Below are 288358 nucleotides of genomic sequence, written 5' to 3'. Positions count from 1 at the left end.
ATTTCTGTGTCAATAGGGTCAAAGCTTCCTGACTTCTGTCCATTTAGATTTGAAAAAAGCGATAATACAGGCTTGAGGCCTACAAAATCGCTGTAGTTTTCCAGCCGTTGTAGAGGCAAAACATGTCCGATTTGGCTGAAAATTTGCAATCAAGATCAGATTATCAGTCTATATATGTGTATAAATTTGTGTGTTGATAGGGTGAAAGGTTCCTGTCTTCTGTCCATTTAGGTTGGAAAATAGCGGTAAATAAAATAAATTGAAAATAGTTATTTTTTCACTGTAGAGCCTACTGAAGACTTATTTGGCTCATACTTGGCACATGTACTTCAAATGTCATTGTTAATTAGTAGCTTCAACAGTTTTGGCATGTTTTAAACTTTGACAGAGTTTTGGCCAAATAACTCTGAAAAGGCTTTCACGTACATGTTTGATCAAGGTTTATGGGCCTCAAATAGTTAAAATATCAAGATTTTTTTGATAATTATTTACCTACAGGGTCTCAAGATTGCATCAAGACCAAATTTGTTTTGATTGATTAAGGACTTAAAGACAAGTTCGAAAAGAGCATTTTTTACTCTTTTGGCCACTGATGAAAATCTTTGCATTTTTGGTAAACATATGTAATTACAAAGTTATAAAGGCTACAGCAAAGTATACAAATAAAAAAGAATAACAAGCCTATGCCACTTGTACCTTTAGATATAACTGATTTTCTGCTATAGCGCCCCCTTGAGGCCAATCAACGTCATATTTTAATGGATGATAGAAGGCCCTGAGATACATGTAGGGTATAAGTATCGTCCTGATTGGTCATTGTTTAGCCTGTCAAAAGCTTGCTGGAATCTGATTGGCTAATAACGATTGCAAAAATTTGCATATCAAATTTTCCTTCTGTAAAACATTAGGACATAGGCCATAGATGATACATGCCTAAGGAGAGCTTCATAGCTTGTACGGTTCCTGAGAAACAGATTTTTAGCTTTGGCCCCGCCCCCTGGGGGCGTATGTCTACACAGATTGACGGGCTACCTCAGAATCATGTTCCCATCAAAGTTGTAAAGTGGCATTAGTGTAGGTTTAAGCATTCAAAAGTTACAGCTGTTAGAGTAAATTTGGGTGTGCCACGGTAAGATTAATTTGCATATGGCGGCCATATTGTTTAAAAATTTCTCAATTTTTTTGATAATTATTGAGGTTGGGACTCTGCTGAGTTGTTTGACACCAAATATGACAGGATTGGTCAATGACCCTAGGACAAGTTCTCAAAAGTAGGTTTTGCATATTATGCTAAATAGCAAAAAATCTAAGTGGGCGGAGCTTAGTGGTTCTATTGACCTTTTTGATTTGCCATTAACCAAGGAATCATATAATGCAAGAATTTTAGCTCTAGCTATCAGGGCGTAGGAGTTACGAGGCCAAACGCGTTGACCTTCGCCATAGCGCCCCCTTGAGGCCGATCGGGCTCATCTTTTGAATCTGAGTAGCGGTGAGAAGTACTACCATATGACCAAGTCTCAGCCCTGTAGGCCTTACGGTTTCTTCTGCCCAATCACTTCTATGGCAGAAAAAGAATAAGAACTATAATAATAATAATAAATATAGCCGCAAGCGGCGATTTACGGGGTTCGAGCGTCACAGGCAAAGAGGCCCCTGGAGGCCAGTTAGGCTTAAAACCTGTTGCTGGTTGACCGTCATCACCAAACTGGATAACCAAGCTGGGTAACCAGCGTGACCATAAAGACCAAAATGACAATGCTAGATGAGTGGTGTGAGTAAACTAGTTGAAAAGCATTGATAAATTGAGCTGTAGTGTTCATCAGGTTTTATGTGGTGTCTTGCTGCACTCTAGTGGGCATTTGGTGAAACAACTTCAGTTCTTAAATTCAAAAAACACAAGGCATAAAAAGGGCATATAAATAACCCATATATAGTGTATAAGTTTTGACCTGATAAACATTCTGCCTGTCAAAAGCTTGCTGGAATGTGATTGGCTAATAGTGACCACAAAAGTGTCCATATCAAATTTTCATTTGGTGTACCATTAGTGCATGGGCCATAGATGATAATTGGCAAGGATGACCTTGATAGCTTGTATGGTTGTAGAGAAACAGCTATCGAGCATTGGCCCCGCCCCCTGGGGGGGTGTATGTCTACTTAAACTCACAGGGTATCTGAGAATCATGTAATGATCAAAGGACTGAAGTGGTATTAGTGTCAGGTTAAGCATTCAAAAGTTATAAGTGTTAAAGACATTTTACTGCACCATGGTAAAATTAATTTGCATATGGCGGCCATATTGTTTATAAATGTAAAGATTTTTTTTTATAATTATTGAGGAGTAAGCTCTGCTGAACTGTTTGACACCAAACATGTCATGATTGGTCAAGGAGGCAAAGACAAGATCTCAAAAGTAGGTTTTGCATATTATGCAAATTAAAAAAAAATTAAGTGGGTGGAGCATAAATAAGAATGACCCAGGTGGCTGACTAGCATGACCAAGAAGGATAAATATGTTCAATTAAGCAAGACAAAAATGATTAAATAAGTTCAGCAGAGCTTTAATTTAGAATAATTCAAATGTAGCTGTTTCACCAAATGACCACCAGAGCGCAGCAAGAGACCACATATAACCTGCTGGAAATCTATCACTCTATAAGTAAGACAGAACATTCCCTATCAGTGTGTTTCTATTTATTAAAAAGAGAAGAAAAGTCCGATTGGGCTCCAAATTGGTACTCATGATTAAGTGGTCTGCATATATATGTGTGTAAATTTGTGTGTTGATAGGGTCAAAGGTTCCTGACTTCTGTCCATTTAGGTTTGAAAAAAGCGATAATACAGGCTTATGGCCTACAAAATGGCTGTTGCTCTTTGGCCATATTAGAGGCAAAAAATATCTGTTTTGGCTCAAAATTTGCAATCAAGATCACAATATCAGTCTATATATGTATGTCAATTTCTGTGTCGATAGGGTCAAAGGTTCCTGACTTATGTCCATTTAGGTTTGAAAAAAGCGATAATACAGGCTTGAGGCCTACAAAATCGCTGTAGTTTTCCAGCCGTTGTAGAGGGAAAACATGTCCGATTTGGCTGAAAATTTGCAATCAAGATCAGATTATCAGTCTATATATGTGTATAAATTTGTGTGTTGATAGGGTGAAAGGTTCCTGTCTTCTGTCCATTTAGGTTGGAATATAGCGATAAATAGAATAAATTGAAAATAGTTATTTTTTCACTGTAGAGCCTACTGAAGACTTATTTGGCTCATACTTGGCAAATGTGCTTCAAATGTCATTGTTAATTAGTAGCTTCAACAGTTTTGGCATGTTTTAAACTTTGACAGAGTTTTGGCCAAATAACTCTGAAAAGGCTTTCACGTACATGTTTGATCAAGGTTTATGGGCCTCAAATAGTTAAAATGTCAAGATTTTTTTGATAATTATTTACCTACAGGGTCTCAAGATTGCATCAAGACCAAAGTTATTTTGATTGATTAAGGACTTAAAGACAAGTTCGAAAAGAGCAATTTTTACTCTTTTGGCCACTGATGAAAATCTTTCCATTTTTGGTAAATACATGTAATTAGAAAGTTGTAAAGGCTACAGCAAAGTATACAACTAAAAAAGAATAACAAGGCTAGGCCACTTGTACCTTTAGATATAACTGATTTTCTGCTATAGCGCCCCCTTGAGGCCAATCAACGCCATATTTTAATGGATGATAGAAGGCCCTGAGATACATGTAGGGTATAAGTATCGTCCTGATTGGTCATTGTTTAGCATGTCAAAAGCTTGCTGGAAACTGATTGGCTAATAACGATCGCAAAAATTTGCATATCAAATTTTCCTTCTGTAAAACATTAGGACATAGGCCATAGATGATACATGCCAAAGGAGAGCTTCATAGCTTGTACGGTTCCTGAGAAACAGATTTTTAGCTTTGGCTCCGCCCCCTGGGGGCGTATGTCTACACAGATTGACGGGCTACCTCAGAATCATGTTGGCATCAACGGTCTAAAGTGGCATTAGTGTAGGTTTAAGCATTCAAAAGTTACAGCTGTTAGAGTAAATTTGGGTGTGCCACGGTAAGATTAATTTGCATATGGCGGCCATATTGTTTACAAATTTCACAATTTTTTTGATAATTATTGAGGTTGGGACTCTGCTGAGTTGTTTGACACCAAATATGACAGGATTGGTCAATGACCCTAGGACAAGTTCTCAAAAGTAGGTTTTGCATATTATGCTAAATAGCAAAAAATCTAAGTGGGCGGAGCTTAGTGGTTCTATTGACCTTTTTGATTTGCCATTAACCAAGGAATCATATAATGCAAGAATTTTTGCTCTAGCTATCAGGGCGTGGCAGTTACGAGGCCTAACGCGTTGACCTTCGCCATAGCGCCCCCTTGAGGCCGATCGGGCTCATCTTTTGAATCTGAGTAGCGGTGAGAAGTACTACCATATGACCAAGTCTCAGCCCTGTAGGCCTTACGGTTTCTTCTGCCCGATCACTTCTATGGCAGAAAAAGAATAAGAATAATAATAATAATAATAATAAATATAGCCGCAAGCGGCGATTTACGGGGTTCGAGCGTTACAGACAAAGAGGCCCCTGGAGGCCAGTTAGGCTTAAAACATGTTGCTGGTTGACTGGCATCACCAAACTGGATGACCAGCATGGCAAAGGTGTTTGGCAAGTATAGCCAAGCTGGATGACCAGCATTGCTATGATGACAAAGCTGAATGACCAGCAGGACCATCATGACCAATGTGAATGACCAGAATGACTTAGCTGGATGGGCAGCATAACCAAGCTAGGTGACCAGCGTGACCATAAAGACCATAATGACAATGCTAGATGAGTGGTGTGAGTAAACTAGTTGAAATGCATTGATAAATTGAGCTGTAGTGTTCAGCAGGTTTTATGTGGTCTCTTGCTGCACTCTAGTGGGCATTCGGAGAGCCTAGCAGTGAGGCATGACAAGGGCACATATTAATAACCAATAATATCAATAATAGTACATAAGTTTTGACCTGATTGACATTCAGCCTGTCAAAAGCTTGCTGGAATGTGATTGGCTAATAGTGACCACAAAAGTGTCTATATCAAATTTTCATTTGGTGTACCATTAGTGCATGGGCCATAGATGATAATTGGCAAGGACGACCTTGATAGCTTGTATGGTTCTAGAGAAACAGCTATCGAGCATTGGCCCCGCCCCCTGGGGGCGTATGTCTACTTAAACTGACAGGGTATCTGAGAATCATGTAATGATCAAAGGACTGAAGTGGTATTAGTGTCAGGTTAAGCATTCAAAAGTTATAAGTGTTAAAGACATTTTACTGCACCATGGTAGATCTCATTTGCATATGGCGGCCATATTGTTTATAAATGTAAAGATTTTTTTTAATAATTATTGAGGAGTAAGCTCTGCTGAACTGTTTGACACCAAACATGTCATGATTGGTCAAGGATCGAAGGACAAGATCTCAAAAGTAGGTTTTGCATATTATGCAAATTTAAAAAAAAATTAAGTGTGTGGAGCATAAACAAGAATGACCCAGGCGGCTGAGCAGCATGACCAAGAAGGATAAAGATGTTCAATTAAGCAAGACAAGCAAGATTGAATAAGTTCAGCCAGAGCTTTAATTTAGAATAATTCACCTGTAGCTGTTTCACCAAATGACCACCAGAGCGCAGCAAGAGACCACATATAACCTGCTGGAAATCTATCACTCTATCAGAAAGACAGAACATTCCCTATCAGTGTGTTTCTATTTATTAAAAAGAGAAGAAAAGTCCGATTGGGCTCCAAATTGGTACTCATGATCAAGTGGTCTGTATATACATGTATGTAAATTTGTGTGTTGATAGGGTCAAAGGTTCCTGACTTCTGACCATTTAGGTTTGAAAAAAGTGATAATACAGGCTTATGGCCTACAAAATGGCTGTTGCTCTTTGGCCATATTAGAGGCAAAAAATATCTGATTTGGCTCAAAATTTGCAATCAAGATCACAATATCAGTCTATATATGTATATCAATTTCTGTGTCAATAGGGTCAAAGGTTCCTGACTTCTGTCCATTTAGATTTGAAAAAAGCGATAATACAGGCTTGAGGCCTACAAAATCGCTGTAGTTTTCCAGCCGTTGTAGAGGCAAAACATGTCCGATTTGGCTGAAAATTTGCAATCAAGATCAGATTATCAGTCTATATATGTGTATAAATTTGTGTGTTGATAGGGTGAAAGGTTCCTGTCGTCTGTCCATTTAGGTTGGAAAATAGCGATAAATAGAATAAATTGAAAATAGTTTTTTTTTCACTGTAGAGCCTACTGAAGACGTATTTGGCTCATACTTGGCAAATGTGCTTCAAATGTCATTATTAATGAGTGTCTGTAATATTTTTGACATACCGCAAACATTTACAGAGTTTTGGCCAAATAACTCTGAAAAGGCTTTCACATACATGTTTGATCAAGGTGTTGGGGCCATAAAAAGTTAAAATTCCAACATTTTTTTGATAATTATTTACCTACACGGTCTCAAGATTGTGAAAAGACCAAAGTTGATTTAATTGGTTGAATATCCAAGGACTAGTTCGAAAAGTGCAATTTTTACTCTACTGGCCACTGATGCAAAACAATACATTTTTGGTAAAGACATGTAATTACAAAGTTGTAAAGGTTACAGCAAAGCATAAAACTCAAAAAGAATAACAAGCCTAGGCCACTTGTACCTTTAGATATAACTGATTTTCTGCTATAGCGCCCCCTAGAGGCCAATCAACGCCATATTTTAATGGATGATAGAAGGCCCTCATATACATGTACAGTATAAGTATCGTCCTGATTGGTGATTGTTTAGTCTGTCAAAAGCTTGCTGTAATCTGATTGGCTAATAGCGACCACAAAAATTGACACATCAAAATATCCTTCAGTAGACCATTAGGACATAGGCCACAGAGGATACATGCCAAACGAGAGCTTGATAGCTTGTACGGTTCCTGAGAAACAGATTTTTAGCTTTGGCTCCGCCCCCTGGGGGCGTACGTCTACACAGATTGACAGGCTACCTCAGAATCATGTTAGTACCAAAGTTCTAAAGCGGCATTAGTGTCAGTTTAAGCATTCAAAAGTTACAGCTGTTAGAGTGAATTTTGGTGTGCCACGGTAAGATTAATTTGCATATGGCGGCCATATTGTTTACAAATTTCAAGATTTTTTCGATAATTATTGAGGGTGGGACTCTGCTGAGTTGTTTGACACCAAACTTGTCAGGATTGGTCAAAAATCCACAGACTAGTTCGCAAAAGTAGGTTTTGCATTTTATGCTAAATAGCAAAAAATCTAAGTGGGCGGAGCTTAGTGGTTCTATTGACCTTTTTGATTTGCCATTAACCAAGGAATCATATAATGCAAGAATTTTTGCTCTAGCTATCAGGGCGTAGGAGTTACGAGGCCAAACGCGTTGACCTTCGCCATAGCGCCCCCTTGAGGCCGATCGGGCTCATCTTTTGAATCTGAGTAGCGGTGAGAAGTACTACCATATGACCAAGTCTCAGCCCTGTAGGCCTTACGGTTTCTTCTGCCCAATCACTTCTATGGCAGAAAAAGAATAAGAACTATAATAATAATAATAATAATAATAATAATAATCAGAACAATTACAATAGGGTTTCTAGCACTACGTGCTCGAACCCCTAATAATAATAATAATCAGAACAATTACAATAGGGTTTCTAGCACTACGTGCTCGAACCCCTAATAAATATAGCCGCAAGCGGCGATTTACAGGGTTCGAGCGTTACAGGCAAAGAGACCCCCGGAGGCCAGTTAGGCTTAAAACATGTTGCCGGTTGACCGGCATCGCCAAACTGGATGAGGATGACCAGCATGACCGTGAAGACCAAGCTAGATTACCAGCATGACTAATCTGGATCACAAACTTGTTGACCATATTGACCAAGCTGGAAGACCATAATGGCCAAACTGGATGACCACCATTACTTTGAGGACAAAGCTGAATGACCAGCAGGACCATAATGACCAATGTGAATGGCCAGCATGACCAAGCTGGATGGCCAGCATAACCAAGCTGGGTGACCAGCGTGACCATAAAGACCATAATGGCAATGCTAGATGAGTGGTGTGAGTAAACTAGTTGAAAAGCATTGATAAATTGAGCTGTAGTGTTCATCAGGTTTTATGTGGTGTCTTACTGCACTCTAGTGGGCATTTGGTGAAACAAATTCAGTTCTTAAATTGAAAAAACACAAGGCATAAAAAGGGCATATAAATAACCCGTATATAGTATATAAGTTTTGACCTGATTAACATTCCGCCTGTTAAAAGCTTGCTGGAATGTGATTGGCTAATAGTGACCACAAAAGTGTCCATATCAAATTTTCATTTGGTGTACCATTAGTGCATGGGCCATAGATGATAATTGGCTAGGATGACCTTGATAGCTTGTATGGTTCTAGAGAAATAGCTATCGAGCATTGGCCCCGCCCCCTGGGGGTGTATGTCTACTTAAACTGACAGGGTATCTGAGAATCATGTAATGATCAAAGGACTGAAGTGGTATTAGTGTCAGGTTAAGCATTTAAAAGTTATAAGTGTTAAAGACATTTTACTGCACCATGGTAGAACTCATTTGCATATGGCGGCCATATTGTTTATAAATGTAAAGATTTTTTAAATAATTATTGAGGAGTAAGCTCTGCTGAACCGTTTGACACCAAACATGTCATGATTGGTCAAGGATCCAAGGGCAAGATCTCAAAAGTAGGTTTTGCATATTATGCAAATTTAAAAAAAAATTAAGTGGGTGGAGCATAAACAAGAATGACCCAGGTGGCTGACCATCATGAACAAGAAGGATAAATATGTTCAATTAAGCAAGACAAGCAAGATTGAATAAGTTCAGCAGAGCTTTAATTTAGAATAATTCACCTGTAGCTGTTTCACCAAATGACCACCAGAGCGCAGCAAGAGACCACATATAACCTGCTGGAAATCTATCACTCTATCAGAAAGACAGAACATTCCCTATCAGTGTGTTTCTATTTATTAAAAAGAGAAGAAAAGTCCGATTGGGCTCCAAATTGGTACTCATGATCAAGTGGTCTGTATATACATGTATGTAAATTTGTGTGTTGATAGGGTCAAAGGTTCCTGACTTCTGACCATTTAGGTTTGAAAAAAGTGATAATACAGGCTTATGGCCTACAAAATGGCTGTTGCTCTTTGGCCATATTAGAGGCAAAAAATATCTGATTTGGCTCAAAATTCGCAATCAAGATCACAATATCAGTCTATATATGTATGTCAATTTCTGTGTCAATAGGGTCAAAGGTTCCTGACTTCTGTCAATTTAGATTTGAAAAAAGCGATAATACAGGCTTGAGGCCTACAAAATCGCTGTAGTTTTCCAGCCGTTGTAGAGGCAAAACATGTCCGATTTGGCTGAAAATTTGCAATCAAGATCAGATTATCAGTCTATATATGTGTATAAATTTGTGTGTTGATAGGGTGAAAGGTTCCTGTCTTCTGTCCATTTAGGTTGGAAAATAGCGATAAATAGAATAAATTGAAAATAGTTATTTTTTCACTGCAGAGCCTACTGAAGACTTATTTGGCTCATACTTGGCACATGTACTTCAAATGTCATTGTTAATTAGTAGCTTCAACAGTTTTGGCATGTTTTAAACTTTGACAGAGTTTTGGCAAAATAACTCTGAAAAGGCTTTCACGTACATGTTTGATCAAGGTTTATGGGCCTCAAATAGTTAAAATGTCAAGATTTTTTTGATAATTATTTACCTACAGGGTCTCAAGATTGCATCAAGACCAAATTTGTTTTGATTGATTAAGGACTTAAAGACAAGTTCGAAAAGAGCAATTTTTACTCTTTTGGCCACTGATGAAAATCTTTGCATTTTTGGTAAACATATGTAATTACAAAGTTGTAAAGGCTACAGCAAAGTATACAACTAAAGAAGAATAACAAGACTAGGCCACTTGTACCTTTAGATATAACTGATTTTCTGCTATAGCGCCCCCTTGAGGCCAATCAACGCCATATTTTAATGGATGATAGAAGGCCCTGAGATACATGTAGGGTATAAGTATCGTCCTGATTGGTCATTGATTAGCCTGTCAAAAGCTTGCTGGAAACTGATTGGCTAATAACGATCGCAAAAATTTGCATATCAAATTTTCCTTCTGTAAAACATTAGGACATAGGCCATAGATGATACATGCCAAAGGAGAGCTTCATAGCTTGTACGGTTCCTGAGAAACAGATTTTTAGCTTTGGCTCCGCCCCCTGGGGGCGTATGTCTACACAGATTGAGGTGGTACCTCAGAATCATGTTGGCATCAAAGTTGTAAAGTGGCATTAGTGTAGGTTTAAGCATTCAAAAGTTACAGCTGTTAGAGTAAATTTGGGTGTGCCACGGTAAGATTAATTTGCATATGGTGGCCATATTGTTTACAAATTTCACAATTTTTTCGATAATTATTGAGGTTGGGACTCTGCTGAGTTGTTTGACACCAAATATGACAGGATTGGTCAATGATCCTAGGACAAGTTCTCAAAAGTAGGTTTTGCATATTATGCTAAATAGCAAAAAATCTAAGTGGGCGGAGCTTAGTGGTTCTATTGACCTTTTTGATTTGCCATTAACCAAGGAATCATATAATGCAAGAATTTTTGCTTTAGCTATCAGGGCGTGGGAGTTACGAGGCCAAACGCGTTGACCTTCGCCATAGCGCCCCCTTGAGGCCGATTGGGCTCATCTTGTGAATCTGAGTAGCGGTGAGAAGTACTACCATATGACCAAGTCTCAGCCCTGTAGGCCTTACGGTTTCTTCTGCCCGATCACTTCTATGGCAGAAAAAGAATAAGAATAATAATAATAATAATAATAATAATAATAATAATAATAATCAGAACAATTACAATAGGGTTTCTAGCACTACGTGCTCGAACCCCTAATAATAATAATAATAATAATAATAATAATAATAATAATCAGAACAATTACAATAGGGTTTCTAGCACTACGTGCTCGAACCCCTAATAAATATAGCCGCAAGCGGCGATTTACGGGGTTCGAGCGTCACAGGCAAAGAGGCCCCTGGAGGCCAGTTAGGCTTAAAACCTGTTGCTGGTTGACCGGCATCACCAAACTGGATAACCAAGCTGGGTAACCAGCGTGACCATAAAGACCAAAATGACAATGCTAGATGAGTGGTGTGAGTAAACTAGTTGAAAAGCATTGATAAATTGAGCTGTAGTGTTCATCAGGTTTTATGTGGTGTCTTGCTGCACTCTAGTGGGCATTTGGTGAAACAACTTCAGTTCTTAAATTCAAAAAACACAAGGCATAAAAAGGGCATATAAATAACCCATATATAGTGTATAAGTTTTGACCTGATAAACATTCTGCCTGTCAAAAGCTTGCTGGAATGTGATTGGCTAATAGTGACCACAAAAGTGTCCATATCAAATTTTCATTTGGTGTACCATTAGTGCATGGGCCATAGATGATAATTGGCAAGGATGACCTTGATAGCTTGTATGGTTGTAGAGAAACAGCTATCGAGCATTGGCCCCGCCCCCTGGGGGGGTGTATGTCTACTTAAACTCACAGGGTATCTGAGAATCATGGTCTGAGATCAAAGGACTGAAGTGGTATTAGTGTCAGGTTAAGCATTCAAAAGTTATAAGTGTTAAAGACATTTTACTGCACCATGGTAAAACTAATTTGCATATGGCGGCCATATTGTTTATAAATGTAAAGATTTTTTTTTATAATTATTGAGGAGTAAGCTCTGCTGAACTGTTTGACACCAAACATGTCATGATTGGTCAAGGAGGCAAAGACAAGATCTCAAAAGTAGGTTTTGCATATTATGCAAATTAAAAAAAAATTAAGTGGGTGGAGCATAAATAAGAATGACCCAGGTGGCTGACTAGCATGACCAAGAAGGATAAATATGTTCAATTAAGCAAGACAAAAATGATTAAATAAGTTCAGCAGAGCTTTAATTTAGAATAATTCAAATGTAGTTGTTTCACCAAATGACCACCAGAGCGCAGCAAGAGACCACATATAACCTGCTGGAAATCTATCACTCTATAAGTAAGACAGGACATTCCCTATCAGTGTGTTTCTATTTATTAAAAAGAGAAGAAAAGTCCGATTGGGCTCCAAATTGGTACTCATGATCAAGTGGTCTGCATATATATGTGTGTAAATTTGTGTGTTGATAGGGTCAAAGGTTCCTGACTTCTGTCCATTTAGGTTTGAAAAAAGCGATAATACAGGCTTATGGCCTACAAAATGGCTGTTGCTCTTTGGCCATATTAGAGGCAAAAAATATCTGATTTGGCTCAAAATTTGCAATCAAGATCACAATATCAGTCTATATATGTATGTCAATTTCTGTGTCGATAGGTTCAAAGGTTCCTGACTTCTGTCCATTTAGATTTGAAAAAAGCGATAATACAGGCTTGAGGCCTACAAAATCGCTGTAGTTTTCCAGCCGTTGTAGAGGGAAAACATGTCCGATTTGGCTGAAAATTTGCAATCAAGATCAGATTATCAGTCTATATATGTGTATAAATTTGTGTGTTGATAGGGTGAAAGGTTCCTGTCTTCTGTCCATTTAGGTTGGAAAATAGCGATAAATAGAATAAATTGAAAATAGTTATTTTTTCACTGTAGAGCCTACTGAAGACTTATTTGGCTCATACTTGGCAAATGTGCTTCAAATGTCATTGTTAATTAGTAGCTTCAACAGTTTTAGCATGTTTTAAACTTTGACAGAGTTTTGGCCAAATAACTCTGAAAAGGCTTTCACGTACATGTTTGATCAAGGTTTATGGGCCTCAAATAGTTAAAATGTCAAGATTTTTTTGATAATTATTTACCTACAGGGTCTCAAGATTGCATCAAGACCAAAGTTATTTTGATTGATTAAGGACTTAAAGACAAGTTCGAAAAGAGCAATTTTTACTCTTTTGGCCACTGATGAAAATCTTTCCATTTTTGGTAAATACATGTAATTACAAAGTTGTAAAGGCTACAGCAAAGTATACAACTAAAAAAGAATAACAAGCCTAGGCCACTTGTACCTTTAGATATAACTGATTTTCTGCTATAGCGCCCCCTTGAGGCCAATCAACGCCATATTTTAATGGATGATAGAAGGCCCTGAGATACATGTAGGGTATAAGTATCGTCCTGATTGGTCATTGTTTAGCATGTCAAAAGCTTGCTGGAAACTGATTGGCTAATAACGATCGCAAAAATTTGCATATCAAATTTTCCTTCTGTAAAACATTAGGACATAGGCCATAGATGATACATGCCAAAGGAGAGCTTCATAGCTTGTACGGTTCCTGAGAAACAGATTTTTAGCTTTGGCTCCGCCCCCTGGGGGCGTATGTCTACACAGATTGACGGGCTACCTCAGAATCATGTTGGCATCAACGGTCTAAAGTGGCATTAGTGTAGGTTTAAGCATTCAAAAGTTACAGCTGTTAGAGTAAATTTGGGTGTGCCACGGTAAGATTAATTTGCATATGGCGGCCATATTGTTTACAAATTTCACAATTTTTTTGATAATTATTGAGGTTGGGACTCTGCTGAGTTGTTTGACACCAAATATGACAGGATTGGTCAATGACCCTAGGACAAGTTCTCAAAAGTAGGTTTTGCATATTATGCTAAATAGCAAAAAATCTAAGTGGGCGGAGCTTAAAGGTTCTATTGACCTTTTTGATTTGCCATTAACCAAGGAATCATATAATGCAAGAATTTTTGCTCTAGCTATCAGGGCGTGGCAGTTACGAGGCCTAACGCGTTGACCTTCGCCATAGCGCCCCCTTGAGGCCGATCGGGCTCATCTTTTGAATCTGAGTAGCGGTGAGAAGTACTACCATATGACCAAGTCTCAGCCCTGTAGGCCTTACGGTTTCTTCTGCCTGATCACTTCTATGGCAGAAAAAGAATAAGAATAATAATAAATATAGCCGCAAGCGGCGATTTACGGGGTTCGAGCGTTACAGGCAAAGAGACCCCTGGAGGCCAGTTAGGCTTAAAACATGTTGCCGGTTGACTGGCATCGTCAAACTGGATGAGGATGACCAGCATGACCGTGAAGACCAAGCTAGATTACCAGCATGACTAATCTGGATGACAAACTTGTTGACCATATTGACCAAGCTGGAAGACCATAATGACCAAACTGGATGACCAGCATGGCAAAGGTGGTTGGCCAGTATGACCAAGCTGGAAGACCACCATTACTATGAGGACAAAGCTGAATGACCAGCAGGACCATAATGACCAATGTGAATGGCCAGCATGACCAAGTTGGATGGCCAGCATAACCAAGCTGGGTGACCAGCGTGACCATAAAGACCATAATGGCAATGCTAGATGAGTGGTGTGAGTAAACTAGTTGAAAAGCATTGATAAATTGAGCTGTAGTGTTCATCAGGTTTTATGTGGTGTCTTACTGCACTCTAGTGGGCATTTGGTGAAACAAATTCAGTTCTTAAATTGAAAAAACACAAGGCATAAAAAGGGCATATAAATAACCCGTATATAGTATATAAGTTTTGACCTGATTAACATTCCGCCTGTTAAAATCTTGCTGGAATGTGATTGGCTAATGGTGACCACAAAAGTGTCCATATCAAATTTTCATTTGGTGTACCATTAGTGCATGGGCCATAGATGATCATTGGCTAGGATGACCTTGATAGCTTGTATGGTTCTAGAGAAACAGCTATCGAGCATTGGCCCCGCCCCCTGGGGGGGTGTATGTCTACTTAAACTGACAGGGTATCTGAGAATCATGTAATGATCAAAGGACTGAAGTGGTATTAGTGTCAGGTTAAGCATTCCAAAGTTATAAGTGTTAAAGACATTTTACTGCACCATGGTAGAACTCATTTGCATATGGCGGCCATATTGTTTATAAATGTAAAGATTTTTTTAATAATTATTGAGGAGTAAGCTCTGCTGAACTGTTTGACAGCAAACATGTCATGATTGGTCAAGGATCCAAGGACAAGATCTCAAAAGTAGGTTTTGCATATTATGCAAATTTAAAAAAAAATTAAGTGGGTGGAGCATAAACAAGAATGACCCAGGTGGCTGACCATCATGAACAAGAAGGATAAATATGTTCAATTAAGCAAGACAAGCAAGATTGAATAAGTTCAGCAGAGCTTTAATTTAGAATAATTCACCTGTAGCTGTTTCACCAAATGACCACCAGAGCGCAGCAAGAGACCACATATAACCTGCTGGAAATCTATCACTCTTTCAGAAAGACAGAACATTCCCTATCAGTGTGTTTCTATTTATTAAAAAGAGAAGAAAAGTCCGATTGGGCTCCAAATTGGTACTCATGATCAAGTGGTCTGTATATACATGTATGTAAATTTGTGTGTTGATAGGGTCAAAGGTTCCTGACTTCTGACCATTTAGGTTTGAAAAAAGTGATAATACAGGCTTATGGCCTACAAAATGGCTGTTGCTCTTTGGCCATATTAGAGGCAGAAAATATCTGATTTGACTCAAAATTTGCAATCATGATCAAGTGGTCTGTATATACATGTATGTAAATTTGTGTGTTGATAGGGTCAAAGGTTCCTGACTTCTGACCATTTAGGTTTGAAAAAAGCGATAATACAGGCTTATGGCCTACAAAATGGCTGTTGCTCTTTGGCCATATTAGAGGCAAAAAATATCTGATTTGGCTCAAAATTTGCAATCAAGATCACAATATCAGTCTATATATGTATGTCAATTTCTGTGTCGATAGGATCAAAGGTTCCTGACTTCTGTCCATTTAGATTTGAAAAAAGCGATAATACAGGCTTGAGGCCTACAAAATCGCCGTAGTTTTCCAGCCGTTGTAGAGGCAAAACATGTCCGATTTGGCTGAAAATTTGCCATCAAGATCAGATTATCAGTCTATATATGTGTATAAATTTGTGTGTTGATACGGTGAAAGGTTCCTGTCTTCTGTCCATTTAGGTTAGAAAATAGCGATAAATAGAATAAATTGAAAATATTTATTTTTTCACTGTAGAGCCTACTGAAGACTTATTTGGCTCATACTTGGCACATGTACTTCAAATGTCATTGTTAATTAGTAGCTTCAACAGTTTTGGCATGTTTTAAACTTTGACAGAGTTTTGGCCAAATAACTCTGAAAAGGCTTTCACGTACATGTTTGATCAAGGTTTATGGGCCTCAAATAGTTAAAATGTCAAGATTTTTTTGATAATTATTTACCTACAGGGTCTCAAGATTGCATCAAGATCAAATTTGTTTTGATTGATTAAGGACTTAAAGACAAGTTCGAAAAGAGCAATTTTTACTCTTTTGCCAACTGATGAAAATCTTTGCATTTTTGGTAAACACATGTAATTACAAAGTTGTAAAGGCTACAGCAAAGTATACAACTAAAAAAGAATAACAAGCCTAGGCCACTTGTACCTTTAGATATAACTGATTTTCTGCTATAGCGCCCCCTTGAGGCCAATCAACGCCATATTTTAATGGATGATAGAAGGCCCTGAGATACATGTAGGGTATAAGTATCGTCCTGATTGGTCATTGTTTAGCATGTCAAAAGCTTGCTGGAAACTGATTGGCTAATAACGATCGCAAAAATTTGCATATCAAATTTTCCTTCTGTAAAACATTAGGACATAGGCCATAGATGATACTTGCCAAAGGAGAGCTTCATAGCTTGTACGGTTCCTGAGAAACAGATTTTTAGCTTTGGCTCCGCCCCCTGGGGGCGTATGTCTACACAGATTGACGGGCTACCTCAGAATCATGTTGGCATCAAAGTTGTAAAGTGGCATTAGTGTCGGTTTAAGCATTCAAAAGTTACAGCTGTTAGAGTAAATTTGGGTGTGCCACGGTAAGATTAATTTGCATATGGCGGCCATATTGTTTACAAATTTCACAATTTTTTTGATAATTATTGAGGTTGGGACTCTGCTGAGTTGTTTGACACCAAATATGACAGGATTGGTCAATGACCCTAGGACAAGTTCTCAAAAGTAGGTTTTGCATATTATGCTAAATAGCAAAAAATCTAAGTGGGCGGAGCTTAGTAATTCTATTGACCTTTTTGATTTGCCATTAACCAAGGAATCATATAATGCAAGAATTTTTGCTCTAGCTATCAGGGCGTAGGAGTTACGAGGCCAAACGCGTTGACCTTTGCCATAGCGCCCCCTTGAGGCCGATCGGGCTCATCTTTTGAATCTGAGTAGCGGTGAGAAGTACTACCATATGACCAAGTCTCAGCCCTGTAGGCCTTACGGTTTCTTCTGCCCAATCACTTCTATGGCAGAAAAAGAATAAGAACTATAATAAATATAGCCGCAAGCGGCGATTTACGGGGTTCGAGCGTTACAGGCAAAGAGACCCCTGGAGGCCAGTTAGGCTTAAAACATGTTGCCGGTTGACCGGCATCGCCAAACTGGATGAGGATGACCAGCATGACCGTGAAGACCAAGCTAGATTACCAGCATGACTAATCTGGATGACAAACTTGTTGACCATATTGACCAAGCTGGAAGACCATAATGACCAAACTGGATGACCAGCATGGAAAAGGTGGTTGGCCAGTATGACCAAGCTGGAAGACCACCATTACTATGAGGACAAAGCTGAATGACCAGCAGGACCATAATGACCAATGTGAATGGCCAGCATGACCAAGCTGGATGGCCAGCATAACCAAGCTGGGTGACCAGCGTGACCATAAAGACCATAATGGCAATGCTAGATGAGTGGTGTGAGTAAACTAGTTGAAAAGCATTGATAAATTGAGCTGTAGTGTTCATCAGGTTTTATGTGGTGTCTTACTGCACTCTAGTGCGCATTTGGTGAAACAAATTCAGTTCTTAAATTGAAAAAACACAAGGCATAAAAAGGGCATATAAATAACCCGTATATAGTATATACGTTTTGACCTGATTAACATTCCGCCTGTTAAAAGCTTGCTGGAATGTGATTGGCTAATAGTGACCACAAAAGTGTCCATATCAAATTTTCATTTGGTGTACCATTAGTGCATGGGCCATAGATGATAATTGGCTAGGATGACCTTGATAGCTTGTATGGTTCTAGAGAAACAGCTATCGAGCATTGGCCCCGCCCCCTGGGGGGGTATGTCTACTTAAACTGACAGGGTATCTGAGAATCATGTAATGATCAAAGGACTGAAGTGGTATTAGTGTCAGGTTAAGCATTCAAAAGTTATAAGTGTTAAAGACATTTTACTGCACCATGGTAGAACTCATTTGCATATGGCGGCCATATTGTTTAAAAAATGTAAAGATTTTTAAAATAATTATTGAGGAGTAAGCTCTGCTGAACTGTTTGACACCAAACATGTCATGATTGGTCAAGGATCCAAGGACAAGATCTCAAAAGTAGGTTTTGCATATTATGCAAATAAAAAAAAAATTAAGTGGGTGGAGCATAAACAAGAATGACCCAGGCGGCTGAACATCATGAACAAGAAGGATAAATATGTTCAATTAAGCAAGACAAGCAAGATTGAATAAGTTCAGCAGAGCTTTAATTTAGAATAATTCACCTGTAGCTGTTTCACCAAATGACCACCAGAGCGCAGCAAGAGACCACATATAACCTGCTGGAAATCTATCACTCTATCAGAAAGACAGAACATTCCCTATCAGTGTGTTTCTATTTATTAAAAAGAGAAGAAAAGTCCGATTGGGCTCCGAATTGGTACTCATGATCAAGTGGTCTGTATATACATGTATGTAAATTTGTGTGTTGATAGGGTCAAAGGTTCCTGACTTCTGACCATTTAGGTTTGAAAAAAGTGATAATACAGGCTTATGGCCTACAAAATGGCTGTTGCTCTTTGGCCATATTAGAGGCAAAAAATATCTGATTTGGCTCAAAATTTGCAATCAAGATCACAATATCAGTCTATATATGTATGTCAATTTCTGTGTCAATAGGTTCAAAGGTTCCTGACTTCTGTCAATTTAGATTTGAAAAAAGCGATAATACAGGCTTGAGGCCTACAAAATCGCTGTAGTTTTCCAGCCGTTGTAGAGGCAAAACATGTCCGATTTGGCTGAAAATTTGCAATCAAGATCACAATATCAGTCTATATATAAATGTCAATTTCTGTGTCAATAGGGTCAAAGGTTCCTGACTTCTGTCCATTTAGATTTGATAATACAGGCTTGAGGCCTACAAAATCGCTGTAGTTTTCCAGCCGTTGTAGAGGCAAAACATGTTCGATTTGGCTGAAAATTTGCAATCAAGATCAGATTATCAGTCTATATATGTGTATAAATTTGTGTGTTGATAGGGTGAAAGTTTCCTGTCTTCTGTCCATTTAGTTTGGAAAATAGCGATAAATAGAATAAATTGAAAATAGTTATTTTTTCACTGTAGAGCCTACTGAAGACTTATTTGGCTCATACTTGGCACATGTACTTCAAATGTCATTGTTAATTAGTAGCTTCAACAGTTTTGGCATGTTTTAAACTTTGACAGAGTTTTGGCCAAATAACTCTGAAAAGGCTTTCACGTACATGTTTGATCAAGGTTTATGGGCCTCAAATAGTTAAAATGTCAAGATTTTTTTGATAATTATTTACCTACAGGGTCTCAAGATTGCATAAAGACCAAATTTGTTTTGATTGATTAAGGACTTAAAGACAAGTTCGAAAAGAGCAATTTTTACTCTTTTGGCCACTGATGAAAATCTTTGCATTTTTGGTAAACATATGTAATTACAAAGTTGTAAAGGCTACAGCAAAGTATACAACTAAAAAAGAATAACAAGCCTAGGCCACTTGTACCTTTAGATATAACTTATTTTCTGCTATAGCGCCCCCTTGAGGCCAATCAACGCCATATTTTAATGGATGATAGAAGGCCCTGAGATACATGTAGGGTATAAGTATCGTCCTGATTGGTCATTGTTTAGCCTGTCAAAAGCTTGCTGGAATCTGATTGGCTAATAACGATTGCAAAAATTTGCATATCAAATTTTCCTTCTTTAAAACATTAGGACATAGGCCATAGATGATACATGCCAAAGGAGAGCTTCATAGCTTGTACGGTTCCTGAGAAACAGATTTTTAGCTTTGGCTCCGCCCCCTGGGGGCGTATGTCTACACAGATTGACGGGCTACCTCAGAATCATGTTGGCATCAAAGTTGTAAAGTGGCATTAGTGTAGGTTTAAGCATTCAAAAGTTACAGCTGTTAGAGTAAATTTGGGTGTGCCACGGTAAGATTAATTTGCATATGGTGGCCATATTGTTTAAAAATTTCTCAATTTTTTCGATAATTATTGAGGTTGGGACTCTGCTGAGTTGTTTGACACCAAATATGACAGGATTGGTCAATGACCCTAGGACAAGTTCTCAAAAGTAGGTTTTGCATATTATGCTAAATAGCAAAAAATCTAAGTGGGCGGAGCTTAGTGGTTCTATTGACCTTTTTGATTTGCCATTAACCAAGGAATCATATAATGCAAGAATTTTTGCTCTAGCTATCAGGGCGTAGGAGTTACGGGGCCAAACGCGTTGACCTTCGCCATAGCGCCCCCTTGAGGCCGATCGGGCTCATCTTTTGAATCTGAGTAGCGGTGAGAAGTACTACCATATGACCAAGTCTCAGCCCTGTAGGCCTTACGGTGTCTTCTGCCCAATCACTTCTATGGCAGAAAAAGAATAAGAACTATAATAAATATAGCCGCAAGCGGCGATTCACGGGGTTCGAGCGTTACAGGCAAAGAGGCCCCTGGAGGCCAGTTAGGCTTAAAACCTGTTGCTGGTTGACCGTCATCACCAAACTGGATAACCAAGGTGGGTGACTATTATGACCATAAAGACCCAGGTGTTAGACCAGCATGACCATAAAGACCCAGCTGGTTGACCAGCATGACCAAAATACCCAGCTAGTTGACCAGAATGAAAATAAGGACCAAGCTGGTTGACTAGCATGACCATAATAACCATGCTAGATGAGTGATGTGAGTAAACTAGTTGTAAAAAGCATTGATAAATTGAGCTGTAGTGTTCAGCAGGTTTTATGTGGTGTCTTTCTGCACTCTAAGTGGCATTTGGTGAAACAACATCAGTTCTTAAATTGAAAAATACAAACCACATTAATCCTGATGGGAGCCTAGTGGTGAGGCATAAAAAGGCCACATATAAATAACTCACATATGGTGTATACGTTTTTACCTGATTAACATTCAGCCTGTCAAAAGCTTGCTGGAAAGTGATTGGCTAATAGTGACCACAAAAATGTATCAACATTTACTTTGGTGTACCATTAGTGCATGGGCCATAGATGATAATTGGCAAGGATGACCTTGATAGCTTGTATGGTTCTAGAGAAACAGCTATCGAGCATTGGCTCCGCCCCCTGGGGGTGTATGTCTACTTACACTGACAGGGTATCTGAGAGTCATGTAATGATCAAAGGACTGAAGTGGTATTAGTGTCAGGTTAAGCATTCAAAAGTTATAAGTGTTAAAGACATTTTACTGCACCATGGAAAAACTAATTTGCATATGGCGGCCATATTGTTTATAAATGTAAAGATTTTGTTTAATAATTATTGAGGAGTAAGCTCTGCTGAACTGTTTGACACCAAACATGTCATGATTGGACAAGGAGGCAAAGACAAGTTCTCAAAAGTAGGTTTTGCATATTATGCAAATAAAAAATAAAAAATTGGGTGGAGCATAAACAAGAATGACCCAGGTGGCTGACCAGCATGACCAAGAAGGATACAGATGTTCAATTAAGCAAGACAAGCAAGATTAAATAAGTTCAGCAGAGCTTTTATTTAGAATAAATCAACTGTAACTGTTTCACCAAATGACCACCAGAGCGCAGCAAGAGACCACATATAACCTGCTGGAAATCTATCACTCTATAAGTAAGACAGAACATTCCCTATCAGTGTGTTTCTATTTATTAAAAAGAGAAGAAAAGTCCGATTGGGCTCCAAATTGGTACTCATGATCAAGTGGTCTGTATATATATGTTTGTAAATTTGTGTGTTGATAGGGTCAAAGGTTCCTGACTTCTGTCCATTTAGGCTTGAAAAAAGCGATAATACAGGCTTATGGCCTACAAAATGGCTGTTGCTCTTTGGCCATATTAGAGGCAAAAAATATCTGATTTGGCTCAAAATTTGCAATCAGGATCACAATATCAGTCTATATATGTATGTCAATTTCTGTGTCAATAGGGTCAAAGGTTCCTGACTTCTGTCCATTTAGATTTGAAAAAAGCGATAATACAGGCTTGAGGCCTACAAAATCGCTGTAGTTTTCCAGCCGTTGTAGAGGCAAAACATGTCCGATTTGGCTGAAAATTTGCAATCAAGATCAGATTATCAGTCTATATATGTGTATCAATTTGTGTGTTGATAGGGTGAAAGGTTCCTGTCTTCTGTCCATTTAGGTTGGAAAATAGCGATAAATAGAATAAATTGAAAATAGTTATTTTTTCACTGTAGAGCCTACTGAAGACTTATTTGGCTCATACTTGGCACATGTACTTCAAATGTCATTGTTAATTAGTAGCTTCAACAGTTTTGGAATGTTTTAAACTTTGACAGAGTTTTGGCCAAATAACTCTGAAAAGGCTTTCACGTACATGTTTGATCAAGGTTTATGGGCCTCAAATAGTTAAAATGTCAAGATTTTTTTGATAATTATTTACCTACAGGGTCTCAAGATTGCATCAAGATCAAATTTGTTTTGATTGATTAAGGACTTAAAGACAAGTTTGAAAAGAGCCATTTTTACTCTTTTGGCCACTGATGAAAATCTTTGCATTTTTGGTAAATACATGTAATTACAAAGTTGTAAAGGCTACAGCAAAGTATACAACTAAAAAAGAATAACAAGCCTAGGCCACTTGTACCTTTAGATATAACTGATTTTCTGCTATAGCGCCCCCTTGAGGCCAATCAACGCCATATTTTAATGGATGATAGAAGGCCCTGAGATACATGTAGGGTATAAGTATCGTCCTGATTGGTCATTGTTTAGCATGTCAAAAGCTTGCTGGAAACTGATTGGCTAATAACGATCGCAAAAATTTGCATATCAAATTTTCCTTCTGTAAAACATTAGGACATAGGCCATAGATGATACATGCCAAAGGAGAGCTTCATAGCTTGTACGGTTCCTGAGAAACAGATTTTTAGCTTTGGCTCCGCCCCCTGGAGGCGTATGTCTACACAGATTGACCGGCTACCTCAGAATCATGTTGGCATCAAAGGTCTAAAGTGGCATTAGTGTAGGTTTAAGCATTCAAAAGTTACAGCTGTTAGAGTAAATTTGGGTGTGCCACGGTAAGATTAATTTGCATATGGCGGCCATATTGTTTACAAATTTCACAATTTTTTTGATAATTATTGAGGTTGGGACTCTGCTGAGTTGTTTGACACCAAATATGACAGGATTGGTCAATGACCCTAGGACAAGTTCTCAAAAGTAGGTTTTGCATATTATGCTAAATAGCAAAAAATCTAAGTGGGCGGAGCTTAGTGGTTCTATTGACCTTTTTGATTTGCCATTAACCAAGGAATCATATAATGCAAGAATTTTTGATCTAGCTATCAGGGCGTAGGAGTTACGAGGCCAAACGCGTTGACCTTCGCCATAGCGCCCCCTTGAGGCCGATCGGGCTCATCTTTTGAATCTGAGTAGCGGTGAGAAGTACTACCATATGACCAAGTCTCAGCCCTGTAGGCCTTACGGTTTCTTCTGCCCAATCACTTCTATGGCAGAAAAAGAATAAGAATAATAATAATAAATATAGCCGCAAGCGGCGATTTACGGGGTTCGAGCGTTACAGGCAAAGAGGCCCCTGGAGGCCAGTTAGGCTTAAAACCTGTTGCTAGTTGACCGTCATCACCAAACTGGATAACCAAGGTGGGTGACCAGTATGACCATAAAGACCCAGGTGTTAGACCAGCATGACCATAAAGACCCAGCTGGTAGACCAGCATGACCATAAAGACCCAGCTGATTGACCAGCATGAACATAAAGACCCAGCTGGTTGACTAGCATGAACATAAAGACCCAGCTGGTTGACCAGCATGACCAAAATACCCAGCTGGTTGACCAGCATGACCAAAATACCCAGCTAGTTGACCAGAATGAAAATAAGGACCAAGCTGGTTGACTAGCATGACCATAATAACCATGCTAGATGAGTGATGTGAGTAAACTAGTTGTAAAAAGCATTGATAAATTGAGCTGTAGTGTTCAGCAGGTTTTATGTGGTGTCTTTCTGCACTCTAGTGGGCATTTGGTGAAACAACATCAGTTCTTAAATTGAAAAATACAAACCACATTAATCCTGATGGGAGCCTAGTGGTGAGGCATAAAAAGGCCACATATAAATAACTCACATATGGTGTATAAGTTTTGACCTTATTAACATTCCGCCTGTTAAAAGCTTGCTGGAATGTGATTGGCTAATAGTGACCACAAAAGTGTCCATATCAAATTTTCATTTGGTGTACCATTAGTGCATGGGCCATAGATGATAATTGGCTAGGATGACCTTGATAGCTTGTATGGTTCTAGAGAAACAGCTATCGAGCATTGGCCCCGCCCCCTGGGGGGGTGTATGTCTACTTAAACTGACAGGGTATCTGAGAATCATGTAATGATCAAAGGACTGAAGTGGTATTAGTGTCAGGTTAAGCATTCAAAAGTTATAAGTGTTAAAGACATTTTACTGCACCATGGTAGAACTCATTTGCATATGGCGGCCATATTGTTTATAAATGTAAAGATTTTTTAAATAATTATTGAGGAGTAAGCTCGGCTGAACTGTTTGACACCAAACATGTCATGATTGGTCAAGGATCCAAGGACAAGATCTCAAAAGTAGGTTTTGCATATTATGCAAATTAAAAAAAAAATTAAGTGGGTGGAGCATAAACAAGAATGACCCAGGCGGCTGACCAGCATGAACAAGAAGGATAAATATGTTCAATTAAGCAAGACAAGCAAGATTGAATAAGTTCAGCAGAGCTTTAATTTAGAATAATTCAAATGTAGCTGTTTCACCAAATGACCACCAGAGCGCAGCAAGAGACCACATATAACCTGCTGGAAATCTATCACTCTATCAAAAAGACAGAACATTCCCTATCAGTGTGTTTCTATTTATTAAAAAGAGAAGAAAAGTCCGATTGGGCTCCAAATTGGTACTCATGATTAAGTGGTCTGCATATATATGTGTGTAAATTTGTGTGTTGATAGGGTCAAAGGTTCCTGACTTCTGTCCATTTAGGTTTGAAAAAAGCGATAATACAGGCTTATGGCCTACAAAATGGCTGTTGCTCTTTGGCCATATTAGAGGCAAAAAATATCTGTTTTGGCTCAAAATTTGCAATCAAGATCACAATATCAGTCTATATATGTATGTCAATTTCTGTGTCGATAGGGTCAAAGGTTCCTGACTTATGTCCATTTAGGTTTGAAAAAAGCGATAATAAAGGCTTGAGGCCTACAAAATCGCTGTAGTTTTCCAGCCGTTGTAGAGGCAAAACATGTCCGATTTGGCTGAAAATTTGCAATCAAGATCAGATTATCAGTCTATATATGTGTATAAATTTGTGTGTTGATAGGGTGAAAGGTTCCTGTCTTCTGTCCATTTAGGTTGGAAAATAGCGATAAATAGAATAAATTGAAAATAGTTATTTTTTCACTGTAGAGCCTACTGAAGACTTATTTGGCTCATACTTGGCAAATGTGCTTCAAATGTCATTGTTAATTAGTAGCTTCAACAGTTTTGGCATGTTTTAAACTTTGACAGAGTTTTGGCCAAATAACTCTGAAAAGGCTTTCACGTACATGTTTGATCAAGGTTTATGGGCCTCAAATAGTTAAAATGTCAAGATTTTTTTGATAATTATTTACCTACAGGGTCTCAAGATTGCATCAAGACCAAATTTGTTTTGATTGATTAAGGACTTAAAGACAAGTTCGAAAAGAGCAATTTTTACTCTTTTGGCCACTGATGAAAATCTTTCCATTTTTGGTAAATATATGTAATTACAAAGTTGTAAAGGCTACAGCACAGTATACAACTAAAAAAGAATAAGAAGCCTAGGCCACTTGTACCTTTAGATATAACTGATTTTCTGCTATAGCGCCCCCTTGAGGCCAATCAACGCCATATTTTAATGGATGATAGAAGGCCCTGAGATACATGTAGGGTATAAGTATCGTCCTGATTGGTCATAGTTTAGCATGTCAAAAGCTTGCTGGAAACTGATTGGCTAATAACGATCGCAAAAATTTGCATATCAAATTTTCCTTCTGTAAAACATTAGGACATAGGCCATAGATGATACATGCCAAAGGAGAGCTTCATAGCTTGTACGGTTCCTGAGAAACAGATTTTTAGCTTTGGCTCCGCCCCCTGGGGGCGTATGTCTACACAGATTGACAGGCTACCTCAGAATCATGTTGGCATCAAAGTTGTAAAGTGGCATTAGTGTAGGTTTAAGCATTCAAAAGTTACAGCTGTTAGAGTAAATTTGGGTGTGCCACGGTAAGATTAATTTGCATATGGCGGCCATATTGTTTACAAATTTCACAATTTTTTTGATAATTATTGAGGTTGGGACTCTGCTGAGTTGTTTGACACCAAATATGACAGGATTGGTCAATGACCCTAGGACAAGTTCTCAAAAGTAGGTTTTGCATATTATGCTAAATAGCAAAAAATCTAAGTGGGCGGAGCTTAGTGGTTCTATTGACCTTTTTGATTTGCCATTAACCAAGGAATCATATAATGCAAGAATTTTTGCTCTAGCTATCAGGGCGTGGCAGTTACGAGGCCTAACGCGTTGACCTTCGCCATAGCGCCCCCTTGAGGCCGATCGGGCTCATCTTTTGAATCTGAGTAGCGGTGAGAAGTACTACCATATGACCAAGTCTCAGCCCTGTAGGCCTTACGGTTTCTTCTGCCCGATCACTTCTATGGCAGAAAAAGAATAAGAACTATAATAATAATAATAATAATAATAATAATAATAATAATAATAATAATAATAATAATAATCAGAACAATTACAATAGGGTTTCTAGCACTACGTGCTCGAACCCCTAATAATAATCAGAACAATTACAATAGGGTTTCTAGCACTACGTGCTCGAACCCCTAATAATAATAATAATAATAATAATAATAATAATAATAATAATAATAATAATAATCAGAACAATTACAATAGGGTTTCTAGCACTACGTGCTCGAACCCCTAATAATAATAATAATAATAATAATAATAATAATAATAATCAGAACAATTACAATAGGGTTTCTAGCACTACGTGCTCGAACCCCTAATAATAATAATCAGAACAATTACAATAGGGTTTCTAGCACTACGTGCTCGAACCCCTAATAATAATCAGAACAATTACAATAGGGTTTCTAGCACTATGTGCTCGAACCCCTAATAATAATCAGAACAATTACAATAGGGTTTCTAGCACTACGTGCTCGAACCCCTAATAATAATAATAATCAGAACAATTACAATAGGGTTTCTAGCACTACGTGCTCGAACCCCTAATAAATATAGCCGCAAGCGGCGATTTACGGGGTTCGAGCGTTACAGGCAAAGTGACCCCTGGAGGCCAGTTAGGCTTAAAACATGTTGCCGGTTGACTGGCATCGCCAAACTGGATGAGGATGACCAGCATGACCGTGAAGACCAAGCTAGATTACCAGCATGACTAATCTGGATGACAAACTTGTTGACCATATTGACCAAGCTGGAAGACCATAATGACCAAACTGGATGACCAGCATGGCAAAGGTGGTTGGCCAGTATGAACAAGCTGGAAGACCACCATTACTATGAGGACAAAGCTGAATGACCAGCAGGACCATAATGACCAATGTGAATGGCCAGCATGACCAAGCTGGATGGCCAGCATAACCAAGCTGGGTGACCAGCGTGACCATAAAGACCATAATGGCAATGCTAGATGAGTGGTGTGAGTAAACTAGTTGAAAAGCATTGATAAATTGAGCTGTAGTGTTCATCAGGTTTTATGTGGTGTCTTACTGCACTCTAGTGGGCATTTGGTGAAACAAATTCAGTTCTTAAATTGAAAAAACACAAGGCATAAAAAGGGAATATAAATAACCCGTATATAGTATATAAGTTTTGACCTGATTAACATTCCGCCTGTTAAAAGCTTGCTGGAATGTGATTGGCTAATAGTGACCACAAAAGTGTCCATATCAAATTTTCATTTGGTGTACCATTAGTGCATGGGCCATAGATGATAATTGGCTAGGATGACCTTGATAGCTTGTATGGTTCTAGAGAATTAGCTATCGAGCATTGGCCCCGCCCCGTAGGGGTGTATGTCTACTTAAACTGACAGGGTATCTGAGAATCATGTAATGATCAAAGGACTGAAGTGGTATTAGTGTCAGGTTAAGCATTCAAAAGTTATGTGTTAAAGACATTTTACTGCACCATGGTAGAACTCATTTGCATATGGCGGCCATATTGTTTATAAATGTAAAGATTTTTTTAATAATTATTGAGGAGTAAGCTCTGCTGAACTGTTTGACACCAAACATGTCATGATTGGTCAAGGATCCAAGGACAAGATCTCAAAAGTAGGTTTTGCATATTATGCAAATTTAAAAAAAAATTAAGTGGGTGGAGCATAAACAAGAATGACCCAGGCGGCTGACCAGCATGAACAAGAAGGATAAATATGTTCAATTAAGCAAGACAAGCAAGATTGAATAAGTTCAGCAGAGCTTTAATTTAGAATAATTCAACTCTAACTGTTTCACCAAATGACCACCAGAGCGCAGCAAGAGACCACATATAACCTGCTGGAAATCTATCACTCTATCAGAAAGACAGAACATTCCCTATCAGTGTGTTTCTATTTATTAAAAAGAGAAGAAAAGTCCGATTGGGCTCCAAATTGGTACTCATGATCAAGTGGTCTGTATATACATGAATGTAAATTTGTGTGTTGATAGGGTCAAAGGTTCCTGACTTCTGACCATTTAGGTTTGAAAAAAGTGATAATACAGGCTTATGGCCTACAAAATGGCTGTTGCTCTTTGGCCATATTAGAGGCAAAAAATATCTGATTTGGCTCAAAATTTGCAATCAGGATCACAATATCAGTCTATATATGTATGTCAATTTCTGTGTCAATAGGGTCAAAGGTTCCTGACTTCTGTCCATTTAGATTTGAAAAAAGCGATAATACAGGCTTGAGGCTTACAAAATCGCTGTAGTTTTCCAGCCGTTGTAGAGGCAAAACATGTCCGATTTGGATGAAAATTTGCAATCAAGATCAGATTATCAGTCTATATATGTGTATAATTTTGTGTGTTGATAGGGTGAAAGGTTCCTGTCTTCTGTCCATTTAGGTTGGAAAATAGCGATAAATAGAATAAATTGAAAATAGTTATTTTTTCACTGTAGAGCCTACTGAAGACTTATTTGGCTCATACTTGGCACATGTACTTCAAATGTCATTCTTAATTAGTAGCTTCAACAGTTTTGGCATGTTTTAAACTTTGACAGAGTTTTGGCCAAATAACTCTGAAAAGGCTTTCACGTACATGTTTGATCAAGGTTTATGGGCCTCAAATAGTTAAAATGTCAAGATTTTTTTGATAATTATTTACCTACAGGCTCTCAAGATTGCATCAAGACCAAATTTGTTTTGATTGATTAAGGACTTAAAGACAAGTTCGAAAAGAGCAATTTTTACTCTTTTGGCCATTGATTAAAATCTTTGCATTTTTGGTAAACATATGTAATTAAAAAGTTGTAAAGGCTACAGCAAAGTATACAAATCAACAAGAATAACAAGCCTAGGCCACTTGTACCTTTAGATATAACTGATTTTCTGCTATAGCGCCCCCTTGAGGCCAATCAACGCCATATTTTAATGGATGATAGAAGGCCCTGAGATACATGTAGGGTATAAGTATCGTCCTGATTGGTCATTGTTTAGCATGTCAAAAGCTTGCTGGAATCTGATTGGCTAATAACGATCGCAAAAATTTGCATATCAAATTTTCCTTCTGTAAAACATTAGGACATAGGCCATAGATGATACATGTCAAAGGAGAGCTTCATAGCTTGTACGGTTCCTGAGAAACAGATTTTTAGCTTTGGCTCCGCCCCCTGGGGGCGTATGTCTACACAGATTGACGGGCTACCTCAGAATCATGTTGGCATCAAAGTTGTAAATTGGCATTAGTGTAGGTTTAAGCATTCAAAAGTTACAGCTGTTAGAGTAAATTTGGGTGTGCCACGGTAAGATTAATTTGCATATGGCGGCCATATTGTTTACAAATTTCACAATTTTTTCGATAATTATTGAGGTTGGGACTCTGCTGAGTTGTTTGACACCAAATATGACAGGATTGGTCAATGACCCTAGGACAAGTTCTCAAAAGTAGGTTTTGCATATTATGCTAAATAGCAAAAAATCTAAGTGGGCGGAGCTTAGTGGTTCTATTGACCTTTTTGATTTGCCATTAACGAAGGAATCATATAATGCAAGAATTTTTGCTCTAGCTATCAGGGCCTAGGAGTTACGAGGCCAAACGTGTTGACCTTCGCCATAGCGCCCCCTTGAGGCCGATCGGGCTCATCTTTTGAATCTGAGTAGCGGTGAGAAGTACTACCATATGACCAAGTCTCAGCCCTGTAGGCCTTACGGTTTCTTCTGCCCAATCACTTCTATGGCAGAAAAAGAATAAGAACTATAATAATAATAATAATAATAATCAGAACAATTACAATAGGGTTTCTAGCACTACGTGCTCGAACCCCTAAATATAGCCGCAAGCGGCGATTTACGGGGTTCGAGCGTTACAGGCAAAGAGACCCCTGGAGGCCAGTTAGGCTTAAAACATGTTGCTGGTTGACTGGCATCACCAAACTGGATGACCAGCATGGCAAAGGTGTTTGGCCAGTATGACCAAGCTGGATGACCAGCATTGCTATGATGACAAAGCTGAATGACCAGCAGGACCATAATGACCAATGTGAATGGCCAGCATGACCAAGCTGGATGGCCAGCATAACCAAGCTAGGTGACCAGCGTGACCATAAAGACCATAATGACAATGCTAGATGAGTGGTGTGAGTAAACTAGTTGAAATGCATTGATAAATTGAGCTGTAGTGTTCAGCAGGTTTTATGTGGTCTCTTGCTGCACTCTAGTGGGCATTCGGAGAGCCTAGCAGTGAGGCATGACAAGGGCACATATTAATAACCAATAATATCAATAATAGTACATAAGTTTTGACCTGATTGACATTCAGCCTGTCAAAAGCTTGCTGGAATGTGATTGGCTAATAGTGACCACAAAAGTGTCCATATCAAATTTTCATTTGGTGTACCATTAGTGCATGGGCCATAGATGATAATTGGCTAGGATGACCTTGATAGCTTGTATGGTTCTAGAGAAACAGCTATAGAGCATTGGCCCCTTCCCCCTGGGGGGGTGTATGTCTACTTAAACTGACAGGGTATCTGAGAATCATGTAATGATCAAAGGACTGAAGTGGTATTAGTGTCAGGTTAAGCATTCAAAAGTTATAAGTGTTAAAGACATTTTACTGCACCATGGTAGAACTCATTTGCATATGGCGGCCATATTGTTTATAAATGTAAAGATTTTTTAAATAATTATTGAGGAGTAAGCTCTGCTGAACTGTTTGACACCAAACATGTCATGATTGGTCAAGGATCCAAGGACAAGATCTCAAAAGTAGGTTTTGCATATTATGCAAATTTAAAAAAAATTAAGTGGGTGGAGCATAAACAAGAATGACCCAGGCGGCTGACCAGCATGAACAAGAAGGATAAATATGTTCAATTAAGCAAGACAAGCAAGATTGAATAAGTTCAGCAGAGCTTTAATTTAGAATAATTCACCTGTAGCTGTTTCACCAAATGACCACCAGAGCGCAGCAAGAGACCACATATAACCTGCTGGAAATCTATCACTCTATCAGAAAGACAGAGCATTCCCTATCAGTGTGTTTCTATTTATTAAAAAGAGAAGAAAAGTCCGATTGGGCTCCAAATTGGTACTCATGATCAAGTGGTCTGTATATACATGTAAGTAAATTTGTGTGTTGATAGGGTCAAAGGTTCATGACTTCTGACCATTTAGGTTTGAAAAAAGTGATAATACAGGCTTATGGCCTACAAAATGGCTGTTGCTCTTTGGCCATATTAGAGGCAAAAAATATCTGATTTGGCTCAAAATTTGCAATCAGGATCACAATATCAGTCTATATATGTATGTCAATTTCTGTGTCAATAGGGTCAAAGGTTCCTGACTTCTGTCCATTTAGATTTGAAAAAAGCGATAATACAGGCTTGAGGCCTACAAAATCGCTGTAGTTTTCCAGCCGTTGTAGAGGCAAAACATGTCCGATTTGGCTGAAAATTTGCAATCAAGATCAGATTATCAGTCTATATATGTGTATAAATTTGTGTGTTGATAGGGTGAAAGGTTCCTGCCTTCTGTCCATTTAGGTTGGAAAATAGCGATAAATAGAATAAATTGAAAATAGTTATTTTTTCACTGTAGAGCCTACTGAAGACTTATTTGGCTCATACTTGGCACATGTGCTTCAAATGTCATTGTTAATTAGTAGCTTCAACAGTTTTGGCATGTTTTAAACTTTGACAGAGTTTTGGCCAAATAACTCTGAAAAGGCTTTCACGTACATGTTTGATCAAGGTTTATAGGCCTCAAATAGTTAAAATGTCAAGATTTTTTTGATAATTATTTACCTACAGGGTCTCAAGATTGCATCAAGACCAAATTTGTTTTGATTGATTGAGGACTTAAAGACAAGTTCGAAAAGAGCAATTTTTACTCTTTTGGCCACTGATGAAAATCTTTGCATTTTTGGTAAACATATGTAATTACAAAGTTGTAAAGGCTACAGCAAAGTATACAACTAAAAAAGAATAACAAGCCAAGGCCACTTGTACCTTTAGATATAACTGATTTTCTGCTATAGCGCCCCCTTGAGGCCAATCAACGCCATATTTTAATGGATGATAGAAGGCCCTGAGATACATGTAGGGTATAAGTATCGTCCTGATTGGTCATTGTTTAGCCTGTCAAAAGCTTGCTGGAATCTGATTGGCTAATAACGATCGCAAAAATTTGCATATCAAATTTTCCTTCTGTAAAACATTAGGACATAGGCCATAGATGACACATGCCAAAGGAGAGCTTCATAGCTTGTACGCTTCCTGAGAAACAGATTTTTAGCTTTGGCTCCGCCCCCTGGGGGCGTATGTCTACACAGATTGACATGCTACCTCAGAATCATGTTGGCATCAAAGTTGTAAAGTGGCATTAGTGTAGGTTTAAGCATTCAAAAGTTACAGCTGTTAAAGTAAATTTGGGTGTGCCACGGTAAGATTAATTTGCATATGGCGGCCATATTGTTTAAAAATTTCTCAATTTTTTCGATAATTATTGAGGATGGGACTCTGCTGAGTTGTTTGACTCCAAATATGACAGGATTGGTCAATGACCCTAGGACAAGTTCTCAAAAGTAGGTTTTGCATATTATGCTAAATAGCAAAAAATCTAAGTGGGCGGAGCTTAGTGGTTCTATTGACCTTTTTGATTTGCCATTAACCAAGGAATCATATAATTCAAGAATTTTTGCTTTAGCTATCAGGGCGTGGGAGTTACGAGGCCAAACGCGTTGACCTTCGCCATAGCGCCCCCTTGAGGCCGATCGGGCTCATGTTTTGAATCTGAGTAGCGGTGAGAAGTACTACCATATGACCAAGTCTCAGCCCTGTAGGCCTTACGGTTTCTTCTGCCCAATCACTTCTATGGCAGAAAAAGAATAAGAACTATAATAAATATAGCCGCAAGCGGCGATTTACGGGGTTCGAGCGTCACAGGCAAAGAGGCCCCTGGAGGCCAGTTAGGCTTAAAACCTGTTGCTGGTTGACCGTCATCACCAAACTGGATAACCAAGCTGGGTAACCAGCGTGACCATAAAGACCATAATGGCAATGCTAGATGAGTGGTGTGAGTAAACTAGTTGAAAAGCATTGATAAATTGAGCTGTAGTGTTCATCAGGTTTTATGTGGTGTCTTACTGCACTCTAGTGCGCATTTGTTGAAACAAATTCAGTTCTTAAATTGAAAAAACACAAGGCATAAAAAGGGCAAATAAATAACCCGTATATAGTATATAAGTTTTGACCTGATTAACATTCCGCCTGTTAAAAGCTTGCTGGAATGTGATTGGCTAATAGTGACCACAAAAGTGTCCATATCAAATTTTCATTTTGTGTACCATTAGTGCATTAGTGCCATAGATGATTTTTGGCTAGGATGACCTTGATAGCTTGTATGGTTCTAGAGAAACAGCTATCGAGCATTGGCCTCGCCCCCTGGGGGTGTATGTCTACTTAAACTGACAGGGTATCTGAGAATCATGTAATGATCAAAGGACTGAAGTGGTATTAGTGTCAGGTTAAGCATTCAAAAGTTATAAGTGTTAAAGACATTTCACTGCACCATGGTAGAACTCATTTGCATATGGCGGCCATATTGTTTATAAATGTAAAGATTTTTTTAATAATCATTGAGGAGTAAGCTCTGCTGAGCTGTTTGATACCAAACATGTCATGATTGGTCAAGGATCCAAGGACAAGATCTCAAAAGTAGGTTTTGCATATTATGCAAATTAAAAAAAAAAAATAAGGGGGTGGAGCATAAACAAGAATGACCCAGGCGGCTGACCAGCATGAACAAGAAGGATAAATATGTTCAATTAAGCAAGACAAGCAAGATTGAATAAGTTCAGCAGAGCTTTAATTTAGAATAATTCACCTGTAGCTGTTTCACCAAATGACCACCAGAGCGCAGCAAGAGACCACATATAACCTGCTGGAAATCTATCACTCTATCAGAAAGACAAAACATTCCCTATCAGTGTGTTTCTATTTATTAAAAAGAGAAGAAAAGTCCGATTGGGCTCCAAATTGGTATTCATGATCAAGTGGTCTGTATATACATGTATGTAAATTTGTGTGTTGATAGGGTCAAAGGTTCCTGACTTCTGACCATTTAGGTTTGAAAAAAGTGATAATACAGGCTTATGGCCTACAAAATGGCTGTTGCTCTTTGGCCATATTAGAGGCAAAAAATATCTGATTTGGCTCAAAATTTGCAATCAAGATCACAATATCAGTCTATATATGTATGTCAATTTCTGTGTCAATAGGGTCAAAGGTTCCTGACTTCTGTCCATTTAGATTTGAAAAAAGCGATAATACAGGCTTGAGGCCTACAAAATCGCTGTAGTTTTCCAGCCGTTGTAGAGGCAAAACATGTCCGATTTGGCTGAAAATTTGCAATCAAGATCAGATTATCAGTCTATATATGTGTATAAATTTGTGTGTTGATAGGGTGAAAGTTTCCTGTCTTCTGTCCATTTAGGTTGGAAAATAGCGATAAATAGAATAAATTGAAAATATTTATTTTTTCACTGTAGAGCCTACTGAAGACTTATTTGGCTCATACTTGGCACATGTACTTCAAATGTCATTGTTAATTAGTAGCTTCAACAGTTTTGGCATGTTTTAAACTTTGACAGAGTTTTGGCCAAATAACTCTGAAAAGGCTTTCACGTACATGTTTGATCAAGGTTTATGGGCCTCAAATAGTTAAAATGTCAAGATTTTTTTGATAATTATTTACCTACAGGGTCTCAAGATTGCATCAAGATCAAATTTGTTTTGATTGATTAAGGACTTAAAGACAAGTTCGAAAAGAGCAATTTTTACTCTTTTGCCAACTGATGAAAATCTTTGCATTTTTGGTAAACACATGTAATTACAAAGTTGTAAAGGCTACAGCAAAGTATACAAATAAAAAAGAATAACAAGCCTAGGCCACTTGTACCTTTAGATATAACTGATTTTCTGCTATAGCGCCCCCTTGAGGCCAATCAACGCCATATTTTAATGGATGATAGAAGGCCCTGAGATACATGTAGGGTATAAGTATCGTCCTGATTGGTCATTGTTTAGCCTGTCAAAAGCTTGCTGGAATCTGATTGGCTAATAACGATCGCAAAAATTTGCATATCAAATTTTCCTTCTGTAAAACATTAGGACATAGGCCATAGATGATACTTGCCAAAGGAGAGCTTCATAGCTTGTACGGTTCCTGAGAAACAGATTTTTAGCTTTGGCTCCGCCCCCTGGGGGCGTATGTCTACACAGATTGACGGGCTACCTCAGAATCATGTTGGCATCGTAGGTCTAAAGTGGCATTAGTGTCGGTTTAAGCATTCAAAAGTTACAGCTGTTAAAGTAAATTTGGGTGTGCCACGGTAAGATTAATTTGCATATGGCGGCCATATTTTTTGCAAATTTCAAGATTTTTTTAATAATTATTGAGGTTGGGACTCTGCTGAGTTGTTTGACACCAAACATGTCAGGATTGGTCAATGAGTTTAGGACAAGTTCTCAAAAGTAGGTTTTGCATATTATGCTAAATAGCAAAAAATCTAAGTGGGCGGAGCTTAGTGGTTCTATTGACCTTTTTGATTTGCCATTAAGCAAGGAATCATATAATGCAAGAATTTTTGCTCTAGCTATCAGGGCGTAGGAGTTACGAGGCCAAACGCGTTGACCTTCGTCATAGCGCCCCCTTGAGGCCGATCGGGCTCATCTTTTGAATCTGAGTAGCGGTGAGAAGTACTACCATATGACCAAGTCTCAGCCCTGTAGGCCTTACGGTTTCTTCTGCCCAATCACTTCTATGGCAGAAAAAGAATAAGAACTATAATAATAATAATAATAATAATAATAATAATAATAATAATAATAATAATAATAATAATAATAATCAGAACAATTACAATAGGGTTTCTAGCACTACGTGCTCGAACCCCTAATAATAACGAGTTGTCCCCCTGTCACAGGGGGACGTAGGGCCCTCGCACAACAGCGCAAATCGTACCGGGCCAAACCGAGAAACCGGTAAAAGTAATTTTGAGGTCTTATTGAGTGTGCCAGTTTTCAAGAGTTTTCTATCCTGTTAAACATGTGAAATATCCATTTAAAATACAGGTGGCGCTATGGCGCTGTTAAAATACATGTATTTGAAATTCTAATTCTACATCAAACAACAGCCTTAGATAAGCAGGCTGGTCAAATTTTGTGAGTTTTTCTCCATTATAACCTCCTCAAAACACCTGGCATTTCCTAGGTTTTCACCTCCTGTTTTGATGTGGGATCTCAAAAATTCAACCATCTGCCATTTCGTCCTCGTTTGAGATATCGACTATTCCTTCACAATTTATCATCAGATATGTTCAATGTTTATTTTTACCAAATACCAAGAGAATTCATCAAATTTGCTAGGAGTAGTTTGACAATGTACACAAAAAATGTGTGTAAAATGCAGATATTTCAAAATGGCCGACTTCCTGTTGGGCGGAGTCAGTCCTACCAATGCTGAAAATGTGTGTAATGATGTCTTTTGTGTTTTTGCCAAGTTTCATGAATTTTCAATAATCTGTTTTCTGACCATGTCATGGTTTCACTTTGGTTTAGTGTTGCGTCTCTAGTGACTCAATTGCTCGCCATTGGGTCACCGTTTTACCGATCAACTAATCCTTTGGCAATTATCATCAAATATGTCTGTTGTTCATTTACAGCGAAATAAGAGGTAATCTGACAAAGACTTTAGGAGCAGTTTAAATTAGTTTGTGAAAAATTTGTAAAAATATTACAAATTCCAATATGGCCGACTTCCTGTTGGGCGGAGCTAATACAAGCCAATGGCAAATATGTGCAGGGTCATACTATCTACGATCCTACCAAAATTTGAGAAGATTAGACAAATTTTGACACATCCACAGCTAATTTATTAAACAAACGAATTAGGGGGCGCTGTAGAGTCTGCTAGCTATACATGAAAAAATTGTCAAAATATTTGTAAAGTGTTTTTAGGTCTTATGCAATCTGTCAATTTTCAAGAGGTTTTGAGCATTCCCATAATGTCAAATATGCATTGAAACCTAGGTGGCGCTATAGAGCCAATGAAATACGTATACAAGAAATTTTAATTTCAGATGACAGTACTGCTTAATTCAAGCAGGCCTGTAAATTTTCGAGAGTTTTCAACCTTTTTAACCTCCTCAAACACCTACTAACACCAGAATGTATTCACTTCCTGTTTTAACGGGGCATCTCAAGCAATTCAACTGTCCGCCATTTCGTCCTCGTTTAAGATATCGACTATTCCTTCGCAATTTACAATCAAGTATGTTAGCAGTTTATTACAGACAAATATCAAGAATATTCAACAAATTCCCTAGGAGGAGTTCGACAAAGTATTCAAAAAATGTGTGTAAAACACACTTTTTTCAAAATGGCCGACTTCCTGTTGGGCGGAGTCAGTCTTACCAATACTAAAAACGTGTCTTATGATGTCTCTTGTGTTTTTGCCAAGTTTCATGAATTTTCAATCATCTGTGTTATGACCGTGTCATGGTTTCACTTTTGTTTAGTGTTGCTTCTCCATTAAATTAATTGCCTGCCATTACGTCATCGTTTCAGCTATCGACTATTCCTTCGCAATTTATCACCACGTATGTCTGGAGCCTACCCACGCCCAATTTAGAGATAATCTGACAAAGACTCTAGGAGGAGTTTGAATGAGTTCGTGAAAAATGTGTAAAAATTCCACAAATTTCAAAATGGCCGACTTCCTGTTGGGCGGAGCTAATACCAGCCAATGGGTAATATGTGCGGGATGATACTCTCTATGTTGTTGCCAAAAATCGAGAATATTGGAGAAATTTTGAGACAGCTACAGCTAATTTAATGGCCTAAATAAAATAGGGGGCACTGTAGAGTCATCTAGCTACACATGAGAAAAACGACAAAATATTTCTAAATCATTTCAAAGACTTATTGAATCTGCCAATTATCAAGAGGCTTAGAGCTTTTTATAAATGTGATATAAAATAGGTGGCGCTAGAGAGCTGATGAAACACGAATTTACGAAATTCCAAATGAAGGTCAAAGTTTGGCCTAAGCTAAATAGCTCTGTAAAATTTTAGGAGTTTTCAAACATCTTAACCCCTCCGAAACCCAGCGGGAAACTTTTTATTTTGCAACTTCCTGTCAAAATGGCCGACTTCCTGTTGGGCGGAGTCAAATAAAACCTAGTGATTCTTGTTGTTTATGAGGAGTTCAATGAGCGTACCAAAGTTGGTGTACATTGGACAAACTTCATCCCAGCCACTGCCTACGTTTGGGGGCGCTATAGAGCTCCTGAACCACGCCTTAGTCCAGCCTCTATGGAACTTTAAAATTTTCGCCGAGCTTGAGGCCTGTGCCAAAATGCGTGAGTTTTCGAGTATCGTAAATGCCTCAAAAATGGACGCAAAGAGGCAGAATAATAATAATAATAATAATAATAATAATAATAATAATAATAATAATAATAATAATAATAATAATAATAAACGGACCAAAAACAATAGGGCTTTGCACCTCCGGTGCAGGCTTCGCCTGCGCCTTCGGTGCTCGGGCCCTAATAATCAGAACAATTACAATAGGGTTTCTAGCACTACGTGCTCGAACCCCTAATAATAATAATATAGCCGCAAGCGGCGATTTACGGGGTTCGAGCGTCACAGGCAAAGAGGCCCCTGGAGGCCAGTTAGGCTTAAAACCTGTTGCTGGTTGACCGTCATCACCAAACTGGATAACCAAGCTGGGTAACCAGCGTGACCATAAAGACCATAATAACAATGCTAGATGAGTGGTGTGAGTAAACTAGTTGAAAAGCATTGATAAATTGAGCAGTAGTGTTCATCAGGTTTTATGTGGTGTCTTGCTGCACTCTAGTGGGCATTTGGTGAAACAACTTCAGTTCTTAAATTCAAAAAACACAAGGCATAAAAAGGGCATATAAATAACCCATATATAGTGTATAAGTTTTGACCTGATAAACATTCTGCCTGTCAACAGCTTGCTGGAATGTGATTGGCTAATAGTGACCACAAAAGTGTCCATATAAAATTTTAATTTGGTGTACCATTAGTGCATGGGCCATAGATGATAATTGGCAAGGATGACCTTGATAGCTTGTATGGTTGTAGAGAAACAGCTATCGAGCATTGGCTCTGCCCCCTGGGGGTGTATGTCTACTTAAACTCACAGGGTATCTGAGAATCATGTAATGATCAAAGGACTGAAGTGGTATTAGTGTCAGGTTAAGCATTCAAAAGTTATAAGTGTTAAAGACATTTTACTGCACCATGGTAAAACTAATTTGCATATGGCGGCCATATTGTTTATAAATGTAAAGATTTTTTTTAATAATTATTGAGGAGTAAGCTCTGCTGAACTGTTTGACACCAAACATGTCATGATTGGTCAAGGAGGCAAAGACAAGATCTCAAAAGTAGGTTTTGCATATTATGCAAATAAAATTAAAAAAAAAGTGGGTGAAGCATAAATAAGAATGACCCAGGTGGCTGAGCAGCATGACCAAGAAGGATAAATATGTTCAATTAAGCAAGACAAAAAAGATTAAATAAGTTCAGCAGAGCTTTAATTTAGAATAATTCACCTGTAGCTGTTTCACCAAATGACCACCAGAGCGCAGCAAGAGACCACATATAACCTGCTGGAAATCTATCACTCTATAAGTAAGAAAGAACATTCCCTATCAGTGTGTTTCTATTTATTATAAAGAGAAGAAAAGTCTGATTGGGCTCCAAATTGGTAGACATGATCAAGTGGTCTGCATATATATGTGTGTAAATTTGTGTGTTGATAGGGTCAAAGGTTCCTGACTTCTGACCATTTAGGTTTGAATAAAGTGATAATACAGGCTTATGGCCTACAAAATGGCTGTTGCTCTTTGGCCATATTAGAGGCAAAAAATATCTGCAATCAGGATCACAATATCAGTCTATATATGTATGTCAATTTCTGTGTCAATAGGGTCAAAGGTTCCTGACTTCTGTCCATTTAGATTTGAAAAAAGCGATAATACAGGCTTGAGGCCTACAAAATCGCTGTAGTTTTCCAGCCGTTGTAGAGGGAAAACATGTCCGATTTGGCTGAAAATTTGCAATCAAGATTAGATTATCAGTCTATATATGTGTCTAAATTTGTGTGTTGATAGGGTGAAAGGTTCCTGTCTTCTGTCCATTTAGGTTGGAAAATAGTGATAAATAGAATAAATTGAAAATAGTTATTTTTTCACTGTAGAGCCTACTGAAGACTTATTTGGCTCATACTTGGCACATGTGCTTCAAATGTCATTGTTAATTAGTAGCTTCAACAGTTTTGGCATGTTTTAAACTTTGACAGAGTTTTGGCCAAATAACTCTGAAAAGGCTTTCACGTACATGTTTGATCAAGGTTTATGGGCCTCAAATAGTTAAAATGTCAAGATTTGTTTGATAATTATTTAACTACAGGGTCTCAAGATTGCATCAAGACCAAATTTGTTTTGATTGATTAAGGACTTAAAGACAAGTTCGAAAAGAGCAATTTTTACTCTTTTGGCCACTGATGAAAATCTTTGCATTTTTGGTAAACACATGTAATTACAAAGTTGTAAAGGCTACAGCAATGTATACAAATAAAAAAGAATAACAAGCTTAGGCCACTTGTACCTTTAGATATAACTGATTTTCTGCTATAGCGCCCCCTTGAGGCCAATCAACTCCATATTTTAATGGATGATAGAAGGCCCTGAGATACATGTAGGGTATAAGTATCGTCCTGATTGGTCATTGTTTAGCCTGTCAAAAGCTTGCTGGAAACTGATTGGCTAATAACGATTGCAAAAATTTGCATATCAAATTTTCCTTCTGTAAAACATTAGGACATAGGACATAGATGATACATGCCAAAGGAGAGCTTCATAGCTTGTACGCTTCCTGAGAAACAGATTTTTAGCTTTGGCTCCGCCCCCTGGGGGCGTATGTCTACACAGATTGACATTCTACCTCAGAATCATGTTGGCATCAACGGTCTAAAGTGGCATTAGTGTCGGTTTAAGCATTCAAAAGTTACAGCTGTTAAAGTAAATTTGGGTGTGCCACGGTAAGATTAATTTGCATATGGCGGCCATACTTTTTGCAAATTTCAAGATTTTTTTAATAATTATTGAGGATGGGACTCTGCTGAGTTGTTTGACACCAAACATGTCAGGATTGGTCAATGAGTTTAGGACAAGTTCTCAAAAGTAGGTTTTGCATATTATGCTAAATAGCAAAAAATCTAAGTGGGCGGAGCTTAGTGGTTCTATTGACCTTTTTGATTTGACATTAACCAAGGAATCATATAATGCAAGAATTTTTGCTCTAGCTATCAGGGCGTAGGAGTTACGGGGCCAAACGCGTTGACCTTCGCCATAGCGCCCCCTTGAGGCCGATCGGGCTCATCTTTTGAATCTGAGTAGCGGTGAGAAGTACTACCATATGACCAAGTCTCAGCCCTGTAGGCCTTACGGTTTCTTCTGCCCAATCACTTCTATGGCAGAAAAAGAATAAGAATAATAATCAGAACAATTACAATAGGGTTTCTAGCACTACGTGCTCGAACCCCTAATAATTCACCTGTAGCTGTTTCACCAAATGACCACCAGAGCGCAGCAAGAGACCACATATAACCTGCTGGAAATCTATCACTATCAGAAAGACAGAACATTCCCTATCAGTGTGTTTCTATTTATTAAAAAGAGAAGAAAAGTCCGATTGGGCTCCAAATTGGTACTCATGATCAAGTGGTCTGTATATACATGTATGTAAATTTGTGTGTTGATAGGGTCAAAGGCTCCTGACTTCTGACCATTTAGGTTTGAAAAAAGCGATAATACAGGCTTATGGCCTACAAAATGGCTGTTGCTCTTTGGCCATATTAGAGGCAAAAAATATCTGATTTGGCTCAAAATTTGCAATCAGGATCACAATATCAGTCTATATATGTATGTCAATTTCTGTGTCAATAGAGTAAAAGGTTCCTGACTTCTGTCCATTTAGATTTGAAAAAAGCGATAATACAGGCTTGAGGCCTACAAAATCGCTGTAGTTTCCCAGCCGTTGTAGAGGCAAAACATGTCCGATTTGGCTGAAAATTTGCAATCAAGATCAGATTATCAGTCTATATATGTGTATAAATTTGTGTGTTGATAGGGTGAAAGGTTCCTGTCTTCTGTCCATTTAGGTTGGAAAATAGCGATAAATAGAATAAATTGAAAATAGTTATTTTTTCACTGTAGAGCCTACTGAAGACTTATTTGGCTCATACTTGGCACATGTACTTCAAATGTCATTGTTAATTAGTAGCTTCAACAGTTTTGGCATGTTTTAAACTTTGACAGAGTTTTGGCCAAATAACTCTGAAAAGGCTTTCACGTACATGTTTGATCAAGGTTTATGGGCCTCAAATAGTTAAAATGTCAAGATTTTTTTGATAATTATTTACCTACAGGCTCTCAAGATTGCATCAAGACCAAATTTGTTTTGATTGATTAAGGACTTAAAGACAAGTTCGAAAAGAGCGATTTCTACTCTTTTGGCCACTGATGAAAATCTTTGCATTTTTGGTAAACACATGTAATTACAAAGTTGTAAATGCTACAGCAAAGTATACAACTAAAAAAGAATAACAAGCCTAGGCCACTTGTACCTTTAGATATAACTGATTTTCTGCTATAGCGCCCCCTTGAGGCCAATCAACGCCATATTTTAATGGATGATAGAAGGCCCTGAGATACATGTAGGGTATAAGTATCGTCCTGATTGGTCATTGTTTAGCCTGTCAAAAGCTTGCTGGAAACTGATTGGCTAATAACGATTGCAAAAATTTGCATATCAAATTTTCCTTCGGTAAAACATTAGGACATAGGCCATAGATGATACATGCCAAAGGAGAGCTTCATAGCTTGTAGGGTTCCTGAGAAACAGATTTTTAGCTTTGGCTCCGCCCCCTGGGGGCGTATGTCTAAACAGATTGACGGGCTACCTCAGAATCATGTTGGCATCAAAGTTGTAAAGTGGCATTAGTGTAGGTTTAAGCATTCAAAAGTTACAGCTGTTAGAGTAAATTTGGGTGTGCCACGGTAAGGTTAATTTGCATATGGCGGCCATATTGTTTAAAAATTTCAAAATTTTTTTGATAATTATTGAGGTTGGGACTCTGCTGAGTTGTTTGACACCAAATATGACAGGATTGGTCAATGACCCTAGGACAAGTTCTCAAAAGTAGGTTTTGCATATTATGCTAAATAGCAAAAAATCTAAGTGGGCGGAGCTTAGTGGTTCTATTGACCTTTTTGATTTGCCATTAACCAAGGAATCATATAATGCAAGAGTTTTTGATCTAGCTATCAGGGCGTGGGAGTTACGAGGCCAAACGCGTTGACCTTCGCCATAGCGCCCCCTTGAGGCCGATCGGGCTCATTTTTTGAATCTGAGTAGCGGTGAGAAGTACTACCATATGACCAAGTCTCAGCCCTGTAGGCCTTACGGTTTCTTCTGCCCGATCATTTCTATGGCAGAAAAAGAATAAGAAATATAGCCGCAAGCGGCGATTTACGGGGTTCGAGCGTTACAGGCAAAGAGACCCCTGGAGGCCAGTTAGGCTTAAAACATGTTGCCGGTTGACCGGCATCGCCAAACTGGATGAGGATGACCAGCATGACCGTGAAGACCAAGCTAGATTACCAGCATGACTAATCTGGATGACAAACTTGTTGACCATATTGACCAAGCTGGAAGACCATAATGACCAAACTGGATGACCAGCATGGCAAAGGTGGTTGGCCAGTATGACCAAGCTGGAAGACCACCATTACTATGAGGACAAAGCTGAATGACCAGCAGGACCATAATGACCAATGTGAATGGCCAGCATGACCAAGCTGGATGGCCAGCATAACCAAGCTGGGTGACCAGCGTGACCATAAAGACCATAATGGCAATGCTAGATGAGTGGTGTGAGTAAACTAGTTGAAAAGCATTGATAAATTGAGCTGTAGTGTTCATCAGGTTTTATGTGGTGTCTTACTGCACTCTAGTGCGCATTTGGTGAAACAAATTCAGTTCTTAAATTGAAAAAACACAAGGCATAAAAAGGGCATATAAATAACCCGTATATAGTATATAAGTTTTGACCTGATTAACATTCCGCCTGTTAAAAGCTTGCTGGAATGTGATTGGCTAATAGTGACCACAAAAGTGTCCATATCAAATTTTCATTTGGTGTACCATTAGTGCATGGGCCATAGATGATAATTGGCAGGGATGACCTTGATAGCTTGTATGGTTCTAGAGAAACAGCTATCGAGCATTGGCCCCGCCCCCTGGGGGGGTGTATGTCTACTTAAACTGACAGGGTATCTGAGAATCATGTAATGATCAAAGGACTGAAGTGGTATTAGTGTCAGGTTAAGCATTCAAAAGTTATAAGTGTTAAAGACATTTTACTGCACCATGGTAGAACTCATTTGCATATGGCGGCCATATTGTTTATAAATGTAAAGATTTTTTTAATAATTATTGAGGAGTAAGCTCTGCTGAACTGTTTGACACCAAACATGTCATGATTGGTCAAGGATCCAAGGACAAGATCTCAAAAGTATTTTTTGCATATTATGCAAATTTATATAAAAAAAATAAGTGGGTGGAGCATAAACAAGAATGACCCAGGCGGCTGACCAGCATGAACAAGAAGGATAAATATGTTCAATTAAGCAAGACAAGCAAGATTAAATAAGTTCAGCAGAGCTTTAATTTAGAATAATTCACCTGTAGCTGTTTCACCAAATGACCACCAGAGCGCAGCAAGAGACCACATATAACCTGCTGGAAATCTATCACTCTATCAGAAAGACAGAACATTCCCTATCAGTGTGTTTCTATTTATTAAAAAGAGAAGAAAAGTCCGATTGGGCTCCAAATTGGTACTCATGATCAAGTGGTCTGTATATACATGTATGTAAATTTGTGTGTTGATAGGTTCAAAGGTTCCTGACTTCTGACCATTTAGGTTTGAAAAAAGTGATAATACAGGCTTATGGCCTACAAAATGGCTGTTGCTCTTTGGCCATATTAGAGGCAAAAAATATCTGATTTGGCTCAAAATTTGCAATCAGGATCACAATATCAGTCTATATATGTATGTCAATTTCTGTGTCAATAGGGTCAAAGGTTCCTGACTTCTGTCCATTTAGATTTGAAAAAAGCGATAATACAGGCTTGAGGCCTACAAAATCGCTGTAGTTTTCCAGCCGTTGTAGAGGCAAAACATGTCCGATTTGGCTGAAAATTTGCAATAAAGATCAGATTATCAGTCTATATATGTGTATAAATTTGTGTGTTGATAGGGTGAAAGGTTCCAGTCTTCTGTCCATTTAGGTTGGAAAATAGCGATAAATAGAATAAATTGAAAATAGTTATTTTTTCACTGTAGAGCCTACTGAAGACTTATTTGGCTCATACTTGGCACATGTACTTCAAATGTCATTGTTAATTAGTAGCTTCAACAGTTTTGGCATGTTTTAAACTTTGACAGAGTTTTGGCCAAATAACTCTGAAAAGGCTTTCACGTACATGTTTGATCAAGGTTTATGGGCCTCAAATAGTTAAAATGTCAAGATTTTTTTGATAATTATTTACCTACAGGGTCTCAAGATTGCATCAAGACCAAATTTGTTTTGATTGATTAAGGACTTAAAGACAAGTTCGAAAAGAGCAATTTTTACTCTTTTGGCCACTGATGAAAATCTTTGCATTTTTGGTAAACATATGTAATTACAAAGTTGTAAAAGCTACAGCAAAGTATACAACTAAAAAAGAATAACAAGCCTAGGCCACTTGTACCTTTAGATATAACTGATTTTCTGCTATAGCGCCCCCTTGAGGCCAATGAACGCCATATTTTAATGGATGATAGAAGGCCCTGAGATACATGTAGGGTATAAGTATCGTCCTGATTGGTCATTGTTTAGCATGTCAAAAGCTTGCTGGAAACTGATTGGCTAATAACGATCGCAAAAATTTGCATATCAAATTTTCCTTCTGTAAAACATTAGGACATAGGCCATAGATGATACATGCCAAAGGAGAGCTTCATAGCTTGTACGCTTCCTGAGAAACAGATTTTTAGCTTTGGCTCCGCCCCCTGGAGGCGTATGTCTACACAGATTGACTGGCTACCTCAGAATCATGTTGGCATCAAGGGTCTAAAGTGGCATTAGTGTAGGTTTAAGCATTCAAAAGTTACAGCTGTTAGAGTAAATTTGGGTGTGCCACGGTAAGATTAATTTGCATATGGCGGCCATATTGTTTACAAATTTCACAATTTTTTTGATAATTATTGAGGTTGGGACTCTGCTGAGTTGTTTGACACCAAATATGACAGGATTGGTCAATGACCCTAGGACAAGTTCTCAAAAGTAGGTTTTGCATATTATGCTAAATAGCAAAAAATCTAAGTGGGCGGAGCTTAGTGGTTCTATTGACCTTTTTGATTTGCCATTAACCAAGGAATCATATAATGCAAGAATTTTTGCTCTAGCTATCAGGGCGTGGCAGTTACGAGGCCTAACGCGTTGACCTTCGCCATAGCGCCCCCTTCAGGCCGATTTGGCTCATCTTTTGAATCTGAGTAGCGGTGAGAAGTACTACCATATGACCAAGTCTCAGCCCTGTAGGCCTTACGGTTTCTTCTGCCCGATCACTTCTATGGCAGAAAAAGAATAAGAATAATAAATATAGCCGCAAGCGGCGATTTACGGGGTTCGAGCGTTACAGGCAAAGAGACCCCTGGAGGCCAGTTAGGCTTAAAACATGTTGCCGGTTTGACCGGCATCGCCAAACTGGATGAGGATGACCAGCATGACCGTGAAGACCAAGCTAGATTACCAGCATGACTAATCTGGATGACAAACTTGTTGACCATATTGACCAAGCTGGAAGACCATAATGACCAAACTGGATGACCAGCATGGCAAAGGTGGTTGGCCAGTATGACCAAGCTGGAAGACCACCATTACTATGAGGACAAAGCTGAATGACCAGCAGGACCATAATGACCAATGTGAATGGCCAGCATGACCAAGCTGGATGGCCAGCATAACCAAGCTGGGTGACCAGCGTGACCATAAAGACCATAATGGCAATGCTAGATGAGTGGTGTGAGTAAACTAGTTGAAAAGCATTGATAAATTGAGCTGTAGTGTTCATCAGGTTTTATGTGGTGTCTTACTGCACTCTAGTGCGCATTTGGTGAAACAAATTCAGTTCTTAAATTGAAAAAACACAAGGCATAAAAAGGGCATATAAATAACCCGTATATAGTATATAAGTTTTGACCTGATTAACATTCCGCCTGTTAAAAGCTTGCTGGAATGTGATTGGCTAATAGTGACCACAAAAGTGTCCATATCAAATTTTCATTTGGTGTACCATTAGTGCATGGGCCATAGATGATAATTGGCTAGGATGACCTTGATAGCTTGTATGGTTCTAGAGAAACAGCTATCGAGCATTGGCTGCGCCCCCTGGGGGGTTGTATGTCTACTTAAACTGACAGGGTATCTGAGAATCATGTAATGATCAAAGGACTGAAGTGGTTTTAGTGTCAGGTTAAGCATTCAAAAGTTATAAGTGTTAAAGAGATTTTACTGCACCATGGTAGAACTCATTTGCATATGGCGGCCATATTGTTTATAAATGTAAAGATTTTTTTTAATAATTATTGAGGAGTAAGCTCTGCTGAACTGTTTGACACCAAACATGTCATGATTGGTCAAGGATCCAAGGAAAAGATCTCAAAAGTATTTTTTGCATATTATGCAAATTTATAAAAAAAAAAATAAGTGGGTGGAGCATAAACAAGAATGACCCAGGTGGCTGACCAGCATGAACAAGAAGGATAAATATGTTCAATTAAGCAAGACAAGCAAGATTAAATAAGTTCAGCAGAGCTTTAATTTAGAATAATTCACCTGTAGCTGTTTCACCAAATGACCACCAGAGTGCAGCAAGAGACCACATATAACCTGCTGGAAATCTATCACTCTATCAGAAAGACAGAACATTCCCTATCAGTGTGTTTCTATTTATTAAAAAGAGAAGAAAAGTCCGATTGGGCTCCAAATTGGTACTCATGATCAAGTGGTCTGTATATACATGTATGTAAATTTGTGTGTTGATAGGGTCAAAGGTTCCTGACTTCTGACCATTTAGGTTTGAAAAAAGTGATAATACAGGCTTATGGCCTACAAAATGGCTGTTGCTCTTTGGCCATATTAGAGGCAAAAAATATCTGATTTGGCTCAAAATTTGCAATCAGGATCACAATATCAGTCTATATATGTATGTCAATTTCTGTGTCAATAGGGTCAAAGGTTCCTGACTTCTGTCCATTTAGATTTGAAAAAAGCGATAATACAGGCTTGAGGCCTACAAAATCGCTGTAGTTTTCCAGCCGTTGTAGAGGCAAAACATGTCCGATTTGGCTGAAAATTTGCAATAAAGATCAGATTATCAGTCTATATATGTGTATAAATTTGTGTGTTGATAGGGTGAAAGATTCCAGTCTTCTGTCCATTTAGGTTGGAAAATAGCGATAAATAGAATAAATTGAAAATAGTTATTTTTTCACTGTAGAGCCTACTGAAGACTTATTTGGCTCATACTTGGCACATGTACTTCAAATGTCATTGTTAATTAGTAGCTTCAACAGTTTTGGCATGTTTTAAACTTTGACAGAGTTTTGGCCAAATAACTCTGAAAAGGCTTTCACGTACATGTTTGATCAAGGTTTATGGGCCTCAAATAGTTAAAATGTCAAGATTTTTTTGATAATTATTTATCTACAGGGTCTCAAGATTGCATCAAGACCAAATTTGTTTTGATTGATTAAGGACTTAAAGACAAGTTCGAAAAGAGCAATTTTTACTCTTTTGGCCACTGATGAAAATCTTTGCATTTTTGGTAAACACATGTAATTACAAAGTTGTAAAGGCTACAGCAAAGTATACAACTAAAAAAGAATAACAAGCCTAGGCCACTTGTACCTTTAGATATAACAGATTTTCTGCTATAGCGCCCCCTTGAGGCCAATCAACGCCATATTTTAATGGATGATAGAAGGCCCTGAGATACATGTAGGGTATAAGTATCGTCCTGATTGGTCATTGTTTAGCATGTCAAAAGCTTGCTGGAAACTGATTGGCTAATAACGATCACAAAAATTTGCATATCAAATTTTCCTTCTGTAAAACATTAGGACATAGGCCATAGATGATACATGTCAAAGGAGAGCTTCATAGCTTGTACGGTTCCTGAGAAACAGATTTTTAGCTTTGGCTCCGCCCCCTGGGGGCGTATGTCTACACAGATTGACGTGCTACCTCAGAATCATGTTGGCATCAAAGTTGTAAAGTGGCATTAGTGTAGGTTTAAGCATTCAAAAGTTACAGCTGTTAGAGTAAATTTGGGTGCGCCACGGTAAGATTAATGTGCATATGGCGGCCATATTGTTTACAAATTTCACAATTTTTTCGATAATTATTGAGGGGGGGACTCTGCTGAGTTGTTTGACACCAAATATGACAGGATTGGTCAATGACCCTAGGACAAGTTCTCAAAAGTAGGTTTTGCATATTATGCTAAATAGCAAAAAATCTAAGTGGGCGGAGCTTAGTGGTTCTATTGACCTTTTTGATTTGCCATTAACCAAGGAATCATACAATGCAAGAATTTTTGCTCTAGCTATCAGGGTGTAGGAGTTACGAGGCCAAACGCATTGACCTTCGCCATAGCGCCCCCTTGAGGCCGATCGGGCTCATGTTTTGAATCTGAGTAGCGGTGAGAAGTACTACCATATGACCAAGTCTCAGCCCTGTAGGCCTTACGGTTTCTTCTGCCCAATCACTTCTATGGCAGAAAAAGAATAAGAACTATAATAATAATAATAATAATAATAATAATAATAATAATAATCAGAACAATTACAATAGGGTTTCTAGCACTACGTGCTCGAACCCCTAATAATAATAATAATAATCAGAACAATTACAATAGGGTTTCTAGCACTACGTGCTCGAACCCCTAAATATAGCCGCAAGCGGCGATTTACGGGGTTCGAGCGTTACAGACAAAGAGGCCCCTGGAGGCCAGTTAGGCTTAAAACATGTTGCTGGTTGACTGGCATCACCAAACTGGATGACCAGCATGGCAAAGGTGTTTGGCCAGTATGACCAAGCTGGATGACCAGCATTGCTATGATGACAAAGCTGAATGACCAGCAGGACCATAATGACCAATGTGAATGACCAGAATGACCTAGCTGGATGGGCAGCATAACCAAGCTAGGTGACCAGCGTGACCATAAAGACCATAATGACAATGCTAGATGAGTGGTGTGAGTAAACTAGTTGAAATGCATTGATAAATTGAGCTGTAGTGTTCAGCAGGTTTTATGTGGTCTCTTGCTGCACTCTAGTGGGCATTCGGAGAGCCTAGCAGTGAGGCATGACAAGGGCACATATTAATAACCAATAATATCAATAATAGTACATAAGTTTTGACCTGATTGACATTCAGCCTGTCAAAAGCTTGCTGGAATGTGATTGGCTAATAGTGACCACAAAAGTGTCCATATCAAATTTTCATTTGGTGTACCATTAGTGCATGGGCCATAGATGATAATTGGCTAGGATGACCTTGATAGCTTGTATGGTTCTAGAGAAACAGCTATCGAGCATTGGCTCCGCCCCCTGGGGGGGTGTATGTCTACTTAAACTGACAGGGTATCTGAGAGTCATGTAATGATCAAAGGACTGAAGTGGTATTAGTGTCAGGTTAAGCATTCAAAAGTTATAAGTGTTAAAGACATTTTACTGCACCATGGAAAAACTAATTTGCATATGGCGGCCATATTGTTTATAAATGTAAAGATTTTTTTAATAATTATTGAGGAGTAAGCTCTGCTGAACTGTTTGACACCAAACATGTCATAATTGGTCAAGGAGCCAAGGACAAGATCTCAAAAGTAAGTTTTGCATATTATGCAAATAAAAAAAAAATTAAGTGGGTGGAACATAAACAAGAATGACCCAGGTGGCTGACCAGCATGACCAAGAAGGATAAAGATCTTCAATTAAGCAAGACAAGCAAGATTAAATAAGTTCAGCAGAGCTTTAATTTAGAATAATTCACCTGTAGCTGTTTCACCAAATGACCACCAGAGCGCAGCAAGAGACCACATATAACCTGCTGGAAATCTATCACTCTATAAGTAAGACAGAACATTCCCTATCAGTGTGTTTCTATTTATTAAAAAGAGAGGAAAAGTCCGATTGGGCTCCAAATTGGTACTCATGATCAAGTGGTCTGTATATACATGTATGTAAATTTGTGTGTTGATAGGGTCAAATGTTCCTGACTTCTGACCATTTAGGCTTGAAAAAAGCGATAATACAGGCTTATGGCCTACAAAATGGCTGTTGCTCTTTGGCCATATTAGAGGCAAAAAATATCTGATTTGGCTCAAAATTTGTAATCAGGATCACAATATCAGTCTATATATGTATGTCAATTTCTGTGTCAATAGGGTCAAAGGTTCCTGACTTCTGTCAATTTAGATTTGAAAAAAGCGATAATACAGGCTTGAGGCCTACAAAATCGCTGTAGTTTTCCAGCCGTTGTAGAGGCAAAACATGTCCGATTTGGCTGAAAATTTGCAATCAAGATCAGATTATCAGTCTATATATGTGTATGAATTTGTGTGTTGATAGGGTGAAAGGTTCCTGTCTTCTGTCCATTTAGGTTGGAAAATAGCGATAAATAGAATAAATTGAAAATAGTTATTTTTTCACTGTAGAGCCTACTGAAGACTTATTTGGCTCATACTTGGCACATGTACTTCAAATGTCATTGTTAATTAGTAGCTTCAACAGTTTTGGCATGTTTTAAACTTTGACAGAGTTTTGGCCAAATAACTCTGAAAAGGCTTTCACGTACATGTTTGATCAAGGTTTATGGGCCTCAAATTGTTAAAATGTCAAGATTTTTTTGATAATTATTTACCTACAGGGTCTCAAGATTGCATCAAGACCAAATTTGTTTTGATTGATTAAGGACTTAAAGACAAGTTCGAAAAGAGCAATTTTTACTCTTTTGGCCACTGATGAAAATCTTTGCATTTTTGGTAAACACATGTAATTACAAAGTTGTAAAGGCTACAGCAAAGTATACAACTAAAAAAGAATAACAAGCCTAGGCCACTTGTACCTTTAGATATAACTGATTTTCTGCTATAGCGCCCCCTTGAGGCCAATCAACGCCATATTTTAATGGATGATAGAAGGCCCTGAGATACATGTAGGGTATAAGTATCGTCCTGATTGGTCATTGTTTAGCCTGTCAAAAGCTTGCTGGAAACTGATTGGCTAATAACGATCGCAAAAATTTGCATATCAAATTTTCCTTCTGTAAAACATTAGGACATAGGCCATAGAAGATACATGCCAAAGGAGAGCTTCATAGCTTGTACGGTTCCTGAGAAACAGATTTTTAGCTTTGGCTCCGCCCCCTGGGGGCGTATGTCTACACAGATTGACGGGCTACCTCAGAACCATGTTGGCATCAAATTTGTAAAGTGGCATTAGTGTAGGTTTAAGCATTCAAAAGTTACAGCTGTTAGAGTAAATTTGGGTGTGCCACGGTAAGATTAATTTGCATATGGCGGCCATATTGTTTACAAATTTCACAATTTTTTCGATAATTATTGAGGTTGGGACTCTGCTGAGTTGTTTGACACCAAATATGACAGGATTGGTCAATGACCCTAGGACAAGTTCTCAAAAGTAGGTTTTGCATATTATGCTAAATTGCAAAAAATCTAAGTAGGCGGAGCTTAGTGGTTCTATTGACCTTTTTGATTTGCCATTAACCAAGGAATCATATAATGCAAGAATTTTTGATCTAGCTATCAGGGCGTAGGAGTTACGAGGCCAAACGCGTTGACCTTCGCCATAGCGCCCCCTTGAGGCCGATCGGGCTCATCTTTTGAATCTGAGTAGCGGTGAGAAGTACTACCATATGACCAAGTCTCAGCCCTGTAGGCCTTACGGTTTCTTCTGCCCAATCACTTCTATGGCAGAAAAAGAATAAGAATAATAATAATAAATATAGCCGCAAGCGGCGATTTACGGGGTTCGAGAGTTACAGGCAAAGAGACCCCTGGAGGCCAGTTAGGCTTAAAACATGTTGCCGGTTGACCGGCATCGCCAAACTGGATGAGGATGACCAGCATGACCGTGAAGACCAAGCTAGATTACCAGCATGACTAATCTGGATGACAAACTTGTTGACCATATTTACCAAGCTGGAAGACCATAATGACCAAACTGGATGACCAGCATGGCAAAGGTGGTTGGCCAGTATGACCAAGCTGGAAGACCACCATTACTATGAGGACAAAGCTGAATGACCAGCAGGACCATAATGACCAATGTGAATGGCCAGCATGACCAAGCTGGATGGCCAGCATAACCAAGCTGGGTGACCAGCGTGACCATAAAGACCATAATGGCAATGCTAGATGAGTGGTGTGAGTAAACTAGTTGAAAAGCATTGATAAATTGAGCTGTAGTGTTCATCAGGTTTTATGTGGTGTCTTACTGCACTCTAGTGGGCATTTGGTGAAACAAATTCAGTTCTTAAATTGAAAAAACACAAGGCATAAAAAGGGCATATAAATAACCCGTATATAGTATATAAGTTTTGACCTGATTAACATTCCGCCTGTCAAAAGCTTGCTGGAATGTGATTGGCTAATAGTGACCACAAAAGTGTCCATATCAAATTTTCATTTGGTGTACCATTAGTGCATGGGCCATAGATGATAATTGGCAAGGACGACCTTGATAGCTTGTATGGTTCTAGAGAAACAGCTATCGAGCATTGGCTCTGCCCCCTGCGGGGGGTGTATGTCTACTTAAACTGACAGGGTATCTGAGAATCATGTAATGATCTAGGGACTGAAGTAGTATTAGTGTCAGGTTAAGCATTCAAAAGTTATAAGTGTTAAAGACATTTTACTGCACCATGGTAGAACTCATTTGCATATGGCGGCCATATTGTTTATAAATGTAAAGATTTTTTAAGTAATTATTGAGGAGTAAGCTCTGCTGAACTGTTTGATACCAAACATGTCATGATTGGTCAAGGAGCCAAGGACAAGATCTCAAAAGTAAGTTTTGCATATTATGCAAATAAAAAAAAAATTAAGTGGGTGGAACATAAACAAGAATGACCCAGGTGGCTGAGTAGCATGACCAAGAAGGATAAAGATCTTCAATTGAGCAAGACAAGCAAGATTAAATAAGTTCAGCAGAGCTTTAATTTAGAATAATTCACCTGTAGCTGTTTCACCAAATGACCACCAGAGCGCAGCAAGAGACCACATATAACCTGCTGGAAATCTATCACTCTATAAGTAAGACAGAACATTCCCTATCAGTGTGTTTCTATTTATTACAAAGAGAGGAAAAGTCCGATTGGGCTCCAAATTGGTACTCATGATCAAGTGGTCTGTATATATATGTGTGTAAATTTGTGTGTTGATAGGGTCAAAGGTTCCTGACTTCTGTTCATTTAGGCTTGAAAAAAGCGATAATACAGGCTTATGGCCTACAAAATGGCTGTTGCTCTTTGGCCATATTAGAGGCAAAAAATATCTGATTTGGCTCAAAATTCGCAATCAAGATCACAATATCAGTCTATATATGTATGTAAATTTCTGTGTTCATAGGGTCAAAGGTTCCTGACTTCTGTCCATTTAGGTTTGAAAAAAGCGATAATACAGGCTTGAGGCCTACAAAATCGCTGTAGTTTTCCAGCTGTTGTACAGGGAAAACATGTCCGATGTGGCTGAAAATTTGCAATCAAGATCAGATTATCAGTCTATATATGTATGTAAATTTCTGTGTTGATAGGCTCAAAGGTTCCTGTCTTCTGTCCATTTAGGTTGGAAAATAGCGATAAATAGAATAAATTGAAAATAGTTAATTTGTCACTGTAGAGCCTACTGAAGACTTATTTGGCTCATACTTGGCAAATGTGCTTGAAATGTCATTGTTAATTAGTAGCTTCAACAGTTTTGACCTGTTTAAAACTTTGACAGAGTTTTGGCCAAATAACTCTGAAAAGGCTTTCACGTACATGTTTCTTCAAGGTTTATGGGCCTCAAGTAGTTAAAATGTCAAGATTTTTTTGATAATTATTTACCTACAGGGTCTCAAGATTGCATCAAGACCAAATTTGTTTTGATTGATTAAGGACTTAAAGACAAGTTCGAAAAGAGCAATTTTTACTCTTTTGGCCACTGATGAAAATCTTTGCATTTTTGGTAAACACATGTAATTACAAAGTTGTAAAGGCTACAGCAAAGTATAAAACTAAAAAAGAATAACAAGCCTAGGCCACTTGTACCTTTAGATATAACTGATTTTCTGCTATAGCGCCCCCTTGAGGCCAATCAACGCCATATTTTAATGGATGATAGAAGGCCCTGAGATACATGTAGGGTATAAGTATCGTCCTGATTGGTCATTGTTTAGCCTGTCAAAAGCTTGCTGGAATCTGATTGGCTAATAACGATCGCAAAAATTTGCATATCAAATTTTCCTTCTGTAAAACATTAGGACATAGGCCATAGATGATACATGCCAAAGGAGAGCTTCATAGCTTGTACGGTTCCTGAGAAACAGATTTTTAGCTTTGGCTCCGCCCCCTGGGGGCGTATGTCTACACAGATTGACGGGCTACCTCAGAATCATGTTGGCATCAAAGTTGTAAAGTGGCATTAGTGTAGGTTTAAGCATTCAAAAGTTACAGCTGTTAGAGTAAATTTGGGTGTGCCACGGTAAGATTAATTTGTATATGGCGGCCATATTGTTTACAAATTTCACAATTTTTTCGATAATTATTGAGGTTGGGACTCTGCTGAGTTGTTTGACACCAAATATGACAGGATTGGTCAATGACCCTAGGACAAGTTCTCAAAAGTAGGTTTTGCATATTATGCTAAATAGCAAAAAATCTAAGTGGGCGGAGCTTAGTGGTTCTATTGACCTTTTTGATTTGCCATTAACCAAGGAATCATATAATGCAAGAATTTTTGCTCTAGCTATCAGGGCGTAGGAGTTACGAGGCCAAACGCGTTGACCTTCGCCATAGCGCCCCCTTGAGGCCGATCGGGCTCATCTTTTGAATCTGAGTAGCGGTGAGAAGTACTACCATATGACCAAGTCTCAGCCCTGTAGGCCTTACGGTTTCTTCTGCCCAATCACTTCTATGGCAGAAAAAGAATAAGAACTATAATAATAATAATAATAATAAATATAGCCGCAAGCGGCGATTTACGGGGTTCGAGCGTCACAGGCAAAGAGGCCCCTGGAGGCCAGTTAGGCTTAAAACCTGTTGCTGGTTGACCGTCATCACCAAACTGGATAACCAAGCTGGGTAACCAGCGTGACCATAAAGACCATAATGACAATGCTAGATGAGTGGTGTGAGTAAACTAGTTGAAAAGCATTGATAAATTGAGCTGTAGTGTTCATCAAGTTTTATGTGGTGTCTTGCTGCACTCTAGTGGGCATTTGGTGAAACAAATTCAGTTCTTAAATTCAAAAAACACAAGGCATAAAAAGGGCATATAAATAACCCATATATAGTGTATAAGTTTTGACCTGATAAACATTCTGCCTGTCAAAAGCTTGCTGGAATGTGATTGGCTAATAGTGACCACAAAAGTGTCCATATCAAATTTTCATTTGGTGTACCATTAGTGCATGGGCCATAGATGATAATTGGCAAGGATGACCTTGATAGCTTGTATGGTTCTAGAGAAACAGCTATCGAGCATTGGCCCCGCCCCCTGGGGGGGTGTATGTCTACTTAAACTGACAGGGTATCTGAGAATCATGTAATGATCAAAGGACTGAAGTGGTATTAGTGTCAGGTTAAGCATTCAAAAGTTATAAGTGTTAAAGACATTTTACTGCACCATGGTAGAACTCATTTGCATATGGCGGCCATATTGTTTATAAATGTAAAGATTTTTTTTATAATTATTGAGGAGTAAGCTCTGCTGAACTGTTTGACACCAAACATGTCATGATTGGTCAAGGATCCAAGGACAAGATCTCAAAAGTAAGTTTTGCATATTATGCAAATTAAAAAAAAATTAAGTGGGTGGAGCATAAACAAGAATGACCCAGGCGGCTGACCAGCATGAACAAGAAGGATAAATATGTTCAATTAAGCAAGACAAGCAAGATTGAATAAGTTCAGCAGAGCTTTAATTTAGAATAATTCACCTGTAGCTGTTTCACCAAATGACCACCAGAGCGCAGCAAGAGACCACATATAACCTGCTGGAAATCTATCACTCTATCAGAAAGACTATCAGAAAGACAGAACATTCCCTATCAGTGTGTTTCTATTTATTACAAAGAGAGGAAAAGACCGATTGGGCTCAAAACTGGTTCTCATGATCAAGTGGTTTGTATATATATGTGTGTAAATTTGTGTGTTGATAGGGTCAAAGGTTCCTGACTTCTGTCCATTTAGGCTTGAAAAAAGCGATAATACAGGCTTATGGCCTACAAAATGGCTGTTGCTCTTTGGCCATATTAGAGGCAAAAAATATCTGATTTGGCTCAAAATTTGCAATCAAGATCACAATATCAGTCTATATATGTATGTCAATTTCTGTGTCAATAGGGTCAAAGGTTCCTGAGTTCTGTCCATTTAGATTTGAAAAAAGCGATAATACAGGCTTGAGGCCTACAAAATCGCTGTAGTTTTCCAGCCGTTGTAGAGGCAAAACATGTCCGATTTGGCTGAAAATTTGCAATCAAGATCAGATTATCAGTCTATATATGTGTATAAATTTGTGTGTTGATAGGGTGAAAGGTTCCTGTCTTCTGTCCATTTAGGTTGGAAAATAGCGATAAATAGAATAAATTGAAAATAGTTATTTTTTCACTGTAGAGCCTACTGAAGACTTATTTGGCTCATACTTGGCACATGTACTTCAAATGTCATTGTTAATTAGTAGCTTCAACAGTTTTGGCATGTTTTAAACTTTGACAGAGTTTTGGCCAAATAACTCTGAAAAGGCTTTCACGTACATGTTTGATCAAGGTTTATGGGCCTCAAATAGTTAAAATGTCAAGATTTTTTTGATAATTATTTACCTACAGGGTCTCAAGATTGCATCAAGACCAAATTTGTTTTGATTGATTAAGGACTTAAAGACAAGTTCGAAAAGAGCAATTTTTACTCTTTTGGCCACTGATGAAAATCTTTGCATTTTTGGTAAATACATGTAATTACAAAGTTGTAAAGGCTACAGCAAAGTATACAAATAAAAAAGAATAACAAGCTTAGGCCACTTGTACCTTTAGATATAACTGATTTTCTGCTATAGCGCCCCCTTGAGGCCAATCAACGCCATATTTTAATGGATGATAGAAGGCCCTGAGATACATGTAGGGTATAAGTATCGTCCTGATTGGTCATTGTTTAGCCTGTCAAAAGCTTGCTGGAAACTGATTGGCTAATACCGATCGCAAAAATTTGCATATCAAATTTTCCTTCTGTAAAACATTAGGTCATAGGCCATAGATGATACATGCCAAAGGAGAGCTTCATAGCTTGTACGGTTCCTGAGAAACAGATTTTGAGCTTTGGCTCCGCCCCCTGGGGGCGTATGTCTACACAGATTGACAGGCTACCTCAGAATCATGTTGGCATCAAAGGTCTAAAGTGGCATTAGTGTAGGTTTAAGCATTCAAAAGTTACAGCTGTTAGAGTAAATTTGGGTGTGCCACGGTAAGATTAATTTGCATATGGCGGCCATATTGTTTACAAATTTCACAATTTTTTTGATAATTATTGAGGATGGGACTCTGCTGAGTTGTTTGACACCAAATATGACAGGATTGGTCAATGACCCTAGGACAAGTTCTCAAAAGTAGGTTTTGCATATTATGCTAAATAGCAAAAAATCTAAGTGGGCGGAGCTTAGTGGTTCTATTGACCTTTTTGATTTGCCATTAACCAAGGAATCATATAATGCAAGAATTTTTGCTCTAGCTATCAGGGCGTAGGAGTTACGAGGCCAAACGCGTTGACCTTCGCCATAGCGCCCCCTTGAGGCCGATCGGGCTCATCTTTTGAATCTGAGTAGCGGTGAGAAGTACTACCATATGACCAAGTCTCAGCCCTGTAGGCCTTACGGTTTCTTCTGCCCAATCACTTCTATGGCAGAAAAAGAATAAGAACTATAATAATAATAATAATAATAATAATAATAATAATAATAATAATAATAATAATAAATATAGCCGCAAGCGGCGATTTACGGGGTTCGAGCGTCACAGGCAAAGAGGCCCCTGGAGGCCAGTTAGGCTTAAAACCTGTTGCTGGTTGACCGTCATCACCAAACTGGATAACCAAGCTGGGTGACCAGTGTGATCATAAAGACCATAAAGACAATGCCAGATGAGTGGTGTGAGTAAACTAGTTGAAAAGCATTGATAAATTGAGCTGTAGTGTTCATCAGGTTTTATGTGGTGTGTTGCTGCACTCTAGTGGGCATTTGGTGAAACAACTTCAGTTCTTAAATTGAAAAAACACAAGGCATAAAAAGGGCATATAAATAACCCATACTTAGTGTATAAGTTTTGACCTGATTAACATTCCGCCTGTCAAAAGCTTGCTGGAATGTGATTGGCTAAGAGTGACCACAAAAGTGTCCATATCAAATTTTCATTTGGTGTCCCATTAGTGCATGGGCCATAGATGATAATTGGCAAGGATGACCTTGATAGCTTGTATGGTTCTAGAGAAACAGCTATCGAGCATTGGCCCCGCCCCCTGGGGGTGTATGTCTACTTAAACTGACAGGGTATCTGAGAACCATGTAATGATCAAAGGACTGAAGTGGTATTAGTGTCAGGTTAAGCATTCAAAAGTTATAAGTGTTAAAGACATTTTACTGCACTGTGGTAGAACTAATTTGCATATGTCGGCCATATTGTTTACAAATGTAAAGATTTTTTTAATAATAATTATTGAGGAGCAAGCTCTGCTGAACTGTTTGACACCAAACATGTCATGATTGGTCAAGGATCCAAGGACAAGATCTCAAAAGTAGGTTTTGCACATTATGCAAATTAAAAAAAAATTAAGTGGGTGAAGCATAAACAAGAATGACCCAGGCGGCTGACCATCATGAACAAGAAGGATAAATATGTTCAATTAAGCAAGACAAGCAAGATTGAATAAGTTCAGCAGAGCTTTAATTTAGAATAATTCACCTGTAGCTGTTTCACCAAATGACCACCAGAGCGCAGCAAGAGACCACATATAACCTGCTGGAAATCTATCACTCTATAAGTAAGACAGAACATTCCCTATCAGTGTGTTTCTATTTATTAAAAAGAGAAGAAAAGTCTGATTGGGCTCCAAATTGGTATTCATGATCAAGTGGTCTGTATATACATGTATGTAAATTTGTGTGTTGATAGGGTCAAAGGTTCCTGACTTCTGTCCATTTAGGTTTGAAAAAAGCGATAATAGAGGCTTGAGGCCTACAAAATCGCTGTTGCTTTTCGGCCATATTAGAGGCAAATTATATCCGATTTGGCTCAAAATTTGCAATCAAGATCACAATATCAGTCTATATATGTATGTAAATTTCTGTGTTGATAGGGTCAAAGGTTCCTGTCTTCAGTCCATTTAGGTTTGAAAAAAGCGATAATACAGGCTTGAGGCCTGCAAAATCGCTGTAGTTTTCCAGCCGTTGTAGAGGGAAAACATGTCCGATTTGGCTGATAATTTGCAATCAAGATCAGATTGTCAGTCTATATATGTGTATAAATTTGTGTGTTGATAGGGTGAAAGGTTCCTGTCTTCTGTCCATTTAGGTTGGAAAATAGCGATAAATAGAATAAATTGAAAATAGTTAATTTGTCACTGTAGAGCCTACTGATGACTTATTTGATGACTCATTCTTAGCACATGAGCTTATAATGTCATTATTAATGAGTGTCTGTAATATTTTTGACATACCGCAAACATTTACAGAGTTTTGGCCAAATAACTCTGAAAAGGCTTTCACGTACATGTTTGATCAAGGTGTTGGGGCCATAAAAAGTTAAAATTCCAACATTTTTTTGATAATTATTTACCTACACGGTCTCAAGATTGTGAAAAGACCAAAGTTGATTTAATTGGTTGAATATCCAGGGACTAGTTCGAAAAGTGCAATTTTTACTCTACTGGCCACTGATGCAAAACAATATATTTTTGGTAAAGACATGTAATTACAAAGTTGTAAAGGTTACAGCAAAGCATAAAACTCAAAAAGAATAACAAGTCTAGGCCACTTGTACCTTTAGATATAACTGATTTTCTGCTATAGCGCCCCCTAGAGGCCAATCAACGCCATATTTTAATGGATGATAGAAGGCCCTCATATACATGTACAATAAAAGTATCGTCCTGATTGGTGATTGTTTAGCCTGTCAAAAGCTTGCTGTAATCTGATTGGCTAATAGCGACCACAAAAATTCACACATCAAAATATCCTTCAGTAGACCATTAGGACATAGGCCACAGAGGATACATGCCAAACGAGAGCTTGATAGCTTGTACAGTTCCTGAGAAACAGATTTTTAGCTTTGGCTCCGCCCCCTGGGGGCGTATGTCTACACAGATTGACAGGCTACCTCAGAATCATGTAAGTACCAAAGGTCTAAAGCGGCATTAGTGTCAGTTTAAGCATTCAAAAGTTACAGCTCTTAGAGTGAATTTTGGTGTGCCACGGTAAGATTAATTTGCATATGGCGGCCATATTGTTTACAAATTTCAAGATTTTTTCGATAATTATTGAGGGTGGGACTCTGTTGAGTTGTTTGACACCAAACTTGTCAGGATTGGTCAAAAATCCACAGACTAGTTCACAAAAGTAGGTTTTGCATATTATGCTAAATAGCAAAAAATCTAAGTGGGCGGAGCTTAGTGGTTCTATTGACCTTTTTGATTTGCCATTAACCAAGGAATCATATAATGCAAGAAATTTTGCTCTAGCTATCAGGGCGTAGGAGTTACGAGGCCAAACGCGTTGACCTTCGCCATAGCGCCCCCTTGAGGCCGATCGGGCTCATCTTTTGAATCTGAGTAGCGGTGAGAAGTACTACCATATGACCAAGTCTCAGCCCTGTAGGCCTTACGGTTTCTTCTGCCCAATCACTTCTATGGCAGAAAAAGAATAAGAACTATAATAATAATAATAATAATAATAATAATAATCAGAACAATTACAATAGGGTTTCTAGCACTACGTGCTCGAACCCCTAATAATAATAATCAGAACAATTACAATAGGGTTTCTAGCACTACGTGCTCGAACCCCTAATAATAATAATAATAATAATCAGAACAATTACAATAGGGTTTCTAGCACTACGTGCTCGAACCCCTAATAAATATAGCCGCAAGCGGCGATTTACGGGGTTCGAGCGTTACAGGCAAAGAGACCCCTGGAGGCCAGTTAGGCTTAAAACATGTTGCCGGTTGACCGGCATCGCCAAACTGAATGAGGATGACCAGCAAGACCGTGAAGACCAAGCTAGATTACCAGCATGACTAATCTGGATGACAAACTTGTTGACCATATTGACCAAGCTGGAAGACCATAATGACCAAACTGGATGACCAGCATGGCAAAGGTGGTTGGCCAGTATGACCAAGCTGGAAGACCACCATTACTATGAGGACAAAGCTGAATGACCAGCAGGACCATAATGACCAATGTGAATGGCCAGCATGACCAAGCTGGATGGCCAGCATAACCAAGCTGGGTGACCAGCGTGACCATAAAGACCATAATGGCAATGCTAGATGAGTGGTGTGAGTAAACTAGTTGAAAAGCATTGATAAATTGAGCTGTAGTATTCATCAGGTTTTATGTGGTGTCTTACTGCACTCTAGTGCGCATTTGGTGAAACAAATTCAGTTCTTAAATTGAAAAAACACAAGGCATAAAAAGGGCATATATATAGTATATATATATATACTATATATATACTATATATATATATATATATACCCGTATATAGTATATAAGTTTTGACCTGATTAACATTCCGCCTGTTAAAAGCTTGCTGGAATGTGATTGGCCAATAGTGACCACAAAAGTGTCCATATCAAATTTTCATTTGGTGTACCATTAGTGCATGGGCCATAGATGATAATTGGCTAGGATGACCTTGATAGCTTGTATGGTTCTAGAGAAACAGCTATCGAGCATTGGCCCCGCCCCCTGGGGGTGTATGTCTACTTAAACTGACAGGGTATCTGAGAATCATGTAATGATCAAAGGACTGAAGTGGTATTAGTGTCAGGTTAAGCATTCAAAAGTTATAAGTGTTAAAGACATTTTACTGCACCATGGCAGAACTCATTTGCATATGGCGGCCATATTGTTTATAAATGTAAAGATTTTTTTTATAATTATTGAGGAGTAAGCTCTGCTGAACTGTTTGACACCAAACATGTCATGATTGGTCAAGGAGGCAAAGACAAGATCTCAAAAGTAGGTTTTGCATATTATGCAAATTAAAAAAAAATTAAGTGGGTGGAGCATAAATAAGAATGACCCAGGTGGCTGAGCAGCATGACCAAGAAGGATAAATATGTTCAATTAAGCAAGACAAAAAAGATTTAATAAGTTCAGCAGAGCTTTAATTTAGAATAATTCAAATGTAGCTGTTTCACCAAATGACCACCAGAGCGCAGCAAGAGACCACATATAACCTGCTGGAAATCTATCACTCTATAAGTAAGACAGAACATTCCCTATCAGTGTGTTTCTATTTATTAAAAAGAGAAGAAAAGTCCGATTGGGCTCCAAATTGGTACTCATGATCAAGTGGTCTGCATATATATGTGTGTAAATTTTTGTGTTGATAGGGTCAAAGGTTCCTGACTTCTGTCCATTTAGGTTTGAAAAAAGCGATAATACAGGCTTATGGCCTACAAAATGGCTGTTGCTCTTTGGCCATATTAGAGGCAAAAAATATCTGATTTGGCTCAAAATTTGCATTCAAGATCACAATATCAGTCTATATATGTATGTAAATTTCTGTGTCGATAGGGTCAAAGGTTCCTGACTTCTGTCCATTTAGGTTTGAAAAAAGCGATAATACAGGCTTGAGGCCTACAAAATCGCTGTAGTTTTCCAGCCGTTGTAGAGGGAAAACATGTCCGATTTGGCTGAAAATTTGCAATCAAGATCAGATTATCAGTCTATATATGTGTATAAATTTGTGTGTTGATAGGGTGAAAGGTTCCTGTCTTCTGTCCATTTAGGTTGGAAAATAGCGATAAATAGAATAAATTGAAAATAGTTATTTTTTCACTGTAGAGCCTACTGAAGACTTATTTGGCTCATACTTGGCACATGTGCTTCAAATGTCATTGTTAATTAGTAGCTTCAACAGTTTTGGCATGTTTTAAACTTTGACAGAGTTTTGGCCAAATAACTCTGAAAAGGCTTTCACGTACATGTTTGATCAAGGTTTATGGGCCTCAAATAGTTAAAGTGTCAAGATTTTTTTGATAATTATTTACCTACAGGGTCTCAAGATTGCATCAAGACCAAATTTGTTTTGATTGATTAAGGACTTAAAGACAAGTTCGAAAAGAGCAATTTTTACTCTTTTGGCCACTGATGAAAATCTTTCCATTTTTGGTAAATACATGTAATTACAAAGTTGTAAAGGCTACAGCAAAGTATACAACTAAAAAAGAATAACAAGCCTAGGCCATTTGTACCTTTAGATATAACTGATTATCTGCTATAGCGCCCCCTTGAGGCCAATCAACGCCATATTTTAATGGATGATAGAAGGCCCCGAGATACATGTAGGGTATACGTATCGTCCTGATTGGTCATTGTTTAGCATGTCAAAAGCTTGCTGGAATCTGATTGGCTAATACCGATCGCAAAAATTTGCATATCAAATTTTCCTTCTGTAAAACATTAGGACATAGGCCATAGATGATACATGCCAAAGGAGAGCTTCAGAGCTTGTACGGTTCCTGAGAAACAGATTTTTAGCTTTGGCTCCGCCCCCTGGGGGCGTATGTCTACACAGATTGACAGGCTACCTCAGAATCATGTTGGCATCAAAGGTCTAAAGTGGCATTAGTGTAGGTTTAAGCATTCAAAAGTTACAGCTGTTAGAGTAAATTTGGGTGTGCCACGGTAAGATTAATTTGCATATGGCGGCCATATTGTTTACAAATTTCACAATTTTTTTGATAATTATTGAGGTTGGGACTCTGCTGAGTTGTTTGACACCAAATATGACAGGATTGGTCAATGACCCTAGGACAAGTTCTCAAAAGTAGGTTTTGCATATTATGCTAAATAGCAAAAAATCTAAGTGGGCGGAGCTTAGTGGTTCTATTGACCTTTTTGATTTGCCATTAACCAAGGAATCATATAATGCAAGAATTTTTGCTCTAGCTATCAGGGCGTAGGAGTTACGAGGCCAAACGCGTTAACCTTCGCCATAGCGCCCCCTTGAGGCCGATCGGGCTCATCTTTTGAATCTGAGTAGCGGTGAGAAGTACTACCATATGACCAAGTCTCAGCCCTGTAGGCCTTACGGTTTCTTCTGCCCAATCACTTCTATGGCAGAAAAAGAATAAGAACTATAATAATAATCAGAACAATTACAATAGGGTTTCTAGCACTACGTGCTCGAACCCCTAATAATAATAATCAGAACAATTACAATAGGGTTTCTAGCACTACGTGCTCGAACCCCTAATAATAATAATAATCAGAACAATTACAATAGGGTTTCTAGCACTACGTGCTCGAACCCCTAATAATAATCAGAACAATTACAATAGGGTTTCTAGCACTACGTGCTCGAACCCCTAATAATCAGAACAATTACAATAGGGTTTCTAGCACTACGTGCTCGAACCCCTAATAATAATCAGAACAATTACAATAGGGTTTCTAGCACTACGTGCTCGAACCCCTAATAATAATAATAATAATAATAATAATAATAATCAGAACAATTACAATAGGGTTTCTAGCACTACGTGCTCGAACCCCTAATAATCAGAACAATTACAATAGGGTTTCTAGCACTACGTGCTCGAACCCCTAATAATAATAATAATCAGAACAATTACAATAGGGTTTCTAGCACTACGTGCTCGAACCCCTAATAATAATAATAATCAGAACAATTACAATAGGGTTTCTAGCACTACGTGCTCGAACCCCTAATAATCAGAACAATTACAATAGGGTTTCTAGCACTACGTGCTCGAACCCCTAATAATCAGAACAATTACAATAGGGTTTCTAGCACTACGTGCTCAAACCCCTAATAATAATAATAATAATAAGAAGAAAAATCTTAGCAAAAACAATAGGGTTCTACGCACCTTCGGTGCTTGAACCCTAATAATAATAATAATAATAATAATAATCCTTCCAAAAACAATAGGGCTTTGCACCTCCGGTGCAGGCTTCACCTGCGCCTTCGGTGCTCGGGCCCTAACTAGAGGCAGCGGGGAAACCTCTGCAAAGTAGCGGCTGCACTACCGACAGGGGATGAGTCTCGCTGCAGTGAAACAGAAGGCTAGGCTACCAGTAGTGATGCCACCACGGCTTCTGAATGCTGTATTATATAACTGTAACAACAGAGCATCTATAAGCAGCAGGTTAGAAATGTAACTAGCTAACTGATGGTAATCACAGCAGCCCTTGATTCACTTCATGAGCGGAAAATACTCCTTTCCCTCTGGGATTCTTAAAATGACAGCCCAAGTAGTTAGCCTACTTTTGCTCAAAATACTACAAATTTATTTTTGTTAAGAGTGGCCCTAAAACGCAGTTGTAATAACTCTCTCTCAGTGACTGACTGTAACCTGGCAATTGAGACTGCATCACAGCCAGTTTTTTTTCCGCGTGCACGGTGCAATCTATTTTCACCAGAGAGATCCCATATCCAAAAACTTAGAATACATTTATTGGTTTATGATACAGCCAGGCACACAGAATACTGTGCAATGCAAGGTAACACTGAGGTAGTAAAAACATGAACTAATACAATTTGTATTCTCTTTTGTTTTTTCTCTTTAATTAAAATGTCAGGTCCCATGGCATCCAAATACAGCTGGACTGCCCTGCAGAATATGGGTGTGGGACGATATGATTTCTGAAAGTCACTCACTCGTCTGTTTGCACAAACAGTTCTATCCAGACACAGTGAGTCACAATCACTACTCCCTTCTGCGCTGTACACTGTGGGTGGCCTTCTACAATGTGTTTCCAGTAGACATGTGACAAGATTGAGGAATGTGAAATGTGAGAGGACTTGAGCAGTATTGTAAAGCATGCAGTAGAAATGTACCATTTGATTGAAAAATGAATTTAAATCAGTATGGTTTAGCAGTAGACATGGACATAAGGGCAGTGATGTTATAAAGCAGTCAAACAGGTAGTTCAAAAAGGAGCACTATTCTTACTCTAAGAACCTTTATTTATCTGAACCCCAGACAGCCTATGATGGGAACGATCCACCCTACTAGCACACTAAATGAAAAATGTAGCAAAAAGAAAACAAAAAGCTTATTTGACCAAATTAAACACCACAAATAAAACTTTTGTCAGTCATTTTGGTTTTAATGAACTTTGTTGCCTGCCTGTTGAATCTAATCTAAAATTAGTTGTTTCACACAAAATATCTATATAACAAAGGCATGATCCTTCTCTTCCAAGTAATCTAATTTCATATTAATACATCATATATTTAAAAATATATCTTAAAATTTAAAATGGTTGTTTTAGCATTTATATACCACATAAGTCATATACAATTAAACCTTCTTAGCACTTTATAACCTTTACCTCCAGTAGCACCTCACGAGCAATTGAGGATACAGTTTATATACATTAACATTCATACATTTCAAGCAGACAGGCTTTGTAGTAGTTAGAGAACATGGTGCCATGTCTTGTCCAAAGCCTTCAGCAGTCAGCAGCTACTGTTCTTGAACTCGCCATTTTCTGTGATGGAGAGTTTGGTGGGGTTGGTGGGTGAAAGGCCATTGCGAATGTTATGCACACTGTAGCGTTCTTTGACCTGAGTGAGGGCGCTCATTAATCGCGCGTTAGCTGCATCCAGGGAGCTGATTCGCTTCTCCTGTAACACAGACAGACAGACAGACACACACACACACACACACACACACACACACGCACACAAACACATAGTATTATATAACTACTGTATTGGCATTTTTTTCTCATTATTATTAGGGGTCCAAGCATCAAGCATTCCTATTTATCAAGCTCTAATGTCCAGTCAAAAGGCAACTCTTCATAAATTAAAGTGCCTCACTTTTTCAAACCCAATTGGACAGAATACAGGATTTATGACTAGAAAAAGGGAACGGCTTGCACTGGGCTTAATAGGCCTATGGCAATCGAAATGCTTGAGCGCTTTTTTGGGCTGACACATGCTCATTGACGCTTGCAGGGATATTTAGGTGACCTACTGTTATGCTCAACATTATTAAGGTGGCGCTATAGAACCAAAAATGTTTCTCAACATCCACTTTGAGTTGAAACTATCTACAGAATATCGAAGTAAAGATTTTTTAGTCTTTTGGCTGAAGCATATAAATCAATCAGTGCATATATTTAAATCTAGTTCTTTACATTTATTGCAGGTTGTGAAAATGTTAAAATAAACTTTCTGTAAAGTTTTATAAGCATGACAATAAATTTTAAATTATTGCAAAAATGTTTTTTATTTCCATATTGCTGCAACATGACAAGGGTATCAAGATTTTACTGTGCTTCTACAGGTCAATCATGACATAACATAAAAGCCTTCTTGCCTTCTTGGTCCAAAGATTCGTGGTTCGAAACCAACTTGGAACGCAGCTACAGAACAATGCAATCGAAACCTTGTACACAGACTATGTTGAAAGATAATGTTCATTCTCAGACAGAAGTTATAATGATTGTACCTAATAATGATACTAAAATGTGAAGTAGTGTGCAGTTCTTTAGAAGGCATCAAAGTTTGATGCCAATTATTGCTGTTGCTATAAAAACAAAAAAAGCAATTTCTCAACAACTACTTGGCCAATAAAGAGAGCGCAATAATAAAAAAACATATTGTTGCTGTTTATAAAAGTAAAAAAAAAAAAAAAAAACATCGATCACATTTTCACAAACCAGGTCTTAAAACGGCAAACTTTTGTTTCCCTCCTTTTCCTTATTTTGGTTGTAGTACTTAAATAAGCAGTTATAGATGGACCTATAACTTTGAAATAATGACTAAATCAACATGGATATTTATCCACCAATATTTCAAAAAGGCAATAATAATGCTTGTAATTTTCTTCTGAAAAAAAGCAGTAACCGCAAGTCATCTAAACACCAAAAATTGCATATTGGTACAGTAATGTACCCTCTGCTCAGTCAAAAGAAATGACCACACTTGCCTGGCCTGATAATAAAACTTCAGAGCAATATTTTGCAATTTGGGTCAATTCTATTTACTCTGGGAAGTTTTCTGCATCACTGTTTTTGTACATTTTGAGGTCACCACAGCCATATTTAGCAAAAACTAACAAACATATTTTTTAATTATTTGTGGATTTTTGACAGAGAGATTACACTTGTAGTGCAGAAAACTATCTGAAGAGTCTAAAAGCGACAAGACCTAATCTCCTAATCTCTACTTATCTGAGTTCAATAGAGTTATTACAAGTTTAGCAGCGAGTATGTACAATTTTAGTGGAGAAAAAGAGCCAAAACGTCCAAAAGTGGTGCGAGTGTTCAGTTGTAGTGCAGAAAACGGCCCAAAGAGTTAAAAAGCTGTGAGAGTGTACAGTTGTAGTGCAGAAAATGAGCTGAAGAGTTTAAAAGTGGCGGTATTGTAAAGTTGTAGTACAGAAAACGAGCCAAATAGTTAAAAAGCTGTAAGAGTGTACAATTGTAGTGCAGAAACCGGACCAGAGTCTAAAAGCTGTGAGAGTGCAGAAAATGAGCCAAAAAGCCTAAAAGCGGTGAGAGTGTACAGTTGTAGTGCAGAAAACGGGCCAAGGAGTTAAAAAGCGGCAAGCGTGTACAGTTGTAGCGCAGAACACAGGCCAGAGTCTAAAAGCTGTGAGAGTGTATAGTTGCAGCACAGAAAACAGGGCAAAGAGTTGAAAAGCTGTGAGAATGTACAATTGCAGCGCAGAAAACGAGCCAAAGAGGTAAAAAGCTGTGAAAGGGTACAGCTGTATAGTAGAAAATGGGCCAAAGACTTAAACAAGCTGTAAGAATGTGCAGTTGTAGTGCAGAAAACAGGCCAAAGAGGGTATCGCAGCGCTGATGTTTAAAACATATCTGGATATACAGCGATTTTTCTAAAAGAAAGGTAACAGCGCTAACCATGTCACCTGTGATGAGATGTTTCTGATTAAAAAGACTTGTCTCTGAATCAAAAAACAAAGATTAAACCCACTGTGTGTTTAAAAAAATACAGCTTGTGACTCAGTTAGCTTAACTTTAGAATTAGCTAGCTTAGATAGATAGTCAAGGTTTGAGAAAAAAAAACATGTTTAGCTTGCCCTGTTGTACCTGATCAGCCAATAACTATTTCATTTTAAAATTGTTTTTATTAATTTAGGATTGCAGGACTTACTGTAAGCTATAATTAACGAAAATTAATTTAGCGAGAAGCTGGATGTTGTGGATAGCCAGAATTCAGTACTATACTTAGTTTAAAATAGTTTCTTACCCCTGTTCTCTGCCCCATAATTGTATGCTTTTCACGGGATCCAACTGATCAGCTAATGAACTACACATTAAAGTGTTAAAAAGTATATATCGGGATATATATAGTAAAATGTGTCTGTGTGTGTATATAACATTGATCATAACTTTGACCCGCATATCATGTCATATCATCAGTAAAAGGTTAATTTACTTTATTCATGACTGGAACTTACTGTATTTTTTTTCTTTCTCTCAAGAAAGTGTTTATTTTAAAGAAATTGTTGACTGCATGTTTAAATAATTGATATTTATGACAAAATGTTTACTATATACAGGGCCATCTCAAAAAATAGAATATCATTGAAAAGTTACTTTATTTCAGTAAAAAAAGAAAAACGTGAAACTTATATATTTTATAGATGTATTACACACAGAGTGATCTATTTTAAGCATTTATTATTTTATTATTGATGATTATGTCTTACAGCCAATGAAACCCAAAAATCAGTGTATTAGAAAATTAGAATATTATATAAGACCAATTGGTACTTTCTGCAGTGTGGGGAGTTTGCCAAGTCCTGCTAGAAAATGAAATCTGCATCTCCATAAAAGTTGTCAGCAGAGGGAAGCAAATGCTGTAAGATTTTGTGGGAAAACACTGCACTGACTTTGTACTTGATAAAACACAGTGGATCAACACTGTATAATAAAACTAGAATAAAAAAATAAAAATAAATAAATCTGTGAGAGCAAATATTTTTTCACACTAATGTATATGAATCACATAGTTTGACATTTTATACAAATTATTACAAATTAACACATTAGGCTTTGATGTACCTGTGCATCAATGATCCTCTGTTTAGCATCGATGACTGCCTGCATCTCTGCATGATCTCTCTTCAGCTCCTCTTCCACTGCCATTAATCTAAAAGAAAAATGAAACAAATATTTTAAAACATATATGCAGGACATACAGTGAGTCCAAGAAGTATTTGATCCCTTGTTGATTTTCTTCGTTGGCCCACTAATAAAGACATGATCATTCTATACTTTTAATGGTAGATGTATTCTTACATGGAGAGACAGAATATTAAAAAGAAAATCCAGAAAATAAATCTAAGGAATATATATTAATTGATTTGTATTTCATGGAGTGAAATAAGTATTTGATCCCTTAGTATTCATTAGCAGTTCTGGCTTTTACAGACCAGTTAGACACTCCCAATCAACTTGTTACCTGACCTGAAGCCACCTGTTCTCACTAATCACCTGTGTGAAAAACACCTGTCCACAGAATCAGACAGATCACACAGATTTCAAGTCTCCAACATGGGTAAAACCAAAGAGCTGTCACAGGACCTCAGAGTCAGAATTGTTGACCTTCACAAAGCTGGAATGGGCTACAAAAAGATTAGTAAGGTGTTGGATGTGAAAGTAACAACTATTGGTGCAATTATCAGAAAGTTTAAAGAGTATAACATGACAATCAACAGACCTCGGCCCGGTGCTCCAAAGAAGATTTCGCCTCGAGGGGTGGCAATGATGCTGAGAACGGTCAGAAATCGTCCTGCAACCACTCGGCAGGAGTTAGCAAATGACCTGAAGGCAGCTGGGACCACAGTTTGCAAGGAAACAATTGGCAACACTTTGCGCAACAATGGATTCACATCCTGCAGTGCCCGAAAGGTACCCCTGCTGAAGAGAGCACATGTGGAGGCGCGCCTCAAGTATGCCAATGATCATTTGAAAGATGAACCAAGTTATTGGGAGAAGGTTTTGTGGTCAGACGAGACCAAAATTGAACTTTTTGGCCTCAACTCCACCCGCCATGTGTGGAGGAAGAAAAATGCTGCCTATGACCCCAAGAACACTGTGCCCACCGTCAAGCATGGAGGTGGAAGCATAATGTTTTGGGGGTGTTTCTCTGCCAAGGGTACAGGGCTACTTCACCGCATCACTGGGAAGATGGATGGAGCCATGTACCGCACAATCCTGAGGGACAACCTCCTCCCCTCTGCCAGGGATCTGAAAATGGGCCGTGGTTGGGTCTTCCAACATGATAACGACCCTAAACATACAGCAAAGGATTGGCTCAAGAAAAATCACATTAAGGTCATGGAGTGGCCCAGCCAGTCGCCAGACCTCAATCCGATCGAAAATCTATGGAGGGAGCTGAAGGTCAGAGTTGCCAAGCGACAGCCCACCAACCTTCATGATTTAGAGAGGATCTGCAAAGAAGAGTGGGCCAAAATTCCCCCTGGTGTGTGTGCTAAACTTGTGGTTAACTACAACAAACGTCTCACCGCTGTGCTTGCAAACAAAGGCTTTGCCACTAAGTATTGAGTGTGTTTGGCAAGAGGGATCAAATACTTATTTTCCTCATTGAAATACAAATTAATTAAAATATATTCTTTAAAATTATATTCTGGATTTTTGTCTTGATATTCTGTCTCTCCATGTTAGAATATATCTACCATTAAAAGTGCAGAAGGATAGTGTCTTTATTAGTGGGCAAACAAAGAAAATCAGCAAGGGATCAAATACTTCTTGGACTCACTGTATGTTTGTAGGGAGTTTTTTGCGGAGCGGGCGGTAACGGGACAAATTCATGCGGCTGCGGGCAGGAGCGGGTTAATTGTATATTGTTAATTGTAAATGTATTTACCTGGTTCTTTTTTGCTTTTATTTATAAAAATAATTTAATGTCGAAACATTACAAAGGACAAAAGCCAATAATTACTTCCAAATTATGTATACCACTGTGGTTTAAATAAAATGTCCCTTCACCACCTGAAGCAAACTACTACATAAGGCAAACTACCACCACTACTCTTATCTGAGGTGCTGTAAACTTGCAGTCTCTGAGGTTAGTAAGAAGAGAGGCTAGAAGAAAGAGTTTTATCTGTCTCTTCCTTTGTTGGTGTGGTCCTGATGAGTGCCAGTTTTAATCATAATGTCATTGCTGGTCTTTGTGACTGCACTTGAGGATACTTTCTTGTTTTTTTTTTTCCAACGTTCTTAAAACACCTTAATTTCTTAAAGTATTTTTTTCTTTACTTAGTTGAGAAGTTTTTACCATTATATGGTAAGAACATTATTCAAATAGAGCTTCTTCTTCACAACTTTACAACTGATGCTTCAAACACATTAAGAAGCATTTTTCATAGTTTGTATGTCTTTAGTATTAATCTACATGCAGATTTTTCAAATAATGAAAAACCACAGACTTTAAGTTATGGCCAAACTTTACGTATAACAATACAACAGAACATACCAACTGTGCAGCCTTTGTCCAAAGCACTGCAGTCGAGTGCACTTTTTAAATTAAAGCATTTTAATGTTGGCTCTGTTGTAAGTGGTGCTGCAGACCTGTGGGATTAAACCCATCCTGTGGTCCTGTGTTTGCATGCTTCTGTTTTGCAGATTCCAATTGTCAATGAAATGCATGGTTAGATATCCTACTTGACCATACATCAGTAGACATTCACAAGATTTAAGTCAATATTCTATCCGTAATGTGTGTTCCCTCTACACACCAATGACAGATAGCTAACACACAGAATCCAGAGAAAGACGAACACAAGGATGTCATTTAAGTGTTTTACTTAAATATTTTATCTTTTCTTTGGTTAGAATTTTGTTCATTCCCTGGTTCTTTGTTTTGTAAACGGCAAAGAACACAAATATACAATGATTTGTTTACAAACTACTTCAAAATACAATACACATGAATTTACATTGTTTACAGATAAAACTAATTTACCAAGTGAACTGCATTTACATTTCTAACATTTAGAATGTCAGCTCTTTAACACATGAACAACTTATTTATTGCTCCAACAGTATGTCTACAACATATGTATCTGCTTATAACAAACTATGAAATTAAAGTGAACTTACAAGCAAAGTCTTTCCCAGGCACAACAAGAAGGAAAAAAGAGGAGAAGCTCTTTGTCTGGCCTCATGGAGATTTTCTGACTACTTCCGGCTCTTTCTAGCCAACCTTTACCCTCAGAATCACATGTTCTGAATTAACCAATAGGAAAATACCTACAGCTTAACTGTTATACAAAAAAGCACCACTAGGTGCCGCAATTATGCACTAAATGAAAGGCTACATTATATGTGCCATGACACTCCCCGCCTGGTATTGGATAGATACCACTATTTTACCTAACAACCTAAAGATGAAGAATGTCCACAGGAAACTCTTAGTCTTTTGTAGACATTAGAAGAACTGTTTCTGTAACAGGTCTGAGGAATGACTTGATTGTCCCATGTCTTGAAACTCTGAGTTCTACCTTTCGGTCTTTTCCGTCACTGCAAGCAATGGCCTTGGTTACAAGAGCCATGTGCCCGTCATTGCGTTTAGCTTGGGCATGCTTGAGTAGGTCAATATCACCTTCTTTCAAGTTTGGACGTTCTTCTTGCCATTTGCTGCGGCTCTGGAGTATTGCTAGATATTCATGTTTCCATCTGCTCCAGAAGGTGTTGGCAAGGTGCTGCACCTGTCTCCACTGTTGTCTATGGATGTCTGATTCCTTGAAGTTTCCTAGAGATGGAAGTAGGGTGCAGGCCTTTTGAGTAAGCAGCATTGCTGGTGTCAACAAGAAAGGCGAGTCAGGGTCAGTCAAGATAGGGGTAAGGGGTCTGGAGTTGATGATTCCTGTGACCTCTGCCATGAACGTGACAACACATCATGTATCAAGCGAGAAGGACTGGTCTGCTGCAACATAGAGTCCAGTATGCGTCTGGCGACACCTATCATCCTCTCCCAGGCCCCTCCCATGTGGGAAGCATTAGGCGGATTAAAGACCCATGAACAACCTTCTTCACTAAGGGGCCTCTTCACATTGGAAGCATGAGGTTCAGTCAGTATGATCTCCAAATCTTTACAAGCCCCTACAAAGTTGGTCCCGCAGTCTGAGCGAATCTGCTTTGCAGGGCCCCGCAGAGCAAAGAATCTTCTCAAGGCATTTATAAAGGTGGCGGAGTCCATGCAGTCAATCATTTTGATGTGTACAGCACCAGTACTCAAGCAGGTGAAGAGAACAGCCCATCTCTTGTTTGAAGCTTGTCCTCCTCGTGTACGTCTGGCAACCACTGTCCACGGGCCAAACACATCCAGGCCGACACACGTGAATGGTGGTTCAGTGCTGAGACGATCAGCAGGTAAGTCTGCCATCTTCTGTTCAGTAACTTTCCCACAAAGCTTTTTGCATGTTACACATTTGTGGATGATGCTGTTGATAAGCCTCCTAACACCTACAATCCAGTAGCCTGCAGCGCGAACAGCAGCTTCTGTGAGTATGCGGCCCTGATGACTGACTCGACTGTGGTAGTGATCCACGAGAAGTTTTGCAACATGACTGCTCCCTACAGTCAAGCTCCTCTTCGAATGCTTCCTGCTGCACACTCTTGATGATAACTGCTTTTGTTTGTGACAGTTCATCGATTGTGCGTGGACTTGTACAGTGGTGCCATGATCTGCAGGATGTCTTCTGATTCTCCTTCGTCTTGTATGACTGGACAATGTGTATGAGAGAAGTCATGGCTCTAAGTAATGTCCTCCATGAAGAGAATCGCTCAAAGTGTTGAGATTCAAGGTGGGAGCTCTTTGTATTTACAGCAGTGGCAAGAGAACGGACTAACTTGTCCTCATCTGGATCAATGAGGTCAAACCTCTCCTCTTTCGGAGAGAGTTCCTCAACCTTTGATAGGAAAGCTGGTCCTGTGAGCCATGTTGTGGAGGTCAGCGAGGCTGCTGGTACAGAGCGAGTGGCATGGTCTGCAGGATTATGCCTTGTGGAGACATAATGTCACTGATTGGTCATGAGACCTTTCGTATACGTTGCACTCTATTGGCCACATATACGTAGAAACGTCTTGTCTGGTTGTAAATATACCCTAGGACCACTCTGCTGTCTGTATAGAATTCGGTGGCATCTAGAGTGAGGTCTAGTTATCTTGTGACTATCTCTGCTATCTCTGCAGCTAGTACAGCAGCTCCCAGTTCCAATCTGGGACTGGTATGAGCTTGTGGAGCTAGCTTTGCCCTGCCAATGACAAATCCAGTGTGACTTGTTCCTTCTTCATCAATAATGCGAAGATATGCTACTGCTGCTACTGCTTTGACAGACGCATATGAGAATATATGAAGCTCCTTCCTCCGAGCTGTAGAGAGAGTGCTGGCAATGTATGATCTGCGAATCTCCAAATGCTCAAGCTCATGCAGAGATCTCCTCCAGGTGTTCCATTCCTCTTCCTTGTCTTCAGGAAGAGTAGAATCTCAGTCTAGAGCCTCACTTGACAATTCTCGCAACAAGAACTTTCCTTGGATGGTAACTGGCGTAGCGAACCCAAGTGGGTCAAAAAGACTGTTAACTGTAGCAAGTATTCCTCTGCGTGTGAAGGGCTTCTTTGTTTCAGCCACACAGAAAGTGAATATGTCCTTCTTAAGGTTCCAACTAAGTCCAAGGATGCGTTGGATGGGAACAGAATCAACTTCCATCCGAAGGTCTTTGAGTCCTTTTGCTCTGTCTTCAATTGGGAATGCTTCTATTACATCTTCACTGTTGGATGCAAACTTGTGAAGCCTCAAATTTGGGTTGGCGAGCATCTTCTGTGTTCGTGCTACTATGTCGATAGCTTCAGCAGCAGTGGGCATTGACAAAATCCCATCGTCTACATAGAACCTTCTCTTCACAAAGTGCGAGACATCTGACCCATATTCCTTTTCACCATGTTTAGCTGCAAGTCATTTTCTGACCTGTTAAAGATGGTGCTTCCTATGATGTCATCCAAGACAAGGTTGTCAGAGGCCAGAGAAACTTTGGGCAGCTGGTTGTCACCAAACTTCTCCTTAACGCAAAACTGATTAGGACATGGAGAAAAAAGGGTAGGAAGTCCATTGTCAAGTATGTGAGTGTGGTAAGAACTCACAGCTGCAGGCTTATGCACTAGCCCTAGACAAACATCTCCTACTATGACCCAATCCAGGTCAAGTCTCTGGGCGTAGGGTGTGTTACTGGGTCCATTCCGTCTTTCACGCACCTTGTGAACTTGAAGGATGTCATGACCCAGGAGGAGAAGAATCTTGGCTTCTGGGTCGAGCAGAGGAATATGACGAGCAATGGGCCTTAGATGAGAATGCGAGTGGGCTGCATCAGGGGTCAGTATTTCAGTCCTGCCATTCGGCATTGGATTGCATTCAATCAAGATTGGCAATTTCAGCTTTGTTCTTCCATCTAAGGACTCTACAATGAAACCTGTGGCTCTTCTCCCTGTGGTTTCTGTAGTCCCAGAGCATGTCTGTAGGGTGTATGCTGAGTTCACACCTTGAACATCCATTAGGTTGAAGGACTGCGTTTTGGCAAGCAAACGATTGCTCTGATTGTCCAAGATCACGTAGAGCTTGATTGCCTTATTTGGATAGCCCTCTGGATAAACCTTGGTTAAGCAGATCTTTGAACAGGGTCTTGTATTTCTACCATCTCCGTGGACTCCGGTATGTTTTGAAGTGACTGCAGATTCAGCTCCCTGGTTTCACTCAATCATTTTAAACTTTTAATATCTAACCACCTTCAGACAGCCTGTACCTGTTTTACTCAATCTTAATTATTTATTTTACTTCATGTTTTAGTTCTCTTATTTTTTTTATTTTATTTTATTTTTTTAAATATATATTTATATTCCTTTTATTTATTTTATATAATTTATATATTTATATATTTATTTATTTTTATTTATTTTATTATTTTTGTTTTTGTATTTACTTTCTTATAATTATTTTATTTTAATATTTATTTTTTTTAATTATGTTTTATCAGTAATACTGTTATTATATATTTTTATTATTTTTTTTTTATTCTTATTACTAAATAGTTTTATTTTTTAGTTTCAGTTTTATTCTTCTGTTTCATAAATATTAAATATTTGCTTTTAATTTTGCTTTTTCAATCACTATTGTATTTGCTCGGCTACATTGAAAATGAGGGTCACCCTCAATGTACTTCCGAGTTTAAAATAAAGGTTGATTGATTTCTCTCTCCCTGCCATGCTCTGTAGGAGGGAGGTTAAAAGGAGAAGGTCCTGGATGCAAGGCTGAGACATGAGCATCACTGCCACATTCCATACACTTGATTGCTGCTCTGCAGTTCCTGGCTGGATGGCTGACTGTAGCACAACATCTGAAGCAAATGGCGCTTTCTTTCAAGAATGCCTTTCTCTCTACTAATGGCTTGCTCCTGAAACCTCTACATCGTGTGAGAGGATGAGGTTTTTTGTGAAGGGGACATTTCTTGTCCACATTCTCCAAATTGCTACTTAGACCACTTAATTGACTTGTGTCATCTAAGGAGACTTCCGTCTTATGGGTGTAGACTGAGCTTTTTGCTTGTCGCCTGGCTGGATGTTCCAGTTTCAATGAGGTTTGGGTTCCTGGTGAAGAAATAAAGCTTGAGTCATTGCGTGTCCGTGCCTCTCTGCAGATGAATTCACAGAAGAATGTGAATGGAGGAAAGACAACATGATTTACTGCTTTGTACTGGGATCCTTGTGTCATCCACTTTTCTTGAAGGTAGGGTAGTTTTTCTACAATGGGAGCTACACCACGGGCAGTGTCGAGATAGGTCAGCCCAGGTAAGTAACCTTTATATTTAGCAGAATCCACCTCCTGTAGGAGATCTCCAAGCTCCCTTAGTTTTACAGGGTCTTTGTTGCTGATCTTTGGGAAGTTATCGATTCTGTCAAAAAGACTCTTTTCAATAACTTCTGGAGACCCATAGCATTCTTCCAAACGCTCCCAAGCCTGTCTAAGACCTTTAGTAGGATTGCCTACATGCACAGCTCGAATCCTCCTCACTTGGTGTGCAGACTGTTCTCCTAACCATCTTGACATGAGGTCTAGCTGCTCACTAGCTGATAGGTGTAATCCCTCTATGGCATTCATGAACGATGACCTCCATGCCCAGTAGTTCTCTGGATAAGAGATAAGTAGCTCACGGCATGCCAAATACCTAGCAATCTCACTTGTGTTAGCATCTTTGTTTAATGCAGGCTGTGGTGTAGATTCAAAGGACAACTGGTTGATTGGAGGTGCTGACTTCTGAGGCTGCTGTTTTCTCTCATCATTCAGCCTTTCATATGGAACATTGTCCTTTGTAGCTCTAGGTTGATACTGTCTTATGGGTGTTTCGGCTCTGAGTTCACAAACAATAGGCTCTAGGGATGGCTGATATGGTTCAATTCCTAAAGAAGTTGCAAGCCCTACCTCTGCCTGACACTGAATGTAGTTGTGAACACGTAGTTGTGAAACTTCTTTTACTTCTGACTTCCTATCTTCGCTCTCACATTCTGCTGCTGCCTCCAGCACTTTCATTTCGGCCATAGCTGCAGCTACCTCACTTTCATGCTTTATAGCTGCTAAATTCGCTTCCATACGTGCCTCTGTGAGTAATTGAGCCTTTTCAATCATGACTTTAGATTCCTTTTAAATATACGCAGCCCTGGCTTGGGCAGCCTCCAACTTAGCTCGAGCCCTGGTTGCAGCTATGCTAGCTGAGGAGCTTCTTGATCTACTTGAGGTAATGGAAGCTATGGATCTCGTCTCCAATGCTTGGCTTTGCTCTGTAAACACTGTACTCTTTTTCATTTTCGTTTTCTCTGACATCATGTATTGCAAATGCCACCCAGGCGTATGAAGCCTGATGATGAATGAGAAGTGAATGAGACAAAGCTTGCTTTCCTTGAAATGTAGTGCCCGCTGAGAGGTTGCTTTTTACTTTTCTGTCCGTAATGTGTGTTCGCTCTACACACCAATGACAGATAGCTAACACACAGAATCCAGAAAAAGATGAACACAAGGATGTCATTTAAGTGTTTTACTTAAATATTTTATCTTTTCTTATGTTAGAATTTTGTTCATTCCCTGGTTCTTTGTTTTGTAAACTGCAAAGAACAAAAATATACAATGATTTGTTTACAAACTACTTCAAAATACAATACACATGAATTTACATTGTTTACAGATATAACTAGTTTACCAAATGAACTGCATTTACATTTCTAACATTTAGAATTTCAGCTCTTTAACACATGAACAAGAAGGAAAAAAGAGGAGAAGCTCTTTGTCTGGCCGCATGACTACTTCCGGCTCTTTCTAGCCAACCTTTACCCTCAGAATCACATGTTCTGAATTAACCAATAGGAAAATACCTACAGCTTAACTGTTATACAAAAAAAGCACCACTAGGTGCCGTAATTATGCACTAAATGAAAGGCTACATTATATGTGCCATGACAGTCAAGCTTCAAGTTTTGCCCTGCATTCTTCATAACCCAGTGGCAGTGCAGTCTGTAAAAACGTACTTTAACCAGGTTTGAACCCTTCCTCCTCCTCTGTGCTAAGCAGCATCAAATATTTGGCCCTAAAATAGGTGAATGCTTTTGGTTATGTCAAAAGTTATCTGCCTTCTCGATTTTTTGTGTGAAGTAGTTTGGAAGTCACCAAAACTGACTGATGTTTTGAATCTCAGGGCACTTGCTACTTGCTATCTTTAAAAATCTTGCTAGCTACTGCATACACTACATGCTTTGCTGCCTGGTATCCCTCTACCGAAGGAGTAACTTTTTCCTCATTCACTCCTCTCAATGAGAACGAGACGCTGGCTCTCCGAACATGTAGCCGCCGTACTACGTGTCCACTTGACCCAATTCCTTCAAACCTACTGCAAACCATTGCACCTGCAATCATTCCGGCTATCACTCACATGATCAATGTGACTACAGAGCGGTCTCACTACTACCCTTTCTCTCTAAATCATTAGAAAGAGCATTTTTAAATCAGGGTCTGGCTTCCTCTCCCAGAATGACCTCCTGGACCAGAACCAATCTGGTTTCAAAAAAGGACACTCTACCGAGACGGCTCTGTTGTCTGTGACTGAAGCATTGAAAACTGCTAGAGCTGCAGGTCAGTCTTCAGTGCTCATTCTGCTGGACCTCTCGGCCGCCTTCGACACAGTCAACCATGACTTCCTCCTAACTATACTCTCGAACATGGGGATCTCAGACAATGTGCTGTCATGGTTCAGATCATACCTCACTGGGCGCTCGTTCAAGGTGTCATGGCAAGGACAGCTGTCCTCAGCACGTCTGGTCTTCAACCAGCCAAAACGGGCACATGCCCCGCTGCTCATTGAGCTCCACTGGCTACCAGTTGATGCTCGCATCAAATTCAAAGCTCTTACAATCTCCTACAAGGTGATGACAGAACAGGCTCCTTCCTACCTGCACTCACTCCTGAAGGCTTACTCCTCCACCCGGCCGCTGCACTCCTCCAATGAACATTGCCTCGCTTTACAAAACATTCACACAAAGCAATCCAGACTGTTCACATACAGAGTTCCCCAATGGTGGAACAAACTACCTTCCACTACCAGATCAGGAGAATCTCTCACTATCTTTAATAACCTCCTGAAGACAGAGCTCTTCAAAGAGCACTTACTCTCTTAACACCTCTAACACACTAACTACTTCTAACCTCATTTCCTTCTGCCCCTCCTTCACTCTATCCCATTATCTCCCTTTGACCTCCTTTAGGCCCTATCTAAAGATGTCTTTACCTTCTATTATTTTTGTACTTCACTATTGTAAGTAACTTTGGACAAAAGCATCTGCCAAATGTAATGTAATGTATATGCTACATGCTACTGAGCATGTGATTCAGCCTGCTTGTGATTCAGAACTTGTGTGCGGTGTATTTAGATTTTGTCCATTGAAACAATCAAAATTCTACTGCAGATGTTTGTCATAATCATTGAGGGGAAAATTATCGCAAAACAAATCAATAATGTTTTCATTGCCCGGCACTAAATGAAATAAAACGTTATTAATGTTTACTAATGTTAGATAAACTGCACTAGTTAAATTAACAACTGCACTATTTATAGATCTTGTCTTTTGCTCATGTACTGTAGTTAAGCATAATAGTTGAAAAACACTTTGTATATATACTGTATATTTCTTAGAAACTAGATATTAGTTATAAACCTAATTAATGTATTGGTAGCCAGTTACTGAATTTATTTACTTTTCTTTATTTACTAATATAATATTTTTATTATAACCACAATTCCAATGAAGTTGCAACACATTCCAAAGAAATTGGGACAGGGACAACAAAAGACAAGGAAACATTTATCTGTGTGCAATTGCAAGGAATTTAGGGATTTTCTCATCTACAGCTCATAATATTATCAAATGATTAAAAGAATCTGAAGAAATATCTGCAAGGTAAAAAAAATAAAATAACACTGAAGGCCCGTGATGTTCTATCCTTCAGGTGGCACTGCATTAGAAAACCACATCATTCTGTGACGAATATTACCACATGGGCTCAGGAACACTTCAGAAAATCACTGCTAGTGAAGTTCCTCGCTCCATCTACAAGTGCAAGTCGAAAGCCAGATATGAGCAACACCCAGAAACGCCACCGGTTTCTCTGAGCCTGAGCTCATCTGAAATGGACTGACACAAAGTGGAAAAGTGTCAGTGTCTTCATTTCAAATTGTCCTCTGTGCCAAAGAGGAAAAGGACTGTCCGGATTTTTATCAGCGCAAACTTCAAAAGCAACATCTTTGATGGTATGCTCATTTCAGCAAGACAATGCAGAGTCACTGCATGTGTAACAACAACATGGCTTCATATTAAAAGAGCCGTTCAGCCGTCTCTGCGCTCTCCACTGCTGGCTGCGAGACTGGTGCTCTGCTAGTGGAGTTGGCTACGTGGACAACTGGGAGAGCTTTCGGGAGCGTCCAGCCCTCTTCCACCGAGACGGACCTCACCCCAGCCGCCTGCGATCTGCTGTCCTCTCTGGAAACATTGAGGCGGTGCTATGCCGAGACTGACTGGCTCTAACCAGTCATACTGGCCAGGTAAGTGGTCTCAGTAATGGGCAGTTTAGGAATATATATCGTTCTAATTATGTATCTTGCCACTGTCCTGTTCATACGGCCATGAATTATAATTATGTGCCTTTTTCTGATACAAGTGCAATTATACCATTTAGAATCCAGTACCCACACAATTACTTAAATTAGCACTGCCAAAGGTGGGTAAACCACTACTAGAAATAGTCAATTCATCCCTTAGCATGGGCTACATACCCAATTCTCTTAAACTAGTGGTCATTAAGCCCATTATCAAAAAGCCAAATCTGGACCACTGCGAGCTTATAGACCAAAATCTTAGAAAAAATTGTGTTTAAGCAGTTGCACTTCTATCTACAAAGCAATAGCATTCATGAGGTTTTTCAGTCTGGATTTAGACAAAACCATAGCACTGAAACAGCTTTACTTAGAGTAACTAATGATTTACTTTCAGCTCTTGATAGGGGCAGTAATGCCATCCTTGTACTGCTAGATCTTTGTGTTGCCTTCGACACCACAGATCACGCTATTCTACTTGATAGGTTAGAAAATCTTATTGGTATTAAAGGATCTGCCCTCACCTGGTTCAGATCTTATCTGAGAGATCAATACCAGTTTGTTTATTTAAATAACGAATTCTCTTATCCGTCTAGAGTAAAATATGGTGTCCCTCAAGGATCAATACTTGGTCCACTACTCTTTACTCTTTATATGTTACCACTGGGTAAAATTATCCGTAGGCATGGTATTGACTTTCACTGCTATGCTGATGACACGCAACTTTACATATCTGCTAAACCCAACGAGGACCTCTGTCTAAATCAATTAACAGACTGTATTAAAGAGATAAAAAAATGGATGACGCACAACTTTCTCTTATTTAATTCTGATAAGACTGAGGTCCTTCTATTAGGTCCTAATATTGATAAAAACATAAATGTTAATACTGTAGATGGTCACTTAATTATACCTGGTAAAACTGTGAGAAACCTTGGGGTAATCTTTGACCCAATTCTTTTGTTTGATGCACACATATGTAGCATAGTCAAAACTGCATTCTTCCATTTAAGAAATATTGCTAAAATCTGCAGTATACTCTCTCTGGAAGATGCAGAGAAGCTGGTACATGCATTCATAACCTCGAGGCTGAACTACTGCAACGCGTTGTTGGCTGGAAGTCCACATAAATTACTTCATAAACTCCAGCTAGTTTAGAATGCAGCTGTGAGAGTGCTTACTAGAGCTAGAAAGTTCGATCACACGATACACCTATTCTTTCATCCCTACACTGGCTACCTGTTAAATTTCGTATAGATTATAAAATATAAATCCCTCAATGGTCTGGCCCGGCATTATCTACAGGAACTTCTTACACCTTACAATCTGCCACATTCACTCCGCTCCCAAGACGCTGGTCTGTTATTAGTCCCGCGTATTAGAAAAAACTATGCAGGAGGAAGAGCTTTCTTTTATAAAGCTCCCCAACTTTGGAATAGCCTCCCTATTAATATACGGGACTCAGACACACTCTCAATCTTTAAATCTAGACACAAAGCATTTCTATTTGCTCAAGCTTTTGAATAATGTCTCATTACAATTTCTGTAATTTTTCTCTTCCTGTTGCCTTTCTAACTATTTCTCTTACAGTTTATCCAGCAAATATAAACCCTGATCTAATCATCTGCTTTCTCTTTCTCTCCCCATGTCCTGAGCTGCTGCCTCCAAGTGCCCATCCCACTCCAGCAGAGTTTTATAAAAACATTCCAACCCCTTTTTCTTCCCTCCCCCCTCTGTTCTTTCTTTCTCTCTATCTTTCTCACATGTGCTGAGATGCATGGCCTGGATGCCTGGATGTGTCAGTTTGTGGTTCCAGCTTTCAGGAATCAGCCCTGTCCTTCTACTCATCAGAATCATTACACAACATTTTAACTCCTGCTTTTTTCTCTTTCTTTCCTTTCTGTTTTCTCTATCTATCTCTTCTACATGTATGGAGATGCCCTGTTCTTGATGTTCCCAGCCTGGCTCTCCAATGCCCGCTGTGTTGTACTTTGACTCTGCAACCCTGCACTGATCAACATTAACACTCAGAATCTGTTTCTATATTAGCCATAGCTCTATAGTTTGTGCCCATCACATTTTATATTCATAAATTAGTACCTGTTACATAAGCTATAGTTCACATTAATTTTCTGTACTGTTTTGTTCTGTTATTGTTCTGAGTGGGTCAACCCGAGTAGGATGGGTTCCTCTGACTGAGTCTTGGTTCCTTCCAAGGTTTCTTAAAGGGAGTTTTTCCTTGCCACTGTGTCACCATAAAAATGGGTATGTCTGTGGTGCTGCTCATAAGAGGTGTGGAGCTGTTTTTCTCTGTAAAGCTGCATTGTGACAACCTTTGTTGTAAAAAGCGCTATATAAATTAAATTGAATTAAGTGTATTTCGTTTACCTAAGCTAACCCACTAGACCACATATATTATTTTCTCACCTCCGTCAGCCTGGATGGGGCTCAGGCTTAATTTCACCATGCGAGTGCGCAATAAATAATAAAAAACAGTTATAGAATTAGGTCTTACTAATAATGAAAACGTGTAAAAAGGTTTATACAAATTTCATGATTTTTTAACCATATTAATGTTTCCCTTTGGTCTAGTGTTGTATGTTAAGTTCCAGCTATCCTCTATTTCTTCACAATTTAATATCAAGTTAGAAATTGCTGCAAAAAAGAAGAGAATTAAACTCATGGATAGTATTGTGTCTCAGGGCTCTTTGGATCACTGAAATCTATTTCAGATACCTGTGATAATTAGTTTGCCAAGTGAGCCCAATTAAAGGAAAACTACTTAAGAAGGATTTATTAAGGCCACAGGTTTCAAGCAACATGGGAAAGAAAAAGGATCTCTCTGCTGCTGAAAAGCATCATATGAACATGATTATTAAAAAACAATTCAATATTTCACGAAAAATTTAACTGTGATCATCGTACTGTGAAGAGAATTGTGGTTGATTCAGAGCACAGAGGAAGGAAGGTTTCTCCCAGGCAAATTAATCGGATTTAGAGAGCAGCTGTTAAAATGCCATTACAAACCAACAGGTATTTAAAGCTTGCTGTAGTACATAAACCTACTATTCGGCCATCCCTAACCAGAGCTCAAAAGCAGAAATGGTTGCAGAAATCACAATGTATGATTTTATTTTATGTTTTGACCGATAGCTGCTTTATCCAATAGCTCCTCCATACACTCACAGTACTGGAGTGCTGGCTGGGGAGGCAGGGTGTCCAAACTTTTTATCAGTAGCTGATTCATACAACAGCTCCTCAATACACACACAGTAGAGCAGGGGAGAGAAAGGGTTCTATGTGCAGAGCCGCTGGTGTGCGAGATAGAACTTTGGGCCCCCCATTCATTTCTATGGGAAAAATGAATACAATTGTACGAAAACGTACATCAGAAGAACGCAATAAGGTCTATGGGATGTCCGGTCTTCGTATCTACACAATTGTGACCTACACAGGCTTTCAAATTTCTTCCCACATTTATTTTCAATAGAAAAAAAGTGTACATTTACTAAGTTTTTATGAAAACTGTACGTCTGATCAAAAACCTGTATACAAGCACGCATCGCACCATCAGGCCGCACAATCTGGAGTTGGAACAATGTCAATATCTCGAAAACTGTGGGACAAGAAGCGCGGCAACGAAAGTGCAAATAATAACTAGATTGCAGTTCCTGCAGAAACTGCGAGTGTGATTGCAGTGCTGGCTGGTATCTGTGGTGGTTGCTATGGTGTTGCTAAGTGGTTGCTATGGTGTGGCTAAGTGTTTGCTAAGTGTTTGCTATGGTATCCGGGATGGTTGCTATGATGTTGCTAGGTGGTTGCTAAAGTGTTGCTAGGTGGTTGCTAAGGTGTTGTTTAGTGGTTGCTAAGGTGTTGCTATGGTATCCGGGGTGGTTGCTATGGTTTTGCTAAGTGGTTGCTCAGGTGTTGCTATGGTATCCGGGGTGGTTGCTATGCAATGTGCAAATACATCAATCAGCTATGCACACTAGGTTGCTCTGGCCGTGCAGGGTATACAAACTTTTGACCAATAGCTGTTTTATCCAATAGCTCCTCCATACACTCACAGTACTGGAGCACTGGCTGGGGGGCCGGGGTGTCCAAACTTTTGACCTAATTGTGTTTTATCCCATAGCTGCTCCATGCACTCACAGTACTGGAGATCTTGCTGTCGTCCTTCCATCTAGCTACCGTCCTTCGATGGGCCCTATACATTCCTATGGGGCCATTTTGTACAACAATTGTACGAAAACCGTACGTCGTGTCATTTCGTACAGCATATTTTTGGAAAGAAGGCAATAAGTTCTATTGACCACCCGGATTTCGTCTTCATATTTCCAAAAATGTGACATACACGGACTTTCAAATTTCTCCCCATTAATTTTCAATGGGAAAACTGTACATCCGATCAAAAACCTGTATACATGCACGCATCGCACCACCAGTCCGCACAATGTGGAGTTGGAACAGTAGAAGAAGCGCGGCGATGAAAGTGCAAATAATAAGAATAATATTAATGCAGAATAACAGTATTGTTGTGCATTGCTAAAGCGATGAGCAACCATAATAGCATTAACGAATGCAGTTGCTACATGTTTAATCATTGTTACTTAAGCATTGCTTATGTATGACGTCATGTCTTATTGATGTTAACTAATGCCTTACTTCATGTCAGTTAGTCATTTAATATAGTGTCACCACATTCTCCTTTGAAATCAGAACGTATTCACGCACCTGCAGATGATGCTCTTCATTTGGTTGTCCTTCTCGTCCTGCTGTCTGCAAAGACGCTCCTCACTCTCCTCCAGGCGAGCCTTGTACTCCATCAGGAGTCTCTGCATCTGCTGCTCCTGTGCCAGCAGCCGCCGCTCATACTCTTCCAGTCGGCAGCTGGACACATGCAGACGCTCCTTCAGTTTAGAGATCTCTTGCTCATACTGCAGAAAGAGAAAAGAGTTGTACAGACCACTAACAGGAACCAATATTTAATAGAAAGATTTCCAAGCTTACTCGTCTTAGACGTTTTATGTGTTTTACAAAACCTCTGACACTAAAGCAGGTCTCTGCTCACCTTCTCCACATGCTTGCCGTCCTCTCTGCTCTGAATGTCCTCCTCCTCATATTGGCTGTTATTCAGCACCCATGCAGCGGTCCTTTCTACTGGAGACATTGTGACTGATTCAACTGGCGACTGCACCTGCTTAAGGCACACACATCAACAAAGTCCTTCATCATTTCAAGTAAAGTTTTCTTCTTTTATTCCAAATCCACAGGAATTAATATGAAATTTGCACCAACTTCCACTCTTCCAGTCTGGACTGGCTCACAATTTTCATTCTACTTCATTGCTCTCGGAAGGTCAGAACTCTGTGCAGGACAGTCAAGTTCTTGCACACCAAACACACTTATTTATGTCTGGTTATGGAGACAAGCTGGACCAAAAACTTTACATGATTGAATACCCCACTTTGTGAAAGGACACCCTGCCCTGTAATTATAGGTGACTGGACACCCCATTCGTTGACTTGGTCTGTTTACTTGGTTGGACACCTTGCTCTGTGACTCAGCAGACACCCCGCCCGGTACCCTTAGATGGTCGGACTCCCCGCTCTGTAACTTTACGTGGTCGGACTCCCCGCTCTGTAACTTTAGGTGGTCGGACCCCCTGCTCTGTAACTTTAAGTGGTTGGACACTCCAATCTGTAAGTTTACGTTGTCAGACATGCCGCTTTTTAACTGTACTTGGTCGCACACCTCACTATTTAACTTTATGTGGTCAGACACCCAATTATGTTTACTAGGTCTGACAAACTGCGTTGTAACTGTACTTGATCAGATGCCCCACTCTGTAACATTATATGGTCGAACACAGTCTTCGGACTAGGGCTGGGCGGTATACCGGTTGATCCGGTAAGCACATCCGGTAGGCGCTGCGGAGCAGAACAACAAACACAAACAAAGAAGACGAACACAAAATGTTAGTTAACCATAGCCAGTTAGCATAACAAGCTAATACAAGCTAATCTAGCTCAGCCCTGTGGAGTCACAGCATCTTGCGCTGTCCTGCCTGAAGAAACATGAGAACAGAACTTTATCAGAGGAGTTTGTGCTGCTGTCCCTTGCCGTATGTGTGTTTTATCAGAGTAAAATAAAACACAGCAAACAGTAATTATTAACTCAGAATAATTCCCTCAGACGAATCGGTCCTGGGTGGGTGGTTGACATGAAGTGGCCTTTTTTTTGGTCCAATGCATCAAATATATGTAAATTATAGAAAAACTTGTCAAAAACATTGATGACATTGTTCAGAAAGAGCATTAATGGAATAAACATGACATTTTTTCAAAATTTTCAGTCAAACCATAAAAAGACCCAATCCCAATCCCAAAGTCCCAATCACATTTCACACTACAGTTCAGGCCTAATATTCTGAGACCACCCCTAACTAAAACATTTTGTCCCAAAAATGAATGTCATATGGTGTGAAGCCATACTCCTTTTTTAAATGGGCAATTATTTGGAGTCCTTTGGGGAGTGGGGGTCCTCCTTCTTTCAGGAGGAAGAACAACACCTCAGAAGGACACTGAAAGTTACAGGGTGAATTATCACTCTTTATTCTTTCAGAAAAATCAAGTACAGGTGCTGGTCAACGAATTAGAATAATTTGAAATAGTGCAATCATGAAATTCTTTGAATGCATTTTTTGTGCAGAAAGCAAATCAGGTGTTCACCGCACCTGTCCTACTCGTTAGACTAATCACAGAACTTGTTACCTGGAAAATTGGAATCAGCTGAGCTTTCCAAAAGGCCCATTTAGGCCATTTAACTGTGACACTGTTGTTTTATTGAATTAGAATAATGGAGAAACCGTTTCATTGAATTAGAATAAATGCTCGAATTTTTGTTTTCTGTGAAGAGTGTTCACTGTGCAGTATAAAGTCAGGGTTGAGTAGAATTTCTAAGTTGTAAAATCAATCATGGGTAAGCAGCGCGACCTCTCAACCGGAATAGTGGCTCAAATTCAAGCCCTTCGCCAACAAGGCTTGACCCAAACTAAAATTGCTGAGCAGCTCGGCATCAGCCAGTCTTCCGTCTGCAAAGCTCTCAAGAAAAACTGCAGCAAGCGCACCAACTGTTCCGGCGTCCGAAAAACTTTTGCTCGCGACAACAAGCAGCTGAGAAAGATCGCAGTCAGCAACCGGTTCAAGTCCACTTCCGAGCTCACCGACTTGTGGAACAAGCAGACCGGCGCTGACGTCTCCAGATCAACCACTTACCGTCGTCTGCGCGAACTCGGCTTCAAATCTCGCGTTCCAGCAGTAAAACCGATGCTGAACAAGAAACAAATGGAGAAACGGCTGAAGTGGGCCAAAGAACACGGCGAGTGGACTGCTGAAGACTGGCAGAAAGTGGTCTTCAGTGACGAATCACGCTTCTGCATCTCCTTCGGTGACCAAGGTCCTCGTGTCTGGCGTCGTGGTGGCGAAACCTACAACCACGAGTGCGGGAAAAGATCCGTCAAGTTTCCCCAGAGCGTTATGGTCTGGGGATGCATGTCCGCTCGAGGTGTAGGGAAACTCTGCTTCCTCAAGAAGACTGTCAATGCTGCCGTATATCAAGATGTTCTGGAAACGTTCCTGATTCCGACTGTTGAGGAACAGTTCGGCGAAGAAGACTTCATATTTCAACAGGATCTTGCACCGGCTCATGCGGCAAAGTCGACCAAAGATTGGTTCACTAAAAAACAGCTTGAAGTTTTGGCATGGCCGGCCAACTCGCCTGACCTCAATGTCATTGAAAACCTTTGGGCCATCGTCAAGCGGAAAATTCGCGACAGAAAGCCTACTACGCTGGACCAACTGAAGCAGAACATCGCCACTGCCTGGGAAGCTGTGAGTGCGGAAACTTGCGACAAGCTGGTCAAATCGATGCCGCAGAGACTTCAGGCAGTCATACAAGCCAAGGGGGCAGCCACAAAATACTGAGAAAGTGATGATTGTAATTATAATAAAAATTATTCTAATTCAATGAAACGGTTTCTCCATTATTCTAATTTAATAAAACAACAGTGTCACAGTTAAATGGCCTAAATGGGCCTTTTGGAAAGCTCAGCTGAGCAAATTTTTTTCCAGGTAACGAGTTCTGTGATTAGTCTAACGAGTAGGACAGGTGCGGTGAACACCTGATTTGCTTTCTGTACAAAAAATGCATTCAAAGAATTTCATGATTGCACTATTTCAAATTATTCTAATTCGTTGACCAGCACCTGTATATCCAGCACTTCTGCTTCAGTTCCATTTTGCACTTTGTCATATTATGTGACTATATTGCTTTACTGTAGTTAGCATGGTTTTATGATGCTAGCATAAAGCCACATTGCTTAAAGTCATGCTAAATACATAAAACATCATATGGTGTGACACAACGTCATACGGTGTGACAGGGTTTTCTTGTCACACCATATGATTGTCACATTATATGAAATGAACTGCATTTAAATACATAAATATTGCTCTTAGATACATATATTATAGCTAATATTTAAGTTTATTTATTATTTCATCATTTTAACACATTGACAATATATTATTCACACATTTAGAATCAATAGAGAAGCTCAGTTTCTTCCCTACTATCCCATTTTTAAGCTGAATCCATGTTAAACTACAGCATTTTGGGACTCAAACGTTCAGTTTGAGGCAGATTTCAGTAGATAATGAGAGATGGCGAGTACAGAAAAAACAATGAAATACAGGGAGAGATGAAGGTTCTGTAAGGAGAGCAGGTCCCGAAAATTAAAATGGAAACATTGGACTTTTAACAGTGTTGCAGGGTGCTGCATCAATTAGCCTATGCCAGAAAAAAATAGCTCTACAAAAGTTCAATGATTTACAAAGATAATTAGAATTCATGTAGCTAGCATTTAACAGATTAAAATAAAAAGTGCAACATCTTATGAATACAATGGATTAGTGGATTAGTTCATGTTTCTGTCACTTGTCAAACAAAGTTTGTTTGTTGGTTAAATGCATGTGTGGTGTGATTCCTCATATGGCGTGACACCATGTAATTTGGTGTGACATTCAGAATTGAAATAATTATTTTCATTATTTACCATAAACTTATAAATGTGACAGATGAGGAATAGTTCCCGCAAAGGTTATAAGAATTTTGGTATTTTTGTAACAAGGTATTCCCAAATTAATTTGAAGTATATGGAAAGATTATGAAGTTAACATCTTCCTATGTGTGCATATAAAGTAAAATAATTCAAACGGTAACATATTTGCACGTGAGAAATGCTATAAATTTTACATAGCAATGATACAGAGCCTTGCAAAAGTATTTGGCCCCCTTGAACTTTTTAACCTTTTGCCACATTGCAAGCTTCAAACAAAGATATTAAATTGTAATTTTTTGTGAAGAATCAACAACATGTGTGACACAATCGTGAAGTGGAATGAAATTTATTATCTTGATCATGATATTTATTATCTTATTTATTATCTTGATCATGGGCCTCTTGGCTGATCATCTCTGATCAGTCTTCTCCTTGTGTAACTGAAAGTTTAGAGGGACAGTCAGGTCTTGGTAGATTTGCAGTGGTCTGATATTTCTTCACTTTCAATATGATCACTTGCAAAGTGCTCCTTGAGATGTTTAAAGCTTGGGAAATCTTTTTGGATCCAGATTCAGCTTTAAACTTTTCCACAACAGTATCTGGGACCTGCCTGGTGTGTTCTGTGGTCTTAATGATGCTCTCTGTGCTTTAAACAGAACTATCACAGAGCAGGTGCATTCATACAGATACTTGATTACACAGAGGTGGATTCTATTTATCATCATCAGTCATTTAGATCAACAGGATCATTCAGAGATCCACACTGAACTTCTGGAGTGAGTTTGCTGCACTGAAACTAAAAGGGCTCAATAATATTGCACGCGCCACTTTTTAGATTTTTATTGTAAAATAGATTTCGCTCCACTTTATGATTGTGTCCCACACAACAACAAGAACAAAAAAAATACAACTTTATTTATTAAAAATAAATTCACATTATACCCCTTTTTAATTTTATACACAATAATATTCTTATCACAACATGATCATTTTAGACTGTAAACATACCTACAATGTATACACAGTACAGCCCAACAGTTTGGACACACCTTCTCATTCGATGCGTTTTCTTTATTTTCATGACTATTTACATTGTAGATTCTCACTGAAGGCCTCAAAACTATCAATGAACACATGTGGAGTTTTATGTATCTAACAAAAAATTACCTGGCCTCCACAGTCACCGGACCTGAACCCAATCCAGATGGTTTGGGGTGAGCTGGAGCACAGAGTGAAGAAGGGGCAACAAGTGCTAAAAACCTCTGGAAACTCCTTCAAGACTGTTGGAAAACCATTTCAGGTGACCACCTCTTGAAGCTCATTGAGAGAATGATGCCAAGAGTGTGCAAAGCAGTAATCAGAGCAAAGGGTGGCTATTTTAAAGAAACTGGAATATAAACATTTTTTAGTTATTTCACCTTTTTTGTTAAGTACATAAAACTCCACGTGTTCATTCATAGTTTTGATGCTTCAGTGAGAATCTACAATGTAAATAATCATGAAAATAAAGAAAACGCATTGAATGAGGAGGTGTGTCCAAACTTTTGGCCTGTACAGTATATATTGCACAAGAGATAAAACTCACTAAAACTCTGGATAACACATGCAGAAAAAGCTTTGAGTAGTAACTAAAGCTGTTTAAACATATTAATATTATAGCTTGAAGGATAATATTAATGCACACTGAACTGAATGTATTAGTTTACTGGAGAAAGAGGGGAATTGTGGCTGTATTTTAATACTGTAATGCCTCTAATAGCTTCAGGAATAACACATAGTAAATTAATAATAAACTTGCATCTGACTTGTGCAAAACAGTTAAAAAACTCTTTTGAATACTTTAACATTAAGTATTTTAGGTCAATTTATATTGTTTATGAAACTATTTTTAAATATTTAATTTAGTAAAATAAGCATTATTAAAGTTGTTAGTGTATCTCATTTAAGGTCTATTGTTTACATTCTTCAGCTGTTTTTCTGTTAATAAAGTCTGATTTCTTTATATATTGTGTAATTTTGTGGGACAAAGTAAACCCGATACTAATCAAAGCCTTAATTTAAAGCCTTTGTGTTTTGTATTATATGGACTCCTAACAGTACAGTCACAACCCTATATAAATGCCCAGTCATGCAAAGAAAAAAAAAAAAAAAAAATAATAATAATATATATATATATATATATATATATATATATATATATATATATATATATATATATATATATATATATATATATAAGCGGCACTCAGCGGGTTTAAGTACAACCTGGCACAATGTTGTCTACTAGAGCATAGGATGGTGATGTTTTTGACCAAACAAGTTAAAATTAATACAAAGGGGTGCATTTTCTGACATGACATGTAATTATAAAGTTGTTTTAAAAAAAAAATCTACTACTGAAGCAAATGGCACCAGTGTTTTTTTTTTTTTTTTTTTTTTTTTTTAGAACTGTAGTGCTTCCTAAAAACCAGCCTGGATGGACATTTGCTGTCTTCATCACAGTGATGTTGTACAAAAGTGCTTAACATTTTAAGATGATCAGAGCAAATACTGCAGAGCTAGAGCAATTTATATTAGAAATCCCAAGCACGCAAGAATTGCTTAATGCCTGCACACTATTGTAAGTGAAAATGTTCTGTTTTTAATGATTATTTACCTAAAGACTACAGTGTGGTACAAGATCAAATTGAGGTAATATGTCAACTATCCAGAGACTAGTTTCAATATAGCTATTTTATAACAATTAGCAATTATGAATAAACAAAGCTTTTTTAAAACATAGTTGTACTTACAAATTTGCTTATTATGGCAAAACCAATTAGATGTCAAAATATTACAGTATGAATGACATATACTAGGTTTAAATTCCATCCCGATTGGGCAACATACAGCCTGCCAAACTGTTGCTCTTTGAACATCCTTTAGAGGCTGTATGATAGATTCTACATGCAAAGTTTCAGGTTGCTAGGTTGCAAGGTTGCTGAGAAACAGTGCTACAAATTTAACCGTTGGAGTGAATTGGACATATATCCGGAAGGACTAATTTGCATATGGTGGCCATATTGTTTAAAATGTCAACTTTTTTTATGAATATTGAAGCCAATAACAAGTATTTTGATACTAACATGCCAGTATTGGTCAAAATTCCTAGGACTAGTTTGCACAAGTATGTTTTGCATATTATGCAAATTAGCAAAAATCTAAGTGTGTGAAAGTATATTGACCCAAGGAATACAGCAAAAAAGATTATATAGGTCTTAGGGTTCTGGAGTTATTGAGCAAAATATGAAAAATTTACTTTCCCCCCACTGACCAATCGGTGCCATTTTTGTTGTCCAACAAGATGCTACACCTACCAAGTTTAATCTCTGTACAAGTTACACTTCAGGCTGCACTGTTTTTTCAGGAGAATAATAGTAATAATAATAAGAAGAATAATAATAAGAAGAAGAAATCTGAGCAAAAACAATAGGGTTCTACGCACCTTCAGTGCTTCAACTCTAATAATAATAATAAGAAGAAATATGAGCAAAAACAATAGGGTTCTACGCTATTAAACTGTGCTTGAACCCTAAAAAAAAAAAAAGAAAGAAAGAAAGAAAGAAAAAAAACTGATATACCTTGAAACCGTCTGAATCCTGAAAAATACTGTGGTACACATTTTTGGTTATACCCCCGCACTAGTAAGAAATTGCAATATTTTTTTAAAGTAAAATAATATAGTAAGTTTTGGGATTCCCTATGAAAACAGCTGCCATTTTTAACCATAACTGGTGATTAGATTAAATTAAATTCCCAAGAATTTACTGCTTTGTTGAGACACACCAGGCAAAAAACAACAAAAAAATACCACATGCAGAAGCTTTCTAAATTTTACCCAATAATAGATTTTAACAAGTTACATACAATTAACTCAATAACTTTCTACAATGTTCCAGAACATACGGGTAGGTTTTATGTTGCAACAGAATTTACTTATAGTCTTGTATTAGTTCTGCCAAACAAGAAAACGCTCATTTTAAAAGATGTCTTGTTTACTAAAGAATGAGTTAGGCAAAAAAAAAACACATCTGAGGGGATGTTAGGATGTTTGAAAACTTATAACTTTACAGGCATACTTTCTTAGGCCACTATTTGATCAGAAATTGAATATTTTGTCAAATTCGTGTTTCATTAGTGTGTTTCATCATAGTGCCACTAATTCTATATGACATCTATGGAACGCTTGACAACTCGGTTTAGAAATATTTTTTTTCATGTGTAGCTAGAGGAATTTACAGCACACCCTATTTGGTTTGGCTAATAAATTAGCTGTGACCCTCTAAAATGTTGCCAATTTTCTTACATTTTGGTAGGATAACACAGATATTACATTGCTGCATGTTATTAGCCATAGGTTTGTTAGTCAACAGTTTCTCAATTTTTAGTCACAAACCTGTGTTCTAAAGTTTAATCCAGTGTCTGTCAGTGTGAGTAACTCGATGCAGTACATAACACCTACGGCCAACAGTAAGTCGGCCATTTTGAAATGTGTTCACTTGCTTGCTTTTTTAAACTCCAAGCACATTTGTCACATTCACTTAATACTCGTCAGGATCAAACTTCCAACATATATAATGTAGAATTGCATGATGTACTGAACGTTCAATACTTTTTTAGTACTATGGCATTACAAACAATTAATAAAGCCCAGTTACTAGTTTCAAAGGAGCCAAAAATAGTAGGCGCAATTTGATTAATTTCATAAGAAAACTGATTCACACTGCGGCCGGTGTGGAAGGATTAAGGTAAACCTAGTATTCTGAACAAATTAATCAATTTGCGAATATTTATTTGACTCAGTTGAGCGACACATGCACACGCAAGCCAGCAGCGAGAGAGCAGCAGCGGCATAGAACGGACCGGACCGGGCTCGAGGAGTGAAGTGTGGGCATGTTTTGCTTGTATCGCTGATGAAGACGGGAACCCGACCAACACCACAAACCCAGTTTGCCAACGGTAAACAAACAAGAAACAACTTGTTAAACAAGCTTGTTGAACAAACAAGAGCAACTTGGCTAAGTGGACAAGCACCCTGATCTCTACAGAGAGCTGAGAGGTGGAGAGGTTAGTGGAGCAGAAAGACTAAACAGAGCGGTAGTTTGCTGTAGTGCCCGATGCAGTCCTCCAGTTGGACGGTCGTTTCCGGCTGAGAGTGCGCTGTGTGCTATTGGCTGCCGCGTCTCACTGGTGTTTGGATGAGTGCTGAGTGTAAATGGTTGTGTGTAAAAATGTGTAAATTGTAAACAGTCCTTGGGTTTCTAGAAAGGCGCTATATAAGTTGAACTTCATTCATCAAAGTCAAAAATCTGGTATTGTGATAATCGTAATATGATGATATATTGTGAAAGAATAGTCAATACTTTGCAGGAGGACAAAATGGCGGGCAGTTGAATTGCTTAAGATGCCACATAAAACCTAAAAAGTAAAGTAAACTAATTCCATTATTCTTCCTTGCTCAGAGTAACTGACTGCCCACCATTCTGACCTGATACAAATGGATGTTCCACCCTCAGGTACTCCAGTCGCCTGTCCGGCCAGATAGATGGAAATATCCAGATGCTGACTTCCCCACCTCAGTTTAGCTGCTTTCCGACCAGTTTTTGCCACCTGCCTCTGACTATTTGCTTATACCCTCCACTACATTGCATCAAAGTTCACATGAAATATAACTAGAAATTTTCCAACTGCTTCTACTGCTGCTGTGGCCATTCACCCGAATGTATTAGATATATGTGGGTGTATAATAACATTAAATTTTAGGTTGTCATAGAAAAAGAGGCCTTAATAGTAAATGGAATAGTTTAAGATACACGTGAGTTAGAGGTCTGTAATCCCGTGGGAGTTATTCGCGGGTGCGGGAGTTTAATCAATCCAAGCAGAGGATGGACCTGCACACACGTGCACACACGCACACACACGCGCACACACGCGCACGCACACACGCAAGCGCACACACACAGGAGATTTTCAGCATCTTCATGACAGCATGTGTTTGGACTGTGGTAAGAAACGCAACAGTACTATTCAGCACTGAATTGCTGTTTTAATAAAAACATAAGTAAATTTAAAGCACTAAAAGTAATTAATTCAATTCATATTAGGGCCGCGGTGTGGGAATGACAGAAACGCTATGTGGCGGGCGGGCGCGGGATTAAAAAGAAGCATTTTGGCGGAGCGGGCAGGAACGGGTTTTAAAAAAGCAAAACCTCTTATGTGTGTCTTGATTCCTCACAATGTTTCTTTCTCCTCCAGCTCTAAGGAAGTTTATCCTTGCCGCTGTTGCAGACTGAGGGCTCTGTGTTGTATGTTCAATGTTTTGATTCTCTGTCCTGCAACCACATTTTTGTAAAGCTGCTTTGCGACCTCAGTTGTAAAAAGTGCTATATGAAAAAAATATTATTTTATTTGAAAGACATGTAGCCTTAGGTTTCATGCTCCACAGTAAAGTTTTCATGAGTCACTGTAACTGTAAGTCTATTAGCAGCAGCTACTGTTGTTTTTCTCCTCATACAGTATTTTAAAACATCAGAAGTCTTTTAATAGACAAAACATTTAAAGATGCATTTGATTTACAGGAAATTTAAAAAGCAAGCTACAGAGAGAGCCCGTACCTGTCTGATAGGGCACCCGCTTGGCCTTGGGCTTTCCCGAGAACACGTTGATTGCTGTCTGTTGCATGCACTGCTCTGCTGCTGGGACTCTGTGTTGAGGCTGGCTGTACCATGCAGTGGGGTGCTGTGGGAAACTGACTTCAGTAACCAGGAAGCTCCATTTCCTGCTGCTGCCTGGCCTCGACTCTGCTGCTCCACTTTAATGATGTGTGCCGTGCCAGCACAGCGCTGCCTGGCCTCAGCCACAGCCTGGGCCTCTGGGGGCCAGTGGTTGGGTTCGCTGACGGCCACAGTTGGCACTTCTTCTCCCTGCACACCCCTGGGACCTGGTCCTGCCTCATCCACACTGTTGGCAGTAGAAGGCATGCAGTTCCTGGGTGTGGCTCCAGGGCTGGCACTGCATGAGCTGCCTGTGGTGCTGAGGTTTTCAGAGCTGGCGTCGGACTGCAGGGGACCAGCTAAACGGGCTTGCGACACATGCAAATTGCTGAGGTGGTAGACGGGGTTCTGGAAGGACAGCGGTTGCAGGCCACACTGCTGGATTACAGTTGAGTGTAATGGCCGTCGCACTTGTGGTGCACTCTGGGGCAAGTTGACGCCAGGTGCAACTTCTGCTCTGGGCTCACAAGGGGGCTGCTGCTGCTGCTTGGGATGGTGAAAGTAGGGAGGTATGGGTAGTAGCTGATCGATGAATGTTTGGGAGCCTACTCGACTTACCCTTGGAGGGGTTTCAAGAGGAACTGATCTCACAGAGCCCTGGAGGTCCATGAGAGAGATGCTACGGCCGTTAGGGAGATGGCTTTCTTGCTCCTCTTTATCTGAAAAGCTCATGCTGTGCAGTGACTGTGGCTTCATTTGCATCAAAACCTCTATGTGCCCTTGAACTGGAGATTTGACTCTGGCTTGAATTTCACTGCAGATCAGAAAAGACAAAGTATTTTGTACAGGGAATGCACTGTGAACACAAACAAAATGGACAGAAATGTTCATCAGAAATGTTGTTCAAAAATAACAGTTGTTTTAAATCCTGGTAATACAGACACAGGAATTTTTTCTTAAAAAAAAATAGTTTATAGTTTCATCTTGCTCTATAGTTTCATTTCAAGCATTTTCAGATCAAGCAACTGTGTGACTGTAAAAAAAAATAAAAATAAATAAACATGTAAATATAAAGAACACTTTTAGAGTTTAGATTGGGCACAAAAAATCCAATCCAACCCTACCAGTGCCCGAACCCAATTTCACAGCTAATCACTGAGTCAACCCGTCCAAACCTAAAGGACAACCCCAAGTCTACCCTAACAGAACAGATAAAATCACTGCCGTTGTTTTTAAACTTTTGAAGCTTTAGTGATCATTGTCCAATTGGGTGCATTAGAAACAGTTTAAAGGTACAAACAGGCTCTCCGATGGTGGTTAGAAGAAATCTTAAATATTTTAATGAACAAGCTTTTCTTTCTGACTTCTCAGTGAGCAAAATTCACTTAACTTTTGAAAGTACAGATGTGGATGTTGCATTAGAACATTTCAGGAAATCATTCCTTTCAGTGGCAAATAAGCATGCTTCGTACAAAAAACTGTGAAATAGAGACAGATCTAGCCCCTGGTTGACAGGGGAAATTTCCTCACTGCTACAGTCAAGAAATAAAGCCTGGATGATCGGCTGATGACGCACTGACGCACTCTCTCGCAAGACGCGGTGCAAGAACTAAGATGGCTAGACCTTCCACCAAACAAACCACATTCTCACCTGGAATTACTCATCCATCGCACTGGAATCCCTTGAAGATTTTATCGACCACTACTACAATAACATTGTCATCATGAACAAGGACAAAAAAGAAGACAAATCTAATGGTAAACAGCTCCTCAACCCCACCGGCAAACGACCACGACCACCCAGCTCACCTGGAGACACAGAGGACGCACCTTCAACACCACCCTGCTGCACTGAGGTCAGTTCTATCCTTCTCTCTATCAACAACAAACTCTCTGCACTCAACGCCAGAATCTCACTAGTTGAAATACTCCACAAAGAATTCCAATCACTCCGTGAAAGCCTGGAATTCAGCCAAGAACAAATCATAACACTCACTAAAGAAAACAAAACATTGCAGCACTCCGTCACCCAGCTCACAACCCAGCTATAATCCGTTCTGACCGACAACAAACACATGAAAGAAACAATCCTGGACTTACAAGCAAGAAGCATGAGAGACAATATTGTCTTTTCTGGAATCCCTGAGCAGTCACATGAAAACCCCGAAGATCTCCTTAAGGATTTCATGATCACCAAACTCCACATCACCCCGGACATTGCTTCATCCATCTCCTTCCACCACGCACATCGCTTGGGTAAAAAAACACCGAACAAACGCCCGCGACCTATAGTTGCTAAAGTGGAACATTATAAACATAAAGTGCTCATCATGAGCAGAGGAAGGGAACTCCGAGGAACTGACCTCGGGATTAATGACCAGTTCCCACGCGAAATTCAGGACAGGCGGAGAAAACTTTTCTCCGTCAGAAAAGAACTCATAAAGGAAGGAAAAAAGCTATCATATCTGTCGATAAACTATATGTTGAAGGACAGTTGTTCCGCGATCCAAACATAACTCCGTGGCTTTTTAAAATATGCAAGCTATAATTGGCTAATAATCTCTCTCTCTCTCTTTATCTCTCTCTCGCTCTCGGTTTCCAAACGCGCATGGCTCTTTCTCTCTCCCACACTCTCTACGCGCGCCCTCCGTATGTAATATACCATGAATATTATTATATTCAGCGCAGTTTCTCCTCCGCCACAACACATCTCACATTTACCTCTCTTACTCGCTCCCACGTCTCCTTAGTACACATGCTCTATCTGTCATGCGCGCGCTTATGTTTAATCTCTACTATAGACTATTTTCTATCCTCTCTCTTCTTTATTTATCTATCGCCATTTATACTGCCACACTCTATCTATCTATCTATCTATCTATCTATCTATCTATCTATCTATCTATCTATCTATCTATCTATCTATCTATCTATCTATCTATCTACAGTGCCCTCCATAATTATTGGCACCCCTGGTTAAGATGTGTTCTTTAGCTTCTCATAAATTGAGTTTTGTTCAAAATAATATAGGACCACGATGGAAAAAAAGAGTAAAATACAACCTTTAACTCAAGTGAATTTATTCAGTAGGAAAAAAAATCCCACATTAAGAAATAATTATTTAACATCAAATCATGTGTGCCACAATTATTAGCACCCCTGATGTTAATACTTTGTACAATCCCCTTTTGCCAACAAAACAGCACCTAATCTTCTCCTGTAATGTTTCAGAAGATGGGAGAATACAGAAAGAGGGATCTTTGACCATTCCTCTTTGCACATTCTCTCTAAATCATCCAACGACCTGGGTCCTCTCCTCTGCACTCTCCTCTTCAGCTCACCCCACAGGTTTTCAATGGGGTTGAGGTCTGGGGACTGAGATGGCCATGGGAGGAGCTTGATTCTGTGTGCGGTGAACCATTTCTGTGTAGATTTGGCCACATGTTTAGGGTCATTATCTTGCTGAAAGACCCAGTGACGACCCATCTTCAGCTTTCGGGCAGAAGCCACCAGATTTTGTTTTAAAATGTCCTGGTATTTTAGAGCATTCATGATGCCATGCACCCTAACAAGGTTCCCAGGGCCTTTAGAAGAGCAACAGGCCCACAGCATCACTGATCCCCCGCCGTATTTCACAGTGGGCATGAGGTGCTTTTCTGCATACTCAGCTCTTGTGTTACGCCAGACCCACTTAGAGCATTTGTTGCCAAAAAGCTCTATCTTTGTTTCATCTGACCAAAGCACACGGTCCCAGTTGAAGTCATAGTACTGCTTAGCAAACTCCAAACGTTTGCGTTTATGATTGTGAGTGAGAAATGGTTTCTTCCGTGCATGCCTCCCAAACAGCTTGTTGGCATGTAGATAGCGCCTGATGGTTGTTTTGGAGACTTTGTGACCCCAAGAAGCTACCATTTGTTGCAATTCTGTAACAGTGAGCTTTGGAGAACTTTTTATTTCTCTTATCATCCTCCTCACTGTGCGTGGTGGCAAAATAAACTTGCGTCCTCGTCCAGGCTTGTTTACCACTGTTCCAGTTGTTTTAAACTTCTTAATAATTCCTCTGACAGTAGATATGGACAGGTGTAGGCGAGTAGCGATTTTCTTGTAGCCATTGCCTGACTTGTGAAGGTCAACACACATCTGCCTCACTTGAATGGTATGTTCCTTTGTCTTTCCCATGTTGAAGATAAATGGCCTCTGTGTCACGTCATATTTATACCCCAGGAAAACAGGAAGTTGTGAATTACTAATTAAATGTTCCTACATACTCTGATCAACTTCGTAAACTACTGTAGAAGTGACAGAAATACTTTTATTAAATTTATTTCCTAAGAAATGTTAGGGGTGCCAATAATTGTGGAACAGGTGATTTTATGAAGAATAATTATTTCTTAGTCAGGGATTTTATTTCCCCCTTAAAATTTACTTGAGTTAAAGGTTGGACTTTACTTTTTTTTCCATCGTGGTCCTATATTATTTTGAACAAAACTCAATTTATGAGAAGCTAAAGAACACATCTTAACCAGGGGTGCCAATAATTATGGAGGGCACTGTATCTATGTCAAATACACACGCACCCACATACACACAAGTACAACCAGCCATACAAACACAAAACCTAAACTAAAAAAATCTAGGACATAATTATGAATTACTCAATGCACCAAACGTCTTACTTTCTTAGCATGTATATCTCACCAAGTCATTTTTTTTCTTTTTTATGTTTTTGTTTTTATTACTTTTTTTTTTCTTCCTGTATTCTTCCTCATTATCAACCTCTCTATTACTACTATCATATGCCCCAGATCTCACAGATGTATCTCTTCCCATATACACAGCACGACACACAACAAGAAGAAAAAACTTAAAATATATCCACAACCATACCATTGATAAACACTACAAATCAAGACTTCATAACATGTCTCCACTCAAGTTTGTAACCTGGAACATTCGTGGTTTAGGCACACCGAGTAAACAGACCAAGGTATTACACCATCTCACTTCACTCAATGCAGATATCTGTTTACTACAAGAAACTCATCTATCTGAAACAAATCATCAAAAACTTAAATCACTACACTACAATCATATATTTTCAGCCTACTATAACTCTAAACAAAGAGGTGTATCCATTCTTATACATAAAAAAATCCCCTACACACATAACACCACAATATCAGACCCAGAAGGAAGATATATTATAATAGATATTAATATCAATAACACTCCCTTAACAATTGTAAGTATATACGGACCAAATACTGATGACACATCCTTTTTCCATAAGCTCCTCACCCAGGTATCCAACATCTCTGATTCCACAATCATAATTGGAGGTGATTACAATACAGTCATCAACCCAGACTTAGATAGACTTACCAGTACACACAACACACGTGAATGGCAATCATCAAACACCATTAAACAATACATGTCAGACTTAGGGCTCAGTGATGGTTGGCGCCTCAAAAACCCAGCCTCCAAGGAATTCTCTTTTCACTCACCAGTTCACCACTCTTACTCCCACATCGACCTCTTCTTAACCAGCAATTCTATCATACCTAACATTTCAGATATAACATATCACCCTATAATAATCAGCGACCATGCCCCGGTATCACTTACATGGAATATAAACCAACCATATAAAACCTTCAGATGGCAATTCAATAAATCTTTGCTAACAGATACAGAATTTGATAGTTATATTAGAAAAGAGTGGGCATCCTTCCTGAAAATAAATGATTCTCCAGAAACCCCTCCGACTCTACTATGGGAAACTGGGAAAGCTGTACTAAGAGGCAAAATCATCTCACAAGAAAAAGAAAGATACAAAAAATGAGACTAATCTACAACAGAAAATTAAGGAATTATCGAATGAAATGATAAAAAACCCAATAGAAAAAAACAAGAAAGAGCTGAGCGAATGTAAATCACAATATAATGAACTCATAAACAAGAAGACTCAATTCCTAATACAACAACTAAGGCAGGGATGGGCAACTGGCGGCCCGGGGGCCGCACACGGCCCTCGTCATCACTCATTGCGGCCCGCGAATAGATCAAAAATAATTTCATAATTTCATAATTAAAAAAAAAAAAACAAAAAAAAAAACGTAATTCTACTTTTGACCGCTAGAGGGCGCTGCCAAACAACCACGAAAATTGACATTGACCAGCAGGCCAAACCACAGCTCTCTCATTAGCTTCAATAAATGTTGGGCCTCTGTGGTCTAGCTTTCTGCTATTATTGAATGAGCTATTTGCAATCAGTTTTTAAATCTTTTTTGTTCTTTGTTATAAATGAGTTCAAATGCCTTTTGCACTTTTATAAGCAAATGTTTTGTCCTTGTTGCTTATGAAGGACTTGTTATAATGAACTTATTTTACACAGAGGAACTACTGTATTTGCAATCAGTTTTTTAAGCAAACTTTTTGTTCTTTGATATGAAGGACTTCCTTTTTGCACTTTTTTTAAGCAAACGGTTTGTCTTTTGCTGTATTAAAATGCATTAATATGCAGAAAATAGTTGTTGATAAATGTTGGTGCTGTAAACATACAGATATAAATTCATATAAAATTTGTTCTTATTGAAAATCATTTGTAGTGTTTTTCATATTCAATTATTTGAAGTGCGAGGTCATGTGGCCCTCCAATGGTCATGCTGAAAAAAATGTGGCCCTCTCTATCATGGAAGTTGCCCATCCCTGAACTAAGGTATGAACATTTTGAGCACAATAACAAGTCCGAAAAATTCTTAGCTAACCAAGTAAAACACAATAAAGAAAAAACAAGAATCCCAGCTATCAAGGACGAGGGCAGAAAAATTAGACAAACACCAGACGAAATAAATCAAATATTTAGAAACTTCTATAAAACTCTGTACTCGTCAGAACATGAACCAGACCTGACAGATATCCACAATTGTCTCAATAACATAAACCTACCAAAATTAACCGAAGAACAAAAAAGCATATTAGAAAAACCGATAACATCAAAAGAACTCCATAATGCACTCTATCAAATGTCTAATAATAAAGCACCTGGACCGGACGGCTTTCCCACTGAATTCTATAAACACTTCTGGACAATACTCGCTCCAATATTCAGTAGACTGATCACGGAAATAAAACACAAAAAGAGATTACCAACAGAAATGAATACGGCAACAATTTCACTTCATCTCAAAGCTAATAAAGATCCCACCTTACCCTCCAGTTACCGCCCATTGTCACTCATCAACACAGATACAAAGATCATAAGTAAGGCCCTAGCCACCAGATTGGAAAAAGTTATCCCATCACTTATACATCCTGATCAGACCGGCTTCATTAAAGGAAGACACTCAACCACCAACATGCGCAGACTACTCAATCTGATACACCACACAACACTCCATCAACTAGAGACAGCAATAGTTACATTAGAAGCAGAGAAAGCCTTTGATAAAGTCAATTGGAAATTCCTTTTCACTACTTTAAATAAATTAGGTTTCGGAGAATCATTTATCGACTGGATTCTAACACTTTACACCTCACCCAAAGCCACAGTTAATACTAATGGTCTAATATCACAGAATTTCACTTTGCACAGAGGTGCCAGGCAAGGATGCCTCCTCTCCCCCCTGTTATTTTAAATTTTCATAGAACCACTAGCAGCAGCTTTACGACAAAGCCCAAATATCAGAGGGATCCGGACCAACACCACAGAACACAAAATCAGCCTGTATGCAGACGATATTCTACTGTTCCTACAAAACCCACTCTCTTCAATTCCTCAAACTATACAAATAATTGAAAAATTTTCCAAAATCTCAGATTACTCCATTAACTGGACCAAATCCACCATTCTACCATTTAATATGAACCTATCAGATACATTAACTCAGTCCCTCCCTATCCCTATGTGCACCCAACACATTTCCACCAAGCTGTCCGAGCTCCACACAATCAACTTAAGTCCACTGCTCACAACTGTAAATAATGATCTCCAACGCTGGATGAACCTCCCATTATCCCTTTCTGGTAGAATATCCACTATCAAAATGACAGTTTTACCAAAAATAAACTACCTTTTCTCAATGATCCCCATCCAACCCCCACCTTCCTGGTTCAGAACTTTAGACACCATCATCTCCAAATTTTACTGGAAAAACAAACCACCTAGAATTAAATTAAAAACATTACAAAAACACAGAACTCAGGGAGGACTCGAAGCACCTAATTTCCAACAATATCTCTCTGCGAATCAATTACAGTATATAATTAAATGGATAAAACCAAGTCATACAGATGAATCATGGAAAGAGATAGAACAAACAATGAGTAATGAAATACAAATCTCAGATTTACCATTTATCAGCACAACACTCAAACGCCACCCCTGTTTCAAAAACCCAATGATAGCATCAACTCTAACAGCTTGGTGAAAGCTGCACACTCACACCCACCAAACATTCACCTATATGGCACAACCCTGATTTCCCTGTCACCAACAAAACATCAAAATTACACAAATGGAAAGAAAAAGGTATTACACATTTACATCACATCCTTATGAACAATAACCTGGCAACAATGGCACACCTTAAACAGAAATACGGTATTGAGAGCAATCAATTTCTAGAATACCTACAACTCAGATCAATACTAAACTCAAAAATCAAGAATAAAGTAACGCTTGAATTATCCCCACCAATCTTAGAATTTCTCAATATATCCCCATCAAACAAAACCCTATCTAAAATTTACAGGTTTTTATCTCAATTAGACCAAACAATCTCTGTACCAACAAAGAAATGGGAAGAAGATCTCCTAATTACTCTCACTGCTGATTTCTGGACTAACATTCTTAAAAACACATTTAGCATGACTAACAATACTAATCTCCACCTTATACAATATAAAGTTATCCACAGAGTTCACTACACTAGACAAAAACTACATAAAATGGGATTAATAGACTCTGAAATCTGTACACACTGTTTATTAAACACCCCAGACAACTACATGCACTCTTTATGGCACTGTCCACCTGTCCAACAATTCTGGCAACTGATCATAAACCACTTAACACCACTACTGAAACAGCCCACCCCCCCATCCCCATCGCTCTGTCTGCTAGGAGACACTTCAAACATAAATCTAAACCAGGAGGGAAAACAGGGCACTTTTGGTGGCGCTAACCATCGCCAAAAAAAACATCCTAACAAACTGGAAATCAAGAGAAAACATCACAATTAATCAATGGGAAAACTCACTCAAAGATCATATAGAAATGGAACAAATATCAGCATCTACTAAAAACGGAACTCAAGAACACATGAACACATGGTCAGCATTAAACAACCTCTTACATTAGTGACTCCATCAGCTCTCTACACACATCACTCATACACCACTAATACAACTGTTTTAACAATAACCATAAATCTAACACCGGTACCCGAATGTTCCTGTACTCACACACACACACACACACACACACACACACAAAGACACAAACACACACTTAGGGCAGATACCTTTACTATCTCTCTCTCTCTGTCTTTTTTCTCTCTACTCTCTCTATCTATTATCCATTACATCAAATAAGAAAAAAATATATATGTATATATCTTCCTTTTCTATTTCTCCATTCTTTTTCTTTTTCCCTCCCCCTTTCCTTTTTCTCTTGTGGTTTACAAATTGTTCAGTTATTATTATTGTTATTATTATTATTATTATTATTATTATTAATTCTCTTTTTTCTATGTATTATTTTTTTTTCTTTCCCCTTTTCTCCACTATCCCCCACTTCTTATTTTTTATTATATATATATATATATATATATATATATATATATATATATATATATATATATATATATATATATATATATATTTGTTATTATTATTATTATTATTTATTTATTTCTCTATTATTTTTTTTGTTGTTGTTTTTTTCTGTTATATATTTTTTGTTTTATTCTCACAATGCCCACAGTACCAAAAAACTTTGTATAAACACTAATAAACAATAAAGTTACATTGGTCCTCCGAAGAGGGGGGGTGGTGGCGGGCAAAAAAAAAAAAATAAATAAATAAAGCCTGGTCAATTGCCAGACGCACAGTGGAATGTGAAAAATGGCTTACATTTAGACAATTGGGAAACAGAAAAGTTAAATTAGATCAACCAAATTACTAGCTCCTATAATCCATAAGATTTCTGGAAAGCAGTAAACTGAAAAACAACTCCCAACAAATCCCAACTAAAATTCTAGTTAATCGTAATTTGATCTCTGACCAGCAAGAACTGTGCAGCTGATCAGATATTTAAAAACACTAACTCTGACCTGCCCGTGGATCAGCCTATCATTATTACTACTTCTTCCCAGAAATTCGATATCTTCTCTCTCCAGACCTGCTCCCTTATACATAGTGGCTAACTCCCTTTCTTCTACTAATCCTTGGAAAACAATAGGTGAGGATGGTCTAGACCCCTACCTTCTGCGTCTCACAGAAGGATCTATACATGGCCCAAGACAGGAAGAAGTACTGTGCTGCCATTTTCATTGATCTCACAAAAGTCTTTATTACTGTTGATTATGAGCTACTATCAGGTTCTTTACATAAGATTGTTTTCAGCAATAATGCAACCCTGTGGGCCCAGGATTACCCTTCTGGAAGGAAGCAATTTGTGTCGCTCTGTAACCAAAAATCAGTCCTACAGCCCATAACAAAAGGAGTCCCACAGGGCTCATACCTGGGTCCAGTTTAATTTAATATTTTTAAAATTGATCTTGTTGCCCTCCTTAGACTGCAAATTACACCTTTATGCATATGATTTAATATTATATTGCTCAGCACATGCTGCAATAGAAAAACTTCAACGTTCTTTTAACACTCTACAGATTGCTCTATATAAACTTTGTTATATAATGCTGTTTTCCAGATTTTCAAATAGTATTTTAAATTCCAGAACTATTACTACTCTGACAGGATCCAGCATTGAACAAGTTAGTGAATATAAGTATCTCAGCATCTGGCTCGATAAAAAAACTTTCTTTTAAATCCCATATTAACAAACTCACCATTAAGTGCAGACAAAAGCTTGGATTTCTTTATGGGAATAAATCCTGTTTAGGAATCATTAAAGCTCAGCTCGCTGGGAATACTGAATCATTTTTAACTTTTAGTTTGTAATCACCACCAGAAAGCCTGAGACTGTTTTAAGTTTTATTTTTATTTTTTATCTTTATTATTATTTTATTTTTATTTTTTAATTAGATTATCTTTTCCTTATTATTTAAATTTGTATTTAATTTAATTTGTTTTAATTTATTTTTTAATACTTTATATCTTAATGTTTTATATTTTGATTATGTTCTTAGTTAATTATTACTCATTTTATTAATTTAATTTACTTTTACTATTTTACTACTATCTTCTTCTTTATTTTATATTTTATAAATACTTTTCATGTGTCAATTTTTCATGGTCTTTTAGAATTTTCTATTTTACATATATATATTATTTATATATACATATATATATATATATATATATATTAAATGTTGATTTAAACATTGTAAATGAGGGTTACCCTATTTTTTATTTTCCGAGTGAAAATAAAGGTTGATTGATTGAACAACAAATAGATTAAAGTAACATTTATATTAATAAATGTAACTTTTTTTTTTAACTCTGGACATGACATAAAAGGCACTTTATTATTATTTATATTATTATTTTTTCCTGAATATATATGTTTGTGCTATAAACCACAAATTAGCTCAAAAACACACGTCTATATGATCAAAGACACAGATGGCACAGCAGTCCAGAGCTCTTGCTATAAATGGACTTTTTTTAATGTAACTGTCAGACAATTTCCGAGGAGGGAACACCAGCATGTTTACTGTGTGGGGCTTGAAACAGGATCTCTCTGGGATAACAATTTTCATATTCAATATTCAGTTCAGAAAATTGGGCTGGATGGTTGTGCTTTAAATAAGATTTAAGGTTAGTTGTACTGCCAGCCTTCATTGCCACTGTTTGAAACAAACATTTGGCTAAATCGGCTTAAAGCCAAAATACTCCCACACCAGAGCCATGTAATGCAGCTTTAAAACAAAGTCCATTCGGACTGGACTAACTTAAAATTTTCTTAACTTTCTCTAAAGCTATTTAGTTTTGAGAAAGTCCTATTAGCTTATTAGTCCTATTAGAAAACGTTCGCAAGCTAACACATCTCCACACACACTCAGTCTCTGCTGTCTGTGTGGACGCACCATCAATGGTGCATAAGCTATGTGTGCACTACACTCATTTCCTAACCAACAGATGTCGCTGTCTAACAGATTAGTCTTCGCCTAGACAGAGAGCAGCACAGCGTGACTCGCTGTAATCTAGCTGCAGTTCCTTCTCACGTTAATAAACTCACAAGGAAACCCAATGGCTATTATCGACATCGGCAAAAATTATCACAACAGGCCTATCAGTGGGACTTAAATGCAAGATAACAGGCTAAACACAAGATAAGACGATTAAAAGTTAAGCACAATATAAAAATTGGCAGCGAAATCTAAGTAATATACTCTGTTGCTAATATATATATAATATATATATATATATATATATATATATATATATATATATATATATAAAATTTATGTCACATATTACCTGTGCTCAAATGAACAATTTATTTGTAAATGAAGTGATTTAATTTTCTTTTAAATTTTGTCATAATATTTTCACGCGTTGGTAAATAATATTTGCCTTTTCCTTTTTTCCTTTTCATTTTATTTTTGGCAGGATTTACCTCCCATATAATAATTTCACTACTAAAATCATAATAAAGATTCCACAACTGAAGAATTCATAATTCCACAGTAGAAACCACAGTAATAATCCCACTACTGGATAAATAATAGTAATAATTCCACTATAGAAATCAGTGTTACGAAGGGAGATTGTTGTGTTTCTCCTTTGTTGCCTTCCCTTTATGAGCTTTTCTCACTCTCGCGCTCTCCTTCACTCTCTCTTTGTTACTTCTGGAGATTAACTGTGTGAGGAAGGAGCTGACTTATTGATACTGGTCCAGCGTCACAATAAAACACTGGCAGATGTGAAGTTCAGCACGACACCTGACCCACTTAACCACCACTCTGCCCAGACCACTTGCCCACTAATTTTATTGTTTGTGCTGTTGTGAGTAAACATGAGGTGTTTTGATAATTGAAGTGGGACATATGTTATTTAACCTTAATGTTATTTCCTTACTTTTGTAAGTACACTTCACACATCACTTATTTCTTTATTTTGGTTAGGTAGGTGGGCTTTAAAAATGTAAGTTACTTTGGGTTGTTTGTTATTTAAGGCATTCTGATCCCTAAAAAAAATACTACTTTAATTGTGTATTGTGTATTTAATTGTGTGTAATAACATAAGAAAAACAAAAAAAAAAGGGGGCAGGACTCTTAGAAAATGAAAAAAAAAAAAAAACTACAAAGCAAAGGGAAAACAAACAGGGGGAGAGAGAAAAAACACCAGAAAATACCTGTCTGTTGGGTCCTCAAAAATCCTTTGTAGTCCTGAGGAGACACTGCCGCTGATGTCGTTGGTGGTGTTGTAGTCTTGGAAGAGTCTCAGCTGCTGCTGTATGAGTGTGGGGCTGGAAAGCGAGCGTGTAATATCTCCAAGTATACGTGGCAGGGGCCCCAGTTTGGCCACCGTTGCCTGCAGGAAGGAATTGTCACCCTGGAGTTGTCGTTTTGTTTGGGCCAAGTTGGGCAAAGCAACCCAAATGATTTTAAGGTTGAGGTGACAGATGGTGAAGAGTTTTGATGGGTGGTAAAAGTAGCACCATAATGCATTGGTGTCAGAACAGAACAAAAGAGGTAAAGAAAAACAAAATAAGAGAGAATGATGGGGCAGAGAGGAAAACAAAAAAGAAAACAAATTAGCAATAAATGGAAAAATACATACATGCATACAAAAAAGAAGAGGCATTCCAAACCAGTTATTTTTAAATGGGCACATTCAGTGCATGCATCAAGGCAGAACATCAATAGAAAGTTGGGAAAGATGCATAAAGGTGATTAATAGGGGCTTAACAATGTACTCTGCTCACAATTTAAGTCACAACAATAGACAAACACAGTCTGCTTAAACTAATACCACACAAAAATGATATGTTTGCATGGTTTTATTGAACACAACATGTTCAAGCTCAACATTCACAGTGAGGGCTAACTGGAGGCAGGATGTGATGAGATTGGATTTGTTAGTTAAAGCTGCCCTGCCCTATAAAAAACACACACCAGATTTGAGTTTGCTGTTTTTAAGAAGCATTGCTTTGTGATGCCACTACATGAGGGGACCTGTGGTAAGACCTACTTTAGATTAATACTATCATATATTTCAAATAGTGTTATTTAGGTTACTCCACAGAAAGTATAATTCCTAGTTTCCTATGACTTTTCACAAGGAAGATAAGATATGGTGTTGGGCCTCTACCTATTGTCTGTTTTAAGCTGTTTTCAGTTTTTTTTTAAAAGGTGACTTTTATTTTGAATATAAGCCTACAGGAAACAGGACGTAAGGCAGCCATTTTGTTTTTTGAGAGTCAAGGTCAGGGAGAAGGCAGGCCAGAGAAGGCAATGCTGCTTTAAGCCCTAGCAATTTTTGGCTCCTTTTGGTTTTATATTTTACCTCTTTGTCCTTGGCAATGTAATTGTTCTCTAACCAGTGGAGATACATCAAGGGGCTGGGTGAGATTATTCCTTTTTTTTTTTTTGCCTCGCTTGTTTGGTTTTGTTTGATACTTGTTGGGCCCTGGATACAATTTTGGGTATTTTGTTGGTTTCTTGTTTTTGTTTAATTTTTGTTTGGATTATCATTTAATTTTTGAACATTATATTTTTGCTTGGATTATCATTTAATCTTTGGACATTATTTTTGCTTGGATTATCATTGAACCTTTTTTTAACATTACATTTTTGCTTGGATTATCATTTAATTTTTGGACATTATTTTTGCTTGGATTATCATTTAAATTTTGGACATTATTTTTTGCTTGGTTTATCTAATGTTTATTTTTTGGTTTTGCTTTGTTGTGGCTGATGTTGTTAGGAAACTAGTAAACTTTCTACTTTTGCAAGCTTGGATGTATTCTATGATTTGCTTGTTCAAGTATTCCTCCCACTAAATTAGGTTCTGAATTTTATTAGTAACTCCTGAGTTTGGTCAGAGTGTTACAGCTTGATGTGAATCATGCCTCGCACAAAAGAGCTCTCAGAAGACCTACGTTCAAGAATTGTTGATTTGCATGAAGCTGGAAAGCGCTACAAAAGAATCTCAAAAAGTCTTGATGTTTATGTGTTCATGGAAAGACAGACGATCTACAAATAGAGAAAGTTCAGCACTATTGCTGCTTTCCCTAGACGTGGTCGCCCTGTAAAGACGACTGCAAGAGCACAGCGCAGAATGATTAATGAGGTGAGGAAGAATCCCAGAGAAGAATCCCAGAGTATTTTTGTTGGCAAACATACAATAAAGAAAAAAAATAAACAAGAATAGAGTTCATGGGAGGATACCATGGAGGAAGCCACTGCTGTCCAAAAAATATTGCTGCATGTTTAGATGTTCCATAGCAGTACTGGCTAAAAATAATGTGGATAGTGGAACCCAAAATTGAATTGTTTGCAGAAAAAAGGCACAGCACACCATCATCAAAACCTCATCCCAACTGTGAAATATGGTGGAGGGGCATCATGGTTTGGGGCTGCTTTGCTGCCTCAGGACCTGGACGGATTGCAGTCATCAACTAAAAAAATGATTGCAAAGTTTACCAAGACATTTTGCAGAAAAACTTAAGACCATCTGTTCACGAACTGATGCTCAACAAAGGACAGATGATGCAACAGAATAAAAAGTAAATCAACAACCGAATGACTTCAACAGAAGAAAATACACCTTCTGACTCCAGTCCTGAGTCCTGACCTCAACCCTATTGAGATGCTGTGGCATGACCTCAAGAGAGCGATTCACACCAGATATCCCAAGAATATTCAGCTGAACTGAAACAGTTTAGTGAAGAGGAATGATACAAAATTGCTGATTGTTGTGCAGGTCTGATCTGCAACAACAGGAAATGTTTGGTTGAGGTTTTTGCTGCCAAAGGAGGATCAACCAGTTATTAAAACACAAAGGCTCACATACCCGCCCCCCCCCCCCCCCCCCCCCCCCACTGTGAATGTTAACATGTTGTGTTCAATAAAATCATGCAAATCATTTTTTGTGTGGTATTAGTTTAAGCAGACTGTGTTTGTCTATTGTTGTGACTTAGATGAAGATCAGAACACATTTAATAGATAATTTATTATGTGCTTAAACCAAACTACTGTGTTGTTTCACTTCTTCACATTTCACATTGTTTAGGTGACTTTCCTCTCCACTACATTATCCAAAATCTATTGCTCCCCTTCTTGCCCAATGGCGCTCCCTTTCTAATCTCTTTGCTCACTGTCTCTCCGTTCCCTGCCCACCGCCACTCCACTCCCTCCCCACTGTCTCTCTGCTCTCTGCCAACTGCCTCTCCGCTCCCTACCTGCCGTCTCTCCGCTCTCTGCCCGCTGCCTCTACGCTCTCTGCTGTCTCTCCGCTCTCTGCTGTCTCTCCGCTCCCTGCCCGCCATCTCTCCACTCTCTGCCCGCCGTCTCTCCACTCTCTGCTCGCTGCCTCACTGCTCTCTGCCTGCTGCCTCTTTGCCCGCTGCCTCTCCGATCTCTTTGCTCTCTGCCTCTCCGCTCTCTGCCCGCTGCCTCTCCAATCTCTCTTTGCCCTCTGCTCGCTGCCTACTGCCTCTGCGGTCCTTCTTTGCTCTCTGCTCCCTCACTGCCCGCTCCCTCACTGCCCGCTGCCTCTCCGATCTCTCTTTGCCCTCTGCTCTCTGCCCACTGTCTCTCCGCTCACTGCCCGCTACCCCATCCGATCTCTCTCTGCCCATCTGCTCACTGCCTTTCTGCCCGCTGTCTCTCCGCTCTCTGCCTGCTGCCTCTCTGATCTCTCTTTGCCTCTGCTCGCTGCCCACTGCCTCTCCGATCCTTCTTTGCTCTCTGCTCCCGGACTGTCTGTCCGCTTTCTGCCTCTCCGTTCTCTGCCCGCAGCCCCTCCGATCTCTTTGCTCTCTGCCCACTGTCTCTTCGCTCTGCCCGCTGCCTCTCCGCTCCCTGCCTACATCTCTCCGTTCTCTGCCCACTGCCCCTCCGATCTCTCTTTGCTCTCTGCTTGCTGTCTTTCCACTCTCTGCCTGCTGCCTCTCCGATCTCTCTTTGCCCTCTGCTCACTGCCCACTGCCTCTCCAATCCGTCTTTGCTCTCTGCTCCCTGTCCACTGTCTGTCCGCTCACTGCCTCTCTGCCCGCTGCCTCTCCGCTCTCTGCCCACTGCCTCTCCGCTCCCTGCCCACCGCCCTTTCCATTCTCTGCCCGCTGCCCCTCTGATATCCCTTTGCTCTCTGCCCACAGCCCCTCTGCTCACTGCCAACTGCCTCTCCGATCCTTCTTTGCTCTCCGCTTCCTGTCCACTGTCTGTCTGCTCTCTACCTCTAAGCCTGCTGCCTCTCTGCCCGCTGCCTCTCCGCTCCCTGCCCGCTCCCTACCCGCCGTCTCTCCGACTCTGCCCGCTGCCTCTCCGCTCCCTGCCCGCTCCCTACCCGCCGTCTCTCCGACTCTGCCCGCTGTCTCTTTGCTCTCTGCCTGCTGCCTCTCTGCTGCCTCTCCACTCCCTGCCCGCTGCCTCTCCGCCTGCTGCCTCTCTGCTGTCTCTCCATTCTCTGCCCGCTGCCTCTCCGCTCCCAGCCCGCAGTCTCTCCGCTCTCTGCCTGCTGCCTCTCTGCTGCCTCTCCGCTCCCAGCCCGCTGCCTCTCCGCTCTCTGCTATCTCTCCGCTCCCTGCCCGCTGCCTCTCCGCTGTCTCTCCATTCTCTGCCCACTGCCTCTCCGCTCTCTGCTGTCTCTCCGCTCTCTGCCCTCTGCTCTCCGCTCTCTGCCTGCTGGCTCTTTGCCCACTGCCTCTCAGATCCTTCTGTGCTCTCTGCTCCCTGGCGACTGTCTGTCCGCTCTCCGCCTCTCCGCTTACTGCCTGCTGCCTCTCCGCTCTCTGCCCGCTGTCTCTCAGCTGTCTCTCCGCTCTCTGCCCGCTGCCTCTCCGCTCCCTGCCCGCTGCTCCTCTGATCTCTCTTTGCTCTCTGCTTACTGGCTCTCCGCTTGCTGTCTTTCCACTCTCTGCCTGCTGCCTCTCCAATCTCTCTTTGCCCTCTGCTCGCTGCCCACTGCCTCTCCATTCCTTCTTGGCTCTCTGCTCCCTGTCCACTGTCTCTCCGCTCTCTGCCTGCTGCCTCTCCGCTCTCTGCCCGCTGCCTCTCCGCTCCCTGCCCGCCGTCTCTCAGTTCTCTGCCCGCTGCCTCTCTGCTCCATGCCTGCTGCCTCTCTGCTCCCTGCCCACTGCCTCTCTGCCCGCTGTCTCTTCATTTTATGCCTGCTGCCTCTCCGCTCCCTTTCCACCGCCTCTCTGCTTAATGCCTGAGATTTCATAGTCATATCCGAATCATAGTCTATTCCTGCAATCCACATCGTCATTTTTTTCCATCACGATGTATTGTGACAAAATGCATTGTTACACCCCTGGTAATTAATTAATGACTGGAGGCAAATTTATTACCAAAATACAGCATTAATGTGGTTAAAACATAACCAGGCTGTGAGGTTGAGTACAAAGCCTGTCAGGAAGTAAGTGGGGTTAGAGAATGCAGAACCATACAGGGATGTATATTTCCATTAGCATTTCAATCAAACTACAACTGTATTTCAAAATATGGGTACCCACTAGTGCCCAGATTTTGCATCTAATTATGTCTTTAATGTGTCAGTTTAAAAAAGCCTTACTTATACTACACAGGCTGGAACACAAACAATGCAGAATTACAAACTGGAAAATAAGTAAGCAACAAAAGTCAAAATGTCAAGGTAGGAAAAAACATACACTTCCTTTTCATTTATAGGGCTATATACTCAAGCAACCAAAGGTGTTTTACACCTGACCATACAGACTAAGATTCAAATGTGTTGCATTATATACTGTACATTTAGCCTGGTTAGTTTGGGTTTCACACTGCAGTTTATTGACTGAGTGCACTAAAGAACTTCACTACATCCTGTCATAATGACCTGGACGGAGTCTCTCTATACTTTACACTGACTGGTTTGTAGAAGAGCACGCATCAGACGCAGTATGTTGTCAGTGAGCATCCTTTTAGGTGTCAAGCCAAAGTCTGCCTCCCCATCAGAATTATGTGTATGCCGCAGCAGAATGACTGTAACAAATTACCCTCAGATTCCTTTTTTTTGTTTGTAAATAAGAGATAATCTACAGTTACATTTACCAGAGTAATCAGTTATACTCATACTGATGCTTGACATTCAGTATCTGTACAGATTTTAGCAAAACACTTTTTCTTCTTCTATTGTTGGCAATACCCTGAAAAAACTTCCTGCAATTGATCTAAAATATCTCGCACTGCCAACGAACCGCACCTTGATATAATATTGTACAATAAATGGACATTACATCAATAATATTGATAATATCAATAATAATGAAATTGTAATATTGTTGGTTGTGTTTATTTGTATGTTTGTTCACATATGTAACAGTGAATAGAATTTCACGTTTTCATGCAATGATCAATGCTTCAAAACTGCAACTCCATACAAACGTGTTTGGACTGCAGTAGATGAAGTTTTCCCAAACTACAATTAATTATGATTCATTCAAAGTGTTGTCTTTGAAAGGGTATAATTGCATTGTTATGCTGTTCTATTATCATTATGCCGGTGGCATTTAATGGTCTTAAAATGACAGAAATTATTGCAATACACAATATTATTGAGACAATATATTGTCCACTAAAAATTAGCGACAGGCCTAGTATTTTACCTTGTCTAGCTGTGACACCACCTCCCACAGCAAAGCATGCAGCAGAGACAGTTCCCGGCCTAGGTCGATGTAACCTTCAAAACCTGGGGTGCTGGAGATGGTCTCAAGGTTGGAGATTTCCAGCAGAAAGCGGGTCATTCCTGCCCACTCATGCTCCAGGAAGTCATTCATAAAGGCCATGTATTCTTCCTTGTTGCCAAATCTGAGAACAAATAGTTCAAACAAAAGACACCACTGCATGTTGTGATTTATTTTAAAATAGTTCAAAGAAATAGACTGAAAACAACACAAAATACCAAAAGTAACAAAAAAATAAACTCTGACAGGAAAAATGCACTTTTACAGGGAAGTACCATGTTTATTAGCATGAAACAATAGTTAAGAAGATTGCAAACAATGGTGGTTACTTGAAATTTTAACAGAACAAATGGCTGCTTAAAAAAAACACATAAGGCTGCATATAAAGTATGATGGCATACTTGGTGAAGTTGGCGAGGTTCTGGATGACTTTGGCAATAAGCGTAAGTGTGCGAGAGGTGCGGTCATCTGGATATTCCTGCATGAGGTTAAAGAGGGAAGGCGACATGATAGCTGGACAGAGGAAGCGCAGAAATAGTGAGGCGCTAATAAGCCGCTGGCTGATATCCTGCTTCCCCCGAGACTGGCACTGCTGCTTCCACGCTGCAAACACTTCTTTCAACTCACGTGGAAACACACTGTGCAAAAAGAACAATTTAGCAGAAGAGACACAATAAATAATCTCAACAAGGACACCCACTAAGTCTGCAGGAGCATTCATGTATGTTCAAGTGTGAAATAGTTGTTTGCTCAGAGATGACTGTACCAGTAGGAGTTGATTATCTTGCAGAAAGCCAGCTCACAGCACATTTTTAGGTTGCTCTGCTGTTCGGGCAGCTCGCTGCTGGAGCACTTTGAGGGATCCACCTCACAGTTCTCATCCGATTCGTACAGAGCCTTTATAAACTCCCCTGATACACAAAGAATTTGACATTTAATTACAATCTAATCAACTGCTGTTAAGACACATTCTAAAAAATGAAAAAAATAATTATTTAACAAATTACTAGGACTGTCACAATATTTATTTTACAAACGGCATAAAGACCCTGCCTTAGCCTTAAACTCGCGAGATACACTGACGGTGAGAGGAAGAGACACTAAAGTTAAGCGACTAGAGCAGCACTGGGCTGTTACTATGTTTCTTTAAGTTTGCTTGGGTATTGATGGAGGGCATTTTTCCTATTAAAGGTACTTTATTCACTCCCTGTGTCTGTCTCTCTGTGCTTCCGCACTACCGGGTCACGGTGGCCACACCCACTGTCACAATATGTGTAAGTACATTTTTGTAAGTGCAAACACAAAATACACGAATATTAAAATGATAGAGGTCATGTCCATTTATTGAATGATAAGTCGATAATGTAGTTATTGTGACAGGCCTACATATGACATGAAAGTGTGAAGAAATTTTGCTGCAGCTCCTTATTTACTGCAGTTCAGCCATTACTTCTACCAGTAGGACCATGTAAACCTAGAAGGTAGAATATATTTTTTCTGCAAATAAAATATTTTTTATAACTATGTTTATATTGTTATATTATAGTTTGTTACCTCTATTCACTATTGTGTGCCTTTATAACCCTTTGCTGAAATAACCCCATGGTAAACTTTTTTCTTCTTTTATTGAGTAAGGGAAAAATTCTAACCTGAACACCCAGACAAAAAGATAGACCATGCAGAAGATTTTAGATTATGTGTTGAGGTAGACAACTTGCATTCAATTGGAGTGGTAGAAATCAACAAAGTTGAAGGGGGTTTAAATGTGATTTTAAAATAGGTATTTTAAAGGAATCCAGTGAAATAAAATAAAAGCATGATCCCATAGTGTAATTCTGTTACAATACAAACAGCACACTTTTTGACCAACTTGGAGCTTGTGAAATATCTTGGTTTGGAATGCCTAGAGAGGTTACTAAAGCATGGTTGAGGAAATTAGAGCTGAGATTAGAAAGGTCAGGAAGCAGTTTAGCAATGCTGCAGTGATTATTTAAAAGCAGTCTGAGATATATTATTAATACATGCGATATTTGGCCTACCGCAATTTCCAGCCTATAAGCCGCTACTTTTTTCACATGCTTTGAATACTGAGGCTTATATAACAGTTGCAGCCAATATATGTTTTTTGTTTTGTTTTGTTTTTATGTTGTGTTTATCGGCTCATGAGCTTCAAAAGTGCTTTACTCACCCAAATAATCTGTTTTCAGGAGAGATAAATGTGTAGATTAATCCAGGACAATGAAGTATTTGCAGTTACTCGACATCAATGTGAAACATGCACTTAAATTGGCGCTCCGAGCTGAGTGGGAGGCTTAGATGAAAAGTGCTAAGAATTAATTAACCAAAACCAGCCACATGCAAGAGCAACTTTTGCTCTAATCTGCCAGTGGATCCTGACAGTGTCAAAAAATCCACTACCAGCACTGAGTTCCGAAAGGCTGGACTTGTATGATGACAGCACAAGCTCAAATGAGAATTTGCCTGGTGACGAAAGTGACACTGAGTACGACATTGTTTTAGGGCTATTGTTAAAAAAATAGTTGACTTCAACATTAAAGTCACAATATTATGTCACAAACTTAAAGTCATAGTTTTAAAAGGGAAAAGTAGATTAATTACTTGGGCTGCCAGTTTAAGAAGCTCTGAGGAAAAGGATTTTTTTTTTTCACTCTGTAAATACATTGAGGGTAACCCTCATATTCCATCCTGCCAAGCATACACAAAATTAAAGGGAATGAAAATTAAGTTTAAATAAGAAAAACAAGCAAACAATGTAATATTTCATTATGAAAAAATAAAATAATTCAAAATAAAAAGATATGCAAACACTTCAAAATTTAGAGAAAAAAAAGAAGAGAAAAATATATAGAAAAATAAAATGTAAACACAATTAAAGAAATAAAGGACTTAAATAAAGACAATTATAAAAAAGTTAATGATGGAACTAAAATAAATAATAATAATAATAATTATTATTATTATTTATTAAATAATAATAATAATAATAATAATAATAAATATTAAAAAAAATAAAAGGAAGAAATAAATGAAATAAAAAGGTAAAAGGCCAAGAGTAAAAGCAGTAACAAAACAAATAAAAGGATGAAATAAATGAAATAAATAAAATAAAAGGGCTAAAAGGTAAAATATAAATTTAGATAAGTAAAAAACAAAATAATTTAAATAAATAACAAGGTAAAAGAAAAACTCGTCTGAAAGTCTGTCTGAAGGTGGATAGAAATAAAAGAAATAAGAAATAATTTAATGACTCGAGTGAGCTGAGTTTTAGAGTTTTCTGTAGTGAATTCCAGCTCACTGGTGCACTGTAGCTTAAAGCAGATTTTCCCAGTTTAGTAAAAACTTTTGGAACCTGACAGGTGATCCAGTCGGTAGAGCGGGTCTGATAATTACTGGTGTTTATAGAGATCATGGATGAGATATAAGATGGCATATGGCTGGACAGCGTGTTATAAATATATATATATAAATCAGTGTGTTTCCTGTCGAGCTGCTAGTGAGGACCAGCCTATTTTTAGGGCAGTCAGTGGTGAGTGGTGTAAGGGTCTCCAGTAATAAACCTTAGAGCAGAATCATAGACTGAATCCAGAGGTTTCAGGGCACTGGTGGATGCATTTCTATAAATTACATTAACATAGTCGAATATGCCTATGCCAAACATAGGCAGACAAGATTTATTATGATAAAAAGTCCCAGTCTCTGTCTGCACTTAATGGCTAAATTATTCATTTTTTAAATGAGAGTTTTTCATCCAGCCAGATGCCAAGATACTTATACTCTCTGGGGCCTATTTTGCACCCTGCGCAAGGCGTGGTGCGTGGCGCGTTGCCATCTCACACCCCATCAACAGTTTTTTTTTACGCCTTGCGTACACATCCTTAAAATAGCGCTGGACTTTAGGAATATATTAACGCTGATGGGCGTGGAAGTGAGGTGTGTCCAGGTAAATTTCTTGGCAGCGGAAAATAGACCTGCGCGACTGACCAAAATAAACCTCAACTTAAGAGCTTGATAGCTTGTATGGTTCTTGAGACACAGATTTTTAGCATTTGCTCCACCTCCTGGGGGCATATGTCTTCACAGATTGACAGGCTGACTTAGAATCATGTTATCTATCATCAAATATCTAAAGTGGCATTAGTGTCAGTTTAAGCATTTAAAAGTTACAGCCGTAAGAGGACATTTGGGTCATGGTAAGACTAATTTCCATATGGTGGCCATATTGTTAACAAATTTCAAGATTGTTTTGATAATAAACAATAAATTTGATAATAAAAAAATGTACAATTCCACTACGTGCTTGGACCTTAATAATAATAATGAGAAGAAAATATAGCCGCAAGAGGCAATAGATAGTTCAAGCACGGCCGCAAGGTTTAGCAAGTTTAAAAAATATGAGAATAGACCTTATGGTTCAGAAGTTATGGATCTAAATGAGTGTGATTCACTATCACAGGAATTTCCCAACTCATTCTCTATCTACACAATAGAGCAGAACAGTAAATTATTCTGTTTCTAACAACCTATTTACATTATAAATCAATAAAACACATAAATTCAACCAACACAAGACACATGCTTTCTTTTTAAATGTTCACACTGTTATCAGTGCTTTAAATAACAGACTAGCCTTAACTTAGTGATTAGTGCTGGCTAGCGATGAGCATTGGCTTGCAATTTGCGCTGGCTAGTGATTAGCACCGGCTAACGGTTAGAATTGACTAGCGATTAGCATTGGGCAGTGGTTAGCATTGGGTAGCAGTTAGTATGGGGTAGCGATTAGCACCGGCTAATGTTAGCATTGACTAGCGATTAGCATTGGGTAGCAGTTAGCTTTAACTATCACTTCAGTGCATTTCTACAAGTGTTGAAACTTTTTCAGAAATCTGATTGGTTATTTATCTTCATCATTTTTCTTCCAAAACATCTAAACTTAAACACAGCAGGGTGAACTCCCCCCTATCAGAGTTTAGCTAAGCTAGCAGAACACAGGAGTTTCAGCTCTGACTAACCGGAACTCTCTATAAACACTTCAAATACTCATTGGAAACTGCTTCTCTTCAGGGTTTATTACTCTTCAAGCTGTATTACTGATGTAAGAACAGCTTATTAACCTTAATATATGTCAATATCCAATAATTTAGGGGTATTTAGGCAGGTTTAATGTGGTGTTTTGCTGCACTCTATTGGTCATTTGGTGAAACAACTCCAGGTTTAAAAAAAATGTTACATATCAAATTTTCCTTTGGTGTACCATTATTACATATATGATAATATATGATAATTGCCTAGTATGCACTTGATAGCTTGTATAGTTTTAGAGAAACAGCATTGGCTCTGCCCCCTGTGGTGTATGTCTACATAAACTAATAGGGTATCTGAGAATCATGTAATGATCAAAAGACTAAAGTGTTATTAATGTCAGGTTATGCATTCAAAAGTTGTATGTGTTAGAAGACATTTTACTGCACCATGGTGCGTTTAACTTGTATATGGCGGCCATATTGTTTACTAATTTCAAGATTTTAAAAATAATTATTGATGCTTATGCTCCGCTGAGCTGATTGACACTAAACATGTCATGATTGGTCAATGAGCCAAGGACAAGTTCTCAAAAGTAGGTTTTGCATATTATGCTAATCTGCAAAAAACTTTAGTGGGTGGAGCACGAACAAGAATGACCAAGGTGGCTGACCAGTATGACCAAGAATGATAAAGATGTTCAACCAGGAAGACCAAATGAGCTATAGAGTAAAGAAGGGCTTTAATTTAAAACCTGTAGTTGTTTCACCAAATGACCACCAGAGTGCAGCAAGAGACCACATATTACTTGCTGAGAGCTTTGCAGTGAGGGATTCATTGTTAATGAGCATGGTCATTGTTTTTGGCATGCCACAAACTTTGAAAGAGGTTTGGCCAAATAACTTAAAAAATCATGTACCTGTTTGATCAAGGTGTTGGGGCCACAAATAATTAAAATGTCAAGATATTTTCGATAATTATTTACCATCAGGGTCTACAGATTGCAACAAAATTTGATTTGATTGGTTGAATATCCAAAGACTAGTTTGAAAAGCACAATTTTTACACTACTGCCTGATGATGCAAAACAATGTATTTTTGTAAAAGACATGGAATTACAAAGTTGTAAATGCTTTAGCAAAGCATACAAATAAAAAAAATCATATGCCTAGGCCACATGTACGTTTAGATATAACTGATTTTCTGCTATAGTGCCCCCCAGAGGCCAATCAACGCATATACATGTAAGGTATAAGTAACATCCTGATTGGTGATTGTTTAGCCTGTCAAAAGCATGATCTTGCAAGACGGCCTGTGTACAAGGTTCTCATTGCATACTTAATTGCATTATTCCTTTGCTGTGGTCCAATACAGTTTCAATCTCTGAACCTTCAGACCAGGAAGGCAGATGCTTTCACGTTATGCTACGAGTGACCTGTAGAGACACGGCGAATCTCAACACCCTTGTTATATTGGACCAATAGGGAATCAAGCAACATTTTTCAACTATTTACAATTTTGAATTTGTTGTCATGCTTATACATTTTTACAAAACAAATCTATCAATCTAATAGTTTGTTTTATGGTGATCTTGTGAAAATAAATTTGAATTTTGGTCACATTTTCACAATCTGTAAAAAAATTATAGGACCAGTTTTAAATGAAACGCAGCATGCACAGATTGATTCATGTACTGTAGCCAAAAGACATAAAAATCTCCATGTTCCTTACATAATTATTTACTTTGAGATTCCATAGATTATTTTGAGACCTGTTTGGGGAAAATCTGACAAAAACTCACAGACTAGTTTGAAATGTGAAATTTTCAAGCTTAGTGTGCTCTATAACAAGTTTAAAATGTTTTTGCACAAAGTAAAGGGAGAAAGACTTATTCTCAGTTTTTCGAAATAGCGCCACCATGTGGCCAATTAACATAAAAATTTACAGCCAATTTAAGAATGTTCATACCTGTCAAATTTCATGACGATCAGTGAATGGTAAGCCTTCCAAATTCCACTTTGAAACTAATTGGCCAATGGCGGCCATATTTTTGAAAATAAATATGGCCTTAACAATTCACTTATAGAATGTGCCTCAGATGCAGCTTGCAAAGCGACAAGTCGTTTGGTCAAGCGGTTCTTGAAACAGATTTTTGGGTTCTATAGCAACACCTATGCTTCATTTGACACACTGCTTGGATGCCTTCCATAGAATCATGTCCCCAACATAACTGCTAAATATCATTGGCATACAAGTTAACAGTCCTGATATTTAACCATTTATGTGAACTAAGCTCTACTCCATGAGGACATTTTTGTACATGGCCGCCATATTGTTTACAAATATTCAAATTTTTTATATAATTCTTGACCAGGGGACTCTGCTGAACATTTTGATACCTATACTGTTGGGATATATCTAGGACTAGTACAAAAATATGGGTTTTGTGGTTATTGCAAAGAGGGCAGTGTTGAGCATGGGCGGAGCTAAAAACACCTACTGAGTCATTAATGCACATGACTTGCCGGAACAAGTCGGTGACAGAAGTATTGGTAACACTTTACTTAGATGTCCATTAAATTTAACTTAAGCATATGTTGAATGTAAATGATTCAAAATAGAACCTAACCCTACACCTAACCCTAACCCTTAATAAACCCTAAAATCAAACCATACATCTGACACTTACCCTAACCTTAACCTAAGCTTAAAATCTAACCTTAAACCCAATCCTAAAATATTAAGATAAGCGTTTGGATTAGAGTTGAATGTAGGGTTACATTCAATAAAGAATCATTTACTTTCACCTTTTAGTTCATTTGCATTTAATAGACATGCAGTTGAATGTTAGTTGAATGTCAGTTGAGCATCAAAGAGGCCATCAAATGGACAATCCAAGTAAAGTGTTACCGAAGTTTTACTCTAGCTGTCATATTTCACAAGATATAGGCCAAAACCCTTATTGCTGCTCTATAGCGCCACCATCAGGCCAACCGGAGTCCCATTAGTTGAGTGCGCAATTTTGCACGTCCTACACCTACTCTCCAAATTTGGCCTTCGGATGGCATACAGTTTGGGCTCCATGATTGTTTCTAGAGGAAAATAATAATAATAAATATAGCCGCAAGCGGCGATTTATGGGGTCCTAGCAACAGGCCAAAGAAGTTTAAAGTTAGGCTTAAAACATTGTGCTTGTTGACCAGCATGACCAAGCTGGTTGGCCAGTACCACCAAACTGGATGACCAGCATGACCATAATGACTAATCTGGATGACCAGCATAATAAAGCTGGTTGGCCAGCATGAGCATAATGACAAAACTGGCCATGCTAGATGAGCAGTGAGACTAAACTAGTTGAAAAGCATTGATAAATTGAGCTACAGTGTTCAGCAGGTTTTATGGGGTGTCTCACTGCACTCTAGTGGTCATTTGGTGAAACAACTCCAGTTCTTAAATTGGAAAATAAAAGCCACATTAATCATGCTGAGAGCCCAGCACTGAGGCATAAAAAGGCCACATATAAATAGCCCATATATAGTGTATAAGTTTTGCCCTGATTAACATTCAACCTGTCCAAAGCTTGCTTGAATGTAATTGGCTAATAGTGACCACAAAAGTGTATATATCAAATTTTCCTTTGGTGTACAATTAGTGCATGGGCCACACATGATAAATGCCAAGACTGAGCTTGATAGCTTGTATGTTTCTGGGGAAACAGCTATCTAGCATTGGCTCCGCCCCCTGTGGTGTATGTCTACATAAACTGACAGGGCATCTGAGAATCATGTTATGATCAAAGGACTGAAGTGGTATTAATATCAGGTTAAGCATTCAAAAGTTGTAAGTGTTAGAAGAAATTTTGCTGCACCATGGTAGGTCTAATTTGCATATGGCGGCCATATTGTGTAAGAAATTTCAAGATTTTTTAAATAATTATTGAGGAGTAAGGTCTGCTGAGATGTTTGACACTAAACATGTCATGATTGGTCATGAGCCAAGGACATGTTCTCAAAAGTAGGTTTAGCATATTATGCAAATTTGCAAAAAACTTAAGTGGGTGGAGCATGACCAAGAATGATCAAGGTGGCTGACCAGCATGACCAAGAAGGACAAAGATGTTCAATTAGGAAGACCAGCAAGATCAAATGAGAGTTCAGCAGAGCTTTAATTTAGAATAATTTACCTGTAGTTGTTTTACCAAATGACCACCAGAGCGCAGCAAGGGACCACATATAACCAAGATCAAGATCATATTGTCAGTATATATATGAATGTTAATTTGTGTGTTGATAGGGTCAAAGGTTCCTGTCTTCTGTCCATTTAGGTTGGAAAATAGCGATAAATGGTTTAAATTCACAATAGCTAATTTGTCACTGTAGAGCCTCCTGAAGACGAACTTGGCTTTTACTTGGCATATGTGCTTCAAATGGCATTGTTAATGAGTGTGTTCAATACTTTTGACATGGAGAATTTTGGAGAAATTTTGAGACAGCTACAGCTAATTTATTAGCCTAAACCAAATAGGGGGCGCTGTAGAGCCATCTACCTCCACATTAGAAAAACAATTACATTTCTCAAAATCATTTAAAGGCATTATTGGGTCTGCTAATTTTGAAGAGGCTACGAGCTTTCTATAAATATCATATGAAATAGGTGGCGCTAGAGAGCTGATGAATTATGAATATGAAAAATTCCAATTTTACATCAAAGTACAGCCTATGCCCAATAGGCCTGTGAAGTTTTATGAGTTTTTGAACATCATAACCGCCCCAAAACACCACCGGAAAACTTTTTATTTTGCGACTTCCTGCCAAAATGGCCGACTTCCTGTAAGGCGGAGTCAAATAAAACCAAGTGATTCTTGTTTGGCATGAGGAGGTCAATGAGCGTACCAAAGTTGGTGCACATTGGACAAACTTTATCCCAGCCAATGCCGACATTTGGTGGCGCTATAGAGCTCCTGAACAATGCCCAAGCCCGTGAACCATGGAATTTTACATTTTTCAGCGGCTTTGAGGCCTGTGCCAAAATGTCTGAGTTTTTGAGTATCGGAAAGGCCTCAAAAATGGGTGCAAAGTTTAAAAATAAAAATAATGAGTTGTCCCCCTGTCACAGGGGGACGTAGGGCCCTCGCATATCAGCGCAAATCGTACCGGGCCAAACCAAGAAGCTGGTGAAAGTTGGACCCATATGTGATTTCTCACGAAATGTAGTTATATTGTAGCGGCCAATATTTTTTTGAGATTTTGAGATTCGCGTAATTCGTGTAAACTATGCATTGAAAGCTAGGTGGCGCTATAGAGCCAATGAAATACGTATATATGAAATTTCAATTTCAGATCAAAGGAGAGCGTAAGTCAAGCAGTCCTGTAAAGTTTTGTAAGTTTTCATCCATTGCAACCTCCCCAAACACTTACCAACACCAAGAAGTATTCACTTCCTGTATTAATGGGGCATCTCAAGCAATTCAACTGTCCAAGGTTGGTGCACATTGGACAAACTTTATCTTGGCCAATGTCAACGTTTGGGGGCGCTATAGAGCTCCTGAACCAAGCCGAGTTTGAGGCCTGTGCCAAAATGCCTGAGTTTTCGTGTATTGGAAAGGCCTCAAAAATGGGCGCGAAGTTTAAAAATAATAAATAATAATAACGAGTTGTCCCCCTGTCACAGGGGGACGTAGGGCCCTCGCAAAACAGCGCAAATCGTACCGGGCCAAACCGAGAAACCGGTTAAAGTTGGACCCACATGTGATTTCTCACGAAATGTGCAGTTATATTGCAGCAGTTTTTCAGCAAAATATGCATTGAAATCTAGGTGGTGCTATAGAGCCAATTAAAAATTTATATACGAAATTTCAATATCAGATCAAAGGACAGCGTAAGTCAAGCAGGCCTGTAAAGTTTCGTGAGTTTTCAACCTTTTTAACCTCCTCAAACACCTACCAACACCAGAATATATTCACTTCCTGTTTTAATGGGGTATCTCAAGCAATTCAACTGTCCGCCATTTCGTCCTCGTTTAAGATATCGACTATTCCTTCGCAATTTATCATCAGGTGTGTTAGTAGTTTATTACTGACAAATATCAAGAGTATTCAACAAATTCCCTAGGAGGTGTTTGACAAAATATGCAAAAAATGTGTGTAAAATGCACGTTTTTCAAAATGGCCGACTTCCTGTTGGGCGGAGTCAATCATACCAATGGTGACAATGTGTGGAATGATGTCTATTATGTTTCTGTAAAGTTTCATGAATTTTCAAACACCTGTGTTCTGACCATGCTAATGTTTCTATTTGGGCTAATGTTGCGTGTTCATTAAATCAATTGCCCACCATTATGTCGTCGTTTCAGCTATCGACTATTCCTTCGCAATTTAGCATCAAGTATGACTGGAGACTACCCAAACCCAATTTTGAGGTAATCTGACGAAAACTCTAGGCGAAGTTCGAAGGAGTATGTGAAAAATGTGTAAAACTTTCACAAATTCCAAAATGTCCAACTTCCTGTTGGGCGGAGCTAATGCATGCCAATTGGTAATATGTGTGGAACCATATTATGTATGTTTCTACCAAATATCAAGAATATCAGAGAATTTTTGAGAATGCCACGGCTAATTTATTAGTCGAACCAAATAGGGGGCGCTGTAGAGTCATCTAGCTACACATGACAAAAATGACAATATATATCTCAATCATTTTGAGGCCTTATTGAATCTGCTAATTATCAAGAGCCTAAGCACTTTCCAAAAATGTCATATGAAATAGGTGGCGCTAGAGAGCTAATTAAAACTGAATGTACAAAATTCGAGTTGATTATCAAAGTACGGCCTGAGTCAAATAGGCATGTCAAAATGTATGAGTTTTCGAACATCATAACCCCCCCCAAAACACCACGGGAAACTTTTTATTTTGCGACTTCCTGTCAAAATGGCTGACTTCCTGTTGGGCGGAGTCAAATAAAACCAAGTGATCCTTGTTCTTTATGAGGAGGTCAATGAGCGCACCAAAGTTGGTGCACATTGGATAAACTTCATCCCGGCCAATGCCGACGTTTGGGGGCGCTATGGAGCTCCTGAACCACGCCCATGCCAATGCTCTATGGAACTTTAAAATTTTCACCAACTTTGAGGCCTGTGCCAAAATGCGTGAGTTTTCCAGTATCAGAAATGCCTCAAAAATGAGCGAAAGGGTCAAGAAGCGTAATAATAATAACGAGTTGTCCCCCTGTCACAGGGGGACGTAGGGCCCTCGCACAACAGCGCAAATCGGACCGGGCCAAACCGAGAAACCGGTGAAAGTAATTTTGAGGCCTTATTAAGTGTGGTAATTTTCAAGAGTTTTCTATCCTGCCAAAAATGTGAAATACCCATTTAAAATACAGGTGGTGCTATAGAGCTGTTAAAACATATATATTTGAAATTCTAATTCTAGATCCAACAACAGCCTCAGATAAGCAGGCCGGTCAAAGTTTGTGAGCTTTTCTCTCTTATAACGTCCTCAAAACTCCTAGCATTACCTATGTGTCAACCTCCAGTTTTGATGTGGCATCTCAAACATTCAACCGTCCGCCATTCCCTTCTCGTTTAAGATATCGACTATTTCTTCACAATTTATCATCAGATATTTTCAATGTTTATTTTTACCAAATACCAAGAGAATTCAACAAAATTTCTAGGAGTAGTTTGACAACATACGCAAAAAATGTATGTAAAATTCAGATATTTCAAAATGGCCGACTTCCTGTTGGGCGGAGTCAGTCCTACCAATACTAAAAACGTGTCTAATGATGTCTCTTGTGTTTTTGCCAAGTTTCATGAATTTTTAATCATCTGTATTCCGACTGTGTCATGGTTTCACTTTGGTTTAGTGTTGCGTCTCTAGTCAATCAATTGCTCGCCATTACGTCACCGTTTTAGCGATCAACTATTCCTTTGGCAATTTTCATCAACTGTGTCTGATGTTCATTCTCAGCTAATTTAGAGGTAATCTGACAAAGACTTTAGGAGCAGTTTAAATGAGTTTGTGAAAAAAAGTGTAAAAATATTACAAAATCCAATATGGCCGACTTCCTGTTGGGCGGAGCTAATACAAACCAATTGCAGATATGTGCAGAGTCATAGTATCTACGCTCCTACCAAAATTTGAGAAGATTAGACAAATTTTGACACATCCACAGCTAATTTATTAAACAAACGAATTAGGGGGCGCTATAGAGTCCGCTAGCTACACATGAAAAAATTATCACAATGTTTGTAAAGTGTTTTTAGATCTTATGGAATCTGACAGTTTTCAAGAGTTTTTGAGCATTTCCGTAATGTCAAATATGCATTGAAACCTAGGTGGCGCTATAGAGCCAATGAAATATGTATATATGAAATTTCAATTCTTAATCAAAGGACCACGTAAATCAAGCAGGCCTGTAAAGTTTTGTGAGTGTTCAACCTGTTTAACCTCCTCAAACACCTACCAACACCAGAATGTATTTACTTCCTATTTTAATGGGGTATCTCAAGCAATTCAACTGTCCGCCATTTCGTCCTCGTTTAAGATATCGACTATTCCTTCGCAATTCATCATCACGGATGGTATTAGTTTATTGCTGACAAATATCAAGAGTATTCAACAAATTCCCTAGGAGGAGTTCGACAAAGTATGCAAAAAATGTGTGTAAAATGCACGTTTTTCAAAATGGCCGACTTCCTGTTGGGCGGAGTCAATCATATCAACCCTGAAAACGTGTGTAATGTTGTCTTTTCTGTTTTTGCCAAGTTTCATGAATTTCCAAGCAGCTGTGTTCTGACCAGGTTCATGTTTCTATTTGGTTTAGTGTTGCGTCTCCATTAAATCAATTGCCCGCCATTACGTCATCGTTTCAGCTATCGACTATTCCTTCACAATTTAGCACCAAGTATGTCTGGAGCATATCCAGACCCAATTTAGAGGTAATCTGACGAAGACTCTAGGAGGAGTTCGAATGAGTTCGTGAAAAATGTTTAAAAATTTAACATTTTTCAAAATGGCCGACTTCCTGTTGGGCGGAGCTAATACATGCCAATGTGTATTATGTTTGGCATCGTAATATCTATGTTTCTACCAAAAATTTTGAACATTGGGGAAAATTTGAGACAGCTACCGCTAATTTATTAGCCTAAACCAAATAGGGGGCGCTGTAGAGTCATTTAGCACCACATTAGAAAAATGATTACATTTCTCGAAATCATTTAAAGGCATTATTGGGTCTGCTAATTTAGAAGAGGCTAAGAGCTTTCTATAAATGTCATATAAAATAGGTGGCGCTAGAGAGCTGATAAATTATGAATATGAAAAATTCCAATTTTACATCAAAGTACAGCCTATGCCCAATAGGCCTGTGAAATTTTATGAGTTTTCGAACATCGTAACCCACCCAAAACACCACGGGAAACTTTTTATTTTGCGACTTCCTGCCAAAATGGCCCACTTCCTGTTAGGCAGAGTCAAATAAATCCAAGTGATTCTTGATCGGTATAATGAGGTCCATGAGCGTACCAAAGTTGGTGCACATTGGACAAACTTTATCCCGGCCACTGGCAACGTTTGGGTGCGCTATAGAGCTCCTGATCCACGCCCAAACCTGTGTACAATGTAATTTAAATTTTTTCACCGGCTTTGACGTCTGTGCCAAAATGCAAGAGTTTTTGAGTATCGGAAAGGCCTCAAAAATGGGCGCGAAGTTTGTAAATAAAAATAATAACGAGTTGTCCCCCTGTCACAGGGGGACGTAGGGCCCTCGCACAACAGCGCAAATCATACCGGGCCAAACCGAGAAACCGGTGAAAGTAATTTTGAGGTCTTATTAAGTGTGGTAATTTTCAAGAGTTTTCTATCCTGCCAAAAATGTGAAATACCCATTTAAAATACAGGTGGCGCTATAGAGCTGTTAAAACACATATATTTGAAATTCTAATTCTAGATCAAACAACAGCCTCAGATAAGCAGGCCGGTCAAAGTTTGTGAGCTTTTCTCTCTTATAACGTCCTCAAAACTCCTAGCATTACCTATGTGTCAACCTCCAGTTTTGATGTGGCATCTCAAACATTCAACCGTCCGCCATTCCCTCCTCGTTTAAGATATCGACTATTTCTTCACAATTTATCATCAGATATGTTCAATGTTTATATTTACCAAATACCAAGAGAATTCAACAAAATTTCTAGGAGTAGTTTGACAACATACGCAAAAAATGTATGCAAAATACAGATGTTTCAAAATGGCCGACTTCCTGTTGGGCGGAGTCAGTCCTACCAATACTGAAAACGTGTCTAATGATGTCTCTTGTGTTTTTGCCAAGTTTCATGAATTTTTAATCATCTGTGTTCTGACTGTGTCATGGTTTCACTTTGGTTTAGTGTTGCGTCTCTATTCAATCAATTGCTCGCCATTACGTCACCGTTTTAGCGATCAACTATTCCTTTGGCAATTTTCATCAACTGTGTCTGATGTTCATTCTCAGCTAATTTAGAGGTAATCTGACAAAGACTTTAGGAGCAGTTTAAATGAGTTTGTGAAAAAAAGTGTAAAAAAATTACAAAATCCAATATGGCCGACTTCCTGTTGGGCGGAGCTAATACAAACCAATTGCAAATATGTGCAGAGTCATAGTATCTACGCTCCTACCAAAATTTGAGAAGGTTAGACAAATTGTGACACATCCACAGCTAATTTATTAAACGAATGAATTAGGGGGCGCTATAGAGTCCGCTAGCTACACATGAAAAAATTATCACAATATTTGTAAAGTGTTTTTAGATCTTATGGAATCTGACAATTTTCAAGAGTTTTTGAGCATTTCCGTAATGTCAAATATATATTGAATCCTAGGTGGCGCTATAGAGCCAATGAAATATGTATATATGAAATTTAAATTTTTAATCAAAGGACCGCTTAAATCAAGCAGGCCTGTAAAGTTTCGAGAGTTTTCAACCTGTTTAACCTCCTCAAACACCTACCAACACCAGAATGTATTTACTTCCTATTTTAATGGGGTATCTCCAGCAATTCAACTGTCCGCCATTTCGTCCTCGTTTAAGATATCGACTATTCCTTCGCAATTTATCATCACGGATGGTAGTAGTTTATTGCTGACAAATATCAAGAGTATTCAACAAATTCCCTAGGAGGAGTTCGACAAAGTATGCAAAAAATGTGTGTAAAATGCACGTTTTTCAAAATGGCCGACTTCCTGTTGGGCGGAGTCAATCATATCAACACTGAAAATGTGTGTAATGATGTCTTTTATGTTTTTGCCAAGTTTCATGAATTTCCAAGCAGCTGTATTCTGACCATGCTAATGTTTCTATTTGGTTTAGTGTTGTGTCTCCATTAAATCAATTGCCCGCCATTACATCATCGTTTCAGCTATCGACTATTCCTTCGCAATTTAGCACCATGTATGTCTGGAGACTATCCACAGACCATTTAGTTGTAATCTGACAAAGACTCTAGGAGGAGTTCGAATGAGTATGTGAAAAATGTTTAAAAATTTAACATTTTTCAAAATGGCCGACTTCCTGTTGGGCGGAGCTAATACATGCCAATGGGTATTATGTGTGGCATCGTAATATCTATGTTTCTACCAAAAATTTTGAACATTGGGGAAAATTTGAGACAGCTACCGCTAATTTATTAGCCTAAACCAAATAGGGGGCGCTGTAGAGTCATTTAGCACCACATTAGAAAAATGATTACATTTCTCGAAATCAATTAAAGGCATTATTGGGTCTGCTAATTTAGAAGAGGCTAAGAGCTTTCTATAAATGTCATATAAAATAGGTGGCGCTAGAGAGCTGATAAATTATGAATATGAAAAATTCCAATTTTACATCAAAGTACATCCTATGCCCAATAGGCCTGTGAAATTTTATGAGTTTTCGAACATCGTAACCCACCCAAAACACCACGGGAAACTTTTTATTTTGCGACTTCCTGCCAAAATGGCCGACTTCCTGTTAGGCGGAGTCAAATAAATCCGAGTGATTCTTGATCAGTATAATGAGGTCAATGAGCGTACCAAAGTTGGTGCACATTGGACAAACTTTATCCCGGCCACTGGCAACGTTTGGGGGCGCTATAGAGCTCCTGATCCACGCCCAAACCTGTGAACAATGTAATTTAAAATTTTTCACCGGCTTTGACGTCTGTGCCAAAATGCAAGAGTTTTCGAGTATCGGAAAGGCCTCAAAAATGGGCGCGAAGTTTGTAAATAAAAATAATAATAAACGGACCAAAAACAATAGGGCTTTGCACCTCCGGTGCAGGCTTCGCCTGCGCCTTCGGTGCTCGGGCCCTAATAATAATAAACATTCCAAAAACAATAGGGCTTTGCACCTCCGGTGCAGGCTTCGCCTGCGCCTTCGGTGCTCGGGCCCTAATAATCCTTCCAAAAACAATAGGGCTTTGCACCTCCGGTGCAGACTTCGCCTGCGCCTTCGGTGCTCGGGCCCTGATAAACGGACCAAAAACGATAGGGCTTTGCACCTCCGGTGCAGGCCTCGTCTGCGCCTTCGGTGTTTGGGCCCTAATAATGAGTTGTCCCCCTGTCACAGGGGGACGTAGGGCCCTCGCATAACAGCACAAATCGTACCGGGCCAAACCGAGAAACCGGTGAAAGTAATTTCGAGGTCTCATTGAGTGTGGCAATTTTCAAGACTTTTCTATCCTGCCAAACATGTCAAATATTCATTTAAAATATAAGTGGTGCTATAGAGCTGTGAAAACACATGTATTTGAAATTTAAAATTCTAGATTCTAGATCAAAGTACAGCCTCAGATAAGCAGGCCGGTCAAATTTTCTTAGCTTTTCTCTGTTATAACCTCCTCAAAACACCTAGCATTACCTAGGTGTCAAGTTCCTGTTTTGAGGTGGCATTTCAAAAATTCAACAGTCCGCCATTTTGTCCTCGTTTGAGATATCGACTATTCCTTCACAATTTACCATCAGATATGTTCAATGTTTATTTTTACCAAATAGCAAGAGAATTCAAGAAATTTGCTAGGAGTAGTTTGACAACATACGCAAAAAATGTGTGTAAAATGCAGATATTTCAAAATGGCCGACTTCCTGTTGGGCGGAGTCAGTCCTACCAATACTGAAAACATGTCTAATGATGTCTCTTGTGTTTTTGCCAAGTTTCAGGAATTTTCAATCATCTGTGTTCTGACCTTGTCATTGTTTCACTTTGGTTTAGTGTTGCGTCTCTAGTAAATCAAATGCCCGCCATTACATCACCCTTTAGTGATCTAATCCTTTGGCAATTTTCATCAAATATTCATTCTCAGCTAATTTAGAGGTAATCTGACTAAGACTTTAGAAGCAGTTTAAATGACTTTGTGAAAAACATGTAAAAAATTCATAAATTCCAATATGGCCGACTTCCTGTTGGGCAGAGCTAATACAAGCCAGTTGCACATATGTGCAGAGTCACAGTATCTACATTCCTACCAACATTTGAGAAGATTAGACAAATTTTGACACATCCACAGCTAATGTATTAACCGAACAAATTAGGGGGCGCTGTAGAGTCCGCTAGCTACACATGAAAAAATTACTTGTAAAGTGATTTTAGGTCTTATGGAATCTGACAATTTTCAAGAGTTTTTGAGCATTCCTTTTATTTCAGATCAAAGGACCACGCAAATCAAGCAATTCAACTGTCCGCCATTTCGTCCTCGTTTAAGATATCGACTATTCCTTTGCAATTTATCATCAAGGATGGTAGTAGTTTATTGCTGACAAATATCAAGAGTATTCAACAAATTCCCTAGGAGGAGTTCGACAAAGTATGCAAAAAATGTGTGTAAAATGCACATATTTAAAAATGGCCAACTTCCTGTTGGGCGGAGTCAATCATACCAGTCCTGAAAATGATCTATTATGCTTCTGTCAAGTTTCATGAATTTCCAAGTAGCTGTGTTCTGACCTTGCTCACGTTTTTATTTGGTCTAGAGTTGCGTCTCCATTAAATCAATTGCCCGCCCTTAAACCATCGTTTCAGCTATCGACTATTCCTTCGCAATTTCTCACCAAGTGTTTCTGGAGTCTAATCACAGCCAATTTAGAGTTAATCTGATGAAGACTCTAGTGGAGGAGTTTGAATGAGTTTGTGAAAAATGTGTAAAAATTTCACAAATTCCAATATGGCCGACTTCCTGTTGGGTGGAGCTAATTGTTAATATGTGCGGGATTATATTATCTATGTTTCTACCAAATATCAAGAATATGGGAGAATTTTTCAGAAGGCCACAGCTAATTAATTAGCCAAAAATATAGGGGGCGCTGTAGAGTTCTTTAGCTACACACGAAAAAAATGACAATATGTTTCTAAATAATTTTGAGGCCGTGTTGAATCTGCCATTTTTCAAGAGGCTGAGCGTTTTCCATACATGTCATATAAAATAGTGTGTGCTCGGGCCCTAATAATAAACGGACCAAAAACAATAGGGCCTTGCACCTCCGGTGGAGGCTTCACCTGCGCCTTCGGTGTTTGGGCCCTAATAATAATAATAAATATAGCTGCAAGCTGCGATTGATGGTCCATGAACAGTATGACCATAAATAACCAAGGATGACCATCAAGTACCAGCTAAGAACTGCAAAAACTGGCCGTAAGGTCGATTACTCAGCAAGGCTTTGATTGGAGCTGGAGTTGTTTCACCAAATGACCACTAGAGTGTAGCAAGACACCACATTAAAACACTTTCTACAATTATATAGCTCAATTAGGCTTCTGGGCACTGTACAGATGGTCAACCAGTATGATCAGTAATGAAAAAGCTGGTTGACCAGCATGACCAAGCTGGATGAACAGCATGATCATAATGACTAAGCTGGGTGGCAAACATGACCAAGTTGGCTGACCAGCATGACCAAGCTGGATGACCAGCATGAGTAAGATAGCTAAAAAACATTGATCAAGTGAGCTATATCGTTCAGCAGGTTTTATGTGGTGCCTAGCTGCACTTTAGTGGTCATTTGTTGAAACAACTGCAGGTTCTTAAATTATAAAATTTAAACCACATAAATCCTTCTGAGAGCCTAGCAGTGAGGCATAAATAGGTCAAATATGAATACCCCACATATAATATACAAGTTTTGTCCTGATTGTTTAACATGTAGCTAGTCAAAAGCTTGCTGGAAAATTATTGATTAAGACTGACCAAAAAAATTAAATATAACATTTCTTTTGGTGTACCTTTTGTACATGTGCCACAGATGCTAATTGCCAAGGACAGCTTGCATGGTTCTAGAGAAAAAGCTTTTTAGCATTGGCTCCGCTCCCTGGGGGTGTATGTCTACTTAAACTGGCAGGGTATCTGAGAATCACGTTATGATCAAAGGTCTGAAATGACATTAACGTCAGGTTAAGCATAAGTTATGTTTTAAAGTAATTTTTGCTGCGCCATGGTAGGATTTGCATGTGGCGGCCATATTGTTTATTAATTTCATGATTTTTTTAATAGTTATTGAGGCTTATGCTTTGTTGAGCTGTTTGACCCCAAACATATCAGGATGGGTCAATAAGTTCTCAAAAGTAGAAGAAGTTTTCCATAATATGCAAACTTGCAAGAAATTAAGTGGATGGAGCAAGAACAAGAATGACTCAAATGTATGTCCACCAAGACCAGCAAGATCAAACGAGCTATAGAGTTCAGCAGGGCTTTAATTTAAAATTATTAACCTGTAGTTCTTTCACCAAATGACCACTAGAGCTGAGAATCTATCAGTCTATCGGTGAAGCAGAAATATACATATCAGTAGATTTTTAATGATTGTAGAGAGAAGAAATCTCTGATTCGGCTCAAAATTATATATCAAGATCGTGTGGTCTGTTTATATATGTAAATAGGTTTGTGTGTTGATATTTAATTCGTCACTGTAGGGCCTTCTGAAGATTGCCTTTGCTCATACTTGGCAGATGTGCTTGAAAGTATTGAAAGTGTATTAAAGATTTTTGGCATGCTTTGGCACGCAATTACCTAGTGCGCTATAGATCACTAAAATAAGGCCCTGTGACTCACTCAATGTTGGATCCCGTCAGGGTAGTCAAGGTACTAAAATTAATATTTGGAAATCTAAAGAACAGCATAAACTTAGTTTTCTTAGCATTTAAAAATAATTTATTATTGCATAAAGCAGACTGCAAAGCATTAAATGAACAATGAAGCTTTTCAATTGCTGCATGAACAGAATCAGCTGAACAGTATAAAATTGTATCATCTGCATAAATGTGGACTTTGCAGTCTGAGGCAGAGGCAGCAAGATCATTGATATATATGTTAAATAAAACTGGACCCATACTGAGCCTTGTGGTACTCCTTTGTCAATGGCAATTAAGTTAGATTTATGGTTATTTTCTGCCCATGTTACAGGGCTGCTGTGATTACCATCAGTTACCTACATATATAATCTGCTACTTATTAATGCTCTAGTGTTACAGTTAGATAATACAGTGTCCAGATTTTGCTGTGGTGGCGTCGCTTACGATAGCGTAGCCTTTGGCACCCCAACTGCAAGATGCCTCCTGGGTCGGTAGAGCACGCGATGCTTCATGGAGATGTTCCTGTTGCCTGATAAGCTTCTATTTTCTTTGTAACTGGTCTTAAAGAAATTACTTTTAACAACACCCTTTTTTTCTCGCATTAGTTTATATTATGCTTAAAAAATAATTCTACGAAAAGGATAACTGTTCTTAGTGTATTATCATGATAATGTCCTACATCACATCAAATCTAAAGCACATTTTAGAAAACATTGAAATACATTACTCGATTGATCAAAATTATAATATAATTTGGCCACTTAAAAGAACATCTTAAAACATTGTATTATTATTATTATTATTATTATTATTATTATTATTATTATTATTGTTGTTGTTGTTGTTGTTATTAATAACAACAACAACAACAACAATAATAATAATAATAATAATAATAATAATAATAATATTGTTTTAGAACAGCAATTTGAACTTTTTATAGTGTTAAACATTTATAGCAGGTCTTATGTGAGCCATTCATAGAACGGTCCCAAATTCTATTATATACATTTATATACATTTTTATATCATTTATATTATTTTTTTCTTTCCTGATAAACACAATTTCACATTGTATCATAACTATGACACGCATATAATGCTACACAGTATATTTGATGCGATATGTTTTTTATCGCAACTAAACTGAAGTAAAGCAGTGGAAACCTCTGCATAGTACTGCACAGCCACAGAAGGCGACTTTCGGTGGTGGTGCCGCAATATAGGCTAGACTCCAAAGCAAAATCTGGACACTGTATTATCTAACTGTAACACTTGAGCATTAGTAAGCAGTAACTAACTGATGGTAATCACAGCAGCCCTGTAACAGATCATAAGCAGAAAATGTCTCTCTGAGCTTCTTAAACTTGCAGCCCAAGTAATTTATCTACATTTCCTTTTAAATACTACGACTTTTCTCTTGTGACTTTTTCTGGTAGGCTACTGTATTTTTAAACCAGACATTTTACAGAACTGTTCGCAACACATAATGAGTACATGGTCTAATAATTAAAAATGTGGCTTATAGTCAGGTATATCTTTACACCTGACTAAAATGAGTGGGTGCGGCTTACATTCATGTGCACTTAGTAGCCCGGTAATTACCGTATTTTTCAGGATGTTATGTGGCTGAAAAGAGTGAAAAAGAATTGTGAAACAAAACTAAAACTGAACTTTTTATAATATTAATTTTCCTAACCTTGACTCAATCTAGCACACATACCTATTACCACATCCCCATATACCCACAAATATTGACAGATGGGCTGGTGCTCACACAGCCTGGATTGCATAGCAATGATTTTTTATTTTTTTTCTAAATTCCCTACAGTGGCATTTTTCAACTTTTGTAGCTTTGACTGATGATAGCAGAGCTATTTGTCAAGCATAAAGAATCTCAGACAGCAATGTGTGGTCATGGAAAAAAGTAAATCTGAGCTCCTACCCATCTCTAAAGGTGTCCAGCAAGGATTAATCATTAGGCCGCTATTATAAAATATTTAAACAAATGATAGTCACTACCACTGTTGTCTGTAAAAAAATACATTTATATGCAGATGACACAGTATTATATTGCTCAGCTGATCACACTATTGCTGCAGTAGATAAACAGCACAGAGAGTTTTTTTTTTTTACGTACAGAGAGTTTTTACTGGGAAAATTTGCTTTTAGCCACAGTGCCCCAGTAACCTGGAATTCACTACAGCAAGTTCCACCCACTTCTTCCAGTGAATCATTTTTAATTCCTAGTCTCTAATCACCTCCATAAAGCCAGGCACTGTTTTATTTTAGTGTTTTATGTATAAAGTTTTACTTATTTGTCTGGTGTTGCCTTTAAGTTTATTATTTTTATTACCTTTTTTTCTTTCCTATGATTTTATGATTCATACTAAAAAAAAATTATATATTTGTTTTATATCTTATTTTATAAAATCTAATATATTGAAATAAATGCTTTTTTCCTCTGTATTGGCATTGAGCTACCCTCATGTAATCCAAGTTTAAATAAAGGTTGTTTGATTTCAGGACATCATTAAGACATCACTTCTCTTACCTAGGGCATCATGCAGGTACTTCTGGCCCACTAGTTTGAGGTATTCCTCTATGGCTTTGGTAGCCAGAGTGTTTTCCCTGAAGATCAGCACATCGTGATCTGCACAGCGATCAATCTCAGACATCACCAGGTCTGTCAGAAAGTCCTAAGACAACAAAGAAAGCATATTTAAAATTCCTAAATGTAAGTCTTTCTACATTTTATTGTAAAGATTAGGTGCATCATACACACAAGTAAAAAAAATGTAAAAATATTAATAATGCGATAGTTCTTTATTTTATAAAGTAATTTTATTGTGAATCAGAACACCTGTTTTTTTCAATCATTGTAAGGTAATGCAGAGAACACAAAAGGTCACAAGCACAAAAGTTATTTTTCATTTATTAAATGCACAATGATATTTCCACCAGTCTGCTTAGACTAAACACAGCATTTGCAATAAATCATTCAAATAACTTTTAAGATGAATACTGAATATGTCTGCCACGTGTAACACATACAATCACTGCTTGTTTTAGCATGAAATACATTTTTGTGAACAACAAAATAAAAAACGTTAATGTTCATATGCTTTCTATAATATTTATTTTTTTTTGTTTGGTTTATGCATACTTACAGTTTTAATCCTGTAGTGTAGTGTAGTGTAATGTAGTGTAGTGTAGTGTAATGTAGTGTAGTGTAGTGTAGTACAGATAGATAGATAGATTATCTTTACATTTTACTGTACATTTAACTTCATTTGTGCAAATCAATTAATGAATAGGGGATAAAACGCACCCCTGTGGGACACCCGTGTTCACGACAAGGCAGTTATGTTCTACCAATACCAACACTCTGGGGCTATTTTGTATTATATTTTTGACCCTGTATGTATAAGACCCTGTGTTGATTTCAAATCCCCTAAATAAAATGCTTTAATATATTAAAGATACACTCATTCTGCTTTTAAAAGAACATCTACAACACATCTCTGAAAGCACCATACTGGCACAATGTTTAAGTGCATGACAACGTCTGACCACAACCATTAGAAATAAATAAAAAAATGCACATCATCAACCAACTGTCCAGAGTAAAGGTTTATTTTGGACTATGTTTAGGTTGTGAAGAGTGAACTGAACATACCTTGGCTTTTCCTGTACTTTGCAGAATGTGTACCAGTGCGCTGGCCATCTCCTCCTTATTCCTCACGCTGATTACAGGCTCCAGGATCGAACACAGCATGGTGTAGTTGCTGGTCACAAACTCTGCAAACTCCTTATACTGCTCCATCGGCAGGATGGACATTGTTTGAAAGCGAGTCTTTAAGCGGATAGAGGGGCTGCCACCCTTGGCCTTGCTAATGGTGGGTGTACTGACTGGGTACCACTTTTCCATAAACTGTCGACCACTTACACTATGCACAGGGATGTTGACCAGTCCCACATAGTTGTTCTTGTCCTTTTTCTTTTTCTTGTCAGCATCACGGTAGATGTGAACCGTGATGCTGTTTACAGTGGGGAGGCCTGCAAATTCAAACTGCTCACCCCAAAACAGGCAGTCAGAGCGCTGCTTGCTGGTCGTGCGGGCGTACAAGACATCGTCCAGGCAGAGCTCGCAAAAGTACTTCTTCTTGGGTGGCAGGTCTTTGGCCTCAATAATCCACAGGCGAAGGACATTCTCTGCCCGCCGGCAGTTGTCCTGAAGATGAGACAGTATGACTAATAATTATATAACATTGCCTAGGCAGCATCCATACATCAGAACTACACAGAGTTTCATCTGTTAACTAGAACATGTGTGGCACCAACCTTATTTGGCTGCACAGTTCTTCTGAGGTTCTCCATCCATTTGTCTCTCTCAGAGGCCGAGGTGCAGCTGAAACACTTGCTGCCCCCTAAGTACGTCACCTGAAGACAGTAAAAACAAAAAAAATCAAACAGTTTAAATCAATCCTATTGTCTAAAAACAAACAAAAACAACATTTAAAGAAAAAGATTCCTGGCCAACATTACCACAAATAAAAAGATTATTTTACATTCAGCAACAGCCCCTTAAATTTAATTCAATTTTGTTTCCTTAATAGGTTATTTACCAAAAACAAACAAACAAAAATACAATGGTGTGAAAAAACTAGTGGTTTCAATCGATTAAAAAATTTTATCCGATTAATTACAACAAAATTCTGTGATTAACTGTGATTAATTGCATATGTTTTTCTTCAGACGTGAATTTATAGTGGATATTTAAATGTAAATAAATGTTAATATACAATGCAATTACTGTATATTACTGGGGTCAGTAAAAATAATAGTCTCTATGACCGAACAAACAAAAACCTCAGAGGAATCACCCCTCACCACCTTGACTTCCACTTTCCTGACCCTTCCATCTCTTCCATGAAAGATTCTTGTTATAACTGCCATTGGCCAATCATTTCTCTTGGTGGAGCTGTCCCTTAACAACACAAGATATCCCTTGCAAAGATTAGGCCTCTCCCTTTGTCACTTTGAAGATCCAGGTATTGGGTGTTTAGTGTGAGTTCAGTTACTTTATTGGTGGGGGGGTGGGGGGTCAGGATGCTGAGTGTGTGCGCTGAGGGCAGGATTGGGATGGGGGTAGAGCAGGAAGAGAGTTCAGCATCCTCACAGCCTGATGGATGGGGCCGTCTCGCAGTCTGCTGGTCCTCGCCCTGAGACTCCTCAGTCTCCTCCCTGATGGCAGCAGGCTGAAGAAGATGTGTAGTGGGTGGGAGGGATCTCCTGCCAGACGGAGGGCTTTCCGTGTGAGGCGGGAGCTGTACAAGTCCTGAAGGGAGGGGAGAGAGGTGCCAACAATCTTCTCAGCTGCTCTCACGATGCGCTGGAGGGTCCTGCGGCAGGATGCTGTGCAGGCCCCGTACCACCCGGTGAAACAGCTGGTCAGGATGCTCTCGATGACCCCTCTGTAGAAGGTGGTCATGATGGGGGTGGGGGCTCCAGCTCTTCTCAGCTTGCGGAGAAAGTAGAGACGCTGATTTGCCTTCCTGGCCAGTGATGCTGAGTTGGTGCTCCAGGAGAGGTCCTCTGTGATGTGCACACCCAGGAACTTGGTGCTGCTCACCCTCTCCACAGCAGTTCCGTTGATGAACAGAGGTGTGTGCTGTGTGTGAGTTCTCCTGAAGTCCACAACAATCTCCTGTTGTGTTTGCAGGCCAGGCGGCTCACCTCGCTCCTGTAGTGTGACTCATCGTTGTTGCTGATGAGACCCACCTCCGTCGTGTCATCCGCAAACTTGACGAAGAGGTTGGAGGTGTGTGCTGGTGTGCAATCATGGGTCAGCAGAGTGAACAGAAGTGGGCTCAGCACACTCCTTGGGGAGCCCCTGTGTTCAGTGTGGTGATGCTGGATGTGCTGTTGCCAACCCGTACTGCCTGTGGTCTTCCAGTCAGAAAGTCTAACAGCCAGTTGCACAGTGAAGTGCTCAGCCCCACACTGTCCAGCTTGTGTATGAGCTGTTGGGGGACGATTGTGTTGAATGCTGAAGTGAAGTCAACAAACAGCATTCTGACGTAGGTGTTCTTCTTGTCCAGGTGTGTGAGGGCTGAGTGGAGAACAGTGGAGATGGCATCATCGGTCGAGTGATTTGACCGATATGCAAACTGGTAGGGGTCCAGGGAGGGGGGGAGCGAAGACTTGATGTGATGCATGACTAGTCGTTCGAAGCACTTCATGAGAATGGGGGTGAGTGCAACCGGACGATAGTCGTTGAAACAGGATGGCGATGCCTTCTTTGGGACAGGGATGATGGTGTTATAGATGTCGGTATAAACCTCTGCGAGTTCCCAGGCACAGTCTCTCAGCACACGACCAGGAATGTTGTCAGGCCCCGGAGCTTTCCGAGCATTGATCCTGCTGAATGCTCTCCTCACACTGTTTGGGGACAGCGTCAGCACCTGGTCACCAGGAGAAAGGATGGATTTCTGGGCGGGTGAGTTGTTGAGTGGCTCGAACCTTGCGAAGAACCCATTCAGGTCATTCAGCAGAGATGTGTCGCTGTCACAGGTCTGTGGATGTGGCTTATAGCCTGTGATAGACTGGATACCGTGCCACAGGTTCCGTGTGTCTCTGCTGTCACTGAAGCGTTGGGAGTACAGCCTCTTAGCTTTCCTGATCCCGTGGGACAGGTTGGCCCTGGCTGTCCTCAGGCCTGCCTGGTCTCCTGTTCTGAAGGCTGCATTTCTAGCCTTCAGGAGCTTGTGGACCTCTCCTGTCAGCCATGGTTTCTGATTCGCTCGAACAGTGACGGTCTTGAGGTCGGTTACATCATCAGTGCACTTGGTGATGTAGGCTGAGACAGTTTCTGTGTACTCCTGAATGTCTGTGGAGTTGTTGTGGGTGGCAGCCTCTCTGAACATATTCCAGTCTGTTGTGCTGAAACAGTCCTGAAGTGCCTCTGAGGAATCCTCTGGCCATACTCGTACCTGCTCAAGAACTGGTTTGGTGACTTTAACCAGTGGTCTGTAAGCTGGCATTAGCATAATGGTGAGGTGATCAGAGGCTCCAAGGTGGGGGAGGGGGGAGGCTCTGTAGGCTCCTCGGTGTGTTGTGAAGACCTGGTCCAATGTATTGTTTCCCCTGGTTGGAAAGTCTATGTGTTTAAAAAGTCCAGAAAACACACTCTTTGGGTCTGCATGGTTGAAATCTCCAGCCAGAATGAGAAAAGCATCTGGCTGTGCTGTCTGCTGCTCACTGATGTACTGGTGCAGTTCATTCAGTGCTTCACTCCTCACGCTGTTGTTGGAGGTCGGAGGGATATAAACAGCAGCGATCAGCACGGCGGAGAAATCTAGATAGAACGGACGGCACTTGATAATCATCAGTTCCACTACCAGTAAGCAGTGTTTACAGACCACTACAACGTTCCAACACCAAGCATCGCTGATGTAAACACAGAGTCCGCCGCCGCAGCTCTCACCTTCGTCAGCTAGCGCGCGGTCCGTCCGATAGCATGTTAGCCGCTCCAGCTGAACGGCATGGTCTGGGACGCTGTTGTTGAGCCAGGTTTCAGTGAAAACATAAACACAGCAGTCTCTCACGGTCTTCTGAGTTGACTGAAGTAAGCGGATGTAATCCAGACGTATAAAAACACTGCGACTTACGAGACAAAAAACACGAAAACGCTGTTTCCTCTGGAGAGAGAGTAGCCGCTGCGCGTGCACTCGCCGCCATCTTGTTCTCTTTATGCACCTGAATCATATCCCTGCCAAGTAGTAGTAAGATTTCTGCATTAGGGTCTAGCTGGGGAATCTTGAAAGCAGTTTTTTATGTGAGGATTGTATCTTGCAGCTTCTGGGGTAGGTATCTCAGCCTTATTGTCTGTATGGGAAAACAACATCTGTTATATTGAAAAGATAAAAAAAAAAAAAAAAAAAAGGCTGACCTGGCAATGGACTTGTTACTCTGATCATCCAGAATGGCATACGTTCTCATCTTCCTTTCTGGGTGGCCTTTAGGGTATACCTTTACCAGGCAGATTTTGGAGCAAGACCTTCCTCTTAAATTTTCTCCACAGACATGTGTGCATGTTAAAGTTTCTGAAAAGGGAGAGAATTCAATTTCCTCCCCAACATGCTGTGAAGAGGGGTTTGTTTCGTCCTTAATACACCAAGGTGCAGGACCAGCGTGAAGAGCTGAGATATGCTTGTTGCTGTCGTATACTACCCACTGAATAACTGCTTTGCAGGCCCTTGCATGATGTGTAGTAGAGGAACAACATCGAAAGCATATGGAGTTCTCTTTGAGGAAGGATTTCCTTTCTTCCATCGTTTTTTCTCAAAATCCTCTACAATTCCTTAAAGGATGTGGCATTTTATGGATTGGACATTGTTTGTCAGGATCAATGTTTTTCTGGGTCTCATCCTTTGAAAGACATTATCAACATCAGTTTTGTGAACCATGATTGCACTTCTTGCTCTTGAAGGGGGTCTTTCCGTACTAGACTCCATTTTGGAAGGTACAGTAAAGAAACTGGGGTCATTCCTCATTCTTGCTTAATTACGGATGAAGCATAAGAAAAATGACAGGTGCGTATAGGTTACTGCATGTTCCTGCTTGTACTTGGTTCCTTGGACCATCCACTTTTCCTGAATAGCATATGGAAGTTTCTTCAGAATAGGGCTAATTCCACGGGAAGTATCCAGGTAAGAGAGGCCAGGTAGATAACCCTCTGCCTTGGCTGCTTTTAATTTAAGACGTAGGTCACCTAGCTCACAAAGACGTTAAGGCTTCTTAGTGGATACTCTGGGAAAACATTCAATCTTCCTAAAGTGAGCTGTCTCCATTGCCTCTGCAGATCCACAACACTCCTCTAGCCTCTCCGAGACCCTACTGAGGCAAACTGCTGGAGGCTTAAGGTGAACTGACTTTATTTGATTTCTCTTTGCGCAAATGATGCTCTTGCCAATGCAGCTTCAGCCTTGGCACAGACTTCTACTGCTGCCAAGCTGGTTGTTGACCTACTGGAGCGTCTTGAAGATTCTGAAGAGTGTGACCACACTGACTTAACCTCATCTGTCATCTGCCAAATGAAGCTCAACATAGGATGGATGATACAACAGAATAGGGACCCAAAACAACCGAAAGGCTTTAACAGAAGAAACTATGCCTTCTGGAGAGTCCTGAGCTCAACCCAATTAAGATGCTGTGGCTCAACCTCAAGAGAGCGATTCACACCAGATATCCTGATCATTTTGGAGGAATGATCCAAAATTCCTCCTAATTGTCGTGCAGGTCTGACCTGCAACTACAGAAAACGTTTAGTTGAGGTTTTTGCTGCCAAAGTAGGATCAACCAGTTATTAAATCCAAAGGTTCACAAACTTGTTCCACCCTGCACTGTAATGTTAACATGTTGTGTTTAATAAAACTATGCAAACATATCATTTGTGCGGTATTAGTTTAAACTGACTGTGTTTGTCTATTGTTGTGATTTAGATGAAGAACTAAACACATTTAATTATCAATTTATGCAGAAATCTAAGTAATGCCAAAGGGTTCACATACTTTTCTTGCAACTGTATTTAGTTGAGTGGCTAAAAATCAAAGTTTCCCTATTATGGTCACACTGTGTTGGAAACCTGATGCCAGAGGGATGACTTCAAGTAGCTCTATGCATGAACAGTTGTGGTGGAGGGGACCGTTATTCCAGCCAACAATAAAAGAGCCCTCACCACCAAGAGTTGCAGTTACAGATCTTGTAGCAGCATCCATGAGTCTTACACACAAATTATAAGAAATCAGAACTGTTGGTGCTGCAAGATCATAAACAGGAAATGTATTCAGGTGTATGGAATATGTTAGTACAGATTGTGTCACACAGTAATATATATGCACACCCCTTGAAATTTTATAATAAATATAATAAATTCCTGTGCAAACAACTGCCTTCAGAAGTCACTTAATTAGTTAATAGAATTTTAGGAGTGTGAAATTTATCCTCAGATTAAATCAATCTGGTTTGTGAAGGCTTCAGTGGTTTTCTAGAGAAAAGTAGTGAACAAACAGCATCATAAAGACCTAGGAACTCACTAGACAGGACAGAGATAAAGTTGTGAAGAAGTTTAAAGCAGGGTTAGGTTTTAAAAACATATCACATTTGAAGTTTGCCACAAGCCATGTAGCCACTGCAAACATGTGGAAGAAGGTGCTGTGTTCAGATGAGACCAAAGTTCAACATTGTGGCCTTAATGCATAGCACAATGTGTGGCACTTTTTAACACTGCTTATCACCCAGAACACACCATCCTAATGTGAAACATGGTGGTGGAAGAATCATGCTGTGGGGATGATTTTCTTTAGCATGGACAAGGCATGGAGTTAAATACAAGGCATCACAGGTGTCTACAATCTTGTAATCAGTGGGTCTATATATAGGGCTACAGGTAGTCACTGTGCTGTTTGGTGACATGGTGACACTCAAAATGGACCAGAAGAAGCAAAGGAAATACTTTTTTTAAGAGAAAATTATAGAGCATTTTAAAGGTAAAGGTTATCTCCAAGCAGCTTAATGTTCCTGTTGCACATATTATTCAGAAATCTAAGATCCATCTGACTGTAGACAAACCTCCCTGGAAAAATTGAAGACAAATCAAACAGATGGATAAAACAGATGGTAACAAAAGAGCCCAGAACAAAGGTGAACTTCAATCTCAAGGAACATCAGTGTCAGATCTTACAATCCTTCATTGTTTAGGCCAAAGTGGACTTATTGGGAGACAACCAAGGAGGACACCATTGTTGAAAACAAACATAAAAAAGCCAGACTGGAATTTGCCAAACTACATGCTGACAAGCCACAAAGATTCTGGAGTAATGTTCTATGGACAGATGAGACAAAAATGGAACTTTTTGCCAAGGCACATCAGCTCTATGTTAACACACAGATCTATCTATTCATCTATAAATGATTAAAGGAAAAACCCACAATGGTAACAGAAATAACTTGAATCTGACAAAAGTAATAATAATAAAAACTACATGTTGACAAGCGGTCTAGATATGGTACCCTTCAAGCCTAAAAAAAAAAGAAGCAGTTTGCTCATGAGGAGCGGGCCAAAATAAAGGGTAGCATTTCTGTCCAGGCTTATTTCATTAGTTAGTTTAAAATATTTCTTCACAATACAGGAAGATGACAGCAGACCCGTGGGCACCGGAGAAGGTGTGACTGGAAGCAATGTCCAGCATGTGTTCAGCAAGTGCAGATGGGGAAAAATTACCATGTATCATGGGTTACAATCCACCAGGGGAAGGGCCACGAGTCACCTTGCACTTCCTCAGCAGGTGAGACAAGAGGGACTTGAAGCCAGGTCGAAAACCACAGAGCCGGTGGACCCAACGCTGCAGAGGGCAAAGCTTACACAGAGAAAGAAAGCCCACTGATGGCAAGGGGGGCCCTTATGTGAGTGCCAGGACCCAGTTGTCACCAACTTGCACGAACAGAGCTAAAAACAGAGACCAAGTAACCAACAAGAAGAAGCAAGCTCAAATGGCCAATCATGACAGAAGTATGGCGAATGCTGGACATCGACCTAGTCAAGACGGTAGGGTTTGTTGCAAAGAGGGGTGTATTCCAAGCTTTACCAGATCATCCAGGGGACATCCTATACCAGGCCTGCTAGGACAGGTTTGGTGAAGTGACCTTCAAGCAAAGGACCACTAAAAGAGCAAAATGCTTTAATGACTCGCTGTCCGCGTTGTTTATTATCTCGGGCTGTGCCCGCTCTAATGCTTTGCTGTACTCGCAGCCCGCGTTGTTTCTTATCTCGGGCCGTGCCCGCTCTAATGGTTTACTGTACTCGCAGTCCGTGTTGTTTATTATCTCGGGCCGTGCCCGCTCTAATGGTTTACTGTACTCGCAGTCCGCGTTGTTTATTATCTCGGGCCGCGCCCGCTCTAATGGTTTACTGTACTCGCAGTCCGCGTTGTTTATTATCTCAGGCCGTGCCCGCTCTGCTGGTTACTGTACGCGCAGTCCGCATCGTTTATTATCTCGGGCTGTGCCCGCTCTAATGCTTTACCGTACTCTCAGTTCGCGTTGTTCATAATCTCGGGCCGTGCCCGCTCTGTAATGCTTTAATGGCTCGCAGTCTGCGCGGTTTCTTATCTCGGGCCGTGCCCGCTTTAATGGTTTGCTATACTCGCAGTCCGCATCGTTTATAATCTCGGGCCGTGCCCGCTCTAATGCTTTACCGTACTCGCAGTCCGCGTGGTTTATTATCTCGGGCCGTGCCAGCTCTAATGCTTTACTGTACTCGCAGTCCGCGCTGTTTGTTATCTCGGGCCGTGCCCGCTCTAATGCTTTACTGGCTCGCAGTCCGCGTGGTTTATTATCTCGGGCCGTGCCAGCTCTAATGCTTTACCGTACTCGCAGTTCGCGTTGTTTATTGTCTCGGGCCGTGCCCGCTCTAATGCTTTACTGTACTCGCTGTCCGCGTTGTTTATTGTCTCAGGCCGTGCCCGCTCCGCTGCTTGATTGGACTCGTGTCCGATGCTGCTTGTATGTACAGTACTGCACAGGTTCTCGATGACGTGATTCGTGGACTGCACTGACTCCGTACCTGGTCTAATTCTGGTGATTTGCTGCCTTTTATTGGGTTAATTTTGTGTTGCCTGTGCTATGTTTTGTTCCATGATTGGCATGTACCTTTCTTGCAGAAATTCTACTTTTACGATTCCGTGTTTTAACATATTAATCAACGCCGTGGGCAGCGGTTGCTATTGCCTTAGAACTTTTTTAGTGGCCGAAGTTTTGCGCATTTACCGATCACGGGTTGCTTTGATGTACTGCTGTGCAAATTCCGTGCCTCAATGTTAAGTATCCGATCCGGTTTGTCGTTGCTTTATGTCTTATGGTTTGTGCTGATGTTAATTTCCCTGGTCCTTTGGTTTTGGGGGTGTTCTCCAAGGACAGTCTGTCCTTGGTTCTGCATTTGGTGCTTCCTGACATTTGTTTTGACATTAATTTCGCTTCCCCTGTTATATTTGCTTTGTTCGCATCATGACTTACAAGGTGTCTAATAACAATCATCAGTAAAATGTTATAGCAGTCAATGATAATGGAAAGTTTAATTCTCGGGCCGTGCCCGCCCTAATACCCACTGGACTCGTAGTCCGCGCTGCTGCGATCACGGGCCGTGCCCGCTCTATTAACCCTGGACTCGTAGTCCGCGCTGCTGCGATCGCGGGCCGTGCCCGCTCTAAATACCCACTGGACTCGTAGTCCGCGCTGCTGCAGTCGCGGGCCGTGCCCGCTCTAAATACCCACTGGACTCGTAGTCCGCGCTGCTGCGATCGCGGGCCGTGCCCGCTCTATTAACCCTGGACTCGTAGTCCGCGCTGCTGCGATCGTGGGCCGTGCCCGCTCTATTAACCTGGACTCATAGTCCGCGCTGCTGCGATCGCGGGCCGTGCCCGCTCTATTAACCCTGGACTCGTAGTCCGCGCTGCTGCGATCGCGGGCCGTGCCCGCTCTAATAACCACTGGACTCGTAGTCCGCGCTGCTGCGATCGCGGGCCGTGCCCGCTCTAATAACCACTGGACTCGTAGTCCGCGCTGCTGCGATCGCGGGCCGTGCCCGCTCTAATAACCACTGGACTCGTAGTCCGCGCTGCTGCGATCGCGCGCAGTGCCCGCTCTAAATATCCACTGGACTCGTAGTCCGCGCTGCTGCAGTCGCGAGCCGTGCTCGCTCTTATACCCTCACCCATCTTGTTCGGGATACCTGATGTCTGAGTAAGTAATTTATGTACATATATATCTATTTATTTGTATATCTATTTAATATATCTATTTAATTGCAAACAACTGGAAGCGGTTGTAAGATTTTTATAAAGACGTCATGCTGCTTGTATGTACAGTACTGCACAGGTTCTCGATGACGTGATTCGTGGACTGCACTGACTCCGTACCTGGTCTAATTCTGGTGATTTGCTGCCTTTTATTGGGTTAATTTTGTGTTGACTGTGCTATGTTTTGTTCCATGATTGGCATGTACCTTTCTTGCAGAAATTCTACTTTTACGATTCCGTGTTTTAACATATTAATCAACGCCGTGGGCAGCGGTTGCTATTGCCTTAGAACTTTTTTAGTGGCCGAAGTTTTGCGCATTTACCGATCACGGGTTGCTTTGACGTACTGCTGTGCAAATTCCGTGCCTCAATGTTAAGTATCCGATCCGGTTTGTCGTTGCTTTATGTCTTATGGTTTGTGCTGATGTTAATTTCCCTGGTCCTTTGGTTTTGGGGGTGTTCTCCAAGGACAGTCTGTCCTTGGTTCGGCATTTGGTGCTTCCTGACATTTGTTTTGACATTAATTTCGCTTCCCCTGTTATATTTGCTTTGTTCGCATCATGACTTACAAGGTGTCTAATAACAATCATCAGTAAAATGTTATAGCAGTCAACGATAATGGAAAGTTTAATTCTCGGGCCGTGCCCGCCCTAATACCCACTGGACTCGTAGTCCGCGCTGCTGCGGTCACGGGCCGTGCCCGCTCTATTAACCCTGGACTCGTAGTCCGCGCTGCTGCGATCGCGGGCCGTGCCCGCTCTAAATACCCACTGGACTCGTAGTCCGCGCTGCTGCGATCGCGGGCCGTGCCCGCTCTATTAACCCTGGACTCGTAGTCCGCGCTGCTGCGATCGCGGGCCGTGCCCGCTCTATTAACCTGGACTCATAGTCCGCGCTGCTGCGATCGCGGGCCGTGCCCGCTCTATTAACCCTGGACTCGTAGTCCGCGCTGCTGCGATCGCGGGCCGTGCCCGCTCTAATAACCACTGGACTCGTAGTCCGCGCTGCTGCGATCGCGGGCCGTGCCCGCTCTAATAACCACTGGACTCGTAGTCCGCGCTGCTGCGATCGCGGGCCGTGCCCGCTCTAATAACCACTGGACTCGTAGTCCGCGCTGCTGCGATCGCAGGCAGTGCCCGCTCTAAATATCCACTGGACTCGTAGTCCGCGCTGCTGCAGTCGCGAGCCGTGCTCGCTCTTATACCCTCACCCATCTTGTTCGGGATACCTGATGTCTGAGTCAGTAATTTATGTACATATATATCTATTTATTTATATATCTATTTAATATATCTATTTAATTGCAAACAACTGGAGGCGGTTGTAAGATTTTTATACAGACGTCAAATGAATATACTGTTATAACGTACTGCCACGACAGCTCGCGCTCGCTCAAATATCCTACTCCTTATGCTCCTAGATATCAACACGGGCCGTGCCCGTTCCTATGCTCATTAGACTCCTAGTCTGAGTTTTTTCTGCACAGCGGGCCGTGCCCGCCCTTATAGCCTTTGGACTCGTAGTCCGCGTTTTGCTGCACAGCGGGCCGTGCCCGCTCTTATTCCCTTTGGACTCGTAGTCCGCGTTTTGCTACGACGGCGTCCAAAAGTTGTGCCCCTCAAAGGCTTAATGTATTGTTAGTCCGCAGTGTTTTCTCATGCTGATCACGTCAACGTTACGCTTATCATACACTTCTAAAATAGCCTCAAGCAGTGTATACAAGTACTTTGTATACAACGAACCTAATAAATGTATGCTACCAAAACATGAGCGCAACTACTGTAATGCACACGTACTCAGCAAATAACACTCCAATCTTGAACACCTTATTCAAGCTTGTTTATAACTGTTTTCCTTCCAGAATACGTGAACCAGGTAAAGGATCCTCCTGTGGGTAATTATATCTTTTATATTTTTGGGGATAGGCTCCGCCCCCGCCGTACAAGTACGGCAGGATCTGCGAGGTTCCAGACGCTGCGGACCTGGGCTTCGACGGGGCTTTCGCCAAAGACTCTATATACACTATATTCACTATTACTAATTGTCATACATATTTATTGGGATTAAATCTTTCTTGCTGCACTTTGTTTCTAGAGTTTTCCTGCTAGAACTGAAAGCTTTGCGTAGGTTCTAGCGGGAAACTCGAAATCACGCCACTTTTCTCAGCCAATCACCAACTCGCACCTGTCCTTAAAAGACCTCCCTCATACCTGTTCTCCCCTGCTTGCAGACGCTGACATACGTTTTCACCCTCCTCCTTCCCCACCGCCTCCAGTTCGGTCCCGCCGGTTGCCCAGGGGATAGGCTCCGCCCCCGCCGAACAAGTACGGCAGGATCTGCGAGGTTCCAGACGCTGCGGACCTGGGCTTCGACGGGGCTTTCGCCAAAGACTCCATATACACTATATTCACTATTACTAATTGTCATACGTGTTTATTGGGATTAAATCTTTCTTGCTGCACTTTGTTTCTAGAGTTTTCCTGCTAGAACCTTGGACACTTGTAGAGAAAGAAGGTCTGAAAGCCACGTCACAGACCATTTTCTTCAGCCAAACCCGACAGCGCGCCAGGAAAACAGTGAGGATTCTCGCCTGCCCAAATTCGGGCATTGAGTCAGTCAGGGCTTGGGTTCGGGCAGACAATCTAAACTCTAGTATGCAGAACTATATTATTATTGTTATTTTTTCCATTCTTTTAAATAGCAGGATACTTTTACCTAAGATTTCCCATCACCTAAGATTTCCCATCACATTCCTCGGGCCGGTCGTGCGCCAGGAAATGGTCTGTAATGTAGTCATCAGTTTTTCAATACTATTTTTATTTTATATAAAGCTATGGCACAATAATCACCATATAGCCAAGTAACCAAGCATTATTTTTAACAAAAACTGAAAGTGAGAGTTCTCCTTAACTGAAACTAATAAAAACGGTAACTAAAAGAAAAAACTAAAATGAACTAAAATTACAGATTGAATACCCTCATTTTTGTGTTTGTGAATTTATTTATATATTTTATATATATTATATATTTTATTTATTTATTTATAAAGTAACGTGCAGTAACGGGGTGTCGGAAATGGTAACGGCGTTATAGTTACAGTCAGAGTAATTAGTTAGATAACTCGCTACTGAAAAAAGTAACGGCGTTACTACCATCACTGCCTGTGAGTAACTCATACACCAGAACACCATACGCGGCAGGATAAACTGATAAATCTGATCATTTCGGTGAAAATCTGAAACCTGTAGAGTTTAAGTTTTAGCTGTAGGATCTCCTGAGTGAGAATCCCCTACCCCATAACCAATCAATAAGCTTCAAGTGCTTACCCCTCCCACTGCTCTTTCATCGTGGATGCGCAGAATGTCTTAAAAGCCCCGTTTTTCAAAGTACAGATTTGGCATGTCACATGGTTAGCATACAGTCACCATTTTACAATACGTCACCATATTTAAATACCGTGGTATACCGAAATACTGTCATACTGCCTAACCCTAGTGGGAGGACTGTAAACATAGTGTAAACTAAGAAACACTAAGGCCTTTTTTCCTCCAACCTGGTCGAGATCACAGCCACATCTCTCTACCCTGACATAGTATGATCCATGTCCCTTATTGAGTTCACAATAACAGTGAAGGAGGGGATGGGGGTTGCCTATAAACAAAAGAAGGCCAAATACTCAAGGCTGGCTGGAAAACTACCATCTATCTAGTGAAGGTCTGATGCAGAAGCTATGCAGGGATGTCAACCATACACCTTTTAAGTGGCAGAGTGATCAGAGAAATCCAAAAGAAGGCAACCAAAGAGCTAGCAGAGAAGGGGAACTTTTGGCTCTGGCTGAGGAGGAGTGACAAATGCTGGGGAAAGAACAACTAACCCCGACAACAGCTGCAGGGGCTAAAATCCATCAGCTGCAGAGGGTGACAGGAAGATGTATCAGTCACTGAACTGCCATCAGGAGACGTTGGAATAAAGAATGCATGATAATTGTATAGAGAGAACTTTTTTACTGCTGATTTGCTGATTCAAGCACACCAGGCTGTTTCAGATGGAGTTTACACTTCCAGGGAACAGTACCTGCAGGACTGTTTTCCAGATCACAAGCAGTACCACAACTCTTTACTTTGTTTGTTGATGCATAGTAGTTAAGTCCTATATTATATGTACCAAAACCTGCTGTTATTAGACAGTTTTTCCAAGTTGTTTTTAATTTAGAAAGTGGACCTTTTTATTTTCATGAGTGGTTTACTCCTATTCACAGCTTAGCCCCCTATTTATCTCACATAATAAACCTATGTAAGAGAATCTTTAACAATTTGGGTTGAAATAATTGTAAAAAATAAAATTTTCCCACCTAATAAACAAAAACAAAAAAAATATTTAAAATCTGGTGAAAGGGAATACAACAATATTATGGATTTTTCTTTTTACATTTTCAATCTATGAAAAATATGTACAGATCAACTTTACATTTAACAGAAATTTGATAAATCTATAATGAGATGATGACCTATTAACACTATTATTATTACTATTATTAACATTATTAACATTATTGGGCCCAATCATCACAGTCTGTCAAGGGAGGTATATCTAAAATCTAAAAGGGACTAATAGAATACAGAGAAAATTTCACAGAATACATTGGAAAATCTGAGCACTTAAATAATTAAATAAATGGAACAACAGAGTAGAAGGTTGGGCAAGAAAACATTGACTGCACCTCGAAGCAGAACTCCTGGCCTAACACACTGCTGTGCAGAGGTTTGATGTATACATCCTCTTCAGTGCTGAGATCTAGAGCCTCCACGGCACTTCCCGGACTCAGCAAAGATTCGTGGGAACATGACTCTTTCAATTTGGGAAGACCTCGTGATCTACAACACAAACACAAACAACAAATACAAATCTCTTCAATGCAATCCAAGCACAAGTGTAAACTGTATATGCAGTTTACACTTTGTTTTCCATTCACATGCACAGAATAAAAGTCACATGACAGGCAGAATGTAAAAGAGAAACAGAGTTAGGTAAACGATTGGCTTTAATTCTGGCAATATGTTTTTTTTTTTTTTTACATTTTCCATTCTAAATGTCAGTTAAACAGTTTTTAAATCAAGTCAAGTCAAGTCAAGAGGCTTTTATTGTCATTACATCTGAGTACAGGTACACAGTGTGATGAAATTACGTTCCTCCGGAACCATGGTGCAACATAGAACCACAAGCAATAGACAACATAAAGTGCAGGAGTGACGACAGTGCAACATAAAATTATAAAATTATAACACTAAATAACAATAAATACAATAAATACAAAAGACAAGACAATTTAAAGACAGGACAGTGCAGTACCAATACGGTATAATAAAGTGTATAGTTGGGATAAGGTGCAGAGATGTGTGACATACTGTAACATATAGAACATATATAATCACAGCAGTTACTGAGGTAGAGTTTATAGTTTTTAAGAGTGCAGCAAATAAAGTCATGTCAGCCTCTGTGTGCTGACTGGGTGTGTGTGTGGGTGAAGTTCAGTTCTTTGTGAGTGTAAAGGGGGGGCGGGTGTACAGTTTAGTTTTGTGTAAAGGGGGGGGGTGTACAGTTTAGTTTTGTGCGAGTGTGTTGGCTGAGTGGTGGGTGGGGTGGGGGTTCAGTTCTGTCTCTGTGCGTTGAGAAGTCTGACTGCCTGGTGGATGAAGCTGTTGCAGAGTCTAGTAGTGGAGGCTCGGATGCTCCTGTATCTTCTGCCGGACGGCATCAGAGCGAAGAGTCCGTGTGAGGGATGGGTGGGGTCGTCCACAATGCTGGTGGCTTTGCGGATGCAGCGTGTGGTGTAGATCTCAGTGATTGAGGGAAGAGAGACTCCGATGATTTTCTCAGCTGTCCGCACTATCCGCTGTAGGGTCTTGCGGTCTGAGGTGTTGCAATTCCCAAACCAGACGGTAATGCAGGTGCTCGGGATGCTTTCTACAGTGCCTCTGTAGAACATGGTGAGGATGGGGGGTGGGAGATGTGCTTTCCTCAGTCTCCGCAGGAAGTAGAGGCGCTGCTGGGCTTTCTTGGCTATGGAGCTGGTGTTGAGGGACCAGGAGAGGTTCTCTGCAATGTGAACACCGAGGAACTTGGTGTTATCCACAATTTCCACAGCAGAGCCGTTGATGTTCAGCGGGTGGTGGACACCTGGAGCTCTCCTGAAGTCAACAACCATCTCCTTGGTTTTATCCACGTTAAGAGATAGGTTGTTGGTTCTGCACCAGTCCGTCAGCCACTGCACCTCCTCTCTGTATGCTGACTCGTCGTTCTTGCTGATGAGGCCAACTACAGTTGTGTCATCAGCGAACTTGATGATGTGGTTTGAGCTGTACTTTGCAGTACAGTCATGAGTCAGCAGAGTGAACAGCAGTGGGCTGAGCACACAGCCCTGGGGGGCGCCGGTGCTCAGTATGGTGGTGCTGGAGGTGTTGTTTCCAATCCTGACTGATTGTGGTCTCTCAGTCAGGAAGTCTAAAACCCAGTTGCAGAGGGAGGAGTTCAGGCCCAGCAAGCTAAGTTTTCCTATCAGATGCTGAGGGATGATGGTGTTGAATGCTGAACTGAAGTCGATGAACAGCATTCGAACATAGCAGTCTTTGTTGTCCAGGTGGGTGAGAGCCAGGTGGAGCGCAGTAGAGATGGCATCGTCTGTTGATCTGTTTGGACGATACGCAAACTGCAGAGGGTCCAGTGAGGAGGGGAGCTGGTTTTTGATGTGCCTCATGACCAGCTTCTCAAAGCACTTCATGATGATGGGAGTAAGTGCAATGGGACGGTAGTCATTAAGGCAGGACCTCCTGCACCTCCTCTCTGTATGCTGACTCGTCGTTCTTGCTGATGAGGCCAACTACAGTTGTGTCATCAGCGAACTTGATGATGTGGTTTGAGCTGTACTTTGCAGTACAGTCATGAGTCAGCAGAGTGAACAGCAGTGGGCTGAGCACACAGCCCTGGGGGGCGCCGGTGCTCAGTATGGTGGGGCTGGAGGTGTTGTTTCCAATCCTGACTGATTGTGGTCTCTCAGTCAGGAAGTCTAAAACCCAGTTGCAGAGGGAGGAGTTCAGGCCCAGCAAGCTCAGTTTTCCTATCAGATGCTGAGGGATGATGGTGTTGAATGCTGAACTGAAGTCGATGAACAGCATTCGAACATAGCAGTCTTTGTTGTCCAGGTGGGTGAGAGCCAGGTGGAGCGCAGTAGAGATGGCATCGTCTGTTGATCTGTTTGGACGATACGCAAACTGCAGAGGGTCCAGTGAGGACGGGAGCTGGTTTTTGATGTGCCTCATGACCAGCTTCTCAAAGCACTTCATGATGATGGGAGTAAGTGCAATGGGACGGTAGTCATTAAGGCAGGACACTTGAGACTTCTTCGGCACAGGGACGATGGTGGTCGTCTTGAAGCACGTCGGCACGATTGCAGTACTCAGAGAGATGTTGAAAATGTCCGTGAGAACATCCGTGAGTTGTTCTGCACATCCTCTGAGCACTCTGCCAGGTATGCTGTCTGGTCCTGGGGCTTTCCGTGGGTTGACTCTGAGTAGAGTTTTCCGCACATCAGCTGAGGACAGGCACAGTACCTGGTCGTTTGGAGGAGGTGTAGTCTTCCTTGCTGTCGTGTAGTTCTGTGCTTCGAACCTTGCGTAGAAGGAGTTCAGTGCATCTGGAAGGGAGGCATCACTGTTACAAGCAGGGGAGGGTGACTTGTAGTTGGTGATGGTCTGGATGCCCTGCCACATGCGCCGAGTGTCAGTAGTGTCCTGGAAGTGGGCGTGGATTTTCTTTGCGTAGGTGCGCTTTGCCTCTCTGATCCCCCGGGAGAGCTTGGCTCTAGCTGTTCGGAGGCCAGCCCTGTCCCCTGACTTAAAGGCCTTGTCTCGGGATCTCAGCAGCGCACGCACCTCTGCACTCATCCACGGCTTCTGGTTGGGGCGGGATGTGATGGTTTTGGAGACAGTAACATCCTCAATGCACTTGCTGATGTAGCCAGTCACTGAGTCTGTGTACTCCTCCAGGTTGATGGAGTCATCAGAAGTAGCAGCTTCTCTGAACATGTCCCAGTCAGTGTGCTCAAAACAGTCCTGAAGAGCAGAGATGGCTCCTGGAGGCCAGGTTGTAACTTGCTTCTTCTCTGATTTGGCACGTCTGATGAGCTGTCTGTATGCTGGGATGAGCATGACAGAAATATGATCAGAGTAGCCGTAGTGGGGGCGGGGCTCTGCTCTGTACGAACCGGGAATGTTAGTATACACACAATCAAGCAGGTTAGCTCCACGGGTTGGAAAATCCACATGTTGGTGAAAGCTGGGCAGCAGAGCCTTCAGATTACTGTGATTGAAATCACCAGCAACAATAAACAGTCCGTCGGGGTGTGAGTTCTGGAGTTTGGAGATAACAGTGTACAGTTCTTGCAGAGCGTTAGCATTAGCACCGTTAGCATTAGCACTGGGTGCTACAAACACTGCTATTATGTAGACGCTGCTAAGCTCTCTGGGCAGGTAGAATGGCCTGGCTCTGACTACAGCAAACTCCACCAGCGGCGAGCAGTAGCTGGAGATCAGCGCAGCGTTGTTACACCATGCTGTGTTGATGTAAACACACACCCCACCTCCACGTACTTTGCCCGAGAGGCCGGCGTCGCGGTCCGCGCGGTAGCTTAGCATGCTGCTCACCTCAATCGCGGAGTCCGGAATGGAGTCCGTTAACCACGTCTCCGTGAAAACGAACACACAGCAGTCTCTGAACTCGCGCTGGGATGTCCGCTGGAGCCGGAGATAGTCAATCTTGTTCGGCAGGGAGCAAACGTTGGAGAGAAGGAGAGATGGAACCGCTGGCCGGCTGGAGTTAGCCATTAGCTTAGCGCGGACTCCGGCTCTCTTACCGCGCTTAAATAATAGAAAATCAAAAAACGACAGACTTCCGGCTGAGGCTTCGGTCAAGATGGCGGTGTAGACCGACTCCGGCCCCCTATGGCTCCCCTATTTAAATTTCTTTTGCGTCTAATATTCAAGTTTTTGTTCTACAATTGAACGGATGGATGCGGCTGAAAAGAGACCCGCGGAAGATTGCTCGTCACCGGCTCCCTCGCCAGAAGTCAGCTAAAAAGAAAGCCAGAAAAGCTCTGCTAATGCCGTCGGAGATGCGTGAGCACGAAGGAGACAACGTGTCAGTGATGGAGAAATTAGACCTGCTTATCGCTGCTGTAAACAAGCTGGGGACCGATCTCACTGCCGAGGTGAGGACTGTCTGTGCTGGTTTGGAGGTCGCGAAGCAGAGGATAGGGGCTGTCGAATCGACGGTGACGAATCTGGAGACGGCCATGCAGTCTCTTACCGCCCGCACTGATATCATTCAAGCGGCTCAAAGACAGGAGAGATCTTGTACAGGTAGGACTGACCGAGTCGCTAACGGGTAAGAAAAGTCTCTTTTGGCTATTTGGAATCTGGGGCTGCCTTTGGCATGTCTGATCATAGCTCTGTAAGGACAGAGCTGTTCTTGTTCTTGTTGTTTGTCCCCGGCCAACTAGCATTTTGTTTTTGTAATGTTGTTTGTTGTACTTTAGATGCACACACCGTTCTAGCACTAGTAATCGCCTACTTATATACTCATTCTTTTTTTCTGCATGTTTACTGTACAGCTGTAATGAGTGAATCTTACCCAGGTGAATGAGTAGGTTTAATTTTATGTCCTGGAATGTCAGGGGCCTGAACGAACCAGTAAAAAGGGGCAAATCTTTAGATTTTCTTCGCCAAAAATCGGTAGATATTGCCCTACTTCAAGAAACCCATCTGAAGATTGCAGATGTCCACAGATGTCAAAACAGGCATTATAGGATTGCAGCCAGCTCTTCTGCACCTAACAAAACAAAAGGTGTTTCTATCTTAATTAAAAGAAATCTGAAACTGAATATACTTGAATCTGGTGCTGATACGAACGGGAAGTTCTGTTTTATAAAATGTAATTTTGATTCTGTTAAGGTGTGTATTTTTTTCAGTATACGCCCCTAACTATCAAGATGCCTCTTTCTACGATTCTCTTAAACAAGTTGTTCTTCGTCACCCAGATTGCATTTTTTTAATGGAGGGGGGGGGGGGGGGGGGGCTATAATAGTGTGGTGGATAATAGCCTGGATAAGATGTATAATACACAGGCCTTAAACCAATCTAATGCTTCATCTAATTTACTGAGAGATTTCCTGACTGACTTGAATTTGATTGATCCTTGGCGCACTATAAACCCTAGTAATAGAGACTACACTTTTTTTTCTTCTCGGCATAAGTCATATTCACGGATTGATTATATTTTTATGTCAGCTGGTAGCTTAAAATATGTCACAGATATTTCAATCTTACCTATACTAATATCAGATCACTCCCCTGTTATGTTGAAATTAAATCCATCACAGTATATACCTTCCAAAAATAGATGGCGGTTCAATGTTTTTCTCCTACAAAATTCTGACTTTTTAAAATTTATAAAAAGAGAAATTACGTATTTTCTCGAAAAAATAAGCATACTTAGCCCGGTCTAGATGGAATACCTCCAGAACTACTCCTGGAACTCTGGAATCTGATAGCCCCAATCTTTCGGGATTCAGTTGAGTATGCTTTGGAGGCCGGATCTTTCCACAGAGACCAGAATACGGCCTTAATATCGTTATTGCTTAAAAAGGGGAAAGATCCTTTTGCATGCGATAGTTACAGACCGATATCTTTGATAAACTCTGATTTGAAAATATATGCCAAAGTGCTATCGGCCAGGCTTAATTTAGTAATTTCTAACTTAGTTCATCATGATCGAACAGGCTTTATTCCAGGCCGATCAGCTTCTGATAATATGTGTAGGTTGTTTCAGGTCAAACCTTGTGCTGTTCTTTCTTTGGATGCCTATAAGGCTTTCGATCGTCTTGAATGGAAGTATCTATGGTCTGTCTTGAAAAGATTTTGCTTTGGCCCAAATTTTATTCATATGATTCAGATCCTTTATGCCAATCCATCAGCACTGGTTCAAACTGGTACTCTAACATCTGATACATTTCCAATAGAGAAAGGTAGTAGGCAAGGCTGTCCTTTGTCTCCCGCATTATTTGCTCTTTCTCTTGAACCAATGGCACAGGCCATTAGGCAAAGTAAGGATATTATTCCGGTTTCAATTAATAATTCCAAGCATGTCATCTCTTTATATGCCGATGATATCCTTCTTTATCTTTCTGATATCTCTCAATCAATTCCCCAAGTGCTCAGGTTATTTGAGAACTGTTTTCTGGGTACAAAATTAATTGGGCTAAATCCGTGCTAATGCCCCAAAATATAAAATCTGACTCTTTGGACCTCGCAGATGCACTTCCTATCCAGGTTGTACCTATAGGATTTAAATGTTTGGGGATAAAAATATATCCTTCAATCAATAATATTCGTAATGAGAATTACAAATTGCTCATGGGAAAAATTAATGCAGATTTCAAACGTTGGAAACGAATACATTGCTCCATGCATGGTAAAGTCTCTGTAATCAAAATGAACATTCTTCCACGTGTGTCCTTTTTGTTTTCAATGATTCCTTTGTCTCCCCCTGCGCGTTTCTTTAAGACAATGGATAAGGTGTGTGGACAATTTCTCTGGAATGACAAGAGACCCAGAATAAATTTTTTCATTCTTCAACAATCTAAAGTTTCAGGAGGATTGGGGCTTCCTCATTTTAAGTTTTACTATTTATCTTTTCAGTTATCTCACATGAGAACATGGTTTGACCCCCATTCTATGACATCGTGGCGGGATCTAGAAAGTAAAATTATTGAACCCCTTAGACTGGAAGACTTGCCCTTTACAGGTTTTAATTTGAAAAAGGCAAGATTGTATTTTGGCGCTGTGATCAGTAATACACTGGAGGTGTGGCTGCAGGCAAATAAAGATATGGACATCAATCTAAAATTTCATAAACATTCTCCAATCTGGCGTAATAATTTTTTGCTGACAGGGGGCAAACCTTTTATCTTTCCTCCTTTTTTTTGCGGTCTTCAATAGGAGCATATGGGGTCCCGTGGGTAGTCCTCTGAGAACACATCCTCTTTTGGCTTTATTTAAATCACTATCTGATTCCCGTGGTTTTGTTTCAGAAATTTATAATAAGTTTACTTCTTTAGTCTCCAGAGAGTCTGGTATAGTAAACATTTGGGAATGCGATTTATCTCTGTGTAATGACGATTTGGATTGGAGCTTAATTTGGAGCAACATCTTTAATTCTTCAAAAAATTTCGCTCACCAGCTAATACATTATAAAGTGGTTCTCAGGTTCTATATCACTCCCTACCGTGCATTTCAGATAAAACTAACTGCTGACAATTTATGTCATAGTTGTTCTCTTAGGGTTGTTGGCACTTATATGCATGTTTTCTGGCAGTGCCCCCCAGTGTTCAAATTTTGGAATGAGGTGATCTCTCTGTTATCCATTTTGTTAGAGCAGGACCTCCCTCTCTCCCCTGCATTTCTCCTTGGGGATGACTCCACTCTTAATTTGCATATTTCTCAAAGGAAAATAATAATGGCAGCTGTTACAGCAGCCATAAAATCTATATTAAAATTCCGTCTGGAGGAGAAAATTATTTTAAAACGTACTTTCTTAATTTTTTTTCTTGATGTTCTCGTGCTGGAGAGGGCCACTGGCAGATTACATCGTGCTAAAGCAGTTACAATCCGATACTGGTCAGAAGCTACTGCTTTCATAAAAGATAAGTTATCCTGAAATAAACTGATTAATGGGTATTTGTTACATAGTATTATGTAAGGGTGCTTTGAGTGCTTGTGTGTTAATTTGTATGTAGGCAGATGTATGTTGATGTCTGCTATATATATTCTACGGATATTTGATTTATTTATTATTTTTTTATTTTTTACTTTTGATGGAGGGGTGTGTGCTGTGTTGTGTTGTGTATAGTGTTGTAGTTGCGTGCCTATATGTACCTGTTTCTTTGGAAAAAAGGAAAAAACAATAAAAATATATTTACAAAAAAAAAAAAAAGAAAATCAAAAAACATTTAATCACAAACACAATCACAAACCAGTTTTACTTACAAAAAGCAACTAAAGATCCACTTGAGGTAATCTGCACAGAGCATTGCAACTGCTCATGTGATTTTTATAATCCACCTTTTTGGTTGAATGCTTAACGTGCACAAACACGAAGTTGAGGTTAAGTTAAAGGTGTTGAAGCAGAAAGCCACAGATCACTGTCTGACTTCATGCTGCTCAACGAGAGGCTAATAAACAGCAAAACAGCCCCACCAATCCTCATCACCCTAGGAGAGTATCACTATGGGAATGGATCAAAGCCATGACCATGGAGCCAGAGATGAGCTGTGTGCACAAATAGCTCCCGTGTGTGTGTGTATGTGTTTAAATACAGTGCCTTGCAAAAGTATTCGGTCCCCTTGAACTTTTCAACCTTTTGCCAAATTTCAGGCATTAAACATAAAGATATGAAATAGTATTTTTTTTTTTGTGACGAATCAACAACAAGTGGGACACGATCGTGAAGTGGAACGAAATGTATTGGAAAAATGTAAACTTTTTTTTTTTAGAAATAAAAAACTGAAAAGTGGGGCGTGCAATATTATTCGGCCCCTTTGCATTAATACTTTGTAGCGCCACCTTTTGCTATGATTACAGCAGCAAGTCTCTTGAGGTTTGTCTCTATCAGTTTTGCACATCGAGAGCCCATTCTTCTTTGCAAAACAACTGGAGCTCAGTGAGGTAGGATGGAGAGTGTTTGTAAACAGCAGTTTGTTTTCTGCTCTTTCCACAGATTCTCGTTTGGATTCAGGTTTGGACTTTGACTTGGCCATTCGAACACCTGGATACGTTTATTTGTGAACCATTCCACTGTAGATTTTGCTTTATGTTTTGGATCATTGTCTTGTTGATAAAACTCAGTCTCAGGTCTTTTGAAGACTCCAACAAAGAAAAGCAGGCCCAAACCATGATGCTGCCACCACCATATTTGACATTAGGGATAGTGTGTTCAGGGTGATGTGTTGCTTTTACACCAAACATAAAATTTTGCTTTGTGGCCAAAAAGTTTGATTTTGGTTTCATCTGACCAGAGCACCTTCTTCCATGGTTGGTGAGGGGTGGTTTTTGTTCAGTATTGTTTTATTGTTTTTTTTGCCTTGGAACTCTCCCATGGAGAAAATTATTCAAGTATGACTTTACACAGTATGGTTTAAAAACAAGCAAATTGGAAATATCCAAGTTATTTGTTTTTATTCCTTTCATTTTTTTTTCATTAAATCCATGCTAATGAGCTGTAACTCTAAACAATCTACTGGTGAAGGGAAACTGTGTCACATACGTATGGAAGCCCTTTGTGCCAGGTAGACAGCATTTTATGACAAGCAAAATTCTCAACACTTTTTTTATATACCAATTAGGCTGGTACACTGCTGGCAGAAACAGAGATGAGAAATTGGTTTAGACCTAAAATTATTGTTTCTAAATGCTAAAATGCTTTTTAGTCACTAAAGAGGTTACCTCTTATTCTTAGTTTTAGCTGGTTTAAAATGAAACAGTTCACCAGCAGAAGACAAATAAACACATGACTATAATGTTACTTATCTGTAATTACCTTTTTTTATTTCAAATTTTTCCCATTTTTTCCCCCAATTTACACGGCCAATTACCCAACCCACTCATTAGGACTCCCCCTATCACTAGTAATGCCCCAACCCACCAGGAGGGTGAAGAGTAACACATGCTTCCTCCGATACATGTGAAGTCAGCCACTGAGCTGCTGCTGATGCAGCATTACCGAGCAGCCAGCGCTTGGAGGAAAGCACAGCGGCTCAGCTCCGGTACATCAGCAGACATTAGGAGTGATGTGGGGAGAGAGCGCCATCTACCCACCCAGAGGGAGCAGGTCCAATTTTGCTCCCTCTAATGCCGGCAGCTTGATGGCAAAGCTGCATGAGCTGGCGTTCGAACCTGCGACCTCCTGCTCATAGTGGCAGCGCTTTAGAATGCTGGACCACTCGGCGCCCTGTAATTACCTTTTTAAACCAACACTGATTATAAAATACTGCTGATACATGAGGCATTTATTAGTTATGACCTGCAATATATTGGCAAACTGCCAAAAAAAATGGCAAATCCAGTCAGGCATGATTTGTTCAAAAGACACTGGAATACTGTCAGTTCATAAAATCAGAAACGCTGCATAAACTTCTCCAACTTCCTGCTAGTGTTCAGAATACACTTCAAATGTGTTTCTGTTTTCTGCTATATGAATCACTCCATTATTTTTTGATTACCTTTCTGATTCTTTCCCATGTTTAGATATATTTGCTGGTCCTGTTGTCTGCCTTCAAACTGGCCCAACCTGACCATCCACTTCCCCGCTGCCCCAAATCCTTTTCACATGATGAACAGAATAATGCATAGCTGCAGCTCCATCTATCTTCAGCTGCGGAGACTGAAGCCTTTCTACATTTCTTTCATGCTCCAGTCAGTGTATGGTTCTCTCCCAACTTCATCAAACCTACACAGGTGGGGGCTGAGGCAAGACCCACTGTGCAAGTTCTGTGGCGAGAAGAGAATGATGGTACACACCCTGGCAGGATGCAAGACTGCACTTAGAAAAAGAAAGATATAGGCAGGAGACACAGAAGAAATGACAAACACATGGGACACGAGCAACAGCAATTTAGCTCATCAGGAAAGGGGAGAAACCATCTGTAGCAAGGAAGAACGTGAAAGATCTCCTGCAGGAAGCACAAATATGGGAGATGGGGATGGCAGGAGACTCGTTTTTACACACGTAGTCCAAACTTCCCCGAGGAGGTGAAGAAATTCATCCTGTTTGAGCTAACCATGTTCAGAGGCAATCCACCAAGGTACCAGGCCCTGGTCCATCAGTGCATGGAGAAAGACCTGGATTTTCCCAGTGGAAGTGGGCAGCAGGGGTTTCCCTGCACAGCCAGTACAGAGGATTGAAGATGATGCATCTGTAGAAGATGTATTCAGCAGTAACATTAATATACAACCCCAATTCTAATGCTGTATAAAATGTATATACATGTAAATAAAAAAAGAAAGCAACTATCAAATGCTGAGCACTGAGCGTCAGTCCACAGCTGACTATTGTACTGCAAAGTACAGCTTAAACCATATTGCAGAGAACCTCACCTGGTCCCTCAACACCAGCACCATAAAGAAATACCAGTAGAGCCTCTACTACCTGCGGAGACCCATCCCTCACATGGACAAGTACAACGCTCTGGAACGATCATCTGAAAATCTGTGGTGTGATTTAAAGCAGGCTGTTCATGATCAGAAACCATCAAACCTGCCTGAACTGGAGATGTTTTGTAAAGAAGAATGATCCAAAATACCTTCAACCAGAAGCCAGACTCTCATTGGAAGCTGTAGTTTTTTTTCTGTTGGCGTGCCCAAATTTATGCAACTGGTTCATTTTGTTTAAAGAATTGCACACTTTCTGTAAATTCTTAAAACTTAATTTTACTTCTCAAGTATCACTGTTTGTCTGCTATATGATATATTTGAAATTGCTGATCCAAACCAATGATTTCTAAAGGATAATCATGAAAATTATCAGGGGTGTCCTAACATTCATATCACTGTTTCTTTCAATTCTACAACAATGAGATTATACAGATCTAGCAATAAACACATATCTACAGTTTTTTACACCTTCATAAAAAATTAAGGCTAGGAAATGCCTTATCCTTGCATGACACAGAAATGAGTACATGCCTTCATTACATCAAAGCTATACTACTGTAATGTGCTACAGTCAGAATGTTCTGGCAGACATGTTGCAGCCAGGGTCCTTACTAAAACTAGAATATCTATCCAGATCAGCTCAGTCCTATCAGAACTGCACCTGCTTTCAGTCAACTTCTGCATAGACTATACAATTTTCTCGCTAATGTATATAGCCCTACTCCTGAATATATGCAATATACACTGCTCAAAAAAAATAAAGGGAACACTTAAAAAACACACACCTCTGTGAAATCAACCTGTCCAGTTAGAAAGAAACACTGATTGTAAATCAGTTTCACCTGCTGTTGTGCAAATGGAACATACAACAGGTAGAAATGAGAGGCAACTAGCAAGACAACCCCTATAACCCCCTACAACCCCTATAAAGGCAACTAGCAAGACAACCCCTATAAAAGAAGTGGTTCTGCTGGTGGTGAGCACAGACCTTTTTTTCTATTCTCATCCTTTCTAGCCTTCCTGCTTCTGTGCCATTCAAACGCTTCTCTGCTTAGCTCTGCTATCTTTCATAGATTCCTTTATTTTCATTTTCGAGCTAGTGTCTGAGCTCATTATTTAGATTAGCACTAGCACTACCATATTATTTTCTTATTTTATTTTTTTTTTCTAGTTTTTTTTGGACATTTTATAGTAGAGCCACAGGAATCAGAAATGTTCCTATAGAGTACTAAAGAAGAAATCTACAATACGCCTCCTTGTGTGGGTTCAGAGCACCTGTGCTGCCAGAACAAAGAATGACTGTTTTGGAAACAAATTGTCGGCCCTTGTTATCAGAGTTTAAGGACTGGCATTTCTGTGCTGTTCGAGGACCATCGGAGTGTGGGAGTCCTGCCAGCGGACAATAGGCAGGGATTTTAACGGAGCAGCGAGCAGTGGAGACTAACAAAACTGAACCAGCAGATCATGTGGACATCCTTAATGTGAGTACAGCTGAAAGATATGGGCAAAACCAGCAATGGGTTCGCATTGGAGCTAAACCCAAACGGCATGCCACGTATCCTCCACTCCTGCTAACATAGCACATCTGGCTAATGCTAATGCTAAAGCTATTGCTCGGAGATCAGCGCACAGAGCCAGAGGAAATCAGCTTCAGTACCTTAGTTTGCAAAACAGATTTGAGCCACTGCAAGAATGATTTCCTAATACCAGCCAGTATTATTCAGAAAGAACCAGAAGATTCAGCCATTCAAAACACCCCAGGAGAGCCACAGGGCTCCAGGCTGTGGCCACAGCAGACACCCTTGTTTTGGGGGAAGTGTCTATTCATGGCATGAAAAATAATCAGAAACTTATCGTTCGATGTGAGCCAGTGCAGACATGAACAATAAAACTAAAAATCCATGTCAAAACTAATTATAGCAGGCCTATATCTTACTTAAAATGTATTTAAATAATAATAAAAAAAGATATGCTGACAATCTTCAACAATGAAATGCGTACGCTGCATTTCTAATATTTAACCTGTAAACAGTGGTTCATACTTTCATCAAAGAACATGATATAGAATCTTTAGTTTAAAACTTTTATTATCATTATTTATAAATAATGTAATTTGGCAGATATCTGGCTGCCAAGCCACATGTTGGCTGGGATTTCTAAACCTGTTTCCCAAGAAAAGAGAAAGAGAGATAAAAAATGCCCCAACACTAATATAAAAACACAAACGAGTAAATCACACAGTTAACCTGCCAGACAACACCAGGAGAACTGAACAGTATTCTATAACTATTTAACATTTAATACGTTTAATATGTAAATCACTTATCTACTAGTAAAAAAAGGCTAAATAAATAAAGGTTTGTAAAAATTACAAATAACCTGCTTTTAGAGACACTCTAAAACATTAGTAAACAAAACTGCACTGTTGCATCGAGCTCTCAGGATAACCTTACAGAGATAGTAATTTTCCCTTTCCATCTAATTTTAATATTTAATTTTAATGTACACGATGGAACATGTGGAGAGATTCAGTGAAGATATATGTCTATAAACCGAACTACACCGATTAAGCATAACCTCTTTCTTCTAACACACACACACACACACACACACACACAGACACACACACAGACACACACACAGACACACACACACAGACACACACACACAGACACACACACACAGACACACACACACAGACACACACACACACACAGACACACAGACACACACACAGACACACACACACACACACACAGACACACACACAGACACACACACAGACACACACACAGACACACACACAGACACACACACAGACACACACACAGACACACACACACACCTCACTCTCAGTTCTACAGGCAGCGGCGGGCGCTCAGGTCTCCTTGGTGTGTTTTGGAGAAGTTAAATCCGGACAGTCTGTTTTACAGTATAAAGGAAAAGCGGGATTTCAGCGCTTTGTGACCCTGGAGAAAGGCTATGACCTGATTTGATTGGACACCTCTGAACACCAACGTGATCCAGCTCTCACGCCACTGGTGCAAAAGACGATCACTCAAGAAAAACAGTTGATTGTGGACCAATAAAAAACACAGAATCTATAAGAGGACTTCCTTAGCTTTGTATTCACTTACAACTTAACGTAAAATAACGTGAAAATAAACGCATGTTTATGAGAAGTGGGCAAGCGAATAAAGGACTTTTTTGATATTTTATCTGTGGTTTAGTGCTGTACCGCACAGTTGGAGATGTCTGGCAACTGGCAGATGGCTGAAAATGGCTGAAAATTTGCATGCAGGTAGTCATAGTATTACTAAAGAATACGAGTCGGGAGACCACGTGACCTCTCGGTGGCAATGCACGCAAGGTTTTGATCTCTGCTCACAAACCCATCATTTTTCATCCATCCTGACAAATTGCTGTACTTGCTTCACTCAGTGCCTTGCTAATACCTCATACCAAATGGAGGCTCAAAAAAGAGAAGATAAGCACTCACCAATAAATAAAAAAAGATTTTTCCATCTCCAAAGAGGAGCTAGACGCCGCCATTGCTAACGGCATTAGGCTAGCCCTTAAAGAGCAACAAGCTACACTGGATTCTGCCGTCGCTGCAGCGGTTCAGGAGGCTATGGACTCAGTTCTGACTCCTGGGTTTCGCGACATTCATGTGAGTTTGCAGAAAACTAATGATGCTATCCAAATCTTAAGCTCTGAACTTGAGTTACAGGCTAGAGGAGCCAAACAAATTCGTGATAGTGTGGACTCCATTCAGGCAGCAGCTAGAGAAGACAGGTGAGCGGTTACAGAGCTGAGAAGACGGATCTGGAGGACAGAAGCCGAAGAAACAACATAAGGCTGGTTGGACTACCAGAAGCAGAGGAAGGGTCAGCGGACATGCCATGGATCCACAGTTGTTTTTGTTTGTTGCAGACCTATAGAGTTAATATCTGTGTGTGTAACTAGTGTCTTTATTCCCCCTAGCAGCAGACTTAAACATGTATCATCAAGGGTACATCACTGTGATTTTTTCCCTTTTCTGCCATATTACTTTGTGTGTTTATTATGCTTTTTTTTCTTGCAACAGATTCCATTTATTGTTACAAATGGCAATATTACCCCTGAATGTGTTAACACTTAATGTTAATGGGCTTAATTCTGCAGTTAAACATACAAGAGTTTTGGAATACTTACATCTAAAATCTGTCTCAATAGCACTTATACAGGAGACACACCTTAAACACTGTGACGTCTATCGTTTTCAGAATAAATACTATAGGGTAGCGGTTTCTTCATCTGACCTAAAGGTGTTGCTATATTGGTTGAAAGGAGACTTCCCCTGTTCATTAACCAGGTGGGGAATGATCAGGAAGGTAGATATGCTTTCATAAAAGTTAGACTGGGCACAATTCGACTAGTCTCAGCCTCAGTATATTGTCCCAATGAGTTAGATAGGGAATTCTTAAATGGGCTCTGTAATACCCTACTAGAATTATCAGATTGCTGGTTGGCGGCGACTTCAATGCTGTAATGAATCCTAAGATTGATAAATCCTGCTCTGATACCTCCAGCTCACTACCTTCCAAACTTCTAAATCAGTTTATTGGAGATCTTAATATAATTGATTTATGGCATCTAAAAAATAATACACTTGCAGAATATACATTCTACTCACATAGACATAAATCTTATTCTAGGATTGATTATATTTTTGTTAGTCCTTCCCTTGTTTCGGCAGAGGTCTCTATTGTAATTTTGCCAATCTTGCTGTCTACCATTCAGCAGTATTTTGCAGTTTTTTTTTCCTGACATAATCAAGGCTCCCAGATGGCGGTTTAACAGCTCACTCTTAACTAACTCGGATTTTTGTTACAGGTTTTTATATCCATTAATAGATCTCAAAGTTGTAACCCTCAAATTCTGTGGGAGGCAACAAAGTGCTTTATAGGGGTTTTTTGTATATCATTTTCCTGCACTATTTCCAAATCACAAAAGCAGCGTCTTAAAGATTTAGAAAATAACATTAAGTCATTAGAAACCCTGCAAAAACAGTGTTATTCTGAAGATCGCATGGTCAACCTGAGGTCTTTAAAGGAACAATATAAATTTCTGTCAATCGCTAAAGCTGAATTCATCTTACATAGAACTAGACATAAATACTATCTCGATGCAGAAAGGCCTAGTCACTTATTAGCTCTCAGATTGAAGGAATATGAAACTAAGGCCTATATTAATGAAGTTCTAAATTCGAACAATCAATTAATCACTGATCCTCCAGGTATTAGTAGGGTTTTCAAGGCATTTTATTCTCAGTTGTACAAATCGGAGACTTTGATGCAGTTCAATGTAAAACATTTCTTGATTAATTACAGCTTCCAATTATTTCACAATTGGATAGGGATCTTCTTGATGTACCTATAGAATTGGATGAACTTCACAAAGCTATGAAAGACCTCCAGAAGGGTAAATCACCAGGTTTAGATGGGTTGCCGCCAGAATTATACCTTGATCTTTGGGATTTGGTAGGCACTCTCATACTGGACTCCTTTAATTTCGCTATTGAGTCTGGAAGCTTTCACAGAGATCAGAAAACGGCACTAATATCCCTCTTGTTAAAAAAAAAGGAAAGGACCCATTACAGTGTTCAAGTTACAACTTGAACACTGTAATGTAAATTTGTAGTGATGTTAAATTATTTGCTAAGGTTCTCTTTCTACACTTAGAAACTGTAATACCTGCCTTAATTAGCGAAGACCAATCTGGGTTCATAAAGGGACGTCTAGCCTCAGACAATATCCGGAGATTATTTCATATTTTGGATGCTGCACACACATTCTCTAGCCCCTGTGCTGTATTTTCTTTAGATGCAGAGAAAGCCTTTGATAGGCTTGAATGGAGCTATATGTGGGCTGTCCTTGTAATATAATAATAATATAATATCCCCTGCATTTCAGCTAGAGCGCGGGACCAGACAAGGATATCCAGTTTCCCCCAATCTATTCTGTCCCCATCTATTCTTTAGAACCTTTAGCACAAGCCGTTCGACAGTCCTCAATATATCCTATAAATATTCATGGTCACAGCAACTTTATTTCACTTTATGCCGATGACATTGTCTTATATTTAGATACTTTGGACACCTCAATCCAACTTGTCATGAAGATATTAGATATTTTCAATGGTATGTCAGGATATAAAATCAACTGGTCTAAATCAGTTTTAATGTCATTAAAAAAAAACTATGCCAAAATGTTTCTATCCCTTCAATAATTCCGGTTAAGGAATCATTTACTTACCTTGAACTTAATATCTATCCTGACATCCATAAATCAGCCAGGGAAAATTATGTAGGTATGCTAGGTAAAATTAAATGTGATCTGCAAAAGGTGGAATGGTCTCAAAGTTTCCTTGAAAGGAAAAATTGTGACAATTAAGATGAATGTTTTGCCCCGTCTAAACTTCCTGTTCTTTATGCTACCACTCCCACCTCCTTTAAAATACTTTGCGGAGATTGACTCAATGATTTAAAAATTTTAATGGAACAATAAACAACCTAGAATTAGGTTAGCAACATTACAGCTGCCCAAATCCTTGGGTGGTTTAGCTGTACCAAATTTTAAACTGTATTTTATGTCATTTCAGTTAAGAGCATTACGCTCGTGACTTGACCCAGAATCCAAAACCCCATGGAGGGCTGTCGAATCTATTCTTGTCAGACCACATCGATTACAAGATTTGCTATTTACGGGTACTGGTTCTAAAAATACTGATTTGAAATTTGGATGCATTGTTGCTCACTCCCTCAAAATCTGGTCCCTCATAGAAAAACTCATGGGAGGTCCCTTTAAAATCTGCTCCACTACCCCATTATGGCGTAATTATAAACTTCTAAGAGGTGCACGGCCTTTTATTGAACCCTCTTGGTCTTCTAAGGGTATTAACGTTTGTGGTGATCTTTATGATGGAGGTTTTCTCTCTTTTCATTCATTAAAGGTTACATTTAATCTGCCAGCTTCTACCTATTTTGTGTACCTGCAATTAAGATCAGTGCTCAAAGCCTATGGAGTCTTATGGGACTCTCGTATATCCACTCATCCAATGGTGAAATGGATACAACCCCATTTACCTTCTAGAGGATATGTTGCTAGGATTTATCATAATTTAATAGAAGCCTCTACAAACCCCCTAACAATCACTACATTATGGGAAAAGGAACTTGCCACCTTAGGTTATACCCCAGAATGGGACACTATCTGGTCCAATCTTAGCTTAACATCAAAAAATGTAGCACATCAGCTTATTCACTTTAAGCTTATTCATAGAGCATACCTTACTCCTTACAGAAGGTTTAAAATGAAAATTCTAACTAATTATTACTGTCACATATGTAACACCTCTGCCCCTGGTACATTTTTAAATATGTTTTTGGAGTGTCCTGTAATTGTAAAATTTTGGAGATATGTAAACACAGTGTTGTCTGATATTCTTTGGATCCATGCTTGTGTCTCCTGAATAATAACTCCAACTTGGAGTTGAAGATGACACAGTGCAAGCTATTGTTCTCTGGATTTACTGCTGCTAAAAAGACAATTCTACAAAACTGGATTACACCTCGACTTCATATGGAATCATTTTGGGTGATTAATCTACTCAATATAGCAAAACTTGAATGTACTGCTGCTCGACTTAATCATGCTAAGCCCATAACTGTTGAAACATGGCAGACTTCTGTGTTGAATATTTTGGATTTTCTGCAAAGTATGCGTTGAATTTAAACACTTCCTTCTATTTATTTCTATCTGTGAAAATGATTGTACCCATAGAAATTCTATGTATGCTCCTTTTTCTTCTCTTTTGCATTCACTCTTGCCGCCTCCCCTTGTTGTTGTTTAAATTTTCTATGAAAAATAAAAATTCTTGATCACAAAAAAAAATAAAAATACGAGTCGGTTAGTTGGTCGGTGTGTTTCGAATTTTTGACGCCTTCAAGCATTTTAATTTACTAGAGGGCGCTTCTGTAGTAACAGGTTAACACCCAAGGACACTGTCTGCACTACAGAGACACAACATCCCCCCCCCCCCCCTATAGGTGCTGCGTCTCATAGCACTGGTAAAGCTTTCTTTCTGTCTGTTAAGTTACTGCTTTGAGATTAGTACAACTTCATTGGCTCTTAAATTCTTGTTTTTTTCATTTATTTGTTTTTTTTTTTGTTATTTCTTTGTTTGGTTTCCTCGCCCAGACGCAGTTTATTTACTTTTTATTATTTCCCATTTTCCCCATTTTCTCCCCAATTTACACGGCCAATTACCCAACCCACTCACCAGGACTCCCCCTATCACTAGTAATGCCCCAACATATGTATATACGATACATGTGAAGCCAGCCACCGCTTCTTTTCGAGCTGCTGCTGATGCAACATTGCCGAGCAGCCAGCGCACTCGGAGGAGAGCACAAAAACTCGGTTCCAGTACATCAGCTCACAGACGCCCTGTGCTGCAGAGGGAGCAGGGCCAATTGTGCTCCCTCTGAGCGCCAGCAGCTTGATGGCAAAGCTGCATCAGCTGGGGTTTGAACCTGTGACCTCCTGCTTATAGTGGCAGCGTGTTATTTACTTTGAGATTTTTTTTTTTATATTACAAATACTTATTTTTGTACCTGTGTGTTCACTATTTCGTTTTGCTCTATTAGAATTCATTAGATTATATTTCTTTTTTCTATATCTATTTTTCTGTTTTTATTAAATGTTGTTATTGGCTTATTAGCTTCTAACTTGTTGCTGCCTTCTTTGTTATTTAGCATACAGAAGGTCTTACTGGTCTTTTCAATGAATGTTGATTTACTCATTTAACTATTTTAAGCCAGACAGACACTGTGTGATTTTTTAATCGTGCGGAAAGCTCATCCGCATGTTTGAATGGTTTGTCCTGTAGGAAAACCCACGCGATTTAAATGCTGACATTAACCCACCCGCCGCCCGGACCAGACCCAAGATTTCCCATCACTTTCCTTGGGCCGGTCAGGCTCCAGGAAATAGTCTGTGATGTAGTCATCTGTTTTTTAATACTAATTTTAATTTATATAAAGCTATAGCACGATAATCACCATATGGCTAAGAAACTAAGTATTATTGTTAACGAAAACGAACTAAAGTTCTCCTTAACTGAAACTAATAAAAACAGTAATTAAAAGAAAAAACTAAAACGAATACGCTCATTTTCATGTTTGTTAATTTACTTATAAGTAAATATAATAAAAAATTCCATATCGTGATATATGATTGTTCCCAGCACTACTTTGTGACTTCACATCTTTTAAATATTTAGGTGCAGTTTTAAAAGGGGCACCAAGAATATTACTAGTAATTGTCTAAATATATAAATACAAAACGCTATACAAAGTGTGGAAGTAAGTAGTCGTAGATATGAAGTAGTGCAGTAAAAGAATAATTTAAGTATAGGAGATAGCGGGTATCAGCAGATATGGCAATATTAAACATAAACCTGTGCAGGTGTTGTATTTAAGTTAGGTGCGTAGTGTAGTGACCGGGGGTGCAAATGTACAGGATGTACAGTAAAGTGTCCAGGAGTGCAAATGTACAGGATATGCAGTGAAGTGACCAGGAGTGCAAACGTACAGGATGTACAGTAAAGTGTCCAGTAGTGCAAATGTACAGGATGTCCAGTAACGTGAAGTGTCCAGGAGTGCAAATGTACAGGACAGTGACAAAGTTTCCAGGGGTGCAAAAGAACAGTATATACAATAAAAAGGCAAAAGAGTCGCAGGGTGTAGATGTGTAGGGTGTTATTCCAGTACAGATAAAAAGGCTGTGATTTAAGAGAGCACATTTGAGACTCGTTTCTCATCTGTCCTCTCTCTTCCGGCTCCACTGGGAGGAGTTGAAGAGTCTGATCGCTCTCGGAACAAACAATCTTCTCAGTCTGTCTGTAGAGCAGCTCTGTGACAAGAACCTGCCACTGAAACTGCTCCTTTGGTCCATGATGAGGGAATGCAATGGGTGACCAGCATTATCCATGATGGAGAGTAGTTTGTGCAGTGTCCTCCTTTCTGCCACCGTTACCACAGAGTCCAGCTCCACGCCAACCACGGACCTCGCCTGCCTGACCGACTTGTCCAGACGCATCTCGTCCCTCTTCTTCATGCTTCCTCCCCAGCACACTACAGCATAGAAAAGACAGCTGGACACCACGGTCTGATAAAACATCAGCAGGAGCTTCCGACAGATGTTAAAAGACCCCAGCCTATCATCCAGATGCAGTCCGAGATACCTGTAGGTCTTCACCATCTCCACATCAACTCCCACAATGGATACTGGCTGTATGGGTGGCCTGACCCTGCAGAAGTCCACCACCATCTCCTTGGTCTTGGAGGTGTTAAGCAGCAGGTTGTTCCTATTGCACCACGACACAAAGTCTTTCACAAGGTGGTACTCCTCCTCCTTTCCTTCCCGTATACATGCCACAATGGCAGTGTTGTCCGAAAACTTCTGCATGTGGCATGTCTCAGAGTTGTACTGGAAGTCTGAGGTGTAGAGTGTAAAGAGAAACGGGGAGAGCACAGTCCCCTGTGCTGCAGACCACAGTCTCTGATGTACAGTTCTTCAGCCTGACATACTGAGGTCTGTCAGTGAGGTAGTCTGTGATCCAGTAGACCAAATATGGATCCACCTGCATCCCCACCAGCTTGTCTTTCAGAAGGAGAGGCTGAATTGTGTTGAAAGCACTGGAAAAATCAAAGAACATGACTCTCACAGTGCTGCTTCCTCTGTCCAGATGAGAGTGGGTCTGGTGGAGAAAGTACAGTATGGCATCATCCACTCCCACTTTCTCTCTGTAGGCGAATTGTAAGGGGTCCATTGCATGTTGGACCTGGGGTCTGAGGTGGTGTAGAAGCAGACGTTCCAGGGTCTTCATGATATGTGAAGTAAGAGCGACCGGCCTGTAGTCATTGAGCTCACTGGGATGTGTCTTCTTGGGTACTGGAACCAGGCATGATGTCTTCCACAATGTGGGGACCCTCCCCAAACGCAGACTCAGGTTGAAGATGTGCTGCAGGGGAGCCCCCAGCTCAGCTGCACATGACTTCAGTAGTCTGGGACACACTTTGTCTGGCCCAGCTGCCTTTCACCTCTCCTAAGTTCACCTCTAACCTGGTCAGTAGTGAAGGTGTGCAGAGGGGGAGGAGGAGGGGAGCCTACAGTGATGCTGGTGGTCAGGACAGCTGAGTGTGGGGATGAGGGGGGGAGCGGGGGCTGAGTTGCTAGATGAGATGAAGGGGGGTGTGAAGGAGGTGTCAGCCAGAGCTGTAGGATCTTGAACAGGGAAGTAGGATCTTGTAGAAGAAGAAGGCTCTCTCTACTTCACCATCTGCAGCACTGTCCATCCTCTGTGATTGTCTTCATTCCATTCCATACCTCCCTCATGTCATTTTCTCTCAGCTTCTGCTCCACCTTCTTCCTGTAGGACTCCTTGGCCTCTCGCAAATGGACTTTGAGCTCCCTCTGTACGCTCCTAAGCTCCTCCTGGTTGTTATCTTTAAAGACCCTCTTCTTCTTGTTTAGAAGGCCTTTAACATTGCTGGTAATCCAGGGCTTGTTGTTAGCAAAACAACGCACAGTTTTCACAGGAACAACAATGTCCATGCAAAAGTTCATGTAGTCCGTCATGCAGTGTGTAATCCCCTCAATGTCCTCCCCGTATGGCTCCTGCAATACACTCCATTCAGTGGACTCAGCTGCCTCAGCACCAGGAGACCATTTCCTGAAAGAGCGTGTAGATGCAGGTTGCCTACGGACCTGGGGCTTGTACTGGGGTTGCAGGTAGATCAGGTTGTGGTCAGATTTTCCCAGAGGGGGGAGAGGTGTGGGGGAGTATGCATCCTTTAGGTTGGAGTAAAGGAGATCAATAGTTCTATTCTTCCTGGTGGGACAGTTCACATACTGGTGGAAAGTCCAGTGTGACATTGTTAAAGTCCCCCGAGATGGCAATGAAAGCTTCAGGATGCTGTGTCTGAAGTCTCACGATGGTTGCGTGAATGACGTCACACGCGGTCTCGGCATCAGCGCGAGGAGGGATGTAAACACAAACAACAATGGCGTGGGAAAGCTCTCTGGGCATGTAGTAGGGTCGGAGACTCACCGCCAACAGTTCAACATCCCGACAGCAGATGATCTCCTTCACAGTTACATGTCCTGGGTTACACCATCTGATGTTCACAAACAGCACGAGCCCCCCACCTTTGTTTTTTCCGCTCCGTTTGGGGTCTCTGTCCGCTCTTACAGTGGTGAAGCCGGGAATATCCACGTTAGCATCCAATATGTTGCTGGTTAGCCACGTTTCTGTGAAGCATAAAATGCTACACTCCCGATACACCCTCTGGTTACTAACCAGCGCCGCCAGTTCATCCGTCTTGTTGGTCAGAGCGTTCACATTCCCCATCACCACAGAAGGAACAGATGGTTTAAACCTCCAGCGTTTCTCCATGCGCTTAGCCTTTAGCTTCGCTCCAGCTATACACCCACGATAGGGTCGGCGCAGCTCTGTCGGGATGCGATGCGTCTGGCCGGCGTGTTCCTTTGTTCGCAGCGCCAGCAACTCTTCCCTCGTGTAAACAAGGTTAGTTCCCCACGCGCTCGCGAAAGTGGATTCCATGTCCATAGGACATACAAGTAATCACTAAACTAGTGATACAAGAGTCTAAAAAACAAAGTAAAGTAAGGAAAAAGGCTAAAAAAATACACAAAAGACAGAGCTACTGGAAAGGCTGCCGCTCAGTACGGCGCCGGAAGTGTAAGTTATTGACGCTTTACAGATATGCTGTCCTTTATTTCTACTGAATTTGATCATTTAATTATTGCTGGTGATTTAAACATTCATATTGATAATCCCAAGGATAATTATGCCAGAGAACTCTATGATGTATTTGACTCTTTTGAACTCTCTCAGCATGTGACGGGAAGCACACACTGTCATGGTCACACTCTGGATTTGGTGATTTCGAAGGGTCTCAACAGCCTCTATTAAAGATGTTGCACTGTCAGATAACTACTGTGTATTCTTTAAAATGTGGACTTCAATACACAGCGAAGCCAGACAGATTAGGTACAAGAAAAGGCAGATAAATGACATGACAGCTGAGCTTTTTGTGAGCAAAGTGTGCTCTGCACCATGCAAACTAAGACTCTGTAGATACTCTGCTGGATAGTTTTAACTCAAAAACTGCAAGAGTTTTAGATGAGATTGCACCAGATAGAGTTAAAACCATGCCATGCAAGCAGAAAGCTCCATGGAGAAATAATACTGCAGTTCAGCTCCAAAACAGAGAACGCAGAAAGGCTGAGCGCAGATGGCGTAAAACCAAGCTTCACATTGACAAAGGAATTTTGAAGGATAGACAGCGTGATTACAAAAAAATAATGTGCACATCTAGACAATCCTACTCCTCCAGCATTATTAACAATAATATTAACAATAGCAAAGTTTTTTTTCAAAGTGGTTGACAGACTAACAAACTCAGCTACATATATGGCCCATGAGCTAGTTTCAACTGAGAGATGTAATGAGTTTGCAATTTTTACATCAGTACATCTATATCCACCAACGCCCATTAATGAAGAATTTTTAATTAATACAGTAAGTCATCTCAAATCATCCACTTGCAGTCTTGATACATTACCAACCAAGCTTAAAAAGAATATTTTTTACTCAATATCAGCGGACATTCTTCAAATAGTAAATACCTCACTCATGTCAGGTGTTTTTCCAAATGCACTAAAAACTGCCGTTGTGAAGCCTCTCTTGAAAAAGAAAAATCTAGATACAAACTTATTAAACAATTATAGACCAATCTCTAATCTACCAATTATTAGAAAAAATAATTGAAACGTTTGTTTTCAAGCAAATTGTGCACTTTTCTGTCTAATCATAGTACTGAGACTAATTAAGCTAATTAAGCTGGATTCAAGAGGCCTAAAATCTAAAGAACTAGTGCGTAATCTTGGTGTACAAATGGACTCTGATCTCACTTTTAATAGTTATGTCAAACAGTCACCAAATCAGCATTTTATCACCTCAAGAACATCAATAAGATCAGAGATTTTCTGTTTAAATCAGACCTGGAGAAACTCATCCACGCCTTTATTTCTAGTAGGATTGATTACTGCAATGGACTCAAAATGATTACATTATCAACGTATCATAAAATAAATGGAAACACCCTAAACTTATCGGGTCTAATAATGTGAATCTGTATGTTAACTTTGTTTCAAAATGCTTTGTTTGTTCTATTTAATTATATTTATATTAGATTTAGGCTGCCTGTCATGATAATTACATGAATGACAAATCATATAATATATGGAGAAATGTTTGGTGAACTTGGCCAAAATATCAGCTTTTTTTAAAAACAGCAGCTTTATTTTATTTAATATTATTACTGTATCAGACTTAATTATGTTGAGTAAAAAACTGAAGGGGAAGTTGGCAATGCCTTTTGTCCCCTGGGGGCTGCCTTAGTTTTGAGGTAGGGTTGTTTTGGGACCAAAGAGAGCGCGCCTGCGAGCAAGGGTTTTTTTTTCTTGCTGAGAAGTTTTGATCAGGTGGAGTAAAGTGGACTATTTTGCACTCTTGTCTCGGTTATTTCTATTTAATTCCTCCAAGTAACACTAGTACTAGTATGTTTTATAAAGGGTGTATTTACATTTATTTTTCTGGTGCACACCAGCTGTATACATTTTTTCTCGCTTTATTCTCCGACTGCAACTTCTCAACGCCTCCTTCGCCTGTGTGGCTCCGCGCTCTCGCAACGGCACAGATCTGATTGGCTGAGGAGAGCGTTTAGTGATCTTACAGCACGTTGCTTTAAATAAACACAGTCAGAACTAAATCCTTCTCAGTAGTTTATCGGTTTGGGTCCGGATTGGACAACGTCTGGGTCCGGACCCGGACCGCGGTCCGCTTATTAGTGACCTCTGCCATAGAGGTACCATGATGTGGAGTCTACAACCCACAGAAGTTACTCAGGTAGTGCAGCTCATCCAGGATGGCACATTAATATGAGCTGTGGCAAGAAGGTTTGCTGTGTCTGTCAGCACAGTGTCCAGAGCATGAAGCAGATACCAGGATACAGGCCAGTACACCAGTAGACATAGAGGGGGCTGTAGGAGGGCAACAACCCAGCAGCAGGACTTTTGTGCAAGGAGGAACAGGAGGAGCCTGGAAAATGACCTCCAGCAGGCAACTAATATCCATGTTTTGCCTCAAACTGTCAGAAACACTCCATGAGGGTGGAATGAGGGCCCAGCATCCACAAGTGGGGCTTGTGCTTACAGCCCAACACCGTGCAGGGCGATTGCCAATTGCCAGAGAACCCCAAGATTGGCAAATTTGCCATTGGCATCCTGTGCTCTTCACAGATGAGACCAAGTTCACAGTGAGCACATGTGACAGACGTGAGAGAGTCTGGAGACGCAGTAGAGAACATTCTGCTGCTGCAACATCCTCCAGCATGACCTTTGGAGGGCCGCACAGACCTTCTCACCAGAGGTACCCTGACTGCCATTAGGTACCGAGATGAGATCCTCAGACCCATTGTGAGATCATATGCTGGAGCAGTGGGCCCTGGGTTCCTTCTGATGCAGGACAATACTAGACCGCATGTGGCTGGAGTGTGTCAGCAGTTCCTGCATGATGAAGGCATTGAAGCTATGGACTGGCCCCGCCCATTTCCCCACACCTAAATCTAATCCAGCACATCTTGGACATCATGTCTCACTCCATCCACCAACACCACACTGCACCACAAACTGTCCAGGAGTTGACTGACTGTTTAATCCAGGTCTGAGAGGAGATTTCTCAGGAGAACATCCACTGCCTCTTCAGGAAAATGACCAGGTGTTGTAGGGAGGTCATACAGGCACATGGAGCCACACACACTACTGATCCTCATTTTAACTAATCTTGAGGAATTTACACTGAAGTTAAATCACCCTGTCATTTGATTCTTCACTTTGATTTTGAGTAAATAAAGATTTTTAACTGGAATATTGTATTCATTGAGATCTATAATGTGTTACTTTAGTGTTTCCTTTATTTTTTTGAGTAGTGTATATATTTCCTATTATGAACTGTCACGATTACTCAAATCACAGGGTGCTGTTTTCCTAGTAGCTCCTAAAATGTAAAGGAATTTAGCAACAGGAAGAGCTTTCTCTTAAAAAACTAGCAAACTTATAAACCTTCACAAAAATGTTTGGGACTTAGACACAGTTTTAATCTTTATATCTGGACTAAAATTTACTAGGTTGTCTTATTTTCGCTTTAGGAAAAGTTTCCGCTCAGAGAAAGGGTGCAGATCCAGGGGTTCATGGACATAAGGGAACTGTGGTAAACTGAGATGCTGGTGCTGTTGTTTACCCACTGCACTCAGTCACTCAGGTTTGTGGACGGTGGAGTTGGTGGTTGTACACTAATAGATGTTTAGCCCTCAGGTTTTCCTGTCTCCTGTCTAGCCGGACTGATGGAAGTCTCTGGAAGTCTTTCATGTCACCCACCACAAAACAGCTGTTCACCACCCAGGCTATGCCACCTGCCCCAGACTAACTCCTCACTCTCCACTACTAATTACATAGATTTTTATTTTAACAAGGTATTTTTTAAATGCTTTCATTGCTTGTGTGGCTATTCATATTAGATTATATATTAGACCCAAGTGTAGATAGATAGATAGATAGATAGATACTTTATTGATCCCCGAGGGGAAATTCTTGACATCCAGCAGCAGGTTTGTATAGTACACAAAGTTACAAAAAGATAAAAAATATATAAATGATAAATATACACTAGAGATCAAAATTAGAGAACAATTTATGAACACTTGGTTTTTTCACAAATAGTGTAGTCTTCATTGCTCAACATTTGAAGGATGTTTTGGTGTGGCTTTACCATGCAACGAGAATAGTATTTTGTAAAATTACCAAGGCACTTCAACAAAAAAACCTTTATTTTGCAAAAAGCACAATGATCAAAATTAGAGAACAACAATGCCTATAGCACCAAGAAAGATTACAGCATTTTTTTTCTGAAGGTTACAACAGTCAACAATTAGTAGGAAGTGTACAGTCCGTTGCTTTGAATGACTTCAGCACATCTGCGGCCACAGGACATCACTAGTCTCTCACACTGCTCTGGTGTGATTCTGGTCCACTCTTCTTTCAGTCTCTTCCACAGTTCAGTGACAGTAGTGGGTTTCTTGGCCATAACTTTGTCACCAAGGATTTTCCAAAGGTTTTCTTTTGGGTTTAGATCAGGACTCTGGGCTGGCCATTTCATTATTTTAATATTTTCAGTTTCAAGGTACTGCTTTACCCGTTTTGCTGTGTGGCAGGGGGCATTGTCCTGCATAAAAACTGCTGGCTGATTGGGTGATGAACGCAGGGAAGGAACTGCATGTTGTCGAAGAAGGTTCTGATAAACATTTGCATTTACTCTGCCATGTAGCTCTATAAATGGCCCAACTCCTGTTGCCGAAAACATTCCCCAAACCATGACACTTCCTCCTCCACCTTTCACTGACTTCTTTACACACTTTGGGTTCAGTCTTTCCCCAGTCTGACGACGAACATAATGTTTCCCATCAGACCCAAATAAATTAAACTTACTTTCATCACTAAAGTGAACTTTGGACCACTTCTCCTCTGTCCACACAACATGTTCTTCAGCAAAGGCTAGTCTAGCCTTTTGATTCTTTCTGCTAATGAGGGGTTTGGTCACTGCAGAGTGGGCTTTCAGTCCAACTGTTCTTAAACGTCGAGACACTGTATGACGAGACAGATCCTTGCCCTGTTCAATGCTGAACTGGCGAGCAATTCCAGTTGCTGTGTTGAATCGATTGCTCATTGAGATTCTCCGTATTATCCTGTCCTCTCTTGCATTTGTCTTTCGTGGGCGACCAGCCTTCTTGTGGGACTTGAATGAGTTTGTAGTGTTGTAAAGATGCAACATTCTAGAAATCACAGATTTGGAACGATCCACTTCTCTTGCTATGGCAGATATGGTCATTCCTTTGGCCTTCATCTGGACAACCTGCTGCCGGAGGGTTTCAGTTACTTTAGAACGGCTGGCCATCTTGCAAAGTCAGTGAAAACTGGAAGTTAGGCTGGCAGTTAAATAGGGTTTGTCAGATAATTATGGAAATTAGCACCAGGTGCCAGATTGACACCAGGAACTGGGAGGTATCTGAAAGTGTTCTCTAATATTGATCAGTGTTCTTTTTTTTAAATATCTCTTTTTTATATTTATATTGTGCTTGAAAATATTCATAACTTGTGAAATACGTTTAAAATATTACTATTTTACTACTGTTTGAAACATTTTAAATAGGGCTATGCAGTGAGTTTAATATTTAGGGAAATTATATGTTGTTCTCTAATTTTGATCTCTAGTGTAAATACAACAAAATAAAAAAATAAAATGAAATTATAAAAGTACAGTCTTTAGTGTGTGTGTGATGTAAAATGGAGGTAGTGCAGTTGAACACAATAGACAGCGAACACCAGTTGATGTGCATAAAGTAAGGATATATAGGATATACAGTGCCCTCCATAATTATTGGCACCCCTGGTTAAGATGTGTTCTTTAGCTTCTCATAAATTGAGTTTTGTTCAAAATAATATAGGACCACGATGGAAAAAAAGAGTAAAATACAACCTTTAACTCAAGTGAATTTATTCAGTAGGAAAAAAATCCCACATTAAGAAATAATTATTTAACATCAAATCATGTGTGCCACAATTATTAGCACCCCTGATGTTAATACTTTGTACAACCCCCTTTTGCCAACAAAACAGCACCTAATCTTCTCCTGTAATGTTTCAGAAGATGGGAGAATACAGAAAGAGGGATCTTTGACCATTCCTCTTTGCACATTCTCTCTAAATCATCCAACGACCTGGGTCCTCTCCTCTGCACTCTCCTCTTCAGCTCACCCCACAGGTTTTCAATGGGGTTGAGGTCTGGGGACTGAGATGGCCATGGGAGGAGCTTGATTCTGTGTGCGGTGAACCATTTCTGTGTAGATTTGGCCACATGTTTAGGGTCATTATCTTGCTGAAAGACCCAGTGACGACCCATCTTCAGCTTTCGGGCAGAAGCCACCAGATTTTGTTTTAAAATGTCCTGGTATTTTAGAGCATTCATGATGCCATGCACCCTAACAAGGTTCCCAGGGCCTTTAGAAGAGAAACAGGCCCACAGCATCACTGATCCCCCGCCGTATTTCACAGTGGGCATGAGGTGCTTTTCTGCATACTCAGCTCTTGTGTTACGCCAGACCCACTTAGAGCATTTGTTGCCAAAAAGCTCTATCTTTGTTTCATCTGACCAAAGCACACGGTCCCAGTTGAAGTCATAGTACCGCTTAGCAAACTCCAAACGTTTGCGTTTATGATTGTGAGTGAGAAATGGTTTCTTCCGTGCATGCCTCCCAAACAGCTTGTTGGCATGTAGATAGTGCCTGATGGTTGTTTTGGAGACTTTGTGACCCCAAGAAGCTACCATTTGTTGCAATTCTGTAACAGTGAGCTTTGGAGAACTTTTTATTTCTCTTATCATCCTCCTCACTGTGTGTGGTGGCGAAATAAACTTGCGTCCTCGTCCAGGCTTGTTTACCACTGTTCCAGTTGTTTTAAACTTCTTAATAATTCCTCTGACAGTAGATATGGACAGGTGTAGGCGAGTAGCGATTTTCTTGTAGCCATTGCCTGACTTGTGAAGGTCAACACACATCTGCCTCACTTGAATGGTATGTTCCTTTGTCTTTCCCATGTTGAAGATAAATGGCCTCTGTCACGTCATATTTATACCCCAGGGAAACAGGAAGTTGTGAATTACTAATTAAATGTTCCTACATACTCTGATCAACTTCGTAAACTACTGTAGAAGTGACAGAAATACTTTTATTAAATTTATTTCCTAAGAAATGTTAGGGGTGCCAATAATTGTGGAACAGGTGATTTTATGAAGAATAATTATTTCTTAGTCAGGGATTTTATTTCCCCCTTAAAATTTACTTGAGTTAAAGGTTGGACTTTACTTTTTTTTCCCATCGTGGTCCTATATTATTTTGAACAAAACTCAATTTATGAGAAGCTAAAGAACACATCTTAACCAGGGGTGCCAATAATTATGGAGGGCACTGTATAAAGATATATATATCTTTTTAACATTCATTTATAAGTTGATGAGAGTAGCTGATTATTAGGAATTATAATTCCGACTGCAACTTAATACAGGCTTTATGTAATCAGTAAACACAGCGCTAAGGAGTTAAGAATAAACAAGTTCAAGTTAGCTTAGCTAATTGTTGTAAACAATATGCTTGAGTTTTTTAATTTACATACTTAAAGTACTGATTATGAAATTATTATTATTACTTTATTTATTTCCATTTGTGTTTGCAGTTTGGAAATGTATGTTGAGAATTAAAAATATAACTTATCTAAAAAAGGAAACCAATTGCTCATTCATTATTAAGTGAAATGTCTTGTTTTTTTGTGTATTTTTAAGTACTCTTTAAGCACACAAATATTATTTTATTCAATTACTCGATTAATCAAATCTATTTTTCAGTAGAGTACTCGATTACTAAAATAATCGATAGCTGCAGCCCTACATGTGATAGTAAATGTTAAATGTGAGTCTTGGTTCCTCACAAGGTTTTTTCATCCTCCTAGCTTAACACTAACTGCTCCCTGAGTGTCACGTCTGTTGCTGAAAGCGCCTCTGTTCCTTCCACACCCACCTCTAACGAAGGCTCTCAGTCTAACAACTACACTACCCAGAATGCACCACCCGCTGACATCACGCACACACCTGATCACGACACCTCACCTGCTCCCTCCAGGAAGTCCGGAATACTGATATATACCTGCACTATAAAGGAGCACACCACACACACACCGGTTCCGAGTATTGTTGGTTCTACCGCATTACAAAGCTTTCTGATATCTTGTCTTTGCTATTTTTGTGTATGACCTTGCTTTTTGTTTTCTCAACGCCGATTTTTGCCTTTGCCTCTGATATTGGATTTCCTGTGTATTACCTGGACTGTGTATCACTTCTGTCTTTTTGGATTATCTCTGCTGCTGGATATCTCATGTATGAACTCTGGTCTGTTTCATGGTTATGGTATGGTTTTGTCTACGTGGCTCCTGTTAACGGTGATTACCTTCCTTTCTGTATTGACCAACGTTATACCTCTGTTTATTTTTAATAAACGGTTTTACAATATCTTTACGTGTCTGCGTTCTGTGCCCACCATGATACCGAGTGCCATGATGGCTGCACTTCATTGTGTGTGTCTTTTGAGTGTTTTCACTGGTGTGCGTTATTTCTGTCATTTCAAATTAAAAGTGGTCATTTAAATTATTACTTGAGTAAAAAAAGCTATTTAGTAAAATGTTAATAGATGAGTGAGTTACTTCCCCAATCACATTTAATAATCCATTGTTAATGACTCTCTACCAGATGTTGCAGTATATACTGTGGCTGCATTTGATAGGTCAAACAAAGTCACGCAAGATGCTTGTGACTGGTAAATGGCAGTGGCAATTTTCTGGGTATGCAAAGACCTGGGGCTTAAGTCCAGTTAATCATAGAATTTTTTTTTCAGCATTTTAAAATTAAAATTATATAAAATTATATTTTGCTTTTTAAATTTAATGGATTTAAAAGTGTTAATTTCTTCATAAACATAATTAAAACATCTAGAAAGCAAGAGGGAAACACTTAGCAGAAAATGAAAAGAACTATAAAAAAATATATTACTAGCTTTCACTATAGGCATGGCCTAGAGATGTTTTCCTAGTGATTCTATGTCAACAAAGCATTTTTTGTAACAATGCCATTTATTCCAAGTTTCTAGTACTTAATGTTTGTTAGTAAATTATATTTTACTTTTACTGCTGATCACTTAAACATGAATATCAGTCCAAAGGTGACTACACAATTAATAAGAATAGTGGCAATACTACATGAATATTACATTTGGTGAACATATAGATTATTGTTGAAGAACCTTACAGCACAGCGATAGAAATGCATGAAATCATTTCCAATTTCGAAAAAAAAAACTCCTTTTATAGGACATAATACAGGTCCAGTTATTAGCCTGTGATTCCAGTTTACCTTTATAATTTCAGCCTCAGCTTCATATAGATGAAGATGAGGGATTGTTTTGTGCGTACCAGAGTATAAAAGAGACAATGGACAATGTTTAAAAACTACAGCAGCACTGCTGTGTCTCATCCACTTGTACCAGAACAACACACTACAGCACTAAAAAAAAGAAACAGATGCAGAACTACAGTCTGTAATTATAGAACTACAAAGTGTCCTATATGACAAGTGGGGCTTAAAAGAATACGAGGTGGTCCTAATCAAAGATGTATAGTAAAGCTACCTAACTACTGTACTTTAGTAAAATGCTGTATTTGTACTTTACTGGAGTATTACTTTTACTTCACTACATATTTTAATACTTTTTACATGCTGCCTCGTTACTTGTTACCAGGGGCGATGCCAGGTCTTTTTAGGGGCTCAGGAACTGCCAGCATTAATCTATGTTCTCTCCACTAAGCACACACCTGCGCACACAATATTAAACAGAGCTCATTATTCTGTTCTGTCCCACTCCTGATATGTCCTGTGTGTGTCCGAATCTAAATGATTCTATTTCTTCTTCTATTTAACACACACCCCTCCTGGAGACTTCCCAAATTCTTTTACAGTCCATGTGTTTTTAAAGGAAGGTGGTGTGGCTGGTTTCGACCTGTGCTCAACACCCCTAAACCTCTGACCTTAGAATCCCTCAAAATTATAAAAATGTAAGAACCATTCCAAACCAACATTACCACTGAATCCAGAGTGAGAGATGCTCTGCACTGTCACCGGGATTGACGAAGCTCCTCATCACTGAGAGAATTAAGTGATCAAGGTGGAACAGAGCAATTTAGGTCAATAAGGTAATACATACAAAATCACCTGATTCCAAACTTCAGTTAACATGCTTGCCTTTCATCATGCATTTCCACAAAAGTGGACTAAAGGCAGTTAAGATAACAACAGGTAAATGTTATGTCAATTCATCACTTTTTAAGAACAGAAATCATACCTGTCGTTTTCAGTGGGCCGCAGTGAGGTCAGCCTGAAGCTTAAGTTTCGGTCCAGTTTGGTTTGGCTCTTTGTCCTTTTAATGGAACCTTTAAGTCGCTTGCTGAAAAAACCCTGAAAGAGAATGACACGGATAGCAGTCAGGTGAGCTGCTGTCAGAAAAGTCCACTGCTCACTGGTGCATATTCTAGAGCATGATAGGTAATCCTATCATTTTTGGTGTGTTTAGTATTCTTTTTTTAAGACATTTACTCAAACGCAGGCAATGAATTTGGTATAAATCTATCACACCAGAGAGGTATCACTTAGTTTTATCTGTTTCCACGCAACAAAAACTTTACACATATAGTGGACTTTTATCTAATACAGCAATTTAGGCCTTACAATGACTCTACAGCATCGCCTTACAATTTCTAAATTAGTGTTTGTTGTGATTGCCACAAACCTTTATCAGAGTTAATGAATTTTGGAAGGAGCACTCTCAACACATCTCAACATCACAGGAACTCTTTAGATAACTTTAGATAATAAATTGTGATTAGATAAAAACCTGTACTGAAAGGAACTGCAGTCTGTAATTATACAACTACAAAGTGTAGAAACAAGGAGGTGAATATTTTCACCTGAGGGTGTATTAAGTAGAATAAAAATGATATCAATTGTGTCATAAGAAGCATTTCTCTTAGCATATTTATATACACATATACTGTAAACAGTTTAGTTTAGTTTAGTTTACAATGGGGTAGATGTTGCATTAGAAGGTATGAGGTAGTTAAACAGTAATAGCAATGGTATGAGAATTACAGTTTAAAATGTGTATTATAACAGATTATAATACAGCTGCAAGTGTCAATCAGCAGGTTCAAGCACATTTAGCAGAAGGAGGATCAGTGCTTTTTTTTTTTTTTTTTTTTTTTTTTAAAGATTTGCACTAAATTTGGCATCTTGCCTCAATTTCACATTTCATATACCAATCTCACATTTTGTTAGGACCCTACCTGTCCATTTAGGTTTGTAAAACCAAGGGCGTGATTTAGGACGTGTCCTGTGTCTTTGGTATCTTGAGGGTGCGAAAAATATGCCTTGCGCAGCTCCAACAGCGCAAAGGGTGTGTTTTAATTCCCTTAATTATTCATGGGTGTGTTTTGGGCGTAACGTGAGATTGTAGTCATTACCTTTAAGAGGCAGCTGCGCGCTGACTTCTGTTCATTCCTATTTTAAGAGCGCAGAGGAAACTGACTGTGCGTCAGGCTGTGAAGATAAACCAGCAGCTTAGGGAAGAGTAAAGTTATTTTATTCTCTATTCTGTTTATTGTTTATGTAAAAACTGGGTTTGCAACACTGAATATTAATCAAGCAATCGATTATTTACACTGGATAGGGACCCTCATTTACAGTTTAAAAGGGATTAAAAATATAAAAAAAAAATAGAAATAAAAACTGACATTTACTATAGACAAATAAAATATATACATAAAAAAGGAAAAATAGGACATTTTAAAAATATCATAAAAAGTAAAGAATTTATGAATCTTATGAATAAAATAATAATAGCAGTAAAATTTAAGTAAAATGATAAGAATGATAAGAAATTATTAAATTTATACAAATAAACTAGCATGGGAATCATGGGAAAAATATATATTTATATTTAATAATTTGATTAATAAAATAATAAAAATAATTAAAATGAATAACAAAATGAATAATATAAAATTTAAAGTGTGCAGAATAATAAAAGTTTCAGTTTCAGTTAGTTTCAGTTTTAAATCATTGAAACAGCTCATCAAAACTTCAACCTATCCTTTATATTTAACAATGTTTGATTAACTTACAGGTGCTTACTTATTTTTATTTAACTGAACTGAGTTTTATATTATTTCGCGCTGAATTCTGCTCCACGCTGCGAAAGATAGAAAGAGAGAGAGAGAGAGTGCGGCGCATTTTGCCTGATTTCTCTAATTATCAGTAAATATGTGGCTTTAATAGTGAGTTTAATAGTGAGCATTTTCCTTATTTATCACAACGTTTTTTTTTTTTTAGAAGACAGAGGTGATTATGTGCGCAATGCCGCGTGCACTGCAAGCTTTGCTTTGCGTGCCTGACATTTTAGAGCGCTGGACGAGATTTTAACTAGCTAAATTAATATATTTAATAATTTAATACGTTTGCCCTGGTGAAAAGAAACGAATGCTAACATATAGCTTTATATTTCTGTGTATTTCCAAAGTTTTATATAATTGACGGGCAGCCTCAGATGCCAGGAAGACAATGCGCTTTATTTTTTTAGATATAAAAGTGAATTTCAGTTAAATAATAGCGAAGTGAAATAAAATTAATTTATTTTCAGTCAAAGTTCTTTTCTCTTTTAATTTTCCATTTCCTCCAGAATTTGAGTGAGAATAAGCATCTGTTGAAATTCTTAAACAGCAGAATGCCTGTGTCTGCTATATTAAGCTACAGTTATTAAGTCTGTGTACCGAACAGAAATATAAATCCTTATAACTGACAGAAATATATATAACTAATAATAATTTATAGTTATTGTGCAGATTTTTAATTATATTTTATTTTTATAGTTGATTGCTGAAGGCTCTGGGTAAGGATTATTTTTCTGTGGTAAGGAAGTGATGGGGGGGTATTTTGAAGCGCATGGTGCAGGGTGATGTGATTCAGCTCTGGGTGTGTGCCAGTGACAGGTGAATTTAGACGTCCTCTCTCAGGATCAATCGTGCAATCCGTTTTTCCGCCGCCAAGATACAATAGATAGAAACACGCCAGAAATTTACCTGAACACACGACATTTCCAGACCACCACGCCCATCGGCATTAATATATTCCAAAAGTCCATTGCTATTTTAAGGACGTGTGCACAAAGCGTAAAAATAGACTGTTGACAGGGTGTACAATGGCAACGAGCCACGCTACACACCTTGCACAGGGTGTACGATAGGGCCCCAAGGCCTTTTGTCACCTTACAACCATAAATTTTTATTTATTTTATAAAATTTATTTTTAAAAAATTATAAAAAAAAGTGACAGACCAACAAAAAGTAGCACAATGGTGAAGTGGAATGAGAATGATACATGGTTTTCAAAAATGTAATCAAATAAAAACCTGAAAAGTGTGATGTGCAAAGTCACTTTATTAATAAAGTCCAGCTGTGTGTAATTTAGTCTCAGTATAAATACAGCTGTTCTTTGAAGGTCTCAGTGGTTTGATAGAACACTAGTGAACGAACAGCATCCTGAAGAACAAGGAAATCACCAGACAGGTCAGAGATAAAGTTGTGGAGAAGTTTAAAGCAGGGTTAGGATATTAAAACATATCCCAAGCTTTGAGTATCCCAAGTAGCACTTTACACAATTCACCATCCAACAACTGCAAACATATGACATTAAATAAGAATTTATATATTTCATATATATCATCATTTTCACACATGTATTGGTCACCACAGAGTCCAGACCTTAACCTCATTGAGAATTTTTGGGATGTGCTGGAGAAGGATTTGTGCAGTGCTTAGACTCTACCATCATCAATGCTGCAGGATCTTGGTAAAATGAATGCAATAAAAAAATTTAGACATTGCAGAAGCTTATTAAACAATGCCACACTTAATCCGTGCTGCAATCAAAACTAAAGGCAATCCAACAAAATATAATCGTGTGTGACCATTTTTTTGGTGACAACTTTTTTTGGCCAGTCAGTTTTTATGTCTGTTATATTACATGTCATGTTCACAGGGTCATTATGGAAAATATCTAGTTTTTTGTTCTTTTTCAGAATTTTACCAGTTTGATGTATTGTGTCATAAGTTTATATTTAATAATATAATAAATTCTTATTTTATGTAATGTTATGTTCTCTTGTATCATTTTATTTTATCTAAACTCTATGCAAGTCTATTTTATATGAAAGCGTTTTAGGGCCACTCTTAAAGAAAATAAAAACAGTTCAGTTCAAGAATATCGTAATATTACGAGATTAAAGTTGTAATATTACAATATTAAGGTCATAATATTATGATATTAAAGTCATAATATTAATAAAGAATAAAGTTGTAGTATTTTGTGGGAAATGTAGTTCTAAACACTTGGGCTGCAGTTTAAGAATGCAACGTGGAGGGAAGGAATAGGTGCATTTTCACCTCATGATCTGTTACAGGGCTGCTGTGACCACCATCAGTTATCTACATTTCTAACCTGCTTATTATTAATGCTCTAGTGTTAGATAATACTGTGTCTAGAGAGCTTGTGTTACTTCACGGAGGTTTTCTGCTGCATTTCAGTTTGGTTTTTGCGACCAAAAGAACATAAATACAGTCAATTGCAGTCATGAATAAAGAACATAAATCTTTTACTGATGCAGGATGACTGTGTGTGTGTTACTGCAGTAAGCATTTAAGGTGGAACGGAAATCCGGCTAAGACGCAGATGAAAAATCTAAATCAAGTTTGGCTTCTGGTCTGTTTTTTCCCCCTTTTTTGTGTGGATCTTTAAAAAAAAAAGAAAAAAACAACCCGTTTTTTGTTTTATAGTTTTATATTAAAGAACTAGATAATTAATTGTTTTTTTTTATTTTCTGATTTTGGATTCTCAACTGAATATCAAATGAACAAATGAAATATGGGATTTCATGTTTTCAAGTGGGATTTAAGAAAATCAAAGAACTGAACTAAATCCCACTGAAAAAGAATGGGCAAAATCTGTCTCTAAATGAACAAAGCTTGTAGAAATATACTCCAAAAAACATGCAGCTGTAATTATTGTCAAAATATAACACTTTAAATGAGATATACATGATTTTAATTAATAGTGCCCCCAAGAGGCTAAAATATTTAAAAATTTGCAGGGCATTACAGAGTCGACCTGAAAATACCAAGTTTCATTGCAAGTTTCATTGTTAATTGTGAATTGTACTCCTCATGTTCTTCAGTGTAGTATGGGAGGAATTGCATGGGTCACGTATGCATTGGGAATCTTGTGCAAAGACAATGTTGCAAGATAATGCAGTCATTATACTTATTTGTTCCTAATAGTAATGCAAAAATGTGAAGTGATGAATAAATTTGTGCTATATGTGATTCAAACCTTTAAAGTAGTATGTTTAAAATAGTATGCTAGTCTGGGTTCAAACCTCATGGCAGGTGTGTTGTAAAGTGTAGTGTTTTCAATGCAATCCATAATAATATTGCCTATTTGTGATCGTCAGGGAAAGCAAATCAACACTTAAAATCAGCCTGATTACCTTGTAGTGTGAACATAGTTTTAACACGGTAAACACGCAGACTACAGTCCAATAGCAGCAGACTACTGGCCGATACTACTCATCTCTGAACGACCAAAAAAAACAGAGCTTAGCGGGTAATGCTAATACTAATCCAGCAGTGCTAGCCGGGGTTAGAAGCAGACTACAGGCCGATAATACTCACCTCTGAAAGGTTGTATGGCTAGTGCTAAGCGGGTAATGGTAATGCAGCTGGAGAACTAAAGTAAAACTCCTGTATAATGCTGTACTTCAGCAGAGTGACTTTACGGCTCCTTAATACCTAACCAGTAAAATTCATACATAAGGCGCCCCTGATTATATGGCTCACTGACCATTTTTGGGAAAATGTAAGTATTTTAAGCGTGCCTTATAGTGCAAAAAATACAGTATTAACAGCACCAAGCCTGTGTGATGGCCTACTTTGACTGGCTAAAAATATAATCAAACTGATTTTAACATCTCTCTCTGTCTCTCTGGTGTTCTGTTTCTGAAAGTGTCGTGCAGACTGAGTATGTGACCTAATGAAAAGCCTTTTCCTGATTATGTATCTAAACCAGCCTAACTGCTACTAGAAAAGCTGCAAAGCATCTAGGCAAAATCAAAACTAGCTAGTAATGCAGTGAAGACTGTGGGTTAGGAGAGATAATTTTGTGGGATGTGTAAAATCAAGAAAGATTACATTTTTATACTCAGGTCACGGTCACTCAGGTTTGTGGACGGTGGAGTGGGTGGATGCCGGTGTTTCAGGTTGCCTCCGTGTCTATATTACCTTCTGGCTCTCTACCTTTAGTTAGGCTGTTTTATTTAGATCTGCCGGAGTTATTAGCCTTAATTGATTTAATCTTAGCATTGATTTAATCTTTTCTAACAAAACAGATAAAATCACTGCCGCTGGAGTTTTTGAATTTGGCTTTAGTGATCATTGTCCGATCGGGTGCATTAGAACCAGTTCAAAGATACAAAAGGCTGTCGGATGGTGGTTACAAGAAATTTTAAAAACTTTAATGAACAAGCTTTTCTCTCTGACTTAGCAGTGAGCAAAATCCACTTAACATTTGAAAGTACAGATGTGGATGTTGCATTAGAACATTTCAGGAAATCATTCCTTTCAGTGGCGAATAAGCATGCTTAAAAACTGTGAAATAGAGACAGATCTAGCCCCTGGTTTACAGGGGAAATTTCCTCACTGCTACAGTCAAGAAATAAAGCCTGGTCAATTGCCAGACGCACAGTGGAATGTGAAAAATGGCTTGCATTTAGACAATTGGGAAACAGATGCACTTCTGCAATTAGAAAAGCCAAATGAGATTATTTCTTCAACCAAATTACTAGCTTCTCTAATCCATAAGATTAGAGAAAGCAGTAAACTTCCTCAAAAACAACTCCCAACGAATCCCAACTAAAATTCTAGTCAATAGTAATTTGATCTCTGACCAGCAAGAACTGTGCCAAGCTTTTAATGTACACTTTGCTGCAGCTGATCAGATATTTAAAAACACTAACTCTGACCTGGCCGTGGATCAGCCTATCATTACTACTACTGCTTCCCAGAAAATCGATATCTTCTCCCTCCAGATCTGCTCTCCATACATAGTAGCTAACGCCCTTTCCTCTATTAATCCTCAGAAAACAATAGGTGAGGACGGTCTGGACCCCTACCTTCTGCGTCTCGCAACCCCAGTTATTTTAGAACATTACATACATTTTTAATAGAAAAAAAAAGAAAAAAAATAGTGGAGGCAACCATACTAGCAGTCCTGGACTATAGTGATTTATAAAAAGGAATTTACAAAAAAAAAAACATCAGTGCTCTCAAACCATTAGATTCAATCTACCATTCTGCTCTGAGATTTATTACTGGCGACCCTTACACTACTCACCACTGCACACTATACAATAGAGTTGGTTGGTCCTCACTAGCTGCACGAAAAAAATCTCATTGGCTATTTTTTATCTATAAATCACTCTCTGTGCATTTGCAGCTTGTATCTCTTCACTGATCTTAATTAATAATAATGCAGATCAGACTCGCTGCAGTGGCTGGATCCCCTGGCAGGTATCAAGAGTTTTTAGTGAACTGGGAAATTCTGCTTTTAGCTACAGAGCACCAGCGAGCTGAAATTCACTACAGGAAACGTTGAAGCTCAGCTCGCTGGGATCACTGAACCATTTTAAACTTTTAGTTTCTAATCACCATCAGAAAGCTTGTGACTGTTTTAAATGACTTTCTTATTAGTTTATCTTTTTTCTTATATTATTTCTTATATATTATACATATATATATTTATTTATTATTTTTTTTTATTCATTTATTTTTCGTTTATTATTACTTTTATTTTTTATTTCATTTCAATGTTTTGTATTTTCATTCTTGTTCTTAGTTCTATTACTCATTTAATCACTTATCATTTTTAATATTTTACTTTACTTCTACTATTATCTATTAACTTATTTTATATTTTATAAACTAGTTTTTTTATGGTATTTTAGAATTTTCAGTTTTACATATATATTTTTATTAAATGTTGATTTAAAATGCATACTTTTATTTATATTTTTTATTTATTTATTTTTTTTTTACTATTTTATTTCTTATTATTTCTAAATTATCATTAAATATGTCCAATCCCTTTGATGTTATAATGGCTCTGCAACATTGTTAATGAGGGTCACCCTCAATGTTTCTTTCCGAGTGAAAATAAAGGTTGATTGATTGATTAGCCACACTCTGATCTGTTTTATATTCTCTGTTTTGAATAAATCCAGTAAACCTAATTCCATCTCTCTGCCTTCCTCCGAGTTACTGACTGCCCACCTGTCTGACCCGATACCGATGGATGTTGGACCCACAGGCTCTCATGTCCTCTGTCCGGCCAGACTGATGGAAGTTTCTGAAGCCAGCTCTTCTCCATCCACCACCACAGATCAGCTGCTCATCATCCATCTTACTCTCCACTACAGATTACATCCAAGCCATTAGTGGCTCTATTATACTCCTGAATATATAAAACCTATGTGGATGTATAAAGAATTTTTTTAATTTAAAAGCCGTTTGACAAGTGGTAGGATGGTCCCCCCTTTTAGTCTTGGTCCTCCCAAGGTTTCTTCCTCCTGCAGCTCTGAGGGAGTTTTTCCTTGCCTCCGCGCTCACTGGAGGTTCTGTATTCTGTATTTTATATGCTTAATGTTTTGCCTGATTCTTTGTTCTGTGATCACGTTTCTGTAAAGCTGCATTGTGCCAACACCAGTTGTAAAAAGTGCTATACAAATAAATTTGATTTGAATTGATTTGATAATGACTTGACTGCACAGGCCAAATATTGTTTGCATGTAGAAATAATCTATTGGTGATGATAGTTGCAGCTCTAGGCTCAGAGTGTGTAAGTGTTAATAATGTGCTCTTACCGGCACTTTGAAAGGCGAGGAGTTGGGTACGTTAGTGGACACATTCTTCTCTGTGAAGCCCAGGCCTGAAATGCTCCTCCGACGAGGCGAGTGTTCAGCAGACACTTCTGGGAATCAGTAAGACAGAAGGATTAGACAATTAGAAAAGAGAGAGAGAGTTTCCATAACCTTTTAAGGTGTTTCTACCAATGTTGCCGTATGCTAGACGTTTGGTCAAAATAAAACAGGCCCATCTTACGTAATTTTATATCAACTGTTCCAACATGTTTTTCATCTACAGAGACAGTGTTTGTTTAGGCCACGCCCACACCACAGTCAAAAACAACTGCAATTTTCACCTATTTTTCACCTGGTTTTACAGGAGGGTTTCCTATTGTGACAGTGCCATGAGGAGACTGAGCACTTCTATCAAATACATTCTGTGTCCAGTAGGCTGAAAAGTTCATTATTTTCTTTTGGAGAATTTCTTGTTAAGAACGGTATTAAATTCCCAGATACATTACTTAAGCACCAGCACCCCTCTACTGATAAAGAAACTGTGTGCATCCAAAAATCACTATTCATAATCACAAGACTGCAGATACCCAACAATATTGCTACTGTAGAGATCCAAATAACCAGATAGCATGCTGTTACAATGAAATAGTTACAGTAGAAGGTAACACTAGGTTTACACTAAAACGTAAGCATTTAATCTAATATGAATGTACAGAAAGTTTATATATCAATAATTAAAACTGACAACAACTAGAATAATTGTAATACTAGTACAAAATAATTTAGAATAGTGCAGATATTTCCCACATATGATTATGAGAGGTGCAAAACACATGGTATAAATTATATTTGCAGGGCTAATAAAGTGTAGGCTTTCAGCAGACTATAGACTTGCCCTTTTTGATCACAGTGTTAGCAGACATTTACTAGCTTTGTCTGTCTGGTGCCTCAGTGAAGTAATAGTGATGGCTGCCAATGCATGGGTTTATCTTCCCCCACAATGGTTTTAAGACAGAAAAAAGGAGCATCACAGTATACATTTTTAAAAACACAGTATTGATTTTTAATTATTAGTTTTACTCCCACCCATTAGACACCAGTGCTGTACTACTGTCCCATCTAACCTGCACCACACAACACATCATTTATCTGTATGTTTATTTACTGACTAATCTAAAACTGACATGATACTAGAAATCTAAATGAGCTCATTAATGTTAAATTTACTGTAACTGTGGTTAATGCCAGTTCAAACTACATGACTGAGCAAGTGCAACATATGTTTAATTGCAAAAAAAAAAAAAAGTCGCCACAAAAAAGGTCACACACTAATGTTTTGTTGGACCGCCTTTAGCTGCCTTTAGCTTTGATTGCAGCACGCATTCACTTCTGACCGCTGAGCAAAGCCTTCTCCAGCAAATCTCAAAGATTCTCAACGAGGTTAAGGTCTGGACTCTGTGGTGAACAATCCATGTGTGAAAATGATGATCTCATGCTCCCTGAATCACTCTTTCACAATTCCAGCCCCATGAATCCTGACAATTTCATCTTGGAATATGGCTGTGATCATCAGGGAAGAAAAAATCCATTGATGGAATAATCTGGTCTATATTCAGTATATTCAGGTAGTCAGCTGACCTCATTCTTTCAGCATATACTGTTGCTGAACCTAAACCTGCAGACCAACTGCAGAATTAACCCAACATCTTTTACTTTTTTTTTCTTCAGCCATTAAGTGTTTCTGATCCAGTTGATGACTGGGAGTCAAGAGCAGAGACTACCAACAGCCAGTCCTGTAGTGTGAACCGATGATTACAGGTCATGGAGTATCATTAAAGTGAGCTACTTTAATAATAAATAACTTCTTTAGTCTTTGGGATTCTGCTAAAGTTTAGCGAGATTTTATAAAGCACGGTAGCATGAACTTCTGCTACTCTAACATGAAGTCCCTGTATGTGCTGAATAAATGAATTAATTACAGGATACCTGTATTCAACCCCTCAGAATGCCGGCTTTACTGTGTTGAATTTTAGTGTTTTCAAACTAAAATATCTTCCAACAAACATCATTTTACACACAAAACAACAGACTAGCTAAAACTAGCTTACTCAGTAAAGAGACCAAAACCTCTGCAGCTTCACTATCATTACCACCTGGTACCATTGGACAACTTCTACAGGTGCTAATTGAACTGGTTAAATTGGCTTAACCTCCAGCCCACAGCATGTCAGTTTTACTCACATTACAAATGTACTTCATGGACTTGAAAATTCATTCCTAATTTTAGGATTGTTATGAATCTCAAAAGTAGTTTTGCATTGTATTGTTGAAAACTGCATGAATGTCCCTGTTAAAAATGTGGTGTTGAAAGCAGCATAGGTTGGACCAAGATTTTTCTGCAATAATGCTGCATGACAGAAGTATACTGACACATCCCTATAGAATGGCGTACGGAATTGTTGCTGAGAACAGTGTGGGTTGTTCTTTTCATCCTTTAAAGAGGAATTTAGTTACTCTGTATTGTAGAGCTTGTTGATAAAAATGTGTAAAGCAATCTCTTGTCCATGTGATTCTATCAGGTATTGTTGAATGACTGTTCTTGATGCTGTGTAAAGGATCGGAGATACGGGGGTTCCGCATAGGCTTGTGCCCTAACCCCTTCACACACTGAAATTCCTCCTCATTCCTCTAATGATTTAATGATATTATGGTTTACAGAGGGATAAATAGAAGAGTCCCTTCCAAAATTTCCTTGTGAAAAATGCTCTTAAAAACAGAATTGTTTTCCATCGATTACTCAGACATTTGGGTACCACTTTAAAATAAGACTACCTTTATAAAGGATTTATAAATGGTTTACAATGAGTTTATTAATGGTTACTAATTAGGTGGCCTTTAGGTGGTTACTAATTAAATGCCTTACAAATCATTAATAGTCAGTTATAACACATACGTAGAAAGAGCGACTATGACCTGTTGTTTGTCAAATACTGAACCCACAGCCGTCTATATTGTTGCCCTTTCTACGTATGTGTTATAACTGATTATTAATGATAAACCATTTATAAATCCTTTATAAAGGTAGTCTTATTTAAAGTGGTATGGACATTTGTTACAAATATTAAAAAAGAAGAACATTCACAACTTGACGAATACCTGAGTTTAGTCCCTAATATCGGAGGGATTTTTTCTGTACTGGGTCACCTTTCAACTTAATAAATTCACCAGTTTATAAAGTAACTATCTGGAGCATTATAACACTGCTGGACATCCTCTCTCATTTCCTCAGGAGACTCCATGAGTTTCATTTATATTCAGAGTGAGTGAGGGCATCGACTCAGCATGATTTTAGAGCTGCTTTGCAAAAAAAAGCAACTGTTCAAGTTCACTCTATCTCCCTCTCTCCTTCTGAAACATGGGTGTATCAATAGCACTCTCCAATAACTGTCTGCAGAAAGAGAACCATCGTATACAGACTGCACACACACTCCGCCATGCAGTCTTTTCTGAAATGCAGCATGACTAAGCAATAAGCATGTCTAACTTATGCAGTGTTTATGAATGATGAAGGGAAGTCATTGGAGGCAATACAATACTGCAGACGGCAAGCAATTCATAACCGCATAATGTACTGAGCGAGAGAGAAAGAGAAAAAGACACAGAGGGGAGAAGTGTGTGTGTGTTTGAGAGAAAGAGAGAGTGTGGGAGAGAATAAATACCTCTATCACAGCTGTTGCCCATTACCTAGTCAAAAAGCAAACCAGATCTACATTAGACTGCCCTCGTCCAATCAGCTCCCACTGTTTTTGTCCTAAGTGTCCATTATATTATTCCAGTACAGATCCCACAGGGATGCTACCCTGCAGACTTCACACATCTTCCGTAACATTCCTTCATCTCATCATCCACTGCATTGCTCAATCTCCCTTACAGCCAGGTCTGATCGTGGTCGGTCTCTCTGTTCTCCCGAACTCAATCTCTCTCTCTCTCTCTTCTTCTCTCCCCTCCCGAACTCAGTCTCTCTCTCTCTCTCTCTCTCTCCAAACTCAATCTCTCTCTCTCTACATCTCTCTTTCTGTGTGCGCACGCGTGTTGCATGCTGGGAGTTGTGTGAGAGTGGTGTGGGGTGAGACTGCTGATGGGAGCTACTTTTTTCTAGTTTCTGCACGAGTTTGGTGAGTAGTTTGAGCTGATCTGAGTAGTGTGTAGTGTAGGGAGCGGAGGGATGCCGCCGCCGCCACCTTTATCCCTCCGTAATGGTTTCAGGTGTGTACCTAAGTGTAGTGGATTAACCAGAGGATTTCTTCATTGCTTGGACACAAACACACACTACCCCCACTTTACGGCCTATAAGGAAACTTCGAACCCAGAACACTCTAAAAAAAACCTTGGAGTAATCTTTTTTTTTCAAACAACCTTAAATTTCAAAATGACATTTACTGACTATTTCTTCACTCAGCCTCGCTCAAGAGCCCTAAATGCGAGTTTAGGGTAAAATTCTGTTTACATTCCTCCAAGTCATAAACCTCGGAGTTAAGGTAAACATTTGGAACATTTGCAACACCATCACTAGGACGGGACTGCGGATTTAAGAGAGTGTCAAAACTTAATTAATGCCTTGGAAATTGTTAATTCACCAAATATTATACCAATTTAGGGGTTTGTGCCTAGTTATTTCTGCAATCACTTAGAAATAAGATTAATGAAATTAAGAGAAATGTTCTAAGCTTGGAAATTCCATTGACCGTTTGTAAGTGAGACTCTCTGCTCTCTGTTCACCAACCTCCCCCACCGTCGTAAATTCCGATGCCAGCCGCTTATCTAAGCACTCAGCAAAGGGGAGGAATTTCTCACTAAGAAGACTTTGCTTAAAATACATATATATTGACTATATAAAAAAGGTGTTTTATAGAATGTTTACTAAATAATGGTATATGTGTCTGGTATATGGTATATGTGTTTGGATGTGTCCTGATTGAATTTTCCTACACATTCAAGTCTGAATCAACAAGGTTTAACTAGCATTTGATAATTTAGCTTTATTTGGTTATCAGTGGTTTAACCATGTATTTTCTTTTAAGTGATTTAATTGGGTTTAAATAATAACATGACTCTTGATCTCTTTCTGACAGAGTACCATCCATCATTGTATTCCTAAGATTATCTTGAGTATTACAAAACTGGTTGTAAAGAATGTATTTTGATCCACTGTTTAGTTGAGTTTTCTTTTGGTTTGGTCTATTAGAAAAATAGACCACTAGCTGAAGCATGTTGACCATGTGAGGAGGGGGGGGTTTATGGCCCTTTGTGAATCCCCACCAAAGTTTGAAATTGCTCCTAGACCAATCAAAACACAGACATTTGGGCCACAGGGCCAATCATAGCTCAGGGGCCAAACAGGCCACAGAGACTAATAGTTAAACTGGGCAGACACAGTTCAGTTTCCAGTTTTTAGAGTTTCCAGTTGGAGTTTCCAGTTGAGTTTAGTTCAGTTCAGTTTGGAGTTGAGGAGAGGAGAAGAAGATGTAGTTGAGATGGAAAGGCAGATGGAGTTGGAGTTAGAGAAGTAGAGGAGAGAGGTTAGGGAGCCCAGAGATGGAGAAAAGATAGACTGTTAGTGTAGTCATCTTAAGTTAGTTTTCTTAGACTAGTGCATTTAATCTTCAAGTATATTAATATTAGCTATCCTAGGTTAAATAACTAGGCTATTTTATGATCTACGGAGTTCTCCTGCTTGCCAAGATAGTTAATATAGTTCAGTAAACCAACTAGACCAACCGACGGATCACCGAGAGGGTACGCCAGCCGAGCCAGCTCCAGGGAAGGCCTTCCCTGTGCAGAGACTAGAAGCGGGTGTCGTCCAGGTGCGCCGCTGGCCCACAGAGCACCATCTTTACCCTGCGGATTGGTCCACACCGGACCTTCTAGGGGTGCAGGATGTCAGCCGAACAAGAGGTTTAAACAGCGGACCGAACCGATGGGGACCCCCTTTGTAGACGTCTCAGAGTAAGGCAGTTTGGGTATTTCTCTCAGTAATTGGTGTTTTGGTTGGTCAAGTCTAGTTTGGTTATTGTTCTTAACTCTCTTCTTAGTATAGATTAATTTTTAGTTATTTGGCGAAAGGGATGATCTTTGTAGGCCGTAAAATATCTTACTTATCTACTTATTTTAGTGTTCTCATTTGATTAGTTTGACCTCATTACATTTAGACCCTTATTTAGAAATATTCACTTAATAGTTCTATTAATCTTTATTCCTTTCATACCAGTATAATAACATGTTTGTTCTTTTATTTCTCATTTATTATTCTACACTATGATTTGATATCTAATGGCTACATTTATGACTTTTTAATGAATTATTTACTCATATCTGTGTGATTTAATAAATACTTTTATTTTACAAAACCTGTCATTTCAGTGTGTTTTTCTGGATAACTTGGTTATGAAAATTTCTGTCACCTGTAGAAACCACACCCTGAGATGTCTTGTGTTATTAATTAATTTGATTAATTAATTAATTAATTAATTAATCTAATTAAATTAATTTAATAACTGGCGCCCAATTAAAAAATATTTCAACATCTCAATTAGCACCAGGTATTAAACCACTGAGCCGCTACATAAGGATAACGCCACAGTGGAAAACAAGCTCCTCGGTGTGGGAGATCTTGTGGGCTATGAAAATATTCAGTCTGCTTCCTGCATGAATAAAGCTGTCGTGGTTTTTCTGAGCTCAGAGAATCTTGTCACTCGTGTTATTGAGGATGGTTTAGTAGTGAATGAGCTGCTTGTACAGTTTTCACCGCTGTTCGCATAGTGATGAGGGGAATGAAGCTGACTGGGCAATGTGGTGAGAGGGAAAGTGTTTTCTTAGTCACGGGGCTAATAGTTTGAGTGCAGGCGTGGCAATTTTATTCTCTCCATTATTGGGATTTCAGATTTTGCACACAGAGGAAGTTGTAAAGGGTCGCCTCTTGGTTGTTAAAGCTGAAGTTGGAGGTGCTTTGTTTTATTTTATTAATGTATATGCGCCTAATGTTAGGCATGAGCATGTTGCTTTTTTAAATATTTTTCAAGATGCTTTGAGGAAACATTCTAACGATGGGTGCATTGTTATGGGGAGATAGGAACTGCACAGTGGATTTCACTGTTGATCGAACTTCGTGTGTTTGTCCAAAAACCTGATAGAGGCTAATTTACTGGATATGTGGAGGGTGAAGAATTCTTCAGCAAGACAGTATACCTGTATGAAGGTTTTAGATGGTTGGGTTAGTGCTGCTTGTTTGGATCGCATTTATGTGTCTAAACATTTCAGCAGCAGAAATACTAATTGTACTATTTTCCCAGTGGGGTTTTCTGATCATCATTTAGTTTCAGTTATAATTAGTCTTTCCAATTTTTCTAGTGCACCCTCATATTGGCATTTTAAGTGTAAACTGCTGCAGTATGAGAGTTTTTGTTCTAAGGTTAAATGTTTTGGGGCACAGTGGAAGATGGAGAAGGGTCGTTTGATAATCTAAGGCAATGGTGGGAGGTCAGCAGTATACTGTTAATTCGAGTGCAAATGTGAGGCAGGTTATTCAGACTCTTGAAAAGGATATAAAATCATTGCAGCTTGGTCTTACTGTTAATTGTGATCCTGGAGTTTTGGGCAGCTTACAGCACACGAAGTCTGAGCTAAGATCCTTTCTCAATGAGAGGGCAAAGGGGGCTTTGATTAGGTCTAAATTCAGCACTCTCAGGGACATGGATGCCCCAAGCACCTTCTTTTTCAACCTGGAAAAAGCATGCCCAGCATAATCAGATTGTCTGCCTTCGTCTTTTGGATGGCACAGTGACCATACTATACGGCTGAACCGTGTGATGCCTACTGTACTACACAGCTTTTGGAAGGACTGCCAAGGCTGGACTCTGATTCCACTACTGCTCTGGACTCTGAGTTGACTCTGCAGGAGCTAACTGCTGCAGTTATCAGCTTCACAGTGGGCGACCTCCTGATATCGATGGACTGCCATCTGATTTTTATAAACACTTCTGAACTGTATTGGGGGGAGGGTTTATGAAGTTAATTGTGAATGTAAGAGAGAGGAGTTTTTACCGGGGTCTTGTTGGCGTGCAGTATTGTCACTGTTGCCAAAGAAAGATGATGTGTCACTTTTAAAGAACTGGAGACCAGTTGCTCTTTTAACCACTGATTATAAACTTTTTCCCAAATGTCTCTCTAATAGGCTCAAGAATTTTCTTTCTAAGAGAATTCTTGATCAATCCTATTGCATACCTGATAGATCAATTATGGATAATCTGTTCTTAGTATAGGATGTTTTGGATTTCTTTAAGGGTTCTGGGGGTCAGTTGATTTGGTATCTCTTGATAGAGAAAGCTTTTGAACGTGTTGATCACCAGTACCTTTTTAATGTTCTTAAAGCTTTTGGGGTTCGTGGGGTGTTTTTAGGTAGGATACAGTTGCTGTATTCGGGGGCTTCTTGTGTGGTTAAGGTTGGTGGTGGGTTAAGCACGCCTATTGCTGTCTCCCGGGGTATTAGGCAAGGATGTCCTTTGTCTGGACAGCTGTACAGTTTGGCTATTTAACCACTGCTATTTAGACTCAGGTAGAGGATAGAGGGTTTTCATGTTCCACAGATGTGCCAGAATAGAGGTGTTGCATTATCTGCTTATGCAGATGATGTTACGGTCTTTGTAAATGGGAACCAAGATGTGGAATCTTTAGCTGATTGTTTAAAGCTGTATGAGAAAGCTTCATCTGCCAGGGTTAATTGGGACAAGAGCAAAGCTTTATGGGCTGGTCAGGTGCAGTTAGAAGGTTGCCCTTCCCTTCCTGGGAACCTGAGGTGGACCTCAGATGGCTTGAAGGTGCTGGGTGTCTTTCTTGGGACAGATGAGTTTCAGAAACGGAATTGGAGTGGCATAGTGGAGAGAGTGTGTGCCCAGTTGTCTCGATAGAAATGGGTGCTTCCTCAGTTGTCCTACAGGGGGAGGGTGTTAGTTGCCAATAACTTGGTCGCCTCAACCCTTTGGCACAGACAGTGTTCTGCAACCCCCTGCTGGTCTGGTGCAGGAGGTACAAAGACTTTTTTTTGTCAGGTCAACATTGGATCCGATATGCTGCCTTGTACCTACCAATTCAAAAGGGGGGGGGCAAGGTTTGGTGGATATTAGGTTGAGGATTATGACTTTTCGACTGCAAGCTGCACAGAGGCTGATGTGCTGTGGACATCCTGCATGGGTGGATGTTGCATTGACAGTGCATCCGGAAAGTATTCACAGCGCTTCACTTTTTCCACATTTTGGGCCCTTTCGTACACCCCACGCAAGGCGTGTAGCGTGGCGCGTTGCCATCGTACACCCCGTCAACAGTCTATTTTTAGGCCTTGTGCACGCGTCCTTAAAATGCAATGGATTTTTGGAATATATTAACGCCGATGGGCATGGTGGTCTGGAAATGACGTGTTTTCAGGTAAATTTCTGGCGTGTTTCTATCTTGGCGGCGGAAAAACAGATTGCGCGATTGATCCTGAGAGAGGACATCGAAATTCACCTGTCACTGGCACGCACCCAGAACTGAATCAGCTCACCCTGCTCCCCAAAATACCCCATACCATCACTTCCTTAACACAGAAAAATACACCTTACCCACAGCATTCAGCAATCAACTATAAAAATAAAATATAATTTAAAAAATGCACAATAACTATAAATTATTATTAGTTATATTTATTTCTGTCAGTTATAAGGATTTATATTTCTTTTCGGTAGCTTACTGTAGCTGTAGCTTAATATAGCAGACACAGGCATTCTGCTGTTTAAGAATTTCAACAGATGCTTATTCTCACTCAAATTCTGGAGTTTTTGAAATGGAAAATTAAAAGAGAAAAGAAATTTGACTGAAAATAAATTAATTTTATTTCACTTTGCTATTATTTAACTGAAATTCACTTTTATATCTAAAAAAATAAAGTGCATTGTCTTCCTGGCGTGTGGTGCTGCCCGTCAATTATATAAAACTTAAAATATTTGAAATACACAGAAATATAAAGCTATATGTTAGAATTTGTTTCTTGCAGCGTGCGCGGCATTGCGCGCAGAATTACCTCTGTCCTATATATATATATATATTAAAAATAAAAAAAACATTGTAATAAATAAGGAAAATGCATGTAATAAACTCACTATTAAAGCCACATATTTACTGATAATTAATTAAGAGAAATCAGGCAAAATGCGCCGCACTCTCTCTCTCTCTCTTTCTATCTTTCGCAGCGTGGAGCAGAATTCAGCCTGAAATAATATAAAACTCAGTTCAGTTAAATAAAAATAAGTAAGCACCTGTAAGTTAATCAAACATTGTTAAATATAAAGGATAGGTTGAAGTTTTGATGAGCTGTTTCAATGATTTAAAACTGAAACTAACTGAAACTGAAACTTTTATTATTCTGCACATCAGAAAGCCTGTGATTGTTTTAAATTCATTTTTTTAATGAGTTTATATTTTATATTATTCATTTTATTATTTATATATATATATATATATATATATATATATATATATATATATATATATATATATATATACACATATATATATACACTGTGTTCCAAATTATTATGCAAATAATATTTTCTCAGATTTTCCAAAATTACCTATATGAATTGCAGTCATTGTCATTTTCTAGTCATCGACTATTAGAGTACAATTGAAAGGTTTTTGAACAAACTGCCAATGATAACAGTATATTTAAAAAAAAAATTAAACACTCAAAATGCACTCAAAATGCATGTTCCAAATTATTATGCACAGCAGAGTTTTCAACCTTTTTATTTTTATAAAGAACAAAAAATTGGTCATTTATGAAATTATAAGCATTAGCAGGTTATTACAAACTGAAATCAAACAGTTTTCCAGTCAAAACTTTATTCTAGGAGATGTTACAATTGCACATAGGACCCCTTGTTCGAAAGGATCTTCTGAACTCTCTTGTCCATTGAATTTGTCAGATTTTGGGTGGTATCTGCTTAAATTGTTTTGCATGCGGACAGAATACCCTCCCAGAGCTGTTGCTTAGATGTGAACTGCTTCCCGCATCATAGACACTCCTTTTGATGATGCTCCAGAGGTTCTCAATAGGGTTGAGGTCAGGGGAGCATGGCGGCCACACCATAAGTTTGTCCCCTTTTATGCCCACAGCAGCCAGAGATGCAGATGTGTTCTTTGCAGCATGAGACGGTGCATTATCATGCATGAAAATGATCTTGCTGCGGAATGCATGATTCTTCTTCTTGAACTATGGCAGGAAGTGCTGTTTGAGAAACTTCACATACATTATGGAGGTCATCTTTACCCCTTCAGGGATCCTAAAGGGCCCGACAATCTCTCTCCCCATGATTCCAGCCCAAAACATTACTCCACCTCCTCCTTTTTGGAGCCATAGCCTTTTTTGCATGGGGTGTCCATCAACCAGCCATCCACCACTCCATCCATCTGGACCATCGAGTGTTGCACGGCACTCATCGGTGAAAAAAACAGTTTTGAAGTCAGTCTTCATGCATTGTTTGGCCCACTGGAGCCATTTCTGATTGTGTGCATTGGGTAGAGGAGGTCGACAGGATGGAAGGACCCTGCATCTTGTTATTCGGGGGATGTTGGAGGCACCAGCAGCTTCAAAAACTTGTCTGCTGCAATGACAAGGCATTTTTGCAGCTGCTCTTTTAACTTGACGTAATTGCCTGTTGGAAAGAGTCCTCAATTTTCCTTTATCAGCACGCACACGTGTGTGCTCTAAATCAGCTACATACTTCTTGATTGTGCGATGATCACAATGAAGTGTCTTGGCAATGTTGATTTTAGTCATGCCTTGACCTAAACACTCCACAATTTGTTGCTTCTCAGCAGCCGACACATCCTTTTTCTTTCCCATTTTGGCTGAAAATGTAGGCTGCTTAATAATGTGGGACAGCCTTCTTAAGTAGTCTTGCCTTTAATTGGACACACCTGCCAAACTAATTAGCACAGGTGTCTGCAATTGCTTTCAGTGATATAAAGAGCCCTGACACACATCACCATCGATGAGTTTAACTGACAAACAAAAAAAATCTTACCTTATCACTCCTAAACACTTTTTGCATAATAATTTGGAACACAGTGTATATATATATATATATATATATATATATATATATATATATATATATATATATATATATATATATATATCAGTTTATTGGTATAAATTTGATAATTTATCATTCTTATCATTTTTACTTTAATTTCACTGCTATTATTATTTCATTCCTAAGATATAAATTCTTTACTTTTTATGTCAATTTGTATGATCTTTTTAAAATTTCCTATTTTTCCTTTTTTATGTATATATTTTATTTGTCTATAGTAAATGTCAGTTTTTATTTATATTCTTTTTATATTTTTAATCCCTTTTAAACTGTAAATGAGGGTCCCTATCCAGTGTAAATAATCGATTGCTTGATTAATATTCAGTGTTGTAAACCCAGTTTTTACATAAACAATAAACAGAACAGAAAATAAAATAACATTACTCTTATATAAGCTGCTTGTTTCTTTGGCACTCCCCCAAAGGCTGCTGGCGGACCCTGTACAAGCCTAAAAAGCGGACAGCTGACCTCCAATGGAGGAAAGTACATGGGGCGATAGCCACAAACAGACATAGGATGCACCTCGATCCGGCTGCTGATGAAGGTTATCCTTTCAGCTCTGAGAGTGAGACTATTTTCCACCTGTTTGTGCAGTGCACTAGACTGGGACCCTTATTTGATGCATCTCTCTCTTCCCCAAACTCAATCTCTATCTCTTTTCCCAAATTCAATCTCTCTCTCTTTCTCTCTCTCCCCAAACTCTCTCCCTCTCTCCCCGAACTCAATCTCTCTTTGTTTCGCTCTTGAGTTCAGTTAAACTTACATGTGTGATATTGGACTGTGTACTTTTACATTACTTTGTCATCTTTTTAAAATGATTGATTGGTATACTTATAATTTTAATGGCATTTTAAGATGACAGTGTGATTGTTGAATGGTTTAAATAAAGGATCATCAAAAGTCTCCTTCTAAACTCTCTCTCTCTCTGTGTGCGCATGCGCGGGCATCTGAGGGGCGAGTGAATGGAGCGCGTGTGAGAGCGGCTGGTTTTCTGCCTTGTTTATTTGGTTATTTTGAGTTTGTTTTGGGGTTTTTCTTTACTTTTCTTGTTAAGTTTAGTTTTGAGTGGGGGGTTAGGGGGTACAGGGGGGAGCGGAGGGGGGTTAAACGCCGGTGTTTGGTCGGGTGTGGTGGGGAGTATGGTGGTAGTGGGCTTAGAGCAGTTCTCCTGCAGGCATGGCTTTAAGGTGCCTTTCGGCACGGAGTGCTCGGTAGAGGAGTGTGTGCTGGCAGTGGGGGCGGCGGTGGGGTATTCCGTCGCCAGCTCTGCATCTGCATGTGCTATTGTTCTGTTTCTGGATGAAGTAGAAATAGTAAACTCGCTGGTGGAGAATAGGATTGTGCTTAAAGATCAGTTCACTGCTGTGTTCCCACTCGAAGGTCATGTTGAGCAACGGCCCACCGTTTGTTTCTGATTAAATGTTAAAGCGCGAGCTTTCTCGCCATGGACAGGTTGTGTCCACTTTTTTTAAAATGCCTTTAGGGTTTTTAAGATTTTAAAAAGTAACGAAGAGCTAAATTTAACATTAAAATTCAGGATTGATGAGTTTGATTATTATTTTTGCTACTACTAAAAATATGAAGTGCTTTGGCTGTGGTTTGGAGGGGCACCTGGTGAGGCACTGCCCGACTAAAGCAGCGGAGCCTCAGCCTGGGCCTAAGCCGAGCCGACGTAGCTCTGGCCGGCGGGGATCAGGCGGAGGCCGCGGTAGAGGGGGAGGTGGAGGGGGCAGATGGGCTCGTGGGGCGTGAAGGTGAAGGGGGTCGGGAGCACAGTGGTAGTATGGAGGTTACTGAGGAACAGGGTGAGGAAGAAAAGGGCAAGGAGTCCGAAACGGCCGGCAGTTAGGACCCGGTCCGGCTGCAGCGCTAAAAAGCCCAAGACTCGAAAGCGTCCGGTTATCTCGGTTAACTCATCCCGAGCTGACCAGAGTGAATCAGAGGAGGAACCCCAATCTGCTTCGGAGTGTGTCTCCACCATGATCGAGGAGCGCAGGCCTGGTTTAGAAGAGGCGGGGTACAGTTTGGAGCAGGTGCGCAGTTATTTAGATTAAACAAAAGGTAAGTGGCATGTTAAAGTTGAAGATTATTTTCCTTATTTAGAGATGTTTGTTCAGTGTACTAAAGGGTTGTTGCAGACTGAGGAGGAGGGTGGTATTGGGGGGCCTGAAATACACCGGTTAAAATCTTTTTTGCAAAAAGTCAAGGTTCAGCTAGGACATCCTGATGAACCTCATAAAGTTTAGCTCCCCTTTTTTATCTGCTCTTATGTCAAGTGTTTTTACTCTTAGAGATGTGTGATTTTAAATTATCTACTCTTAACCTGAATGGGGCAGGTGACGTGCGGAAGAGGGCGGCTCTTTTTTTTAGCTTTTAAAGGTTAAACAGGTGGATGTTGCTCTGGTACAGGAGCTTTTTACCCCAGTCTTTTTACCCCAGAGTTTGAGGAGGTGGTTGAGGGTCGGCTTTTAAAAGTCACTACTAAATTGGAGAATATTTTTTGTTTTTTATTTGTGTTTATGCCCCAGTAGCTACAAGAGAAAGGTGTACATTTTAAAAAAAGCTCTCTGAAACTGTAGCTGAGTGTGATGCTGATCACTACCTGGTATTGGGGGGAGATTTTAATTGTACTGCCAGTTTTTTAGATAAGAATCAAAGCCAGATCCTGCTTCCAGGCGTGTTTTAAATTATTTGATTGAACAGCGTGATCTAGCTGATGTGTGTCGCTCTAAGCATGCTACTGCTAGGCAGTATACATGGTCACACACGTGATCTTTTTATTTCTTTAGCTAGGTTAGACAGAGTATATTGTTTTAATCATCATTTACGTTTTTTGTAATCCTGTGTTATTAGTCCTGTGGGTTTTACTGACCATTGTATGGTGACAGGGGGTGTTTTTATTAACTCTGTTAAGTCCAAGAGTGCTTACTGGCATTTTAATACTACTCTTATTGATGATTCAAATTTTAAGGTCTGTTTTAATTTTTTTTGGGACACTTGGAGGCTAAATTAGAGTACTTTTGAATCACTGCAGCAATGGTGGGATGTGGGTAAGATCCAAATCCAGTATTTTGTAAACAGTACACTCTGGGTGTCACAAAAAGCAAAGTTCAGTCCCTCACTGAACTTGAAAATGATGTAATATTTTTTCAAAGCTTGGTTGATTCAGAGGGAGGCCAGTGTCATGTCCAGACCCTTGAAGATAAGAAAACAGCATTACCGGATCTGCTGGGTGTACGAGCACAGGGGGCATTGATCAGATCTCATTTCCAGAACATCTCTGAGATGGATGCCCCATTAAAATTTTTCTTCAGTCTGGAGAAAAATAATGGACAGAGCAGGTTTATTTACTCCCTCCGCTCGGCTGTTGGCCTTGAGCTTATTGACCCTGTGGATATTAGAAGATGGGCCATGGGTTTCTTTTCTTCCTTTCTTCTTTTCTACACCAGCGAGTATAGAGAGGAACAGTCAGTGTAACAGCAGTTCTATGAGGGCTGCCACCGGTATCACCTGAGCAGAATGAGGAGTTCGAGTGGGTGATTACCATGCAGGAGTTGCAGGTGGTGTTGCAGGGTTTGGCCACAGGGAAGGCCTCTGGCATTGATGACCTGCCCATTGAGTTTTACAAGTTTTACTGGAATGTGATTGGGGAGGACCAGCTCGCAGTTCTTAATGACAGTCTGGTCAGAGGACAGCTGCCGTTGAGCTGGAGGAGAGCGGTTATCACCCTGCTCCCTAAGAAAGGTGACCTCAGTGAGGTGAAGAACTAGAGACCTGTGAGTCTGCTGTGAGCTGACTATAAGGTTCTCTCCAAGGTGTTGGCTAACCGTTTAAGGGGGGTGATGGGGCAGGTCACACATGCAGATCAGCCTTACTGTGTTCCTGGCAGATCTATTTTACATAACACCTGTCTAATTAGGGATATCTTGGAGGTGTCTGGATCTGAACACCCTTTTGGGCTCCTCTCAATAGACCAGGAAAAGGCCTTTGATAGGGTCGAACATCAGTACTTGTGGAACACTTTTGTGGCGTTTTGTTTTTCACCCAGTTTTATTGCAATAGTGAAGGTGCTCTATAGTTATATCCAGAGTGTTCTGAAATTCAACGGTGGTTTATGCACCCCTTTTACAGCACAGAGGGGAATCAGGCAGGACTGTTTGCTGTGAGGGAAGCTGTACAGCATGGCCATCGAACCTCAGCTCCACAACTCCTCAGTCTCAGTGGAGTCTGCATTGCTATGGGAATCCCACATTTTTTTCTCAGTGCTTATGCAGATGATGCTGTGGGGATTTCTGATGGGAGTGATGTGAATGTTTTATCAAGTATTTTACAGGACTTTGCTTTTATTTCATCTGCAAGAGTGAATTGGGGAAAGAGCATGGCTTTGATGGAGAAATATTTGAGGGGAGGACAGCCAGCCTTACCAGGGGGACTGGAGCGGTCTAAAAGGGGTTTTAAATATCTTTGGTTTTTTAGGTGATCAAAATGCAGTGAAGAAGAACTGGGAGGGTGTTTTACAGGTTGTGAAAAGCAGACTGGACAGGTGGCGGTGGCTTTTACCGAGTATGTCTTTTGGGGAGAACGTTAATTGTAAATAATCTGATCGCATCCTTGAACCTCCACAGGGCTATTTTAAAGGGTATTTAATGTCTTATTGTTGATTTTATTTGGGATAAACTCCACTGGGTTAAAAGAAGTAGAGACGAGGGGAGCCAGGGTGTTATACAACTTGACAGCAGAAAAGCCACTTTTAGACTCCAGTTCTTACAGAAGCTTTTATATGGTCCTGTGGAGACAGATGGCACTGTTTCTTTTACGTAGAGCTGGGGACCTGGGATTGGAGGAGACTGTTTTTTTATTAAGGACTGATGAACTGTTGTTTTATGGACTCCCCTCTTTTTATCTCAGTGTTTTTAAAGCATGGAACCTGTACAGGGTGGACCAGCAGGAATCCATGGGCTCACTTTTCTGGCTTCTGCAGGAGCCAGTCCTACATGGGGCTAGAATGGCACTCACAGATGGAGGGACCCAAAGCATGTCTGAGAGGATCAGGAGGACGGGCCTGGTCACACTCCAACATCTGCTAGAGACTGCAGGAGCGGAGCTGGATAATGCAGAGGTGCTGGCTCAGAGACTTGTATGAGGTCCTTCAGGGTGGTTATGCAGATGCTCCGCAGGGTCCAGCAGGCTCTAATTGAGGAGGACCGGAGTCTGCTCAGAGAATGGACATACGGCCAGACTGGATTGGAGAATAAGGGTCCCTTTGCGTGTTTGTGGGTCAGCCCCATGGTGACTGTTTCAGACTTATTTTGGGTCAAGCTAAGCAAGCCATTTATTTTAGCAGAAAAAGAATCAGAGTTGATTTCATGTTTTTTAGGAACATGCAGAACTTTGATGGCTTTAATGAAGTGTGGGATTATGAGGGTGCTCTCTGTGGTGAAGGATGACATTTTACATTTCTCTAATGATTTACAATAATTTTTACACTTGATTGTTAATGTTTTTATTCGCCTGATGTATAAATAAAGTGTGGTTAATATTCAAATTGGAGCGTATTTGGGGTTTAGATTAGTAAGGGGGCTTAGTAAGCACAGGAGGGTTGTAGGGTAGGGGATTAGCGGGGTTTAGCAGGGTTATGGGGGTAGACGCCGGCAAGAAGCAGGCATTCTCTCCGGAATGGCGTTAAATTGCCGGTCTGATTCTCAACACAGTAAATGCAGTATTAACACTGATGAAATGGAGTGAGGGACTTGTCGCCATGAGCCTGTGTTTAAACGGCCCGCTCAGAGGGAGACCTCCAGCCGCCAAGCCAAAAAATCCAAAATGTCCAAAAGCCCAAAACCCAGTGTGTCCTCTCAGCCCCGAGCTAAAACCGGTAAGTAGGCGGGGGAGCCGTGGGTCCGCCCCACGCACGAACGCGCAGTCCTACCTGTCCCAGCTGATCTGCATCCGGGCTGACTGAGCAGCCAGCTGGGACAGGTATAAAAACTCTGCCTCAGCCCTTACTCCGAGAGAGACTTCGATGGTGAGCAGAGGGCTGAGGCAGAAACAAACCACTTAAAGACACTTAAAGTAATCTCTACAGCTTCTAGAGCCCCAATGGGCCAATTTATGTTGTTTTAAGTTTATTTTGGGTGTGGTGGAGGGCATTAAAGCCAAATAAAGGTATGTTTTGTTGATTTACTCCCCGTGTTCTCTGTGTGCTTCCTCACTACCTGGTCACAGTGGCCACGCCCCTAACCCCAGGGGCCAGTCACACTAGATTGGATAGGTTTTATTGTTTTATACATCATTTGCAGATTTGTAAGGAGTGTTTTATCACCCTAGTTGGTTTTTCTGATCACAGTATGGTGTCAGGGAGAGTTTTTATCAATCATGTAAAACCTAAGAGCGCTTACTGGCATTTTAACACCAGTCTTTTAAATTATCTTAATTTTAGACGTTGATTTACTTTTTGGGGGGGACTTGGAGGTCTAAAAAAGTTAATTTTAGTTCTGTGCAACAATAGTGGGATGTTGGCAAAATACAAAACCAGCAATTCTGTAAGCAGTACAGCCTCAATGTCCCCAACAGCATAACACAATCTGTTACTGCTTTACAGAGGGAGATATTGTTTTTAAAGAACACTGCAGAGGCTGGGGTGGACCAGGACCACACCCAGACACTTAAGGGCAAGAAGGCTGCCCTAGCTGACCTGCTTGGCCTTTGGCCAACTGCCCCATCGCAGTTTTTTTTTCAGTTTGAAGAAGAGAAGTAAGGTCATTCACTGTCTCTGTGCAGCCAATGGCAGGGAGTTCTCTGACCCAGCTGAGGTTCTACTCTGAGCTTTATTCCCCTGAATGGATGGATGACCAGCCAGCACAGCAGCGCTTTTATGACAGGTGTCTTCTGCAGCCAATGAGAAGCTGGAGCAACCCGTGTCAATGCAGGAGCTGTATGGGGCACTACAGGGCATGGCCAGGGGGAAGGCTCCTGGGGTTGATGGTCTGCCTGTTGACTTTCTGGAAGTTCTCTCCAAAGTACTAGCAAACCGGCTGAAGGAGGTGATTGGGCAGGCCATACATTTGGATCAGGCATACTGTGTCCTGGGTAGGTCTATTTTTGATAACATTTCTCTTATTAGAGATTTATTGGAAGTGTCTGGATGGGGTCTCCGCTTATGACTGGTCTCCCTGGACCAAGAAAAAGCATTTGATCGGGTCGAGCATGAGTATTTGTGGGATACTTTTAAAGCTTTTGGTTTTTCATCAACTTTTATTTCTATGGTTAAGGTGCTGTACACTGACATGGAGAGTGTGCTGAAGGTCAATGGTGGTCCTTTTAAAGTTGGGAGGGGTATTAGACAGGGCTTTTCCGTATCAGGAATGTTGTACTCTTTAGCAATTTAACCCACGCTTCACCGTCTTAAAAAATAACTTTTAGGTGTTTTTATTCAATCTGAAATTCTGCGCTTTTATTCATAAGCTTATGCCGATGATGTCGTTCTTGGCATCACAGGTAATCAAGATGTTGGAATTTTAACTGATATTATTGGAGATTTTAATAAAATTTAATCAGAAAAATGAATTGGGCTAAGAGTACAGGACTCCTGGTAGGGAACTGGGGAGGAGAGGAGCCAACCTTGCCAGAGGTCTTAAAATAGGCTGAAGATGGTTTTAAATATCTAAGGTTTTTTCTTGGAAGTCATAATGTAGTTAAAAAGAACTGAGAGGGGATTTTACAGGCTGTACAGCACAAGCTAGACAAGTGGCGGTGGCTTTTACCCAGAATGTCTTTTAGAGGAAGAACACTGATTGTTAATAATCTTGTAGCATCTTCCCTCTGGCATAGGTTGGCTGTTCTCGAACCCCTTTGGGACTTTTAACTGGCATTCAAGTTTTAATTGTTAAATTTATGTGGGATCATTTTCACTGGGTCCAGCGCAGTGTTTTGTTTTTATTAAGGGATTAGGTCGGGCACGGTCTCATTCACCTTGGTAGCAGGAGGGCAACTTTTAGATTACAGCTTTTACAAAGGTTTTTATTTGGTTCTTTTAACACCCTTTGGAGACAATCGGCTGGTTTTATTTTGCGTACGAACTGATGAGTTTTTATGTGCCGGAATGTATTCTTTTTATGCAAGTTTTTTTTAGGGTTGGCAGTTATACTTGGTGAAGAGACAGGCCTCCAGTATGTCCATGTACTGGTTTCTTTAAGAGCCTGTGGTCCATGGAGCCCGCCTGGCCATTGCGGAAGGTTCCTTATCCAAAATACTGATATAAGTGGGTCTAGTTACTGTGGAGCATCTCCCAAAGACTGTTGGAATGATAGTGTGGAGGAACTGGCTCACAAACTGGGAATACGGTCAGTCAGGGTTGTCTCTCAGATGCTCCACAGGTTTCGGGAGGCGCTGACCACAAAAGAAAGAAATCTTCTGGAAAAATGGACACCTGGGCAGGCGGGGGTTCAGAGGACGGATCCTTTTCCATGTCTTTGGGTCAAATTGGCCGGACTGGTCGACACCCCCTGGAGGGCGCACTTTGGCCTTGGCAGTGACGTCAAACTGGCATGGAGAGCACTGTACAAGTCACAATTGACCAAGTCCACTGGAGACTTGCAGTGGAGAATCTTACATGGAACTCTCTCCTCCCGAACTCAATCTCTCTCAATTTCTCTCTCTCCCCATTCATTAAAGATGAGCTTCTCGTTTGGGAGCTCAGCAGATACGGGAAAGTGGTCTCCTCCATTAGGAGGCTTAGTCTCGGCCTGAAATCTCCCCTGAACCTTGTGTCCTTTAGAAGACTGGTTTTAATGAACCTGAAGGATGGGGAGGAATTATATCTGGTTCTGAAACTGAAAGTGGACGAGTTTGATTATACTGTGTACGTGTCCACTGATACGGACATGAAGTGCTTTTTCTGTGGACAAGTGGGTCATCTGGTGCGAGCCTGCCCAGAGATGGCTAACGCGAGCTCAGATGTTCCCACGGGTGCTCAGCGCGAGCGGCCGTTACCCCTGCGGCGGCTGCGGGCTCGGGAGATGCGCCGACTGCCCCGGGGTCGGAGAAGGTTGAGGCGAGCGGGTCCAAGGCCGAAGCAGAGGAGACCAGGGGATCTGCACACACCACAGAGGCACCTTCATCACCTCCTCCAGCTATGGAGGTGCGATAAACATGACTCTGCTGAAGCTGTGGTTTTAAATTATGTGGACATGGTGGATGAACCATGCCAACCAAAAGAAAACCAAAAAGTCAGGAAAGGAAAAAGTCAAGAAGCAGGCGAAGACTGAGGTCAGTGGTCACTGACTCTTGGTAGCCTGTGTGCTCTCAGGATGAGAGAATTCCTGTTCTGTATACTGCTGTTTACATTTAGAAGTTCCTGAGAGAGTCTAAAGGGCAGAGAGATGTGCGGGTAGAGGATCATTTTACTGACACAGACCAGTTTATCCACAATGTTAAACTTTTAAGAAGGGAGAAGGCTTTTACCACTACAGAAGTGTACAGATTAAACAAGATGCTAATCAGCCTGCAAAGCCTGTAATGATGCTGTTTTTAAAGTTTTTTAGTCCCTGTTCGGACTGGCCCTTGCCATCATTGTTTAATGTTATTTTATTATTTTAATGGGTGACATTAGGATTGCTTCTTTAAACCTGAATGGTGCATGAGACCCTGTTAAGAAAGCAATGTTTTATGAGTTGGCCAAACAAAAGTGTGCTGATGTTTTTTTTTATCCAAGAGACGCACAGTGATGATGAAATAAACACAGAATGGCCTAAAGAGTGGGATGGCCTGGCCATTTTAAGAAATTATTCCTCTGTCAGCAGTGGAGTTGGTATTTTATGTGTCCAGTTTTATACCCTTCTTTTACACAGTAGATGAGATTTTACCTGGGAGGCTGCTAAAAGTAAAAGCCTGTTTTGAGAACGAGACCTTTGTTTTTATTTGTGTGTACGCTTCCACTCTAGGAGTGGAGAGGATGTTGTTTTTAGACAGGCTCAGCTCTGTAATCTTTGACTGTGATTTTACTGTTTTTTTAGTCCTGGGTGTGGATTTTAACTGTACAGCTGATAGCTTGGACAGAAACCACCTGGAGCCACAACTGCAACAAGCAGGCGGATGTGTGAGCTCACAGAGATGCATGATCTGTGTGTTATACGGAGAAATTTAAAAGGCCAACAAAAGCAATATACATATGCACATTCTAAAGACGTAGAATGCTCTCTCCCTGGTTTTGAAAATTTTAAAGTCACAGAAAACAACTTTTAATTCATTACAGAATTGGTGGCATGTAGAAAAAAGTACACATTAAAGTGTTTTGTCAAAGAGACATTACCAGACCAAGCTCTGGAGATTGAGATTGTGGAGCTTCAAGGTTTTACAGAACCCACCGGAAATCATGAGCGTACTACAGCTCTTAAAAGAAAAAAGGCTGCATTAGCTGATCTGCTAGGTATCACAGCACAGGGGGCGCTGGTCCGTTCTTTTTACAAATGGTGGTCGGAAAGGGAATGGACAGAACTTTGTTTTTAATGGACACCAAAGCATTGGATTTTACTAGATTACCTCTGTTATATCGTGGACTTTTTTAACATGTCCATATGGGTGATGCCTCATTGCACTGGCTCCTGGAGGAACCTGAAAGGATGTGATGAGCTGGACCTCTCCTGCACTGGTCAGGACACTGGTCTTTACGAACAACAGCTGGTGGAGGTTGCAGGGCCTGGGATGGACGGAGTTGAAAACCTGGTGGTGCGTCTAAGGGTGAGGTCCTTCCGAGTCGTGGCACAGATCCTGTCCTCTGAGGAGCGGACTTTGGCACAGGAGTACTCAGCCCTGATGGAGATGACACCGAACTGAGGTCCATGTCCGGCTCCTCTGTTCTGTCCAGGAGCAGTCCCTGACAGCCCTGATAATCCGGGGTGATGATGACCACCAAGAATGAAGAATGCTGTATAAACCACCGTTAACTAACAGAGTGGCAGACCTGCAGTGGAGGATTTTACACGGTATTGTTTCTGTGAATTCTTTTATTTCCATTTTAAATCCTGAAGTTACTCAAGATTGTCCCTTCTGTTCTCAGAGGGAAACAGTGTTTCACGCTTTTATGCACTGTTTTAGGCTACGTCCCCTTTTTAAGGTTTTACTTTTTACTTTTACGGCTCTTAATGTGGTTTTTACACCTCAGATTTTTATACTGGGTTTTAAATATGTGCGGATAGAGAGGTTCAGGTGTCAGCTAATCAATTTTATTTTTGGTCAGGCTAAGCTGGCGGTATACATTAGTCGGAACAAAGTGGCTCAAGCAGCTGACACCCATGCAGTGACAATCCTCTCTAGACTTGTGAGATCCAGGACTTTAATTGATTTTCATTATTATAAATGTATGTCGGATCTTTCTACTTTTAGTGTTGTGGTGAGGCAGTGTGCTCAGTTTTAGATTATGAGCTCTGCTTCGCACCTCAGTTTTAATATACTGCAAGAAATGATTTGCGGTTATTTATTTATTTATGTATTTATTTACCCATATGCTGTTTTGATCCTCTGTTTTTAAAATTATGATTTTAATGGCTGAGATGGCCTAAAACTGACTTTTAAGATATTATAACACAATTTGGTTATAATAAAGTTTCGTTAAAAGTCAAAAAAGTTTCTCTATCTCTCTCTCTCATCCTTCTCCCCGTGTTCAGTCTTGAAATAATTTGAGCTGGTTTTTCACTAGGGATTCTAATATTTTAAATAAACAAGACAGTTTTGAGATTGGTCTGGAATGATTTAGATCTGATGAATCTTCCAGTTTTTTGTAAGGAACATGTTAAATTACCACTGAAAGGTCTAATTTACTGAAATGTTTTAGTGCAAAATCCACATCTGTGCTGTTAAAAGTTAAAAGTAAATTTTGCTCACCGTCAAGTCGGAAAGAAAAGCTTGTTAATTAAATTTTTTCTTACAACCACCATCCGAGAGCCTGTTTGTATCTTTGAACCGGTTCTAATGCACCCGATCGCACAATGATGACTAAAGCCAAGTGATTTTATCCGTTCTATTAGAAAAAGATTTATCAATTAGATCCTCGTGTCCGATCTCTCTCTCGCGCTCAGACCCTTCTCTCTGTGTTCAATCTCTCTCTCTGGCTGCAGTCCTACCCTGTTCCTGCTTCATCTGCCTCTATCTTTTGGCTCTCCTGACAGAAGAGATTTTACTGCATTTATTCAATCAATAGTGTAACCTCACTCCTCTGCTTCACTCAGCGGTATCACTTTATCTCCCCTCTCTCTCTCTCTCTATATATATATATATATATATATTTCTCTCTCAATTCTGGGGCTGTGGCTGCTACAGCCTTAGTAACGTGCACGTATGTTGATCAGCATTAAATAAAGATCATTTAATTCATGCTTTCTTTAATCGCATATAGAACAGAGCCTCAGGGATCAGAAATGAGCAGCAGCTGTAATGTTTGTGTAATTGTGTACAAAAATTGTGTTTTTGTACAGATTTTGTAAATTCTCTGCATCAAATGATTTGTGCAACAGAATGTACATATTTAGCTCAACTTTTAACCCACATGCCAAAAATAATCTTCTACTAATGTTGTGTCTGATCTGGTCATTCCTGCAACTCTGACCTCTCAACTTCTATATATCAAAGTCAGTCATTCCTGTGAAGGATTTGATTGGAGATAACCACACCCTGACAATCTTATTCTTAATTGCTTCATACAAGTATACATACACATATATTATGTTTCTGTTTATTTAATAATGTAGCTGTATGAACTGTATGCACATGGCCACATGGCCTTGCATTTTATTTTTGGCTGTACTGAGTGCAGAGTCATTTATGCAGCATAAGAGAGAAAACTCCCTAAAACTCTGGATACGAGGAAGTAATTATAGCCCTTTTAAATACATTAATACAGTAGCTTTAAGGATAATTTTAATGCACACTAAATCTAATGTATTTGTTTACTGGATAAAGAAGGGATTTGCGGCTGATATTAATACTGTAATGCCTCTAATGTATTATAAAGCTGTTTATAAAGATTTGGGACTCCAGCAAACCACAGTGAAAGTCATTATTCACAAATGGTTTACATGTGGAACAGTGGTAAACCTTCTCAGGAGGGGACGATCTACCAAAATAACCCCAAAAGCATAGTGTAGACTCATCCAAGAGCCCACAAAAAACCCCACAACAATGTCCAAAGAACTGCAGGCATCACTTGCCACATTTAAGGTCATTGTTAATGACTCTACCATAAGGAAGCGACTGGGCAAAAAAATGGTCTGCATGGCAGAGTGCCAAGATGAAAACCACTGCTGAAAAAAGGAACATTAAGGCTCTTCTCAATTTTGCCAGAAAACATCTTAATGACATTCAGAAAAATATCCTGTGGAGTGACAAGACAAAACTTTTTGGAAGGTGTGTTCCATAACATCTGGCGTAAAAGTAAAAATGCATTTCAGAAAATGAATACCTACAGTAAAACATGGTGGTGGTAGTGTGATTGTCTGAGTCTGTTTTGCTGCTTTAGGACCTGGAAGACTTGATGTGATAAATGGAATCATTAATTCCCCTGTCTACCAAAAAGTCCTGAAGGAGAATATCCATCCATCTCATCTTGTGACCTCAAGCTGAAAAAAAGTTCTGCAGCAGGACAATGATCCAAAACACACCAGCAAGTCGACGTCTGAACGGCAGAAGAATAACAAAGTTAAGACTTTGGAGTGGCCTGGTCCTGACCTGACTCCTGTTGAGATGATGTAGCATGACCTTAAAAAGGCAGTTCATGCTGGAAAACCCCCCAATGGGCAGACGCAGAGGCTTCAGACTTGACTCGGACTCCTGTTTTAAGACTCGTGAACAATCATGGTTTTCTATTTTTGTTCATTTTTTTTCTTTGTTTGGTTTTGTCGGCCAGACACAGTTTATTTACTATGGGATATTTGTGTTTTTTATTATTATTATTACTATTATTATTATTATTATTATTATTATTATTATTATTATTTTGTACCTGTGTGTTCACTATTTCGTTTCTTTTAGAATTTGTTAGATTATATTTCTTTTAGTTTAGTTGTTTTTTTTCCTATTTTATATCTATTTTTCTGTTTTTATTAAATGTTGTTATTAGCTTATTAGCATCTAGCTTGTTACTGTCTTCTTTGTTATTTAGCATACAGAATGAATGTTGATTTATTCATTTAATAGCTGCATCTAATTATTTTAAGCCAGACAGACACTGTGTGATTTTTTTTAATCGGGTGCGGAGAGCTCATCCGCATGTTTGAATGGTTTGTCCTGTAGGAAAACGCACATGATTTATATGCTGACATTAACGCACCTGCGGAGCTTTAAAGGCGTGGATAAGCTGTAACTTTTGGATCTGCACAAAAATCACAGTGTGATTTTTTACACTGAACATAGTTCTACGTCACAGACCATTTTCTGCAGCCGAACCCGACAGCGCGCCAGGAAAGCGGTGAGAATTCTTAGCCCAAATTCGGGCATCGGGTCAGTCAGGCTTCTCGTTCAGGCTTGGGTTCGAGCAGACAATTTAAACTCTAAGTATGCAGAACTATATTATTATTGAGAATTAATTTTCCATTATTTAAAATAGCAGGATACTTTGACTTTTATTTCTCCGGGACCCGACCCTGAGTAGCTCGAAAAGAAGCGGTGGCTGACTTCACATGTATCGGAGGAAGCATGTGTTAGTCTTCACCCTCCTGGTGTGTTGGGACATTACTAATGATAGGGGGAGTCCCAATGAGTGGGTTGGGTAATTGGCCGTGTAAATTGGGGAGAAAATGGGAAAATTTTGAAATAAAATGATAAAATTACAGTCAATTTAGTCGACTAAAATGTAAAGGGTGTAAATGTAAATGCTTTTTCATCAGTTCCCTTGAATTATTAACTACACACTTAAAAATTAAACATTTAGTAACCAGTTGTGTAATATTATTAACGTTTGAATGTAAAATATATTAATATTTATATATGATTATATATGATATTTAATGTATATTATTATTGTAGGTATGTGACTATAAATATTTTATATTTAAAAATTTGTTTTAGAAATCAGGTCATGAAACATTTGAATGGTTAAATTATAGTTTGAACAGAGCTGTAGACAGCTTTTAAAGGATCTAATTTTTACTCCAGCTCTAACCCAGCACACCTACTGTAGCTACATTCTATAAATGAGGTTAAAACACACACATTCACACACTGTCCTATAGAGATGCTCTCAGGATGAACTAAGAGACTTCATCAGTTAAAGTGAGAAAAAGTGCTGTGATTGCGGTTAATAGATTCACTTATTTTATTGTTATATTGTCGCTACATATTTTTCCTTTCTCACCTGTTCCTGCTTTAACACTAGCTATATGTTTCCCACTGGGGGATTAAACAGATGATCTTATATTAAAGAGTGAGTTAATCTGTACACAGTCGAGTTAAACACACTATCAGCTCATGAAATTTCATTAGCATTAAAACGCTGATCTCTGGATGGAGATCTGTGTGACTTGTCTGAAGAAGCTGAAAGGTTTGTGGTGGTTTTACCTAAGTGGCTTCGCACGTTTTTACACGTTGTCTTGTTTTTTCGCGACGTCAAATGAGAAAAATATTGGATAGGCGGGCACTGATTGGTTGACTACCCAGCTTGTCCCGCCTCTCCACCTTCGCTAAAGTAGAAGTGATTGGATCTCTTCCTAACTGGTCTCTACCGTTTACAGAACTAAATCAGTTCTGATTGGATTTCGTCCCTGCCAAACATATTCGTCTCGTTTTTATTCGTTGACGAAAATATCAGTTCATTTCGTCTCGTTTTTATTTTTTTAATACTGTTTTTATTTAGTTATCGTCTCTTTTTCGTCTTGAAAAAAAGCTTCGTTGACGAAAACTATGACGAAATTAAAACTTTACTATACAAACTTTTTATTATTTATACTGTATAAAATATTTTATAACTGTTGTTTTCTGATGTATATAGCCACCAAAATTCAATAATGAATGGTTTACTTGGGATAAAATCACTTGGAATTTGCTCTTGCAGGGCTCTAGATAAAAAAAAGTAAGTTGCCAATAGTTGATAAACAATATCAATTTCTTTTTACCCGGAGACTCTGAGAACAAGACATTTTCATTTGTAGATAAAATTCAGTTAAAACTCCTTTTTTTGGGAGTGGGTTCACACAGCACTTTACTTACAGAAGGTTTTTAAGACACTCACTCCGGGCTAATTTTAGTCAAAAGGTAAAAAAACATCATCAAAAAGCACATAAAACAACACTAAAACCTCAAACTCGACAGAACTACCAGCTATACCTTCAAGAGACAAATCTGTTCCTGGACCAGTATAACAACACCAGTAAAACTTGTTACAGAAACACTCGGCTGCCTGTGACTTACCCCGGAGCTTCATATTAATCCTGAAGATTCAACATTTACACCTCCCTGATAATAACATCAGAAGTCAGAGGCTGCCGATGCTGCTGTCTGTAGAGCCGGTTCACCCGCAGGAATGCAGAAAAGCCAGTAAGCTCAGGAGCCGGTCAGAGCCACTCAGCTCCACTTCTCTATAAAAGCTTTTGTTAAAACACAATACAGAGCTCTGCTCAGAACAGCCAGGGCTCCACTCATCAGCTGCAGCAGTTAGTAATGCAGTGCAAACTAATTAACACCAACAACTGTGTTTGAGCTTTTGATAAACACAGAACATGAACAGCTGTTTTTATATTTACTCAGACTTCACTGAGAATTATATCTTTATTTCAGAAACGAGGCTTAAAGTTCCTCAGCTTTCCTGAACCGGAACCTAGCCTAGTAGCGACCTGGATAGCAAACTATCCTAATTTAGGCCATGACACAATACTGTGTCTCAACTACAAGCAGAAAACAATGTGATGCTGTAATCTGTGTGTTTTTTTAAATGTAACTTGTAAACAAATTAGTACAGAAAGATGTATTGTAGAACATATATTCTACACCTGCAACTTGTGTTCGTTCACACACACACACACACAACTATCTGTATATAAGGTCCTGAAGCAGCATTTTGGAGGTAATGTTACGGTAAGCTTCAATATTTAAAAAAAAATGTAAACTAACAAAAAATATGCTGCTGAAAGAGAGATAAAATAAAGCTTAAATGGTAAAGATCCCAGAGCACCAGCACAGAAAACTATTACATGGATGAGAGATCACCAGCAGCACACAAAACACAAAAACACAGACGCACAGAAACAGACACACAGGGACACAGACATACACAGGGACACCCTAACACAGATGAACCAAGAGACAGACGCACAGACAAACGCAGACACACACACACAGATGGACACAGACACTGATGGACACAAACCCACACAGAGACACACCCACACGAACACCCATGGGTGTCAGACACAAAGATGGACAAAGACAGACAGACAGACAGACACACGCACAGACACAGACACAGGGATACACACAGGCACGGACACAGACAAACAGACATGGAAAAACGGACATGGAGAAACGGACATGGACAAACGGACACAAACACAAGGACACACAGACACAGGCCGTGTAATGAGATACTTATCTCACAAGATGAGATGAGACATGATTTTGTTCATGAGAACAAGATTTTTCACTAACACACACTCACACACACTCACACACACTCACACACACTCACACACACTCACACACACTCACACACACTCACACACACACACTCACACACACTCACACACACTCACACACACTCACACACACTCACACACACTCACACACACTCACACACACACTCACACACACACACTCACACACACACACTCACACACACACACTCACACACACACACTCACACACACACACTCACACACACACACTCACACACACTCACACACACTCACACACACTCACACACACTCACACACACACACTCACACACACTCACACACACTCACACACACTCACACACACTCACACACACTCACACACACAGGCACTGCTTGGTCTGTGTGAAAGAGAAGGATGGTATCTAAAAGCAATCTTAGTAACATGTTTAATGTGAGAGTCAAATATAACCTAAAATGACTAAATTAATAACGTGGGCCAAAGACAAGGTGGTGAAATTGAATCTGTTTAAACTGTGCTACTTGAGAAGCAGTCAGTATTGCCTGTGACTTAACTTTAGACTAAAAAAGAGGCATTGTTAAGCACAGTTAGCATTAGCATATAAATAACCTCCCTCCCTAATGCCCAGAAAGGAGCTTGAAAGGGACATGGAGAATGAACGGCATTCTTAGTGGTTTGGGACATGTGTGTCCGCTGTCCTCGGCCACAATAACCCTAAGGTCAGAGCTCTGCCCTGCACCCACAGGGTCAGCAACCACAGTAACGTGCATTTGCTCAATGGGCAACTGGGAATATAAAGAAAGACAAAGTTCCCCAGATATGCAGAAATTGTTTCCCAGATAAATATTCTAAAACCACCTCTGCACACAGGCATTAACCAGCCCCAAGTGGTTACCAGGTCAAACAGCCAAAAACAAAGACTCCATTTAGCTCACAGGACAGTGTTCAGTCTGTTCAAGCCCGAGACCTCAAAAATGCCATTAAACCATATATGTGTAACAAACCTTATCTGCTTATCTACAACAGCACTTCTCCATGTACATGAAATGTCAAGAATGTATTTTACCCAACATGGGGGCTCCCTCTGCTGGATACTCGGGGAACTGTCCCTCAGAGGGGACACTGACGGTTCTCCGCAGACTGCGACTCTTGGAGGGCGTGGCTGCCGGGCTGTCCTGGACCTCTGCCGGTATCTGGGAAAAGATCAGTGGTCAGGTAGATAAAATCAAATTGGTTAACTACACAGTCTAGCAGCATAGCCGAGAAAGTCACTCAAAAGCCAGATATTATAGACTGTGTACTAGTGTTTCTGCTGGAATATACACCCATGAGTTTACTTCCTGCACAAGTTTTAAGCAGGTATTTAAACAGCATGTGTGAGGAGTTTAGTGAGAATTAAATATGAATATCAGCACAAAAGGAGATGCTTCAGAACAGGGTTCTCTACCACTCTGCTATGTATCTACAAAATATAATTAAGTATTGAGTTTATTGTTTTCCCTGAGTGTGATTGGAACCAGTCAGCGTTTTTTTTATAATTCTGATCTGCTTCTGATTTGCTTTAGTTTCATAGCTAGGGATTACTGTTATTATTAGCATTTGTGTTACAAAACTGTATACATCTAATTAATAATAAAAAAAAAACGATTATCACACTTTTTTCTCTGTATACTGATACAGTGGTGTAGGCTAAAATGTCCTGCCTATAATTCTGCTGCATAAAACAAGCTTTAGCTCCAGGGTTGGGATCTTATATAATGCAGGGTAAGGTGGTATTCCCACTTTAGCATTTCTTTTTAGAGAAAATCATCAAATTGTGTCGGCCATCAGCCTCCAGGACTGTGGTTAAACTGAGGAAAAAGAGAAAAGTTTGTAAAAAGAAAAGCTCTGACCTCTTCCTCTTTGTTAAACAGGATGAGCTGTCTGTCTGTAAGGATGCAGTACTTCCTCTCCCAGACGCCAGGTGTGGAGAATGGCAACAGGCCACAAGAAAAGTGGTGACTTGGTGGACCTTTCACATCTGCACACACAAGACAGAAGAACATCTGAGTGGGCAGATACCAGCTGGGAGCCGCTCTTGGCAGAGATAAAACAGCTATTTCAGACTTTACAACATTCACAACATTTTTAAAAACCTCCTGCCAGTGATGGTATATATCTGAAAAAAAATCGTTTCACTCTGTTCACAGACACATGAACGACTACTGCCTAAACAAAGTGCTTTTTATGTTTGCCCATGATTCACTTCGCGTCTGCTCAGCAAACCTCACAACTATTAGAGTGTAACTGTTTTAAAGGTAAGGTGCGTTTATTCTCCAGGAAGGAAAACAGCCTCTAATTTACATTTTTGCAATTTAAGTATGATGCTTAAAGAACACTTCTACCTCTACTCGTCACTTTTTTAAAAGAGTACTTGTACTTTTGCTCTGTATCTCTAGTACTTTATACATGTTTGGTTACCCACCCCAGCCCCCACACCACCCAGCAGCGAGACCTGCGGAAGGAAAATATGGCGACACCCCCGTTCCTTACTAGTTTTGCATAATACGCCTCGTATGAAAATAGACCAGAAAATAGACATTTATTGATAGTGCACCTTTTTATCCGGTGAACGAAAAATACAGTAGTAAAATTCTAATAATATTAATATAATCCTATTTACATCTGAATTACATTTTTATTCCTTAATTCTGTGAATGTGTTCCATCTGTGTTTTTGGCATCATTGGGCCCTTCGTGTATGTACAGTATGAGCAGTCAAGTCGCATCAGACCATGGGGCTGTATTGTGCAAGAACCTAAATCGTAAGCTGCAAACTTTTAAACTTTGTGATTTAGTGGTACAGTTTACTTCCATTACTTCCAATGCTGCCACTGTCCCGTATCAGTGCCACCAAACCCAGGCTCTGCAAAAGACCACAGACCTGGGTTTGTACAGGACGAGAGATGTTACAAAGCTTCAGCTAACCAGTGTACAAGAATAAATTGTCCATTATGACCAGTCCTCTGCCTCCTTTGTTTACGGGTGTTTTTCACTTGGTGTTGTTGAAACTGGAAATCCGCAGTTTAAAGAAATGTCTAGCATTTCTTCTCTTGGAAACAACATAACAGAATTTTTGCTGTTAGCCTTGGGCCGATAAACGATATTATCGAATATCGCAATAATTTAAGCTAGTGACGATAATAAGCGCATTATTGCCCATGCCATAACCACGTGACTTCTACCGCCGCTCCGTTATTCAAACAGCTATAAAGAAGCTTATAAAGAAGCTTCAGTTCAGTTTCTCCAGACTGTAGCCTGTGTTTAGCATGTTAAAACAAGCTAGGTGGCTTACGGGAGCAATCAGGGTTCTTCAGTGTAGCGCTGTGCCAGAGTTTAGATTTCGTCAGGCTCAAGAAAATGGTCTTTGAGGTAGAAGTCTTTGAGGTATTTTTTAATGCTATTTTTTATTTTATATAAAGCTATGGTGTGATAATCACAGTATAGTAAAGTAACATCATGTAACTATGTTTAAAAAAAATCAAAAGCTGCACAAGATACAACGTTATAATCACGCAGCTCTGGCCTGCGAACTGCACACAAGAGCTCCTTCACCGCATTACGCAGTTGACCTGCAGCGCTGTGTATGCAGTGCATTCATGCTGCTTTTGTGCTTTATGCTTAAAAATTTAAAAAAATTGTTTATTCAGAAAGTGTTTTATACTCTTAAACATAGTTAACTATATTAGAGTAGAAGACAGTCATTATAAATTATACTGTTGTTGGTCTATTTGAGTTTAATGATTGTGCAGTGCATAGCGGTATTGCTGGGCTATAGCCATGGTCTATAAGCTTAATAAAAAAAATAGTTTGTTTAGAAAGTATTTCAGATTTTTAAACCATATTAAAATATATTACCGGTAGATTACAGAAAAGTCATTCAGACGTCATTCTTGTAGCCAAATTTGCAGATGTTTTAATCTTTCGGAGATCTGTTTATAATAAACATTTTTATTTAATAATCTATGTTTTAATCTATATTCTAGGTAATCTATGCTTCTTCAGTGTTGCAATGTAAATTAACATCATTCAGATTTCACTCATTCAAACAGCCCGAAAAAGCTTGGAGAAAGTTGGAGACTTGGAGCTTAAAAAAACTACAAGCCCGAGCCAGATCTGGCTACTTTTCTCCTGAACAGGTAAGCTAACTGGCTAGCTAATTTACTCAGGTAATTTATAACCACCACCAGGTTAATTTACTAGGGACTAGGGACTGACTCTCTCACACGGCCACACGGCCGTACGGCCACACAGCCTGGCAGACGCAGCGCTCCCTCATGTGACATGCAGCCCCCTCATGTAACATACAGCCAATATAACGCTAAATACGGGTGACGGAAGAGTTTAGAATTGCTGTATTTCTCCTCTCTCCTCTTGCTTGTACTCCAAGTTCTCTGCCTCTCCCACTAGTCTAAACTTTGTGTAGATTGTGTAGACTCAGCCTGCTGAATTTGGCAACATGAGGTAGCTTTGTGTTTGGGGAGGGGTGGGCAGGGCAGACTACTCTTTGTGATGTTTTGAAATTGGACTTCTGTAGCCATTTCACAAGCCTGCTCTTTTTTCCTACAGAATGTACCTTTAATGTTCTACTTTCTAAAAAAAATGACGGTTTAATTCGGGCTTGGGCTTCTAATGACAGTTTATGGGGTGGGTCGGGTCGGGCACAGGATCTAAGGGTCCGATCTAAGCTGCTGTCGGGCGGAATTTAAAGCGCTAAGCACTGTTAACTGTGTCTACTGCTGCTGCTAACCACGCTAAAATATTGGAAATCTAAGCTTACTGTAAATAAACGAAGTGCTTTACTCACCCCAAAAAAATAAGACAGTATTTTAATTAACTGAATTAATCCTGAAAATCAACCAGCACTAGATTAAAAAAATCACAATGCAATTCACAGCACTGCAGTGTTATAAAAGAACTTCTATTCTTCAGAAACAAAACAATACATTTAGTAAAACTAAATTAACAACCTTTTTTTATATTCAAATCATTTTTAGAGAAAAGAAAAATGGCAGGACTAAAACTGTATAAAGATATTCGCAGTATTGGTAAGCCAGGATTATTAGAGGACTGTACTTCTTCTACTTCTACTGTCGCGATAATTATATTATTGACTTATCATACAATAATTTTTGCCGATATTGATAGTAGAGACATTACATGAGCACGAACCGCAGCTAGATTACAGCAAATCACTCTGTGATTTCACCTCTTTGTCTGAGGCGAAGACGAATCTGTCCGACAGCAACATTTAGGGGCTAATGAGTGTAGTGCATAGTTTATGCACCAGCCTTCACACACACAGTGGAGAGTGGAGAGTGTGGGGAGATGTGTTAGCTACTGAACGTATTCGAGGCTAATAGGAATTTTTCAAAACTAAACAGCTTTAGAGAACGTTGAGTTATTCCAGTCCGGATGGACTGTGTTTTAGAGCCGTATTCCACGGCTCAGGTGTGGGAGTATTTTGGCTTTAAGCCAATAATGGAAGCCCAATGTCTGCTCTTAGTAAAAAAAAAAAAAGTTAGTTTATCTGTAAACTGGTGTAATAGTATTAATATGCTAGTATATTATTACTGTGGCACACTGTCTTAAAGCAGGAAAAAAGCATTTTCTATAGTGGCGCTTTAAAATGACAATATTATTGTTTATCTCAATCATTTCTTGGACAATATATCGACCTATTTTTTTAAAAAATTGTTATCGTGACAGGGCTACTCGTTAGATATAAATAAGCACTATTATTTTTCATTTAAACGTCACCCTTGTGCGTTTTTTGTATGTTTTTTTAATCCCAGCATAGTCCACTGTAAAAAATAAATACAAATAATGTATTATTATTATTATTATTAATAAAAACTTTTTTTTCTGTATAAGGATTCACTGTTATCCTTTGCTGTTTAGGTCACATGAGTTTTTTTGTTTACAACTTTGTAACGATATTGTTTATCGTGATAATTTTAGTGACGATAATCTTGTGTATGAATTTATTATCGCCCAAGAGAGAGACCAGCACGAAGCTGCGTCTCATGTTCAGTTACCTAGGCAGCTAGACAGGTTATTTTGCAAAAATATACATGACACTTAACAATAAACGTTCTTCTATTTAAATTTTTATGTCATGGTCTACTAAAAGACTAAGACTACTGATACTAAAAATAATCTTTATATTCCACAGTGCTAGCTATTGCGGTGCTTTCATGGGCTTTGATTATTGGAATAGAGTCGGCAACATAGTTTACAAACCTTAAAAGCTATTCCGATTTTTATTTTTTTGGTTCCCTAATTTTATGGTTGGAACAAATGTTTGAATAAGGTTGCCAACAATGCAGAAATTTTAGTTCGGCATTATCTAATACATAGCAAAAAAAGAGCTCAAGCACCATACGCTTTTGAGATGGCCACATGGTGGGGCACTTAAAATGAAAGGAACATTTTAAACCTGCACAAAAAAGGGTGATGTTTCAGGGAGAGTTTGGCAAGCTCAGACTAAATGACATTTTTGTCCCTAACGATGTTCACTATGTCAGATTAAGCAATTATCTTCGTTTCGTGTCATATTCGGGGAGCTGGCAACACGTTAGTCACCGACCAATCATCGCCCACGTCCTCGTGTTAGTTCGTAGGTCATCGTGGTGGAGGAGCAAAGAATCTGACGGCTATGGTTACAGAAGCCCTTCGCGGTCTGTGTGTAACTTGAGGTAAAGATGAAACTACTTTAAGTAGGTTTCAGTGTGTGTGAACAGAACAAAGGAATACATGAATAAAGCTAGGGGTTTTGTTGCCACAGCTTTTCACCATGTTTACATCTGTGCACCACAGAACACTCGGTCTTCCTATTGGTCAGCGTCAGGGAGCAAGTCGCAGAGCATGTCAAACTAGGCGATAAAATATAAAAAATTTGAACATGCTAGACTGTTTGTCGGACGCTCTGACGGCGTCGCTCACGTCAGATTACTGCTCTTTGAGCCGGTAATAAAATGTGCATCAAAACAGTTAAAACTGTCACACCTGTCACTCCAACACCAGTTGCTTGTCCTGACTCTGGCCGGCCAAGCAACCACCCCCCAACTGGCAGTACTGCTGCATGTCCCAGAGTGCACGCTACAGCTTTAGGCCAGCTCCAGGGGTGTTCCACAATGAAGAAGACACACTAAAGATCAATAAGAGGGATGTCATCTATTTTGGAGAACACACCAAATCTGAGAACGCACTCAGCAAGACATCATTCTGATGTGCAGTTAGCAGAACAGCACACAGCAAAAGGTAAGTAAGTGGACTTCTCTCAGCTAAGTTCACACACCAGAGTTATGCCCAACCGCAACCAAAATAACTTGGTCAATATTGAAACACTGTAAACACACACACAGAGAAGTGTCTTGAAAGCTGAGCATGTTGATCAGCATGTCTGCCTCCAAAAAACATTGACATTAAAAAATTCTAACTAATGGAGCTCCCACTGTTCTGATTATTTACTAAGTAAAAATTTCCATCTAGATTAAATCCATATGGTTGTTTTTTATACTATGACAGTTTTCCTGAAACAAGCGAAAAACAAAAGTCACCTTACTTACAGTATTGTGATATATCTAATCGTGAGACTGTATCATGATAGGTATCGTAACACCAGGTTGTTGCCAAAACACAGCCCTACTGGACACTGCGTCGAACCACCGCTGACCTCGCCCACTAAAGACTAAACAGTTTAAAAAATGGCTCATTTTTGTGTGTATGTGCATCAAAGCTGTCAAAAACTACAGGTTGAAATGGAACACAAAAGAAAAGGCAATATTTAAAGCAAGTAATAGGTGAGGAGGCGTGTCTTATTTTAGGCTATGTTGTTAAATTTTGTTTCTGAAATCAAAGGGTGTGCTGCAACTTTTTGTCTGCGTGCGTGTGTGTGTGTGTGTGTGTGTGTGTGTAATCCGCCTGGTCCATGTATATCTGAAGGGTAACTCTAACCCCCGTTTTCTCTCTGGAATGTCTGGGATGGGGAGAGGTTCTGCCACCTGTCCAAGATGGGGTTTCATAAGGCGAGTGCTTTGGTATGGTATACATTGGCAAAACAGCAAAAGTTTTGCCACTTCTGTCACACCTATTTTGGTCAGCAACCGAGTGTTTCATTTCCCTATTTGCCATATATGTTTACTCTACACTACAGTTATTCTCTGTTCAGGAATGTTTGCCCATAACCTGAGGTCTGTTTTAATGTGGTCGCTATAAGTGGAAACATTGTAGAGGCTTCTGCATGACAACACCACACACAAAGTGCCATCTATATACAGTGATGTATTAAGATGTATTACACACATGTACCTATATATACACAGTACTGTGCACAAGTTTTAGGCACCAAAGCAAATGTTGCACTGACTAAACTCAGAAGAAGAACAAAACATCAAAATGCAGATGGCCCAGAAATCATTTACAGGAAAACAACAATGCCTTAACTCCTCACATTCACTGTGTCATGCTTTACAATAGACTGCTGCACGTCCACACTGAAAATGCAGTGTGCTAGCATTGGTTAAGCAACAAATAAAAAAAAAATGAGATGGAATTATTTTTTTTCTCCCAGAATATAACTGTGACCTGTATCATCAAGTTCACTGATTAAGCTACTGTCACTGCACTGAGCACTGTGCAGCCAAAGACAGGAACCACCAAGGAGCTGTTTATTGACTCAAGGAGAAAGAGGGAGCTGCTGGGACCACTCAACATGGGTGAGGCAGATGTGGAACACTTTCACTCAAGTGAGGATCTCACCTGATCTCACAATGCTCACCAGATCATCAGTAAGTTTCGGCAGAGGCATGCTGGCCAAAATCATGCCAAATAAGTGCTCTGTAAGTTCCTTTTTTTATTCTGAATATCACACCATATGTCATGGTGTCATGCGTCATATGATTAATCACACCACACCACAATCTGTATGCAAAAATCTGTATTAGCTGCATTTAGCAAACAAAAAACTTGGTTTAGCTAGTGACTGAAATCGTTTTCAGTTACAGCAGAATCACAAAACTGTTGATGTGAATTTTACTCAACGTAGAGAAGAATGTTTATGAGACATTAACTAATCCACTTACTGAATTCATTAGATGTAGCACTTTTTAATTTTAATCTGTCGAATGTTACCTACAGGAATTCTAATAATCTTTAGTAAGTCATTGAACTTTTTTATATTTAATGCATTATTTCTTTTTAAAACGAGAATGAGCAGAACAATGATGGATCAGAAAGCTGTGAATGTATTGTTAAACAGTGTGCCAATAAACATTGTGACACATTTGGTTTCTACTTAAAGAAACAAACAGAAGAAGCATGTATTTATAATATATGCCTTTCCCGGTTTTGTGCTGAAACGGGATGTTCAGGTGTGCTACCGTAAACTGCAACTGGGTCAGACTGAACTTTTCCTTTTGTGTTCAGGAGTAACTGAGTCTCAGTGAGTGAGTGAATCTGCATGAATGAGTGAGTGTTGCTGTACAAATATTACATTTGTAAACAATATACTATAAAAATGTGTTAAACGAATTAAATTTTAAAACACATAACTATTAGCTAAAACGTATCTAATTGCATTAGTTATGTATTTAAATGCAGTTGATATCATATAGTATTACAAAAAAATCACACCATATGATGTTTTATGTATTTACCATGACTGTAAGCAATGTGGCTTTATGCTAGCATCATAACATACCATGCTAGCCATGTGTCACACGATATGACAGTGCAAAATGGAACTGAAGCAGAAGTGCTGGATATACTTAATTTTCTGAAAGAATAAAGAGTGATAATTCACCCTGTAACGTTCAGTGTCCTTCTGAGGTGTTGTTCTTCCTCCTGAAAGAAGGAGGATCCCCACTCCCCAAAGGACTCCAAATAATTGCCCGTTTAAAAAAAGAAGTATGACGTCACACCATATATCATTCATTTTTGGGACAAAATGTTTAAGTTGATCGTGGCTTCAAAATATTATGCCCGAACTTTTAGCCAAGCAGACTCATAATAGACACCTGGGTTATTAATATATGATTGATTAAATAGAAAATTAAGTAATTTGCTTGTATTTATTTAAAATCAAAATTTGTAAAATGTGATTGGGACAGTCACGCCATATGAGCTTTTTCTGGTTTGATTGAAAATTGTAATAAATGTTAATTCCATGAGTGCTCTGTAAGTTCATATAAAACAGCACTTTCAAACAATATATTCAGTTTTTGACATATTCTTCTATAATTTACATGTATTTGACACACTGGACCAAAAAAAGGCCACATCATGTCAACCACCCTTAGATACCACAGAACACCTTTAGAGGTCTTGTGGCGTCCATACCTTAAATGGTCAGATCTGTTGTGATGGCACAAGGGGACCTACTCAATATTGGGCAGGTGGTCTGAATGTTACGGCTATATACAGTACTACCATTATACCGCCCAACTCCAATCAGCACTATTAGACATTACATTGTTGAGTTGTGTTATCCTAGATAAATAAGTAAAAAATTTAAAAAACACTGTTTTTAAACAAACCTGAATGGGCCCTCCTTGTTAAGTAAATACTATGGGAAACATTAAGGTGGGCAAAAAAATAGGTCATGTCCAAATATTGTGGGATAAAAAAAGAAAATCCAATCTGCTGAGGGAAAACTCTGACAGCAGGAAAAGAAAGAGCTTGTTTATTGCAAAGGCGTAGAGAAGTGAAACTGATCAGTGGGGTGGTTTAACGCCTAAACTCTTAAACCACTGACAACACGATGGTGAGAAAAGCTTAAGCTGTATTTAGGTTTAATCAGCTTAAACTGTTCTTTAGGAGATATTGCCTTGTTGGCAAATCCACCAAAAATAACTCATATACATATAGAGAAAAGAAAAGTCCACGCTACTCATCAAAAACTGAAAACAAAAAGCTTTTGTACAATAAATTCTACATTAAATAATCATAAAACATCTGCCTCTCTTGTTAATATTTGTCATTTTATGTTCATTTGTTTTTTCATATTTACTCAGACTTGACAGGTCTATGATATTATCATATGAAATGATCAGATTTTATAACCCATCACAGTTAGTTTTGTAGTGCAATCCAATATACATACCCAGTTGAACAAGCTAAATCTTAAACAACTAATTTGCAATGCACGCTCTGTGCCCTGCTACTAAACTCTAATGACAGCCTACCGTCTTCTCCCATCTCTGGAGTACTGGGCCTATCTCTGGCTGCCAGAATCCGGCTGATGCGTTGTGACATGGACAAGAGGATCCCAGAAAACGGGACGCCAGCCTGTGTCTGCGGTCTCTGGAGGATTTCTATGCTAGCCTTGGTCCCAGGTTCCGAGGCAGAGCGCAAATAGGGTACTTTGGTCCGTGACAAGCGAGACCCCTCTGCTTGAACACATTCCAGAAGCACACCAGACCTTGTGATTCTGCTGGGATCAGGGAGGCTGTGTACCCTTGAGCCTTCGAGGTTAGCTGGGAGGGTGCAGCCGCTTCTGCTGGAGAGGGTCTGGCTAAGTGCGGCTCGTCGGGCCTGGTCCAATCTCTGATTTGAGTCCAGGGGCTCGGCAGGAGCTGAATTGGAGCGGCGCTTAAGCCAGGGTCTGCTAAGGACATGCCAGCGCTGGCCACTTTCCTTGCCAGTCAGGTGGTGAGATGGTGTTCTGCTCGCCTCCAGCCGCTCACCCCATATAGTGCTACTTTGAAGACTCATAATCCACAAGAAGACTGACGTTACAGCAACAAAAGGACACAACCACAGAGAGAGTCTGTACCCACTGATTCTAACTGCTATCTAAACACTACAAAATCCAAACAACTCGTGCCTCACTTTCTGAAAAATATATCAAATAATATATACAGCAACATACAGCTTGTCTCCGTTATTAGGTAAGAAGTAGTCCACAGGTTACGGTGTGAGCTACCATTTCCTGCTTTCTGTGTCGTTGTTGTGCTTCCTGGGAGGAAGTGGGGCGTCTTGCACATGCTTCTACACCAATGCCTTTTTACATACATGATTCAATCAGATCGCACAACACACAGTTATGTCCTTTAACCGAAGTTTTCTTAACCTGCTGAAAGTTTTATTATTCAAATGATAACCAGCAGGGATGGAATGTTCCATATCTTGGTTAGATTCAAAAGGTTAATAATAAAACTAAAAAATATTTTTTATCTACAGTGGGCAGATACAGTGAGGTCTCCATACCGTATTCCTTCAGGAAGTACTTACAAAACATTTCAAACTAAACTGTATAACCCATTGTACCAATCACATGCTTTTTTTCTTAGAATGAAACTGGTTTTAACACCACAGTTGTATGCTGTGTACCACAACTAAAACAAAGTTCTACCCAACAATAGAAAATTGTACACCCTACGTGAAAATGGAGAAATTGTTATGCGTTCAGCCGGACATTGACTTTAAAATATATGTATGCACACTGTCAGCATTGCTGCAGAGGCTGAAGAAATGGCAGGTCAGCCTGCAGTACTCAGACTGTACGCCGGACACTGCATCAACTCATTCTGCATCACTGTTGTAGGGAGCCTCTTCTGAAGCTGATGCACAAGAAAGTTTAAAAACATTTTGCTGAAGACAAGCAGTTCAAGAGCACAAAGTACTGGAAATTGTTGCCAAACTTGTTTGGCTCAGATGGCGTCTAGCATGGGCTGGGGCCAGCATGTATTCTGACCTTTTGAAGCAGAGCATGACCCCCTCCCTTCGGAGACTGAGCTGCATGAGAGTTTGCAACATGATAACAACCCCAAACAACATCCCAGACGACCACAGCTTTGCTAAAGAAACTGAAGGTAAAGGTGCTGGACCGGGCAAGCTCCAGCTCTGAAACCTGTGAAGCTCTAGTGAACTCCATGCCCAAGAGAGTTAAGGCAGTGCGGGAAAATAATGATGTACACAAAAAAAATAGAGGTGTGCCAAAAAATCGATTCACATAAGAATCTTGATTCTCATTTACTACGATTCAGAATCGATTTAAAATGTCCCAAAATCGATTCTGAGGGGCGGGTTTTGGACTGATTTTGGGCTGGGTATTTTTGTTGGACCTGGCAACCCGCTTGTCCCTTCAAACCGAGGTCTTCCAGACCCACACAGAGCGTAGTAGGTGTTTGAGAATCACCGGTAAGATGGCAGAACAAGCACTATATTACCTTAGATTAACGTGTAGTTTTAATGTTTTATGGCAGAATGCTTCATAACAAGCATAAAAAAGATCGCTAGTAGTTAGTTTCAGTAACTGTTAGCTAGCTAACAAGCTAACTTTCCAGTTCCACCTTAAATAACGCTACAGGTGGCTGCGGGCTGCAGCATTTAAGGCGGAACGGAAAAATAACAATAAGCTAATCAGAGCTAATTTCAGCTCCTCATCACAGAGGAATTAAGGAATGGACAATATGAATTAATTTCTCCACCTCCTGCCCCCTTTCTGAAGAAATACAACCACCTTAAATTAACTAGTTAATCAGCAGCTGCTCCTGAACTTTAGCGCTCCACTGCTATCATCACATCAGCCCAGCAGCGTCACCTACACACCACCGCTAGTAGCCTGGTAATAAAGCAGTGTTATTTATTATTTATTTATTGTTCATTAACGTCATTGTGATATCCCAGTGATTCCTATGTCACTGAGGACTCACATTCCTGCACATTTTATTGTTTTTGTAACACATTACTTGCTCCAGGACCAGTGTATATTATGGAGGGTTTTTTTTTCAATAAGATTCATAAGCCAGAAGCAGAAATTTTTATAATTCAAATCGTTTTGAATCAAAAATCGATTTTGAATCGAATCGTGGCCCCCAAAATCGGAATCGAATCCAGTTGTAATGTTCCGGATCCAATCTCGGTTCAGATAGTGAGCTTTGGGGCAGGTAAAACACAAAGCACATGGAGCAGATAGGACACTTAGACTCACTCTGGCAGTATTTTACTTAGGCCTACTTATTTATTAGTTCATATTAGATCCTATGCAGCACCAAAGCACTACAATGGTGTTACTTACAGAAATAAAATAAATAGCATTCTCTGGTACAACACAACACACACTCTGATTCTCTATGCTCTCAGCATAGGTGCCTGTGCACTTAAAGGGACAGTGTACACATTACTGAATACTGTTACATATTTTCCCCAGGCCATTTAAATGATCATTATGTGTGCTGAGATTTTTACACGTCCTTTAATCTGATATAATTTAACATGGTTGAGGAATATAAAATAATTTCTAAACAAACAAACTTTTATTTTATATTGAGCTTATACCCCAAGTGCAAAAACACAAAATCTGTAATAAAGCTATGCACTGCACAATCATAAACCGAAATAGACCAAGAACAGTAAGATAATTTACAATGACTTTCCTCTTCTCTTGTATAATTAACAATGTTTAAGAATATAAAATACTTTTAATGATAATGAAAATGTCGACCATGTTTTTTTCAAGACAGTGCTGAAAATGTGTGCTCAAAATACTGTACTGTAATGTTTACAGAAGAAGCTCCTTATTATCCAGAGCTGATTTACCCAATGCAGCTCAGAACCATACGACAGGCTTGTTGCCTATTTTTAATCGTGCTAGAAATTACTTATAATTTTCGAATGCATTTGATCATTTATAAGAAGTTTGCTGCAATCTCATCCTCTCACAGCTGATCACTGAGTCAACCCGTCCAAACCTAAAAGATCCCTCCAAATCTACCTTGATTGATTTAATATTTTCTAACAAAACAGATAAAATCACTGGAGTTTTTGAATTTGGCTTTAGTGATCATTGTCCGATCGGGTGCATTAGAACCAGTTCAAAGATACAAACAGGCTGTCGGATGGTGGTTACAAGAAATTTTAATGAACAAGCTTTTCTTTCTGACTTCTCAGTGAGCAAAATTCACTTAACTTTTGCAAGTACAGATGTGGATGTTGCATTAGAACATTTCAGGAAATCATTCCTTTCAGTGGCAAATAAGCATGCTTCGTACAAAAAACTGTGAAATAGAGACAGATCTAGCCCCTGGTTTACAGGGGAAATTTCCTCACTGCTACAGTCAAGAAATAAAGCCTGGTCAATTTCCAGACGCACAGTGGAATGTGAAAAATGGCTTACTTTAGACAACTGAGAAACAGATGCACCTCTGCAATTACCCTTTGAAAAGCCAAATCAGATTATTTCTCCCTCAAAAACAACTCCCAACAAATCCCAACTAAAATTCTAGTCAATAGTAATTTGATCTCTGACCAGCAAGAACTGTGCAAAGCTTTTAATGTACACTTTGCTGCAGCTGATCAGATATTTAAAAACACTAACTCTGACCTGGCCGTGGATCAGCCTATCATTACTACTACTGCTTCCCAGAAAATCGATATCTTCTCCCTCCAGACCTGCTCTCCATACATAGTAGCTAACGCCCTTTCCTCTATTAATCCTCAGAAAACAATAGGTGAGGACGGTCTGGACCCCTACCTTCTGCGTCTCGCAACCCCAGTTATTTTAGAACATTACATACATTTTTAATCTTTCTATTTTATCTTGCAGAATTCCCCGTATCTGGAAAACAGCTCATGTTATTCCTCTGCATAAAGGAGGAGATGCAGCAGATCTAAATAATTACAGACCAATCTCAAAACTGTCTTGTTTATCTAAAATTTTAGAATCCCTAGTGAATAACCAGCTCAAGTCTTTTCTCTATGAAAACTCTATCCTGTATAACTATCAATCTGGATTTAGAGAAAGACATAGTACCATCTCTGCAACCACACTGGTTTTAAATGATCTATACATGGCCCTAGACAAGAAGAAGTACTGTGCTGCCATTTTGATTGATCTCACTAAAGCTTTTGATACTGTCGATCATGAGCTACTATTAGGTTCTTTACATAAGATTGGTTATAGCAATAATGCAACTCTCTGGGCCCAGGATTACCTTTCTGGCAGGAAGCAATGTGTGTCGCTCTGTAACCATAAATCAGACCTACAGCCCATAACAAATGGAGTGCCCCAGGGCTAAATCCTGGGTCCAGTTTTATTTAATATTTTAATCAATGATCTTGCGGCCTCTAACTTAGACTGCAAGTTACACCTTTATGCAGATGATTCAATCTTATACTGCTCAGCAGATTCTGCACATGCTGCCCTAGAAAAACTTCAACATTCTTTTAACACTCTACAGACTGCTCTATATGAACTCAAGTTGGTTTTAAATGCAAATAAATCCGAATTCATGCTGTTTTCCAGATTTTCAAATATTATTTTAAATTCCAGACCTATTCTGACAGGATCCACCATTGAACAAGTTAGCGAATATAAGTATCTCAGCATCTGGCTCGATAAAAAAAACTTTCTTTTAAATCCCATATTAACAAACTCACCATTAAGTGCAGACAAAAGCTCGGATTTCTTTATCGGAATAAATCCTGTTTACCCGTGCACGCCAGAAAAAGAATAGTGGAGGCAACCATACTAGCAGTCCTGGACTATAGTGATTTATTAAAAAAAAAAACATCCGCCAGTGCTCTCAAACCATTAGATTCAATCAACCATTCTGCTCTGAGATTTATTACTGGCGACCATTACACTACTCACCACTGCACACTATACCTTAGAGTTGGTTGGTCCTCACTAGCTGCACAAAAAAAATCTCATTGGCAAATTTTTATCTATAAATCACTCTCTGTGCATTTGCAGCTTGTATCTCTTCACTGATCTTAATTAATAATAATGCAGATCAGACTCGCTGCAGTGGCTGGATCCCCTCGCAGGTATCAAGAGTTTTTAGTGAACTGGGAAATTCTGCTTTTAGCTACAGAGCACCAGCGAGCTGAAATTCACTACAGGAAACGTTGAAGCTCAGCTCGCTGGGATCACTGAACCATTTTAAACTTTTAGTTTCTAATCACCATCAGAAAGCTTGTGACTGTTTTAAATGACTTTCTTATTAGTTTATCTTTTTTCTTATTTTATCAGTAATAGGCGGACCTGGTCCACTATTAAGAACTAGTTTGTTTCGACAGGGTTGATTTTAAACTTGACAGAGGTTTTGCAGTGCAGGAAGACTTATCGCCTGCGTTTTAAATAAAGTGTGGCGCGCACAGAGGACAGATACGGAGCTTATTCAGACGCTGTTTTTTTATAAAAACACACAGTGACGGCAGAACCCGACTTTTCAGCCAAACAACAGCACGTCTCATGTTCTGACCAATCAGCTCCTTCACATGAGTATGAGAATAGACCTGACACAGATTTACAGATTTACAGAAAACTTAAACTGCACTTTTTATTTACTTTTTCTTAAGCACTTTAGATGCTCTTTTTCCAAAAGCACAATGTAATTTTTGTATATCCCTTGATTTTAGGCTACTTTAACTGAAAAAAAATATTTAATTTGAAGAACTGTTTAATATATATATATATATATATATATATATATATATATATATATATATATATATATATATATATATATATATATATATATATATATATACATATATATATATGTATATATACACACTACCGTTCAAAAGTTTGGGGTCACATTGAAACGTCCTTATTTTTGAAGGAAAAGCACTGTACTTTTCAGTGAAAATAACTTTAAACTAGTCCTAACTTTAAACAAATACACTCTGTACATTGCTAATGTGGTAAATGACTATTCTAGCTGCAAATGTCTGGTTTTGGTGCAATATCTACATAGGTGTATAGAGGCCCATTTCCAGCAACTATCACTCCAGTGTTCTAATGGTACAATGTGTTTGCTCATTGGCTCAGAAGGCTAATTGATGATTAGAAAACCCTTGTGCAATCATGTTAACACACCTGAAAACAGTCTAGCTCATTACAGAAGCTACAAAACTGACCTTCCTTTGAGCAGATTGAGTTTCTGGAGCATCATATTTGTGGAGTCAATTAAACGCTCAAAATGGCCAGAAAAATAGAACTTTCATCTGAAACTGGACAGTCTATTCTTGTTCTTAGAAATGAAGGCTATTCCATGCGAGAAATTGCTAAGAAATTGAAGATTTCAGAGGACAGCACAAACAGGCTCTAACCAGAGTAGAAAAAGAAGTGGGAGGCCGTGTTGCACAACTAAGCAAGAAGATAAGTACATTAGAGTCTCTAGTTTGAGAAACAGACGCCTCACAGGTCCCCAACTGGCATCTTCATTAAATAGTACCCGCAAAACACCAGTGTCAACATCTACAGTGAAGAGGCGGCTGCGGGATTTTGGGCTTCAGGGCAGAGTGGCAAAGAAAAAGCCATATCTGAGACTGGCTAATAAAAGAAAAAGATTAGGATGGGCAAAAGAACACAGACATTGGACAGAGGAAGACTGGAAAAAAGTGTTGTGGACGGATGAATCCAAGTTTGAGGTGTTTGGATCACAAAGAAGAACGTTTGTGAGACGCAGAACAAATGAAAAGATGCTGGAAGAATGCCTGACGCCATCTGTTAAGCATGGTGGAGGTAATGTGATGGTCTGGGGTTGCTTTGGTGCTGGTAAGGTGGGAGATTTGTACAGGGTAAAAGGGATTCTGAATAAGGAAGGCTATCACTCCATTTTGCAACGCCATGCCATACCCAGTGGACAGCGCCTGATCGGAGCCAATTTCGTCCTACAACAGGACAATGACCCTAAACACACCTCCAAATTGTGCAAGAACTATTTACAGCAGAAGCAGGCAGCTGGTATTCTATTGGTAATGGAGTGGCCAGCGCAGTCACCAGATCTGAACCCCATTGAGCTGTCGTGGGAGCAGCTTGACCGTATGGTACGCCAGAAGTGCCCATCCAACCAATCCAACTTGTGGGAGCTGCTTCTAGAAGCGTGGGGTGCAATTTCTCCAGCTTACCTCAACAAATTAACAGCTAGAATGCCAAAGGTGTGCAATGCTGTAATTGCTGCAAATGGAGGATTCTTTGATGAAAGCAAAGTTTGATGTAAAAACAATGTTATTTCAAATACAAATCATTATTTCTAACCTTGTCAATGTCTTGACTCTATTTTCTATTCATTTCACAACGTATGGTGGTGAATAAGTGTGACTTTTCATGGAAAACACAAAATTGTTTGAGTGACCCCAAACTTTTGAACGGTAGTGTATATATATATATATACACTACCGTTCAAAAGTTTGGGGTCACATTGAAACGTCCTTATTTTTGAAGGAAAAACACTGTACTTTTCAATGAAGATAACTTTAAACTAGTCCTAACTTTAAACAAATACACTCTGTACATTGCTAATGTGGTAAATGACTATTCTAGCTGCAAATGTCTGGTTTTGGTGCAATATCTACATAGGTGTATAGAGGCCCATTTCCAGCAACTATCACTCCAGTGTTCTAATGGTACAATGTGTTTGCTCATTGGCTCAGAAGGCTAATTGATGATTAGAAAACCCTTGTGCAATCATGTTAACACACCTGAAAACAGTCTAGCTCATTACAGAAGCTACAAAACTGACCTTCCTTTGAGCAGATTGAGTTTCTGGAGCATCACATTTGTGGGGTCAATTAAACGCTCAAAATGGCCAGAAAAAGAGAACTTTCATCTGAAACTCGACAGTCTATTCTTGTTGTTAGAAATGAAGTCTATTCCATGCGAGAAATTGCTAAGAAATTGAAGATTTCCTACAACGGTGTGTACTACTCCCTTCAGAGGACAGCACAAACAGGCTCTAACCAGAGTAGAAAAAGAAGTAGGAGGCCGCGTTGCACAACTAAGCAAGAAGATAAGTACATTAGAGTCTCTAGTTTGAGAAACAGACGCCTCACAGGTCCCCAACTGGCATCTTCATTAAATAGTACCCACAAAACACCAGTAAAGAGACTGCTGCGGGATTTTGGGCTTCAGGGCAGAGTGGCAAAGAAAAAGCCTGAGAGTGGCAAATCTGAGAAAAAAATTAAGATGGGCAAAAGAACACAGACATTGGACAGAGGAAGACTGGAAAAAAGTGTTGTGGGCGGATGAATCCAAGTTTGAGGTGTTTGGATCACAAAGAAGAACGTTTGTGAGACGCAGAACAAATGAAAAGATGCTGGAAGAATGCCTGACGCCATCTGTTAAGCATGGTGGAGGTAATGTGATGGTCTGAGGTTGCTTTGGTGCTGGTAAGGTGGGAGATTTGTACAGGGTAAAAGGGATTCTGAATAAGGAAGGCTTTCACTCCATTTTGCAATGCCATGCCATACCCAGTGGACAGCGCCTGATCGGAGCCAATTTCGTCCTACAACAGGACAATGACCCTAAACACACCTCCAAATTGTGCAAGAACTATTTACAGCAGAAGCAGGCAGCTGGTATTCTATTGGTAATGGAGTGGCCAGCGCAGTCACCAGATCTGAACCCCATTGAGCTGTTGTGGGAGCAGCTTGACCGTATGGTACGCCAGAAGTGCCCATCCAACCAATCCAACTTGTGGGAGCTGCTTCTAGAAGTGTGGGGTGCAATTTCTCCAGCTTACCTCAACAAATTAACAGCTAGAATGCTGTGTGCAATGCTGTAATTGCTGCAAATGGAGGATTCTTTGATGAAAGCAAAGTTTGATGTAAAAACAATGTTATTTCAAATACAAATCATTATTTCTAACCTTGTCAATGTCTTGACTCTATTTTCTATTCATTTCACAACGTATGGTGGTGAATAAGTGTGACTTTTCATGGAAAACACAAAATTGTTTGAGTGACCCCAAACTTTTGAACGGTAGTGTATATATATACATATATATATATACATATATATATATATATACATATATATATATATATATATATATATATATATATATATATATATATATATATATATATACACACACACTCATATGTGCTTATATATGTTTATAATTAGTATCATTTGAATGACTTTCAGTTGTTGAGGCTACTCAAATATACAGGATACAGCACTGAATTATAAAAGTACCAATATAAAATTTGGAGCTTTGTCTCAAAAGTATCTATTTGATATTGCCTTATGGGATGAAAAAAATATTTAGATATATATCGTATATCGCAATTCAGTTTTTGATCCATATCGGCCAGTCCTAATGAACTCCATATATTCAGGACTGAAGTGAAATAAATGATACTGTACAGTCTCTAATAGATATTTAATGAGAAATAAGAACAGTGTGAATATAAAAAAACAGACACCTATCACAGACTATTTTCTTAAGGGATTAAGGGGGCTTTTTTGTTCATACTTTAATGTGTTTTCAATCTGTCTTTTTTTTTTTACGAATATTCGAATATTCGCTACCAATCAGTGCCGAATATCAGGAGCTCAAAAAACGCTATTCGGGCCAGCCCCAGAAATCAGAATCAGAAAAAGTCATGTAAAAATGATGTGCAATAGTTCTTACATTTACATTTCCTTGGCTTTTATTTGATTGCAGACAACATGAACCCAAGATATTGCCTGTTTTATCTGCTCAACTTCATTTAATTTATTAATACAGGGTTCATACACTTTAACCACTTTTAAATTTCAAAGCCTTTTTAAAACTTATCAAGTAACAAAAAAATCCTGGACCAAAAATTAAGTGTTCCAGTACTGAATATCCAGAAAAATTCATGTAAACTGCAAGACACAAGCGACTTTAAAGTAACAACAGCAGATCAGGCAAATGCTACAAAGAGCTGCATATAGTAACTGCTGGTAACTGCATCATTTAAATCCTCTGCTTAAGATAATCAGTCTGCTGTCCTGTTGCCTCACTTTATCAAAAAATTCCAGTTTACGTTCAAGCATCCATTAACACTTGCCACAGATAACACAGGTTCAGTTTCTCGACACACTGGTTACAATGTTGTAGCATAATGTCTATATGCACCATTAACTGTAAGCAAAAATATCTTTTCACTCTATAATTTAGGCTTTCAACATAAAGAAGCTTGGTAAACGAGCATGAACTTAAAATATGACCATAACATTTTAAATAAGCACATTTGCGCTCTACACATGTGATTGTGTTTGCTCGCTACACTGACAGTGTTGAAGCCACAGATTTTCTTCTTGCAGTAATGGCATGCCCCCATGTGCTTATTTGCACTGTCTGTCTGAAGCCAGTCCTTATAACAAACACTTCCCAGGCATTCTGACTAAACGAACCATGAAAAATGTTCAATGCTAGTAGCTGAAAGACTGTCCAAGCTAGCTACAGTAGCATCTTAAACAATGAATGTCATTGAAAAGTTACTTTATTTCAGTAATTCAGTTCCAAATGTGAACCTCATAACTGTTGTGAAACCTCCATCTCTGACCATCAGTAAATTGTACATTTTATTTGTAAATCAAGGGAGCAGAGTCTGGAGGAAGAGTGGAGAGAAACACAGTCCAAGCTGCTTGAGGTCTAGTGTGAGGTTTCTACAATCAATGATGGTTTGGAGAGACATGTCATCTGCTGGTGTTGCTCCACTGTGTTTTATTATCAAGTTCAAAGTCAGTGCCGTGTTTTCTTACAGCACTTCATGCTTCCCCATGCTCTTTTGCTGACCGCTTTTATTGAGATGCGAACCCTATAATATACATCTATTCCTGCATTTCAGCCCTGCTACACATTCCAAACAAACTGGGACAGGAGGAAGTTTAGGTTTAGGTTGGTGAAAAATGTGTGAGAAAATAACTGAAGGTGTAGAGAATGACTGAAGATCTAGAGAATGTTCCTCAGAAAAGGATCTGTATATCTCCCCTCTACAGCCCATAACATCAAGGAATTGGGAAAAGTTTTGTGCACACAATTATGCAAATTTTAGTTTTCTAAAATAGTTTTAGGAAATATGACTTCAAACCAATCTATAAACCAAACCAACCAAACTTATTACATTGATTACAAATAATGAACAATTGTATGTAGTGCTGGGCGGTATAACGCTTCATACGGTATACCGTGCGTCAGTTTAGAACTGTTGAGCCATGCACGACACAGACAGTCGCAGTCCGCCGGGCCTTGCGCCAGAAACGGTTCTGAGTATAGAATCATTTATTCAGCAAGTGATAAAACTCCCTAAAACTCGATGATATGAGGTGAGCAGTAACTATAGTCCTGTTTAAACACTGTATTAACACTGTAGATTGAAGGGTAATTTAATACACACTGAACTGAATGTATTTGTTAACTGGAGAAAGAAGAGAATTGTGGCTGATTTTAATACTGTAATGCCTCTAATGGCTTGAACTATTTATTTCAATAGTTTTGTAAAGAATGCCGTGTTAAAGTTGTGGGCGTTTCTCTTTTTAAGGTTGATTGTTTAAATTCTTCAGCTGTTTTTCTGTTAATAAAGTCTGATTTCTTCATATATTGTGTAGTTTTAAGGGACAAACTAAACCCAATAGTAATCAGAGCAATAATTTTAAGCCTTAGTGTTTTATATTTTATGTCACATACCTATATAAAAGCCCAGTTATGCAAAAAAAATCTAAATAATTAATAATAATAATAATAAAAAATACCGTGCTATACCGTTAAACTGCCAGAATCTTAAAAAAATACCGTGATATATATTTTTGGTCACTAACTGTATGAATACTTTTCTTTCAAATTTTAAAGTGTTGTCAGTATTAACAGAATTTGCCCTTTTAACCAATGAAAAAATATAGAAAAAATTAGTGCTGTGCGATATGACGATAAATATTGTGGGGACGATAGAAAAGTGTGTATCGTGCTACTTGCCTTCTATCGTCCCTATCGTTTCTACAGTAATTTCACCAATTATTCATGCAAATATATAAAGTAAGCTACAATAAAATGTATAGCCGTTAGGGTTGGGTTTCTATCATGGTTTTCTATTTTTGGTGAGGATCTTGGACCGATTTTATGTGGTACACGGCAATGTATTTTTACATTTTAATTATTATACTAGAACCGTTCTATCCTTCGCTGATCCGCTGATCCTTCGTTCTATAGGTGTTGCGTCTCATAGCGCTGGTAAAGCCTTACATTCTGTCTTTAAGCTACTGCTTTGAGTGTTCAATATTTCGTTTTGATATTTTAGAATTTGTTAGATTATATTTCTTTTAGTATTTTGAGCTTAGTTTAGTTGGTTATTTTATTTTATATCCATTTTTCTGTTTTTATTAAATGTTATTATTAGCTTATTAGCTTCTAGCTTGTTGCTGCCTGTTTTGTTATTTAGCATACAGAATGTCTCCCCTGTCTTTTAAATTAATGTTGATCTATTTATTTATTAGCTGTATCCAGTGGCGCAAAAAGGGGGTATGCAGCCTATGCGATGCATAGGGGCGCTGCACTAAAGGGGGAGCCAAATGAAAGCCCCAAATAAATTTTCTCTCAGGAGAAACAGCCATCTGTTTTTAATACTATTTTTATTTTATATAAAGCTATGGTGGCATGATAATCAACATATAGCTAAGTAACCAAGTATTATTGTTAACGAAAACTAACGAAATATAGAAAACTGAAAGTGAAAGTTCTCCTTAACTAAACCTAATAAAAACGATAATTAAAAGAAAAAACTAAAACGAACTGAAATTACAGATTAAAATACCCTCATTTTCGTGTTTGTTAATTTATGTATAATTTGTTTATATAAATGTGGTATATCATGATATATATATCGTTATCGTGATATAAAAAATTCCATATCATGATATATAATTTTCCCCATATCGCCCAGCACTAATGGGAATGATTAGGTTAATTAGAAGGCCTAAATTTTGAACTTGTTTATTTTTGGGGTCATTGCCCAGTCATACCTACAAATGGTTAAAAACTACCATATTTTTCGCACAATAAGGCGCACCAGATTATATGGCGCACTAGAAGCAGGCTACACTCACTCAGGTTAATACTCACTTCTGAACAGAAAAAGACCTAGCGCTTAGCGAGGTTAACAGCTAATGTCAATACTGCTCCAGTCTTGAGTCTCAGTGCTGGTGAACTAAACTACAGAACTAAAATATAACGCTGCACTGGGGTGGGCGATATGGCTCTAAAATTATATCACGATATTTCAGGGTATTTTTGCGATAACGATATACTTGGCGATATAGGAAAACTAAAATAATTCATTTATTTCAGGAATATAGTATAACAGTATAATCATAATGTGGCAAAATAAATAATATAGCATAAAATAATATAATGCAGCAAATAATATTGCAGAATATTTAGTGCATGCATATAAACTGCAAACTAAAACAAATATACAATAAATACACCTAAAGCTTCACAGTAAATAATAGACTACTTTTAAGACAGAACATCTCTATTATCACGATATGGATTTTTAATATCATGATATTTCTACGTCACGATATATTGTATACGATATAATATTGCCCACCCCTACGCTGCACTTTAGTGGAGTGGCTTTACTGCTTCTTACAACCTGACTGGTAAAATTCATACATAAAGGCGCATCAGATTATAAGGTGCACTGATGATTTTTTGGAAAATTAAAGGAATTTTAAGTGCACTTTATAGTTCCAAAAACACAGTACTGTGTTTTTGTTTTATTCCATGACTTCCTGAGATTTCCTGTGCCGGTGAGTTGCAGTCTGTGCTGTTTCCAGTGTCCCCACAGGCTGGTAAAAGCACAGTCTGGACTGTGACAATTTACACCTCTATGCATCTGCAGTGCAGGTCTAGTGTTCAGGGCCTAGGCGTGAAAACAACCATTAAACACCAGAATCACCCAGTGCCACTACAGGACCAAAACACCTCCCAGCTTTAACCTCGATGACCAATCATCATCAACCATTACCATCTGAGACAAAGGCTAAAGGTCCAGCAATAATAACCTCCAAGAAATAATAAAGCATTAAAACAATAAAGAACTATATGCAAATGATAGGGTAAGGTCAGCCATGTCCAAATGACATGCTGTTATTTTTTTTAATTAAGAAGTCATAAATACAATCTGTTCATCTTCTTCAGTAAATCTTTTTTTTCCTTTCCATTTTCTCCCAATTTAGCTAGACTAATTTTACCATCCCTTCAGCTGTTACTAAGCTGTATATACCCCATCACTGGTGATGCCACAACACAAGGAGGGTGAAGACAAGCACATGCCTCCTCGGTCACATGTAAAGTCAGCCACCGGCTCTTTTCGAACTGCTTTTGATGTAGCATTGCTGAGTAGCCAGCATGCTCGCAGGAAAGCACATCGACTCGGTTCTGAAAAATTTACCTACAACACGCACACACACCCACAGCCACTTACCACCCACTTCTAGATTCTTTGAAGAAGGCTTCCTGCATCCACAGCCTGCAAATGTTGGACAATTTCTCTGCTGAAAATATTATTAATCAGCTGATTAGCTGATCAGGTGTGCTGGGAGCAGGAACATCACTAAGTGTGTGGATCCCAGGATGCAGAATCAGGGTTAATGTTAATGCATGGAATTTTATATTAAAAGCCTGCAGTAAAAAACAGGAAGCAATAGTAACGTATTGCATCTCAACATCTTGCCCACCCTTTTACTCACTTGTGGGCTTCATTACTGAAATGGGCTCCTCAAAAATGTTGGGGTACGGCACAAGAACTGGGACAGGGAACATCACTTAGCCTGGTTGGAAAACTAACATACAGTTAGTGCTGGACGATATGGTCAAAATTTATATAACGATATATTCCTTCATTTCGGTCGATACGATATAATTTCAATATCGATATAAATACTTTGAAGGCCTCGGAAAACCTGCTAAAAATAAATGGAATGCAATGGAAATCTGTACCTACTACTGTTTAAAAAAATAATTTTTAAAAGTAGTTTTTAAAGCCTCCTTTCACAAAAACTACATAATACTTTAAAAAAAAAAGTCAAAATAAATCAATGCTCACTTTTATTTGCATATAGTAAAATAAAAATGACATCACTGTCAAACATAAACCTATAACCTATATACCTATTACCAATATAAATAACTTTAAATTACAATATATATATATATATATATATATATATATATATTTATATATATATATATATACCTATAGGCTTTATTAACTATAAATACGTTAGTTACAACATAAGCTACAAAATTGCTTCAGTCAGAATAAGGAAAATATTGTATGTAGTGGAACTGCTTGCGGCGCCTGTCCGTGACAGATTCTGTAAATAACACATATCGATATAGCACAAAAATTATATCACCGTTATTGAAACATTTCTTATCACGATAAATACTGATATCGAATTATTGTCCAAGCCTACGTACAGTAGTTAAGTATTTGCACTATTTGGCACTCTTTCAAGCTTTTAACAAGCAAGTCACACGAACACAACATATTCCATTTAGTATGTGGCCAAGTAAATGAGTGTGTAATTTGCGATAATATAGACAACTGACTGTAACATTACATTATAGATGTTCTTCTATCGTCACACAAAATATATCGACATATCGCACATCCCTAATTAACACTTTGTGCTAGTTAAATATGATAACCAGTGCTGGGTCTTATGACAAAAAATGTATATCACAGTATATCATAGTGTTTTTCAAATACTATAAATGGACCTAAATACTCAATGTTTAAGTGTTTAAAAGAGCTATTTTTCAAAAGCTCTATTCGTCGTATTTTAGGTAAATTTAACTTTTACAGCTTAAGCTGCAGTTTAGGAACGGAGCAGAGGGAAACAAGTGCGCATGAGCTGTTACATAATCACCTTCAGTTATCTGCATGTAAGATGCTGATTATTAATGCTGTAATGTTACAGTTACTGTACATAATTATAGTGTTCAGATTTTCCCGTGGTAGCCTCCCAGAAGAGCGCGTGCTCCTGCGCGGAGATTTTTGTTCCTTTAAAAATAAATAAATAAATAATAGTAATAATAATAGTAAACTGTATTTATAAAGCCCTTTTCATTCATTAAAATTCAGCTCAATGTTCTGTACATACAGAGAAATTAAAAAGGAAAAAACACAGTAAACTATGTGACTATGACATTAAAATAAATCAATTAAAATAAAAAGTAACAAAAATGTAAATCAATACATATATCGATGTATAATAATACAAACACAAATTATTAAAACAAAGTTTATAAAAAAATGTCTTCAGACGCTTTTTTTTGTTTACTGATGCTGTTTGCCTAAAATCTCAACTGGTATGCTGTTTCATTTCTTTGCTGCATAAAAACAAAAAGCTGCTTCTTCTCTTCTTCATCTGTAACACTGTATAAAATTATAATAGCTGGCCAAAAATAATTATATTACAATGTTTTAGGATGTTTTTTTTCTTTGGTTGCAAAACCCATCTAAAAGGCAGCCGAAATGTCTGTGCAGCATCGCACGCTCTCCCGTGAGGCTTCTCGTGGCTACTGAAAGGACACCCACCACGGGGAAATCTGCTCCCAGTCCATGCCTCGCTCTTGCAGCTCACGCAGTTACAGCTAAGTTCCTTCAAAATACTTCCACTTTATTCTCGTAATATTACAGACAATGAATATTACAGACGATGATAGAAAGCTCATTACAACCAGACGAGACTTGAGACTCGACTTGGATTCGTGACCAGAGACTTGTGAACATCTTAGATACCACCTGTACACTCTGGAAACATAGCTAGTTATCCAGTTGCTGTTGGTCCTCTCACGCTGGCTGACATCACCTAATGCTCGTTGTCATGGTTACTTAAGCGAAGCCACACATGCGTCATGTTTGATCGGATTACTTGTAGCGTGCATATAAACGGAGAGTTTACTCAGACTATTGGGGAAAGTGTACATATAAACACCTCGATCAGATTCTAGAATCGGAATTAATTCATTCATTCATATGGTAAACATGCAAAGTTTACCATATGGACCACCCAGCACTAAAGCTAACTAATATTCTTATAGCAGTATTGCTTAGAGGTGTATGAAGGATGAGAGCATGTGTAAAGCTAGGAATTTTTTAGCTGACAGCTTCTTACTACAGTTGATGATATGCCTAATGTAAGCTAATTTGCTTATTAGATTATTTACCCAAACATAACTGCATGAAGACTTCATTTGTACCCTTTGAAAGTACAATAAGATTTACTCAAGAAGATTTATTTTCTACTTCTTAATAAACAAACAAGTGTCATTTGGCCAAGGGTGTCGAAATATTCACATAAACATTGGTTTTATGTCTTAATGATTACTTCATAAAACAAACTGCATTTAAGTCTATTTTAATAAAAAAGACTTTATGCTTAAAGGTTTTTAAAAAGAGCAAACGTGTAGTGATAAATATTATACTGCAACTATTCATTCACAACTACCTCTATTATTAAAGAATTATCTTTAGTTTTTTTTATTTTTATAGCTTTCTTCCAATTAGCTCTGTAAAGATTCCAACCTTTATTCTGAGACTCTGTTTCCCTACCCAGGTCTCACAAATCTGTACCTTTCTGTACCTCTCCTCTACTTGCAGAGAGATGATATTTTAGCACACATTGACTGGTGATGACTGGTGTCTTAAATTGGAGGAAGCCAGCAAGGGAAATGATATGACCATATGCTATCAAGGCCTATGGAGGAAAAAAGGCTACGCTAAAGTCTATGCTAATAGATATGCTAATGGTTAATGGAGGTCAAATACTGAGCGGGGGGGGGGGTCTAGATACGCAGTTTCTTATAAAGAGAAGAGTCTCTTTTAGGTGATGTAAATAAACAAAAACTATTTTCCAAAATCCTAAATCAAAATTATTGTGGCAAAATGTGTTTTTCTCATGTTTTGTCCTTAATTGTAACACTTGTACTGAAACATGAGTGAAACCTAGCACGTGTTTTTCCTCTCAGCAAAGGCAGACCCCCACAGAATTAGGGTTGGTGTATTTTTAACCCACACCCACGTTACAGCTCTTGTTTCAGAGCTATAAGGAAATCCTCTCACCTCGAAACAGACAACAGTGTGTCAACAAAGTCAATAAAGCAAATGGTTTTCTTACCAAAAAGAATTAAAGCAAAATACAGTTTAAAAATGACCACTATACCATACCTCAACATTACACTCGATACATACTACATATCTAACTGACGGAAAGTTAAAAGACTTTTTTATTATCTATGAGCCTGAACAACAAACAGTTTTACTTGAGCTTAAACTACAAATGTTTTCCCTAAGCATATTGGATGCAATTTCAGTTTTTAGAAGTTCTTTTTAAGAAATATCAGCATTAGACTGGCAAAACTCAATTATATATATATAAATGGTGTCAATTACTTAAAATTGAATTATATTCTTAATATTTTTTTTTTTAAATGCTGGTATTTTCCAGTGTTATTGTGAGGAGACAGTAATAATAGTGTAGTGTTGTTTAGGTCTGGCAGACCTTTTTTTACTGTATTATAATACCCAAGAGTATAAAACGAGAGAGAAAGAGCGCGAATGAGAGAGAGTTTCTGCGCGTCTCTCTCCATTTCTGTGTGTCAGGGCTCTGTCACAGTTGTTTTTACACTGCTGCGCGTGCTCTCTGCGTTTATGCACATTTCATCCCTAACTATTTTTACACCTTTTAGTACTCGGTAGTAACGAAACATTTTGGTCGGTGCCCTTTTGGTATCGAATTGGGATATCCAAACTCTTTACAATTTTTCTGAATTTATTCCATAGTTTTAAGAGAAATTGTAGACGCAGTTGGTGAAGCTTTAGCATTGACAGTATATATTAACTGGACCAAGCCATCCCGCTGATTTCAACCAGGAGCCAGGTGAGGCCAATCGTGTCACTTCCTGATCGGCTTCTCGTGGGGCGTTAACCAGGAAAGAGAGAGATTGCGCAGGCGCCAGCATGACGCGAATCTTCCGCGTGCCGTGCAAACAACCGTACTATTTATAGGAGCTGCACAGAACTATTTACTCCACAGTGAGAAAAGCTCCATTCCGTCCCAGAATGGGGCTTTTATTGAATAAACAGCAGATAAAAACTAGAATTACTGATATCCAATATTAGTCCACGGATTTACTGAAGAATATTCATAGTTTTTCTATATAACAAGCATTTAGAAACTCAGTAATAAGAATAATAAATATGTAATATAAATTACAGGTATATCTATACATTATAATTCTCATAGTCTATCTTACTTCTATTTATTACTATCTTACTATCTACAATGTATTATAACTCATAGTAGTAGTATTATATTTGCATAATAAGAGGTTACTTTGGCCCTGTTCTAATTCAATCAGCTCTGTACTTTTAAATCAAGGGTCGCTGTCTTTTTACGTCATCGTTGGCATAGTTGTATAAAAATGTTATTTTCTAAAGATATGAACAGATTATTAATCTTATGGATCAAATGGCAGAAAATCCGTTCTTTGTAAAAAAGAACACAGGTCGTGTCATAATCGAAAACGGCTTGGAAATACATTTATTATTGGTTTAAAGACACCCCGAAAAGAATGGAAGTGAATGGACAGCTACGCTCAAATGGTCCTCTCATCCCTCAGCGGCACACTTCCAGTGGCACGTTTTGGAAGGGAAAAGCTGGGGGTCTGAGCTTTAGCCATCTTTGTTTCTGAGAGACTCCGCCTATCTAAAATGTGAGTTTGTTTAAATTGCTCCTATTGCAGCAGTTTACTTTTCAAGCCTTTTGTTGCTCTGTGCCAAATTTAAGATGGCTGCTGCATCAAGTTCTAAATGAGTTTATGTTTTTCATGACATTTTAAAAATGTCTCACAACATCTATGTCCTCTATATTCTATTGTCAAAAACTATTGGTCTATGAGATTTTTTTGTAAATCAAAGCATTATATGCAATTGTAGTATTTTGATTATTTAAGGACAGAAAGCTGCACTTCCAGCCCAGTATATCCTCCCATGTCACATGGGCATTTGGTAGTAATTTGACACCGTGTGTCTGGCTGCAGGATGATCTTCTGTTCTCAATTTTTTTTTACACATCTTTGTGCAAAAGGATAAATGAGGCCTGGTGTGAGCATGCACTTTTCTGAGTAAAGCAATGCTTTGTTTAATTCAAAGAATATTTTTATTTTAAATGCTAAAAATATGTTAAGAAATGAATCAAAGTAGGAATGAATAAACAATTTTTGGTAAATTTATCTAAAGAGTAATATGATTTGCACAAATAAGAATTTTCCTACAGAGGGACGATACATATCGAAAAATGACACAGCGCTTCCTTTTGCACCTAATACTTGCATCCGTTTTCAGCGCCATGGTGTCTTATATCGGAGGAAGCCAGGAAGCGTAGGGCATGCACTTTGTCCCAAAATAACTCCTCATTCCAAAAAGATGAGTGGAAACTACAAGCTATTGTAATAAATATCTAAAGGCCATGTGGACAATGCTATGCACAAATGCTGTGATTAAGGCATATGGAGGATAAAGTCTATACCAAAGGCCTGTGGAGGTCAAATATTGAGCTAGGGGAGGTCAAGATGATCACAGTATCTTGTTCAGAGGAAAGTCTCTTTTAGGTGACAATTTAACAACCATTTCTCCCCAAAACCTAATCAAAATGATTTTGGTGGCAAAATAAGCTTTAACACATTTTGGCCTAAATAAATGTTAAAATATGTTCAGAAATAAATCAAAGTAAGAATGAACAATTTGGTAAATACACTGAACAAAAAAATAAACGTAACACTTTCACACCTTTTCACACCTTTAATGGCTGTGCAAAGTTGCTGAACATTGCCAGGAACTGGAACCAGCTGTTGTATAAGCCGACCCAGAGCATCCCAAACATGCTCAAAGGGTGACATGTCCGGTGAGAATGCTGGCCATGCAAGAACTGTGTTGTTTTCAGCTTCCAGGAACTGAGTACAGATCCTTGTAAAAATGGGGCCATATATTATCATCAACATAAAGTTATAGCCATGGATGAATGGCACAACAGGTCTCAAACAATCTTAGAGGTGAGGATGCTGAATGTGTAATGTAATGTTATGAAACTGTAGTGCCTGGGGGTCTGATAGTTGTTCCACGAAGTGTGGTGCTGCCCACAGCTAGTCAACAGTGAAGTTATAACCCTATTATTACAATTAGAATTAAGCTTATAATGTTTTGCTGCTGTGGGAATAGTTGAATAACTAAATTAAAACTGTTTTTCTGGGTATTTCTGCTGAACCTGTGCAAAGCAACCGAGGCAATATTTATCCACAAAGACAAATTGGATGAAAACAGGAAAAGGGATATCCTGTGTTCAGGAAAACGCCTTGGGCTTGACTTTGGACTGCATGTATCAGAGGGACGGACAGGTACCTGCCTACTTCTGCAGAACTCTGAACCTTCTGCTAAAGATGCCTTAGTAGATTTAAGGCAAAACATGGCATAACAGTTATTTGTACAAGCAATGTTAGCTGAGCTAACTTAGCCTTAGTTGTGTTTTCAAAAGACAGCCTGCCTTTCTCTGTATGAATTTTAGTCTGTGTGTTTCATATGGCATTAAATACTGTCTGCTACCTATCTAACTAAAATTAAATCTTACCTAGTGTTTCTTGTCTTATTTAATCCTGGCTCCCTTTTTTTTTCTTCAGTCATTTCAAATGAAAAGTGTGTCTCAAAAATTTGTAATTGCAAACTCCAGAACAGTTCATAAAATACATAAAAGTACAGCAAACATTTTGTAGAAGAAACACTGTAATTGAGACAGCTACTCAGAACCTGTGCAGTTCAGTGACTTTAGTTTTTTGCTCTTAATTGGCATATACTTCTACTTGCGTTCCATAGTACCACTATGCAACAAATTTAACACAGTGTATTTTAGACACAACATAAATAGCACAAATGCTCAGCACTTTGTAGCTAGCAAAACAGGCGACACACTAGTACAAGCGCTGAGTTTCCAATAGGTTTCTATAAAAAGGAAAAAAGGCAATTTTAAATATACTGTAGATTTTTGCCCATAATACCCACTATTAAATCAGCCAAAGTAATTGTGACTGATCTTATATATATAAAGTTTGGAAACACCTTCTCATTCAATGCGTTTTCTTTGTTTTCATGACTATTTACATTGTAGATTCGCACTGAAGACATCAAAACTATGAATCAAAACTATTCTAGTTTCTTCAAAATAGCCACCCTTTGCTCTGATTACTGCTTTGCACACTCTTGGCATCATTCTCTCAATGAGCTTCAAGAGGTGGTCACCTGAAATGGTTTTCCAACAGTCTTGAAGGAGTTCCCAGAGTTTTTTAGCACTTGTTGCCCCTTTGCCTTTACTTTGCGGTTCAGCTCACCCCAAATCATCTCGATTGGGTTCAGTTCCGGTGACTACAGCATGATATTTCTACCCAAGATCTCCAGGTAGTTAACTGAAATCATGGTACTTCCACACGGTGGAGATACCCTGTACCTTAAGAAGTGAAGCAGTCCCAGAGCATGACTGACCCACCATCATCTTTCACAGTAGGCAAGGTGTTATTTTCTGTGCAAGCCTAGTTCTTCCACCTCTAGACATATCGCTGAGCTACAGGCCCAAAGCATTCTAATATTGTTTGTCACTCCAGAGAACAGGTCCCCAAAACCCTAGCATACTGGAGTCAACTCTTCTTACACTTTGGGGGATGTGCCTGGAAGTTCTGGCTAGAGCTTAGTTTCTCTGCCCGAACCCGACCTGACCTGAGTCCCGAACCGAAATCGGGATTATTATTGTTAACGAAAACGAACAAAATAACTAAACTGAAAGTGAAAAAACATTTGTGTTCTAATAAAATCTAATAAAAATGATCATTAAAAGAAAAAAATGCAACTAACTGGAACTGTATTGTGTTTATAAAACTAATACAAATTGATTTTTTTTTATAGAATACTCTCATTTTCACGTTTAATTTATTTATAAGCGCTGTTTTCACTCCCGGAGTTGTACAGCGGGGGGTGTTGTGCCGACTCTGTTCGCGAAGCGGAGTCAGATTTAGCAGGGAGTCGGATTCGGCACAACAGCGGCAGCGCACAGCACCTCATGGTCCGTGACATTCGTTCTCGTTTAAAGCGCTCGCGCTAGCCACAAAATATGACAGAAAACACTGAGAAACTGCAGAATTATGTATGGGATTACAATATGAGCGCGAGGCAGATGAAAGAGAAACAGGAGATACAGTGTGTGAGAACATTTACCTGTGAGTAGCTCATACCAGAACACCAGAAAACCAGTGTCTGTCTCTCTCTCTCTCTCTCTCGTTTGTTACTTCGATTGATCTCTCTGATTAGATGTGTGAAAACTAATAAAAAACTAGCAAGCCCACTCTAAAAACAAATTAAAACTTACGGAACTGTAGGAGAAAAAAAACAAACAAAATAAAATTAAACTATAATGAAAAATGAAAAATCTTACGTAGTTCTGCACACACGGGAACTCCTCCGCTTGTCCGTGTTTGACTTGCAGCACTGTGTGTAGCTGTTCTTAAAAATCATTTTAATTAAATAGTAGTTCTATGCTTTTATGTTACAGTGTTAATTAACATAACTCTGATCATATTTCGCTCATTCAAACAGCCCGAAAACAGCCAGTTTATGGGTCGGGTTTTTTGGGCCCAGTCTAAGCTCTAGTTCTGGTACAGAGGCCTTCATCTTGCAGCGTGCACCTTATTTTCTGGGCCGAAACCTGAGTACCTCCATCTGATAATTCCTGTAGCAGTTTCTCAGCTGTCAGCCAGGAATATTTCTCCAACTTTTATTTCAGGTTCTGGACAGCAATCGCCGACAGCATCCTCCTTCTGCCACGTCCAGCTAATGTTCTCACGGTGGTTTTGTTCACGTCTACAAGTGCTTTTACTGCCTGATAAAAACTGCTTATCTTGAAAGTGGTATTCTTAAAGAGATTGAATAATTATGTCAATGAGGAAATCACAAAAAAGGACATTTGCAGGAATGTTTAATTTAAGTTGCATTTGTCTATTATACAAGTCCTTATTTAACCAAATTGAGAACAAGGAAAAAAATAAATGTTAAACTTGCTGAAAACTTTACTGCAGTGAGGGTTGAATAGTTTTGAACACAAAACAACTTTATACAAGAATCCAAATGTAGCGGACGTTTTTTAATTTCTAAACATAAGCAGAAATGTATAAAAGTGTTTAAGCACTTCTAAAACATCTACTACAAGCTTAAATGCAGCATGTGCACCATTTTAAGGGGGAATTTAAAATGTGAATATGAAACAAAATTTTAATTCTCGGGTGGCTGAATCATTGGCGTGGTAGTTGGCGTGGTAGTGTGTTGGTTTGATGTAGGGCTGGACCCGAATATTCGGGTATTCGGATATTCGTTCGTTGAGTAGGTATTCGGTTTTTAATTTTGGTATTCGGATATTCGTTTTTTTTCTCCTTTCCAGAGTTCCACCTCACTCTAACCACTTCTGTTCTCGCGGGTCCCGTCAGAATATCTTGCGCGCGGGACAGAACTGAACTGTTATTGGCTGGAGCGGGAGTTTAATCCAGACGATGCGGGAGCAAATTAATAAATAGTTAAGAAAACTGTAATAATTGTAAAAAAAAAAACCTAAAGAAAACTCTCAACGCGCAGGATGGACCGACACACACACGCACACACCGATGGTGTTTGGACTGGGGTAAGGAAAGGGACCACACTATTCAGCGCTGCTGTTTTAATAAATATATAAGTAAATTTGAAGCATTAAATGTAGTTTATTTAATTTATATTAGGAACGTGGGGCGGGAGCGGCAGAAATGTGTATGTGGCGCGGTAACGAGACAGAAACGCGGGAGCGTGGAAGAGTGGGTTTAAAAATCAGTCTCGCGCAGACCTCTATTATACATGATAAAAAAAATGCAGGCTCTTCGAAACTGATTTATATAATAAAACGTAAGGGGTAATGTGGCAACAGTAGGGGCTAAATCGGTTACAAAAGCCTGGCCTACAAAAATGATGTCTGAACGAATTTCCTCTTATCTAATATAATTTAAAATGGTTTAAAAATATAAAATAATTTCTAAGCAAACGAAATATTTAATATTGAGCTTATAGCCCAAGTGCAAAAATACAAAATCAGTAATATGCCCTGCACAAAACCTTTAACCGAAATAGACCAAGTACAGTTTACAATGACTGTCCTCTAATATAATTAACAATGTTTAAGAATATAAAATACTTCCTGAACAAACGTTTTTTTGTTTGTTTTTTTAAGCAAATAGCCTAAGTGTGAAAACACAAACAGCAATTTACTGGGCTGGCTTGCGCAGCGGAGAAACCGTGCAGCAGCAGCCTCGGTGTGGAGCAGCAGAAATTCCGGGATGAAAACACAAAGAAATCTGGACTAAAAACACAGAAAAAATATGGGGTGAAAACACAAAAATCCGGGATAAAAACACCAAAAATCCGGGGTGAATATGTCTCGTCGGTCAGAGCAAATTGAACATTTTTCAGTGGATTAAAGGGGCCGTGATTTGCTTTTTTTTTTTTACCTCTTTTTTTAAAAACGAATATTCGAATATTCGCTTCGAATCAGTGCCGAATATCCGGAGCTCAAAAAACGCTATTCGGGCCAGCCCTAGTTTGATGTGGTGGATTAGTGGACCTGACTACCCAGGGCCCGAATAGGAAGAGGGGCCCATGAAAATCCAGATTTATTTTTCCGCTCACGTTCCTTTGGGCCCGCAGACATTGAGAGTTTACAGGGCCCAGAATTTGCTGCTACACCCCTGGGCTGAATTAGTTAGCAACTAATTCATGATATTTCATTGTACACGATAACGATACTCTTGGCGATATGACGACAAAAAAAAAAGAAAATTTCAAAAATACTCTACTGAAACGAAATGAAAATTTAATTTTATTATTGCATAAAATTATGGCATTATAAGAATTTTCATTAGATTTGTAACAGAGGTCAATGATCCAGAATGTCATGATACTAATAATGCACTTCAAATATCTCCATTTATCCAGGATTAAAGTAAAATAAATGATACTGGACAGATGGACTCTAGTAAATATATAATAGGAAATGAAAACAGTGTGACTTTTTCTTTTGCTAAAAACAGCAAAAAAGGAGTACCCTGATGTGATAATTAGGGGTGGGTGATATGGTATGATATTTCAGGGTATAATGTCGTTTATGATATTCAAAAATGTTGGCGAAAATATTGCATACAATACAATATGGCACACCCCTAGTATGAAGAAAATAAACCTAAGGCTTTGTAACACCAAAAAAAAAAAAATAGACCATTTTCAACATAACGAAAACACCTATATTAAGTTTACAAACTTCACAGTAAGGTTGTGATTTGTGTTTTTGACAAATCAATATTTTGAACTTTTTGAACACTGCAAAAAATAAAATAAAAGCAAAACTGTGTCGGTGGATTTAAGACATTTTAAGACAAAGTAAAGGCATATTTTTAGATAAATTAATTTTAAGGAATAATCAGTAATAAATGCGAGTGAGTGTGAAATGGCTACAGGAGTCCAATATTCAAACGCTGGATAGAGTTTTCTATTAAAACTGGCTGAAGATCTGCTGTCAAGAGCTGCTAGTTAATATATGATGATACTTCCTGATCATGTTATGAGGTACTACAGAAAATATAATCCAAACGGTTCCTTACGTCTTTTTAAAGATCTGCAGACAGCCTTTTAAATATGGTGCAGGTCTATATTATTTATTGTAGACTCCAATAACATTGTGTGTGTTTCTGTTGAATTCTGTTCAATTTGCTGTATAATATATAAAATTCTAATCATTATGGTTTTTAACATGGGTGATTTCTAAAAAAAAAATGCATAACCAGAATGTAAAGCAATGAGATATCAAAGCTGCTCCACTTTGACCTCAACTGCACTTTCTCAACTGCACCCTCTCAACTGCACTTTTGCAGGCATTCAACTGTGCTTCACTATTTTAATTAAAACAAATTGAAAAACAGTCACTGTCACCACTGGGAGCAACTACAAATAATCAAACATACTGCCAATACATGTGCCAACACCACATTACTGTAAAGTATATGTAAAGAACAGCTGTTTAACAATGGAAATTAAGGAGGTGAGCTAAACCAAGCTTCCCTTAATGACAAAAGAGGAACACAACAGACAAATGAGAGTGGCGAGCGGAAGAGCAGCAGGACAGCAAGAAGAGACGCAGCACTGCCTTACTGAGTTTTTCTGCATTTGGAACAGAGTGAAGAGTTGGTGCCTGCCCAATGAGGTCATTCACAAAATGGTCTGCTTACATCACAGTACCCTGGCTCTGGTGTGCGACACTCCCCGCCGGTGAGTTAAGAAGGCAACAGAGTTTGAGGGTGGAGGGGCAACAGCAGGGTACACATCATGCGAAACAACCAAGTGCTGGACACGTTCACTGTGAACACAACTGCACTATTCACCAAACTGACCATTCCATCCCTATCTTCCCTTCTGAGCACAGACAGAGAAAACTTAGTTGCTAAAAACAGTTACCTTTAACCCACCACAAGACTACAACTTTAAGACACCAGAAGGTAAAAAGTTTTATTTCTGTAAAAAAAAAAAAAAAGTTTCCTAAAGTTTAAGCAAAGGCAATCTCCTTTTGCTTTTAATAAACCTGGTTCAAGGCCCAGAATCCTGCATTCACATCTGTAAATGATTGTGTGGGAACATTGCAACAAAGCTCTCGATTTGGTTTCAGCTGTCCAAGGCGAACATATTTTAACCTTTAAATTTAGGAATTGTTTAGAAATATAGAAAAGCCTAGTTCAGATTTTAAAAGGAACTTGGATAGAAATGAACTATACCAGGAGCCAGGAGGTTGCCCATTACACATTTCTTTAATAGGTTGTGAAGATAAATCTAGCAATAAAGAAGGACATTCTGGTAAACTGTCTTACTCATAATATCAATAGATTACATAAGCTAGGTAAAAGAAATTCTCAAACTCTTCTCACACCAGAGAGAATCATGTTATGGATGCCAGTGGGCTTCATGTGCTCTTAGTGTTCTGAGAATGCCAAGCAACTAAATGCAGGCTAAACAGAGGTAAGAAAGGAAATGGCTGTAATCACTGGTATATATGGCTGTGACTCACTGCTGTCTCAATATCACACCAGTTTTAGTCTGCAGTGGAAGAATAACAAAGGAAATGACAACACAGTTCCTACCTGCGAAACACAAAGGAAACTACTGTGACATTACCAAACGCACATTAGGAAGACATGAACTAATGCATGAACTAAGACAATGCAAAACAAACCACTTATTTAACTGATATTCTTTTTTAAGTACAGTCTTTAGCAGAAGAGGAAATATAATACTTTTCCTGATGATGCTTTAAAGTCTGCCTCACAGTTAATTATTTCCAACTCATACTACTGTGTGCAGGTAGACAGTACTAACTTTATATACTTTTCACAAAAATAATTGTCAGCACCCTTGTTTCTTTTAATGTTAACTCTGCAGCGCCATCATGATCAATTATTAGTTAATTAGTTTGTCCATTTGAGTCGGGATTAGGGTTTCAGTAAATGTAAATGTTTTGAATTTACACACATTGAAAGATAAAGAACAAATGCATTAGTCTCTCATTGTTCTTGTTCGCCTCCTGTCTTTTTATAAACCTCACACACACTTATTAGGTAGTCGTAATGGTAACGAAGTTATTGTCATTTCACTTATATTAGTGTTGTATGAAATACAGATTAAACACGACCGCTGGTCATCAAAACACCTCTTCATCCGCTGCTTCTTATAACCGGAACAAAAACATTGATTCACTGGACTTTCGAACAGCGATGTGACCAATCTAACTTACCGTGCACTCGGACCCATCCTTGCTGCTGGCAAAACGAGTCGGTTAAAATGCCGTCCAACACCGGGTCTAAAGAAATAATGCCTTCTTGAACCGAGTCCACGTCGCCAGCCATCGAATCCGTCTCTGTGCCAGAAGCACCAACACGGTACATTCCCGACAGATCTTCCATCCAGGAGGGACTTCCGCCGCTTTACCTCCAACTTTTGCGCCGGATTAAAGTATCAGAGCCTACAGCACTTTAATCAGCGACCCCTGATCGGCGTTTATTCACCATTTAGCCCGAAAGCCGCACGCGACCGTGTGAGTCTGCAGGCGGACCCGGACCCCCGAGCGGATAAACAGAGACAAGTCTGAAGAAGTTCTTCTCGGGATCGCTAAACAGAGTTCTGTGCTGTTTTATTTTCTCATTTCCCTGTGTGGTTTGAGTCACTCCGCACTGCAGAGCGGTCCGTTTGGACCCAGACTGGGCTAACGTTAACCCGGATAATGTAGTTTATATTAAGTCTGGGCGCAGGACTGTAGCGCGTGTGTGGAGGGAGCCGTGTCCCGCGTGCTGCTGGGAGCTCCTCGGGGGGTCGGGAGGTGAGCAGCTGCTCGGGCTGCTGTTCAGAAAGCAGCTCTCCTCGGAGCGACAGATCCGGACTTGGCCTTTCACTCCTCGGTCACTGGATTAAGTTTCACCCCTTGTCCACACAATCAGCCTGAAACACACCGGTAAATCGTCACCTGATCTTCATCTTCGCTGTTTACGAAGCCGGTGTTTCTCACTCCGCGACTTCAGGCTCTGTGTCTCCAGTGGAGTGTGATCTGTAGCCCACTTTCCCCTTTTCCCTCTGTTCTTCTGCTCCACAGTTACAATGCAGCCGCTCTCCTCCCAGTCCTCCCTCTGCCTACCGACCGCTCCGCGCAACAGCAGCCCAGCAGGAGCTCAGCCAAGATCAGCGGATCCCCGAGCTACTCGAGCACTGAAGCAGCGTTCAAGCCAAGAGTATACGACCATCTGACCATAGCATGTCGTTTAATATAGTTGTCTTTTTATATTATATAATATAATCAAATTGCACTTTTGTCTAAATTCCAGGGCATTATCTTCATTCTCCTCATTCACTTCTTTTGACATATTTTTTCCTGGATTATCATTCAATTCAACTCCTCAAATGAGACAGTATTAGTGAAAACAGACTTTTACATTTCTAAAGAATAAGAACTTTACTTCAAAAGTTCACGGTGAATTTAAAATTTAGTTTGCCATTATCTTCTTAATATGAAAGCATAAAATACTTTAGCATCGAACAATAAAAACTGAGGAATTATTTTTGACAATTTTTAGGTAAGATCGTGTGATGTGAGACTGTTGACTACACAGTAAAATTAGTAGTGCTGGATCAAACCTTTAACTTTAACACTCCTTCGGAGCATTTATGGTCCCACTCTAGAAAGTGTAAAAATTACACTGATGGCAGTGTTAAATGTTTAGTGTTAATATGGCACTGTGCAGTGTTCCATTTACTCATGCTAGTGTTGTTCATTAGTGTTGTAGCAACACCTAAAGGGTTAATTTTACACTACTTTGGAGCATATATGGTCCCACTCTACAGAGAGTAAAAATTACACTGAAAGCAGTGTTAAATGTTTAGTGTTAATATGGCACTGTGCAGTGTTCAATTTACAACACTTAAAGAGTTCATTTTACACCATTTGGAGTAAATATGGTCCCACACAACAAAAAGTAAATATTAATTATTATTATTACAGTGTTAAACATTGAATAGTGAAAATAAAATAAAATAAAGACGAAAACATATCCGTTTTTATTGTTCAGGTTCTTGGTATTTTTATTTAAAATGCATCACATTTAAACACATAAAAACACATAATAAATATGGATCAAATTGCAGTAGGGTACAAGAGGAGTAATGTCGAATGCAGCACAAAACTTACCTATTGTGTAGTTTAAGGTGGACCAGAAAAAAACTCCACCTTAAATGGTAGCGACAGAACTTATCTGGCTAACCTACATGCTAGGACTTCAAACGCCAAAATTTTTATTTGAATTTGAGACCGTGCCTGTGGTAGTGTGGGGATGAAAGGACAGGTACCAGAGGGTTAGGTCAGTGAGACGCCAAAAGGCTCAGAAGACAGGTAAGGATTCCTTTTCAACGTGTTTATTCTGCAAAAACACCCCAAAAAAAAAAAACAGAAAACAAAACAAAGGCACACAAAAAAACAAACTATACACTATTTATGCTGGTATGAAATAACAGGTGGGAAGACTGCTCCACCTCTGGACAACACTAAGTGGCAAAGTGTTTAGGTTTCACACAATCCTAGTGGCCTGCGTCCCGTGTTAACCCCAGGGTGCCCAGGTAGTTCGCTCACCTGCCTTAAATACCCTATAGCCCTCCCAGGACTAAACCAACAGGTAAATTACATTATAAGCAGGTGGAATAATAGACACGTAATGTTTACAAGACATTCAAACAATGGACAATACAGGCATGCATGCGACGAAGGATATCCAGGTAAGTATATACATAGGTACAACAGTAACTAATTTACATAACCTTTTAATATTTTCTTTTCTCCACCGGTACCCAGGCCCCTCTGCCCCAGCAGGCCCGTAGCCAGGGGGGGATCGAAGGGTTCGTTCGATCACCCCTACCCCCACCCCCACCCCATTTGATATCTGGCTGTGTTTATGAATACTTATAGGTTCAAAATAGACACCCAATATACCATTTTAAAGCTTTTCAGTTATCTAACCTATTTAGCCGTATCTCCTTTCAGAAAATAAACATTTAGGGCGAAATATGCCTAGTTTATGAAAGTTATGAAATATTATTTTCATATTTGCGTTTTTCGTACGTCCATATTTGATCGAATGCGGACATGTTATACACCATTCGAACCGTCTGCCTCTCCGGATTTTTACAGAGTACACAAACAACATTGAACTCAACAGTTAGCCGAGTATAGATTATTAAAATACTAAAATCTGAATATAAAAAAACTATATTTTAAAATGGTAAGTATCTTTTCCACACAGCCTGCAATGTCATGAACAACCTCTGAAATATTAGTGCCAGATTCATGCAAATGCAGTTTTTCTACATTGCCACTAAAAATGCACACAAAGTTTGATGTCGGTTGGGTCCCAAAATGTCTGATTTCCCGTAAAATGACCCTAAAGGAGAGGAAAAACAGACAGACAATGAAGGAACGCAATAGAGACACACAGCAAGAGAGATATAGAGGAGGGAGAGCAACAACAGACCTAGGCAACAGAGAGAGACAACGAAGTCCCAGCACAGTTGTAGGAAGATTTGAATAAGACAGAACACTTCAATTTATATTATTATTAATTCATGCTTAAGTTTTAATGACCATACCGATAGTGTTCCTAATGAAGTAATTCTTATCTATTTATGTCAATAGTAGAGAGATAGACAATAAAGGACAGCAACATCAGAGACAGACAATGGAGGGCAGCAACAGAGACAATGGAACAAAGCAACAGACAACTGAGGTGAGCAACAGAGACAGACAATGAAGTCACATCACAGATGTAGGAAGTTTGAGTAACAATTACATTTATATCAAATTTATGTTAACAGTGGGGAGCAACAGACGAACAAATAAGGACAGCAACAACAGATTCACAACAAACTTATAATGAATAAAATATGTCTAAATTAAAAGGTTTGAAGTGTGCTTGTGTATTTAGGGGGCATTGGAGTAGAGAGCCAAATGAAGTCCACTTTTGGGGGAAAAAGATCCCCACCATCACAATGCTGGCTACGGGCCTGCCCAGGACAACCCTTTGTCTCTACCTAGACCTTAAGTTGCTGGGTGTCTCACGCGCCACCATTTCTACAGGAGTCAGGTAAGTACTGTGTTAGTGTCTCTTTATTGTCTTTAATAAAATGTACATAAGAGGTTCTTGGTGGGTGGTGATGGGCTCAGGGCCCTGACATCATCATAGTGCCATTTAACTAGATAGCTAGCATTGGTTTCCTGAAAGAACAATCAGTTTCACCTCAGCTAGCTAGCTACTTAACTTAACTTAGGTTGTTTCTTGCGATAAGTTGCCCGTTTTACATAAGCAGGCTAGCTAGCTAGCTAGGTTAGCTAGTTTTTTTTGGCAAGAGGTTCCCCATTTAACCCAAGCCTCACGTCAGCTAGCTAACCAGCTATATTAACTGTTTCTTTTAAGAAGTCAATATTTCACATCAGCTAGCTGAGCAATTTTAGTTGTTTAAGAGGACGTAGGTTAATTCTTCTCCTTAGCTATCTTAGCTAGCCAGTTTATTGTGAGAAATTTCCAGTTTTACCTCAGCTAGCATTAGTTAGGTTAGCTAGCTAGCTAACTGACTAATTAAAGGAGCCCAAAAAGGATTCCACAGGATTAATAAAAATGCATTTAGTATTTAGAATTAAAAAACACATTTAATACACGGTAAAACCATACAAAATATATTTAATGCCACTACTGTAAGAATTACAGTACTGACCAAAAGGCTCAATGGCATCATTAACATTCAAATAAGGCAAACCAAGAAGGGCTTCAATAGTTCTTCTGTGAAGACATGTATTCAACAACCATCACAATCAGAGGGATCTGGCCAAGACATGAAGGTGTCATGATTTAATCAAGAGTCAGCTGCTCTCCTCTCAATAATTCACATTTGGTACCACATCCTTAACAGGAGGAGCTTAGATAGAAAGGGGTATTTCTCAAATGTATATATGGTGTGTTCTTTAGCTGCTCGTTGTTCAGTCCAGCTCCGCTGAACCCGAGTTACATCCACGTCTCGCAACTGCTTCCTATAATAAAGACTGACCATTTTTTATCAAGTTCGAAGAGACGTCCTTTTTTTCTTACACTACTTATCAAATTCGAGAGTTTGAGGTAAAAAGACACGTCTGCTGCTATCGCTGAATCACGAAGAAAATCGGAGCTGATGAACTTTGAGTGTTTTGAGTGTAGTAAAATTTGGAGGCCGAGCTTGTGAGAGAATACACTGTGAGGAGTTGAAATTTGTTAACTCTGGCAAATAATTCCAACACTGAGAGTTGTTAGGATAAAACCCTAGAAAGTCAAAAAATGTTTAGATAGTGATTTTGACACTATAGATTTTACTGTGTACAACAACTGATTGTTGTCTTTTTCCTATCGTGTTACATCCTGATTGTCAGTATGTCGTATCACCTGCACTTCTGAACAGGTAAATCTACTTAACTACTAACCTAAACTGATTTGTGCAAGGTAAGTCCTATGTCCTATGCCCATGTGGGTGGTGTGACATTCTTTGATCAGTAAAGGTCTGTAGTCGTTGACGAGCTTGGTTGAGGAGTTCAAATGTGTTCAAAGGTAGGATGTGAGATGCAGTTGTTAGGGTCAAAAGATGGGCTGGTTAAAGCAACAGCACCAGTGACTAGGTCTGGGAGAAAGTGGAATGCTCGAGAAGCAACTCAAGCAGCAAGGAGGGCACTGGAGCACAGGGATGTTGTGGGGCAGGTGCAAAATGGGAGGGCAGGATTAGGTTTAGGTGATTCGTGGAAAGCATTCGGCAAGGCCACATCGCCAGAGAAAAGGCGTATGGTTACAGGGTTTATTCGTGAGCAGGAGGAGGAAGCAAGGAGAGCAAAAGTAGCAGGGCAGAGTAAGCAGGGGCAGTGGGTGAGATGGGAACGTGCACAGAAGCGGAGAATCACCTGGCAAGAGTTATGGGGATTGGATACAGGTCGTATAAAGTTTCTTTTGGGAGCTACATATGATGTTCTTCCAACGCCACAAAACCTTGCTCAGTGGGTGGGTGAGGATCCAAGTTGTAAGCTATGTGCAGGAAGTGGCACGCTGAAGCACATTTTGTCGGCATGTAAGGTGAGTCTATCCCGGGGGCACTACACATGGAGGCATAATCAGGTACTTACTGTAGATCTATTGCAGGTGCACTTGATAAGAAGCGGTTAGAAGTTAATAACATGCCCGTGGTAGGTTGCAGTAGGGTAATCACGTTTGTGCATGAGGGGCAGCATAGTGGAGAAACAGCACAGTGCTTGAAAACTGCTGGGAAGTGGGCTGATGCACGAGATTGGAAGTTGTTAGTGGATGTAGGTAGTAAACTGCAGATCCCAGAGTGCATTCTGGTTACAACCTTGAGGCCGGATGTAGTATTGTACTCTGAAATCAAGCGGATAGTGTATTTTATAGAGCTAACTGTTCCGTTTGAAGACGTGGTAGATGTAGCTTATGAAAGGAAAAGGCTTAAGTATACAGGCTTGGTGGCTGAGGTAAGAGAGCGTGGGTGGCAAGCATATATTAGACCGGTGGAGGTAGGTACTAGAGGCTTTGTAGCAAAGTCTGCCTCAAGACTGCTGTCTGAATTCGGAATTAGAGGTTGTGTGCTGAGGACAGTAGTGAAGGAGTTGTCAGATGTAGCTGAAAGATCTAGTCAGTGGTTGTGGTTCAGAAGGGCTGAGGCTACGTGAGGAAGGGAATGAGTTTGTGCTTCAACAGCAGGCTTGGAGGGAGGTGGGTCTGGGACGCCAGACTTCACTGTTGAGACTTCTGGAGGTGTCGTCAGCGAAACACTGACGAAGGAAGGTGCCTACCTGATGACCCCTGAGAAGAGCTTGCACTGAAGTTGGTGTTAGAGTTTGGATGAAGGGGACTGGTGTGGTCCTGCTGTTCTTGTAGTAATTTGTCTTATGAGTTTTTGTAGACGTCTGAGTACTTGGCAGTTGTAGCGGGCTCAGTGGTTTAATACCTGGTGCTAATTGAGATGTTGAAATATTTTTAATTGGGCGCCAGTTATTAAATTAATTTAATTAGATTAATTAATTAATTAATTAATTAATTAATCAAATTCATTAATAACACAAGACATCTCAGGGTGTGGTTTCTACAGGTGACAGAAATTTTCATAACCAAGTTATCCAGAAAAACACACTGAAATTACAGGTTTTGTAAAATAAAAGTATTTTATTAAATCACACAGATATGAGTAAATAATTAATTAAAAAGTCATAATGTAGCCATTAGATATCAAATCATAGTGTAGAATAATAAATGAAAAATAAAAGAACAAACACGTTATAATACTGGTATGAAAGGAATAAAGATTAATAGAACTATTAAGTGAATATTTCTAAATAAGGGTCTTAATGTAATGAGGTCAAACTAATCAAATGAGAACACTAAAATAAGTAGATAAGTAAGATATTTTACGGCCTACAAAGATCATCCCTTTGGCCAAATAACTAAAAATGAATCTATACTAAGAAAAGAGTTAAGGACAATAACCAAACTAGACTTGACCAACCAAAACACCAATTACTGAGAGAAATACCCAAACTGCCTTACTCTGAGACGTCTACAAAGGGGGGTCCCCAACGGTTTGGTCCGCTGTTTAAACCTCTTGTTCGGCTGACATCCTGCACCCCTAGAAGGTCCAGTGTGGACCCATCCGCAGGGTAAAGATGGTGCTCTGTGGGCCAGCGGCGCACCTGGTCGACACCCACTTCTAGTCTCTGCACAGGGAAAGCCTTCCCTGGAGCTGGCTCGGCTGGCGTACCCTCTCGGTGATCCGTCGGTTGGTCTAGTTGGTTTACTGAACTATATTAACTATCTTGGCAAGCAGGAGAACTCCGTAGATCATAAAATAGCTTAGTTATTTAAACTAGGATAACTAATACCATTATGCTTGAAGAAGATTAAATGCACTAGTCTAAGAAAACTAACCTAAGATGACTAACTAACAGTTTATCCTTTCTTCATCTCTAGGCCCTCTCTAACCTCTCTCCTCTAACTTCTCTCTTCTAACTGCTTCCTTCAACCCATCTTCTTCCACTCTCCTCAACTCCAAACTGAACTGCTGCTTCTCCTCCAACTGCTCCGACTGCACTGCAAACTGAACTGGAAACTGCCCAGTTTAACTATTAGTCTCTGTGGCCTGTTTGGCCCTTGAGCTACGATTGGCCCTGTGGCCCAAATGTCTGTGTTTTGATTGGTCTAGGAGCAATTTCAAACTTTGGCAGGGAAGATGATCTTATTCACAAAGGGCCATAAAACCCCCCCACATGGTCACCATGCTTCAGCTAGTGGTCTATTTTTCTAATAGACCAAACCAAAAGAAAACTCAACTAAACAGTGGATCAAAATACATTCTTCAGCATACCAGTTTGTGAGGATAAATTCAGGAAACAACAATCTTACAATTGAATCACAATAAATGTAATATATATATTTTGCCCACAAACAGTTTTGTAATATTCAAGATAATCTTAGAAATACATCAATGGATGGAAAGATGGAAAGAGATCAAGAGACATGTTATTATTTAAACCCAATTAAATCACTTAAAAGATAATACCTTGTTAAACCACTGATAACCAAATAAAGCTAAATTATCAAATGCTAGTTAAACCTTGTTGATTCAGACTTGAATGTGTAGGAAACTTTAATCAGGACAAATCCAAACACATATACCATATACCAGACACATATACCATTATTTAGTAAACATTCTATAAAACACCTCTTTTATATAGTCAATATATATGTATTTTAAGCAAAATCTTCTTAGTGAGAAATTCCTCCCCTTTGCTGAGTGCTCAGATAAGGCTTGGTCCTTGCCTGTCGGAATTTACGACGGTTGGGGAGGTCGGTGGACAGAGAGAGTCTCACTTACAAACGGTCAATGGAATTTCCAAGCTTAGAACATTTCTCTTAATTTCATTAATCTTATTTCTAAGTGATTGCAGAAATAACTAGGCACAAACCCCTAAATTGGTATAATATTTGGTGAATTAACAATTTCCAAGGCATTAATTAAGTTTTGACACTCTCTTAAGTCCGCAGTCCCGTCCTAGTGATGGTGTTCATTTGGTGTTCCAAATGTTTAACATTAACTCCGAGGTTTACGACTTGGAGGAATGTCAACAGAATTTTACCCTAAACTCGCATTTAGGGCTCTTGAGCGAGGCTGAGTGAAGACATAGTCAGGAAATGTCATTTTGAAATTTAAGGTTGTTTGAAAAAGATTACTCCAAGGCTTCTAGAGTGTTCTTCTGGGGGTGATTGTAAAGTTAGAACATTCCTTTTAGACCATAAGATGGGGGTAGAGTGTGTGTGTGTCCAAGCAATGAAGAAATCCTCTGTTTAATCCACTACATTCCCCCCCCATCGATCGATGGGCCACTGGACGTTGGGTCATCGGTCGATGTCAACGTGGATTTCTGTAGACAGAGCATGTTAGGGTACATCTTTCATGCAATTGGTGTCTTGTTGGTCATGCTTTCTTAAGACAATCTACTACAAGGTAGCTGACAGAGTTTTTGGTCTAATAGATTTCTCTGATGATCAGTTTTTTTTTGTTGTAGCTATTGGCTTTTGGTTCTGAATAAAATAGTTAATTTAATGTGATAGTGTGGCAACAAGCATATGAAAGGGGTCACAAATAGTTTGCTAGCTATTTGTTCCTTTATAACTTTATCAAGACAACCTACCCATAAGGTATGCTTCAATAATTAGCCACTACTTAGTCAACAATTGAGAACAATATAGCGGAGCAAACATAGTCAGAAGGGAAACAAAATATGTTTTGGGCACCTGAAGAGAGGAGAAAGAAAAACAAAAAAAATTGGCACCCCCCCTCTCCACGTATTTATTATACTGCTATGCTAATGGTTTGAAATGGTGATTCAAACACTAGGTTTAACAAAATATCCAATTTGTTTTGAGTTATGCTACTTGGATAGGTGAGTTCCAGACAGTGAATGTGTGGTACTTTCTCAATTTAACAATTGCGTTAGGTCAGAATATGGTGGTCAATGAACACTCAGTGTGTCTAAGTATTTGGCCCAGTATTATGATTTAACCTAGGGCATTATTGGTCCCGACTTGTCCCATGGGGCTTTTGCATAGTTTGATTGGGTTACAGTGAACTTGTTTGAGAATCGGTTTAATAAAACACTGACGATGCGGGATCTGGTTCCAGATGCGAGGCAGTTTGTCTGCCTCTGCATGAGGACCAAACCAATGAGACCTGAGCTCGCGAATTGTTTAGCCAGTGCTGTGCTGGGACCTCACCAGTAGCTTGTCAGCAGTGTAGCACAATGGTTGGTATCCAAGCGTGCTTTTTCCCAGTTTTGGGTGTTTCCGCAGTTCTCCGCTAGAACGGTGAGATATACCAACACCTGAGAAAGTGTGGTTCAGCGAAAAAGTTGTGGCCTGAGCCATTTCAATAGGGTCTGGGGGACATCCCCCCCATCTGGCAAATGCACCTGCCACAATGATGAGATGTTTGTTCCTTCGAACAAATTTCATGAGTCTTTCAACCCAATCCATTTGTGGAATTGGCCATATACCACACAGATCTTCTGAGGATTGGGGCTGAAAACACACTAGCCTTTTCCCAACAAGTGGCAGATATGTCAATTGTGGGAATGCTTGGTGTGTTTCCCCCATCATTTTGTGGTCCACCCATGGGTGATCGAGGGCCTGGGCCAGGCTCTCCCCCCATGGCGCTGAGGCACCACGAATGAAGATGAAGCGTGTGTATCTGGGGCATAAACAAACAGGCCCTTGAGCATCCTGAAAGACGCACAGTAAGTGGCAAGTGGATCAAGTTGAAATGCCAGTGTTCTGAAAGAAGTGTTGCCACATGCACCAATTGTCATGTTAACTTTCCATTTGATTTGAGCATTCCGAAAAGCACATCCATCTGTGTAGATGGTGGGAATGTTTTTACATTCATAAGAATCCATGGGACTGTGTTTGTCTGGAACCACTGGTGCAGGAACAAGAAGAGAACAATTCTTTTGGTGCACGAACAGAGGATCACAGTTAGTCCGTGGCAAGGAACCTGCAGGTGGTCTGTGAACAGCTGACTTGTCAGCCCCTGGAACAAAGATTTCACCGTTGACCGTTGTGTTAAAAGTGAATGACTTTCCAGCTTTTGGGTTGTACTCATCTACAGCCGTAGAGGGAGTCAATGCCCATGAACAGGTGTTTTGTTTTAGAATCATGGTAGGGGATTCTGAGGATGGTGGTTTCAGAACCCTGACAGTGAGCTTCTCATTGATTCCCGTGGAATTTGAAGGTTCAATGAGCTTGTGTGGCTCAATGTTGCTAGCAACATGACAGCATTGAACTCTATCCTGTGCCTTAGGACAGGGCAGGGGTTCGCAAACCTGTGCCCAGATTCTACGATGCTGAAAGTCAATCAATGGTTTGAACCGGTCAAGGAGGTCTTTGCCAAAGAGCAATGGGACGTTCTCCAATGGAGAAATGTGAATTGGATGGGTGAGGCTCATTGGACCGATGGTAACGTGCACCAGGGCTGCAGAATGCAGAGTGATACCAGTGTGCGAATATGGTTGAAGGTGAAGAGCACACTTTTTCAGAGGTATCTCTTTGTTGTTTCGGCGGGCTGTCGCCCTCACCTGGTCAAAAAGTGAATTTGACATTAAAGAAATGTCTGACCCCGTGTCCAAAAGAGCTTCATACCCGAACACATTTTCCAGCCAGGTGGCTAGGTAGAATTTTGGTGTTGAACCTTTCTCGGTTAAGAAACTCAAGAATTGTTTAGGTGGTGGATCCTCCAGGCTGAGGGAAGGAGCTTCCTCAGTGTGGTTGTCTTCAGCGTCTGGCTGTACAACCAAGGCTGCATTGGAGTGGATGGATTTCGCACCCCCCCAAGCAGGTTGATCTGGAGCATGGACAATTGGCAAGAATTCAGATTCAGCATTGTCCTGCTTGCGTATTTCGTTACGAAATTGTCTGAGCAGACTGCCGTCTTTAGTGCTCAGGTTAGTTGGATATGTCTCATCCTTGTGCCCTTTAGGTGGACACCAACGTTTGTGGTGCTTTGGGCTCTTTCTCCTGAGCGGAGATTGAAGTTTGCTGGAGCTCTGTGCTCGAGCATGGTGCTGTGAGTGTTTGCCATTCCAACTGCGTTTTATCCTACCTTTCCTTCGATAGGTGGGCTTGTGGTCACTTTGCTGGGCCCAATGTAGGGACGAGCGACGCCAAGAGTGGAACACTCTCTGGTTTTTGTGGTTTAACTGGGTCTTAGGTGGCATTGGAGCCTTGTGTGCCCCTTTTTGCTTGACGTGGGAGGACTGCTCATTAATTATCAGGACGTCATTTGACTCTGATTTTTTATTAATGTTTTGTTGGAACTTAGCAAATCCTCTGAGAGCCAAATCACGCAGCTGCCGGCTTGTTAGCGTACGAGGGCAGGCTGCGACTCCAAAAGAGTGACTGGTGGAGGGATGGAGGTTTCTCACGAACAATGTTTTGAAAACTTCCTCTTCCTCCATTCCAGGCTCATTTCTATAGCCGAAATAAGCTAGCCTGAGGCGGTGATAGTACTGTAGGGGTGTTTCCTGGCGGCTCTGCTTAATTACAAGAGCTGCAGCAAGGCCGGTTTGAACAAGGTGGTTGGAGAACTCATTCTCCAAAGCCTTGCAAAGAGCAGGATAATCTCTCTTAACCTGGGGTGGTTGGCGCTCAATGAAACGTCCAACTTCCCGACTAGAGGACACCTTAATGAGGTAGATTTTATCATTTACCGTGGCCTTGGGGAAACGGCGTAAGAAGAAGTCAATGTCGCGAAGATACTGGTGGACATCATTAGAACCGTCCGGTTCTGGTTCAAAGCGTGGGATGTTACGCGCAATTTTGTCCAAATCTCTATCAGAGGGTGCTTGAGGTTGCACAGAGGTCCCATGTGGCTGGGAACGCTGAGTGAACCTTGGTTCTACTGGCGCTTCAGCACCTTTAAGGGAGACTAGAGGGATTGTATTTGTGGATGGTTGTTGCTTAGGATCCGGAACCCCAGGGGTTCCTGATTTACCAGCTGGATTGATGGGGGAGTCTCCCTCCATCATCAGCTCAAATGTTAACTCTGTTTGGTCTCGAGTTAATTTGACTGCATTGTTAGCATGTGCTAATTCAGTTTGTAGCTCAACCTGTCTTGCAATAGCATGTTTTAGTTTTTCCTGTGACTGAGCTGCAAGTTGGGTAGCTATGTTGGCTTCCTTTTGAAGCAGCTGCACTTTGGTTTGGAGGTCTCTTTGGTTAATTTCAGACTGTACAGTTTTGTTCTCTAGGTCTGCAACTCTATCATTTAAAGTCACAATCTCTGCTTGGAGATTTTGAATGGTTTTGGAGGAAGCAGCAAGTTGATCCTGTGACAACAGCAGTTGTTTCCACAGTATTAGGGAAATCGGATCCACTTGTTGCTTGCCCTCAAGGATTTTAGATACACACTCATTGAGGCTTTTGGCAATTAGTGCATGGAGACCCCCACTGTCCGTTTGTTGGACTGGGACGGTAAGTCCTGGGGGTAAACCAGCTGTAAGCTCTAAAAGAGCTTTTTCAGTGACACACATTTTGATTTACGTAAGGCACGTGGAATCAAACAATTTTGATGACAAACAAGTTTATTTTATGTTCGAGTCAATTAGCATTGTGCCTTTTCTAAGAAGAAAATCTGTTAAAAGGGGGTGACCTAAGGTTACAATTAGTAGATTAATTTTAAAAGAATAGTTAGATTTGTTGTCAGTGGTGCTAGTGAACAGTTTAATAACTGTAGGCCACTATATGCAGTAGGTCTAAATATGGGTATAGTTATTAACTATGTACAGGATGGGAGAATTTAACTATGTATTAAGCACAGGTGTGCTGGGTATATGGTTGAGTAACTGATAACTGGATACGTTTTTTTTTTTTTTTTTTTTTAATGGTTAATTAA

The 288358-nt window shown here is 39.4% G+C and overlaps 1 protein-coding gene and 2 long non-coding RNA genes across 9 annotated transcripts; 1 reads left to right on the top strand and 2 right to left on the bottom strand.

Moving 5' to 3' along the window:
• Positions 1 to 68317: 68317 nt before the first annotated feature.
• Positions 68318 to 275519, bottom strand: rasal2 (RAS protein activator like 2). Of its 7 annotated transcripts, none has more exons than XM_049483149.1 (18): positions 274596 to 275519; positions 235784 to 235911; positions 234958 to 235084; positions 204094 to 204200; positions 195418 to 195530; positions 160694 to 160847; positions 146459 to 146557; positions 145794 to 146348; positions 144669 to 144813; positions 121766 to 121910; positions 121401 to 121637; positions 120922 to 121123; positions 114484 to 114683; positions 100839 to 101751; positions 90136 to 90264; positions 89799 to 90001; positions 72919 to 73006; positions 68318 to 69502 (listed from the first exon to the last, which is right to left on the bottom strand). In XM_049483149.1, exons 1-18 carry the CDS (start codon positions 274762 to 274764, stop codon positions 69335 to 69337), a joined length of 3882 nt encoding a protein of 1293 aa, XP_049339106.1. In that variant the 5' UTR covers positions 274765 to 275519; the 3' UTR covers positions 68318 to 69334. The 7 variants fall into 7 exon arrangements, with proteins under 7 accessions (XP_049339106.1, XP_049339103.1, XP_022519163.2 ...); XM_049483146.1 differs by lacking the exon at positions 274596 to 275519 and adding an exon at positions 245116 to 245866; XM_022663442.2 differs by lacking the exon at positions 274596 to 275519 and adding an exon at positions 245116 to 245866 and having other exon boundaries at positions 114484 to 114662.
• LOC125804037 (uncharacterized) lies at positions 153921 to 156951 on the bottom strand. Its single transcript, XR_007440537.1, has 3 exons — positions 156904 to 156951; positions 156745 to 156850; positions 153921 to 155502 (listed from the first exon to the last, which is right to left on the bottom strand). It is a non-coding gene; the product is annotated as an uncharacterized LOC125804037 (long non-coding RNA).
• Positions 157054 to 158434, top strand: LOC125804038 (uncharacterized). The gene is made up of 3 exons (XR_007440538.1): positions 157054 to 157212; positions 157835 to 157848; positions 158204 to 158434. It is a non-coding gene; the product is annotated as an uncharacterized LOC125804038 (long non-coding RNA).
• Positions 275520 to 288358: the final 12839 nt, after the last annotated feature.

Source organism: Astyanax mexicanus, chromosome 8 (genome assembly GCF_023375975.1).
Source record: "Astyanax mexicanus isolate ESR-SI-001 chromosome 8, AstMex3_surface, whole genome shotgun sequence".
NCBI lineage: Eukaryota > Metazoa > Chordata > Actinopteri > Characiformes > Acestrorhamphidae > Astyanax > Astyanax mexicanus.
The sequence above is the reverse complement of the archived record's forward strand: the minus strand, read 5'-3'. Positions and strand labels throughout refer to the sequence as shown.

Excerpts from the sequence above, each read along its gene's own strand:
- rasal2 (XM_049483146.1), bottom strand. The coding sequence starts at position 245,644 with ATGAGTCTTCAAAGTAGCACTATATGGGGTGAGCGGCTGGAGGCGAGC. Across the intron at positions 235,085-235,783 it reads TGTTTAACAAAGAGGAAGAG|ATACCGGCAGAGGTCCAGGA; the intron begins GTCAGAGCTTTT and ends ATCTTTTCCCAG. Across the intron at positions 101,752-114,483 it reads TTTGAGGACCCAACAGACAG|TGAAATTCAAGCCAGAGTCA; the intron begins GTATTTTCTGGT and ends TCTGATCTGCAG.